This window comes from Lemur catta, chromosome 6, assembly GCF_020740605.2.
Source record: "Lemur catta isolate mLemCat1 chromosome 6, mLemCat1.pri, whole genome shotgun sequence".
In the NCBI taxonomy this organism is placed as follows: domain Eukaryota; kingdom Metazoa; phylum Chordata; class Mammalia; order Primates; family Lemuridae; genus Lemur; species Lemur catta.
Genome location: NC_059133.1, coordinates 7,504,734 through 7,755,392, shown reverse-complemented (window position 1 = coordinate 7,755,392; position 250,659 = coordinate 7,504,734). Strand labels below are relative to the sequence as shown.

Genomic DNA, 250,659 nt, shown 5'->3' with positions numbered 1-250,659 from the left:
CTCTAATGGCCTTGAAATGTATTATTATGCAAATGTGAATTTTGATACTGAATTTAAGAAGAGGTTGTTGGATTTTTCTTTTTTCGGGGAAAAAAAAAAGTCCCATATGTGGTCATCATTGCTTCTTTATTTTGTAACGTGAATTGTAACTATGCATTCTGCAAAAGGGGGGGAGGAGAGGGCAGAAAGGGGAAGGGAGTAGCTTTGCATCCTTGTTCTCCAGTTTCTGTGTCCATGGTGTCCCCATGTCCTGGAAGGGAGGGGGAGCGAGAGAAGATGCGGTAATGTCAGCACAGTGAAGTGGAAAGAGACCTCCAAGTCCTCTTGCCGCCTTTGATGGCAGGTCTGATGGCCAGGCAAATTCCAGGGGGCCTGCAGTTCCTGTCACCCGGTGTGGTGCTGGATTCTCAACCCTCAACCCTCGCCGTGCAGTGTTACTCCAGTGCAACAGTGGGACTCCAAAGGCTCCCATGTTCTCTGGAAAAAAGTACTCGTCCTTTCCTGAATTAGAACACTTTCAAGCTCAGGAAACCATGCCTCACTCGTGCTGACCTTAAAGTTAATCTTTAGGTCAATTTCAAGAATTCTTCCTCTCTCTCCTTTTTAATTTTTCTTTCTTCCTTTTTAATAATTTTTAAGTGAACTTACTCTTAATTATAAGGAAACTCTACTGCTCTGTGGGGAAGAGGGCTGTTGCTTGGCAGGCAAAAAAGGATTCTCTTCCCCATGCGCCGTCCCTCCCTCTGCTGTGTAAAGCCAGTGAGCTGGGAGGTGTGTGACGGGGAGGCCTTGCATGCAGCCTGTTCTTTGTCCTGACAGAATTCCTTTGTTGATCTCGCCTGTGATATATCATGGCACCTGCATTGCTCTGGTCCAGGCATTATTTACAGCATACAGTATCGTAAGCAAGAGATTGTTCTGCCTGTATTCAGTGTTTTCCATGCAGCAGTTCTTGTTGTTGACGTTCACAGTACTGTAACAAGTAACAGACTTGATCACAGTCTCCTTGTGCCGGTGCGCGGCTGCACGGGCATGATCTTATCAGGGTTCCAATCTGTTAGATTGCCTTTAAACAAAAAACAAAACAAAAAAAAATAAATAAAATCCTGACGTTTCAGCTGTCTCTCACAAAACGATACCTCGAGGTACATTCCCCCTGCGGTGTAAACCCTTCACTCCTTTCTGACATCGGTGGATTATCCTTTTTCAAATATGAATGTGTAAATAGCAAGATAACTTTAAAAACATTTTCTTTGCTGTGAAAGTAACCTTAAACTGATATTTTCCATTTTTTTAAGCCATCAGAGGTTTCAGATCTTATTCTTTGATGTTTATGAATAAAAAAGCAGAGCAGGTCAGGGGAGCAGGTTTGCATGGGTGGTGGGGGGGTGTTCTCTCCCTTGCCTCCCATGCCGTGACACCCTGTCTTAAACAGACACCACCTATTCCAGTATTCTACTTCCAGGGTAGGGAGTGTCTGGATTTCTCTCTTCCAGAAGATCCATCCATTCCAGGGACTCCAGAATGGTTTCCACAAAAGACCTTGAGCTCTCAACCTTTCTTGGTTCAAATACACACACACCCCTTGAGTAACTGAGTGTCATTCTGTAGTTCACAAAGAGATTTAGTCCCTGGCATTTCAATTCGTGCTATAAAATTCATAGCCTTGTCATTTTGTGATGCTCTGGAAATGGACTGATTTCTTACTTGGAAAGATACTTGTCAAAGGACATGTGCAAACCACCCTGAGAGCCGCGTGCATCCTCACATCCTCCTGCCTCCATGAGGCTTAAAGCTGACATTACTTTAAGTAGAGTGAAATACGTTTAACCAATGCTGCTTGTTTGGCTCTGTCAGCTACTGCTCGCCTAGATCTGGGCACCCATGAGGCAGGGTTGGAATGGATCATTTCAAATAGTTTCTTCACAAACACCCCTTTTCTCCCATCTTTAAGATAAACTGTCTATCCATCAAGAAGCCCTTTTCAGTTAGATCTCACTGATCTTGTATAGTGACGACTTCCTTTGAGGGAAGAAGCTTGATAATAAGTGCATGCATGTTATCCACCCACCTTCTGATTTGGGCACTGTCGACCCTGGAATATTATTTCTCTTATTTATCTGGAGGCCCTTTTTCTATCAGCCTCCTTCCTTTGATCCCTTGTGGGTTTGGCCTGCCCTTACATCCTTTATATGATGCTCCCAAAGGGCTTTGCTGATCTCTGCACTTCTTTCCTGGGACACCCCCCCACCACCACCCTTTGCACACGGTGACCAAAGTGTATGCAGTGATCTCACAGAAGACATCAAAAATGGTGCATGCACCGAGAATGTGCTCACAGAGACACGTGCACAAGATTCTGCACCCTTGGCCTTAATCTCAGTGTGACTTAAGGTGCAGGAACATTTTTAACAGGTTTTAAAAAAACAACCCTTCTGGGAGGAAATTAAAAAGCAGATGCAACAGCTCAACTGTGCCCACTCCTAACTCTCCACTATTTTGCTTATAACTTCGCATTCTGTGCCGACCCCACCCCATCCCTGTTTTGCGTAACCAAAAACAGAAAACAAAAGCAACCTGAGGAGAGGTTTCTGGACTATTTTACCTTTCTCCATTTAGATGGAGATACAAATGCTGCTTTGGGTTCCATAATCCTAGGGGGCTATGTTTACATAGTAAAATACAACCTACCAAATCAGGAAACAAGAATGGGAGTCACTTCATAGAGACCCAAGAGGACCTGGGCGTGTGGCAGAGGAGGAGAGGTAGAGAAGTACCATTTTAATTATTTGTGACACGTGGCTCCCTTCCTCCTTTTCTCCTCCCTTCACGTCTCTCCTTGCCCCCTATAAACAGAAGGTGCAGAAAAGGGCATCAAAAAGAGGCTGGATTTTTAAAGGCAGCTTTCCAGCTTTGCACACAAACAGGTAACAGGAAGGTACAGCAAAGATCCTCTCATCTGAAACACTGTTAGCAGAAACAAAACCTGTAAAAATGATTGATTAGCTGCACAGATTGATGCTCTCTGCAAGTTACCTATAAGTGTTTTGTTTTTCTTATACTTGAAATAGCTTTTACAATATTATTTTGGTGGCTTTCTTTTCTCTCTTCTGATGGGCAATAGAGAAAGTGGATGATGGGATTTGAGGACGCTTGCGGGGAGAAAAGAGAGGATATGGCATTGTCTTTTTTTTTTTTTTAACATAGAGGTTTAATCAAACTCCCGTACGTTGAAATTGCTCCTCATATTACTGGTTTTACATGGACACAGAAACTAGGCACTTTAGAGGTGCACTTGCATGGCAGGCTGGGCCCCCCTTTTCTATATTTTATTTTACTTTTTTAGTATAGTGGTACTTAAAAATCACTGGTTCACTTAAAAAAACAAACAATAAAATGTTAAACTCTACTAATGTACAAATAAGCTGAAAAATTGCATTTTATGTGTATTTTTTGCCATAGCAGGTACTGTATTTCTCATGCTGGATTTCAAAAAAAAAAAAATTATCAAAAACAAAAAAAAACTAAAGGGTGGTGTTTTATTGGATTGTGACAGGTTGAGTAATAAGAAATTAAGTCGTCGTCATTTCATTAAAACTGAGAGATGATGTAATGCATATATAAGTTTTCTGAAGGTTTTTTTGGGCTTTTAAACAGCTTATTTTTGTTTTTGTTTAGTTTTTTATTTTATTTTATTTTGGAAAGATATGATTGTATTATGTGCAACTCAGTTGCTTACATTATAACTACAAAATATTTTTGGGTTCCTGGAAAAAAAAAGAAAAAAGACTAATAAATGTGTTTGGCTGCTAAGCATTTACTATTGTGGTTTCCTGTTTTATTCTGCCAATTTAATATGCTTGTTGATTGTTTATATTTTTTCCCCTATTCTCTCTTCCTGCTCCACACCAAAAAGCTGTCAGAAATTCAGCATTTGAATTTGGGCCTCAATTTTGTCTATCTTGTCTTGTTACATTTTTGTTGTAGGGCTGTCAGGTTGGTCAGTTGGTTTTGCTGCCTGCTGAACATGGCCCGCCACAGTGCAAGGTTCAGATTCTCTAAAAGAAATTGTTGTTCTCCTTCTACCTTTGGTTGTTGTCTTGTTTAATCCTAACTTGCACTTGGAGGGAGAACACAAGAGGAGAGAGAAGATGGGCACCTAGAGTTCTGCCGCACCGCACTGCTGCTGTTCCCAGGGTCAGTCACCAGCCAGCTGGCTTTGTCTGGATTGTGCCGTGCTGAGGGCTCCTCCACCCGGCTTGGGTGCTGCAACACTGCTCAGGGGCATGGTAACCTTAACCTTTAGGCTAGGTTGTCCTCATCTCCAGTTTCTTATTCATCATTAGCTGCTAAAATAGAGACTTGTTAGATATGTGATCATCAAACACCTCTAGAATGGCAAGGGGAGGAATGGACAGGAACTAATATTTTCTGATTTCTAGGTACTTTCATATCTGATTTTATTCCCAGAGTGCTGTGTGAGGCAGAAATCAGGAAGCTGAGGCCCAAAATTATTTAATTAGCCAACAATAGGTAACATTGGGTGCTTACCATAAGCTGGGCACTGTTCTAAGCATGCCATGTGTATGCACTCACTTAACTGAAATTTATCTCCATCACTGATGAAACCGTAATAGGAAATAGGAAACCAGGTTGGATTCAAAAGTTAGGCTACAGTGCGTCTGCTGAAAAATACCTGTATTTCTGTCTTAGAAAAGGTCTTAAAGAAGTTTTTCATACAAAGTGATAGGCCACATACCATCCAATTCTTTCATCATAAAAAAAGTAAACACTGGAAAATGTGGGGTAAGAAGAGATGAACCAGATGTTTAAAAAAAAACACCGTGAGGGCCTGCCTGTCACAGGCAGGTGCTCCTTTTAAGGAATAGAGATCAGTGCAACAACCAGGAAGACCTTCATTACCAAAGCCTTTATTTTAAATTTTGGATATTTAAAATGCATTAATGGCTAAGGGGTAATATGTTGTAGAATTAAAGGTGGTGGTTAAGACTTTAGCATCTGATTCAGTCTTCCTCACCACCGCGTGTGCTGCCATCATCTTGGGTGACTTTAGTGTTCACATAGAAAATCCATCCTATAACCCAGGCTCTCAACCACTCCAGCCCACCCCAGGCACACATGAAATTGCTCCCCTCCGGAATCACTAATTTCAGTATCCTGGATCGTGACCTCTTGCCCTCCTAACTGGCTCCCATTTCTCCTAGTCTTTTTCCCCGCCTTATTTGAACCCTCTTTCAAAAAAAGTACTATATTTTTTGTTAGAGACAGGGTCTTGCTCTGTCACCCAGGCTGGAATGCAGTCACATCATCATAGCTCACTGCAACCTTGAACTCCTGAGCTCAAGCAATCCTCTTGCTTCAGCCTCCTGAGTAGCTGGGACTACAGGCATTCACTACACCTGGCTAATATATGTATATATACACACACACACACACACATATATATGCATATATATACACATTTTTTTTTAATTGAGACAAGGTCTTGCTATGTTGCTCAGGCTAGTCTTGAACTGGCCTCAAGGAATCCTCCCACTTTGGGCTCCCAAAGTGCTAGGATTACAGGTGTGAGCCACCACACCTGGCCTCTGGCTTCTCTTTGGTTGTGTTTTGACTTCAACAATTCCACCCAATTCAGTTTAGATTTTGTAGCCCACAATTTCAAAAACATGCTTGCTAATACCTATACATTCCCTTGCCCCTCTGTTTTCTTGACACCCACATAACAAAATTCCCACTTTAGAAAAACCCTGTTTTCTACTCCGCTCCACCCAGCACCCAAAAGCAGCCCAGCATTGCTGGGGGGAAAAAAAAGTCACTGCACAGCAAATAAGGACTCCCTTAAATCTGCTATAACCAACTACCAGTGAGGCCTTGACACTGCCCAGCAAGCTTCCTGTGTTCCTCTGATCAACTCACTCTACCACTCCTTAAGACTTTCTCTGATTTCAAATCTTAGCCCCACCTCAAGCAACTGAGGACTTTGCCCATAGTACATAGAGAAAATTAGATGTATCAAAAAATTCCCTCAAATTCCTGCTTCCAAACTGAGTTGTCTTCCTCCCCTTTTTGTGCTTGCTCCTCCTCCAGTGCTTAGGATCCTTCCCTTCCTGACCCCTGAGTACTGTGACCTCCAACATCCATCCTCTCCCCACATGTTCACTAGGGCCCTCTTGCCAATCAACATACTCAAATCCATCCCATGGTAAAAACCACCCTGTGGGCTCAAGGTCCACCCTTTGCCTCACCAGCGACTGTCCCCCCAACCTCAGGCTCTTCCAGTCTGGTTTCTGCCCGTATCATTCCGGTGAAAGAGCTCTCTCCAAGGTCACTAACAGCCTCCCTGAGTCCAGTGGACATGACCGTTTGTCTGTTGAGACCTCAAATCCTGGGTTTCCTTCTGATGTGTTCCTCTGTCTCCTGCATCTCTCACACTTTGATCTGCTTTACCTGGCCACACTGGGTCACATCATTGCTTGGACCCAGGCCCTCCTTTGTGCTCTTTATGCTAGAAGCCTGGACAATGCCATCCACCTCACTGGCCTTTATTCTTACTCCCTTTTCCTGAGTAAGCTCTAAGTTTTGGAATGGAATGCCCCGTGGCTCAGTCCTAAATCTTACATTTTCTAGTCATGCTGCTCCCACTAGATGGTTTCATCCAGCTGTGTGTTTTTAACATATGTGACTGTCCTGCCCAAATTGTATCTCCAACCCTGACCTCTCTAATCTGTCCAACTACCGAATTGCCTGTTTCTAATTGACAAATCTTTCCACCCTCAGATCTACTTCTTTCTCTGCAGGAAGTCCTGCAGCTCTGAATGCACATCACGTATGGTCCATCTCTCTCCCATGTCACCACCACCAACTCTTGAGTCTAAACACCCTACGTGCTCACCTGGACCACTGCAGCAGCTTCCCAGTAGTCTTACCATCTTCTCCTTCACCCCACGACAGACTGTTCTCTGCACAGCAGCCATAATTTGTTCCTGTCACTACCTTCCAATGGTTTCTTTGTAACACTTCATATGCAAACTCCATACCAATGTTGATAATTCACACACAATGTGATGTCATTCTGAGTCCCCTGAACTCAATCTCACACTATCCCTGTTAGCTTTCCTTTTTCTTAATTACACCAAGCTTCTGCCCACCTCAAGACTGACTGTTCAACTTGTTTCCTTTGTCTGGAATGCGCTTTCCCCTAGTCTCTGACCACAGGATTATACTGTCCAAAAATAGCTGTTACTAGTCCCATCCCCACCCTAAGTTACTCTCTATGCTCCTGTCCTGCTATATTTTCTTCATGGAACTTATCACTCTTACCCGTCTCCCTCACTGGAATGTAAGCACCAAGAAAGGCAGAATTCTGTGTTGTTCACCAACTCCAGGGCCTAAAACCCTTATGGCTTTAATTAACCATCTATATGCTAATGACTCCTAAATTTATATCTCCAACCCTTGCCACTGAGCTCCAGACCTATATATACAATTGTCTGCTCAGCATTTTGAACCACTTGGATATCTTGACTCTGAAAACTCAATTAATCCAAAACAATTTGACCCTCTCCGCTTGCACCACCTCCCACCCCGTGGTACCTGGCATCACCATCCATCCAACAATAAAACCTAAAAACCAAGGAGCATCCTTGAAGGCTCCTCCTTAATCCCCTTAACAAATCCATCCCCAAACTGGATTGATCATATCTCTTTGTCTCTTTTCCTCCTTTCTTTAGCCACTTCCCTCTTCCAAGCTAGACCACCTACACCACTAGGTCTTATCTAGTTCACTGCATTAGCCATACTGATATCTCACTTGGCATTAACTCCAGTTCCCCTGTCCCCAATCCATTCTATATGTAATATCTGGGGTGATATTTTTCAAAACACAAATCTGATGAAGTCATCCTCCAGCCTAAAGCCATTTATTAGCTTTCCATTGCTTATATATGTTTCCCCCTTGGAAATATCCTTAGTTCCAACAAGGTTCTCACTGTCTGGCTTCCATCTACTTCTCCAAACTTACCTCCCTCTCCTCCCACCTTTATCTTCTCCACTCCAGTCTCACTGTATCCCAGTGTCTAGTGTAATGCCTGGCACATTGTATCCACTGTTGTGGTATGAATGATCCTAACGGATAACAGCATGTTACATCAACAATTTGTTTAAGAAACTAAGTTTTTAAAAGCCTTAAATAAAAACGAATAGAAAGAAAACAATCAGAAGACCTGTTCACTGAATTAGGGCACAAGAGAGATAAAAAAAAGAAAAATGTTTTTTTCTTTTGGCTGTTGAAGAGCCAGCCAGAAAAAGAGGCCTCTGTTGTTAAGGAGATACCAGGGCAAGTGAAGATGTTCCTGTAGTGGAAGAGATCCATACATCTAAAAAAAACAAAAACAAAAATCAGAGGCCAGGCAAAGCGGCTCACACCTATTGCTTGAGGCCAGGAGTTCAAGACCAGCCTGGGCAACATATCAAGACCCAGTCTCTACAAAAAATAAAACAACTGGGCAGGTGTGGCATGCACCTATACTCCTAGCTACTTGGGAGGCTGAGGCAGGAGGATCACTTGAGTCCAGGAGCTTGAGGTTGCTGTGAGCTATGATGACACCACTGCACCCTAGCTTGGGCAACAGAGAGACTCTGTCTCAAAAAAATAAAAAATAACAAATTTTTAAAAATCAGAAGAGAAGGGAGGCAGAACTGGAGAGATTAAAGATTCAAGACAAAATAATTGAAGTAAATTGTTTCTCGAATGAAAAGGTAAAAGACTGGAGGTAGTAATTCCTATTTTGAGGAGGAAAAGTAACTGCAAAGTGAAAGAGGCAGGAGAGAGGGCTGGAAGAATGGAGAGATAATTGTTTGCAGTGGTCACAGTGGAAAGTGAGAACAGTAAATTTATCACAGTATATGAAAGCAATGACAGGTGGGGGCTCGCTCTGTGACAAGTGGGGAGTTGCAGGAAGCAAATTCTTCATCTTTCCAGAATTGTGTCTGCCCTAACCCCCAAACTGGTCCTCTGCAGCTCAAGAGAGGAGGTGGGGGAAGACCTGGTGATGAGCCCAGGTAACTGATGGGCTTCTCTGATGGCCAAGATATTCTGGAAATAGCACTGCAGTCAATTCTGACTGCTAATTCTGGAGTCCAGATGGAGACATGAAGGAGCCAGGGAATGAGGACACTGAGGAGGTATGAGAGAGGTTGGAAAGAGGAAGTACAGTGTCAGAATCTAACTTCTGTCATGGCTATTGTGGGACTTACTTCTTTTGCTGGGCTAGGCTCCTTTGGGGCAGTATTTATTTATCCAGCAATCATTTATTGAGCACTTACATTATACAAGATTTGGTGCTAAGGACACAGATCCCTGCCCCTACCAAATTTGCCATTAATAGGAATCAATGGGAAATGCAGACAACACTGAATTCTGGTAAATGTGAGTGTGTGTGTGTCGGTGGCGGGGGGGGGGGGGGGGGGGGGTTGGTTGTTTTTTTGACACAGGGTCCCACTATATCACCCAGGCTGGTCTCCAACTCCTGGGCCCAAGCAAACCTTCCTCCTCAGCCTCCCAAGTTACAACCTCGAGCCACCACACCCAGCAAAGAAATCTTGAAGCCTTGAAATATAGTAACTTTTAATGTTCTTGATGTATTATAGTTACTGGAAAAGGGAAGTTCGCTCTCAGCAAACAAGCTGGGAATTCAAAGTGGAATTCCTCCAGGAGGTCTCATTTTATTGAGGAGCTCAGAAACAGGTAATTTCAAACCAGCATAGTACCTGCTACTGTAGCACAAAGGAAAGGGCACGTTTGGAGCTGTTAAGAATCAGGTGCCTGGATCTTCTCCCCTTCTTTGTGAGCAATCTAAACACACTCAACCCCTTTTGTTTTGTCATCTGCAAAAAGGGGACTATAATAGTGACTGCCATTTATTGAGCACTTACTCTGTGAATTGTACAAAGAACTTTACTTGTATTGTCTCATTTTATAATACCTGAACAACTCAAGATTGTTACAAGGATTAATGAGGTCACCTGTGTAAAGTACTTAGGACTGTGCCTGACACCTATTAAGACCTTCATAAACATTAATGGTTTTTGTTATTATTGGCTTAAAAGAGGAGAGAGTGGCACCATCAATCATTTTCTAGACTAGGTCTTAAGTAGGTGGCAGAAAGAAAGAGGTGTTCCAGGCCGGAGGGTGGAGGGGAATGCCTTCACCAAGTCTTGGTGTGAGCCGGGTATGGTGTGTGAGCGCAGATTCCAAAGTGGGGCAGATCTGGGTCTTAAGTCTGGCTCTGCTTCCTAGCCGGGTAGCTGGCCTTCAGCAAGTCATTCAGCCTCCATGACTCTCAGTTTCCGCCATCTGGAAGCGCTTGTCTAAATCCATTTTCACCGAAGTTTGACGCAAGGGGCTCTCTCGGTACGTAATAAATGCCGATTTCCCTTGGGCTTGGTGCGCGTCAGGCCGTCGGAGATGGGTGGGGCAGGCCACCGTAACAATAACAGCAAACACGAACAGGGCCTCCTATGTGCTCCAAACATCGCTCTAATACTGCATCCGCATTTCCTCATGGAAAAACTAAGGCGCAGAGCGGTTAAGTAACTTGGGGAGCGCTAAGGACGTGTCTGGCAGCAGACAGCTACCGCACCTCTCTGCGACCAGACGCAGTCCAGGCTCGGAGCCCCCCAGGGGCGGGACTAAGTGGAGGAAGTCCCGCCCCATTCCGGCCTCCAGGCTTCCGCTTCCGCTCTTGCTCGTCCGGTCCGCTCCGGCCGGGTCGCGGCTTCGGCATGGCTGCTGGCGGTGACCATGGCGGGCCCGATAGCTACCGCTCCCCGCTTGCCTCCCGCTACGCCAGCCCGGAGATGTGCTTCGTGTTTAGCGACAGGTACAAATTCCGAACATGGCGGCTGCTCTGGCTGTGGCTGGCGGAGGCTGAGCAGGTAACGGGCCCCGGGGCGGAGGGGCCGGGCGGGGAGAGGCGGGCTCGTCCCAGCACGTGCCGGGCTCCGAGCCGGGCTGGGCTTAGCCGGCTGTTTTCGGCCGGTGTTCACTGTTCTGAGGAGCTGCGGCCCCAGGAAGGCAAGGGTAGGAGGCCCGGGAGCCGACACCTGTTGCCTCACGTGTTTTTAGTTCTGGAGGGTTCGAGACACGCCGGAGGCTGAGACAAATGCAGTCTGTCGTTTCAGGGAATTAATTCATCTTGGCCATTCTGCACGAGTATACTGCTAACCACAGATACCGAGGGCTTGTTAACGTGACATTGTGCTGATTTCACACATCTTTTCTCGTTTAATCCATAAAGACCTTGCAAGCTTGGTGGGGTTTTCCCACATGGCAGGGAAGAACACCAATCCTGCAGAGTGCCTTAGGCCACCCAGATATTAAGAGCTGAACTGGGATTTGAACCTGCATTCAGTCCAGATTCTGGGCTGAGTGCTTAGCCGCTTTGTCTTTTGCAGCGCTGTGAGTTACAGATAGGGCTGGAATGGGTGTTTTCAAGGCCACTGTTTTTGCCTCATTCGGCTACACTTTGCTTCTGAGGAGGGAGAATCTGGACAGGGGTTTATGGTTTCTCTCATGAGGGCTGCACATAGAGCTACTTGGGCGAACGGTTTCAGAAATTAACGTCAGAGGGGCCTTCCCAGAGGAGTGGAAGGAAACTGAAGATGATCTAAAGAGCTATGTTTCTTCTCAAGTTTCAGAGGAAAGTGCCACAACAAGCAATTTGGCAGTGTCCTCTCAAATGGCATAGTAAAAATGGAAACAATCTGAGTGGTGCCTGGGACCATGGTACAATGAAACTCCCCAAACGGGAAACTTTCATCCTAGATTCCCTGCCCAGCCCCCATCACTGTGCTCCAAAAACGTCAGCGGTACGGTATAATAACAGCAGACAATTATGTAGTTATATGCAGTGGTGAACTTGAAACTCGCAAGGCCTGACTCTGGAGGATCTTATATCTTAGACCTAGTGTTATCTAAGACTTGAACAGTCCCAAGCCCCAGCACTGTTTTAAGACTTAACATATAATTGCTCATTAATCCTCAAAACAACCCTGTAGGGTAAGAGCTATTATTGTACCTATTTTATAGATGAGAGACTGGAGGCATAGAGAAATTTACTATGAACTGTTGGCTCAGATAACGATAGTAGTAGATAGACCTTAATCATGTGTTGTGGTTTGTGATGTCCTAGTATATACTGTATTCCATTTCATTTGATACTCCATGCTATAGATTAGGGGAAATCAGAAAGATTTTGCTAGAGTCACCATAGGTAGTAAATGGCTGCAAGCTGGAATTGGAATGTAGAGTCTGAGTATGTGTTCTTTCCTCTGTTTGGTCTGCACATTGTCTGAAATGCATACAATTTTGGGTTTGGGTTATCGGGGTGTCAAAATTAGCATAAATTATGTAACTTAGTAGTTAAAAAAAATTGGAGAATGAGAGATTAGGAGGAATGCAGAAAATCAGCTATAAGGAAAGTATGAATTTTGAGAAGATAAATTGCTTGGGGGAAGGAAGTAATATGGCCACGTTGCCCCCTGCTGCTTTGCTTTGGGAGGAGCCCTGATATATCATTTCTGCTGTAAAGGTTCCAGGCAGTTCTGCCACAGGTGGCTTCTGAAATGTGACTAGTGCAACTGAGAAACTGAATGTTGGACAATAACAGGTCTAAGATACAAGATCCTCCCGAGTCAGGCCTTGTGAGTTTCAAGTGCACCACTGCATGTATTCATTCCTTGGATCCAGGATTCTGAGCTACGTATTTTTTGCCAGCCTAATTTTTCCAGTGATAGATGAATTTAAGATGTTGATGTGTTTCTTTTCTTATCAGTATTACCTGGAATTGCTTTCAGTTGCACTGAATTTGCTGACAAAACTACTTAACAGAACTTTTTAAATTTTGGTTTCTCTGAGTAAATCCATCTGAGTAAAATGTAAAGCTGCCACACTATGGTTACCTGCGTGGCAAGCACTAAGGATTAAGCAGTAAATATAACAAGGCTCTCCCTTTATGTATACATTCTAGAGGGAAAGGCTAGGCTAATAAATATGTAAAAATGTCAGGTAGTGTGAAGTAGTTTAATTTAACCAGGCTAAAGAGATAGATCAGATCAGTGACATAGAAAGCTATTTTACATTGAAGTCAGGGAAGACCTCTCTGAGAAGATGACGTTTGAGCCCAAAACGAGTGAAGGAGGAGTGAGCTAAGCAGAGATATGGGGCAGAGGGAGCGGTCAAGAGCAGGATTGTATTGTTGTTTTATGTATTGGTGTTTACTTAGGATGTAATTTATCATGATTCATTGAAAAGGCCACCCCACCAACCCCCTGCCCCCACTTTTAGCTTGGTTGCCCTTGGGAGGTGGGGGGGGGGGGCTTTTCTCCTGAGACAGGATCTCACTCTGTCCTAGGCTGGAGCCCAGTGGTGCTGTCATAGCTCACTGCAGCCTTGAATTCCTGGGCTCAAGTGATCCTCCCACCTCAGCGTCTTGGGACTACAGGCTGTGCCACCTAAATTTTAATTTAAGAATTGGGAGGTAGGGCATAAATGCTAACATGAACCAGGTTTTTCTTGGTGTCACTTCAGTTCAAACAATAGTGATATTGAGGGTATTTAATCTTATTTTGCCTATTCTGCAGACTTTGGGTTTGCCTATCACAGATGAACAAATCCAAGAGATGGAATCAAACCTGGACAACATCGACTTCAAGATGGCAGCTGAAGAAGAGAAACAATTACGACACGATGTGATGGCTCATGTGCACACATTTGGCCACTGCTGTCCAAAAGCTGCAGGCATTATTCATCTTGGTGCCACCTCCTGCTATGTTGGAGATAATACAGTAGGAACCCATATTGTTTATACTTAGGACTCAATCTTTATAATGTGCTTATAAATTTCATATGATATCCCGTTTAGGAAGTGACTTCGTAGATCTTTATTTTTAGGGGTATCCTGGCTGAAAACACTCAGGAATTTTCTGCTTTTAGTATCCTTCCAGTCTAAACTATAAAGACCTAGTGACCTCTGTAAAATAAGATCTACAGATATTGCTTATGCATTGGTATGCTGGACATAAGCTGAGGTCTTAAGCGTTTTAGGGGCTGAGGTATTAATAATTTTCCAAAGGGCTTTTCTTTCCAACATCCTTTATAACTCTTCATCGTGGCTTCTAAAAAGAAAAGAGGATTGCATTATGATTGGTCTTTTGTTTTGTTTTAACAGGGTCTTGCTCTGTTGCTTGGGCTAGAGTATGTATCATAGCTCACAGGTTGCATTGTAATTGTTAAATGAAACTTTTAATTAACAAAAGTGTTTTATAGTCAAACATGGAAAAGTAACAGCAAACATTTTCCTGAAAGTTTACTAGGTGCCAGGTACTATTGTGAGCACTTTGTATGTATTACTTCATTTATTCTGCAGTAAAACCATAAGAGATAGATGCTATTATCTCTGTTTTTAAATAGTCTTATTAAGTTTTGTAACTCAGTGAAATGTATCCATTTTAAATGTACAGTTCGGTGAGTTTTAGTAAATGTATGGAATTGTTCAACCTTCACCATACTCCAGTTTTAGAGTATACCCCTCACCCTAGGAAGTTCTCCCATGCTTGTTTGCAGTCTGCCCCCACTCCTGCCTCCAGGCTCAGACAACCACTAACCTGCTTTCTGTCTCTGTAGTTTTGCCTTTTCTAGAGATTTCTTTTTTTGGAGACAGAGTCTTACTCTGTTGCCCAGGCTAGAGTGCCGTGGCATCAGCCTAGCTCACAGCAACCTCAAACTCCTGGGCTCAAGCAATCCTTATGCCTCAGCCTCCTGAATAGCTGGGACTACAGGCTTGCGCCACCATGCCCGGCTAATTTTTTTCTATATATTTTTTGTTGTCCAGCTAATTTCTTTCTATTTTTAGTAGAGACGGGGGTCTTGCTCTTGCTCAGGCTGGTATCGAACTCCTGAGCTCAAAACGATCCGCCCACCTCAGCCTCCCAGAGTGCTAAGATTATAGGCGTGAGCCACTACGCCCGGCCGAGATGTCTTATAAATGGAGTCATAGAATATATGGTCTTTGGGGTCTGGCTTTATTATCTTCATTTTTGCAGATGAGGAAATGTAAAGAGAGGTTAAAGAAATGGCCCAAGATCACACAGCTGGAAAGGATACAACATCGGGAAGGATGACTCCAAAATTTGTGCCCTTAATTACAGTGTACTCATGGGGCCAGAAGTTAAGTTGTCCCAAATACTTTTTAGTCTTAAGTGGTACGTAATTAAAGGCATCGTTGTATAATTGGTAAGATAATTGGAAGAGAACAACAATCTTATTTGGAAAATCCTTTTAAAAAGTACTCAGTGTATCAGTGTAGGCCGGGCGTGGTGGGTCACGCCTGTAATCCTAGCACTCTGGGAGGCCGAGGCGGGCGGATCGTTTGAGCTCAGGAGTTCGAGACCAGCCTGAGCAAGAGCGAGACCCCGTCTCTACTAAAAATAGAAAGAAGTTAGCCAAACAACTAAAATATATACAAAAAAAAAAAAAAAATTAGCCGGGCATGGTGGCGCATGCATGTAGTCCCAGCTACTCGGGAGGCTGAGGCAGAAGGATCACCTGAGCCCAGGAGTTTGAGGTTGCTGTGAGCTAGGCTGACGCCATGGCACTCACTCTAGCCCGGGCAACAGAGTGACACTCTGTCTCAAAAAAAAAAAAAAAAAATACTCAGTGTATAGTTGAGCTCAGCAATTACTGTTTTCTACAAGCACATGTTGGAGTTGCCTGAAATACATACATCTCTTCTCTTCCTCAGTAGCAGCTTTAAGTTTCCTAAACCTTGATGTTCTGGGTTATGCCTTGCCTTATTAGCAACTATAGGTAAGAAAAAGGGGGAGGAACCAATGGAATGTGCTCAGAGACTTAACCACTTCTCTCTGGGAAAGTATAAACCTTGTTGACTTGCACATTTACTGGTTGTTTTAGATACCAGATACGTTGGGCTTTACGAGTATAAAGGTTTTGTTTCTTATAGATCCCAGTAGTACTGCTTTCTAAGTTGGTGTGCTTTTGAAACAGTAATCAGAAAAGAACAACTTAACGTTAGCATCTTCAGGTGTGCATAGTGGGTTGCTAATGATAAGATAGGTTGCTAGCTCAGACACCCAGCCATGATATGGCCAAAAAGTGTTACACAATATTGTGTGACCAAAGCTCTTTAATATGACACCATTGCATTTTACTTTGTAGGACCTGATTATTCTTAGAAATGCACTTGACCTGCTTTTGCCAAAGGTAAGGAGTGGGCAGACATTTCTGACCAACCTTAGATTCCCTGTGATAGCAGATGCATACCAATTATGACTAAATCAACTAGTATAAATCTACATAGATTATCATTTTCTCAGGTGAATGACCCTGTTGCTAATCTGTAGAACTAATTGCCTCTTTAAAACACTGTAAGTGAAGGCTTTTTAAAGCATAGCCTTTTGAATGAAGGAAGCAAAAGCATGTTGCTGTAACATGTCGGTCAGGATTATGATTTTGTCCTGGTTTTCTGCAGTGGTCTTAAAATAACTTTTTAGGTAGTCAACTCAGTTTTCAGATGTTGGTTGCTATGAACTCTACAGGGCACTTCAGGATACAAAGATGAAAAGAAATGACTGCTGCCTTTCATGAGCTAGAGGTCTAATTTTATATAAAATTATTTAAAAGTTTAGTTCCTATTATGTAATGAACTCAACCTGAATTCACCCTCTTTCTACCACATGATCTTTCTTACAGCTTGCCAGAGTGATCTCTCGGCTTGCCAACTTTGCTAAGGAACGAGCTGATCTACCCACGTTAGGTTTCACACATTTCCAGTAAGTGATAAGATTACTTCTTGGGAGTTGGGCTTGTTTATATGCATATGGCTTCCAGTTACTTCTTCAGTTCTCCCTTTTCCATGGTAACCTTGAGGTGGAGGATATTAAAATATAACTTATAACTTGGGGTGCTTATAAGGAACGAGTCTGATATCCACCTTAAAAGCCTTACTGGTGAGAGAGTAAATCTAACAGTTCATCTGGGAAACATTTGGAAATATGTATAAAGAGCCTTAAAAATAATTTCTTATGATAATAAGCATTGGAAACAATCTAAATGTCCAAAAATAAGAGAATAATTAAATCAGGTATAGCATATCCATAAGTTGCAATAATATGCAACCATTAGAATGATGCTCATGAGACAATAGCGTGGAAATGTGCTTAAGTTAATGTTACAGGGGAAAAGAGCTTATAAATTGCACAAAGATTGGATAAAAGTATATTACAATGTAAATATTGATAACTCTCGGTTTATGAGATAATAGAGTAATTTTTTTCTAGTTTTTGTATTTTTGACTTTTAAAATATGCAAGTATTTTTTATAATTACTGAGTAAAGCCCTTTTAAAAAGCCAGTGATGGCTGGGCACAGTGGCTCACGCTTGTTATCTTAGCACTCTGGGAGGCTGAAGCGGGAGGATTCTTTGAAGTCAGGAGTTCAAGACCAGCCTGAGCAAGAGTGAGACCCTGTCTCTACTAAAAATAGAAAAACTAGCCAAATGTTGTTCCTCGTGCCTGTAGTCCCAGGCACTCAGGAGGCTTATGTTTATTGGTAGCAGAAACCTGAAGAACTTGTTCATGTGAAGGAGTTAATGCTCAGCATCTCTGGCTTGACTATGAAAAGTGTTGCCTTCTGCTGGCTCCCTACACATCTAGCATCATCTGTATTGCAGCTCCTCTGTCTCTCCTGCCTCTGGGAGAGTGCCCAGGGAAAGCAGGAGCATTCTGATATTCCTCTGGGGTTAGCATAAGGAAAGGTATTGGCCGCCACAGTCAGCAGATGTTAGGAACTCTGAAAATGGTCAGTCCATGCAATTAAAAAAATGCTTTGCTGAGATACAATTCACATAACATAAAATTGACCATTTTAAAGTGTACATTTTGGTGATTTTTAGTATATTTACAGAGTTATGCTATCATTACCACTATTATATAATTTCAGAATATTTCTGTCATCCTAAAAAGAAACCCCATACCCATTAGCAGTCACTCGTATTAGCAGTCACTCCTATTCCCCCTTTCCCCAGCCCTTGGCAACCACTAATCTATTTTTTGTCCCATGGAGTTGCCTATTCTATACATTTCATATAAATAGAATCTTGTACAATGTGTGACCTTTTGTGTCTGGCTTCTTTCACTTAGCATGATGTTTTCAATATTTATCCATGTTGTAGTATGTGTCAGAACTTCACTTCTTTTTATGGTTGAATGACATTCCCATTGTACCGCTGTGCCACATTTTTGTCTACCCATTCATTCACTGGTTGATGGACAGACAGTTGGGTTATTTCCACCCTGTGGCTATTATGAATAATGCTGCTGTGAACAAGCCCATGCAAATCTATTAGCAGGAGTTAACAAGGAAAACAATGAGATGAATCTGAGGATATACTATAGCTTGTGATGTGTCTACTGTAGACATTCCTATTGGTGTGCATCGATGTTGCTGTCAGTATCATTAGCCTAAAAGGAAAGAAATTCCATTTGGAGTGGGCTAGTTAAAACTTGGACATTATTGTAGTTTATTCATAATTATGTTTTATGTTCAGAAACAGACCTTCAGTGGATTAAGACATCACACTAGAAACAAAGCCATTAGCTGTAATGTTAGAGTCCTTTGGTTATGTGTGTTTTGGGCTTCTCCATAGCATGACTGGCTGCTCACTGGATCTTGGCTCCTCACAGAGGCCTTCCTCTGCCACCAATCTAGAGTAGCCTTCTCCATTGTGATCCTTATTTTCTTCTTTTAGCATTTAAAATATCAACAATTATCTTGTTTTTTTCTTTACTTGTTTACACTACAATGTAAGCTCCATTGGATAGGAACTTCATCTGTTTTGTTCACTGTTGTGTTTCCAACAGCAAGAACGTATTAAGTACTTGGCAAATGTTACATGAATATCCAATATATTTCCTACCATTGTCTGGGGATATAGCTATGAACAAAATGGACATTGTCTCTGCCCTTATTTTACATTGCCTCTTGATAAAGAACTATGCTAATAGCCCTTTAGATTTACAGTCTTTGAATGTTTATAAATGACATTGAATCTCCTTAACTATTATTTGCTCAAACTTTTTAGCTCTTGTTTTGTCTTTACTAGTTTCTCCCACTTTTATTCTCTTTTTTTTGTTTGAGACAGAGTCTCACTCTGTCACCCTGGGCTGGAGTGCAGTGGCATTATCGTAGCTCACTGCAGCCTCATACTGCTGGGCTCAAGTGATCCTCCTGCCTCAGTCTCCTGAGTAGCTGGGACTACAGGCATGTACCACCATGCCCAGCTAATTTTTCAAAATTTTTTTGTAGAGACAAGGTTTTGCTGTGTTGCCCAGACTGGTCTCCAACTCTTGAGCTCAGGCAATCCTCCCGCCTCAGCCTTCTATAGTGCTGGGATTATAGGCACGAACCACAATCCTCCCACCTCAGCCTTCTATAGTGCTGGGATTATAGGCATGAACCACCACACCTGGCCCTCCAACTTTTACTTTAATTGTTCCCCCTACAGTGAGTAATAGTGGTTATTAAAAGAAGCAATGAAGCTTTGATGAAGTAAGGCCTTGGTCTCAGACGACTTTGTGTTATCATTGGGTTATTTTCAGGCCTGCTCAGCTGACCACAGTTGGGAAACGTTGCTGTCTTTGGATTCAAGATCTTTGCATTGATCTCGAGAACTTGAAGCGTGTCCGAGATGACCTGCGCTTCCGCGGTGTGAAGGGTACCACTGGCACTCAGGCCAGCTTCTTGCAGCTCTTTGAGGGAGATGACCAAAAGGTATTCCGAAAGTGACCTGAGGGATACTGAAATTCAGCAATGGGGAGCCCAAGAGAAAAAGCTGACCTCCAGTATGATAATAGAGACTGATCCAGAATGGGGTGTCGTGGTGGGCTTTGGATTAGAAGGAGGTTGGAGGGCTGAGACCTTGGCAGGATGGCAGGTTGAGATAATCTCATCCTGGATACGTGGATTTCTGTACGGATGTGTCTTTTTTCTTGAAAGGTAGAACAGCTTGACAAGATGGTGACAGAAAAGGCAGGATTTAAGAGGTAGGTAAATGGGACAAGTGTTGGGCTCCCTGTTAAGCTGATGAAGGGCTCTAGATTGTACCTTAACTTTTTTGACTTTTTCTTCCTCTGTTTTTCTACCCATTTCCTTCTCTCTCTGGCTTGAGTTTTATTTTCTCATAGTCTGGATTCTATTTTCTTATAATCTATAAGAAAAAAATTATTTAATTCTGATTTCTTTAGAGTACCTTTACCCATGTTGTAGCTGTTTTTGTTTTTATTTCTTTACTGAGGCCTCCAATGGATTAGACTAAATCTGACCCATTTCCGTGGGGGGCCCCATGCTCCACAATGGTTCCTTCTCCCAGGCATTTCTATCAAGCTCTGGCGGGACATGGGCATACCTGACCATGTTTCTTCCTCAAGTCAGGACAGCTTCCTGAGTATTGGTAAAAAAGGTTGGAAGACTAGTTTGTTCCAGGAGCAAATTACCTACCAGTCAGGTCCTCTGGGTTCAATGTGATATAGTGTGCCAATAAGACCAGGGCTTTGCTTAGGACCTGCTTTTGCTTGTTTGACAGAGCCACATTTTGTGTACAGTTTTTGAATTTAATTTTATTTTTTTCGAGACAAAATCTCACTCTGTTGCCCAGGCTAGAGTGCATTCGCCTAATCATAGCTCATTGTAACCTCAAACTCCTGGGCTTAAGGGGTCCTCCCACCTCAGCCTACCAAATAGGGGTGTGTATTACCATGCCTAACTAATTTTTTTTTTTTCTTGTGAGACAGAGTCTCACTCTTGCCCAGGCTAGAGTGCCGTGGCGTCAGCCTAGCTCACAGCAACCTCAAACTCCTGGGCTTAAGTGATCCTCCTGCCTCAGCCTCCCGAGTAGCTGGGACTACAGGCAGGGGCCAACATGCCCAGCTAATTTTTCTATGTATATTTTTAGTTGTTCAGCTAATTTTTTTTTTTTTAAACATAGTCTCTCTATGTTGTCCAGTAGGGATTTGAACACCTCAGCCTCCCAAGTAGGTGAGACTACAGGCATGTGCCACCATGCCCAGCTTTGATCTATTTTCTGTTTATTTCCAGGCGTTTCATCATCACGGGGCAGACCTATACTCGAAAAGTGGATATTGAGGTTCTGTCTGTGCTGGCTAGTTTGGGGGCATCAGTGCACAAGGTGAGTGGTGGTAGCTTGTCGGGTGGGGAATGGGAGTTTTGGGCACCACAGAAAGACTGAATCAGTGTCAGAATTTTACTTGTCTTTCTCGAGGTATCATAATTCAGTTTTACAATTTGGGGCCCTGTAAATGGAGCCCTTAAATTAAGGTATGTTTAAGGGAAGACTAGTTTTGGCATTCTCTTTAAAGTTTCTCCAAGGACTGTAAAATGTCCATCTTGTTCAATGACATATTAAAGTTAATCTTGCCATTATCTTTCCATGATGTCATAAGGAGCGTTTCACAAAAGTGTTTCTGTGCTCCTTGAATTTGTCATCCTAGCTCTTTGGGAGTGGAGAGCAGTCAGAGTAAGATACTCTGCAGGAGCTCTTGGGGAGGTCGTGCTGGTCATTAGCTCAGTGACAGAACACCTGAAGAGCTCATCTTCATCGCCCTAGTTGCTGCTCCCAGACTCCCGTGCACACTGACAGGGTGGGATGACGCTTGTTCCCTGCTTCCCACAGATTTGCACTGACATACGCCTCCTGGCAAACCTCAAGGAGATGGAGGAACCCTTTGAAAAACAGCAGATTGGTGAGTGTTATATAGAGATCTTGAGCACCGCAGAGCTGTTGGAGAGCCTTGTGGACATGTGCTGACAGCTCACCCAGCGGTATGTTGCACACTTGCTCTCCTCTGAAGTCTTTCTGCCTTTGCATCTTGTCCTTTTACGTGGCAGGTTCGAGTGCGATGCCGTACAAGCGGAACCCCATGCGCTCAGAACGGTGCTGCAGCCTTGCCCGTCACCTGATGACCCTTGTCATGAACCCACTGCAGACAGCATCTGTGCAGTGGTTTGAACGCACGCTGGATGATAGTGCCAACCGGTTAGTGGCACAGGGATGTCACATAAAGCAAGTTGGGAAGAGAACTAAAGGAAGAGCCCAGAAGCAAAAGGACGTTTTTGAACATCTCTACATTCCCTCCTTGTCCTCAAGGAGCCTAGAGTCCAGCAGGGAGGCAAAAACATAAAAGAACAATGTGATACGTGTTACGATTGAAGTATGTAAAGGGTACTGTGGGAACAAAGTGGGAGTAGTGTTTGAGGAATCAGAAAGTGTCACAGTAGGGGTGATGCCTTAAATACAGGCCTTAAGGCCGGGTACGGTGGCTCACGCCTGTAATCCTAGCACTCTGGGAGTCCAAGGCAGGAAGACTGCTTGAGCTCAGGAGTTGGAGACCAGCCTGAGCAAGAGGGAGACCCCGTCTCTACTAAAAATAGGGGGAAAAAAATTAGCTGGGCAACTAAAAATAGAAAAAATTAGCCTGGCGTGATGGTATGCCCCTGTAGTCCCAGCAACTCAAGAGGCTGAAGCAGGAGGATTGCTCGAGCCCAGGAGTTTCAGGTTGCTGTGAGCTATGATGAAGCCACTGCAGTCCAGCCTGGGCAACAGAGACTCTGTCTCAAAACAGAAAACAAACAAAAAAGAAATACAGGCCTCTTTTAAAGACAAAATTGGGAGCATGTATAAAGGCACACAGGTAGGGAAAAAAACACTTGAGGGAGTTACTAATTATTGTGTAGTGCTGGGGAAGGAAGTCAGTATGGGACAGATCATGATCACAGGTGGTAGCCCATCTATAAAGGGTCTTACAGGCCCTGGAGAGGAAAGTTTAACTATTATCCTGAAGGCAAATAGATGTCACATGTGATATATGGCACAGTGACATCTTGATAATTGTGAGGTGAGTCAGAAGTCATGTGTAACTATAAATAAGGTATCAGCTTGCACATGGTTTTCTGCTTTATGTATATAATCATTTAAAGCAGATTCACATTACTCTCACATTGTACTGAGATTTCTTGAGTGGGTAAGTTTGTGTAGTTAAAACCAGCTCTCTAGGATCTATGCATAATCCTGGGTTTATCTATGGAAACAAGTCATGTGAACTCATTCAGAATAAGTCAGGCATTGAGAACCTTTTAGCAAGGGGTGACCAATGAGAGATAGCCTGCTAAAACACCCTGGCAACACTTTCTAGAAATCAGCTGTAAGGGGACATGGATCAGGTCAGAACAAGTTAGGAGGCTACTTTAAGAGTCCTAAGTCCCACTGGTATAGTGCCCATGTAAATGGAGAGGAAGGACATAGATACAGAGTCAAATGCAGATTGGCCAGCCTCGGTGGTTGACTGGAGTGAGTATAAAGAACCCAGTGACTGGGGTGCTAGTGCCATTTACTGAGGCAGGAGCTACAAGGGAGAGAAAGAGCAGGTTTGCCATGGTAAGTGGGAGGCAATGAGAAAGTGGCTAAATTCATTTTGGGGTTTGAGGTGCCTATGGGTCAACCAGTTGGAGCTCTCAGCTATAAGGTATGGTGCCTGGGCAAGTGGTCTGGACTGGAGGTGATAGATTTGAGGGTCATGAGGACATGGGGGTATTTGGAGTCATGAGATTGAAGGAAATTGTCTCGAGCACATATGGTATGAGAGATCAATAGGGCGGCCTCTTGGGACACACCCTGCTTTTCACTGAAATTATGTGTTTAAAGAGATAACTGAATGGCTGTTTGTTTTCTAGACGTATCTGTTTGGCTGAGGCATTTCTTACTGCAGATACTATATTGAATACGCTGCAGAACATTTCTGAAGGATTGGTGGTGTACCCCAAAGTAAGAGGCCTCAAAAAAGTAAATTATTAGGGAAGGGTTGGAATGTGGGAAGAGGAGTGCTCTGGAGTGTGTTGTGGGAGCTGTATTCTGGTCTAATAGTTCATCCCAACTTAGCATATCGTCGAGTTCATGACATAAGCTCTAGGGAACGAGCTCCATGGAATTCATAGACACATTTATAGAAGAAGGAAAAAGTAGTACTTTGAATTGCCTTGAACTATCTACCAGCACGAATCATCTACTCTGGTGTGACTAGGCACAGTAATGGCTCCATTTGCCTGTTTTTAAGTCCTTAGCAGATTTGTTCATTCCATAATATACTCAGCTCTTAAGACTGGTCACTGAAATGTAACACATTTTGGTTTTAGGAATCATTCCTCTGAAACAACTTTTTTACTTAAATCAATACTTTTTTTTTTAAAATAAATCTCCAAATTAATAAGAAAACTGAGAAGTACCATATAGAATAAAAACAACCCATTACTCTCTCCATAAATATTGTAGTTTGTATCCCTGCATTTTGCTTGAGATAGTTGGTGTCCTGCTGTATGTATGCCTTTGTAACCCTGAGGCATCTTGATTGGCCATTCATTTCATCTTTTCTTCTAGGTAATTGAACGGCGTATTCGGCAAGAGCTGCCTTTCATGGCCACAGAGAATATCATCATGGCCATGGTCAAAGCTGGGGGTAGCCGCCAGGTTTGTAACCCCTCATGCTCCTGGATAAATTGAGAGTGCACCTTCGGTCCTGCTCTCACCTCTCTGAAGAAGAAAGGATGAAGGAAGGTGTTACCTTCAGTCACAGTGTTGGTACAGAGCAGTGACCATGCTCTGCTATCTCTGGAAGGTGATTGTGGTGAACTCAGTTTATTAAAAGTCAATCACTTAATCTCTTGTAGAAAAAGTCCACTCTTAGTGAAGGAATGAGGTCTGAAATTCCATAGGAAGTGATGGGAAGAGAGCAGGAAGCAAGAGCAAAAGGTTCATAAGGCTTTAAAGAAGAGCCCAGGGCAAGGTGGGCACTCACTTCTGGTTCATCCGAAGATGTGGTCAGAGAGTTGAGATCTTAGTGGACTCAGACTAAAGGGAGCCACTTTAGCCTAGAGGAGTGTTGTGTACCAGCATGGATGTGAAGTATCTGATGACTTTTTAAGCATGTTCATATGCCTTGTTAGGAGTGAACTGACCCCGCTTCACTGTCTTCCCAGGATTGCCATGAGAGAATCAGAGTGCTCTCCCAGCAGGCAGCTGCTGTGGTTAAGCAGGAAGGGGGTGACAATGACCTCATAGAGCGGATCAAGGCTGATGCCTATTTTAGTCCCATTCATTCCCACTTGGACCATTTACTGGATCCTTCTTCTTTCACTGGTCGTGCATCCCAGCAGGTAAGCATCCATCAGAACTTTTCTGGGGGTTCTTCCCTAGATGCCCTGTTTTCACACTGCTGGGCTGCGGAGCTTGGCATACTGTCTTTGATGTTTCTATTTTATGATGGGAACAGGGCTAGTTAGAAGGAAATCAGATTGCCTTAGATGTCCTGAAAAATAAAAAGAATGAATGGAAATCAGAGAAGCTTGCTGGCTAAAATGTGAAGATTTGACTGTTTTGAGCTGCCTTAAGTATTTCCCCATGTGGATTTCTTGGGCTTCTCTTTTGGTCTCGAGAATATGTTGTAATGGACAAAGACGTAGGTTTGTCGGGTAGATCTGGGTTCAATCCTGGCTTCTGGCATTTACTGTCTGACAGCATAGAAATAATACATCTCATAGGGTTCTTGTGAGGGTTAAAACGCCTAGCATCGTGCTTGCTGCATAGTAGATGCTCAGTAAGTGTTTTGTCATTTTTCCTGCTGACCTTTTGGAAAAGACTAGAAACGTTAATTCAAAAACATTTTCTCAGTACGTACTAGGTGCTCTGTGTGTTCAAGTATTGTGTTTAATTCTGGGGATTTAAAGATGAATAGATAATTTTTGTCTTCATGGAACTCAAAACTTAATGGTAAAGGTTTGTAAATATGTCATTATTACACCAAGCAGTACATGCAGGGATTGAGGGAAGTACATCTTTTGGGGGTTGGGGGTCCCAAAGAAGGAGATATCCCTTTTAAGGCAGAATGTAGTAGAAGTTGGGAAAGACTTCCTGGAAGACACCATGTCTGGAGCTGACAAGTAGGAGTTAGCCTGGGAAGGCCAGCTGGAAGGAGATAGCAGACTACATAAACCTCTAACATGTGAAGCGACTACAATCAGTTAAGTGTTGCTAGAGTAGCAAGTGCCCCAGATGTAGTAACTGGATTTGAAGCCGAGGGCAGGAGTTTGTCCTTTATGTTCAAATCACTCAGGTGTTATATAAAAGTTGGACTTTAAAGACTTAAAACTTGGAGGTAGAGAGACCAATGAAGGGGCTACTGTAATGACCCAAGCAATAGATTATGAGGGCTTTGAGCAAAGGCAGTGGTGGTGGATAGAAGGGGAAGAGACGAGGGTAATCTCTTGGTGGCTGGTTGAATAGGGCTGGAAAGGAGAGAGGGGAGAAGCTATGGTGATTTTATTAATAGCTTGGGTGGAAATGGTGGGACCAACTGAGAGAAGACAGGCGGGGGTGGTTTGTGGGGAAGGATGGCGGGCATGTGGGTTGAATCGCCTGTGTCTAGGGAGAGATTTCTAGCAGGCAATTGAGGAAAACACACGCTCAATGATGGAGTAAAACCTTTATCAAATTAGGTCTCAGTGATATCAGTTGACATTGAAAAAGCTATTCTCCACTCACATCTTAACATTTTCTTTTGTCTTATGTTTGCTTTCCTCTTTGGAACAGGTACAGAGATTCTTAGAAGAGGAAGTGTTTCCCCTGTTAAAACCATATGAAAAAGTGATGAAGGTGAAAGCAGAATTATGTCTGTAGAGTCGGAAAAGAATTAAACAAAAAATCATTGTTGGTTTTGTCACCTTGGTTGCTGAGGTGTGAAAAAGTGTTACTCTGGTGTCTCATTTTTACTTTAAGAATTGTTGCCTTACATTAATACAGCATTTTCTTCTTCCTGTGGTGGTTTTCACATTTCTCAAGGTTAACAATGCAGAAACGGAATGCACTGTAGTTGACTCTGTTGTTTACAGCAGCACAGACTTGCACAATAAATGTAGCTCATACCTGCTCTCTGTTCTTTCAAGGCACGTTTTCCAGCTGTCTCAATCTAGTCCCTTTCACATGTTCACTTGATTGTGCAGTGCAAATTCTTGGTCCTCTCCCAAAGGTGAATTTGATCTAGGTCTAGAAAAACAACTCGGATTCAGCAAAGTTGGATACCTTTATTTCAGTTATAGTTGGCTAGAATAAGTAATGAAATTTGGAGCTACAATACTAAAATACAAAAAAAGAAAACCCTGATGTGATCATCGGGTTTCCTCAGTTCAAGTTGTGCCCGACCTCATTTTATCTTTTGTTAAGACATGTGTGTTGGGGAAATGGTAGTTGGATATATTGATTGCATCAAGGCATCTGACAGTCTACTCCTTGTTATGTGGGTTTTTTTTAATGATAAAGAATAATTGTATATATTCATGGGGTACAGAGCGATGCTTTGATACATGTATAGTGATTAGATCAGGGTAATTAGCATATCCATCACCTCAAACATTATTTGTTTGTGTTGGGAATATTCAATATCTTCCTTCTAACTATTTGACCCATGATTCATTAAATAGCTAAGGTACTCTTTTTCGTTTCCAAGACAAAAAAAGTGTAAAATAATGTATTTATACTTTGCATTTCCTTTGTGATAGCCTGGAGGAAACAAGTATTTACAAAATACTTTATTTCTGATCCAGGTTTTATACCTGAACAGATATTTTTGTACTGGGAATACAGTGGTGAGCAAGATGCCCTCCTAGAGCTTATGGCTCCAGTGGGGGAAGCAGAATGTACTACAAAGTGGTGAGAGTGGCTCCTCAGTAAGTAGGACATAATTCAGCCTTTGAACACATGCAGAGTTCTGCAAGTTACAGGGAGAAAAGGTCCTCTTGAGATGATACAACTTTTCAATTACAAGAAACACACTACTTCTCTTTTTAGTTAGTGAAGCATTTCATATTCACTCCATCATGATGCAGATGCTGCTTTTCCTACCTACATGGTGCTTGGCTGAATTACTTCAGTCCACCTGGCTCCATATGCACCCATTTGGCATTGCCAGAATTGAGAATGACCTTGCCTTGGGTGCTATCTATACTAGGAAACTTTTAACAATTTGACCTTTTTCTTTCTCTCTTCTGTTGTCTAATGGAGGCTTAAACTGTACATAGAGTTCTTACACAGCATTTATAAAAAAGAAAGTTTCATATAATTGTTAGCAAGTCTACCATTCCTCAAAAGGGAAGTATTTGCTGTGGCCTTTAGATCTACCTGGTATTGATCTCTGCCAAATGTCCGACTGGAGTGCCAGGGAAGGGCTGGAAGCTTTATTTGGCAACAGCATTGACAACTCTGTCAGTCCCTATTGTCTGTTGGAAAAGTAGGCAAAAATGAAATAGTAATTATTTATTGCAAAAACCTAAAGGGTCTGTGCTGAAATTAGCACTAATCAGCCATCAAATTTTTACACCTCAGCTTATCTTACTATTCTCAAGGAATCGTATTTTCCCATAGAGATAGATTCAAAAACTATAGTCCTTGCAAATTGTGAGATGAGAAAAAAGGAATGTCACCACATTAAAAGGCAGAAATTTATTGCCTTATGGCAATATTTCATTTTTTAAAAGAATTAGAGGCAGTGCTGTGATTGGGAAGAAAAATGAACTTGACCTCAGAAAGTGGGTTCAAATCTCTACTCTGCCACTTAATAGCTCTCACTATTTTGGCCAGGTCCTCTTCTGTAAAATAAATGCAAATAATAAAATTCACCCTGCTTTCAGCACATAAGTGTTGTGGAAAACATGCCAAAGTGCTTTGTAAACTGTACAGCAAGGACATCATTGAGGAATCACCTTTTGTTGTATCTTGTAGGCTAGATACCGCTAGGCTAAAAACGGGTTTCGCAGGTCACCTGTGCCCGCGCCCGCGCCCCCTGGCGGTGGGACCGGGGCTCGGAAAGCCGGCTCGTGGGGTGGTGCCACGCAGCGCGGAGGACTACAGCCCCCAGAATGCGCCGCGGCCGCCCCGCTCAGCCCGGCTGCGCGTGCGCAGAGGCACCGCCGAGGGCTGACGGGTGAGAGCTGAGGTGCCGCTAGCACGACCTGGGATTGGCGCTGAGGTGGCACGCGGGGCAGGTGAGTGCGCGTCGCGTCGCGGAGACTCGCTGGGGCCTGCGGGCCTTGTGCCTATACGTTCCTCTCGGGCCGGTGGGGGCCGCGGGCGGCCGTGGTCGGACTGATAGACGCGCCTCAGGCCGGGCTGACCTGGCTCGCGCCGCGGCTGGGGCGGGGGCCCGGGTGCGCGGGGCGCTGGGCCTGCGGGGCTGGGGCGGTCGCTCGGCCCTGCGCGCCCCGCCGCGGCCGGGCTCGGGCGGGGGCTGCTCGAGGTCGCACGGCGTCGCGGAGGCAGCGCTTCGGTGCCAGGGGCGCGAGCCAGAATCCACCCCTCTGGCAGCTGGGAGCGATTTTACGGGAATTGCGCTTAATGCCGGGGACATTTCCCCCCCTTTACGGGTGGGTACTTCAGGCGCATTTACAGCTGCAAACGCTTCCTCAGATTTAGCTCGTGGCGTACACTGAGGATTCAGATCCGGGTTCAGAACACGGGCTCAGATTCAGGCTGAGACTCGGGACACTGGGAAAGGTGTTTGTATTTTAGCATTGGGGAAATTGAGGCATACTCTACCCAGAATCACCCAGTGTGGTTTAGGATTAGAGTTTTGAAAATTATACTTAATTGGCTGGTTCAGGTTACTTTTTATTTGCGGAAAAAATGAGGATTTTTTTTTCAGTGCCTGGATGATTATGGTATCTTCCAGTCTCCTGAGGCACATTTGTGGTGGGTTGCTGGTTCTTTTTTGTATTCTTTTTGGTGGGATGTTTAGCGATGTCCTGGAATATTCTTTGCCCTATCTTATTCTTTCTTGGTAAATTCAAGTTCCTAATCAGATTCTGATTTACAAAAACTGAGTTTTCAACTTTGACTTGTTTACTTGTAGCTGTTATGATGTTTGTGACTAAGTTTGTAGGTACGTGTATTTTCCACTTTTCTCGTTCACCTCTTTTACTTCCAATTCCATCTGCATGCTAAAGGACAGAGTTATGTCTTTGTTTTATATAGTCATTTCTGTTCTCTGATTAATTTGTAATTGATTCTAAATAAAGGGAGATAACTTTCCTGTCTTTTGATAATCCTAAGTAAATATAGCTTTTTCATTACTAAATATCCCTTTAGTCCTCTTCCCTATCCCTTTTTTTTAAAGACAGGGTCTCACTCTGTCCCCTGGGCTAGAGCGAGTGGCGTCATCATAGCTCTCTGCAACCTCAAACTCCTGGGCTCAAGTGATCCTCCTGCCTCAGCCTCCCAGTAGCTGGAACTTCAGCTAATTATTTTTAGTAGTGTGGCTGGGGGATCTCATTCTTGCTGAGGCTGGTCTCAAACTCCTGGCCTCAAGTAATCCTCCAGCCTCGTCCTCCCAGAGTGCTAGGATTACAGGCATGAACCACCTCGCACAACACCCTATCCCTTTTTAAGCATGGTCTGAGGAAGAGGAAAGAGAGGGTGAGGTATTTCTGTTGGTCAGATATGGCTAATATATGAACATGGCCCATGACCAGAACATCAAGAGGCTGTAGACAAAAAAATTGCTTCAATATAAAAATATATATTTAACATTCCTTAAGTGAATTGGGGAACTCGTCAGGATGACAGAAAAGTGAACTGGGGTAGGACCTCACAGAAATGAACCTGACATTATGGTGAAATATTGAGAAAAGAACTTGGGAGATAATCGTCACTTTTATTACACAGCCATCTTTCTGTGCCTAGAGTGGATGTAAGAACACCTTGCTGGCTCAGAAGCTTAAAAAATGTATGTTTTCGGTTTTTCTTTTCTTAGTTCTAAATGAAGGTTTTGGCAGGAGCCAAAAATCTTGTACATTTGGTAATTTAACATCAGTTTCATTTGCTCATTCTCCATATTGTCTCTGTTACTCATTTGGTGACATCAGTAATTTTCCATAGCAGCCATTCACAAGCCCATGCACACTGTCATAAGGAAATGGGAATAGCACAAAGGATGGTGAACACAGAAGAAATAACAATCCTGCTTCTTTTCCATCGCATGTTACACATAGATTTAGGAATTCTGGAATGGAGCACGAGATATTCGAGAGGGGTTAGAACACCAGAGTCAAGGCTTCTACCTGCAGTAATAATCATTGACATGATTTATTGAATGCCTTCTGTTTACTAAGCATTGTAACTGTCATAGTGAACTGTAGGTAAAATCATTTTACAAATGTATACATTGTAGCGTATAGGTTAAGTTATTTGCCTACAGATACAGTAAGTTACAGGGCAAGAATTCAAATTTAAGTCTGCCTGACTCTAAAACTGTTCTTTTGACTGTGCTATACTATACCTCATCAACACATATGTTCAAGTCTTTCTCATTCTTAAAAAAATATATACAACTTTCCTATATTGATATTTCCCCTTCAAATTACTACCATTCCTCCTACTTTTCCTTTCTAGACTTGTTCTTAAAAAGCAGATTCTATGTACTTCTCTTTCATTTACTCCTTAGTTCATTGCAGTCACTTCCATCCTCAACTCTTTTGAAACTACTTTCATGAACTCCACTCAACTATTTACCTAATATCTACTGTATGTCCCATCTTCTAGTCTTACAAAGATGGCTAAGACATGATTGTTGCCCCGAGGGAGTTTAGGGATTGATGAGGGAGAGAAGGTATTACAGCTCATACGTGTCAATGCGGTATGTTAACTGCCAACAGGGCAGTCTTTATTTTGTAAGTTGGGGGAGAAATACTTCATTGAGATGTTGCTGACTGCCAACAGAGAGAAACCTTAAATTGTTCTAGACTGTAGTGTGTAGTGTCAAGACTGCATGCTTAGATGTACAGTTTTGGGGAGATGCTGTATCTCTCCAGGGAGAAATGACCTTGGTTGAAAGATACAGCATAGTTTTGGAGTCTGATGGACGTGGTAACTGGGCCACAATTTCTTTGTAATACCTGCCTGCAGTGTAAGCTGTATGAAGGTAGGACCTCAGTCTTGTTTACCATATCACCCCTCTTCTAGAACAGTGGTAGGTGGTCAATAAATATTTTTTGAACAAATGCCTCGGGGTTACTATATTCAATGGTAGGTACTGGCACTATCAATAGCAGCATATGACTGAGATAACGAGGATAAATTTTCAGTGTGGCTTATGAACTGATTTTGAGAACAGCATCATTTGAATATTACATGTAGAATCACCTCCCTTTCGTTTTGAAAATTTAGGTTCATTACTTTATGGTCATCATTTATAAATAAGGAGACATATATTCACTTCTTTTCAGTAGGCACAGTTAACTCTTCTAATATTATACCTGTCTTCCAGTTATATACACATTCCTGCTTTTCCTAAGTGTTTGTGATGTTTGTTTTGTATTTGTGTTTTTCTCTCTGCTAATGATGTGAATTGTTTTGGGAGGTTAACTTCTTTGGAATTATTAAATAGCTTTATCAATAAGAGTAACATCAAGAATGAGATTGAAAGCACCAATTCAGTTATCAAAAGTCTTATTCTTGGAAAGGGCTTGATTTCCAATTAGGGCTAAGAGAAGATTCCCCTCTCCACCAATAAAATGATATCACTGTTCCCAGCCTTCTCTAGATATCTACTTAGGCTTATAGCTAACATTCTAAAGACATGAAACAACAGGTCATTCCCCTCTTTTGTTTGTGTTTCATTTGCATATATCCTTAATTTGTGTGAATTGAGGATAGGGTTAAAGTCCAAATACTATCTTTTTTTTTTTTTTTTTTTTGAGACAGAGTCTTACTCTGTTGCCTGGGCTAGAGTGCCGTGGCATCAGCCTAGCTCACAGCAACCTCAAACTCCTGGGCTTAAGCAATCCTACTGCCTCAGCCTCCCAAGTAGCTGGGACTACAGGCATGTGCCACCATGCCCGGCTAATTTTTTCTATATATATTTTTAGCTGGCCAGATAATTTCTTTCTATTTTTAGTAGAGACAGGGTCTTGCTCTTGCTCAGGCTGGTCTCAAACTTCTGACCTCGAGCGATCCACCCGCCTCGGCCTCCCAGAGTGCTAGGATTATAGGCGTGAGCCACCACGCCCGGTCCTAATTTTTTCTATATATATTTTTAGATGTCAACATAATTTCTTTCTATTTTTAGTAGAGACGGGGTCTGGCTCTTGCTCAGGCTGGTCTCGAACTCCTGAGCTCAAACAAACAATCCGCCCGCCTCGGCCTCCCAGAGTGCTAGGATTACAGACAGGCGTGAGCCACTGCCCAGCCTGATTTTTTGTTTGATATGGGCAAGGTGCTTAATCTCTATGAGCCCTGGTTTTCTCAGCTGTGAAATGGGAATAATATGTGCAAGAGTGCAAGCAGTATGATAAATGCTTAATACATGTTATTTTTCCTTCTTTCATATGTACCTCCCTTCTAATACTTTCATCTACTCACTGGCGCAAAGTAAAATAGGATTGGATTCTTTAGGATTATCATGTAGGTATTTTCATATCTGCAAATGAAAAATTCCCTTTAATTATATAGATGGTAAAGCCAGATAAATGATTTAAAGATGAGATAGTTTATTGATCTCTGTGGTTTAATTATATGAGAAGTAGGAGCTTTGTTAATTATATTTATGATCTGTTCCTTTTAAGTGCCCTAAACTCCTATGTTAATATAAAACTTTAAATATAAATTTCTCAGTGGCCTTTTTTGCCAGTTAGCCCTTAAGAAGCTTTATTTTCCTTAAAAACTCTTGTCTGCTATTTTTCAGAGCTACCTGAATGTTGAGTAGCAGTTAGCTAACTAGTATTTGTTTCACTTTTACGACCCAAGGGGTTGTTGCCCTCATTCCTGGTGGTGGGAATGACAGAAAGTCCTTGCAGTTACCTTGCTTTTGTTTTCCTTATCATTATCCAGAGACTGCTAGGCTATAACATTAGAGGAATGATCCTGGGAGGGACCCAGGTAAGTAACCAGATGACCGTGGATGATTAATTATTTTCCAGGAAGACCTAGAGGGGATGGCGTGGTTATGAGCATGAGCAAGTCCGCAAAGGACAGCTGCACTTAAGTGCTGCTGCTTTACAGGAAGGGGAGCCCTGTACCTTGGCTTGTGGAATTCTAGGGTGAGGTTCCTGTTTCCCTGGTCTGTGTTTCAACAGTGTGTATTCTACCTCACACGGTCACACCTAAATCTTGTCTAAAGGAACACTCTCTATCTATCTCTGGACACAAGGGAAATATTGACTCGGGGAAGGGAATGCAGCCTGAGCTGCAAGCTTTATGGGAGCAGGAGTGGAGCTTGGTGTAGAGAGTAATTATTTTGCTTTTCAGCTGATGCCAGTTTAGGGGGAGACAGTTGAGAAATTTGTGTGATGCAGTGGGTGTTTGCCTCTGATGTCCTTGACATTAAGGGAAATAAAAGGTGATATGAATAATCTACAAAAATGACTGAGGTGACGGGAGGGGGAGCCAATTCTGCAAGTTCAGTGCCACCGGCTGCCTTATCAGGGAGTTTGGTGGGGTCCAAGTTTCAAGGCTGTCTTTACATACTGCTGCGTAACTGCTTCATTTTGCAGCTCACTGTGAGAGAATGCAGGTGGGTTCCAAGATCTGAAAGAAGTATACTATGGCTGGAGCATAAAGTGTGGGTTGAGGGCAAGAGAGAGATGAGGCTGCAAAGGTTAGCAGAGGCTTCTAGGTCATGCAGGGTCTTACAGACCAGGTTAATAAATTGGGACTTTTTCCTAAAGACAAAGGGAAGGTTTTAAAGAGAAGGAGGAAATGATTGGTTGCATTTTTAAAAGGATTTCTGTGGCTGCAGGGTAGACAGTGGATGGGGGAAGACTGGAGGCAGAGGTCCCAGTTAAGAGACTTGTAATAGGCTGGTCCGAGTGCAGTGCTGTTTACAACTAATTGATCACAACCAGTTACAGATTCTTTTGTCCATTCTCCAATCCCACTGCTTCTCTTGACTAGCCTGGAGAAAAAAAAAAAAGAGAGAGAGAGACTTGTAATAATCACAATGGTGAGAAATGATGACATCCCTGGCTGGAAAATAGCAACAGATTGTAAGAGAAAAAGGAGCTTTCAAAAACATTAGCAAAGGCCTAATAGTGGAGGGGTGCAGATGGAAAGATGGAGAATCCATTAAACCTGATGCCCAAGTCCTGGCTGGAGAAGGTGGGTGGGTAGGTTGTGATGGCAATTTCCTGAGATACGGACCACTGGAAGAGAACCAGGTTCTTGAGGGAAGATGATGTGTTAACTTGGGGCATGGTAAATGTGAAGCATGCAGAGGAGCTGCCCAATGGGCAGCTGGATGTGCTGGTCTGAGGTCAGAGAGAAATGTGTCTGGGAGATTAGAGATTGAAGTCATCTACCTGTGTGTGTTCATTGAAGCCATGAGAGTAAATTGAAGCTCCAGGAGAGTGCAGAGAACTAGAGGAGAGTCAAAGATGGAACGTTAAGGCATTTTAAGAACAGGCATAGGAGGAGGAACTGGGAAAGGAGACTAAGAAGGAGCAGCTGGAAAGGCAGGAGGAAAACCAGATGATCATGACACTTAGACACCCAGAGAATGTTTCAAAGAGGAGAAAGAGGTTATAGAGCTAAATGCTTTGAGGGGTCAGGTGTGGGAAGAACGCCAATGTAGTCATTAGATCCAATGAACTTTAGCTGTGCTGGTTGACACTTTAGACCAAGAATGTGCTGAGGGCACTAATAAACAGAGACATGAAATAAAGAGAGAAACAGAACTTGATATTGGCCATTTTATAGAAACACAGCAAGTCATCTGGGAATAAAACCTAAACTTTGTTGAACTTCCTTATACTCATTTCATTTTTATGTTGAATTAACTGGGGACACCTATTTAATTTGTTCTATGATTCTCCAAAATCTTTAAAATTGTTTTCATGTTTATTTGTTTGAATAGGTAATACATTAACATGGTTCAATATTCAATACAAAAGAGTATTAAAGTAAAAATTCTCCCTGCCACCCAGATCCCCTCGCATATAACCTATATTTTTTGTGAAAATTTCCCCCTTTTTTTGCACAAATGTTTTCACATTCTCTTCACTGTTTTGCTCCTTGCTTTTTTCACTTAGCTATATGTCTTGGAGATCATTCCCTATCACTGCATAAAGAGCTGACTCATTCTTTTTTGACAGCAGCACACTATTACATAGATGCACTGTAATTAAAGAGTTCTCTATTAATGAATATTTAGGTTTTCAAACACTGTGCTGTTAGGTACTTCATGAATAGATTATTAAATTATAGAGTATATGGTTATAAAGAATACATAATTATATATGGTTATAAAGAATGCATAGTTACTGGGGAAAATGCTGATAATTTAATGTTCAGTAGAGAAAACATTTAAAACTTTTATAATATGAAAACTATATATCTATTTAGAGGAAAACCAAACAAGCATACAAGAGGAAAATGGGATTTGTTGGGGTGGCAAGCTTGTGGCAGAATTTTTAAATTTTGGTTTCCATTAATGTTGTGTTTGTATAATTACAAAACTCAAAGAAGAATCCAGAACTTTCTTTCCCACAAGTAGTCCAGTGACTGTGTTTATAATCCAGAGATTTCCTTTGCCCTGTAGCTTAAATTTATCCTGCTATGACTTAAGTTCATCATTTGTGTTTGCATCTTGCTGTATTTTCAGTGGAAAAGAACAGTCCTGTGAGCATTTGTGCAAAGTACCCAGAAGTGCTGGGAAGAAGCACTTCTGAGCCTTGGGCTCTGATAGACTGGTCCGACCCAAATCCAGCTCAGGCTGGTCTGGGCACCAAATGCTTGGACTGTGGAGAACACTAGGAAACATGGAGGCATTTCTATAGATGTTGATTCAGAAATAGCAATCTTTTTCCCTTAGAGCCTATGTTGCAAATTGCTGTACTTTTCTGGTCCCCTTGTTTGTAAGTTTCCCTTTGCCTTTAAACTGCCTTTAGTAGCTTTTGCTTTTGGAAAAGTAATTCACTTTATTTAATAGAAAGCAACTGCAACCCCGTGTGAAGTGAGACACCTGGGGGTTTTGTTTAGCCTGAAAAAACAAAAAACCCAGTTGCTTGGAAAACTGAGTTTCAAAAGTGTTGTCATTTCTTTTTCCAGTACTTATTCCAGTTATTACTTAAACTATGGGAGACTTGTTACAGTAACTTGAAAAATGACACAGACTTTACCTTTTAGCAGCTTAGGAAGTTCCTGACTTCTTTGGTTGTCAGGATGTCAAATTCATGCTGAGCTGTGTTAGTAAAGTTAGTTACAAATGAGAGAGAAAGGAATCCTTTTCACAGTTATAGATAAGCTACTTCTAATAGTTAGCACTCTTTTTTTCATTTTTGCTTTTCTTGGAGTTGTATAAACATTAAATCCCCGAAGAGATAACTATTTGAGGTAATTGAGTAGTAGCTCTGTCAGAGGAAAAGAAAGGCAAGATTTAGAGAAGCTAGATCACTGCTGTCAGTCATCAGGGCTTCATTTGTGAACCTCAGAAAAAACTCGAGGTACATTCTTACTCTAGTGTTCTATACTTAAATTATTTTTTAATTGAGATATAATTTACATACTATAAAAGTCACCCTTTAAAAGTGTACAGTGCAGTGGTTTTTATTATATTCACTCTGTTGTGCAGCCATCACCACTGTCTGGGGGTGCAGATATCTCTTTGAGATACTGATTTCATTTCTTTAGGATATACAACATGAATTCTGCTAAAATTGAAGCAAGAACAAACATCAAGTTTATAGGAAGCTTGGGTGGAAGAATGGTGAAATCATAGATGTTTTATGAAAAGTTTATGAGGGGCTGGGCACGGTGGCTCACGCCTGTAATCCTAGCACTCTGGGAGGCCAAGGCGGGTGGATCGTTTGAGCTTAGGAGTTCGAGACCAGGCTGAGCAAGAGCGAGACCCTGTCTCTACCAAAAAAATAGAAAGAAATTATCTGGACAACTAAAAATATATAGAAAAAAAAATTAGCTGGGCGTGGTGGCACATGCCTGTAATCCCAGCTACTCGGGAGGCTGAGGCAGAAGGATTGCTTGAGCCCAGGAGTTTGAGGTTGCTGTGAGCTAGGCTGACGCCATGGCACTCTAGCCTGGGCAACAGAGTGAGACTCTGTCTCAAAAAAAAAAAAAAAAAGTTTATGAGGACAATGTCCCAAAGAAATCAACAATTTACAAATGGATAACTCATTTTAGGAAGGGATGAGACAATGTTGAAGATGAAGCCCACCGCAGCAGACTGTCCACATCAATTTGCAAGGAAAAAATTGATCTTGTTTGTGTCCTATTTGAAGAGGACTGACAATTAACAGCACAAACAATAGGCACCACCATAGACATCTCAGTTGGTTCAGCTTACACAATTCTGACTAAAAAATTAAAGTTGAGCAAACTTTTCACTCAATGGATGCCAAAACTGTTGCACTCAGATCAGCTGCAAACAAGAGCAGAGCTCTCAATAGAAATTTTAAACAAGTGGGATCAAGATCCTGAAGCATGTCTTTGTAACAGAAGGTGAAACATGGCTTTGCCAGTATGATTCTGAAGACAAAGCACAGTCAAACCAATGGCTACCAAGAGGTGGAAGTGGTCCAGTCAAAGCAGAGGTAGACTGGCTAAGAGCAAAGGTCATGGCAACAGTTTTTTGGGATGTTCAAGGCATTTTCCTTGTTGACTTTCTGGAGGGCCAAAGAATAACATCTGCTTATTATAAGAGTGTTTTGAAAGATTACCAAATCTTTAGCAGAAAAATGTCCAGGAAAGCTTCACTAGAGAGTCTTGTACCACAATAATGGTCCTGCTCATTCCTCTCATCAAACAAGGGCAATTTTGTAGACTTTCTGTGGGAATTAATTAGGCATCCTGATTTGGCTCCTTCCAACTTGTTTTTGTTTCCTAATCCTAAAAAAATCTTTCAAGAGCACCCATTTTTCTTCACTTAATAGTGTGAAAAAGACCACATTGACATGGTTAAATTCCCAGGACCCTCAGTTCTTTAGGGATGGGACTAAATGGCTGGTATCATCACTTAGGAAAGTGGCTTTACCTTGATGGAGCTTAGTTGAGAAATAAAGTTTATGGTTTTTATCTTTTAATTCTATTTTTCCATGAACTTTTTGAAGTCCCCCCATATAAACACATATGGATGTATGTATGTTCATATACATATATATGTGTATATATATTTTATACATATACATATGTGTATATATTTATATATAAATATACACATATATTTTATACATATATGTGAACATATATGTGTGTGTGTATATATATATTTTAAAATAAAATGGTCAATGCTGGTAAAAAATTTTTGTGGTAAAAACTAATTTACTTGTAAACTATATCCCCTTGGGAATGGAATATTTATAAATATCTTGATACCCTTTGATCCAGTAACTATTCTCCTGGAAACCTAGGGAAATAATTCAATAGAAGCAAAAAGGTATGTGCATGAAAAGGTTTACTTCAGCATTATCTATATCACAAAAATTTAAAAATAATTTAAATGTCAAACATTAGAGGAGTTAATCCAATTTTGTATATTGACACCATAGGATGTGATTCAGTCATTTCATATTCCAACTCTGGGCTTCTGTGTCTGGCTAAGATGGAGTTATAGGGACTGGATTTACCTTCCCAACTTAAACAACTAAAAAACTGGAAAAATACATAAAACAATGGTTGTCCAGACATTGGGCAACAGGCAGCACAGTACAGTGAACCCTGAGAGAAGGCAAATCAGGTGAGTTCTGTGAGTACCCTGGTCACTGACTGCCTGGGAGTCTCCAGGCTGCAGCACCGGGCTGAGGAAAGGGAGTTGAGATCTGCAGAGGTACCCCGACACTGGCATCTGAAAACCGATGAGTGTGTGTATGTGAAGAAACTACACGAGGCTGGGAAAAAAACCACCTTAGTGAAACATAAGAAATAATACTTGAAGCTCACCCCACTGATGGGGTGATTGTGGTGATATATTATCCTTTTTATATATTGTGGAATTCAATTTGCTATAATAGAATTTTGTTAAGATTTTTTGCATCTATGTTCATGAAAGACATTTGTAGTTTTCTAGTAATGCCATTTTCTGGTTTGGGTATCAGGATAATGCTTGTTTCATAGAATGAGTCAGGAAGTGTTCCCTCCTCTTCAATTTTTTGCAAGAATTTTTGTACAATTGGTAGTATGTCTTCCTTAAATATAGGGTAGAAGTTACTAATGAAGCCTTCTGTGCCTGGAGTTTTCTTTGTGGAAAGGCTTTTAACTACAAAACTAATTCGATTTCTTTAATAGAGATGGAGCTATTCATTTCAGATAATCTGTTTCTTCTTGAATGAGCTTTAGTAGTTTGTATCTTTTTAAGAAATTTGTCTATTATTTAAGTTACTGAATTTATTAGGTTATTATTTGGTTAGAATTTAACCCAAAGTATACAGAAGAAAGAAAACAAAAAATAATAAAGATAACATCAGAAATTGAGTAGAGAACAAAAAAGTGATCCATTTATATGACATTCTGGAAAAGCCAAAACTATAGGTACAGAAAACAGACCAGTGGTTTCTATAGCCTGGGCACGGCAGGGGGAGTTGACTATACAGGGACTAGTCTTTTGGAGTGATAGAACCGTTCTACATCTTGATTATGTTGGCAATTACATGACTATATTTGTTAGAACTTGCAGAACTGTACATGAAAAGGGGTGAATTTTATAGTAAGTTATACCTTAACATAAGAGAAAAAAAGAAACAGCAAAAGAAGCCAAAGAGTGTAAAAAGAATTCCAGTATGGGAACTGAAGAAACACGGATACTATTTGTGATCTAACGTTTGTGAAAACATCATAATATAGTATGTAGACCCAGAAATGTGTATATCATTCAGTCATTCACTTCATAGATATTTCTTAAACACATATACACTGGGGCAACAATGAGTTACAATCTAGAGGGGTAAAACAAATAAATGAATAAATAAATGAGAATTCCAGAGTATGGTAAGTGCTCTGAATAAAACAAAAAGGCTGTGTGCTCTAGAATCTAGGCAAGGACTCTCTGAGGTGCCATTTGAGTTGAAACCCAGCAAAAAATGAAGGGTAGAGAGCCGAGGGAGGAGGGGATGACAAGTCCGAAAGCTCTGAGGTCCATACATCCAATAAGGGGTTAATGTGTAAAATATATAAGGAAATCATACAACTCAATAGCAAAAAACAACCCAATTTAAAAATGAAGTCCAGGCGCAGTGGTTCATGCCTGTAATCCTAGCACTTTGAGAGGCTGCGGTGGGAGGATTGCTCAAGCCCAGGAGTTTGAGACCAGCCTGAGCAAGAGTGAGACCCCATCTCTACAAAAAATAGAAAAATGAGCTGAGCATGGTGGTGTGGGCCTGTAGTCCCAGCTGTTCAGGAGGCTGAGGCAGAAGGATCACTTGAGCCCAGGAGTTTGAAGTTGCAAAGAGCTATGATGATGCCACTGTACTCTAGCCTGGGTGACAGAGCGAGACCCTGTCTCAAATAAAATAAAATAATAAAAACAATAAAGATGAGCAAAGGACCTGAATAGACATTTTTTCAAAGAAGACATACAAATGATCAACAGGTATATGAAAAGGTACTCAAAATCGCTAATCATCAGAGAGATGCAAATCAAAACTTCACACATTTTAGGATGGCTATTGTCAAAAAGACAAGAGATAACATGAATTGGCAGGAGTGTGGAGAAAAGGGAACTCTTGTACCCTGGTGGTGGGAATATAAATTAGAATAGCCATTATGGAAATTCCTCAAAAATTTAAAAATAGAACTACCCAGCAGTCCCACTTCTGGGTATACATATGCTTCTATCACCAATGGGAAATGACTTCCCTGGCTGTCTGGGTCTCAAATTCAAAGCCTCCAATTAGGCACTCCATTTGGGCCAGGGGTTCACCCTGGTCTGATCACCGTGGCAGTGGCTCTTGACTGTTAATGATTGGCCCAGCTTAGGTCTGGGGTCACTTGAAACCAATCCATTAGGCTCAGGGAGCTGAAGTCATATAAACAGCTTCCCCAGAACTGTGCAGTTGGAAATGATAGGTGAAAGAAGAAGTTTTTTATAAGTTTGTGGTCATTATGGCAGGGAGGTTATTGTTTTCCAGAATCCAGGAAGGGAGACTATGGGGTAAATAAAATAGTATTATTATGGTATGAAATGTGACTTTTATTTACTTGTTTCTCAATTATTCATTTGTCTAATTTATCTAACAAATGTTGGTTGAGAGATTTCTGAGTGCCAGGTATTGTGCCAGGGATGCAGAGATGAAGATGCAGTCTAGTGGAATCAACTGGCAAAAAAAAAGACAGAAGTGCTGAGTTAATTGCTGTGGTGGAATTATTCACAGGGTTCTGTAGGAGCATAGATACTTAACTAAAGGCAGAGAAGCATCATGAAAGTTATCTATTGGTGTGTAACAGATCACCCCTAAACTTAGTGGCTTAAAACAACAGTAATCGTTTATCATTGTTCGTGGTTTCTATGGGTGAACAATTCGGGAACATTTCAGAGAATCAATATTCTACTTTGTGAGAGAGAAGGGCCTCTGTCATCACATTGCAATCAGATATTGGCCAGGGCTGAGGTCATCTGAGGATTTGAGGCTACAGGATCTTCCAAGGTGGCTTACACGTGTGGCAGGCAAGTTGGTGCCTCTCCGGGGGTCTTCTTGGGTGTCCTCATGACTTGGTGGCTGACTTTCCCCAGAGCAAGTGATATAAAAGAACAAGGTGGAAGCTATAATACCATTTATGGCCTACTGATGGAAGTTGTATACAGTCACTGTATTCTTTTGGTTGCTGAGGTTTGCTGTGATTTGGTGTGGAGCAGGCCAGTACAAGGGTGGACTACCGGGAAGTAGAATCATCTGGAGCCATCCTGGAGGTTGGCTACCACAGGAGGCTTCAGAGATGTTGTTTGAGTTGAGTCTTAAAGTATGAATAGGAGTCTGTCTGGCAGATAAGGAGAAGACCATCAGAGACAAAAGCATAGAGAAAGAGTACAGTGCACTTGGGCAGCAGAGAGAGAGAGTGGGCCAGCATGACTGGAGTGTGGGGTGGTGAGAGGATCCAGGGAGGTAGGCAGGGCCAGATCATGCAGAACCTCATGTTCTTATGGATGTGGCTCCTCTTCTCGGGATGGTGGCAAACTGTTGAAAGAGTTAAGCAGGAGATGGCTGGGATATGATTTGCACTTAAGAAAGATAACTTTGGTAGTAGGAAGCAGCTGGAAATAAGAGTGGAACTGGCAGAACAGTGTCACTAGACTAAGGAGTCAGCAGGTGGTCTCAGAAGCTGGTGGGGGCAGGATGAGAGTACCTGGGAAGAGCTCAGAGTGAGGAGAACAAGGGGCAGGGGGTGTGGCCCACACAGTGAGAGGTGTTTTGAATAGAAGCCAAGGAGAAAAACCAGGAAGAAAGCAAGTATTTTTGTACTCTCACCTTGAAAAAAGTATTCATGAATTTTTTCCTTCATTTTCCAAAAAGCGTTCATATTCGAATCCAGCCTTTCTTGACCTTTCCTGGCTTTGGACTTCTCTATCCAGGTTAGTTGTTCCCAGCAGCTTTCAGTGTCCTCTTATCACCTCACAGAGAAAAAGCAGTCTTCAGGATCTCAGAGTCCTCTTAAAATAGAAGTATTTTTGCTTATGCTGCTTACATCTTTCGTGTGCCCTGGCAAATGTCTGCAGAAAACCACCCATGTAGTAGTAGTGATGCTGGGCTTTATTGTCAAGAAAAATAGGAGACAGGATAGGAGAGTAGGTCAGGAGGGAATGAGGGGCTGTATCCCTTTGATCTGTATCAAGAGGCCACGGGAAACGGAGAGAACCTTTTCTGTACCCCTCATCCCCGCCACATACATGTGGGAACACACAGGGATTTATAGTGATGGTCTGACGGTCTGACCTTTGCATCGTGAACAAAATTCATTTTATAGGAAATTGTAGGATTGGCAAACTAGGGAGTATGTACAATTTTTAAAAATTCCTCCTCGAAACCTCAGAGGTGCTTGACTCTCCTGGTTTTCAAAAGTTTATGCCTCTCAATAATCCTGTGACAACAGAGGGCAGCCAGGGTGACACGGCTAACTCCCTGGGCTGCTCCTGCCAACTCCCAGGTGGCTGCTTTCAGGAAGGTTTCCATAGCGACCAGAGGCAGGAAAAACCTGTCCACCCAGCTTAGCAATATCACATCCGGCTCAGCTCCTTAGCCCGCGGAGAAGTGGCACATATATATGTGTACATTCACGCAGACACACAGATAACATTGCATTGCAGAGCTGACCCTTACAGACTCCTCAAAATATATCCAGAATCTAACCATTTCTCAGTGTTGCCACGGCAGCAAAGCCAACATTATCTTTCACCTTGACTAGTACAAGAACCTCCTCTGTGTCCACTGCCTCCTTGTTTTCAGGGTGGCCAGAGGGAGCTCAGAACCCTCCTCTAATTTCCCAGCCCACTAAGAATGAAGCCCAGAGTCCATACTGCACTGTGAAGTGCCCATGGCCCCCTGCTGCGTCTCCTCCCACTCTTCTCCCCTCACCCCCCAGCCCCTCTAGCCTGTTGGCTGCCTTGTCTGCAGGCTTCAGCCTGCCAAGGCTGCTCCTGACTTGCTGCCCCTTCTCCCTGGGTCCCCTTTCCCTCAGATAGCCACAGGACTTGAGCCCTCATGTCCTTTTGGTCTTTGCTCAGATATCACCTTATTTTCAAAGAGCTTTTCCTGACCACTTGACATAAATAGCCCCTCTCTTCTGATACTGTCCATACCTTCGCCTTGCTTTATTTTTCTTGTAACATTGTAGGTATCACAACACATTTTTATGTTACTGTCAGATCCTCCACTTTAATGTAAGGGCCAGGGCGTTGTCTCCTACTTTGCATCCCAGCCCATAGGAGCATGCTGGCTCCCAGTGGTGCTTGGTCCCTGTTTGCCACTGAATGAATGAGTGGGATGGGAGCCAGGAAAGGGAGCTGCTCAGGAGAGTTGCCTTCCCAGCCCCTCAGTCCTCCACGGCCAAGGTAGCTCATTCCCTCCACTACAAGCAACTGCTTTCCTTCAGCTTTTACTCTGCTCTTCCAGAAGAAACAACCAGACCACTACCTGTGGGGTCACTGGTGATGAGGAGTCTTTCCCATGATCTCAATTGGGATGTTATGTTGAACCATATAAAATTGTCATTTTTGTAGGTTGTAATGGATAAATATTAGCAATTTCATGTGGTTCAACATAATAGCTTTGAGTAGATCTCAACGTAGAGGGCCCAGATATTAACAGTAACTTCTGGGAATCATTAGGACTACTAATTGCCCGATGCTCAGTGAGTACTTGCTGTGTGTCAGACAGTGTGCCTAAGGGCCTCAGGTGTATTATCTCAATCCTAATAACCACAGTGAGGCATAGGTATTGTTATGCCATTTTATGGATGAGAAAACCAATATTCAAGTGAAGTAAACTTGCCCAAGGTCATAACAAGTGGGTAGTAGCAGAGCTAGGATTTGAGTGCAGATCTGACTGGAGATGTCTGCACTTTAATCACAGAGGGCAGGTGCGGAAGCTACTCCCCCCACAGCCGACTCATGATCATTCTGCCACAGCCGAACACTGTCCTGGCTACTTTCCTGTTGACACTCCAGTGGGTAATAGTAGGTTCTTTCTAGTTTTAATAGGAGCAGGAGCTTAGAAATAGAAAGTTAGAGGAAGCTCCTACTACTGATTCCCCACTTGATGGCTTTTTCTTTTTTAAATTGAGATACAGAGATACAATTCACATAACATAAAATTTACTGTTTTTAAAGTGTACAATTCAGTGGTTTTAGTATATTCACCATGTTGTGAAACCCCAAATAGAAACCCTGTTAGCAGTCCCTCCCCATGCCCCCTTCCCTTCAGCCCCTGGCAACCAAAATCTACTTTCTGTCTGTATGGATTTGCCTTTTCTGGACACTTTATTTAAATAGACTCATACTATATTCATCCTTTTGTGTCTGGCTTTTTTCAGTGAGCATGTTTTCTGGGTTCATCCATGTTGTAGCAGGTATCAGTACTTCATTGCTTTTTTATGGCTGAAAATATTTCATTGTATGGATATTTCATATGGTTTTTTTTTTAATTTCAGCATATTATGGGGGTACAAAAGTTTAGATTACGTGTATTGCCCTTGCCCCCCCACCCCTTCGTATGCTTTATATGCATCCATTCATCAGTTGATGGACATTTGAGTTTTTACTTCTTGGCTGTAGTGAACATTCATTCCTGTACTTGGCTGCCGTGAACATTGATGTACAAGTGTTTGTGTGGACACAGGGTTGTTATTTCCTTGGGACGCACATGTAGGAGTGGAATTGCTGGGTCGCGTGGTAACTGTTCATTGAGGAACTGCCAGACTGTCTCCCACAGCAGCTGCACCATTTTCTCATTCCCTCCAGCAGTGACATGAGGACTCCAGTTTCTCTCCACGTCCTCACCAACGCGTATCATTGTCCGTCTTTTTGGTTATTGCCATCCTAGTGGGTATGAGGTGGGGGTCTCATTTGTGGATTTGATGTGCATCTTCCTGATGGCTAATGACATCGAGCGTCTTTTTACCTGCTTTTTGGCCATTTACATCTCTCCTTTAGAGAAATGTATACTCAAATCTTTTGCCCATTTTTAAATTGGGCTGTTTGTCTTTTTATTGTTGAATGTTTTTTAAGAGGACAAAAACGGGAGGAGGAGGCAGAGGTTTAAACAGTGACAGGAGAGATTTAACTTAGGTTGTACTTGCTGACTTAGTTGCCCAGCTGCGATGCCAGTGGGAGATGTGGCAGAGCAGACTGCTGGCGTGGGTGGAGCAGCAGAGGGGAGTGGAGGTGTCTACTCAAGCAAAGTCGTGTGCTAGCGGAGTGATGCCTCAATGGCTCTGGCTCAGGGAAACTCATTAACAGAGGTTTTGTTTTTCTTTTTCTTTTTTAAGAAATGTTACCTGAGCACAGGGCACTGGGGAGTCTGTATGTGATTCTTCTTCTATAATAAAAGGGGAACTGAGTGGACAGTCCCCTTGGGTTCACAAAGGAGTTGAAAACATCAGTTATGTAGCTTCTTCAAAGTGTATCCTCTCTTAGACAAAATGTTCAGATAGGAGGCTTTGTCTTTCAAAAAAGAAACAGGATTTCTTTCAAATCCTGTGCCCCGCTCCATTGTTTGTTCTTAAAAAATAGGGACTTAACAGTAAAAAGGCAATTAAAAAATGGGCAAAGTGTGACTTTTCCCTTCCCTTTTCCACAGTGGCCAGGACTCTGGGCTTGCAAAATCAGAGGGTGGGTGGAAAGGACTCACCTTTGCAGGAGAGTGGGTGCTTTAGAATGACTTCCCCTTTGCTCTCCTAACAGGGCAGATGTTTCTGAACCAGATGAAGCCTGAGGAGCCTTCCAGCTCTAAGATAGCAGGATAGCAAATTTCTAAGTCTGGAGCTGCAGAAGGCTTGCCCTGCCTCCCAGCACGATGTCAGGTAGACGCAGGGACTGGACTTGGAAATGGGATGGGGTATGAGGCTCTCACAGAGGAGGCTCTCACAGAGGAGCCTAAAGGAGTGGGAGCTGGCTTGTTTGTTTTCCACAAAATACCATCCAGATCAGAGAGGTGGAGGATGGGGAGGGCTGGCTCTGGCTGTCTGAGCAAGTTACTAAAACTCTTCTCAGCTTGGCTCTCCAGTTTTCTTCTTGCCTCCCTCCAGCCTGCAAATCCTCCTTAGAGGAAGAGGCAAGGGGGTGATTTGATTATGTTTTATGTAATAACATATTGCTTCTTTTTTTCCCCCTTTCTGTAGTAATGTGCTCATTTCTAGTTTCTTCCATTCTGACCCTTCCCCACCTGTCCCACTTGAGATGGCCCAGTCTCTTTAAGGCTGGTGGGTGCTCTGGGAGGGAAAGGGAATATCCTGACTTGAGTTTTGCCTTTGCATTTTTCTTGATTGTTCTCCTATTACTGGTCCTCTTTGGTTTTAGGAAGCCACACACCTGCCAATGGCCCCTTCTCGGCCCTGACTGCAAGCATATGGCCCCAGGAGATCCTGGTCAAGCACACGCAGGTACAGCAGTTAGTCCAGGCAGGCACCAACCTGCTGTGCTCCCATGCTGTGGTGTGCAAGCCACCTCTGCAGGCTGCGCAAGAGTGGGTGGCCGACTCACACAGGATCATGGGGTCACCACCAGAGATGGATCCTAATTTCACATGCCTGTGTGAATCAGTCACTATGCTGGAGGACAAGTATCATGGCACTATTCTCTCAGTATTACGGGGACACAGAAATACATAAAACATGTTTCTTGCCTTGATCTTATTATCTTTGATCTCTGAGAAGAACAAGGAGAATACTAGGAGAATTTAGGGAAGGTAGTCACCCCCTGTAGCTGAGTGATGACCAGAGAAGGCTTTGTCGAATGGTGGCCTATAAGCTGAGTCTTGAAGGCTGGGTGGAATTTTAGCAGGCAGCCATGTGGGTGGCATCTTCCAGAACCTATGGTTCCAGCGAGGGGATAGACAACTGATGTTCTTCCTAATCCTGGTTCTAGAAGGAAGAGTCAGCAGAGCAACCAGAGTTCTACTACGACGAGTTCGGTTTCCGTGTGGACAAGGAAGGTAAAATGAAGCCCGTCCTGTGAGTTATTGCTGACGTCCTTGGAGAGGACTCCAGCTCCCATAACTCGAATTATGTAGCACATGACCTGTGAGTGCTGGATGTTTCAGCTGTTCTAGATTTAAGGACAGAGTCGCATCCGAGGGTGATGCTGTTATAAGTATATGGAGACCTCTGATTTTTTTTTGAGATAAATTTTAGTGTTCTTCACTTGATAATAAAAGAAATAGAGAAGTTGAAAAATTCAGAAAAGCATAAAGATTAAAACAGAATTAACCCATAATCCTATAAACCTGAAGATAACTGCTGATATTTTAGTGTATTCCTTTCCTGGTTTTGCATGTATCTATAGATACTTTCCATAACTAACATATATACATTCTGTCTTAAACATTATACTCAGCATTTTGCCATGTCAGTTAAGACCTCTTTAAAGTCATATATTTCAATGGCTGCATAATATCCTATTATAATGGATTTATTTATAATATTTTTATAACTATTTTTCTATAAAGGAGCCTCTAGGCCATTTCCCTTTGTTTTATTTTTATTTTTTCAACTATAGATGATAAATGGCCAGGTGCGGTGGCTCACACCTAGCACTCTGGGAGGCTAAGGCAGGAGGATCGCTTGAGCTCAGGAGTTCAAGACCAGTCTGAGCAAGAGTGAGGTCCCATCTCTACTGAAAAAACAGAAATAAGCCAGGCAACCAAAAAAAAAAAAAATTAGAAAAAATTAGCCGGGCATGGTGGTGCGTGCCTGTAGTCCCAGCTACTCGGGAGGCTGAGGCAGGAGGATCGCTTGAGCCGAGGAGTTTGAGGTTGCTGTGAGCTAGGCTGACACCACAGCACTCTAGCCCAGGCAACAGAGCAAGACTCTGTTTTAGTCAACCAATTAATTAAATGGACCTACTGATGCCCAAGTAGGCTGTTGGGAAGGCCTTCTACCAGGACTCAGGATGGCCTGTCACCAGGCCAGAACTGTGGCCAAAACATTTTAATTGGCTGAAACTAATGTTCGGGTCACTCATGTTTCCAATTCTGACATCAGTTTTCTTTGTTCTTCTAATTTGCAGGCAGCTATTTGGAGGTTAAAAATTGGCATTGAGAGGAACACAGGGAACTTTCTAGTATGTTGGAAATGTTCTGTGTCTTGATGGGTCTCTGGATTCAGAGTCCAGAGTGCTCACCATTACACCATGGAACCACTGTATCTTGACAGGGACAACGTTTAGACATTTGTTTATTGATACTCACCAACATGTACACTTAAAATTTGTGCATTTTGCCGTATATAAAGTCATTAAAGTTGGTATTTTTAAAAGCTGGGCTGAGGGCTTGGCTTTAGGATGATACGGATGAGGCTTTCTGTGCAGTTTGCCCACACAGAGATTGCAGGGTTGCCACAAGAGAGCCTCATCCTGGTTCATTCAACAAAGATTTCATGAAGCCGACTGTGGGTCATGCACTCTTCTTAGCTGTATCCCCAATGCCTTGAAGAAAAGTGAAGGTGGTCTTGACTGCATGGAGTTTTTACTCTCGTGGGGGAGCCAGGGAGTACACAAACATAATATGTTCGGGGCAAAAAGAGCTATGAAAAACGTTCTGAGACTAGAGAAGAGAGGATGTGAATTGTATGTAAGTTGGTCAGGGAAGGCTTCTCAGAGGAGGAGACGGTTGAATGGAGACTGAAGAAAGTGGCGGAGTGTCACTGGGGAGGGGAATTGAGATGCTGAGGCCCTGAGGTGGGGGTGGAACTTGGTGGGAAGAGCAAGAGGGATGTTTCAGTGGAGTGCCGGGAGCGGGAGGAAGGCAGCAAGAGGTGAGGACGGAGGGGCAGGGCTGGGAGGAGGCAGCTCACGGTCCCTGGCAGGCCTTGGGCTTTGAGTGTGAGTGAGCCAGGCACCACTAGCAGGTTCTGAGCAGTGACATGATCTGACTTGTGCTTTAGAAGGGTCACTGTGACTGCTGTGGAGAACAGCCTTGGGGAGGTGAGGTGGCAGCAGGGAGGCCAGGAGGAAGGCTACTGCGGCGACCCAAAGGATGGTGGCTCAGACAAGGGCAGTGGTCAGGGCAGTGAGAAGTGTTCAATCCTGCACACTTGCTGCTGGACTGAACGTGGGGTCTAGGCGAGGAGTCGTCAGAGGGGACTGACTCCAAGGTACAGGCCTGAGCGTCTGGAGAATGGCAGTGTCACTTCTGGATCTGGGGAAGACAGTGCTAGGGGCGGCTTTGCAGGAGAAAGTGAAGAACTCAGGTTTGTTCGTCACAGGGAGGCCTGTCTGATGCACACCTGGAGCTGTCAGGAAGCCATTGGCAATGCGAGTCTAGATCTCAGGGAAGAGGTCTGGTTTGGAATCATAAAGCTCATGTTTTCCTCCCTCCACCACTCACTGCTGTTCTCTCCCTGGCTCTCCCCTGGCAGAAGGTGCTGAGCCTGGTTCCTGTCTGCCGGCAAGCACTGCCTTGACAGAGGACCCTGCGCAGAGGCTGCGGTGGCAGGCCCACCTGGAGTTCACCCATAACCACGATGTGGGGGATCTCACCTGGGACAAGATCGCAGTCTCCCTGCCCCGCTCTGAGAAGCTCCGCTCCCTGGTGCTGGCCGGCATCCCACATAGCATGAGGCCACAGGTGAGATGGCCACAGGGACCCAGAGGGGGTCGAGGGAGTTGTAGCCCCTGTGATGAGGTATCACAAGAAAGACTGAGGCTCATGTGGCTCCTTCCCTTAGCTGTGGATGCGTCTCTCTGGGGCCCTGCAGAAGAAGAGGAACTCGGAGCTGTCCTACCGTGAGATTGTGAAGAACAGCTCCAACGATGAGACCATTGCTGCCAAACAGGTGAGGCGGGTGGCCAGGGGCCCTGCAGGAAGAGCTGCCTGTCCAGAGGCTATATGTGCACCCCAGGAGGGAGGCGGTCTGCCTGGGGTTCTGGGAGCACACCCTTGGCAGGGGTGGCAGCCCTGACACCCACAAACATGTTCCTGGAGGAAACTTGCTCCTTTCTGGGTCCTCCGTAAGCCATGGGGGAATTGTCTAAAAGGCCACCAGTGCTGTGGAAAGACATGGAGGAGGTGGGGTTCACAGCTGGGGATTCTAAATGCAGACTCCAGGCTCACGCCAGACGTTCTCATTCAGAGGTCTGTGTGAAGTTCCCCAGGTGAATTTGATGTGCTCGGCTGCACACTAGCTGGGATCTAATCCTGGAGGGAGGGAGGATAGCTTTGACGTGGAGCATGAGGAATCCCCATTCCTGGGAGAGAAGCCCGCCTGGGCTTTGCCTCTCCCACAGGGTGTCACAGGGTCTCGTTGGTGCGGCTGCGTGACAGATTGAGAAGGACCTGCTCCGCACCATGCCCAGCAACGCCTGCTTCGCCAATGTGAACAGCATCGGGGTGCCGCGCCTGCGCAGGGTCCTCCGAGCACTGGCCTGGCTCTACCCAGAGATCGGCTACTGCCAGGGCACGGGCATGGTGAGCACGGCCCCAGGGAGGGCGGCGGGTATCCCAAAGGTCTTCTCCAGGCTCCTCGGGGGAGCGATGTTGCATTCCAGGGGGGTGGACGTGGGAGTCCCCAAGGAGGGCAGGAAACTGAGGCCCGCCGAGGAAGGTGTGCTTTCTACAGCGTATCCCCACAGAGGCTTTTCTGGTTGGCATGGAGACCTGGGTAGAGACCCTTTGTTCCCCTGCCCTGGCCAGGTGGCCGCCTGCCTTCTGCTGTTCCTGGAGGAGGAGGACGCCTTCTGGATGATGTGCGCCATCACTGAGGACCTGCTCCCGGCCTCCTACTTCAGCACCACCCTGCTGGGCGTCCAGACTGACCAGCGGGTCCTGCGCCACCTCATCGTCCAGTACCTGCCTCGCTTGGACAAGCTGCTCCAGGAGCACGACATCGGTAAGGCCTGGCAGCCACCCAGGGGACCGGAGACGCTGGCTGATTCTGCAGCCCTGAGGCCTTGTGACACACCTGGCAGAGGCTGATGGCCGGGCTGTGGACACAGGCACATGCAGTCTTCGTTGCTCTCTTTCTCTCTCTCCGCTTCGAGCAGGCAAGGCCTCTTGCCACTCTTCGGGAGGTATCCTCCACCTCCTCCCCAGGCTGCCGGGTGGCCAGGGCTGTCCCTGGTCCCAGCCACAGTGGCCGGTGTCTGTTCACAGAGCTGTCCCTGATCACACTGCATTGGTTCCTCACGGCCTTCGCCAGCGTGGTACACATCAAGCTGCTGCTGCGCATCTGGGACTTGTTCTTCTACGAGGGCTCCCTGGTGCTGTTCCGGATCACTCTGGGCATGCTGTGCCTCAAGGTGCTTGCTGAGCCCCCACCGTCCCCACTGCCGCCGCCACCCAGCTTTCAGGCTGAGGAACAGGAGCCCATGTGGGGTTGGGGGGGAGCTCACTGGACCGGGCGGGAGCAGCCCAATGGACACGCCAAGGGGTCACAGGTCTCTGAGGATGGGGGATGCCCGACAGTGACAACCTCCTCCCCTGTCCTGCCCTGGCATGGCCCAGGAGGAGGAGCTGATCCTGTCAGAGAACTCGGCCTCCATCTTCAACACGCTGTCAGACATCCCATCGCAGATTGAGGACGCGGAGCTGCTGCTGGGGGCGGCCATGCGGCTGGCTGGCTCCCTCACTGACGTCGCTGTGGAGACCCAGCGTCGCAAGCACCTGGCCTACCTCATTGCAGACCAGGGCCAGCTCCTGGGGGCCAGCACTGCCACCAACCTCTCTCAGGTGGAGCAGGAGGGGGAGACCCCACCTCAGCCCACAGTTGCAGGGGGTGTGCTCTGAGGAAGCCCAAAGAGAGAGGGCCATGGGGAATAGACTGGCCCTTCCTGCCCTGCTGTTCTCCCCCGAGCCCAGCCCCTGAGGCCCGGCACGGCCATCAGACCACAGTGCTGGGGCCACCCAGCCCTCCTCGGGCATCTAGGGGCTTTGCCCCTGGCACAGCTGATTATACTTTCCTGATGCCCAGAGCCGGCCTCAGCAGCTGTTTCAGATGAGACCACGTGAGAGGAAGGCTGGTGGGTTTTCTCCCTCCTGGGCGGGTGCCGGGGGCCACTGCCGACCTGCCCTCCCGCCCCGTAGGTTGTTCGCCGCAGGACCCAGCGGAGGAAATCCGCCATCACCGCCCTGCTCTTCGGTGAGAACTCTGCTATGGGCACCGAGCAGGCAGGCAGTGCAGACGGGGCCCTGTGTCCTCACACCTAGTGTGGACTTGGGGGCTTCCTCTCCTCGGGGGGCCTGGGGAGGGCTGTGGTCACTATCGCTCTCTGGGCCTCCTAGGGGAAGACGACCTGGAGGCACTTAAGGCCAAAAACATCAAGCAGACAGAACTGGTGGCCGACCTCCGGGAAGCTATCCTCCGCGTGGCACGCCACTTCCAGTGCACAGACCCCAAAAACTGCAGCGTGGTGAGTCGCCGCCCCCGAGCTCTCCTGAGAAATGGACCGGCCCTCCCTGCCCAGCCCCACTCATGGTGCTGAGGCTTCTCCCCTCGCTGGCCTTTCTGTCCACGCCACTTCTGTCCACTCTGGCAGGAGCTGACCCCGGACTACAGCATGGAGAGCCACCAGCGGGACCACGAGAACTACGTGGCGTGTTCACGCAGCCACCGGCGTCGGGCCAAGGCCCTGCTGGACTTCGAGCGGCATGACGATGACGAGCTGGGCTTCCGCAAGAACGACATCATCACGGTGCGTGGGAGGCTCAGCCACCTGCCCCTGAGGCTGGGGCGGTTTCCTTTCCTTGCTTCGGAAGACAGGGTTTTTGGCAGGGCCGAGTTACTGAGCACAGAATCAGACCAGGTGTGTGTGAGGCACTGGCCCCGGGCACCCAGCTCTGGTTCCTGCGTCTTCCCTCCTGTGCAGATAATTTCTCAGAAGGACGAGCACTGCTGGGTGGGGGAGCTGAACGGCCTGCGAGGTGAGGGCCTTGGGCTGCTGTGGAGTGCGGGAGGGAGGGGGGCTGGGCAGTGACGACTCGGGCACCCTCGGCACCTCCCTGCCGTCCCCTCCACGCCCCTGCCTGTGTGTGGGCTGTGCCTGCTCTGTCCTCAGTTCCTTGAGAGCAAGGGTGGGATCGCACTGGGCTGCTGCTCACAGGGCCTGCTTCTCCCGCAGGCTGGTTTCCAGCCAAGTTCGTGGAGGTCCTGGACGAACGGAGCAAAGAGGTGAGGGGCAGGACAGGGCCTGTGCCCGAGTGAGTCCGGGCTGGTGGCAGGGGTGGTGGGTGGCTGGCTGGCTACCTGCAGCGTTGGGCAGGGCTCCTCAGACCCATTCTCCCCATCAGTACTCCATCGCGGGGGACGACTCGGTGACGGAGGGGGTCACGGACCTCGTGCGAGGGACTCTTTGCCCGGCCCTCAAGGCCCTATTTGAACATGGATTGAAGAAGCCGTCCCTGCTCGGGGGTGCCTGCCATCCATGGCTGTTTATCGAGGAGGTAGGTTGGGCTGGACTCCTGTCCCCTGCACCAGCTCTGCCGTCCCCACAGTGCCCATCTTAGGCCCTTCCTGCCTTGGGCCCCGTGGAGGTGCAGAACGAGCGCAGGGTAGTGACGTGTGCTCTGTTGCCCCTTCGTGTCCTACACCTGCACCGTGTGCCACCCCTCACAGGCGGCCGGCCGGGAGGTCGAGAGAGACTTCGACTCCGTGTATTCCCGCCTGGTGCTCTGTAAGACGTACAGGTAACTGGGCCCTGCCCCAAATTGTCCTGGCAGGGTCACCTGCCACGGGGAGTGAAGGAAGGGCCAGACCCTGTGTCCACCTGGTGTCCTGGCAGGGTCACCTGCCACGGGGAGTGAAGAAGGGCCAGACCCTGTGTCCACCTGGCACACCAGGGAGCTGTGGTCCTTTGTCAGGTTGGATGAAGACGGCAAAGTCCTGACCCCGGAGGAGCTGCTGTACCGGGTAAGCAGGGCCTGCTCTGCCAGACCCCAGACACCTCTCCCAGGTTGGCCAGTGGGGGTGTCTGAGTGACAGCTGTGCCCCCCAGGCTGTGCAGTCTGTGAATGTGACCCATGACGCAGCACACGCACAAATGGACGTCAAGCTCCGCTCACTGATCTGCGTGGGGCTCAAGTAAGTGTAGAAAAGAGGGCGGCAAAGGGACAGGAGGAGCCACAGAGTAGGGGTGGCTGAGCCCAGCATGGGAGGGGTCCTCTAATGGGAGTGAGTCTCAAGGACAGAGAAGGAATCTCAGGGACTTGGGTCCTGCTCAAGGCCTTGCGCCCTCCCCATGGAGGGTGGTCTGGGAGCTGCTGAGAAGGGCAGGTCGGAGCACCCACTGTGGGCCACAGCCAGAAGGGCCGAGAGCAGCCCCTGCTCCTCCTGGCCTTGTCCCCAGTGAGCAGGTGCTGCACCTGTGGCTGGAGGTGCTCTGCTCCAGCCTGCCGACCGTGGAGAAGTGGTACCAGCCCTGGTCCTTCCTGCGCAGCCCTGGCTGGGTCCAGATCAAGTGTGAACTCCGGTGAGGACCATGCCTGGCTTCTGGGTTGGGTGCGCGGCCAGCTCTGTAGGGCCCAGGGGTTGGGGGATGGAGGCAGGGGTGGGTGGCAGGGCCCAAAGGTGAGGAGAACCTCACCCCACCCCCACCTCCTCACCTCCAGCGTCCTCTGCTGCTTTGCCTTCAGCCTCTCCCAGGACTGGGAGCTCCCTGCGAAGAGAGAGGTGGGTGCTACGGGGCTGCTCCGAGGCCCCGAGTCTGCCTTCCCAAGGGCTGCGCTGGCGGAGCTCCCCTGTGGTTTCTCGGGTGGCTGAGGTGGGGCCAGGGTGAGGACCCAGAGTGCTGGCACCAGCTGTAAGAACTGCTCTGGCCCCAGGCACCTTGGGCTCCTTTGGGCATCCCCAGCCCGAGGCCTGTGAGGTGAGGGGCTGTCCCTGTGTGCAGGAGGAGAAGCAGCCTCTGAAGGAGGGTGTCCAGGACATGCTGGTGAAGCACCACCTTTTCAGCTGGGACATAGACGGGTGATGCTCTTCCTCCAGCTGCCCTGTCACACCCAGGCCTCCCCAACCCACCGCCTACCAAAGAGGCCCCTCCGGCCAGCCTCAGGCCTGCTCCGGGGCCACCCCAAGCTGTGGGGTCTGGGGAAGATGCTCTCTAGAGCCCTGTGATTGGGAGATCAGGGTCTCCCCAGAGCATTGCTGGTGGCAGGAACGGAAGGTGGGTGCCCAGCTCAGCCTCTTCCTCCTGAGCACGTGGGAGGTAGGGCCTCTGCCTCCCCAGGGTCCTTAGTGAAGCCCCAGGCCCCAACTACCGTTTGTACTGACCAAAAACCTTGTGAGGAGGTGGAGAGCTGCACCCGCGTTGTCAGTCTTTGCTCAGGAAGGCAGGTGTGGGGTGGCTAATGGCAGATAAAGGCTCCTTGGCCTCTTCGGTTTGTAAATAAACTGTCTTTGAGAAAGTGCCTCCTGTCTTCTGTCCAGCCACAGAAGTGTCCAAGGTTCTGCCCTTCCTGGAGTGGTCTGGAAGGCACAGCCTGGCTACTTTGTCCTGTACAGGTAGGAAGCCTGTGCTGACCACTCCCCAAGTCAGCCTGATGGGGAGGGGGACTAGGCTCACTGCCCACCCTCTCCCCAGGCCCCAGCCGTACTGCCCACCCCTTCCGTGGAGTGAATGAGATGGACTAACAAGCTGGTGTTTTTGTTTTTATTTTTAAAAAAGTTCACACAGCTCCCCCACCTTCGTCCCAGCACTGGTTTTGGTGACTCCATCCCTACTCCCCTATGAATCAGGGAAAATGAGAGGCCACAGCTTCATGGCCACCTCTGGCCTGAAGCCCCTCCTGTCCCAGGGCCGCGTTGGCTGCAGTGAGGCGAGGGGGATGGAATGTGGGTGGAACGCTCCTGGCAGGATGGGCAGGAAGCACCTCTGCCCTAGTGGCACTGACAGGGAGCCAGGAAGCAGGGGAGGTGGGGCATAGGCTGTGGCAGGGTATCTGCATGTCACACACGTGATGGGTGGGCCTGGACAGCTGCATACCAGGTAGGGCACCAAACCATGTGGCACATAGCTCAAGGGTGTGACCCTACATCTAGTACCCAGGAGCTGTGGCCCTGTGGGCCCGTCTGTATGTGAGTAGGATGGGAGGGAGCTGCACCCACCTCCTGTCCCCCCAAAATATATGTATATAATGTATATCAATATATAATATAGAGGTATATACACCTGTACAGAAAACTTTTGCCGCCAACCACTGAAGGGTTACACTACACCAAGACACTAAAACGGCAGGGAGCCCCCTCCCAGGAAGCCTTGGGAGCCTGCGGTTGGCAGACACGGGGAAGGGGGAGGTAGAGGCCCAGGCCAGTTTATTCCCTTACAGCGAAGGGGAGCAGACAGGAAGGAGAGTCCTCCCTCAACTCACCTCAGAGCCCGAAGAGCAGCCTGCTGGCTGGGTCTCGCCTACCTTAGCCAAACTGCAGCCAGACGGTGCACCTCTGACCTCAAAAAAGGAGGTCAAATAGAATTGGCCCGACCCTGTCCAGGCCTCCAAAACCCCAGATGGGACCCAGGATTGCTGCTTGACAGCTGTTCTCTTCTGCCCTGGGTGAGCCTGAACCAGGAAGAGGCGCCCCTCTGCTCCAGCCTCCCAGGGAAGGGAAAAAGCAGGGACTGTGATTGTCAAGACACAACCACGTGGAGAGGCCGAATCAGGCAAGAGCCACGCTGGCCACCGTCCATCCCCTCCCCCAGCCCCAGTCTCTGGAGCCGAGAGCTACAAGCAGGAATCCCAGTGTAGCTGCAAATCATGGCCATCGAGGAAGTCTGTGGAGAAGAGGCTGGGGGCGGTGGTACTGAGGGGGGCCAGGCTCAGCACAGGGCCGCCTGACGACAGCTCCAGCCAGTCCATGTTGTCCAGGTGGCCGTCAGCCAGGTCCAGGCCCATGCTGCTGCTAGGCTCAGGGACAAAGTGCAATTCCGAGGTGTCCATGGGTGATGGGGGGTGGTCCAGGATGGCAGAGCTGCTCAGCATCTGGCTGTGGAGGTCGTCAATGAGAGAAAGGGGCTCTGGCCCTTCGTGCCCACTGGTCAGCAGGGGCAGCCCCGTGCTGCTCTCCAGGAAGTCCTCCAGGCGCCCAGGGATGGAGGGTGAGCCTGGTGGAGGCGGGGCAGCCTGGGGGAGCTCAGCTGAGGGCGAGGGTTGTGTGGCCAATGGGGACCCACAAGCTGTTGTCAAGGGTGGCTTCTCCTTCCCTGGCAGGGATGGTGGCTCCTTGAAATCCGCTGAAATTTCTGCCAATCAAGACAGTAAATGGATGTTAGAAACTGGGCCTGAATATCTACATACAAAAGAGTGAAGGTGGACCCTAACCTCATACCACATACAAAATAAAATGGATCAAAGACTTAAATGTAAGAGCTAAAACTATTAAAACTTTTAGAAGAAAACATAAGGCAAAATCTTTATGACATTGGATTTGGCAATGATTTCCTGGTTATGACACCAGAAGTACAGGAGGACAAACTGGGCTACCTCAAAATTTAGAACTTCTGTGCATCAAAGGGCACTATCAAGAGGATGAAAAACCCATAGAATGGGAGAAAATATTTGCAAATCATATTTGATAAAGGATTAAGATCCAGAATACATAGAGAATTCCTAATATACAATAAAACCACCCAACTAAAAAATGGTCAAAGGACTTGAATACACATTTTCCCCAAAGAAGATATACAAATGGCCAATAGCACATGAAAAGATGCTCAACATTACTGATCGTGGGGAAAATGCAAATCAAACAACAAAATACCTCCTCAAACCCTCTAGAGTAGCTACTATTAAAAAAGTAGAAAACTAAATAAGAGGATATGGAGAAATCGGAAGCCCTGTGCCCTATGGTTGGTGGAAATGTAAAATGGTCCAGCTGCTGTGGAAAACAGTACCGAGGTTCCTCAAAAAATTGAAAACAGAACTACCTTCTGATCCAGCAATCCCACTTCTGGATATGTGTCCAGAAGGAGTGAAGGCAGCATCTCAGAGCTACGTGCACACCCAGTTCACAGCAGCATCATTCACAACAGTGGGCCATGGAAGCAGCCTAAGTGTCCACTGATGGATACATGGATGAACCTTGAGGATATTATGCAAAGTACAATAAGCCAGTCACAAAAAGCCAAATACTTTATGGCTGCGCTTGTATGAGACGCTGAGAGTAGTTGAAGTCATACAGGCAGAAAGCAAAATGGTGATTACCAGGGGCTGGGGGAGGGAGAATGGCTGCTACTGTTTCATGGGTATGGAGTTTCAGTTTACAAGAAGAAAAGAATTAGAGCTAGGTGTGGTGATGGCTGCACAACATTATGAATGCATTTAATATCACTAGACTGCACACTTAAAAATGGTTAAGATGCTAAATTTTATGTGTATTTTACAATTAAAAGATTGGAAAAAAAATGAGCGAAGAACTCAAACACATTTCTCCAACAGAGGACACACAAATGGCCAACGAGCACAGGAAAAGATGCTCAATATGGCTGGTCATTACAGAAATGCAAACCACAAGGTATCACTTCACACCCATCAGAATGGCTATTATCATAAAATTGAAGCAAGAAGTGTCTGCGAGGATGTGGAGAAATTGGAACCCTGCACCACTGCAATGTGAAATGCTATAGCTGAAGTGGAAACAGTTTGGTGATTTCTTTAAAAAGTTAAACATAGAATTACCATATGATCATGCAATTCCAGCCCTAGGTATATGCCCAAAAGAACTGAAAGCAGGGACTCAAGACACTTGCACACCAATGTTCACAGCATTGTTCTCAATAGCTAAAAAGTAGAAAACCCAGGTATCCATCAACAGGTGAATGTACAAGCAAAATGTGGTACATCTGTACAGTGGAACATTATTCAGCCGTAAAAAAGAATGAAATTCTGACACATGCTACATTGTGGATGAATTCTGAAGACATTATGCTAAGTGAAAAAGCCAGTCCCCAAAAGACCAATATTGTATACATAATTCCTCTTATATGAGGTCCCCAGAGTAGTCAAATTCACTGACGGTATAATGGGGGTTGCCAGGGGCTGAGGGGAGGCAGAATGAGAGTTACTAAGGGGTACAGAGTTGCAGTTTCGAACCGGACAGTGGTGCTGGTGAATGTACTTAACAACACTGAACTGTACATTTAAAATGGTTAGAATGGCAGATTTCGTTACGTATATTCTACCACGCACACACACACACACACACAGAATTATACATAAATCAGGTTTGCTCCCTGACCCCCGTGTCCTGCCCGCTCCAGTCCCAGCGGAACACACACATTCCTTCCCTGTGACTGCTCTCAGCAGGGGAGGAGCAGTGCCTGCCTGTCCAGCCGCCACCACCTACCCCATTCAAACCTGCTTCTCTTCAAACTGAAGGGACGTGAGAGCTAAAAACAAAACAAAAAACCCACCCGCTTCTCTGGGCATCCCTGCCACCTCTCTAGCCACTTCTCAGCATCCCTTTGGGGGCAGGCCGCACCCCCATCTCCCTTTCTCTGCCATCCCATAAATGCTAGAGTTCAAGGCCTGCTCCCTTTCCCTTCTCAAACAATCTCTCTTCTCTAGGGTGGCCGCATCCTTCCCACAGTCTGTTTGGACCCTGGAACCTCCCAAAGCTCATTCCCAGGCTCGTCCTGAGCTCCAGTCCAGCGGTCCTCAGAGTGGGTCCCACACTTGCAGCCTCAGTGTCACCTGCACCAGTTAGAGACGCATCTCAGGCCCCTCTCCTCCCTAAAGCTTGAGAATCCCTGATCTCAGGGATTGACTTCAGCTATTGAACCTTTATTTTCTTTTACGGCCCAGCAAGCTAAGAATGAGCTCTTATTTTAAATTGAAATAAAATTCATATAACATAAAATGCACCATTTTAAAGTGGCAGCTCCATGGCTGAGCTCCTGCCTTGCCCACGCCATCTCATTACTCCTCTTTGTGCTCAAGCAGTTAAAGCACTCGGAAGGGCACGCCCAGCACCTGCACCACACGCTCCTGCTGCCACCAGTGAAGCCTCCGTGCTGCCCTGGGAAGCCAACACCACCTCCCCCGCTGAGGAGTGTCGCTCCCAGCCAGCACCCGCCTGCCTCCTTGCTCCCCTGTGCAGGGAAACCTTCCTCAGAGCTCCCCACAGGCAGCCTTTCGCAGCGACTGCCACACGCCCACTCCCCTGACGGCTTGTCCTTCACTGCTGCGACTGTCCTTGGCTTCCAGGACATCATGCTCTGTCCACTACTCAGCTGCACCTGCATGTCCCATGTCCCCCTCCTCTGTCCTCTGCTCCTCCACCCCATGCCCTGGATGACCTCACAGCTCCAACTGGCAACCTAGACGCGACAACTCCCCAGCCCAGATCTCTCTCCCAAACGTCCCTGTCCACATGAATCCTTCACTCCCGTGACTCCTGATGACATGAACACATCTGAGGCTGTGCCACCGTGTCTCCACACAAGCCCCCCAGCTTGTTCTGGGACCTCAGGCTGTGGCCCTTGGAGTCATCCCTGGTTGCTCTCCCTCTCCCTCCCACCTACTCCATCAGGCCACCAAGCTGGCTCTCCTGGCACACCTGACTCCAGCCCCTCCTCCCACCTCGCCGCTGCCCCCCAGGCTCCCGGCTTCTGCCCTTGAGCAGACCAGGCCACTCTGCTCAAAACTATGGGATGGCTTCCTATCCACTGAGCCAAAGTCCCCTGTCCTGCTGCCCAGGAGGTCCCACGTGATCCACTCTTGACCTCTGCCTTGTTCCCCTCCTCATTCTCCCCTCACTCTCTCTGCTCCTAGAACACTTACTTGCCTGAGGCCTGCACTGGTGGCCTTCCCCAGGGACACCGCGCATGGCTACCCACTTCGCCTCCTTCTCAGCAAGGCCTCCCCCCCTTGCACTCCCCCAAGACCTTTCTCCCTCCCCCACAATTTTTTCCTAATGCTTCTGCCTTCTGACACGCCATACAATTCACTCGTTTTTTTGTTGTCTACCTCCCCAGCTAGCGGGGAGCTCTGTGACGGAGACTTCTCCGAGGGTAAGTGGCCCAGAGCAGTGGAGGCCTCACAGCTGTCCTCCCTCTCCCCAGGCCCTGGAGACAGGGGCTGCCCTGTCACTGCTGTATGCACAGTGGCTGACAAGGCCTCTCACTCACTGAAGTGTTCAAGAAATAAACAAAAACAAATTAACCAACCTAGGGCTCAAGAGACCTATGAACAGAGAAGGTGGTTAGGGAGGCAGCGGGGCTCGGGGTTACCTCCACTCTGAATAAGAATGTCAAACAGGTCGTCCATCTGCTGGCTTGAAGAGCCATTTTCCTGTGGAACAGAAACAGAAACAAGATGAAAATCTTGACCAGGAGGCCCCTAGCCTGGCCCAGGACCAAGCCCTCTCCCTCCCCTGCAGAGTGGGCAGCTGGACCCGCAGTGCCCGCGGGCTGTGCTCAGACTCCCAGAGCCCAGACTCGCCCATCAGGCCACGCTCTCGTGCCCTGGCCCCCAGGGCCTGCTCCCCAAGGCTTCTTTGACCCCAAAGAGGTGGGACCGAGGGAGCCACAGCCTGACAGCCTAGGGCAGCCACGCACCCTGGCCATACCCAGGCCACCTTCCTCACCTGCTGTTTGGGCTGCTGGTTCACAGCTTCCTCATAGCCAGGTGGCTCCTTCTTCAGCAGAGAAGTGGGGGTCCCAAAGAGGGGCTGCAATGGGTGCTCCAGGTCCATCTGGGTGGGTGGGCCAGAGGCTGGAGAGCCAGGCTGGGACAAGGGCTGGACAGAACAGGCAGAGGACCGGTGGTCACACACCTGCCTTGTCAGGGGCGGGGGACACAGGGCCCCGGCACCCGTGCACCCCAGGAGGGCAAGGCAGGAAGCACCTGCCTTCTTGGCCAGGCCAGCTTTGCTAGCTGCACCAGCTTTTGGGAAGCTTTTATGGAAGCCACTGGGAAAGAAAGGATACAGGATGGGGGGCCCTGACCCCTAATCCTTAAGGGGGTGATTAAATGCCTGGGGTGCAAGGAGGGAGGAGGGGCTCTGTGCTGATCACTCCCTGAGATTTCTGCCTCCCATCCTGAGGTGCCTGGTTCTTGTCACTGTCCCCATCCCCTCCAGCCCCACACTCTGCAGGACTGAGGCTATACACAGCCTAAGAGCGGCCTCACCTCTGGTCTAGGCTGTGAGGGAGCCAGCTGCTGCGTGGCATACAGCTGCCCTCTGAGGGAAGGACCCTAAGCTGGATCCTGGGCCAGACGGCCAATCCCAGAGCCTCTCCCCAGGGCAGGGCACCTCTCTGGCTGTCACCTGTGCCCTCCCCACCCCATGGAGCAGTGCTATGGGAGGCTCTCAGCCTGGCTGGGGGCTGCTCAGGGGCCCTGCTGCCAGGGTACAGGAATGTTCTGGTATCAATGGCCAGCTCCCTGATGGCTCCACCCTCCTGGCCAGAGGGGTCTTAGGCAGGTCCTTTAACTTTCTTAAGTCTCAGTAGCCTTCTTGGTGAGATGGGGTGGTGATCCCTCATTTTGGAGGGTTGAAGGGAAGATTAAATAAAGCAAACATAAAATACTCAGCACCGAGGATGCCTGAGAAGGATCTTCCCACCCTCTAGAAGGTCCCCCGACCCCCCGCAGCCCAAGTACCTGCCGGGGGCTCCCACTGGACAGGCCAGGGCTGTCTGCATTCTTATTGGTCACGGCGAGGACAAGGTGGGTCCCTGTGGAGTCAGTGATGAGGGTGGGCGGCGTGACCCTCTTGATGAGGCTGGGGCCCTGGGAGCCCAGCAGCAGCTGAGGGGCAGGGGCCGGCTCAGGCTCGGGCAGCACAGCTTCCTGTTTCACCACCACAGCCGGGGGCCCGGGGACCGGGGCACAAGTGTCTATGCAGTTGGTGGTGGAGGCCGCCAGGCTGGAGCTGAAGGGGTGAGCTGGGCCCACGGGTTGTCGGCTCAGCTGGCAGCTGGAGAAGCCGTTCTCCTGCTTCACTGGGGCGCAAAGAGGGGCCGGGGTGGGGGCGGGGGCGGGGGCGGGCTGCTGGGCCCGCTTCTCCTGCTCTAGCTGCAGCCTGAGCCGCTCCACCAGCTGCTGCTTCTGCCGGAGCATGCGGGTCAGCTCCTCGATCTGCTTGTCCTTCTCCTGCAGCATCTGGTCCTTGTCCCGACCCTCCAGTTCCGCCCGCCCCCCAGGGCTCAGGCAGCAGGACCCAGCCCGGGGGCCCTCCTCCTTCACGAGGATCTGCAGTGGAGAGGCCTGCAGGGTGAGCTGTGTCAGGGGTGATGTCACCATCTCACCAAAGGTGTCCCCAGGGGTGGAGTTCTCGTCACCCGTGCTAAGCAGTGAGCGCTCTGAAGGGGTGGGAGACACGGGAGGTGTGGAGCCTGTGCTGCCAAATTTCACCACTCCATTGCTGGTCACTGTGGCCACCACCACCTCGGTTGGGGCCAGGCCTGCTGCCACCAGGGCTGGCCCCGTACTCAGCCGGGCCGCCGGGAAGGCTACCACCACCTCGCCAGCCTTGGGCAGGATAGAGGTGGTGGCAGGGGCTTTGGGGCCTCCTGGGGCAGGGCTGATTTGGTCTTGGTAGGTACGCAGGCGCTCAATCAGCTCTGTCTTGGTGCCTGACACGGGCAGTGACCGCAACTTCAGCTCCTGCTTCAGTTCTGCCACCTGCAAGGGGTCAAGAGTCAGAGCAGCAGGGAGACCGGGGGCAGTTGGACAAAAGGAATTGGGTCCAGGCAGGAGGACAGTCTGGGGAGGCTGGGAGGGATGAGCATTTTCTAAGTTGGCCCTCGTCTGTCTAGGCCCCACTGGCCACTTTATGTTTTATTAGAGACGGAGTCTCACTATGTTGCTCAGGCTGGTCTCAAACTCCTGGCCTCAAGCAATCCTCCTGCCTCAGCCTCCCAAAGTGCTGGGATTTATTGGTGCAATCAACTGCACCCAGCTCCTCTGGCCACTATAGACGCAACAACTCCCCTATTCCTTCAACAGCCCTGGAGGGCGAGAGCCACCCAGCATCCTCCCTTTCACTGCCCTCACTCCAACACGGGCCTGGTCAAAATGCTCCCCTACCTCTGCAGGCAACAGGGTCTGGGCACATCATGCTCACAGCTGTCCCCAGCCCCCAGCATGATGGCTGGTGCTCACTAAACATTTAATTGAATGGACCGAATGTTACAGATGCGAAAACAGCTCACAAAAGTAAAATAATTTTTTCAAGATCACAGAGCTAGTGAGTGGCCAGGCTAGGATTTAAACCCGGGCCGGATGGACTCTGAAGCCTGTGCCCAGCAGCCTCCATGAATGCTGTGTCTTGCTGGGACCTGGATCCCCATGTCAGCCTGGTTCAGAAGACAAGTTCTCGGGGGAGAATTTGGTCCATTCCATCTTCTGACTGAGGCAGAGAAAACAGGTGAGACACTGGGCATGGCCCACTCTCTAAGGCCTGAGGACACGAGCCAAGCCCGCACCCCTGTGCCTGGGCCACTCTCTCCTTGGCAGACAAGGCATCTGACCAGCAGGTTCAGCTGGCGTTACCTGGCCAAGTGGAAAGGGGGCCCTGTCTACCACTGGCCAGGTCTGTGGCCTTGGGCAAGCTCCTCTTTCTCTCAGCCTCAGCTTGTTCGTTCTCAAGGAGAGGAGACCAATCCCCGTTCCTCACACTGTAGCACAGGAGTCAGGGAAGGTAAGAGAGATATCACTGCTTGGTCCATCCCAAGGCCCTGGACAGACACTGGCTGTGTCACCAATGAGAGCAACTTCCATTAGACCAATGTTGCTATGACTACAGCCAAGCAGTCCTTGGAGCAGGTTCTAAGGTGTCCCTGTCTGGTGGAGTCAGAGCCCTGTGCTGCCTTCCATACTGGTGGGCCCTGGGCCGGCTGACTTCCCCGCTTAAAAACCAGCACCCAGACAGCCCCTGTGGGAGAGGCCAGACTGGCAGTGGCTCAAGTCTTTCTGTGGGAAGGGGCAGCCACCTACCTTCATGTCATCCAGGTTGGCTGGCAGGGCTCCTGGCTTGCCAGTCACCGAGGTGCTGTTCTGACGTGCCAGCGCACTGGGCCCAGGGGCGCCTGAGCCGGAGCTGCTATTGGTAGTGGAGAGGCTACGCACTGTGGGGGCCCCGCTGCTTCCCAGAGCCTCACCTGCCGACCTGAGAAGCAGAAAAGGCAGAAATGGGCGGCTGTCAAGCATCGGCCTTGGCTGCCGCCTGGGCTGCAGGTTTGGGTACAGATGGACGTGGGGCGAGTGCCCTGCATGCAGGCCAGAGAAGTCCTGCCTGGAGACCACTCTGTAGGAGCCAGACCAAAGAGTCCTTTAAGACCTGGGGTTCTGAAGACTGGCATGTGCCTGTCTTGGGGCAGCTACGGCGGGCAGGGGACAAACAGTGCGCGGGGTTGCGGGGGCTCCTACTTTGGCGGGGCAGGCAGGATGGTCTGGTAGTTGTAGTGCTGCTGCTGCTGCTGGTTGAGGATCTGCAGCTGGAGGAAGAGCTGCTGCTGCTGCAGGATCTTGGCGTAGGAGGAGTCCATGGGCGGGGCCCCCTTGTCCTGCTTTTGGTCCGGGGGGATGTACTGGTGATACTTGAGCTTCTTCACCTTTGGCTTCAGCTCCTTGGCCTTCTTGCTGCGCTGCGACTTCTCACTGGCAGACTTGGGTTGGCTTTGCTGAGGGCACAGGAGACGGTGCCATCAGAGGGCAGCGTCAGGCTTCCCGGGGTGGGGCTGGCAGCCCCCACCCCACACCTGCGTGGCCTCTAAGAAGGCACCATCATCAACTTCACCACTTCCACTCTTCCCCTGCTGGACTGTGCTCTCCACCAAAAGCAGAGGCCCCTCTGGTGCCTGGAAGTCTGCCAGGGAGGGGGCTGGGATACAGAGAGGGGCTTTGCCCGGCCTCTGTCTTAAACGAGCTTCCAGCCTGGAGAATATATCAACTGAATGTACAGGCAGACACCACCATGACCCTGAGCAGAGTGTGAACACTACGAGGAGGTAAAACACAACTGGCTGACGGAGTATGGGCCAGGCCAGGCCTGATCAGGCACTTTACAGACCGCGCCACGCAAGCCTCTCACCAATCCTGCCTAGGCAGGAACTGCCATGTCCACTTAAAAATGCGGAAACAGATTCAGAGAAGTTACTTGTCCAAGGCTACCTGGTGATTTTGATCTTGATGCAACCCAGGTCTCCAAAAGCTCCCGCTTGTGCCCCAAAGACTCCCGGCTGGCACAACCGCTGGACATGGAGAGTCAGAAGACCCAGACCAACCAAGAAGGGCCTGTAGGCCATGCTTTGGGGCTGCTGTCCATGGGGCAGGGAAGGATGAGTTGGATGAGGGGCAAGAATTAGCAGGGGAGTGCAAGAGAGGGACAGTGGAGAGCCTGGAAGTTTCTGAGTACAGAATGGCAGGCAAAGGAGAGACTTGATGCAGGGGTCAGAAGAGGTCTCAACCAGATAGCAATGGGCTCCAAAAGGAAGGTCTGGCAGGGGTGACCCACTGGAAGAACAGGCAGTGTGAATGTGTGGCAGGTGAGGAATTAAGGATCGTGAAGTCAGGAAGAGGTTCTGGTTTTGCCAGGGAGTGTGGAGAAAGGACAGGTCTGTTGAGCTGCAGGGAGGACCCCCTGAGCACAGGCTGAGGAATGGAGGAACTGCAAGGAGGAATGAAAGAGGAGGGCAGACCCCAGGGCACATCCCCTTCCCAGGAAGAGGAAAGGGAGAAGGGGAAGTGCAGCGGCCAGAGAGAGGGAAGCCCTGGGAGCTGGGTGGGGAGCACGCCAGGGTGCAGGGTAGGGAGGCAGACGCTGCCAGGAGGGGAAGGCAGGGAAGGCGGGTCTGGATTAGGGACCCTTGAGGAACATGTTTCAGTACCCTGGTGGGGCTGGAGCCAACCCACAAGAGGCTGAGGCAGAAACCAGAAACCACAAGTGTAGACAGAAGACATGCAGGTGATTCTTTCAAACATGTGGTGGTCAAAGGGAAGCAGCAGGAGTGTGACAAGCAGCGCATTGGAGGGGGGAATTCTGGGGGAACCTGTGACATCTGAGGACATGAGGAAGAGGTTGCACATGCAAGAGGTGCCAACCAATGAGGCAACATCCTGGTGCACAGATGACATTGAGGGCACAGGTGGTCTAAGAGGGGCTACTCCCTGCTTCCCCGGGCCCAGGGGAGGAGACAGTGACGGAGAAGCCACAGTGACTTTCTGACACAAGCAGAGCACAGATGGCCTCCACAGAGATGACACGCAGTCACATGCAGACAGAGGTGGGACTGGGGATGTTGTCACCATAGGACAGTGCCAAGGAGCTACAGAAGACAGACAGGCAAGGGCTGTGACCAGAGTCACAGCAAGGGCTCAGCTAAGGCCAGAGCATGAGAATCACACTGCCCCCAGGCTGTAAGCTGTCCGTCTCTCCTGAGGCTCATGGTGAGAGGACAGGAGCTGCGGATGGTCCTGGATGGCCGGGGGTTGCCAAGCCAGGCAGGGGATCCGTGGGGAGGGAGCCTAGAGGAGAATACAGGACAGAGCGGAGAGGACAGGACGAAGCATGCTGTGGAGGTGCGGGCCAGGTGGAAGTGCAGGACTTGGGTCCCGGAGATCCCGGAGGCCAGGCGGTTCTGCAGGGCGGGGAGGGCCTGGCATTAGCTTTTGGTGCTGCAAAATGTAGTATCGGACACCTTTGTGCACATGAGGCCAGCAGTGCACAGCACAGTGTCCCCCACACCAGTGACAGCAACCCCTGCCACCTTCAGGTATTTCAGGCCAGGCCTTTGAGGAAGACTTGGAAGAAGAAAATAAAAACAAACACCCAAATGGTGCCAGCTGTCTGACTTTGGGCATGTCACTTTACTTCTCAGTTTCCTCATTTGTAGCACAAGGCCGCCTTAGGCGGTTGTCCAGGGTAATGTGTGGGAGTATCTTCGTGGATGAGGGCAGGAATGAGCACCTAGAAAGCGCTAGGCTAGGGCCTGGCACACTGTGCTCAATAAACGGCGGCTATGAGCATGATAGCCAGTGTCTCCACGGCCGGTAGGAGAAGACATGCACCCCACCCCTGCAGCTGTCCTCACAGCTGGGATGAAGTCACAGCCGGACTCTGAGGGGCACAGGGGAGGAGGAGACATGATCACTGGCAGGACTGTACCTTAATGAGCGTCGGGGTGGGCTTGGCAGTGGGGACCGTGGTTCCGTTGGTGAGGCTGGGAGGCAGCAGAGGTGGGGGAGGCAGAGGAGGCTGCTCTGCTAGGAAGAGCATTTCTCCGGAATCCTGCCCCATCGGGAGTTGAGACACAACCTGCGAGGGGAGGGGGTGAGGAGAAGTGAGGACACTGACGACAACCTCCAGATGGAGTGCGCCCAGCTGCCCCTGCTGGGAGCCAGGGGCCCTGCATGGAAGAGGTGGTGGCAGTCCCTCCTCAGAAGGCAGAGATCAAGAGATGAGAGGAGCAACCCCAAGGAGGCTGGTCTGAATGAATGAAAACAGGGCTGGGTCAGGGAGGTTTGTGAATCTAACTGCAGGGCGGCCTTGGCCAGCACCCTCTGCCCAGGACCCCAGGCTGCTGCAGAGAGGGCCCACTGCCCACATCGCCTGCCTCACCACTGGGAACCACGGGAGCTTGGGCAGACAGAACCTGCACTACTAAGGCAACGTGCCCCTGGCTTCCCTGTGTCACAGGAGGAGTCACCACGTGGCTGGGGAGACAGATCTTATTCTGGGCAGCCCCAGCGACCTTGGGGAGGCATCTGGAAGTGGGCAAGCTCACCTGAGTCGGGGATACAGAGGTGGCACTGGGCAGTGGTTCGCTGACTCGGGCCTCCAGGGGTGACGGCACTGAACCCTGGGACTCGTGGCTGGCAGGCTGCTCAGGGGATAAGGCATCGCTGCTGTCCTCATCGAAGGAAGAGTTGTCCGCTACTTTCGGATAATTCACCTGGCCCACTGAAACCCAAAGCCAGCATGAGACTCCACCTCCAGCCCAGTGCACAGGTAGCAGGAAGAAAGAGGGGCCTTGCTCACTGGCCAGAGGCTGTCTCAGCAAAGCGCCTGGCCCTCAGCCCCCATGCCCCAAGAGGCAGACAGGCCGAGGGAGACGAGCAGCCAGCCTGCTTTCTTGCTTCGAAAGAGCTCTAGGAAAGGTCATCATCATGACCCTGCACCAGAGGCCAGAAAGGCCCCCATGGCCAGAGTGCTTCCTTAGGCTGAGGAAAGGCCTCATTTTTAACCACTTGCGTTTAACTCTATACTGAGTTTAGCCTTCAAAGTCAAGTTCCTCCCTCTCTTCCTCCAGCCTGCTCCTCCCTGGGAACCCAGGCTGCCATTCCACTTCATCTGTTTCCCTGGTGTTAGAGATATTTATCTCCATCCTGTGGCTACACACAACTCTCTTCTTTCTCCTGATGCTTACAGACTGTGCAACGAGGGCTCTGAACCTGCTGGTGAGGGACCAAGGGAGCTTGGGTGACAGCCACGTGAGAACAGCTGACTTCTCCAGAGGCCAGGAACAGGCCAAGCAGCCTGGCTGTAAGGCTGTGGGAAGAGGGCATCCTGAAAGGGACGCAGGACCCCACAGGTGGAAGAGGAGCAGCAGAACTGCGGTGACCTATTTTAGGGGCCAGCGACTCCCAGAGACCCAGTACCTGGGCAGCAGAGGCACCAGAAGCAAACATCGGGCTGTCCATGGCTGCCCTGGCCTGACCCACAGCCAAGCCCCGGGAGGGCTGTGCGAGCGTGTCCTCCCAGGGCTGGCTGGGTGCAGAGGCACGGGAGGAAGGCGCAGCCCAGGGCTTCTGCTCCACGGGGTCCCCGCATGGGACTCCCAGGCTGCAGAGAGAAGGAAAGACCGAACAAAGGCAACAAAGGCATTTCAAGAGTCAAGTCACGACCACCACCTCAGCCATGTCACAGGAAGAGGCAGGTGTGGCAGGCTCTGAGCAGGCCCGCTCCACACAGGAGGAACTGGGGCAGTGGCGAAGGCAGAGGCGAGCCTGGGGAGGTGTGCCGTGTGGGAGGTCCCCAGATAAGCAAGAGGAACAAAGGTCGGCTGCTCCTGCTGGGTTTGTCCAGGTGTTCCTCTTCAGGGCCAGGACCTGAGGCTCTCTCCTCTCTTAGGACCTGGGAAGGACACACCTGAGCTCCTCCCTTACTGCACAATTGTGGCAACAGAGCCAGGAATGAGTGTCCACGGCTGGGCTCACTCCTCTGTCCCCTCATCTGTCCCCACAGGGGCAAGCATGCAATGTGCAGAAGGCACGGCCTTTGCTGGCCACGTATCCTTCATACCAAACTCTAACTGCCAGCAAGGGCGCTGGCGTGGGACAGCAGCCACATAGTGGCCGGCACTGATCATGGTGATCCAAGATGGAGAGCTGCAGTTCCCACCCTGACCAGTCCAACCCAAGGAAGCTGCTGGCCGTACTGGGGAAGATGCAGGGTTGGTGCAGGCCAGGGTCCCTACAGAGTCTATTTCTCTCTCCACTGTGGTCAGCGCTCCACTGATACCAGTGCTGCTGAGTAGGAAGGCCATGGCCCTGTGACGCTGCAGCTGAGTCACCTCCTTGTGGGACTGTGTGCAGGATCACACACAGTGACGGATATAAAGAGCCCAGCATGGTCCTTGACGGGGTCCCTGCCCTCTAGGAGTTTATCGTCCAATCCCCTTGGAGCAGAGAAAAACACTCTGCTGGAGGGAAACACAGCAGCTAAGGGCATGTGGAGGAGAGACTCAGGGAAGACTTCCTGGAGGAGAGGGCTTGACACGGATCTTGAAGATAATTATGAGTGTCCTGGAGGAAAGGGGTGTGTGCGTCAGCACGTGTAAATGGGCTCAAGTGTATGGAGAAGACTCCAAGCCCCCTGCCAGCCCCATCCTCAGCAGGCCTCAGGATGGTCCCCTCCCGCTGCCCCCTGCCTTCCCTCCATCTCTTGCTCCTCCTATCTGGGCCAAACCTCCAACTCGCTGTCAGCGCCAGACTCCTCAAATGAGCCGTGTGCCACCAAGCCACTGGCCATGCTGCTCCCTCTGCCTGGAATGTCTCTCTGTACTTCTCCACTGGGCAAACACTGATCCAACCTCCAGGTTGGCCCCAGATATGCTATATCATGTGTGGGTACCTCCCTGGCCACTGCCACTTATCCTCATCCCAGAGAGAAGTCCCTCTGCTGAGCTCCCCTGCACTGACACACACCACCAGTTATACTCTGTCCATATAGCAGTTGTCACTTGGTCTGGGAAGAGCGTTACTGCTGATGCCGGCAGCAACAATTACATGAGCCTCTAGGCACCGAGGGCTGTGCTGGGCCCTTAATATCCATCTCTGCGTGTGATCCTACAACAATCCCACAAGGAGGTGACTCAGCTGCAATGTCACAGAGCCATGGCCTTCCTACTCAGCACTGCCATCGACCCAGAACCAGACTCAGAAATCACTTATTTATACAGCAGTCTTCTCACATCAGACTGAGGTGAATTCTTTGAGGGCATGAGTCATATTTTATTCATCTTTGTGATTTTAGGACTGCACACAGGGCCTGGCACGTTGCCGACTCTCAGCAAATGTTTACCAGGCTGTAGCTGGCTGCAGAGTCCAGAAATGCCTTGGCCTGTACACTGGCCTATAGCTAGGGGCTGCTGAGGAATATGGGGAGAAAAACACCGAGATGAGGCAGGATGAATGTCACTGAAACTGTAAGGGCTACACACCAAAATGGGAAAAGGGCTATTCGGGGTCCAGGGTGTGCCGGCTCCCAGCAGGGTGGCTGCAACGCAGACGAGGCCCTAGAAACCACCAGTCTCTTTTGATCAAGGCCTTGGGGTCTGCCCCAGTGGTTCCACTCTCATGCCCTCCCCAAAGCTATTATAAAATGTGTTACTGTGGGAACCCTGAGCCTTTTTCTCTGAAGGCATAGCTACCTTGGGAGAGGCAGGCATGTGCAGTCTTGTCAGGGATCAGGTTTTGGGCCCACTGCAGTGAAGAAAATATATCTGTACCAACTGTCACTAAAATCTAAGTGTGGTATAATAAGAAATATATTTGTTTTTTTCTCCCAGTTCCTATCACAGAGCAACTAAAACCCATGGAATTTCCTTAAGGACAGGAGAATGTTTTGTTATTCATAATAAGCACCTGTCCATAATATCTGAGCTTGTGCTAATGAGGTGACCTGGGTGGGAGGGAAGCCTAGGTAGTCCAGGGATTGAGCCAGGCACCAGAAAGACCAAGTGATCAGAGGATTAGAGGACTAGATCTTTCAGCGCCCCGCCCCACCTCACCCCCCTATCAACCTGCAGGAAAGACGGGGCAGGGGACATGGGGTCCTGGAGATCAAGCTCTATAAAAACCCTTAGACAACCCTGCACATTCTGGACTGCTCACCTCTCCCCATCTGTCTAAGATTTAATAAGCTTTGGGGTTGCTGTACTCACAGAGGCACCAGAAGGGTGGTACACACCCCACCCATCGATCGCTCCATCTGACTGTATCCTTTGTAATATCCTTTACGAAAACCCAGTAAATGTAAGTAAAGTGTTTCCCTGAGATCTGTGAGCCATCCTAGCAAATTATTGAACCCAAGGAGGGGTTGTGGGAACCTTGATTTATAGCTGATGGGTAAGAAGTACAGGTCACAGCCTGAGACTTGCAACTGGCATCTCAAGTAGGGGCAGTCTTGTGGGACTGAGCCTTTAGGCTGTGGGATCTGACACTACCTCCAGGTAGACAGTGTCGGAACAGAAGTGAATTAGAGGATGCTCAGTAGGTGTCCACTGGAGAATTCACTGGTGTGCAGGAAAACACCAAGCCAGAACACCAATACCAGACATGCTGGAGCATCGTGCTGAGTGTGAGAGTGGAGAGAAAAACCCTGTTTTTTTAGGGTTTTTAGTCCCTCACACTGAGGGAATCAAGTTGGAACTCCTGAGCATGGCACCAGAGGCCCTGCACATTCTGGACTACTCACCTCTCCCCATCTGTCTTGACACTATTCCTTCCAGTGCCTTCTCTCCCTGCCTGGAGCACTGTCCTCTCCTCTCACCCCCTACCCACTCACATACTTTGGCTAATTCCTAACCATCCTTCAGCCCCAGGCCTGGCCGTCACCTCTTCTGAAAGCTGCACTCCCCACTGCTAAAGCTGGACTGGGGGACCCTCCTCTGCGTGCCCGGACCATCCTGTGCTCCCTCCAGCAGAGCCGCTGCCTATTCACCTGCCTGGATCTGCTCCTAGGCATGAGCTCCATGAGGATGGAGGAACATGGTCTGCTCTGTGGGGCTGTGATCCTAGCACCTAGCATACCACCTTGGGTCCATCAATGTTTGTTGAGTACAATATTAATATCTGTGGAACAGGCCGGGCTCTAAGAGGAGACTTCACCAACAAAAATAAACAGTAAGAGTGGCCGGGCGCAGTGGCTCACGCTTGTAATCCTAGCACTCTGGGAGGCCAAGGCAGGAGGATCGCTGGAGGTCAGGAGTTCGAGACCAGCCTGAATAAGAGCGAGACCCCGTCTCTACTGAAAATAAAAAGAAATGATCTGGACAGCTAAAAATATATATAGAAAAAAATTAGCCAGGCATGGTGGCGCATGCCTGTAGTCCCAGCTACTCAGGATGCTGAGGCAGGAGGATCGCTTGAACCCAGGAGTTTAAGGTTGCTGTGAGCTATGCTGATGCCACAGTACTCTAGCCTGGACAACAGAGTGAGACTCCGTCTCAAAATAAATAAATAAATAAATTAAAAAGAAATAAGTAAGTAAATAAATAAATAAATAATGAACAGTAAGGTATAGATTTCTAATTCCTGGCATCTCTGCGTGTTCATACATGTTGATCATGACATCCACCTACCCTGTGAAAGAGGGATAAGTCCCTGAATTTATAGAGATGGAAAGTGAACAGAGACCTTTCTGTTACTTATTCAGTTATTTATTATTGTATGTCCCTGATCCCTGAGGCAGCTGGCACTGTCCCAAACTAACACAACCTGCTTATCAGGCCCTCAAACTTGGTTCTCCCACGGCTAAGCAGGAAGTCTAAGAGCAAGCAGCCAAGAGCCCCAGCCCAATCCTGCTGTAGTCACGGCATTCCCTCCCCTCCTGCATCCTGGCTGCAGCCCACACAGGGTGGCTGGGCCCCTCACCAATGATGGCTTCCTTCAGGCTGGACTCCACGGGCAGGATGTTCTTCTCCACTAGCTCCATGGGGCCAGGCCTCTGTGCAATCTTCTCATTGAGGTCGTCGGCTAGCCTGGCTCTCTTCAGCTTCAGCTGCTTGGCCTGGAGCGAAGGCTCGGCTGAGGTTTCTGTCCATGGGAAAGAATGGGGTGCAAGACGACGTATCAGTGGACTTGGTTCTGTCCTGGGAACCCCAGAGCAGCTCTCCTTCCTCCTGGACAGGGCCAGAGACTGTCAGAATGGAAAGCACACCCCGGGCAGAGAAGGGGCCTGGCCTGAAGTCTCATAAGAACAAAAGAAGGGCCCCTGCTGTGGGCAGCACATGGTCACACACAATTGTGCCCAGGCACGAGTTGGCTGAGAGGACTTCTGAGGTGCAGCTGCAAAGCTGAAGGAGCACCAGCTGATGCAATGGTCTCCACTATCCTTCAGACTTGCTGGGTTACTGGGTAATTCACCTCTCTGTTCTGGCTTTCAGTGTCTTTATCTGCAAAATGTGGGGTTCAGAATAGAAAAATTCCCTTCTAGTCCTAAAGACAGCTCAAAACTAAACAAACCAAAAGTAGATATATTTATGCTGCTTCCAGGAACCAAAACCATTCCTTCACTAAAAATGTGGAAATGTGTGTGGCTGGGGGCAGGTAGGGTACATCTAGGATGCTCTTAGACGAAGAGGGCATTGTTTGTCACAGGTGCTCAAGTAAATGCCAAGTGAATGAATGAATGAACATAAAAAAGAAAATGAATGCATTTTAAAAGCAGATTTTGGAGGAGAGCAGGGATATGCCGTGGCAGAGAGAAGCGATTTCACACCAAAGGATGGTGAGACCCAGGAGAACAAGTCAAGCCAACCCAAGAGAATGTGACTGTACTTCTTGGGAATTGCCCTAAACCAATGTGCAGGTCACAACCTGAGACTTACAACTGGCATCTGAAGTAGGGGCAGTGTTGTGGGACTGAGCCTGTGGGATCTGACACTATCTCCAGGCAGACAGTGTCGGAATTGAACTGAATATAGAGGATGCTCAGTAGGTGGCCACCACAGCACAGCTGTCTTATTGTGCTAGGACTCTGGCTCACCCGCTACCGACAGAAGTGGGAGTGAGAAGCAAGAAGGAGACAGGAAGGAAGTGGGTGGTACAGCAGTGAGCACATGGTGAGAACAGGGTTTACATGAGAAGCATTTCCAATCTCACACACCTTCCAAAATGTGCATCCTGACCAGCTCCGATCTCTCAGGCCTGGAACGAATCTTCCGTTTCAAATAGTCCTCTGTCTATAGAAAAAACACAACAAGAAATTCTCAAATCCAGGGCACAAGCTTATGGCATGAACAGTCCCACAAAGCAGCCTTGGCCATAGTGGCTGCTGCTGATTATCTCTGCAGCCCCTGTGACCTCAATTTGGTGACTACAGGGTTCTGAGGCCAGCGGAGGCCACATCAACTTCCAACTGCACCTGCCAAGCACTCCATCCTTCAAGACCATGTGTCTCTCTGAGGCTGGACTACTACTATATCTATTTAAAAAACTATTACTTTTACTATCATAAAATCAATATATGGGCTGGGTGCAGTGACTTACATCTATAATCCCAGAACTTTGGGAGGCCAAGATGGGGGGATTACTTGAGGCCAGGAGTTCAAGACCAGCCTGGGCAACACAGTGAAACCCCATATCTACAAAAAAATGAAAAAATTAGCAGGGCATGGTGGTGCAAGCCTGTAGTCTCAGCTACTCAGGAGGCTGAGGCAGGAGGATAAATATCACCTGAGCCCAGGAGTTTGAAGTTACAGTGAGCTGTGATCATACCACTGCACTCCAGCCTGGGCAACACAGTGAGACCGCATCTCTTAAAAAAAAAAAAAAAAAAAAAAGTAATATATGTTTACTGAAAAAAATTTAGAAAATTAGAAAATAAAACAATAAAAAATTCTAATAATCCACTGTAATTTGGGATACTTGTCTCTAGTCATTCTTCCATGCAGAGGATAAGTTTAACTTTGCAGAGCTGTAATCATACTGAATATAATTTTATATCCTGTTTCAAAAAATTCAGCACTGTGTGATCTCATGAACATTTTTCATTCATTTTGAGAGTGGCTGCCGACTGGAATACTAATTTTGATACATGGGGTCATAGCTCTAGTTCCTCAAAGTCCGATGTCCTCATTTCTGCATTTATTAGACTCTGGGCAAACTAAACCATCCCCTCAACAGTCACAGAGTCACCCCACTGCCTGGGGCTAATTATAATGTATATGTGACCCCAGATCTGACTGCAGAACCTGTGCTCTTAACCTTTGCCTCAGCAGTTTTCAAACCATAGAACATCAGTGAGTCAAGATCAGCACAGAGCAGGACAGTACAGGGTAAGATAAAGCACAGTAGAAAATGAAGTATCAGAGCATATTATTAATATATCTAGCAAAGGTCAATGGTGGTTTTTGCCCTGGCCAACTGCTGCCTCGGTGCTCTGACTCTGTGCCAGCCCAGGGGTGGGAAGGGGAGTGCACTGAGCTCTCCAAGAGATGGTTTAAAGCGCCTTTGGGCTCTGGGTTTATCACCCCATCTGCAGTAGGCAGAGGTTCTGCCTCAGGTGCTGCAGAGAATGGTAGAGCAGGTGACTGGTACTGCAGGTCTTCACAGACATCAAAGGGAGGCATATTTTCTAAACCATCTGAAGCTCTGAACAATGGCCAAGGCTGAGGCAGAATACAGTAATGATTAAGAAAATATCCGGAGCACCTTCTGCACTGGCGAATACATGGAGGTGCTAGGAGGGTGGCACACCACTCAGAGAGGACAGAGAAGCCCTTCTCCCCTTCCCACATACCTATGAATCTCTTCTACCTGGCTGTTCCTGAGTTGTATCCTTTACAACAAATAGTAAACATGGTAAAGATGCCAAATGGCTGAAACCTGGCTACCTAGAAGCTACTCTGGGCTGGTTTAGAAGGTACAAAGTTCCTGACAGAAAACCAGAGAACCAGTTTGCTTTCGGTGCAGAATTTAAAGATAAGGACTTTGCAACTGGCATCATTAAAAGCATTCATGACCATGGGAGGGCATTAGTGTCCAAGAAAATTGATGGAAAAGGAATCAGGGGTGGGAATACAAGAGTGTCTGAGAGCCCTTCTAAGTTGACCCTGACCCTGCCAAAGCCACCGTGGCTGCTCTTCTACAACCATGTGAAGCTGCCTACATAGTGCCAGCAGATGTAAATGACTGGTTCCATCACTGGGAGGACAAATGAGATATCTCAGCAATATAAGCTGATATTACTGTATCTTATTCATCTGGAAGTATGAGATGCAAATGTAGCAGTTTTTCAAAGCTTTAAATTTTCAGAATTAACTAATGCAAATTCTGCTATAACCAATCCAATATGTTCATTTTTCACATATCAACTAAGATAATTCTTAGTACATGCTTAAATAGGAAAGCAGTTATTGGGATTTGGAAGTCATTTGTGAACAGATGTGCAAGATAAGTACATATTGGATGTATATGGTTACCATGTGTTAGGAAATAAAATTATTTTTCTTTAAAAAAAGTATAGAATCCACAGACCAGGGTGTGAATCCCAGCTTTGCCACTTTGCTGGACAAGTTAGTTAACCTCTCAACTGCATCTACAAAATGAGGATGATAACACCTAATTCATAAGAGTTAATGTGAGGATAAATAAAAAACAGACATAATCTCACATACAAAAGTGCTCAATAAAACAGTAACTGTTCTAAATTAGTTCTCATTTGCTCCTTTACTATGTGAGAAGCAGTCAAGGAAATGGTGCAGAGTCTGCCGACCGGGTGGGGGCACAGGCAATGCCACTCCTCTCCCCCTGCTGCTACTCCTTACTGCTTTGGTTCCCAGTGCCCATGACCTCATTCTTCCCACTCACTCTAAGAAGTAATCATGATTTTCTGGGGGAAAAAAATAGAAGAAAGTAAGAAAAGTCTTGGAGGTAAATATTTCCAAGTCTCTAAAAGAACTGTGGGTCTTCCAGAAGCCATGGCCCATGGTCCTCTCTTTGTAGGGGTTCTCTTTCCTTGACTTAATGTAAAGGTAAAAAGTAAAGGGGGTGGGAGAGGGAAGCAACTTTTGGCAACTTCCTCATCTCTGCCCACAATAAGCAGCAGAATATTCCCCAGGGGCCCTTGGGGAACTGAAACTGAGAGTGGGACGGGGACACAAGTAAGGTGCTGCAGCAGGAAACCTGGGCCTGGAGTGCAGGCCAGCTTCTGCTTTCCACAAGTGCCAAGTGGACACTGGCTGCTCTGGACAGACAGAGACCAGGGAGGTTTCCCGGTCTTGCAGAGGTGTGGGCAGTGCAGCCCTGGACTCAGGAAGCTTTCCTAAGGCTGATGTTCATGTCCTAATATCTACAAGAGGTGACGTGGAATTGAAGATGTAGAAATACCTGGGGTCTCCAAAGCAAGGGTCAGGGAAGGAGGATCGGATAATCATTCCATATCCTTAAATGTACTAAAAGAGCAACTTTATTCCAATCATGTTCCATATAATCACCATGGGAGATGGCTGAGGTTAGGTAGTTAGGTATGAAGTTTCTATTTAGAACTGTGAGGCCAGGGCTGACCCTAGAGTTCTGCTAGACTGAAAGGAAATGTAACCAGCAATTCAGTGAGCTCTGAAAATGCTCTTTGGGAGTCCTTGGGGGAAGAAAGGTGTCTTACCCTGGCCCGCTCCAAGCTCCTTCTCTGCTCATGAAATGCAGCTGGACTTTTCAAAGCTGTTGAGAGAAGAACCATAAAAGAATTATCTTATAGTAAAGCATCATGTCTAGTGCTACAATTTTCAGTGGAGAAGGCATCTTAAATTCAAGTTAATTTTAGCAGTACTATTAATATCAGCTGAAGTGAAGAAGGCAACGACATCTGAGTAAGCATATATCTTTATAGTTCAGCTATCCCATCAAAACAGTTTTGGTTACTTTATGATTCCCAATGGGAAGAGTCACTGCCTAAGCTTGAGCTCTATAAAGTGTGCCCATGGGATATAACTTTAAAAAAAATATCCTGGACCATTACTGGACTGTCCCTGACAAATGGCCTCTTATCAGCCAAGCCTCCAAGAATGCCTGCTAGGCCTCATGTTACTCTCAGGAGACCTGGACACAGAGAGGGGCAGGGCTGCATGCCGGGTCGGCCTTACTTCTTCAACTTCATTAGGAATCATAAAGTGGCTAAACTGTTCCTGTGGGACAGTTAAACCAGAAAGATATATGTCCATTCAGGTGCCATTTCCTTCTTCAATTTTAATAAGTGCTGCTAAAGTTAACTTGAATTTCATCTCTAAGGACTAAAAGAACTTCACAGCAATCATATGGCTGACCCTGGTAAAGGAACACACACCACTGACAGCTGACGAGAAAAGCTCAGCTCTATTCTGGGGATACCACCACACAGACCACAGGTCTCAACTCCTGAAAGCAATGTTCAGGTGGCAAGCCCAAACCAAGACCCTCCAGAAACAATGCACCATGAATGGAAGGTCTGTCTCCTTTTGTCAAAAACTTGGCTGTCAGGACAAATTACAATTTAAGACATTCTGAGGATGAGAGTTTGGAAAGGTCTGACTCACTTCAAGTAAGGAACAATGGCAATAAAAAGAGAAATTTACAAGACTGTGGTCAGTTTCACTTCTGCCGCCCTAGAATTTCAGAACAGCTGTGAAACTGTGCAGGGAGATAACTTTTGCTAGGCTGCTGGCTGTGGTGGGAGTGAGGGGTAAGGAGCTGCTAAAAGTAGCAAGAGCACAGATATGACCCTATCCTGCCTGGGCCTTTGTGCTTCCTGCCCCGTCCCCTCAGTGGGGGCTGGGCCTCAGCAACAGCAGTCCCAGAAGAAAGCTTCAAATGTCCCAGCAGTATTTATTTTTTTGATTAATTTTTTAAATCTTAGGATTAAAAAAATTGTCTTAAAAGCACCACTGAGTGCCAATCCCATCTGTTAACAGCAGGGGGAGCTCTAGATTTAACAAATAATGTCTAAGAAAAACCAGTACAGGTTCCCTCCCCAATCCACCAGAACATTCCCGGGCACTTTCCAGGCTGCCCAAGTTCTCATACAGGAAAGGAAGGTCTTGGGCATTTTGGTGGGTAAACAGATGCCTCCTGCACCTGATTCTACTGCGTAAAGCTGGTTCAACTCCAAAATTGGTCTTCAAAAGCCCTGCTTTACAGGAACCTGTCGGTACTGGGTGTGATAAACCACAGGGAATAAACAACCTAAATGAGACAATAAGCGCAAAGAACTAGGAGAAAACTTACAGTGTCCAGCCCACCCCACTCCAGCTTCTTTTTCTGCCTTACTTTTCTCCACAGCACTTTCCACCATCTTGACATTCTTTACAGGAATACAACATATTTTTCTTATTTGTTTACTGTCAGTCTCCTACCTTTACAATATGTCCCATCAGAGCACGGGGTGGGGGGTGTCTTTTTCTTTGTTTCTCACAGTATCCCCAGTGCCTGGAGTACCAGGCACACAGTATACCCTCAATAATTATTCATGCAATGAAGTAATGAATATTCTGTAAGAAACATACAAAGTGACTAGGGACAGGAGAGCTAGAGGATTCTGTGGCAGAGTTCTAAACTTTCATCTGAACAGCCATAATTCTGGCTCTCATCACAAAAGTCCCAGATACAGAGTCAAGGCATTTGTGTTCTAATACTGGTGGCACAGATGTGACTGCTTTCTCGGTCTTATTTTCTTTGGTAGAGTGAGAGAATCTGTGCACCTTCCAGAACTCTTGTAAGAATCAAACGGGAGCGCCAAACCAAGTGGTACATGTATCACTGATATACTTAAGGTGCTGTTGTCACCAAATGCTGTATCACTGGTTCAACAGGCCAGCTAGTTTCTGTACCACAGCCACAGATTATCTGTCTAAAACTCTGGCTGGCTTGCTGCCTAAACAACCTACAATGGCTATCCCAAGGGGTAAGGCACAAATCCAACTTCTAGAAAAACTCACATGCACAGAACTTCTTGAGGGATAGAAAGTATATCATCTTCATGTACAAGGATGGTGTACAACTAATGAGGGATGAGGGACAGGTGAAATGGCTGTAGTATACAGTAGTCCCCCTTATCCGTGGTTTCCACACTTTCAGTTACCCAAGGTCAACATTGGTCCAAAAATGGTAGAGTATTGAGAGAGAGAGAGAGAGAGAGAGAGAGAACTTGCGCACAAGGCACATTCACATACTTTTATTACAGCATATTGTTATAATTGTTCTATTTTAATCTCTCACTGTGACTAATTTATAAATTAAACTTTAACATATCATAGCTATATATGTATAAGAAAAAACAGAGTATATATAAGGTTTGGTACTATCCACAGTTTCAAGCATCCACTGGGGGTCTTGGAACACATCCCCCACAGATGGGGGGACTACTGTATATGAATTTCTATTTGGTCCCATCGAGTTAAGGAAATTTTCATATAATAAGGGGATTAATATTTATTCAATGCTTACTTATGTGGCAGGCACTGTTGTAGATATTTTAAACATGTTTTCTAATTTAATATTCCTAATGATTCTATGTGGTAGGTAATATTCCATTTTATAGATAAGAACAGGCCCAGAAAGGTTAGGAAAGGCTAGCAAATGGCAGAGTTAGTTAGGATTACAACCCAATTCTGTATCACCCTCAAATCAGAGTTCTTTCCACTCCTCTGAGTTGGTTTCTTAACTTCAAAAAACAGAGAAGAACAGAACCTGTTGGATGGGGTGGAGCAAGGTGGCCTCAATGACACATACTGCTAACTGCAAATGTGGGTCCAGGCAACATGGAAAAGTTAGCTTGACCACAGCACCAGGCGAAGGAAGACTAAGAAGAGGGGTTCAGGGACTCTTCTAAGGAACCCAGGGCCCTCAGGCATTAAAAATCATAGTTCAAAAGCTGGGGCTCACCATGAAGCAGCTTCTGGCACTGATACTAGAAGGCAAGCTGGGAGGGGTGAGAAGGCCAGAGGAATTCACTAGCTGCTCAGGGCCTGGACAGGAGAACCAGAAACGAAGACCAAGAAAAGAATTCAAGACAATACTGACCAATCCCAAAAGACTTTCTCATATATACATATATATACATACATACATATATATATATATATATTTTTTTTTAGAGATGGGGTCTTGCTACATTGCCCAGGCCGTTCTCAAACTCCTGGCTTCAAGTGATCCTCCTGCCTTGGCCTCCCAAAATGCTGGAATTACAGGTATGACCCACTGCATCTGGCCAAAACTTTCATTTTATAACAACAACATTACAATCTCACTGAATCCTCTTCACATTCCATGAGGTAAGGGACTGTTATTCCAATTTTATGTGTGATGAAACTGACACTTGCTGAGATGCAGTAACCTGTCAGCTCATTCACTGAGTGGTGGACCCCAACCCAGGTCTAGTTCTGTCTCCCTTTTCTTCCCTTGTGTAAACCTCCTGACAAGTGTGTTGGTTACTCAGACCCTGAGTAGCCCAGCCAAGTTTGTGCTTCTCTTTCCCCATTTTAAATTCTGCCCTCTGACAGCAGGCTCAGCAATTTCAATAGCCACTTCTGCCAGGTGAGAGGAGGGAGCAATGGCCCCTCTTCCTTCAGGTTTCTCTCAGGACTTCCCATTAGGCACTTCTTAGGTTAATCTGGGGAGAGGCTGGAGGGGGGACAGCAAGTGATCTTGGTGCACTGGGCTTTGAGGTCAGGAGGGCAATCCCTGTGTGTCCAGCCAGCATTGTTAAAAGCCACACTGTGGAGGGGAGCCTAGTGAAGGAGATGTAAGAATGATGCATGTAAGCCCTGGGCCCCCCCCCTTTTTTTTTAATTCTTATTTCAGCATACTGTGGGGGTACAAAAGTTAAGGTTACGTATACTGCCCTTGCCCCTCCCCCACCCCCGAGTCAGAGCTTCAAACGTGTCCATCCCCTAGACAGTGCACATCGCCCTCATTATGTATATATACACCCATCCCCTCCCCCACCCACATCTGCCCAACACCCGATCAATGTTATTCCTAAATGTGCTCTTAGCCTTCTTAATGTAGGAGCAAATGACAATGGGGAGTCAAAATCACCTCAAGCTTCCATGAGACACAAGGGAGCAGAGCAAAGCAGAAAACAGGCTTCAAAGCTTAGGCCTCTGCTAGTTGTGGAAAACACCAAAAGACTCAAAGTTAACCCATAAAATATGTGTCCAACTAGAAGTGCTGCATTCATCTTGCACTCTATCTCCCCCTTCCCTGCTGCCTTGACAGCTTTGCCAGGAGGAACCAGGATATTACTGACTCAAAATCAAATTTGCAGCCAGGCACAGTGGTCTCACCTATAATCCTAGCACTCTGGGAGGCCAAGGCAGGGGGAGGATCGCTTGAGGCGGGTTCAAGACCACCCTGAGCAACATGGTGAGACCTCGTCTCTACCAAAAATGGGAAAATTAGCTGGGTATGGTGGCGTGTTCCTGTAGTCCCAGATACTGAGAAGGCTCAGGCAGGAGGACTGCTTGACCCCAGAAGTTTCAGGTTGCAGTGAACTATGATGATGCCACTGAACTCTACCCTGGGCAACAGAGCAAGAACCTATCTCAAAACAAACAAACACCACATTTTTCTAGAAACTCCTAGAAGGCAGTCTCTGGAAAGAGAAACTCCCGAAGACCAATGCAAACACAACAGTTGTGTGTGTTGTTTATAAGAATATACAGTTTTAGTGTCAGAGGTCAGTTCTTGATCCTTTTCTGCCACCCTGGTAGCTGGTTCCATTACAGCTCTTATATTGCTTTGTGTGAACAAAGGGAAGTTTCTAGCACGTACTGAAAGGAAAAATAACCAAGGCCCCCACAGAAATCAAATGAACAGAAGTGGCCAAGAGGTGTGGCATTCTTAATCACAGTTTCAGTTCTAGATGTGGGTCCTGCCCCTGGCTGGTTATAACTACCAATTAATATTCTGTTCCTACTCTCCAGCACCCATTTCCTTTCTCCCCTGGCCCATTTGCTGTCTTAATTGAGGTCACTTATGAAAAAAACAGAAAAACTATTTCCATTTTCTTTTTAAAAATATATTGGCATCCATTTAAAACGGAGAACTCAATGCTATGCTTAGTGTGTGTATGCATGGATTTGTGCTGACAGTGCAGGGGCCAGCCTGGTCTTGATTTAATCTGGCACTAAAGAGTAAGCATGAGGACCCTTAAAAACGAATCTGTCTCAGTAATTTAGGACATCAAACTAGCACTTTCCCCTCACCAGCTCCAGATTTACTTAAACATGCAGGCAAGTGAGTTGTCTAGGATCCACAAAGCAATTCTGGAAATGCCTCTCAGCAGGGAATGACAGCAATTCACCATCAAGCCTCATTTCTTTATCGTTATCATTAAGGAATATATATTAGGTACCTGGGTCTAGATGTCACTTTATTAGATGCTGTCATTAAAAAAAAAAAGAAAGATGGCTCCCATCCTTGATAATATGCCAGAAGCTCACCAACAATTCTGTATTCAGAGGAACTCAAAGGCTATGAACATAATACAGTTAACAGACGTCACTGGAGTGGTGCAGTCCAAGCAGCCCTTCTTTCAGGCAAGCCTGTTGGGTTTCTTTTTCCACCGTAGAAGCAGTAGGTATATACACAGTGCATCAGTGGGGGGCTGTGTGTATGGGAAGAAACACATACAACAAACCAGGTAGGAAACCAGAAATATTATGTAGCCGTCCATCTATGTATCCGATAAACAATTCTCAAGTACGTACTATGCCAGTTATTGAGGACAAGGATAGAAAGATGGGGTCCCAGCCCTCCATGACAGCTCACGGTCTGAAGGGCAAAGAGACAAACAGTTATGATCCAAGACGGAAGTACAATAGTGGAGGTAATTTAAGGTGCAACAAAGGACAGAAGAGGCAAAACGAGCCCCCAGGAAAAGAGTGTGTGAACTGTCCAGGAAGATTTTACAGAGAAAAAGTCAAATGAAGTGAATAGGAGCACCACAGGTAGACAGGGAAGAGTGGGGAGATCATCACAGGCCAAGGAAGAGCAAGAGCACAAATACGAAGATATAAAAGAACAAGGCAATTTTAAGAAACTCCAAGAACTCTGATACGGCTGGACCAAAGAGTTCACGTGGGGATGATGTGGCTGGAAGGGCTGGCAGGGCCCAGTCCATGAAGAACTTTTCTGTGCTACTGTAGGGACTTCTGCTTCAGTGAAGATGGGGTAGACATATTTTTCTGTGTCTTCCTACTAAGTACAAGTTAAAACTCTGGACATTCTATATAAAACAAACAAAAGTAGATTCTGAAAGGTAGAGAGAAGGAGGCAGACTGGCTAGAGATCTTGGCACCCAAGGAATGACATAGTGGCAAGTTCCCTGGAGTTTTTTTTTTTTTTTTAATTTGTCTTCATATATTCCCAACTTTGAGGTTAAGAAGCTGGCAACCTGGAAATGCCAATGGGTGTACACAAAAGAAGGCCCAATAAAATGTGCTCTCTCTAGCCAAAGGACCAGGAAAGGGCAGCCTAGCGAGACAAAAGACTTTCAGACAGTAATTGCTCTACTCTAAACACCACAGAAAAAAATGGTGGCCTCACACCCCCCGACTCCTCGTAAAGGCCAAGTTGGGAGTCTAGACTTCCACCCTCACAAAGTTGTAATGAGGTGCCCCAATACCCCTGCTGGTGTGGTGTCAGAGAGGGTCAAGCAGGAAGCGGGGGCTTTCATGCTCATCAGCCAGTAACAAACACACTCCCAACCATAAGTGGAGACCAAATGGGGTGTCTGGACTTACATCCCTACTTAACATTAACGAGGAACTCCTCCCTCTCCTCGCTGGGTGATGCCAGAGGAGGGCTGGTGGAGAGCCAGGACTTTCACCATTGTCCAGTGGTAACAAGGTCACCCCCATGCAGTGTTAGCACAGACCACATGGGGAGGTGGAACTCTCGTCCTCAATGGAAAGTCCTTCTCCCACCACCAACTTAGATATCAATGACTGCCAAATGGGGAACTTCTACCTCCATCTCCATCTGGTCATAACGAGATAGCACTATCCCCACCTTTCCCTAGGAGCAGTGTCAAGAGAAAGTCAGCTAAAACAGAAGAAATAAAATGCAGAGGCTTAAAATATATTATATAAATGTCCAGGTTTCAATAAAAAAACAACACACCAAGAACCAGGAAGATCTCACGCTGAAAAAGAGAAAATCAAAAATCTAACACCAAGACCACAGATGCAACAATTATCTGATAAAGATTTTGAAGCAACCATGATAAAAAGTGCTTCAATGGGCTGGGTGTGGTGCCTGTAATCCCAGCACTTTTGGAGGCTGAGGTGGGAGGATCACTTGAGGCCAGGACCTCGAGACCAGCCTGGGCAACACAGCAAGACCCTGTCTCTACAAAAAAAATTTAATAATTAGCTGGGTGTGGTGGTGCATGCCTATAGTCGTAGCTACTCAGGAGGCTGGGGCAGGAGGATCGCCTGAGCCCAGGAGTTCAAGGTTATGGTGAGCTATGATTTGCCACTACATTCCAAACTGGGTGACCCTGTCTTAGGAGGTCTCAGCAAAGAAACTGAAGATATAAAGAAGAACACATGAAAATTTTATAAACGAGAAACATAATAATTGAAATAAAAAGCTCAGTGGGTGGGCTCAACAGCAGAAATGGAGGGGACAAAGAAATGAACCAGGGAACTGGAAGACAGAATAATTTGAACAACAGAAAGAAAACAGACTAAAAAAAAAATGAACAGAGCCCCAGGAACCTGTGGGACTTTAACACAAAATCTAACATCATGTCACCAAAGTCCTGAAAGAGAAGAAAAAGAGAGTGGGATTGAAAAGAGAGTGGGATTGAAAAAGTACTTAAATGGCTGAAAACTTTCCAAATTTGGAAAGAGACATAAGTCTACAGATTCAACAGGCTGAGTAAACCCCAAATAAAGACCAACTTAAGAACTAATTTGAATGACAGTGTATTTTTCATCAGAATCCACAGACAACAGAAAGAAGTGGCACAATATTTTCCAAGTGCTATTAAGGATTGTATCCTGAGAACAATGTGTAGCCACCACACTAACTAGGGGGAGTGAGGACATCAGAGCTGCACGGAGGAGGAGGGGCAGTTGTTTCTAACTTGACGTTTTACATTTAAAATATAAAATGAGTAGAAACACATCTGGTAATTGCCATGTATTCATTTCATCCCCTACCCCCATCTGCAGTCACATGGACCCTTTCCCTTGCTCTTCCCCCTTTTAATTTTGAATTTTTCAAACCTATAAAAACAACAAAAGAAAAAATAATGAACAGCCTTATAACTTTGACCTAGATTCACCAGTTATCTTTTAGCCAAATTTCTCTCTCTCTCATACACACACACTTATCAATTTTTTTGGTTTATGGAATCACCTCAAAGTAAGTTGCAGGTAACATCATGACATTTTACCCAAAATTCTTCAGTGTGCATAAATGTCCTCAGAATGAGGACATTCTCTTATATAACTAAGATACTTTATTCACACCTGTGAAAATTAACATTAATGCAATAATCTAATCTACAGTCCATATTTGAATTTCTTCAATTACCCCCCAAAATGTCTTTTATAACTATTTGGATTTTCCCCCTAATCCAAGACTGAATCAAGAATCATGCACTGGCCAGGCGCAGTGGCTCACGCCTGTAATCCCAGCACTCTGGGAGGCTGAGGCAGGAGGATCGCTTGAACTCAGGACTTTGAGACCAGCCTGAGCAAGAGTGAGACCCTGTCTCTCCTAAAAAATAGAAAGAACTTTGGCCAGGCAACTAAAAATATAAAAAATTAGCTGGGCGTAGTAGCATACGCCTGTAATCCCAACTATTCGGGAGGCTGAGGCAGGAGGATCACTTGAGCCCAGGAGTTTGGGGTTGCTGTGAGCCAGGCTGATGCCACGGCACTCTAGCCAGGGCAACAGAGTAAGACTCTGTCTCAAAAAAAAAAAAAAAAAAAAAAAAAAAAATCACGCACTGCATTCCGTTATTGTTTCCTTAGTCACAATCTAGAACAGAACTGCCTTTTTTGTTTTCATGACACTTACTTGTTTTAAGTATCTAAGCCAGTTGTCTTGCACAATGTTCTACATTCTGAATTTGTTTCCTCACAATTACATTTATGCTAAATATTTTTGGCAAGAAGACTACATAGGTAATATGTATTTATTAATATCAAGAGGCATATGATATCAGGCTGTATAACCACTGATTGTGCTAAAAGTTTAAAAGGTGGCACCAAATCTCTCCATCTTAAAGGTAGCATTTCCCTGTTTGTAATTTATATGTAATCTGTGGGGTAACATTTTAAGGCCGTGTGAAAACCCTGTTCCCCCAAAACCAACTACCTAATGGTTCTAGCACCTATTGATGATCCTTGTCTGAACCGATTTTTGTAAGCTGAATTGCAAAATAGTGAGAATTGCATTTTTACACAATCACTCTAGTAATGATCAGGAGGCCATTTAGAAGAACAAAATGGAGTGACTGCGTGAATGAATGGTTGTGAGGACATGCTGAATATGAGGTGATAGTGAGATACTCTATTAAGAAATATCCAAGTGGGGTGTATGTGTGAAATATCCAAGTGGGGTGTATGTGTCTGTGTATCAAAACTTCCTAATACTGTGTGTGTGTGTGTGTGTGTGTGGTGTGTGTAGAGATGTTAACTAACAGTGAGGAAGTCAGGTAAAATAACGGTTGCAAAGTTTCCAGAGGATTACTATACTTACAACACGGCCAGTGGTCTCAGAGCTATGCCAGTGGGCTGGTGGAGGCAGAAACTTACTGCAACAGATTGAGGAGTGAATAGAAGGGAGAAAGTCGAGTCAGAGGTATGTGTCCCTAAGAGGTTAGAGAAGTGCTAAGAGTTTATTACTCACTCAGTCTTTTAACAAATACTTGAGAGCTCATGTGCCAAACCCCATTTTGGTGCTGGAATTTCCATGCCTTTGAGGAGCTTACACTCGAGTGAAGAAAGACACACATAAAACAAATAAGCACGTAACCCAGTAGGAGGTAGTATATACTACGAAGAAATGTAAAGCAGGGTATGGGTGATAGAGTGACAGGTGAAGCCATTTTATATGGAGTGGTCAGGGAAAGACTTTCTGACAAGGTAACATTTGAGTAGAGACCTAAAGGAAGGGAGAAAGCCCAATAGCCATCTGGGGAAGAGCCTTCCAGGCAAGGAGAACAGCAAGTGCGAAGGCTTTGTGTGACAGAGGGACATGAAGGAGGTCAGGGTAGCAGTGCAGAGTGAAGAAAAGACAAGACTGGTGGTGATGCAGTAAGAGACAAAGCCATAAAAGGTGCTGTAAGATTCTGGATTTTGCTCTGTTCTCAAGGGGCACTAGAGGAAATAAAATGAGGAGAAGAAATAAAGTAGGATGGTGCCTGTGAACCTGGACATTGACAAAGAGGATTCCAAGAGTAACATAAATAAAAAGATTTGCTGCAAAGGGTCTCCTTGTTTTCCCTCTGATATTTGCACAATGTGTTAGAAATTACCATATTTGGGCTTCTTGGTACCTACTACTTTCCATATTTTACAGTTGAGAACTGACTTGCCTGAGATCACTTTCTAATCAACTGCAGAATGAAGACTAGACTCTGGATTCTTCTGATTCTAAAATTCAGATCAAGTAGGAGAGGGAGGGGGGAAGAGATGAGGGGAGAGGAATAGAATAGACGCTTCCCTGAACAACCATCTTCCCTGCCCCCCCCCCCCCCGCCAAATCCCGTGATAGTTACAAAAAAAAAAAGTGATTTTAATCAGATTTTTTACATTTTGCCTTCTTTTCCTGGCTATTCCTTTGGAAATAAAGCTGCCTTGTCATTTTCTCTAACATTAGCAGCTGGACAGAAGGGAGGGCTTCAGATCCAACCTTAGAAAATGTTGAGGGGGCACACATTCTCCTATTCCTTTTCCCTCCTGCTCTCTCTTGAAGGGGCCAACATAGCAGAAAAGGGAGTCACTGTACAATCAAACTCCATCCAAAGTTGTTTTGTTTGTTTGTTTGTTTGTTTTGAGACAGAGTCTTACTCTGTTGCCCAGGCTAGAGTGTCGTGGCCTCAGCCTAGCTCACAGCAACCTCAAACTCCTGGGCTCAAGCGATCCTTCTGCCTCAGCCTCCAGAGTAGTTGGGACCACAGGCATGTGCCACCATGCCCGGCTAATTTTTTTCTATATATATTTTTAGCTGTCCAGATCATTTCTTTATATTTTTTTAGTAGAGATGGGGTCTCGCTCTTGCTCAGGCTGGTCTCGAACTCCTGACCTTGAGCAATCCTCCCGCCTCAGCCTCCCAAAGTGCTAGGATTACAGGCGTGAGCCACCACGCCCGGCCACCACACCCGGCCTCCATCCAAAGTTAACTGAGCCTTTTGCCACATTACCTGGTCCTAGCATAAGAGTTTGTCACACAGCTCTAGGCAGTTTATTGACTTGCCAAAACTGACCACTGACATGGTGCAAGGCCACAAGAGAGGCAAGTGAGTCAGGCTTTTCCCAGCACTGGAGACGGGTTCATAAGTTGTCTGTACCCAGTTATCTTACATGCAGCACACTCATCTATCTTTGAAATCTGCCATTGCTCTTCAATCACGTGGACAAAGCAATTCTCTACTTGAGAACTCCTGGGAGAAGACAATAACAATATTCTACCCCATACTAAAAATGAAAAGGGGGACAATGCCAACAACCCGTGGCCCAGTGTTTCTTCAAGTGTGGCTCAAGAACCATTTGCATCAGGCCGGGCGTGGTGGCTCACGCCTGTAATCCTAGCACTCTGGAGACCGAGGCAGGCGGATCATTTGAGCTCAGGAGTTCGAGACCAGCCTGAGCAAGAGAAAGACTCCGTCTCTACTGAAAATAGAAAGAAATTATATAGACAACTAAAAATATACATACAAAAAATTAGCTGGTCATGATGGTGCATGCCTGTAGTCCCAGCTACTCGAGAGACTAAGGCAGAAGGATTGCTTGAGCCCAGGAGTTTGAGGTTGCTGTGAGCTAGCCTGACGCCATGGCACTCTAGCCCGGACAACAGAATGAGACTCTGTCTCAAAAAAAAAAGAGCCAATTGCATGAAGAATGTCTCTGAAGTACAAGACTCTCTCTGGAATGCAGATTCCTAGGCCTCAAGTATTTTAATCCTTAGTAAGCTCTTTGAGTGATGCTGGTGCCACTAAATTTGAAAAACATTGCTTCCCTAGTCCATAAGACAAAGAAGAGGTGAGAAAGTAAGAATTTTATTTGCTCACTCTCCACCACAGGTGCTGATTAAAAAGTACATTTAGTAAACAAGGACTTAATAAATTTTCTCAACAGAGCAGAGGCCGGCTATGTCACCGCTGTGTAAGGGTTGTCTCTAACATTAGGTGGATGGATTTTTCTTAGGGTTTGCCATCCAGGCAGAGTGGAGGCTCTTAACCTGGGACATGCTGTACCAGCTTTAGAGTAACTATAAATCCCTGGAAATTCTGCGCTGAATTTTGGGTGATTGCTGGGGCAACTGGTTAGCAAGAAGATGTGCAAGATTCTCCAAGGAGAATTTATGGCACAAAAGAAATCAAGAACCTCTGATTTAACCAAGGGCTATTATGACAGAAGTGGAAAGATGCCCACTGCCTTCCCATCTCACAAGTAGTAGACATGAGCAGCAACCTGGAAGCAATTTTACTGGAGGGCTTAAAAGTGATACATTACTCCCAACTCCACCATCTTTTACCTAACCTCACCAACTATAGGTCCTGATCTGATGCTATTTCAATTTTCAAAGCTGAAATTTTGGTGAAAGCATAGTAGGGTATCATCACAAAATACCCATGTGGACATGAACCACTATAATCTGTGACCTTCAGGAATTAGCACAGGATTTGAAGCCAGAAATCCTAGACTTGATCTACCTGTCTTTCAGTGGCAGTGTGACCTAGGACAGTGTGAACCCCTCTAAGGTTCAGTATCCTCATCTGCAAAATGCTAACTACAGTACTGGGTGATTATTAGCACTGAAGTGAAAGTGCTTTGCCCATCTGCTAGAAGCTATGTTAAGCTTAAGGCAATGTTACTGCTCTAACTTCTTTTCTGTATCATCTTCCTTCTAAAATAAACAGCATGTGTGTAGAGTCAAATGCTGAGAGCCAATTGGGCTTCACTTTCATTTTTTGTCTTTCTGTTTTTAGCTGACACTCTAAAATGCCTACAAAAATATCCTGTAACAAAGAGTTGTGTCAACAGTTCCAGGGACTGACCGTGACAGTGAGAACCAAAACTAAGTTCATATGAACCAAAGAAAGAACTTCAGTGGCAGTGTTGTGGAGAAGGGACCACACATTCTGGGGCAAGCAAGGATCCAAACCAACAGTCATAAAACGCTCTTCATACACATCCTGTTTTGGTATGCAGGCTTGCCATATCAGCACCTGGGCTGTCACCCCCACCCAAACCAGCAGGAAGGCCAACTAACAAGAATGAATGTAAGAAGTGGAGACTCAACGATGCTAAATGCAAACTGCTCCAGAGTCTCCCACGTTTGACTCACTGATGGTAAAAGACGCTCAAGACTGGTTGAGGTGAGCAAACAATCTCGTACAGCTTAAGTGTCAACAGATACAGTGAACTCTAAAAGGTTAAAATATTAGGAGACAGATATTTTGAACTTGACCTTCCAAGCTTCTCTTTTTGAAGGCCCCATAATCAATATGCCTAAGTGATCTATTTACACACAAGCTCCAAATCACCTTTGCCCTTCTTCAAATAACATCCCACTATGCTGAAGAACTGTAAATCTTCACCACTATCAGGGGGCCCTTTGGGCATGTGATTCTTTAGGACTTGTATTGTTTGGATAAAATAAGTGAGTAGCACCAACAAGTGACTTTATAACCTTATCTACTTCATTTATTACCTTGAAAAGAAGTTGGCCTTGAATATCTCAGATTCTTCAAGAAGCAATTATTAAATGAAATGTAACACCTACTGTACTTTTTAGATATTAAATTGTATCAAGAATTGTATCAATATCAGGAGGGCCTGGCCTCACTGCCTGCAATCTCAGAGCGCTTTGGGAGGCCGAGGCGGGAGGATTGTGTTAGGTGAGGAGTTCAAGACCAAATGCAGTGACAGCAAGACCCTGTCTCTACAAAAAATAAAAAAGAATTACCCAGTTGTGGTGGTACACACCTGTAGTCATAGCTAACTCAGGAGGCTACGGCAGGAAGATCACTTGAGCCCAAGCTGCAGTGATCCAGCCTAGGCAACAGAGTAAGGCCCTATCTCTTAAACCAACCAACAAACAAAAAACAACTCATATCAAGGAGACTACTTTCAGTGGTGGATGATGAGAAATTTCTTAAATGGGTACAATGTACCTTATTTAGGTGATTGGTTCATTAAAACCCCAGACAGACCTCACCACTATAGCAATATATCCATGTAACAAAATTGCACTTGTATCCCTTAAATTTATAAAAACAAAAAAAGATGACTACTTTCCATGGCCTGTTCAAACAGCTCACTGATGGATTCTTTGGATTCAACAATGAATACACTCAGAACATGAACACACAACTGACTCCGCAATATTAATTTAGTATTTGTTAACAACTCAAGGAGGTTCTATGCTAGTCACTGATCATTGAGATAGAAATACACCCTACAACAACACGAAGAGAGATGAGGATGCTGACATCTATCACAAATGCAATATAAAACACCTGGGAGTGATATGCCCAGTTGGTTTTCTCCTGGGATAAATGAGAAGATTACTGAGGCCGCATGCCTAACACAATTTTTTCTCAGCTTCAAATCTAGGAATCAGGTTAGCCTCACTCCTGGAGCACGTTTCCCTATGGTGTTTATCAAATGCCATTTAAACCAGGGATTCAACTACAGTTAAATGGTCACATTCCTGTGGTGAAGATAAACCATCTCATGAAGGAGGTGGCAGGGGGAGGGGGGGAAAGGCAGGGGAAACTATCTCTTTCATCCAAAGATATCTCTATATCTGAAAGAGCCAAATGAGTCAGACCAACATGCCCTGCAACTGAGCTGAGGGATACCTAGGGTGGGGACCAGACTGGGGTAGTAGGCCAACTGTGGGGCTTGGGGGAAGCTTTTTCGAGCTCTTACTGGTTGGATCTTGCCCAAACTTCTTTGGCTCACAGGCAGCAATTCAGAGACTACCACGCAGAGCTTCTAGCAATTTCCAAATGGACTGGAACAAACAGGAGATGATCAACCCCAGAGAGACCAAGATCTACCCTCACCCGAGTCCCCATCCCAAACTCACTCATCTATGAAGTATCCTTTGGGACATAATGTCCCTGACAGTGTAACACTTCACTTAAAAGCAAAGAAATGACATTTCCTTAAAACCTACTATTTTATAAGGAAAAAAGGGAGGGGGCAGATCACTCTCAAACCAGACCCTCATCTGGCCTGGAATCAATGCTGTGTCCTCACTGGTAAACATTTCTGTCTCTTGGCAAGTTGCCTAGGAATTAAAAAACATTATTTCCAACATAACAATGTGGTGTTTTTTGTTTTGTTTTGTTTTGTTTTTAAGAGAAAGAGGTTAAAAAGAAATATCCACTACCAGAGAGCAGGCAAGCTAATAAAATGATAGTCCTACTAATATATGACCAAATGGTGAATGATTTTAACAGAGTAGCAAGTTGGGCTAGTGGTTCTTTAACTTTTAACAATTTATAGCAAATACTTTTTAATCCACTGGTAGGAAGGAAAGTAAAATTAAGGATTTTATTTATTGAAAATAGTTCTTCTTCCTAAACCCTAGTTTTGACAGATCTTAATTAGATAGATATATATTAAAAATCACTATCAGATTCACAAGATGGTAGGCCCAAGCTAATGTTCTTCTCATTCTTAAATGAGAACAATAATGCCTACATCTGTTCTTCAAACCAACTGTGTGGTAAGTTACCACTCTGTGGGTAATCTGAGAGATGGGCTGTTACCCCAGTTTTATAACAATGGAAGTTGAGTTCAGCAAAGTTATTGAGTTGCCTAAAGTTATCTAATTCCTAAGTAGCAGAGTAAGGTGTAAAACTCCACTAATACAATAGCCACTAACCACATGGGACTATTTAAATTTAAATTAATTTTAAATTAAAAATTTAGTTCAACTCAAACGTGCCACATTTTAAGTGCCCCACAGCACATGTAGCTAGTGGCTAGTGTTATAGAATATTTCTATCATTGCATAAAGTGCTATTGGACAGGGCTGGTCTAGAAGGTAGTTCTTTTGAATTCATAGTAATTTGGCAAAAAGATCTCACAGTATCCCAGTATTTAATAAAGACGGCCTAATAGTGACAATATTAAATCATACCCCCTTTCTTATTACAAGAAACTCTGAAACTTCAGGAGGTTGGTTTATCTTCCCAAGGCTTATAAAAACTAAAAACCTAAAAATTATACATAATTTTTAGCAGGGGGGTATATGGAAAATTTCTGTATCTTCTGCTCAATTTTGCTGTGAACCTAGAAGTTCTCTAAAAAATAAAGCCTATTTTTTAAAGATTTAGGGGGTTTTGCTCATTTTATATCTTTATTACATTATCATTGCTGTTAATGTATCTGCTCAGTCTATCATAAAAGAAATTGTAGTCTCTCTATTCTCTGATTTCTATTATCATCTCTGCACAAACTGCGATAGCCTAGGGTATTAGATTCTCTGTATTGGTTAATCTCATTTGTGATTGATGACCTATCCTTTTTTTTTTATTTAGTTTTAAGAGAGCTTTACCAAAATGGATTTGATTCACATGTACTCAGGAAAAAGAATTTTGAAACTTAGGTTATACCTTTCGGTGAAGAATAATGTAAGTAATGATTTTCAAGTTATGAATAACAAAACCATTATTAAGAAGAATTTTAGATTCAGAGGAAAAGGGATGGATCACAGTGATCAATCCTGACACTTCCAAGCATTAAAAATCTTTTGTCAGAGGTAAGAAGAAATTTCTTACCTCTGTTCTGGATGCACAGAAATGCCATTTAAAATGAAAAAAACCCAAGCTCACTGAAGAAGGCAGAGCATAATTATTTCTTCATGTGCCTGCCAAGATATCAAAGTTTTTCTACTACTTGCACATGGGAAAATGAATGATTTGAGGTTAACTGTAGCACTAGAAACATGTTATTGCATGCTTTTTTTCAAGGATTCTCAATGAAATAACAAAAAGCTGAGAAGGAAGAGACATGATTCTCTCACATCCAGAAAGATTACAGGAGACTTATTCCTCATTTGTCTGGGTCAGGAGAACCTCCATGTTTTCCTTTAAAAGGTTATTTCTCTGTAACAGCTCTCACTGCCAGAACATTTTTTCTTAATTTTCACCTTAACCTTATGACCTTGTACACCTTTAAATGTCAAAGAGAAAGGCTGCGGGGGAAGCTTTGTTTGAGAACAGAGTGTACCACATGTGATCCTTCTCCGTGATCTTTCTCCTCTGCGAGTCATCATCCTGGATACAGCAGCATTCCTGGTCTTAACCCTTGGACTTGAAGACTAGCTCCCTATCCGTGCCATCCTCCCTCTCACTCAAGACATGCAGAAGCTTCAGACATCATTAGTGAAAGTTTAGGGCCCACACTATGTGAGCCTCTGTATGTGGTTGAGTTTAAGTGGAGTTGAATTCAAAACATATGTTTACACAGTGAGAATAATAAAGGATATTGGGAAATGACTCTGTTCAACTGCTATCCCCTACAGTTAAGATGCCATGAACAGAGCATATCAAGCAAGCAGGAAAGAAACAGCTATGTGAGAAATGGGGAACTCTTTAATCCTCTAAACCTGTGGTCCCCAACCCCTGGGCCGCAGACCAGTACTGGTCCGTGGCCTGTTAGAGACTGGGCTGCAGAGCTCTGCTTCCCCCCTCCTCTGCCCCTGGAAAAATTGTCTTCCATGAAACTTAGGAACCAGGGGGCCACACAGCAACAGGTGAGTGGCGATTGAGGAAGCCTATTTACAGCCACTCCTCATCGCTCGACTCACCACCTGAGCTCCGCCTCCCCTGCCCACTGGAAAAACCATCTTCCATTAAACTGGTCCCTAGTGCCAAAAAGGTTGGGGACTGCTGCTCTAAACTTCATGGAAAGTCCACAACCCTGAATAATATACAGATTTTGAATAATATACAGAAACGTGAACAACCCTTAAGGGAAGGGAGCCACTGATGCACACTGAGTCCTACAGATATGATGTCAGTACTGACAGCCAGTCCTACATGGCAACTGTGTGCGAGTGTTCTGGGAAATGAGGTGGATGGGTTTTTCCCTTCCCAGAGCTAGAAAAGACTGGAATGAGAAGAATTTGATAAGAGGTACAAACCAGAAATGATGAGACAAAATACAGCCATGTCTATGTTGTTTTTTTTTTTTTTTTGAGACAGAGTCTCGCTCTATTGTCCGGGCTGGAGTGCCATGGCATTGGCCTAGCTCACAGCAAACTCAAACTCCTGGGCTTAAGCAATCCTCCTGCCTCAGTCTCCCGAGTAGCTGGGACTACAGGCATGCACCACCATGCCTGGCTAATTTTTTCTATATATATATTTTTAGCTGTCCAGATCATTTCTTTCTATTTTTAGTAGAGATGGGGTCTCGCTCTTGCTCAGGCTGGTCTCAAACTCCTGACCTGGAGCGATCCTCCCGTCTCAGCCTCCCAGAGTGCTAGGATTACAGGCATGAGCCACCACACCCAGCCCGACTATATTGTTTTTTTCCCTAGCTTGAAGGCCCTGCCTACCTCCTAAGTTGTACAACAAACTTAAATATTAATATAAGGGCTCTTTTCAGAAACTCCTCAGGCCCACAGAATGGGAATGGAAGAAAGCACTTCAAATAAGATGTGACTTTTTCAGGTCTCCAAACCTTCAAATATGCTATTTATGATTTTTCCCCAGCACTCCTCACATTTTCTTTAAGACATGGAGTTGAGGCTAGTGGAAGACAGCAGGGTGAAGGGGTGTCAGGGAGTGCTGACAATTACAACAGGAGTGATGCGACACAGGGTGGTGATGAGACAGGGTCACTCACCTATAGTGGGGCTGGCAAAAAAAATGAGCCTCATCTATCCATGTATCAACAGGTACATGGATGAGCAAGGAACTCACACTTGAAACTACTCCTAGGCTTCAACATTCTCTTTCAGAATCTGAGAGTTTACAACCTACTGCTTTCACTAGAAAAGGAGAAAAATAAGATTGTGTCCATAGCTGAAGGCAGTGGCCCTTGGTAGATGGGACAATGCAATATTCTCATAGAAGCAGGTCATTTCTTTCCTACAGGAAAGGCAATTATTCTCACTTCACAAATACAGAGAACAGCCCAAAGTATACAATTAGATATTCAGAACAATTTTAGAATCTGGGCTTCTGACAGAATGGAAGCATTTCAAATTCTGTGCTCAGAATTTGAAACAGACTGCTCTCAGTTCTGTCTGTCTGTCTTTCTCTCTCATACACACAAGCATGCATGGCACTTTACAACTGTCTTCATTCATTCAGCGCCAGGCACTGAGGACAGAAATATAATTAAGATATTTTCTCAAGGAGTTCGTGGTCTAGTTAGAAGTACAGGCATATAAGCAGATAACTACAATAAAGTGAAGCATCATTTGTCTTAACAACATGGAATACTACAAAAAATGCTAAGCAAGGAGACTGTAATTGATAAATCCTATTAAATGACAATCTCCACTAGTCTCTGTTATTAAATGAAAGACAAGAACAAGAATGAAAGACACTCACCCTGTGCATAGCTTTTAGATCCTGAACATACTACAAATCCTGAGAAGTAGCATTATGCTCTCAGAACTAGTACTGTAATCACAGTCAGCATTCAACTGCTTTTTATTTTGTGTATGGGTAAATTTTGGCTACCCAAATTGTGGCTGTTCAATGTCTTGAAGGTAGGTACCCTGCCTCTTATTTCTTTAATCTTTATAGCATCCAGGACTCCCCTGGGCACAAAGTAGACACTAAATACATAATGTCTTTGGTGAAAGGACATCTTGACCATCTTCACTTACCCCACACTCCCCCTCCACCATGCTCCAGCCACGTTGGCTTCCTTGGTGCTCTTTAAACACGTCAAACTCTCACCTGCACTGGGCCCTTAGGCTTTTTTTCCTCCCTTGAGCCCTCTCCCTGCTTTCTGAATGGCTGCCTCCATCTCATCCTTTGGATCTCAGCTCAAATATTTCCTCTTCAGGGAGGTCTTCCTTAACCATCTTATCCCTATTACTTGTTAACACACCAACCACTTCATTTACTTGATAGCACTTACCATGCTCTGAAATTATCTTATTTATTTGCCTCCTTGTTTATTACCAGTCCTGCCCTTCTAAATATAAATCTGACAGCAGGAACCAGATTTATCTTGCTATATCAACTGGCACATACTAGGTACTCAAATATTCTGAATGAGTGAGTGAATGAAAGGAAAATATGGTGGCAATAGGTCAGCAGGTATTGAGTTAAGGTGAAAAGACATCAGTTCTCCCATTACAGAGCCACAAGTAGTTGTAAGACTTTTTGTTTAACTTCATTAGAGCATATTCAACTGGTGATAACATACAAACAGAAAAGAGGGAGAGCCTATGTTCTCTGATAATGACTTAAAAAAGAAATGTCAGAAAGAGCAGTATCTTGTTGGCTCTAGCTTCTACTCCCTTTATAACGCTGTTAGTATTAAAAGCACATTTTCTTACTTCTAACAGATTCCAAGGTTTGGTTTCATTTCTCCCCTAAGGGATGCAGTTCTGCACCTACTGAGCCTAGCACTGTGAACTACTCCACTCAGCCATGCTCACACCCGTGCCAGCCTTAGGGTATTTGAGGACCTCACTCTAAAGAAAACTGTGGTTGATTCAAAATACCAGATGGTAAAGAGGTTTCTCTTCCTAAGAATCTGAACACAAAGGCAAAGCATATACAACAAGTGGGTTCTTCCTCACAATACCACACCCTTCAGCTCAAGATCTGCCCCTCCTATAGATGGAAGTGTACAGGGTTTGGCAACCCTTTTAAAGGTGCAGTTCCGAAGCTAAGTATGATTCAATGGCAAGCGTTAAACCTAATGATTGTTTCACTGAACTTGATCAATTAGTTATCTTAACTATTTAGCAACTGAGAGTCCCTGAAGTTGGAAAAGCACAAGACAGAAAAGAATGGAAAACAAAACCTGTAGCCCTTGTTTTACATTAGGTATTTCCCACGGCATACTGGGTACATACAACCATGTCCTAAAAGCAACTCTATCAAGTGCTGAGAGAGAGAGAGAGAGAGAGAGAGAGAGAGAGAGAGAGAGAGAGAGAGAGGGAGGCACTTACGCGGCATGATCCCTTGGCTCACCAGTTCTTCCCGGGTCCGGCGCTGCTGGAGCTTCAACTGCAGCACTGCAGGGCAGCAAAGAGAAAGGACAGATGAAGGGTCAGTAGAGTATTCCACCTCAAAAGACACATTTTCAAATGTGTCTTAAAAACAGAAAAATGTAGTGTTAAAAAGAAGGATCCCCTTGAATTGCAACTGTCTGTAATTGCAGAAGTGGCCTGATACAGCAGGGTTTCCGTATTCTGCTGTGGGCGGCAAGAGGAAGTTGCGAAGGGTCTTGCAGGGCGATAACAATCCACAAAGTACCAGAGTCTTGTCTCTTGCTCAAAACCTCCTACAACACTGGGTCCTCCTCCTAAGACTGAAAAACACCAATTCGAAACTCAGAGAAAATATCATAATGAGGACCACCATCCAGCAGAAAAAGCTTTCCAGACGCTCTACACTTTGTTAGAAAATGTTTACCACCATAAGCATAATGAATGAAACAGCTACTCACAGAGATCAGGAAGTATTGGTTGTTTGTATACTCTTTTGTATCTAAAAATTATAGCTATTTCACCAAGCAATGCAGTTTTCTAGACTAGAAAATATTTTACCATTAATATACCTCTTTTCTTCTTCTTCCTCTTCACTTAGAGCCTTCTTCTGTTGAGGTAAAACAACCAAGCAAGATGACTCAAAGCACATCCGGACCAGCAAGAGAATGACGGGTATTTCTCCTGTTTCTACTCTGGCAACACTGCTTAATCAAACAACTTAATAAGGATTTTTTTTTAAGTTAAAAATAAATCATCTCTATTTCAAAAGCCAATGAAACCAAATGGGTGTTACAACCATACACTATGCAGAATGACAATGGCACAGCTGTCATTCAGAGACTAAGTGAGAAAATGTTCAGAGAAGGAGGGTTAGGAGGGTCCCATGCACAAAGGAAAGTCTCCTTACATAGTAAGTCTTCTATTGTAGGGGCCCTGCAAGTCACATCTGAGGGAAACCTGCATCTATTGGGAATCATACTGTCTTAATATCTGACTTTTCCATCCACAGAGCAGATTTTAAGGAGGCCTCCAAGAATGGCAAAACCATAACTAGGGCTCCTGCTTACATCTCAGGTTCAAGAGATCCAAAGTAGAATTTGTCTTTCTCCTAAAAACCTAATCACTTCCCATATCCTTTTTAATGGTATCACTATCCTCTCTAGAACTAATATCAAAATGTTGGCCGGGCATGGTGGCTCACGCCTGTAATCCTAGCACTCTGGGAGGCCGAGGGGGGTGGATCACTCGAGGTCAGGAGTTCGAAACCAGCCTGAGCGAGACCCCGTCTCTACTAAAAATAGAAATAAATTATCTGGACAACTAAAAATATATATAGAAAAAATTAGCCGGGCATGGTGGCACATGCCTGTAGTCCCAGCTACTCGGGAGGCTGAGGCAGTAGGATCGCTTAAGCCCAGGAGTTTGAGGTTGCTGTGAGCTAGGCTGACGCCACGGCACTCACTCTAGCCCGGGCAACAAAGTGAGACTCTGTCTCAAAAAAAAAAAAATGTTTGAGCCAACTTTGACTCCACCTCCTCAGTCCTCTCTTACCAGTTTTACCTCATCCCACTTTCCCCTGCTACAGTGGAAGCTCCCTGGTGTGTCCTTACCTGTGCTATGTCTCTCTCATTCTAAGTCATCTCAAAGTTGTCTAGTTACTCTTCTTCAAGTACCATGAACTTTCTGCCCTTTTTATCTGAACTCCCAACTCACCCCCCAGCATTCAGAATTACTCTAGACCTCCTGTAAGCTACCTTTTACGTGTTATAAAAAGGATAGTAATATTCTGCCCTGCATAATAGTTACCCCCTGAACATATCTTATCTCTCCTACCAGTTTATAAACTTCTAGAAAGCAGGGAATATATCTTTTTGATAAATGCCCCCCCACGGCACTTAATATATGTAGGCTTTTTTTTTTTTTTTTGGAGTCAGAGTCTCACTCTATTGCCCAGGCTAGAGTGCCGTGGCACAGCCTAGCTCACAGCAACCTCAAACTCCCGGGCTCAAACGATCCTCCTGCCTCGGCCTCCCAAGTAGCTGGGACTACAGGCATGCACCACCATGCCCGGCTAATTTTTTCTATATATATTTTTAGTTGTCCATATAATTTCTTTTTTTTTTTTTTAGTGGAGACAGGGTCTGGCTCTTGCTCAGGCTGGTCTCGAACTCCTGAGCTCAAATGATCCACCCACCTAGGCCTCCCAGAGTGGTAGGATTACAAGCGTGAGCCACTGCACCCAGCCATATGTAGGCATTTAATAATTGTTTCTTGAATTGGATCTCAACTCCATTGACTGGGTGATATATGTAGTCTGAGAAATCTAACCAAGAGGTTATTATTTTACAAATTAACATCGTTAAAAACAAAGCCTTGGAGAATTAAATGATAAAAACTGCAACAGCTACACTAGTAGCTGACGTTTATTGAGCAGGTACTCTGTGCCAGACACTGTTCTACATACTTTTAACTCATTTAATCTTCATAACATCTATATGAAGACAGATATTATTAATCCCATTTTACAGATAAGGGGAGTGAGGCCCAGGGGGATTAAGTAATTTACCTAAGGTAATCTCACTAACAAGAGGTAGAACAGGATTTGGACCCAAGCGTTCTGATTCTAGAACCTGGGCTCCTTACTTTACTTCTTCAGGATCTTCTGGAAGCCTGCTCTGCTGAGGTGATAGGCATGGAGTGTGATCACCTGGGCTCATTCTCTGGTGAGACAGAAAAAAGGGCTAAGGAAAATGGATGGTTCAGACCAGGGTCAAAGGAGTTGAGATGACCAACTTCAGTAAACCAAATTTAATCTAGGAACTTGATCTCAAAATAAATCATAACCACAGATCAGCAACAATAATAATTACATTGATAAAATACAAATAATAATAGTTAAGAGCACTGAGTGTATTACTATGTGTCAGGCCCTGTGTTAAATTATTGACATGCTTTTAACTAATTTAATCCTTTAAAAAAAAAGCCCTGTGAGGATGGTGCAACTATTATCTCCATTTTGCCGATGAGAAAACTAAGCATTAGACCTTTAAAATTTGTCTTCTGTCATACAGCTCAAAAGTGGTGGAACTAGAATTTATACCCAGGTCTCTGTTACTCTAAAGTGGGGGCACTTCACAGTATGCGTGCAATACGTCTCTCTACAGGGAAAAAAAGGGAGGGCCAAGGCCCACTGTAAGATAAACTATGAGAAAACGATTAAATATAACAAATTAATTTTATTTCAGAGAAGAGGGAAATTGTAATTCAATAAATCTGAACACTTCAAAGAAATAATAATTAATGAAAGCATTTGCTATTATCCAAAAATAATTTTGAAATATAAATCAATAGCCCTCTTAAGTCAACTATATACAGATAACTATATACATTATATCCCATAAGGGATATAATGCAAACTTTTTCATTAAAAAACTTCTTCCTTCATGAAAACAAAAATGTAAGTCTATGAAAGCTAACACATTTGTTCTTTAATAAATTTCTGATTCAAGTTTCCTATGGAGAGCACAGTAAAAGGCCTATGTATTCAGTTTTTATATATACATATACATACAAACACATGCACACACATATATGTATACAGTAAATATGTATATTGTGTATATATACATCTATTTATACACAGATCTATATATACACATATGCACAGTTCTAGTTCAAAGAAGGCTTATCTAATTAAACTTTTTTCATCTCTAAAACTAAAGTTCAGTTATCTGAAAAATCTGTCTCATCTCTCCCAGAAGTTAAAACTCTGAACTCTGTTTATCTAAAACCTGACCAAGTTCCCTACTCAAATAATGGAATTTACCCTGTATCACTATTATCTTGGTTATTGTAACCACCTGATTGTAGGTATGTATTGTTTTATACACTGCATAACCCTCTCCTGCTAACTCTGACAATGTTTACAAGAAGGGGAAAAAAGACCAAAGGAGTAAACTCTGAATTATGGCACCCAACATATACTTCATTTTATTTTGTAATTTATCTGGTTAGCTGTGTAGATTTACAGTGATCCTTCTCAGAATTTCAACTACAAAGAAAAGGCTGTTTATATGAAGTTTCCATTTCCTTAGTCTATCTTAATTCCTCTTAATTCTAAGCACTCTAAATAGAATGCCTTTACATTTCCAGACTTTAGGATTATTCATTTTAGAAGAAATCATTTCAAACTCACTTCCAGTAAATACCATAGAGCCATATGTTCTGTGTTCACTGCAGAAGTTACCCAAATCAGGAGAATATTTCAGAGGCTATATAAATTTAATGCACAACCACACTCCCTAAAAAATATCTAAAATAAATGATTATTTTCACAGATAGTACTAGTCTAGGAAGATTCAAGAGAATAGGAATTTGACATAATCTCTGTCACTGTACATCCCTATTTATGTTTCCTTCCACTTCCCAAGTCAATAAAAACTAAACAAAAATACCTATTTGCACACAAGCTTAAGTCTTTATACCTTTACAGTTATTAAATTCCACAAATTTAATATGTCATGTTTCTAATTGGGTCTATGTGAACAACCTATATATACATGAACAGATGTCTTTAAAGCTGATGGATGGTGAATCAACTGAGTTGCCTGCCAGGAAAGAATTAGAATAGAAAGAAAAGAAACCAAATCATAAAGTAAAAAATCCTAGGTTTTTCCACTCTCCATGAAAATAATCAGGTTTTTTTATCTGCCTCAAACAAAAGCCTCAATTGCTATTTGAATAACTGGCTACTTGGGAAATCAAAGCCAAGGAGTGACCTTAATAATATTTCTGCCCTGCAAGACCATGGAAGCATCTTGATGGCATTAAAAGGGTAATGCTCAAGAACTGGACACATCAAACAGCAGGGTCAATCAGGACTGGAAAGAAAAAGGAATAAGAAGTGAAGTTTTCTCAAGCCCAGCTATGTGGCTTCCACTGGGCATTAGTCCTGGATTTCATGGGAAAGGGAAATGTGCAGTTTGGTATGCTGCTCCTACCTATCCATTTATTGATTACCCCAAGGCTTCTAAAATCAGGAGGTAAAGTTAAAAAGAAGCAAGAAAAAATATGGAGGGGATTAGTACGGGAATGACAGGATAGCAAAAATAACCAAAACTCCTCCTCCTCCACAGCATCCTTTGCTCAGTAAATCCTCTCACAGAAGTTTCTCAGACTGTAGCAACATTCCATTAACTTGGTCCTAACTGAAGAACACTGACAAGTATTTTTTCTCATGAAACTTTTAATCAAATGACAACTGAATCTGGCCACAGCTTTTCAGAACATTTATTAGAAAAGGCTCCTAAACAAACTTGTTGGCAAATAAGGGAAATGCTCTTTGACTAGGAATTATAAGCTATTCAAAAAACTGCTGTGTTAGAAAATTAATGATGTTTATATGCTTGAGGAGACCTAAAGGCAAACAAAAATACTCCTCAAAAATCTTTTCTCTTTCCCTACTCAGATATTTGGCTCTAACCTATGGAGGCTCTCACACTTCAGAGGAGGAAACTGTTACCCAAAAACAATCAACTGAAAGACTGGTCTGGCTGGAACCAAGTTTGAAAGCATCAGTTTTCAGGACAATTAAAAGTATCCTTCACACTAAAATAAAACATTAAAATATTTTATTTCCAATATACTAGAAAGTAAATTACTAGATGCCATTTCTAGCATTCCTAAAATAAAACTAATACTAGAGGATTTCTACATTTTAATTAGATTGCATGATGCTTATTTAGATGATTTAGAATAAGGAGTATTTGAGTTTATCTCCTCAAGAATCACAACTTACCTCATTCTCAATAACAGGCAGAACAACTAGGCAGAATCAACAAGGATATATAAGACTTGAACAACACTATCAACCAAATAGAACAAACACATATAGAACACTCCACCCAGCAACAGCAGAATACAAATTCTTCCCAAGCACACATGTAGCATTCCCAAGGACGGATCATTTACTAGATGTACAAGTTTCAGTACATCTAAAAGGATTAAAATCATTCTCTGATCCCAATGGAATTATTAACAAATTACAAATGAACAACAGAAGGAAATCTGGGAAATTTCTAAATATGTAGAAATTAAACAACATTTTTTCTTTCTTTTCTTTCTTTCTCTTTTTTTTTTGTGGAGACAGGGGTCTCACTCTGTTGCCTGGGCTACACAGTGCAGTGGCGTCACCATAGCTCACTGCAACCTCAAACTCCTGGGCTCAAACAATCCTCCTACCTTAGCCCCCCGCCCCCCCAGTAGGAGTAGCTGGGACTACAGGCGTGTGCCACCACACCCGACTGATTTTTCTATTTTGTAGAGACGGGGTCTCGCTCTTGCTCATGCTGGTTTCAACTCCCGGCCACAAGCAATCCTCCTGCCTCGGCCTCCCAAAATGCTAGGACACAGCTGGTCCAACACATTCTTAGTCATAGGGTCAAAAGAGAAATAATGAAGGAAATTAGAAAGTATTTTAAACTAACAATTCACCAAAATTTATGGGATATAGTTAAAACAGTGCTTAAAGGGAAATTCATAGATTTGAATGCCAATATTAGAAAAGAAGAAAGATCTCAAGTACATCCTGTAAGCTTTCACTTTTAGAAGCTAGAAAAAGAGCAAATTAAACCCAAGGCGAGTAGAAGAAAGGAAATTAAAGTGATAAACAATGATACAGAAAACAGAAAAACAACAGAGAAAAATCAGCGGAATCAAAAGTTTGTTGTTTGAACAGAACAAAAACTGACAAGCTTTACTTACACTGACCAAGAAAAGAGAGAAAACAGATGTCAAACCCAGAAATGCAAAAGGAGACATTACCACAAACTCTACAGAAATTAAAGGATTGTGAGGAATACTAGAAACAAGTTTATGTCAACAAATTAGATAACTTAGATGAAATGAGCAAACTCCTAGAAAGGCATAAATTATTGAAATTGACTCAAGAAAAAACAGAAAATCCCAACAGAACTATAACAAGTAAAGAGATTGAAATAGTAATCAACAATTTTCCCACAAAGAAAAGTCCAGGTCCAGAGGCTTCACTTACAAATTTCTCCAAATACTTAAGAAAAGAATTAACACCAATCTTTCACAAACTCTTCTAGAAAACAGAGTAGGGAACACTTCCCAACTCATTTTATGAAGCTAGTATTATAGTCTGATAATAAACCCAGACAAAGACATCCCAACAAAACTACACACCAGTATCTCTTATGAATATAGATGCAAGAATCCTTGACAAAATACTAGTAAATAGAAGCCAGGACTGGACCCAAATCTTCTTTATCCAGATCCTTGTATTCTCTGACTCCAGTGATTCTTAACCCTTGCTTCACAATAAAACCACCTGGGAAGGTTGTTTTTTTTATTTACTGGGAAGGCTGGGGGTTTTTTTGTTTTTGTTTTTAAACAGGGTCTTACTCTGTTGCAAGTATTGTGGTGTGCTCATAGCTCAATGCAACCTCAGCCTCCTGGGCTCAAGAGATCCTCTTGTCTCAGCCCCTTGAGTGGCTGGGACTGTAAGTGAGAGCCATCACACCCAGCTCATTTTTCTATTTTTTGTAGAGATGGAGTCTTACTCTTGTTCAGACTGTTCTTAAACTCCTGACCTCACTTGATCCTCCCACCTTGGCCTCCCAAAGTTCTAGGATTACAGGCATGAGCCACTGTGCCTAACCTGGGAAGGTTTTTAATTGGTCTGGAATAGGGCCTGGACATTGATGTTTTTTAAAAGCTTAGCAGATGATTCTAATGGCTACCCTATTCTAATTCTAACGGCTACCCTATTTAATGCCACTTTGGCCTAACTTAAACTCACTTATATTAGGAAATTAAACATGCTCCATTCATGTTCATGATGTCCAATTATAGATCATGTCAAGTAAATAGTGCAAAGCAGGTTTAATTTACCCAGTAAACAATAAGTAGACTTTCTTCTGATGCTCCCAATGAACTGTTTTAAAGCACATCAACTTTTAAGGGACATTGAACAATGGTTCATGGGAGAAACAAACATCAAATAAGTACTAATAATGTGAAGAGTACTTTCAAAGAAAATATTAATAGACACTACTTTCCAACTAAGGGGTTTGATTATTTCCATGATCCTATTCATGCATTCAAACATCTTTTTTACTTTCAAAGGCAGGGCTAGGTATTAAACATACAATCTAAAAAAGACATGGTTCTCATTCTTAGGAGCTCTTAAGTCTGATGGAAAAAAAGGATTCAAAATAAATAATTACAATGCTATAAAAAAGATATTAATGTCTGTAATACAGACTTTTACTTAAAAAGACATAGGAAGTAGAACTTTCCTAGCACACATGCCAAAAGTGGGCCTGACCTACTACTAAGAGTTCTTGACAAATTCAAGTCTTATCTGGCCTTATGTGTGACATGTATGTATGTATAAATACTAAAAAAGAGATGTTGCTTTCTTAAAAAGAAAAATATTAAAATAGTTATGTATTTTTAGGTGTTATGAGAGCACAAAGGTGGTACTGCCCAACACTGGAAGTCAGAGAGAAAGAGAAACAAGATCCTTTCTATGCAGGGTACAACTAGTGAACATAAAAACTGGGCCTTAAAGAAATTTTATCTTCATGATCAGTTTCTACTAAAGTTTCAAGCAATTTCCTGATATCATTCCCCCAAAGTAATACTTCTCGGGGCCCCTACTTATTGTACGCTCTCATAAGTCTTTCCTGATATAGCCTAGAAAGACATAAAAGAAAGACGTCTCTTGTGTTCCTTAATTTGGTTCCACTGCCTCTGTTGCTTTCTGGTTCTTGATCCCTACCTTGTCTTACAGCATCTCATGAAATTTCCTCTACTGCTTCTTATATATAATTTTCTTAAACTTTCTAAACACTAAGTTTCTCTAGTCCTTTTCACAATTAATTTTCTTCCCTCAACTTGGGAAACCAGCCTAAATGGGTTAGCACAGTGTACACTGCACCAAAAACATATCCCTGGCTTGTTTTTAATATAAACAACAGCATTTTAAAGATCCAATATATTCTACAATTAGCCCTACCCTTAACCAGAAAGGGTTTACTGTCAACTGATTATGATTTCTGGGGAAGGAGGTGACCGCTGCATTTGGGGTTGGTTATATAAATATTTTATAAGTTTCAAGTGAATGCAATACACCTATAGAATTGGTGTATTCTATAGGTGTATTCCCCCTTTAAGGGGAGACCAAAGGATATCAGAGAAAGAATCAAAAGACACAGATTCCTAGTTTGCTTGCTACCTAATCAAGCCACTTCTTTTAGCCTCAATTTTCTCACTATAAAACAATTTGGAAAACTAATCCCTGCCCTTTGAAGCTCAGAAAAACAAAAAACAACACAATGTACATGAAAAGTGCTTTGTAAAACTATACTACAGATTATAAATGTTTCACCAGAGGCGTTTACATTAGACAGATTTTCTCTAAGGCAAAAGTAAGAACAGCTTATAATCTGATACTATACCTCCAATAAAATATTTTATTCTGCATAGTATTATAAAAAATCTTATATCAAAACATCCTTATTTAAAATCACATCTGAAGTTGTTCTTGGTAGGGTAGGTAGACGAGATGAAAGGAGGGGAAAGAAAAGGGGAAGGGGAAGGGGAAAGGAAACTACTGTCTTTTTTTTTTCTTTCTTTTTGAGACAGAGTCTCACTCTGTTGCCCAGGCTAGAGTGCTGTGGCATCAGCCTAGCTCACAGCAACCTCAAACTCCTGGGCTCAAGTGATCTCCTGCCTCAGCTTCCCAAGTAGCTGGGGGTACAGGCATGCACCACCATGCCCGGGTAATTTTTTTTTTTCTTTTTCTATTTTTAGTAGAGAGGTCTTACTCTTGCTCAGACTGGTCTCAAACTCCTGAGCTCAAGTGATCCACCCCCCTCGGCTTCCCAAAGTGCTAGGATTATAGGCATGAGCCACTGTGCCTGGCCACTATTGTCCTTTAGAAGGCAGTTCAGGAACATGTAGTCAGTGAAGCATGCTCTGGTAATTATAAAGAGCAAGACTCAGAGAAAGGCAGAAGAATAAGCACCCATTTATTATTAAAATTAAATATGCAGTGAGTGTTCAAAGCAAGCTCCCAAAATTCTATGCTGTCAAATACAGAAGCAGTGGTTGAAGGACCCAAAAAGGTCCATTTATTTTTATTTATTTTTTTTTTTTTGAGACAGGGTCTCACTCTGTTGCCTGGGGTAGAGTGCCGTGGCGTCAGCCTCACTCACAGCAAACTCCTGGGCTCAAGCAATCTTCCTGCCTCAGCCTCCCAAGTAGCTGGGACTACAGGCACGCGCCACCATGACCGGCTAATTTTTTGTATATGTATTTTTAGTTGTCCATATAATTTCTTTCTATTTTTAGTAGAGATGGGGTCTCGCCCTTGCTCAGGCTGGTCTCGAACTCCTGAGCTCAAATGATCCACCTGCCTCGGCCTCCCAGAGTGCTAGGATTATAGGCATGAGCCACTGCACCTGGCCCCCCATTTATCTTTTAACAGAGAAAGAAATTCAAATTCAAAATTAAGACAAAAAGGGAGAAGTGGAAGTGAGAAAAGAAAAGTAAATTCTCACTGGGATCCTACTGATCCACCATCTAAAAATCATATGACTAAATGCAATATGGTATCCTAGATGGGATGCTGGAATAGAAAAAGAACATTAGTGGGAAAACAGATGAAATCCAAATAAAGTTGGGATAAGGGATATTCAACCTGTAATAGCAAAAAATGATAAGTATTTTCCATTTAATCTGAATACTGTCAAGGATAAAGGTGTAACTTTAGATGAAGTACCCTTCTGGGTTAGTAAATCTGGGCTACTTATATATCTAACCTAGTAACTTACAAAGGATAAGCTTATGAAAATCTAACTTAAGCTATTAAAATATGCAAAGTTAAAGGTCTCTGTATTGTGTAATAATACTTATAAAGTGCATGCATCATCTTATTTAATTCTCACAACAAAACTATGTGAAAGATACTTTTTTTTTTTTGAGACAAGGTCTTGCTTTGTCACCCAGGCTGGAGTGCAGTGGTGTCATCATGGGTCACTGCAACCTCAAACTCATGGGCTTAAGCAATCCTCCTGCCTCAACCTCCTAAGTAGCTGGGACTATAGGCATGCACCACCACACCTGGCTAACTTTTAAATTTTTTTGTAAAGACAGGGGTCTCATTATGTTGCCCAGGCTGATCTCAAACTCCCGGCTTCAAGCGATCTTCCTGCCTCAGCCTTCCAAAGTACTGGGATTACAGGTGTGAGCGATTTTCCCCGGCCTGGAAGATACTATTATAATATCATTTTGTAGATGAGGAAATTGAGTTTTAGGGAGATTAAGCAACTTGCCCAAGCTGATAGAGTAAGTAAAAGGTAGAGCAGAAACTGGAACTTAGCTCTGCCTGAATGTAGAGCCCAACCCCTTAACCACTACAATATGCTGCACCTCTCTTCTTTTGTAAAACATACCAGTCCTCTATGCATTGTTTTAAAATGAAACTGTATTAATAGCGCTATTAGCATGATGTCACTGAGAAAAAAATAACTATATACTTACCAACTAGGAGAAAGTCCAGGTGATTTCAGTGAATAGTATGTGACATGTACAGTACATGATATATTAGAACTCTACAATCTAAAAAGCCTGCTTATATAAGAAACAATGGTGATATAGCACCTCTTGTATTTTCCTGAATAGAGCTGGAACCCATTCTACTAAGTCAAGTATCCCAAGAATGGAAAAATAAGTACTACATGTACTCACCATCAAATTGGTTTCACTGATCATCACCTAAGAGCACATTTAGGAATAACATTAATCGGGTGTATGCATATACAACAAGTGCGATGTGCACTGTCTAGGGGATGGACACACTTGAAGCTCTGACGGGGGGCGGGGGGGGGCAAGGGCAATATACATAACCTAAACTTTTGTACCCCCATAATATGCTGAAATAAAAAAAATAAATAATAAAAAATAAAAAGCCTGCTTATAGTCAAATTCCAAAAGGTATAGAGATTCTAACAGGATAAAGGTAGTTACATCTAAAGTTCAATCAAAGGAGCTCCTCTAAGAGACAGAAAGATGCAAGGGTAATTCACAGGCCTACTTCTCATCTGGCTCTCAACGTGGGAACATCCACTCCACAAAGGCAGAATGCTACTACTTCCTGATACAACTTCCTTTCTGCATTCTGCCAGTTCTCTGGTACTAGGAAGAGTCTCAGTTGGTTCAATAATTCATTTTATTGAATTAATATTTACCATGCACCTATTGTATATGCTAGGTGATAAAACAATAACATGGATTGATGAGGTCTCTGACCTCACAGAGCATATGTTCTAGTGGAGGAAACACAATAAATAAATTGTATATATTATAATTTCAGGTGGTACATTATGTGAAGAAAAATACAGTAGAATAAGAAAACAGAGTGACTAGGGAGTGGGGTGGTAATTTTAGATAGAGTCCATAGAGAATGCCTTTTCAGGAGATACATGACTCTTATATAGAAACCTAAATAACATGATAAGCCATGGAAATGATCTGGACAAAGAGTGTTCCAGATGTCAGAAATAGTAAGTGCAAAGGCACTGAGAAAAGGCTTGTCTTGAGAAGAAAACTAAATATAAGAAGTGAGAAATCTAATATTTTAATATGTTGAATTTCTACCTTATGCACTCACTGAGTTAGATGTACTACTACAGTGGCTCTCTTTATCTCAATAGCTATTTGAGGTAGGTACTACCTGTCTTATAGATGAAGAAACTGAGGTTCAAAAAGGTTAACTGACTGCACAGCTAGTTAAGACGTAGAGCCGAACATAGGTTACCTTAATACCAAAGTCTATGCTTTTTCTACTGCATCACATTTAATGCCAAAGTCATATCAAAAATATTAATAACTATATATAAGTATATAAGTAAGTAAACCAAACTCTTTCCCACATCCTCAAAAATCTGGGGCTCACCATTTCATTTTGGGCAGGTGCCTCTCCTCCTTGATGTGATCTCCTTCTATAATTGCAACAGACAGATCTCAAACTGCCAACTACTTCTACATCATTACAGTCTCTTTCCTGAGGATCTATAAGGCAATGCTCAAATAACTCCATCACATAAGATCTGGGCATAGCATGTACTTGCCTGAGATGCCTGAATGGGGTGGGGATAAATTGGGAACAATCCCTTCCAAAATTAAAGGCACCAGGAACAGCACTTTCCCTGTCACATTAGTTCTGCACGTTCACTTAGAAAATGTGGGCAGCCTTGAATCTCATTTGCTAATCCCTGCTGGTATCACTGGTGCTGACATTCTGCACCCAACTTTGTTGAAGGCAGGTGACAGGTGAGCAGATTCAAAACTTGGAGTAGGGTAGTCATTCCACAGCAAGCCATAAAAGACAAAAAAAAAATTTTCTGAAAACTAGATTAGCATACTTAAGCTTTCCATATCTTTATAATATGGACTTGAAAAATACATAGCATGGTAGAATAATCATGACAAAGCATGAGGGAGGCCTATATCCTGATATAAATTCTGTAAACATTAATACTTGGAATGTTAGTTTTTTTCTAGTAAGGTATTTAAAGCTGTCATGATATGCTTTTCCTACTCAGCTTCTCGATATTTTTTAAATTGTCAGTGTTTGTACTAATTAATGACATTTCATTTAACTGACATTTTGGGGAAAAAATAATAAAGTAAATTTCGATTAAAATAATTTTTTTACCTTAGAAAAATATTTTCTAGGGGATGGATTAGGGAGCATAGAGGTGATTAGAAATTTAGCCACTGTGGTGGCACACACCTGTAGTCCCAGCTTCTTGGGAGGCTAAGGTGGGAGGATCGCTTGAGCTCAGGAGTTCAAGACCAGCCTGGGCAATATAGTAAGATGCCATCTCCAAAAATAAATAAACATATAATAGATAAAAAAATCAGAAAGTTGACCATATGGGACACACACACAGAGAGAGAGAGAGAGAGAGAGAGAGAGAGAGAGAGAGAGAGAGAGAGAGAGAGAGAAACAATCTGAAAGTTCTTCAAATGTTAATGTATAAAGTTCTCGGGGGGGGGGGGGGGGGGGGGGGGGGCTGGGTGCAGTGGCTCACGCCTATAATCCTAGAACTCTGGGAGGCCAAGGCGGGTGGATCGTTTGAGATCAGGAGTTCGAGACCAGCCTGAGCAAGAGCGAGACTCCCATCTCTACTAAAAATAGAAAGAAATTATATGAACAACTAAAAAATATATATACAGAAAAAATTAGCTAGGCATGATGGTGCATGCCTGTAGTCCCAGCTACTCGGGAGGCTGAGGCAGAAGGATCGCTTGAGCCCAGGAGTTTGAGGTTGCTGTGAGCTAGGCTGACGCCACAGCACTCACTCTAGCCGGGCAACAGAGTGAGACTCTGTCTCAATTAAAAAAAAGAAAGTTTGGCCGGGCACGGTGGCTCATGCCTGTAATCCTAGCACTCTGGGAGGCCGAGGTGGGTGGATTGCTTGAGCTCAGGAGTTCAAGACCAGCCTGAGCAAGAGCGAGACTCCGTCTCTACTAAAAAAAATAGAAAGAAATTAACTGGCCAACTAAAAATATATATAGAAAAAGTTAGCTGGGCATGGTGGTGCATGTCTGTAGTCCCAGCTACTCGGGAGGCTGAGGCAGGAGGATCGTTTAAGCCCAGGAGTTTGAGGTTGCTGTGACCTAGGCTGATGCCAAGGCACTCACTCTAGCCCAGGCAACAAAGCGAGACTCTGTCTCAAAAAAAAAAAAAAAAAGTTCTCTATGGGTATTTAAAGAAAAAATACAATAATTTCTCACCCTTAAGTCCTAGGTGATATAAAATTTTAGCTATTTGACTCAAAAAAATTAAAGGAAGATTTAAAAATAAATTTTGACAAAGGTTGCAGAAAAATTTGTCTTCTCCGTGGAAGAATGAAATCTGCAAAATTAAACTCTATGCAGTAAGGGTAAAAGCTACAAGTCTATCAGCTGAAACTGTTGGAAAAGGTTAAAATTCCAAGATCAAATACATAAAGGAGAGGCCAGTCTATTATAATAGAGGAGCTCATTTACCTACTATGGGATTTTCCCACTCCTCATCCGCCAGGTTTAATAAAGACATCTCAAAAGCAAAGGTATGTGTAACCATAGGGGAGTTCATGTTGTTATAAGAACTACAACTTTGTATTTCCTGAAGTTTGTGTGGTCAGATTTGCAAGTGGAACATTTCATTACTACAGGTTTTGCACAAATTTTACGAAACAAGTCTGCATTAAGTTAAAGCAGAACTGAAATTAATGCCTTTTCTGGTCATTTCAGAAATGACTTCCTATCACAAAATCCTTCTTTTTATTTGGATATTTGGTTCCTTCAACACATATGGGTTGACGGGACATTCTAGCTCAAAAGCTGAAAGTATTACTAGAATGCAAAGTGATCAAAGAATTACCCTGTTACTACATACCACAGTTTTCTAGAATAATTTTGAGTGACGCAGAGTATACCACATCTATCAGCAGAATGCTTATTTTTAAAATGTCCCTAATACTAGCTTGTCCCTCCCACATTTTCAAATTATCCCAGTATTAATATCCCTCCCTAAGACATCTCATTCCAGTAGTTTTTAAAAAATGAATTAGACTTGTTTGACACACTGTATGACACACAACAATCAAGACCCCTTTTCCTCTGACTCTTCTGCTTCTCCTGGGCATGAAAACAGCCAGAACTACAGCAACAGCTGGGGATCATTAAACTGACAGAAATAGCTTAGGAGACTCCAACGGTGTGTGAGTGGGGGAAGGAGAGGCTAAGTATCAGATTAAAAAAATTGAAAGAGCAACAGGCAAGTGGGGGTGGGGGTAGGTGAAGCCTAAGGTGTGCATCGCACCTAAATTTCCTTTACACAGCTAAGGATATGCACTGAAGCAAATAAAGGAAGAGGTGACTGCGGCCTAATTTGCCTAGCCCCCCATCTATTCTTGGATGGAAGGTTTAGTCAAGCCTAAAAATATGGGTCTGAATGAAGGCAGGCTGGGGGTGAGAAGGCAGAGGAGTTGTGGAATCTCAAAGGCTAGCCCTGGGGCATCTCCAGCCTGAAGGAATCACTTAGAGGAGGTGAGTCAGTTTGGGGGCTATATTGACAGTAAACATTAACTCCAAGATGAGGTATGAGTAAGGGCTGTGAGAATATATGCCGACCCCTAAGTGGACTTAGAGACTAACCCAGTCCCAAGGCATCCCCTCAACTGGGGAGGACCAAATGCTACATGTAAAGCAGGCTCTTGGGGCTGTTGTTATTAAAGCACAGCCACGCCTCCCCATGGTAGCTTTTGAACCTGGCAGGCCTCCAAAAGTCTGTGCAGGAATGTGCCATTTCCCTGGCCCACTGCCCAAGTGTGTTCAGCACATACCTGAATGCCCTAGAGGAGCTTTATTCAGATCACCCCAAGCGAGTGAACTTGCAGATCCTGATCTATGCCTTTAAGTTTGGTTAGTCCCAGGATCCTGGGGTACCTTCTTCATCCCCACACTTGCTAGGTTGTCTATTCAGTATCATCAAGGCCTCTCCCACCAAGGCATTTTCTTTATAACTAATCTTACAGGACTGCAGTTTCAGAGGGTTCCCCACCTGCAAGCCTGAACAGGAAATGATTCGATTGCAGATATTAAGAATGCAACTTTCTTTGGCAAGAGTGTTTTGTAACTGTGAGATTGCATGAACTTCAGCTAAACATTTTATTTGATGAATCTAATGATTTACTAGATCTTAGATTTACTAGAAAAAGTTCCAGGCTGATGCCTGGTCTCAACAAAAAGCAACCCCATACTACCCTCTTCTTGAATAGCTTGCTTCTTTTCTAACCACAAATGTGGCAGGAAAATATGTTCATGCATATTTCCAAACTATGCCACTTTTATCTAAATAACTTGGTTTTCTATAATGAGTCCAAAAACCCCACAATAACTGGCTCATTCTGAATACTTTAAGTTAGTATTAAGACGGGTAGAGAGTATACAAAAATAAATCCACCAGAGAGGAGACTAACAAATGAGGGTAAACTTTTTAAAAAACATATATCACACACAGTTCATTTTGAGGCTAAATATCTAAGGTCAGGGTATACACTAAACAAACTATTTGACTATAATCACCTCTCAGTGTGTGCAGCCTAGGTGAGTGCAATTGTATCAATGCATCTCTCATCACCCTTTAACAGAGTACATACTTTACCTAAAATTTAAACATTAATGTCATAAATATTTATAATTAATCACTTACTAAGTGCATGCCTTGGTACCAGGTACAAGATAGGAAATGAGAAAGAAAATAACACTATACATTTACTTTACAAAGCTACATTCACACATATGATCTCTTTTCACCCTATGAGTTGGGACTACAGACATTATACCCACTATGCAATGAGAGGAACTGGTTTGCCAAGCTTAGAGCAACTTAGCCAAGTTCACCATTGGCAAGATCAAACCAAGAACTTCAGGTTCTTGACTACCAGCTCAATTCTGGGACACTAGCTGTCTACCACAAAAAGGCTTCTGCCCTCAAGGAATTAATCTCTGATACCTAATGCCTTGGCCAGTGTTTCTCAGATATACCAAGTTTCTTCCCAGTGTATCTCACCAACTCCTGGTCCAACATTATATTCTGAATATAATTCAGGATAATTACAGAAAAAGGTTATTTATTAATATTACTAATGATTAACAGAGGTGAGTTCCTTCTGAAGGCTAGAATTATTGAGACTGAATAAAACTGATTTAGGACAGCACTAAAAATATAATCTATCACTGGGATAAACACCTCATTTTGCTTATGGGCCTGACACTGCCCTCTAGTGCCAGGAAGCACAGAAGCACAGTGATCATCAGCAAACTAATGCATATGAAATATTTACTACATATAAAAAGACTTTGCTAGACACTTTGGACAAAAAAGAGAGAAAAGGTAAAATCTGTCACACATACGCAAGTATAAAAATTACAGAAACCCCTCAAAGGAATCTATCTGTAATCAGTGGCAGTGTTAAAACTGCTTTAAGAGTTTGCAGATAATAAATTACTAGAGTTCAAAAAGGATCAGGTAAGTTTCATAGGGGCAGGAGCACATAAGCAATCTGAAGGACTTAATAACTCAAGATGAACAACATGAGCCAAGGGGTGGAGGTAGGAAATATTATGAGAGGTAGGAAATATTATTAAGAACACAACCAACACTCTCCAATTTAGCTGGAGCATTAAGTTTGTGAAAGAGAGTAACAGAAGGAAAGCTGGCTAAGGTCAGACTGTGAAGAGTCTAGAACTGTGCTATCAGACATGGCAGCCACTAGTCACATATGCTATTTAAATTTAGTTAAAATCAAATAAAATTAGTGGTACGTATCTGTAGTTCCAGCTACAGGCAGAAGGATCAGTTGAGCCCAGGAATTTGAATCCAGCCTAAGCAACATAGTGAGACTCTGTCTCTTAAATAAATTAAATTAAAAACTCAGTTTCTTAATCACTTCAGCCACATTTCAAGTCTCAAAATCTGCATTTGGCTGGTGGCTACCATATTGGACAGTATAGATCTAATACTGGTCAGTGCTGTATCTGAAGGTTGTACAAAACCATGAACACCAATCTTTCAAGATGGCTCACTTCTCCCAAAAAAACAATCAAGCAGATTTGATCCTTGCCAAAGTCTACTAGTAAAGAAAATAAAACTACAAAAAAAGACAAGATAGATTATTAGGAATTTATCTATAATAATAAAACACAAGACTAAGAAGAATCATTTTCACTGCTATCTTTTGGTATGTCAAGGAAGAACTATCTTTGTCCCTCAAACACCTGCTTTGCCCCAAAAGGAGTAACATCAGATATCCTTTATATTCTTACCATATAATGCACAATCTATTTCTCTTGTGCAGTTTACAAAATGACAGCAAGTTTTTAAAAATATGTGTATTTATTTATTGAAGACATAATTTAAATCCTCTCAAGATACAGAAGACAATACCAAATTCTAAATATAAGGTTCTACGCACACTCTAAAACCATAAACGTATACAGTCAATTGCTCGGGGTAGTTATCTAAAATTACCACACTGATCCTAATGACAAGTCTGCATTTCTATTTCCTGTAGGTTTTTGCACTGAATGCAAAGATATTCTTAATGATCAGACTGGGAATCTGGAACATTACAATCCTCTGGATACAAAAAGTCAAAGGTAGCAGCCCAAAGACTGAAGGTCGTGAGCCATACTATCTCTCTGCCTTTCAAATAATCTTCCCTCTATATTGGCACAGTGTTTCTTTGACATTAGTCCAGAACACTTCTAGATATTCAAAGAAAATCAACTGCCTCTCGACCAGTTCTTAAAACTGTTCTCTTTGCAAACTGGACACAGATTCGATTTCCTCTTTGGCGTGTCCATTCATTGCCGACTCCACATGCTCAAATCATCCTGCCAAATGTTAGTAAAGTGCCAAAGAGATCTTGAAAACTCAAAGCAAATGTCCGTTTGTTAAAAAGTAGCATTTATGTAATAAACATTATAGACTGTATATAAATTCTGATAGTAGATAATTAAGGTTTCCAAGCTAAGAGAAGAAAATATTGATAATTCTTTTCTGTTCACATTTTAGAGAATTTAGATAAAGTCCCTACCCTCTTTTTTTTCATAACCCAGAACTCTTCTGAAAGAATTTTCCTGCAGAACTCAAATGTGTCCATTCTACTCCCAAAGGATATTTTTTTCAGCAGTTTAAGACTATGAAAGAAGACTGTTGACAAATGAAAACTCCTTTAAGATTGATAAGTCCAGTCCAAATTGTTCACCATAACAAAAACTAAGATGCAATACTAGTACAAAGCCTTCCAAGTATTATTTTACTTTAAATTATGATGTCTTAGTATTATGAAACTTTAGAGGTTATCTACCCACTTTCAGTATTTGACAGACAAAAGAAACTGAGGTCATCAAGAGCTATTTATTTGTATAGTATGTATGGCTGGAGTATATTTTACTGATAAACATTGAATTTGAGCCACATAAAGAGGTAGAAACCCATCTTATTAAAGTTTTTTCTTCCTTTATTCCACAATCTAGGCTTGGGTATATGAACTGCGCATGAGGGAAGGAAAGGAATAAGAAAGTCAAACACTATCACTATCAGGTCATGAAATGTACCCTTACAGTACTATGCCCAGTTATCTATCTGTTGGGTGCTCAAGAAACTTTAAAATAAATCCTGGGAGAATAAACTATCCAAAGTCAAAGCCTGGATGGCTACAGAGAAATAGGAAGGCGATAAAAGACAGTAGTTAAGTTCAGGAGGAAACAAAAACATGCAAATACCAAAGGGATAAATACTCTAACCTTCCCGCAAACTGTGATAAGGGGTCAGGCACACTGCTGAGTAGCTGTCCTTTCCCGGCTTCAGGACAATCCACGAGAGTGGCAGAATCCTGCAGGTGGGCTGATGAATCTTGGTCTTCTCCTCTAGCATGCTAGAGGAGATGTGAGATTCCAAAGGCCAATGTTGCAATAAACCAGTCTTCCTTCCCTCACTCCTTAAAGATGCCATTTATTATTTGCTCAAGATCTCATTAGCATTGCTCTTTAGGTTAAAGTGGCCACTTTATTTCTGCAGTGCAAAGGGTTGCAAGAACAGCTAGATCCCAAGTTTACTTAGGGAGTGGGGCATTAAAAGCAGTGACAGCAGAAGGTCAGAATCAGTAAGTCTCCTGGCAAAACATTTCTTCCTGTCAGCACTGGGCCTCAACACAGACACCTCCTTCCTCTACCCAAATGCCAAAAAGCAGGACTGGGACAGTTTCAATGTGTAGAGCTGGAAATGAAGAGGGTTCCCTTGGAGAAAATGCTCGTAGCAACCAATCAACCTCATTCACCCAAAATAGTAAACAGTTGGTTTCTCTGCTCAGAACCAAAAGGCTGCTGCCAGACAAGTAGTATCACATGACCAAGTTCCCTCTTCTCTACCCTGCCTTCCCTCCCTTCTTGTGCAAAACCTGCACCAAAATGGAACAAGGAGCTATAACACAGCACTATTTTATTTTCCTTGACATTTGTTTTTAAAATGTTTATAGATGAACGATACCAAATTGGGGGGTGAGGGAAGGTACCAAAGGAAAAACTCAGGAAGAATTTACTTTGAAAAAAGCTGTATCACATCAATGAGATGGGAACCATAAACATAATGGTTAATTGGCAAATGTGCTCAATGAATGAACAAACAAATGGATAGATACTTCTTAGCAATTTGCAAACACTTTGCTGATAAAAATCCCTAAAAGAAGATACAGCTCAGTACATATTTAATCTTTTCATTTAGAAAGAAAACAAAGGCGCTTAAGATGCTAGCTAGTGTCACAGATAACATATTGGGACAATAGTGGTAGTTCACCAAAAATTTGGGATTCATACCCTTATCTTACCTCACTCTTTGATTATACTCCTTAGATGTCATTAGTCTCATCATTCAAATCACTGGGTAGGCAATCAGGACAGCTATACCCACAGACTGAACTGAAAAATCTACCCAGCTGATTATAGAAACTGCCACCATGACACTCAGTGGGCATTTCCACGCAAGGGGAAGGGGAAACACGGTAAGTCTGGCAGCACAGCTGGAGCCAGATGTGCCACCATATTCTTCTCCCTACAAGTTTCCTCAGCATTTGAAAGCTGAGCAAGGAATGCAGTGCAGAGAAATGGAAGTAGAAACTTCTACGATCAATTTGTTCCTAGGAAACTAGGTGGAGTATTAGAATCAAATGTGTCACCATCATCTGCCATGACCCCTGCTCAAAGGGCCAACTAGGGGCTTTGAGAGTAGAGTCCCTCATTCTCATCCACCCCACACATTGTAAATTGCTCAATAAATATTTGTAACAAGGAAAGGAAAGAAAAAGAAAAAACTTACATCAGAAACTCTTAATTTCAGCAACACCTTTTTCCAACAAGAACATGTGGAGATGACTAGTTGGCTAGTGTCAGAATACAAATACTATTATAGTACTAATAAATAATTTGCTATTGAAGATGAGGAGCAATTTGAACTCTCAGACATTATGGGGGGATACAAAATGATAATGTTACTTTGAAAAACCATTTGGAAGTTAAACTTACACTTACCATACAACCCAGTAATCCTATTCCTATTTACCCAAGGGAAGTGAAAACGTGTCCACATAAAAAGCTCTATGTGAGTGTTCACAGCAGCTTTATTTGTAATTGCCAAAAACTAGAAACAACCCAAATGTCCTTCAACTTGTGAATGGAATAAAAATTATGGTACATCCATACAGTGGAATACTTTAGCAACTAAAAATCCCCTACAAACTATTGCTACAGGCAACACCACTGGTGAACCTCAAAGGCATTATGCTAAGTGAAAGAAGCCAGACACAAAAGGCCACATACTCTATGACTGCAGTTATAGGAAATTCAGGAAAAGGCAAAACTATACAGACATAAACCAGATCAGTGGTTTCCAGAAGTTGGGAACGGGAAAGGAGACTGTCTACAAATATTCTATAGATCTCGACTGTGGTGGTGGTTTACCTTTTACCAAAGGTCACTGAACTGTACCCCTAAGAAGGGTGACTGTTACTGCATATAAACGACCTTAATTTTTTAAAAAAGCAGATTACAAAATAGTACACAACAGAATGGAATTGTAGTTAAGAATAAAGGCTCTCGAACTGATTGCCTGGGTTCAAATCTTTGCTCTACCAGGTACTAGCTATGTAACTTTGAGATATTTAGCATCTCGATGCCTCCATTTCCTCATCTGTCAAGTGCGAATAACAGTATTCATCTCAGAAATGCTGTAATAAATGAGTTAATATATGTAAAGCATTTAGAATAGTACCCATTCTATAAGCATTCAGTAAATTCAAGCTGTTGTCATCACACCATTATGTAACACATACATATACAATCTCTATATATGCACTGAAAAGAATAGATGGATGGTCATCACCTGGGTGGTGGGAATAGAATGATTTTATTTTCTCTTTCTCCCTTTTGTTTATCTATTATCTTCTAAATTTTCTTTCTTTCTTTCTTCCTTTCTTTTATTTGTTTATTTTTTGAGACAGAGTCTCGCTCTGTTGCCCAGGCTGGAGTGCAGTGGCATCATCATAATTCACCGCAACCTCAAACTCCTGAGCTCAAGCAATCCTCCTGCCTCAGCCTCTTGAGCAGCTGGGACTACAGGCATGCACCACACCCAGCTAATTTTTCTATTTTTTGTAAAGATGGGGTCTTGCTGTTCCTCAGGCTGGTCTCGAACTCCTGACCTCAAGTGATTCTCTGGCCTCAATCTCCCACAGTGCTAGGATTACAGGTGTGAGCCACTGTGCCCAGCCTAAATTTTCTAAACTGTCTATATTAAAGAACTATTGCCTTTATAGTAAGTAAAAAAAAAAAAAAAAATTTTTTTTTTCTCAAAAAACAATGAAGGAAAGGACACTAGGCTAGGAATCAGAAGTCCTGGTTTTCAGCTATGTTGCTAATCTCTACAAAGGAGTGGCTAGAGCAGATAGGGTGTCCTTTATCTACTCTAAAATGCCTCTCTAAGATTAATGGTGGGATTAGGCAAGCTATATTCTTTATTTTGTTTCATTTTTCTGTGGATATTTAGCATCTACCTAGCAAGCACCAGGCATTTTAGACACAGAGAGATGAAACACCTAAGTCCCCGTCTTCATGGAGTTGATAACACAGGCTGTTCAAAGAAACAGAGACAGACTTGTACCCACTTACACAATGCATCAGCATAAGTGCTCTGATGGGAACACAGAAGAGGAGACCTGGCTGGGTTCGAAGGAGTCAGAGAAGGCCTTCAGGAGAAGACACCTGAGCCAAGTCCAGAAACAGTTTTTTGTCTTTTTTTAAAGCCAAACCAAAAAGATGGGAAGGCATTCTAACCAAAGGGAGGGGAATGTACAAAGGCAAAAGTTGTGAAAATAATAATTACTTGGGGAATGGAGGACAGAGAGAAGGAGAAATCAAGAAAGGTCATTTTGACAACAGTCTGGAGAGGAAGAGGAACAAGACTAGCAGCAGGGAGGCTGAATAGGAAGAGAGAAGCAAGAATTCAGAATACTGATAATCTCCAGAAATCACACGGGACAATAAATGTTTTATCTATTATAAAAGGCTACATATGTCACAAATAAACCTGATAAATATTAAAGATGTACTTTACTATATTTAGAAATATAGCATATACTTACAAAATATTACAAACAATGTCAGTATACTTCTATTTTCCATGGTTAATTGTACATACCTGTTCATTTAATAAATATTTATTGAGTGTGTGTTATGCATATGGTAGGTGCTAGGAGAGACGGGAAACACAGGCAGTAGGCAGATGAACCACCAAAGCCACTGAGAGAACCAGATCGCTTTTTGTCTGTCCAAGACCTATCTAGATCTTCTTCCCCTCAAAAGTAGGATAGAGGCAGTGTGATAGAGTGGCTGAGAATCTGTACTTGGAATCAGACAGACTTTGTTGAAATTTTGGCTCTTATCACCTACCACCAGTCTGGCTTCTGGTAAGGTACTTAACCTTTCTGAGCTTTCATTTCCTTACCTGAAAATGGGGATGATACCATCAAATTCATATGGTGTTAGGATGAATTTAATGAGACGATCAATCAATAGTCAGTGTGTCAGATATATAGAAAATGTTCAATCATCCCTTTTATTATTGTTTAATTTTGATTTTTCACTTTTAAGACAGCCTATGATCTCTCACAACACAGACAAAAATACACGCAGGGTAGAGAAAAGGGGGAGCAAGGTACAAAAAAGATCTGCTTAACATTACTAAATTCACATTTTAGGGAATTCACAATCATTTTCTTGTAAAGATGTCATGCTTGGAACTTACATTCCTTTAGGATTTCTCAAACTGTTAATATCTGCCTACATTACATGACCTAGTATATTAAATAAAAACCATCACCCAAAATAGGGAGCCAGTCACAATCTCTCCCAGCATTCCTTGTTCTGATTCTCTAATACTGAGTCATTAAAAGAGCAGAGACAACGCAGAGTACTGATAAGTAGTCTGAACACAAAACTGTGGCATGGAGTTGCCAGAGCACACTGTGGACTGACCATTTACTGCAAGCAGAACTTTCTAAAACAGAAACACCATGATGAAAGGAGAGTTTCACTGGCTGTGCCTTTGAAGTAATCATGTCTTCCAAGAGAAAAGAGGCACAGCAATTAATACCTTTCTCTAGCCAAAAAACATTATTGAATAAATTTTTTAAAATGCTGCCTCCCTATAATTATTAATATACACTAAAAATGTTTTAACTGTCTTTTTAAAAATTTCTTACAAATGACTTTGAAAGCTTTTGAAGGCAGATGTAAAATGCAAATAGAAAATGTCTTCTCTGTGACTCCAAGCCTTAAAGGCCAAATTAACTTTACTCAAACTTTCCCCATAAATTTCCCTTTGCACTGAAACCATGTGTGTGTGACACTTCAACTCAAAAACCAGAACTTAAGAACCAGAGGAAACTTGGATAGGATTTTCGAGTACAATTTTTTATACTTAGTAAAGTAGAAGTCTATGCCTACAAACAGAAAGAATACCATACTTCACACATCACTTTCTTTTATTGGTAGTTTACAATCTCCTTTAATTTACAGTCTTCTGTAGATTAATTACCATGCTTCCAGGGAACCCTAAGATCTTTTTCCCTACCTAGTGCCACAGAGGACACCTATTTGCTACCCTTGTCCACTCTGCCCTGCTGGCTCACACATCCTGCATCAATGCACAAAGAAGCCAGCAGCTAGTGAAGCTTCTGAACAACCTGTGCATCCCAGCTCTGCTCCATTCTGCTTTACTGGCCTCCAGGCTGTCCTGTGTGTTAGCAAGAAGAGCCTAAAAGAACTACAAAGGCAGGTTGTAGGCACCTCCTTTCGGTTCAGGAGCACTAAGATAACATTGCTAGAAATTCTGTTCATTTGTGCATCACCATAACTGCTTGTGATAGCCCCACAACACTGTGCCACCATTTACTCTTTTTTAAGTGGTTCAGACATCACCAGCCAATCAATTTCTCCACATTACAAACTGTCAACAAAATTAGAAATACACAGTCTGAGAAAAAACTATCAGATGATGTCAAACTATGTTTCTGCTGGCTCCTTCTCACTACCTGCTTGTCTTTGATTCTTCATGTCTTTCAAAGCGGAAGGCTACCAGAGCTTCTCCATCACAAGGCCGTCTCTCTTCAGTTACCTCCTCTGCAGCAAGCAAAGGCACTGCATATTCATTCTTCTACAAATCCACCAGGGCTATGTGTTTTGCTTCATAGGCATCAATCCTCTAGCATCCTCTAGCTCCCGTGATACACACAAGGACAGGACAAACAGGAGAGCCAATTATCTACTGAAAATCTGAAGGAAGTTTTAGCCTATTAAGATAATGAGTTGATTGAGCTCAAAAGGTATACCATACTTAGAGTCAATTCCAATTTGGTATGCTTCATAATGTTTTTTAAAAAGAGTGGAGGCCAGGCAAGGTGGCTCACACCTAGCACTCTGGAAGGCTGAGGTAGGAGGATCACTTCAGCTCAGGAGTTTGAGACCAGCCTGAACAACAGCAAGACCCAATCTTTACAAAAAATAGAAAAATTAGCCAGGCTTAGTGGCATGCACCTGTAGTTCCAGCTATTCAGGAGGCTGAGGCTGGAGAATGGCTTGGGCCCAGGGGTTCCAGGCTGCAGTGAGCTATGATGACACCACTGCACTCCAGCCCAGCAACAGAGCAAAACTCTGTCTCAAAACAAACAAAAAAACAAATGTGTGGGGTGTCCTTCATCACATATACTAACTTGAGATTCTGATAAAATTCAACAAATAATCTTTATCAAGACTGCCCTGTGCGGTGGTTCACGTCTATAATCCTAGCACTCTGGGAGGCCAAGGTGGGCGGATCGTTTGAGCTCAGGAGTTCGAAACCAGCCCGAGCAAGAGTGAAACACTGTCTCTACTAAAAAATAGAAAGAAATTAGTTGGACAACTAAAAATATATAGAAAAAATTAGCTGGGCATGGTGGCGTATGCCTGTAGTCCCAGCTACTTGGGAGGCTGAGGCAGAAGGATCGCTTGAGCCTAGGAGTTTGAGGTTGCTGTGAGCTAGGCTGCACCACGGCACTCTAGCCCAGGCAACAGAGTGAGACTCTGTCTTTAAAAAAAAAAAAAAAAAGGACTGAAATTCCCTAGGCTATGGCTGGTTCTAGACATGTCAATATATCAGCCTTTTTGTTAAGAAACAGTAACTTTTCTGATTAATAAAGCTACATAAATGGTGAGGAACAATTTAAAATTACCTCTCTCATATTTTTATGAAAATAAGAAAGAACTGAAAATTATTTTCTGAATCCAGATCTTATAAACTTCACCCCCATACATTCAAGCAATCAAAATGACAACAGGCAAAGTAGTCAAATATATAAGTGAGAGCCTAGAAAAGAGTTTGACCAAACAATCCTCAACTTAGAATCACAAGTTAAAATGTGTGACAAAGGACATGCCACTCTTTTTTAAATTATGAAACATTCCAAATAGGAATGGACTCTCTGAGCATAGTATCTTTTAGGAAACTCAGTCCTGCCACCTGTTTATGTCCATCATCTTACAAACCTGGCTGAAAGCTTCCTATTCCAAGAAATCTCCCCTCATTAACCTCAAAACACTGTTCACACCACTTGTTGTACCTTCAGTATAAAATTTTCTCTTATTTTATAGCATAATGACCATATCTATCTCCAACTGAATGCTAAACTCTTTGAAGAAAAGGATTAGCATCATGTTTCTTACCTTTTTTGCCACAAAATAAAAAGGGCTCTATCCAATGGATATTCAATAAACATTATCAGACACTCACAGCATCTAGTCCACTGTCTTTCAACTAGCAGATTCTCAGTGATTATTGAATTCCTAGTAATTTTATTTATCATCATTGCCAGATCCCAGACAAAGGAAGTAGAGAGATCAAATGCAAATTAGTCCCTGGTACTGATAAGGTCTACACTGCAATTACCTATATTTATGTCAAAATAAAGTTTAAAAATTGTCAATGAGTCTTAGTCATCCTCTTTGATACTGTATCTAATCAACAGACTATACAGTTTAATAGTCAGGTGCTTTGAAGTCAAAGGTTTGAACCCTAACTTTGGCATTTATCAGCCAGCTTCCAGTTTCTCTCAAAGTAAAGCCTTACTTAATTTGAAGGATTGTGTTGGAGTTATTAATAAATGAGGTAACTATTTAAAGTACCTAATATAAGAAAGGCAGTATATATGGTAGCTATTCTGTCAAACTATGTTAAACTATGATTAATGCTATGATTTGAATGTGTCCCCTCCAAAATTCAGGTGTTATTAATGTGACAGAATTAAGAGGTGGGGCCTTTAAAAGGTGATTGGGCCATGAGGGCTCCTCCCTCATGAATGAGATTAAAGCCCTTATAAAAGAGGTTTCACACAGCTTTTGGATGGCTTGCCCTTCTTCTGCCATGTGAGGACAAAGTGTTCCTCCTCTCAGAGGATGCAGCCCGCGCAAGACAACCAAACTTGCCAGTGCCTTGATTGTAGCCTATAGAACTATGAGAAATAAATTTCTGTTCTTTATAAATTACCCAATCTCAAATATTTTGTAGTAGCAGCACAGACTAAAATGTTTATAAAGAAAAATTACTCATAATATAGATTATGTTATTACATTAAATTGCATAAGGCATCAATTCTCTAGTAAAATGTGGTATACAAAATATAATCTCTTCTGGGATGTGATCTCCTTCCTACTGTGGTAAAGTTCCCCAGAAAAATTATCTATGCAGCAAGGTAATTTACCAAGGATTCTAGGGAAGAAGGTTTTACACAGATATATTTCCCACTATAACTCAGTTTTATGCAAATTTACACATTAATAGACTCCAAATGCCCAGTGTTTCACTATTAAGGAACTGCTGTATTTGTCCCCAGATATCTAACAATCTTTGTCTCATTGGCATTTCAAGGAGATGTGGCTTCTTCAGTGCCCAAAGAGGTTGAGTTTTCATGCAGCTTATTTCCACCAACCTGTTAAGCATCCTAATGAAGGTCCTGATTGGAAAGATATTAGAATAACCATGAGCTATCAATTCATACCCATTATACCAGCAGAAAATTTAAAATAGCTTATAACACCTATATCTGGTAGAGAGGTGGGGAAAAGGTATTCTCCTTCATGGCTGGTAGAAATGTGAAGTGTTAGTCTTTTAAAAAGCAATTTGGAGGCAAGGTGGCACATGCCTATAGTCAGTCCCAGCTACCAGGGAGGCTGAGGTGGGTGAATCACTTGAGCCCAGGAGTTGGGGGCCAGCTTGGGCAATATAGGGACAGACCCCTGTAAAAAAAAAAAGGGGGGGGGGAGGGGGCAACTAGGCAGCAGCATCTATTGGATTGAAACGTACATATTTCCCAAACTCATCAGTTCCATTCCTAGGAATATATCCACAGAATATACACATCAATAGATAAAACATATATAAAAAGGATGTTTACTGAAGCATTTTTTATATAGGGGGGAAAAAAAGAAAAAAGGAAAAGAAAAGAATACCCAGCAACAGGGGAATGTCTGAATACATTATAGTACATACAAGCCATAAAGTAGTATGCAGCCATTAAAAAAAGAATTAATTTGAGCTACATCAGATGATATGCAGGGATTCCATTAAGTAACATTGAGGGAGAAAAGCAAAAGGTAAAAAGTGCATATAATATGATCTCATTTAAAAACAATTCAATGGCAAAAAAAAAAAAGCACTGTGTTGGTGTATACATATCTATCTGTATGGGATTATGTTGAGTACAGAGAAAAATATAGAAGAATATTCCCTGGACTTGGTTTGGGGGTACAGACATACCAATGTGAGGGGAATGAGGGAAAAGAAGGGGAGGGACTGCTAAGTGAAAAAGGATAAAAAAGGACTACATTAAAAAATAAGGATGCAAATTTTCAGATTTATGCATCTATGTAGAATTCTGCATATAATAGACAGATTTATGTATAAAGGTTTCTTAAGCAAAATTTTAAAATAACAATCCCCCAAATGGGGAGTGATGAATCATAACATTAAATCATTTAATTATCTCATTCTGATTGCATTTATCCACTGCTACCTTTTTTTTTTTTTTTTTTTTTTTTTTGAGACTCGCTCTGTTGCCCAGGCTACAGTGCAGTGGTGTCATCATAGCTCACTGCAACCTCAAACTCCTGGGCTCAAGCAAGCCTCCTGCCTCAGCCTTCCAGGTAGCTGGGACTACAGGCATGTAACTACCATGCAGCTAAGTTTTCTAGAGACAGGGATCTCACTCTTGCTGAGGCTGGTCTTGAACTGAGCTCCAGTGATCCACCTGCCTTAGCCTCCCAGAGCACTAGGATTACAAGCGTGAGCCACCACACCCAGCCAACTGCTGTCTTTCTACATACCATGTCTCTAAAACTAATGACTCCTCATTTATCACCACCTTCACAGCTTAAACAGAATTAAGACCCACAGCAGCATAAATACTATTAGAAAACAGCTAACCAGATGTGCTAACTACTAGGCAAGCACAAGTGATAAAAAAAAATTTTCTCTACAAAATATATCCATGAAATATTATTGAATACACTATTATTTTAATTCTTCAATGACCACATGTAATTAATACTGATTGTGTTTATTATGGTTGATGAGTTCTGATGAGGATACATTATGGTCTCCATTAGCACCATGTTAAAAAGGCTACTGTGCCCTCAAAGAGAAGTGTACCGTAATCTTAGAAACTTCTCTTTTAGTTGGCAAGTATTTGTTAATTGTTGATTATATACTCAACACTATGGAAATTACTTTGGGAGATTCCTGAGAAGTAGAAGGAATGATTCTGAGACTCAAAAAATTTGCATTCTTGTTGGAGATATAGGGGTTACAAAGCATTATAAGAGCCTAAGAAAGAGAAAACAAATCAGGTGTTCTTAGAGGTTAGTGAAATTTGGATAGGCATGAGGAGTCAAAGGAGGGAAGTCAGATAGTATTCAGGTAGGACAAGTATACTAAGGAAAGATCTGGAAATTAGATTAGGAATGGTATGTGAGGAAGAATAAGGTTTTCACCTTAATTAGAACAGAAAGTATGGGATAAGTAGAAGATTGGGTTGAATAGGTAATAAGGAGCCAGATTACTCGAGGAGCCTGAACGTTAGAGTTTGGCTTCACCTGATAATTGTCATTTTATGCTCTTGAGTAATTAATTATATAATTTATCAATTTCTTTCAATAAGCACTTTTTAACTGAAATTTTTATTGAGATGATTATAGATTTACATAAAGTTGTTGAGAAATAATACAGAGGGGCCGGGCGCGGTGGCTCACGCCTGTAATCCTAACACTCTGGGAGGCTAAGGTGGGTGGATCGCTCAAGGTCAGGAGTTTGAGACTAGCAAGAGCGAGACCCCGTCTCTACTAAAAAAAATAGAAAGAAATTATCTGGCCAACTAAAATATATATAGAAAAAAAATTAGCCGGCCATGGTGGCACATGCCTGTAGTCCCAGCTACTAGGGAGGCTGAGGCAGAAGGATCGCTTGAGCCCAGGAGTTTGAGGTTGCTGTGAGCTAGGCTGACGCCACGGCACTCACTCTAGCCAGGCAACAGAGCGAGACTCTGTCTAAAAAAAAAAAAAAGAAAGAAAAGAAATAATATAGAGGGATCCCTAATACACAATTATTACTTTTTAAGTGCTAAGTTTGTGAAAGTCATTTCAAAGGTAACATAGATGCATAAAACATTGTACCTCCTTTTTGCAAGCATATAGGAAAAAACATTCTTTTAAATAGATTATATATAACAAGATGTGAAGCATACAGTATGTGGCATACAAGTCAGGCTTTTAGAGTTAGAGAAATAGTAAATTACTTTTGGAAGGAGGTTAGGAAAGGCTTCATGGTGCTGGAGCCATGTGAAATTATTCACTCAGTACCTAATATTTAACATATGCCAGGGCCTGTGCCAGGTGCTAGGGGTAGAGTGGTGAACGAGACAGATACAGTCTCTGTCTTCAGGCAGCTTGAAATTTATGGGTGAAGGTGGACAAGTAATTACAATACAGTGGGGGTCACAACAGGATATTCAGAATGCCATGGGAGAACAGAGCAGAGGGATCTAAGCAGTTCTGGGAAACAGAGCAGGAAAGTCTTGCAGAAGACTTGTTTAAGCTATGACCTGAAGGATGTCCCAGCAGAGAGAACAATGTGAAGACCTGGAGGGGAGAAGCAAAACAGCACATTAGGGGAAATGATGGACTTTTGTTACACTTGGTAACAGAAAGACAACTTAGCATAATGGATATAAGTGAGGGCACCAGAGCCTGACTGCCTGGGTTTATTATTCGCCTTATCACTTACTAGCTGCCCTTGGACATTTCTTTGTGCCTGTTTCCCCATATAAAAAGAGGCTTAACGATAATTAGTACCTCATAGATTAGGGCAAAATGATTTAATGCCCTTAGACTAGTAACTGCCACACAGCCAAGTGCTTAATACATGTTAGCTATTACTGTTAATGCTATGACTACGACTATTAAATGTGAGAAGATGAGTGGAAAGAAAATAGCTTAGAGATACAGGAGGGTCTTAAAAGCCACGTTAGGAGTTTAGGCTTTGGCCTAAGAGCAATGGGAAGTCATTGAAAGATTTTAAGTAAAGGCATGGCATTAGATTTGCATTTGACAAAGACAGGACCTACCTCATAGGGTCATGCAGGGTTTTTCGACCTGTGCATTATTGATGTTTTGGATCAGATAATTTTTTCCTGTGGGGGTTGTTCTGTGGATTACTGGGTGTTCATCTGTATCCCTGGCTTCTACCTACTAGATACCAGTTGCAACTCTGCAGTTGCAACAAGCAAAAATGTCTCCAGATACTGTTGTGTGTCCCCTCGGGGTTAAAATTGCCCTGGATTAAGAACCACTGTGTTATTGTGAGGATTAAAGGAGTTGATACATGTAAAACACATAGATCAGTACCTTGTAAAAGTGCTGTTATTAAAATCAGCATAGTGGCTTTTAGGGAAAAATTAAGTGTTTCTCCTAACAGCAACTGAGAACAATTTAGTCTCCTATTTGATTAACCAAAAATTTAAAATGAATCACAGATGCTGATAAGTGTGAAAAATGGGTTTGTCTATTTCCAATAAGATTTATTTATACTCACTGCCACTTTCTATGGATATAACGCACTCTGTTCATCCAGAACCTCTGGCCCTGCCTTTAGATATAAAGCTGTCTCTCAGCTGGAAGTTTCTTTAAGGTGGAAGAACATAGTGATAGGTTCTTTCCACAGTAACTGGGGATTAGGAGCACTTTTTGTACGGTAAAAAATCTGTTTTCTAAAATTATAGGATGCTTCTCTTTGCTTGTATAGTAGCTTTTAACAAGGTGCTAGTATCAACAGCTGAACCCTCAAACATCCATGCTAACAGTAGAAAACACATTGCACAGAAGAAAACATGGTAGATGAGTCCAACCATCTTTCAGAGTGGGCAGGAATGCTTGTGTTTGTATTAAGTGCTATGTAGATGTTTCCAATTTTCTAAGAGGTCACAAAGGTGCCACAAATGGTTTAACTACACAATTCTTCCCTTGTCAGGGTCCAGTGCCCACTCAGCTTATCATTTCATACTGGCAAACAACTGTACTACTTTTCCTCATCTGTGATACAAGGATAAAAATAAACAGAGGTAGTCATATTCTAAACATTTGCTGGTTCACACCTTCCCCTATTAGGGACATCATTGTTTGGGGAGAGAAAAGATCATTCTAGCTCTTCCTGGGCAAGTATCTTGTGTCAACAAAGTGCTTTTGTGAACAGAATATAATGACAATATCATTAAAAATTTGAAAGAAAGATTTGCTCCCCCCATAAAAAATCCCTGTTATGATCTACTCTTAGAATAATCCAGGGTTGATAAAAAGCCAAATTCTTCCCATAGCCCATAGAGATTTGCCTCGGCTTAGGGCTATTTTCCCTAAGTGAGAGTTTATAAACTCCTTAAACTCTCTCGTTAGCTTCTTTCTCACCCAGTTGGTCAAAGTTTTCTCATAACAACATACTACATAACTGAAAAGCTAAATTTCTTGGCCTGAATTTTTGTTTACACCTGGTAGAAGCTACAGCTTCCACCCAGAGAAAATTCTAAATGCCTAAGCTAATCTTCAGAAAACTCTTCAAATACTTTCAGTAATCTAATGGCAACAGTTTTGCTACTAAAAAGTCCCCAACATCTTCCTGTTTTGGCAGATCCTGCTGAAATCCCCCTCCCCATAAGGGAGAATTTGAGTAAAAACACTGCCAACTTCAAGTTCCCTCAGGCAAATTTCCAGCCCCAGTGCAAGGCCATGAGGTTAAACATTTCTCAATGACGCAGGCTCCCTCAGAGGGAAGAACAAGAAAAAAAAAATCGAAACTTATTCTTCCCAGTGCAGTAAATCAAGAGGCAGTGGCCATGTCCTTAAAAAAAATGAGTGCAGTTAAACTATACACTGCTTGCTCTGCCAAGGCCTCCAGTGGGAGTATAGAACCAGATTGAGAGCTGTGGGATGGGACAAAAGGAACTGCAGAACCAGCAATGCAGTCAAATCAACAGACACATCTCTAGGGCCTCTACTCTAGATAATCTCTAGAATATTAATACAGTGTATGTTTCTAGCCACTGTAAATTTATGATAACTAGAGTAACTAAAGCAAAGTGACTGAATTAGTGGCTGTGGAGTGAGGAATGGAGTCACACATGAAGCAGAACATTATTTAGGATTAAAATGTGTATTAGGTGGAAGGTTGGGAAAACTAAAGAAAAGTATTTAATCAACTTCTTGAGGAAAGAAAATAAGTCTGATCATAAAGAAGGCAAACTCATCTGAGTCACTGGGTAGGGTTCTTGAACCTCTGTCCACTTACAGATAGATAATGAAATGAAATAAAATCAGAATTGTTCCCTAGGAACTGATTCATACATAACAGAACTTTAGAGTTTTTAAAAAGGGACTAATGCTTACAAGAAAATGCCAATGATGAAAATAGCATTACATATATACAGTGCTTTACTTCCCAAGATGCTTTAATTTATTGAGTCATTAAATAAAAATTATTATGTACCTGCTATGTGTCAGGAAACTGGGGATATAGAAATTAGATATCATCCCAGCTTTCAAGGAGCTTACTTCTAACAATGAGACCTGCTAGGAATGATAATACAATAAAATAATAACTCTGTGGTATGTACCAAATATAAGGAGAGCACAGGAGAAAGAACGCGTAAGTTTCCAGGGGGAATCAACGACAGCATGCATCTCAGAAGAGCTGGCTTTTGAGCTGGGACTTGAAGGATAAGTAAAAGTTAGAGGGAGGGCAAGCAGAGAGAGGAATGATCAAGGCAGAGGAAAGATTATTTGCAAAGCAATAGAAATACAAAAGAGCACAAAGTATTCTGGAAACCAAAAGCTGGTCAGTACTGCTGGAGATTGTGAGGTTGGAAGTGACAGGAAACAACCAAATCATTAGTCAGAGACCAAAAAGACAATATAGTTTAAATTTTACCCCACAAAAAACTGAAGAATTCTGAGCAGGAGAATAAAGTGATTAGAACTGATAGTTCGCAAAAGTGTCTCGGCAGCTGTATGAACAGATTAGAGGACAGTCAGGCTACAGGCTGGGGGAGGGTGCAATAAGAAGGCCACTGAAACCAGAGAGAAATGCTGAGAATATGATTTAGGGCAGTGAAATAAAATATGAGAGTTCAAAGTACAGCTAGAATCTATAGAACTCAGAAGTCAATTAATGTGAGGAGTACAGGAAAGAAAGAACCGAGAATGACTCCTAAGTTTCTGGTTAGAACAACTGGTACCGAGTTAGGGAACAAAGCCTGGGGTGCAGTAGGGGGTGGGAGTAGTCACCGGGAATGGCAACATCAGTCTTAAATGCACGTAAGTCATCTAGATGTCCAGGTGGGAAGAATTAGTGGATTAACTAAATTTAGAACTAAGGAAACAAGTCAGGGCTACACTCAGTAAGTAGTAGCTGAAGCACCAAGTTGGGATGAGATTGTTAGGGAGAATGTGTAGAAAGGGAAAAAAGTCAAGGGACTAAGACTGGGAAATACTGCAGAAGAGACTGAACAGTGGCCAGAAGAGTTAGGAAGCAAGCTGTCAAGAGAATGGTGTCTATAGTTTAGTTGTCCAGCATCTGAATACCTTTCCTATTTGGGGGAAATTCCAAGATAGGGAGAAGGCAGTCCCCTCTTCCTACTACAGAAACTGAAGAGTAACAGATATTCCCTCTTAGCTCCTGGCATTTAGCTCACAAATATATAGCCCAAGTCCAGCCAATCAGATCCTCTCATCTAGATCTTTCAATATTGAAGGAATGACTCAAAGGAGGAAAATATAATCAGAAATCATTCATGGCACTGTGGCAAGTGACTACTGGTGGCAGTGCCAACAGCAGCAGGTATTCACTGGAGACCAGGCCAGCAGCACTGGCAGAGACGGTCCAGAGAGCAATACTAGTGACAAAGTCCTCAGCAGACTGGCTCCATGACATGGCCTTCATTATGTTTTGCCTCACTTAGTTTCTGCTCATTTTCTGAACTTTGTTATTCAGCCTTCCTATTAAGGTTGTGCACTATCCAATACTCTTCCAATAAATTTATTTTATGCTTAGGTTAACCAAGATTACGCAAAGAATCCTCAGTAGCGTAGAATGAGGAAAGAACACTGAATAGGGTCAAATGATAAAGAAAGATCAAGTAAGATGAAGCCTAGAGTGGATCTACTAGGTAAGACAACTAATAGGTCGTTGGTGATCTTGGTGAAGCAGTTCACCTGTGTTATTGCATTCCATTCTTACACCACCTTGTGAGGAAGATAAGGCAGGTACTATGTCTTTATTTTAAACATGAAAAAACTGAGGCTAAAAGAGATTAAGGACATAGAATTCTTGGGTTGCCTTCAAAGTTGTTTTATAGATGCTCCTTAAAGGAGATGTTAAATGACTATTACTAATTCTTACACCAAACGTCAACTGACACAGATGATAACTACATATGGTTCCCAATTCTGGTCTCCCAGCTTCTTAAATTTTGGCAATACAGAGAGGATCCTAATATAAGCACTAGATTTCTTGTAGATAATCATCCAGAAACATACATAATGGGGTTCCCTGCCATCACCCTTCCATGGCTCATTCAGGGTACTTTGGCCACTACCTAAAGACTACATCATCAGCTAAACAGGACTCCTCAAGTGTAAGAAGAGATCTTCTATCCCTGACCATGAGAACCACTGTGGGAATGAGAGGGTGGGAGCTTTCAAAAGATGATGATTATTTCTCAACTTCATTCCTTTGGGATATGTCACAGCCAGGAAGGGAGAAACTGGAAAAAGCAGCTTTCACAAGCTGCCAAATCCATGTCCTAGTCCCAGAGGATAATTAGCCAGTGAGGTTTTGTGGAGCTGATGTAATGTTGGCAGAGGCTAATGTTTTATGGCTGAACATGTAGCCTCTTGATATTTAGCTACGGGGCTAAAAAGGATGACATCCTGAAAAGCTAAGAAACTCATACTCGTAACACCACCACTTAGCAATTTGCATCTTAAAAGTAATTTGTAAACTTTAACTGATCCATTTTTATCATGAATAGTTTACAAGAGCATTTGTTAAACTATAAATTTTCTAAATCTTATAAGATTTTGCTGTGAAAGGAAATTTCTAGGCATATCCAAGAACAAAGTCAATTCAGAAAGCTTAAAGTAACAAAAGAAAGAATTAGAAGAAAGGGAAGTTTTCCAAGGAGTAAAGTCTGTTTGTGGCACTTTAATCCCACTACCAGCACACCAAGTTTAAAGCCATCTGATGAGCTTATGAAAACAATTTTTGAAACCACACTGCGCCAAAAGCTTTCAGGAGCACAACATATCTCACAGAATTGTCAATCTTAACCTTACAAGTACTCCAAGGTGCAGGAAGTAAGAAACAGTGGACAAGACGCAGAAGTAGGCCAGGCACGGTGGCTCATGCCTATAATCCTAGCACTCTGGGAAGATGAGGCAGGAGGATCCCTTGAGCTCAGGAGTTTGAGCCCAGCTGATCAAGAGCGAGACCCCATCTCTCCTATTAATAAAAATAGAAAAAATCAGCCAGGCGTGCTAGTGCATGCCCATAGTCCCAGCTACTCAGGAGGCTGAGGCAGGAGGATGACTAGAGCCCAGGAGTTTGAGGTTGCAGTGAACTATGATGACACTACTGAACTAGCTGGGGTGACATAGTGAGACTCTGTGTCAAAAAAAAAAAAAAAAGGAGAAGTATTAAGGTATGAAGATACTAACAATCTCAGTTTGAGCTTGGGCTATGAAACTTTACAAAGAACGCTTGCCATTTTAATAAACACTGGTAAATTCTTTGACTTAAATATGCCACAATGATCTCCCCAAACATGGACAAAACTAAGTACATCAAAAAGAAAAAAAATTAAATCCTTAATCAAAAAGCTGAAATATATAGTTCTTCCTCCAAATATGTGCTAGCTCCTTACTTAACAGACAACTTTTTGTTCAACCTTGGGGAGAGGTATATCTAGAGATATAGGTATGAACACATTATAGTTCATATATCTTTATAATTTCACAAAAACTGAGAATCACCTTTCTCAAAATGAATTGGGGGGGGGGAGTTAGAGATGACAAAAAAACATGATCCTCTACATCTTATAAAGGAACTAAAGAGTCATCCTTAGCAAGATGGTTTGTACTTGCTCTTCAGAAAAATATTTCTTGGGAGAAATTATTGGGTTGGGAGACGGATACAGAATGGAATGGCTTTCTTCTTCCCAATTTCCCCAGTATTTCATGTTCACTTCATTCATCCATTAACATACATTTACGCAGCACGTATTATGTATTATATCAAGCACCCTGACAGATGCTGGATATAAAATGATAAAACGGTAACAGATAAAAAACCTGTCTTCATAGCATTTACAATCTAGTGAGGGAAATACATATTAAACAAGTCCCCAAAAATCCCATAAACAAACATACACAGTAATCTCAAAGCCTAAGTGCAGTGAAGAAAGAGAGAATGAGAAAGTATGAAAACTGGAGTGGGCAGGCATTCTCTGAGACCCAAAGGATGAGTGGGAATAAAGCATGTAGGAAGTTAGGAGGGAAGGAAGGAGAAGAGAATGGAACCTAGAAAGCAAAGGAAAAGAACAGCAAGTGAAGTTGAAGAGGTGGGTGAGAACAGAGAAAACAGAGCCATGCACACCAGGAAACTAGCCTACCAGTCTATGAGGACAAGGACAACTTCAGGATTAGGTACCATTTAAGCTCTATTTCTAAACTACCCAAACCAGAATATGATCCCTATGCAGGTGGAGATCACATTTTTTCTCTACATTCTCAAATACCTTTCGTGTGACATATAGCATGTGACAAATTCTAAAAGTATATACAAATATTTTTTTCTTCAAACTTATAAAGACTTTTCTAAAAAACATTCATACTAACTACCTTAGTTGGGATTACACATAAATTTAGTAACACTAAGTCAGTTGACCAAAAGCCTAAATGCAAGAGGATCTTCAGGATAAAGCTAATGGAAGATTATTTGCAAACATCTCATGGACTGACTTAGCAGATACAAAGCTCAGCTGTTAAAAGAAGTTTCTCAAAGCCTTCTCAGAAGAGAAGGGTAAGGAAGCAAGGGACTTTTTTTCTTACCAAAGCCAACACGGACCTCCACACAGCAAATGTTCCTACTCTAAAGATATACAGGTTTAAATTTAATTCCAACCCACAGAAACTATGTGCTACATCGGAAAAAATTTCTAATGCACGTTTATGGCAAGACACTCAAGAAGTTTTGCTTAGTTTCAAACATACAACGCTGGTTTTGGCCATGGCTGTAGAGTAAGAAATCTTACTACACTATAATTCAAAATAGTATCCCTTCTAATCATTGTAAAGGTCAAATGTACAAAAAAAGCCATCCTTATGCAGGAAGGAGGTCCTGGACAATAGAATGTAATATATGTATTCATTCTAAAAGAAGAAAAGGTTAGAGGCGTTTGTTTGTTTGTAACAGTTATGCTGTAGTGTTCTGGAAGGAGAGATAAGACAGGGAGGGAAGAGGACCAAAAAAGTCAGGTAGGCTAGGCACCAGGAAAATGGAATAAAGGAATCTAGACAAGTTAGAATAGCCTATCAAGAGCTAACAGACAGCGTCTGATAAAGGGGCTGAAGTTCACATGAACGGCAATATAGTGTAGTGGTAAAAGGTATGAATTCTGAAGCCAAACTACGTTGGTGCAATCTTAGCTCTACCATTTACCAAGTATGTGGCACTGGACAAGTTTCATATTCACTTTTCCCTCAATTTCCTAATCTGTAAGACGGGATAAGAACATACATCTTACATAGTTGTTGTGAAGATTAAGAAAGTCAATACACGTAAGGAGTTTGGAACACTGTCTGGCACATTGTAATATTGTGATTTATAATATGAAATATATATTTGGTCTTTATTGTCATTCCTGACATTGACCTCCTAAAATTGGAGCTTGGAATTTCATAAATGATATGAGCAATAAAGGTCAGAGAAGAGTCTTTTGTTATTCATAACAAGCCCCTTTCACCCACACCTGAGTTTATGTTCATGAGGTGAATTTGGAAAGCCCCTTAAGATGAGAAGGCTGGTTACCAGGGGAACCAACCATGTGATTAGAGGGTTGGAACTTTCAGCCCTACTCTCTGACTTCCAGGGAGGAAAGAGGAGCTGGAAATTGACTTAGTCATCAATGGCCAATGATTTAATCAATTATGCCCATATAATAAAGCCTTCATAAAAATCCAAAAGGATGAGGTCTAGAGAGCTTCCAGGCTGGTAAACACATGGAGGTGCTGGGAGGGTGGCACACCCAGAGAAGGAATGGAAGCTCCACACAACCTCCCTTATACCTTGCCCTATGCTTCTCTTCCATGTGGCTGTTCCTGAGTTGTATCTTTTATAACAAACTGGTGAATGTAAGTAGAGTGCCTTCCTAACTTCAGTGAGCCCTTCTGGCAGATGATCCAACCTTAGAAGGGGGTTGTGGGAACTTGAGATTGGTAGCAAAGCTGGACAGAGGTTGTGGGAAATCTGGGGACTCACCACTGTGGATTGGCATCTGAGGCTGGGGGCAATCTTGTGGGGCTGAATCCTTAACTTGTGGGGTCTGCACTAACTCCAGGCAGTTAATGTCAAAACTGAGTTAAATTGCTGCACATGCAACTGGTGTCCAGCGAGTTTGAGAATTGGTTGTCGGTGGAGGAAAAAACCCACACATTTGATGTCAACAGAAATGAAGTGCTGAGTAGTAAGTAGTATAGGAAAAAAAAAAAAAAAAAACCCAAAGTGAGTTTTTCCTCCTCACACGTGGTAAACTCTGTTTAATTGTTAGCTACTATTATTTATTTTAAAATATTTTTATATTTTTGCTGGAATTCTTATAAAATCCATTTATAATTCCATATTCTGGAAATGTGTCTCTTTTTTATGTTTTAGATGTTTTTGTTTGGGGGGGGTTGGTTTTGTTTTGTTTTGTTCTTTTGGTGGGGTTTTCTACATTTTCCTATTTGGTCTCTATAAGTTAGCTTTTAAAATATAAGGCTGTCACTGGCTGGGCGTGGTGGCTCACGCCTGTAATCCTAGCACTCTGGGAGGCCGAGGCAGGTGGATCATTTGAGCTCAGGAGTTCGAGACTAGCCTGAGCAAGAGTGAGACCCCGTCTCTACTAAAAATAGAAGGAAATTATATGGACAACTAAAAATATATATAGAAAAAATTAGCCGGGCATGGTGGCGCATGCCTGTAGTCCCAGCTACTCGGGAGGCTGAGGCAGGAGGATTGCTTGAGCCCAGGAGTCTGAGGTTGCTGTGAGCTAGGCCGACACCATGGCACTCACTCTAGCCCGGGCAACAGAGCGAGACTCTGTCTCAAAAAAAAAAAAAAAAACTGTCACACTTATGCTTAAAGGAAACAATAAAAAAGAGATTGGTCCACCTGTGGGGCAGAATTTTAAATGGAAACACTCTATCCCTGGGTTTAGGTATGGTGGGATCCCAGAAATGAGAAAGGGTAGGTACATGGGGGGAGAAGGAAATCTTGACAAGAAAACTCACAGAGGCCACCTACAGAGCTGGTCCTTCTCACTGAGAGATTACCCTCTAGAACTCTTCTCAAACCTTGGAAGGTTTTCTGTAATATTTTAGTTAGACAGCCCACTTCTTGGCAAGAGATCAAGGCTGGGAGACAGAGGTGATGTAGGTGGGGAACAAGTTCACACACTTGGTTTTGGTTTTTTTTTTTTTTTTTTTTTAGTATTACCTTAGCAGCACTACTTCCTCTTCTGCTTACTTTCTTCAGGAGTCATTTTAATTCCAACCTCTTATCCTGGTGCCCAAATTAGCTCAGAGCACTCCAAAGTGGTGGTAAAAGGCAATCACCCTGATTTGTTATACCCAATAGGGCATTTTTCTGTTGTGCATAAAAGGAAAAAAGCAATAAAAGCAAGAGAATGTTCTATACATTTTTAAAATTTTGGAACAATCACACCCACTCATGGGCTTTGAAAAGCACAGCAACAGAATCATGCTAGTTCAAAGGCACAAGAGCATAGTCTGAAATGATGAGTTTCACTCTGGAAACCAACTGGACAGGAAAAGGTGGGGGAGATAGAAATTAGCAATAGAAGCCAGAGTCTCTAAACTAATTTTTGTTATAGTTGCTGTATATTAATAAGAGATAAGAGAATTTTAAGCTAAAGGTCATTTTAAGCCTATAACAATTTGAGATAACTTTATAAGTTTTTTAAATCAACTTTATTAAACTTTAATTTAGATATAACAAATTTGACCAGTATACAATTCAATGCGTTTTAACAGTTGCATATACCTGTATAACCACCAGGACAATCAAGAGATACAACATTTTCATCCCCTGAAGTTCCCTTATGCCCTTTTGTAGTCAATTTCTCCTTCCACTTCTGGATAATTTTAAAAATTGGGATAGTATTTCACATACCATACAATTTACCCATTCAAAGTGCATATGCCAGTATTTTTTTAGTATGTTCACAAAGTTATACAACCATCGCCACCATATAATTCCAGAACATTTTCATTACCCCAGAAAGAAACACTGTATCCATCAGCACTCGCTCCCCATCTCTGCCACCCCCACCCCACCACACACATACCTACCAGGCACTGGCAACCACTAATCTACATTGTCTGGAGGGATTTGCCTATTCTGGACATTTCATATGAATGGAATCATGCTATGTGTGGCCTTTTATATCTATCTTCTTTCACTTGGCACAGTATTTTTAAGGTTCATTCATTTTATATCATGTATCACTATTTCATTCCTTTTTATGGCTGAGTATTATTCCATTGTAGGGATATACCACATTTTGTTTATCTATTCATCAATTGATGAACATCTGGGTTGTTTCCACTTTTTAGCTATTTGAATAATGCAGCTATAAACATTTATGTACAAGTTTTTGCACAGACAGATGTTTTGAATTTTCTTGGGTATATATATAGGAGTGGAACTGCTAAGCCATATGGTCTATGTTTAACTCCCTCAACTTAATTTTTTTATTTCAATAGACTTAGAGGAAACAAGTGGTTTTTTGGTTACATGGATAAATTGTATAGTGGTGAAGTCAGGGCTTTTAGTGTACCTGTCACCTGAATAGTGTACTTTGTACCTGATAGGTAATTTTTTTTTTTTTTTTTTTTTTGAGACAGAGTCTCGCTTTGTTGCCCAGGCTAGAGTAAGTGCCGTGGCATCAGCCTAGCTCACAGCAACCTCAAACTCCTGGGCTTAAGCGATCCTACTGCCTCAGCCTCCCGAGTAGCTGGGACTACAGGCATGTGCCACCATGCCCAGCTGATTTTTTCTATATAGATTTTTAGTTGTCCAAATCATTTCTTTCTATTTTTGGTAGAGACGGGGTCTCACTCTTGCTCAGGCTGGTCTCCAACTCATGATCTTGAGCGATCCACCCACCTCGGCCTCCCAGAGTGCTAGGATTACAGGCGTGAGCCACCGAGCCCGGCCCCTGATAAGTAATTTTTAATCCTTCACTCCCCTCCCACCCTTGCCCCTGCGTTTAACATTTTGTAAAGCTGTCAAACTGTCAGCATTTTTTAAATTAAACTTTTCATTGAGATAATTATAGATTCACACAAAGCTGTAAGAAATAATACAGAGAGATCCCATGTATCCTTTACCCAGCTTCCCACAGTGATACATCTTGCAAAAGTACAGTACAATATTACAACCAGGATACTGACACTGATGTAGTCAAGATACAGACCATTTCCATCATCCCAGGGATTCCTCATGCTGACCTTTTATAGCCACATCTACTTTGTTACCAGCCCCACACCATCCTTAGCCCCTGACAACCACCAATCTGTTCTTCATAGCTATAATTTTGTCATTTCAAGAATGTTATACAAATGGAATCATACATTATGTAACCTTTTAGGATTGTCTTTTTTCACTCAGCATAATTCTTTTTTTTTTTTTTTTTGAGACAGAGTCTCACTACGTTGCCCGAGCTAGAGTGAGTGCCATGGCGTCAGCCCAGCTCACAGCAACCTCAAACTCCTGGGCTTAAGCGATCCTACTGCCTCAGCCTCCCAAGTAGCTGGGACTACAGGCATGCGCCACCATGCCCGGCTAATTTTTTCTATATATATTTTAGTTGGCCAGATAATTTCTTTCTATTTTTAGTAGAGACGGGGTCTCGCTCTTGCTCAGGCTGGTCTTGAACTCCTGACCTCGAGAAATCCACCCGCCTCGGCCTCCCAGAGTGCTAGGATTACAGGCGTGAGCCACCGCGCCAGGCCAACTCAGCATAATTCTTGAGAGTTAACTAGGGTGTTTTATTTATCAAAAGGTTTGCCCCTCCCCTCTTTTTAAGTTACTAAGTAGTATTCCACAGCTTGCATTTTTAACAATGTCACTTAAATGGTATCATTCAGTATGCATTCGAGTCTTGCTTCTTGCATTCAGCATAATGTTTTTTTTAAATTCATCAAAACAGTGCTTCAGTAGTCTGTTCACTTTTACTGCTAGTAGTATTCTACTTTATGGATATACCACAATTTATCCTTTCACCTGTAAACGGACATCTGGGTTGTTTCCAGTTCTGGGTCACTAAGAATAAAGTTCTATGAACCCTCAATACAAATGTGAATATATGCTTCTATTTCTCTTGCGTAAAACCCTAGTAATAGGATGCTGGGTTACGTGTTAAATATGTTCAACTTTACAAGAAATTGTCAATTGTTTTCCCACAGTAGTTATACACCACTTTACATTCCACTAGCTGTTTCCGTTGCTCCATATCCTTGCCAACATTTGGTATTGTCAGTCTTTTTAGTTTTAGCTATTCTAGTGAGTATGCAGTGGTATCTCATTGTGGTTTCAATTTGCATTTTATTGATGACCAATGATGTTAAGCAACTTGTCATGTGCTTATTGGCCATTTGTATATTTTTTTAAGTGTCTGGTCAAGTCTTTTATCCATTTTTTATTGGCTTGTTTTATCAAGTTTTAAGAGTTCTTTATGGCCAGGCACGGTGGCTCATGCCTGTAATCCTAGCACTCTGGGAGGCTGAGGCAGGTGGATCATTTGAGCTCAGGAGTTCGAGACCAGCCTGACCAAGAGCGAGACCCCGTCTCTACTAAAAAATAAAAAGAAAGTATATGGACAGCTAAAAATATATAAAGAAAAAATTAGCTGGGCATGGTGGCACATGCCTGTAGTCCCAGCTACTCGGGAGGCTGGGGCACGAGGATTGCTTGAGCCCGGGAGTTTGAGGTTGCTGTGAGCTAGGCTAACACCATGGCACTCTAGCCCGGGCAACAGAGACTCTGTTTCAAAAATAAAATAAATAAAATAAAATAAAATTAAAAAAAATATATATATATATATAAAAGAGTTCTTTATAAATTCTAGATATATGTGTTGTAAATATTTTCTACCGTTATATGGTTTGCCTTTTTATTTTCTCAACAGCGTACGAAGAGGGAAAAAAGTGTTTAAACTTGATAAAGTCCAGTTTAAGAACTTTTTCTTTATAGTTCATACTTTTCATGACCTTTAGCTTTTAAACTTAAGTCTAAGACCCACTCCAAATGAATTTTTGTGTATGTTCAGTATGGTTTCAACCAACATCAACAGAAACAACTAACCATAGGTGACAATACAACGGGTAGCAAAGGAGGTACAAAGATCAGTAATTTGAAAATCAGGTCATGAAGAGTTCATGCTATATGAACTTGGATAAGTCACTTAACATTCTTAGTCTCCAGTCTGTTCACCTGTAAAACCATGGTTTTGTATCAGGGCATCTGTAAATTCCCTTCCCAGTTAAACATCCTAGAATGCCAATAATAAGGCCATTTGTTCTTTCTTTGGAAAGTCAAGAAAAAATGGCAAAAAAAAAAAAAAGTGGTCAAATTTTGAACATTTGTCTAAAGCAGAGCACTATACTAAGAGTAGGTTTGCTTTGTTGTTGCCTGTTTTATCCTATGTTCCACACTAATTAGACATAATATAATCTTTCCAATCAATGTATTTGTATCTCCTGATTTTTATCATTTTAAGCAGCACTTACTACCCAGAAAATACACCAAAAAATCATCTTCATTTTACCTGTTCACCTCAAAAACAAAGTCAATAAAAATAAAATATGCGTTGGAACAGAACTTCTCAACTTTAATATGCACATGAGAATCTTGTTAAAATGCAGATTCTGATTCTGTATGTAGGTCTGGGCTGAGTCTGAGATTCTGCATTCCTAACAGGCTTCCAGGTAATACAAAAGCTGCTAGCCTTAGAACATATTAATACTTTGAGTGACAAGGTGTTAGAAAACTGAGGACATGGCATCTGTTTGGGTAGCCTAATTAATGTTTTTTTGTTTGTTTGTTTTATGTTTTTTAAAGAGACACGGTCTTGCTTGGTCACCCAGGCTGGAGTGCAGTGATGTGATCATAGCTCACCATAACCTTGAATTCCTGGGCTTAAGTAATCCTCCTGCCTCAGCCTCTCGAATAGCTAGGTCTATAGGCACAAGCCATCATGCCCAGCTAATTTTTAAATTCTTTCATAGAGATGGGGGTCTTGTTCCCCAGGCTGTTCTTAAACTCCTGACCTTAAGTCATATTCTTGCTGAGGCCTCCCAAAGTGCTGGGATTTCAGGCCTGAGCCACCTTACCTGGCCCCTAATCAATGTTAATACCTAAGTTTCAAATACCTTACACAACCAAATAAATGAGTCTCATAGCACTGTTCTGAGGAATATAATCTAATTGATTCTCAAGAGAATATACTAAGATAACAGCTTAGAAAATCAAGGTTAATTTAATTAATATTTTTACTCTTCAACCTAAGTGCTCAAGATGCTATTTGCCAGGCAAAAATGGGCAACAGGAGTCTTGGCTTTCTGATAAACAGTACATGGATTGTTAAGAGGATTTTCACATCCTGGGGTCAACAAATTCTATTATAGAAACACATTTTCCAATAATTAAAACATTTTATACTAACACTACCATTTTATCCCTAACAGTCATCAGATTGTTCTTACCCATCAAAAACAAACAAAAAAACTAATGTGTTTTTAGTTTATAAAAACTTCTGAAAGGGTCAGCAAATTGAGAGTAAATTAGTGTACACAGGAAGGATCTACTGCTTTGGCAAGAACATGTCCTAACACTAACGCTGCAAAGATAAATTTCAATAAATTTTACAAAATAGAAACAAAGGCAAAAACGTAAAAGAGATTTATACAAACTAGACTAATCAAAGGCAACAGCTTAATCATGCGTTGTTTGGTCAGTAGAGTGCTTTGACTGTTTAGGTCCCAAATGAACAGTTCTCGCTCTTAATCCAAGACACTGTATTTCCAGCTACTCTTACTGGAAAACCCAAAGGATTGAAAAATAAAAAAGCCCCTATGAAATCCCATTACGCAGTGACAGTTATTAATATTCTGGTACATAGCCTTACAGCCACTTTTCTAGAATTATATAAACAGTAAACATTATTCCACATTTTTAAATAATCTCATGACCACATTAGCATCCAATCATACGAAGGTACCATAAGATACTTAACCAATCTCCTATGGTTAAAATTTAGGTTGTTTCCAGTTGTTTCTGTTTTTTCACTATTATAAAAAATGTTGCTTTAAACAACCTTATATATAAATCTTACATATGTTTTGTAGTTTCCTCAGAACAAATTCCCAGAAGTACTTCAAAGTTAACAAAGAAATATTTTTTTAAAACTACCTTTATCTTATAGTATTCAAAATCTCAAAAACAATAAACAACTACAAAAACATCAAAAAACATAAAGAACTTACTATGTGCTGGGAACTGTTATAAGCATTTTACATATATTAACTTATTTAATACTTACAATAAGTTCCTGAGGTAGGTTTATAATTTTATGATGAAGCAACAGGCACAGGGAGGTTAAGTAATTTAACCAAGGTCACACAGCTAATAGGTGGCAGAACCAGAAAACCTGGGTTCCAAAGTCCATTCTCTTAAACACTATACCTGTACTTTTCAAACTTCTGGTGTCAAGACTCTTTTATCCTCTTATAGTTACTAAAGACTTCAAAGAGTTTTTGTTTATGTGGGTTATCTCTAACAGTATTTATCATATTAGAATTTAAAACTGAAAACATTTTAAACAAACCCATTATAATTACAACCAATAATAAACTCCATTATATGTTAACATAAGTCATGTATTTTTATGAAAACTCTTATAATTTTCCGAAACAAAAAAACAGTAAAAAGAGTGGAATTATTTTATCATTTTATAAATCTCTAATGTAATATTTACTAAAAAGTAAATTTTCATATCTGATTTTGCATTCATCTGTTGAGATATATTATGTAGCTCTAGAAAACTACACTCATTAGAGGACAACAGTAAAAAAGGTAAATTACATTTTAGCATAAATATAACAAGTTTTGATACCACATCCATTGAAAATGTCTCAGGGACATCAAGGGGTCCTCAGACCACCCTCCAGAACCAATGTACTATACTACAGTGCCTCTTCAGTTTGGACATGCTACACAAATAGTTAAAAGGCATAGTCTCAGGAACATAAGTACCTAAAACATATTCTAAATTCTAAATATTTATTCAAGAATTGAGTGCTTACTATGTGCCAGGTACTCTTCTACACACAGAAGAAAACAAAAGAGAAAAATCCCACACTTTGTAGCACTTATATTCTAGTAGGGAGAGATAGCAGTAATCAAAAAACAAATGAATCATGTATTCTGTTAAATAAGCAGTATGAACAAAAATAAAAGCAGGATTTTGGTCAGGGAAGGCCTAACTGAAAAGTAACATTTGAACAAAGATCTGAAGGGAGTGAAAGAGCAAGCCATAAGGCTACTCAGGGAAGAGTGCTCTAAGTAGAAGGAATAGCAAGTACAAAAGGGCTGAAATGGCAGCTGATGTGCTCAGGGACAACAAAGAAGCCAATATGGTTGGGGTAAAATATGCAAGGGAGAGAAGAGAAGATGAAATCAGAGAGTTGCAGGGCTGGGAGCACATCATGTAGGACCTTGTAGAGCACTATAAGGAACGGGAACCACTGGTAGGTTCTGAGTGAGGAAGAATAGGACCTGACCTTATTTTTAAATGGTCACTTGAGGCCAGGAATTCAAGACCAGCCTGAGCAACAGAGCAAGACCCCACCTCTTAAAAAAAAAAAAAAGCCAGCTGTGGTGGCATGTGCCTATAGTTCTAGCTACTTGGGAGGCTGAGGCAGAGGATTGCTTTAGTCCAGGATTTCAAGGCTGCAGTGAGCTATGATGGCACCACTGCACTTCAGCCTGAGTGAAAGAGTGAGGCCCCCATCTCTCTCTCTTTTTTTTTTTAGAGACAAAGTCTCACTGTGTTGCCCAGGCTAGAGTGCTGTGGCATCAGCCTAGCTCACAGTAACCTCAAACTCCTGGGCTCAAGTGATCCTCCTGCCTCAGCCTCCCCAGTAGCTGGGACAACAGGCATATGCCACCATGCCCAGCTAATTTTTTCTATTTTTAATAGAGACAGGGTCTCACTCTTGCTCAGGCTGGTCTCAAACTCCTAAGCTCCAGCCCTCCTGATCCTTCTGCCTTGGCCTCCCAGAGTGCTAGGATTACAGGCCCGAGTGGCCTGAGGCCCCATTTCTTAAAAAAAAAAAAAAGAAACTTAAATGGATCATGTACTATGAGTCCTTAAGCTTTTGAGCCTGTTTCCTCTGTAAATTGTAAAGATACACATACCACAAAGAGTTGTCATGAAGATCAAATAATATACACAAAAATACTTTAAAATTATGACTATAAAAATTTCACTACTGAATTTATTTGCACTTTGTAATTGCCATGTATGCCTCTTTTCTAGGCCCTCTGTACTTACCCTGCTGCTACCACTATCCATTTATGTGACTGTGCCATGAGATTAAGAATGGCCCAGACCACTGACATCAAGAGCTCAGCCTGATACTACTGCTTTAGCTTGAAGAGTACATAGCAAAGAAAGTTGTTTTGTTGTTGTTGATGGCAGAGTGGGGTTTCTTAGTATTATTTTCCTTGTTATCATAAAGAAAATCCTGTCAAAAATAATGCCTGTGGTAATCATAAAAATGAAGTTCCAAAAAAAAAAAAACAAGACTGTATGAGTCTCACCTTTATTTATTTTGGCACTATTTTAATAAAGCTAAAACTGTGGTTCATGGTCTTGACAGCTTACCTCATCCAAAAAGAAACAAAAAGGAGGTGAGAAAAAGATGTAGACAGATGAATTCAAATTCCTTTGATCTGGGTCCTAACTCTAAGAGGACCCCAGATAAATCAATGAGTCAGAGAAAGCGCAGTAAGATGGAAGCCAGAATACTGATGACAACAGCTTTCTGTCTGCCTACCTGTCTTCTGAGATCATCATCAAGATATGAGATCATTATCCAGGCCAGAGAGGACTCAGCAAGACACAGGTCCACCAGAGAATTACAGAGTCTGCAGTATTCTGACTACACTCCCCAGGGGGCAGGAGGTAGACACCCAGGCATTGGTTTTTTACCTCCGCCTCTTAAGATGTGAGTCAATCTGAGTAGTGGGAGAAACCTACAATGGAAAAACCTGAGGAAAACCAAGATCTCTGGGAAAAATTGTAAACAATCTCATACATTAGAGGTCTCTGATGGTTTCTTTTAAAGTATGTTATAGCAGAAAGAACACTGGCCCGGGAGTAAGGAAATGAATTCTCCTTCCATCTCTGACACTAATTATTTATGTAACTTCAGGAAATAAATTAACCTCAACAGGCCAATTTCCTCATCTTAAATAAAGGGAAGAACAAGAAAATACCTAAGGTTTCCTTCAAGCTCTCAAATCCCTTAAATATAAACAAAAGTATGTTTTTTAAAAGCCTACATTAATATTTAGAGTATTAAGAGATTTAAAAAGCAGGTATTGCTGAAGGGTCCGGAGTTTTTCAGCAACTCTGTAGATCTTTGAGTGATGTGAACCCAAATGGGGAGTGTCCCTTAAACAGTTAACAAGTCACCAAAAAAGGGCAAAATTTATCTGCTCACAATCTGCCCTTTTTGCCCCACCATCCTTCCTTCAATCCTAAATTTTTATTAATTACTGCTCCCCTCTCTCCACCCCACACTATTCTAAAATATACAGTTCAGAGGCAAATTATAATGACTAGTGAACCATAAGTTAAAGAAATATGCAGGAATTAAGTATACAGACATCAACGGATGAGAGAATAAACTGACTGAGGAGATAATTTTTAAAATAATTAACTAACGAATATTTTTGAATAGATAACATGCATATGATATAAAACATAAAAGACTTAAAAGGTATACAGTTAAAAACAAGCAAAACCATTTTCTGAGGGACAAATCAGAGGACACTTAGAGGACTTCAGTGTATAAGCTGTGCTCTATTTCTCAGGCTGTGCTCTATTTCTTAGGTCGCATAGTGGGTATGAGTTTGTGTCAAATTTCATATATATAATACTCTATATATTCCTTTGCATTTATGGAGTAGTCCCATAGTAAACTTAAAAGAGAATTCAGTTTTTTGTCAAACAAAAATTCTCTTCCAATCTATTCTTCCAGATCCCCATCCCCCTTCCCTGAGGCAGCTACTGTTACCAGTTTCTTGTGGTCCTTTCAGAGACATCTTATGCATGGACAAATGTGTGGGTGTTGGTATGCGCACATATACGCACAAGAGAGACATAGAAAAAAACAAACTGACTCCTTAACTGTGCCTTATCAAGATCAGATGTACGTCATGGGACCAAAGCATACCTAGGGAATTGTCTCAATACTTCACTCTCTACAAGTGAACTGCTATAGAGTTATACACTAAGCACTGGCTGGATATTGGCACAGGGCCTGCCTTATATATTAGCTGTCAAGAGCTGAGCCCTAGCATTCCTCCATTCTAAAATATACCAGAGTCAATGCTATGCCCCAACATTCCCTTAGCCTTAGCTTCAGAAATTCCATAATGCCCACCTCAGATTATTCATTTTCTAATGATGATGATCCAGATAGGTTTCCACAGTAGTGATACGGGCTCTGATTGTGGCTTGATCGGAACGCTTAAGATTCAGCAATACACACCATAGACAGACAGGGCACACTGCGCATTCTGAGATGCAAAAGAATTTTAACTTTGAAAGTCATGCTTTCAATAGCACTTACTTTGGGCAAGGACTGCCTAAAATACAGGATAGCAGTTATAGGATTCATGTTTTAGTGTGAAAACAGATCTCAAAATACTTTGATAAAATCTTGATCTAAAGGTGTATGCCTATGTATCAGGGGAAATATGTCAAACCAAATTTTATCATTCTTATTCATTCAAAAATACTTACTCAGTGTCCGCCATGTGCCAACATCAGGAGCCAATATATAGATGAATGTATTGCTCTTAAGAAACTAATAATCTAAATAGGAAGACATGTAAAAATGACAATTCGAGTACATTATAAAGGTAGTAGTACAGGAACAGAGAGGAGGAAGGGCTGACTCTACTGAGGTAGGTTACACAGAAAGGCAGCATCTGACTGGCTCCAAAGGATCAGTAAGAGACCACCATCAGTAGGGAGGATGAAAGTCTTTATATATACACAAGCATGCCTCACCAACATCTCCAAGCTCCAAATACTGAATGAAAACTGTTAATAAATATACAAATGTACCCTGGAATTTGCTATCGTATTCAATATCCTAAAATTTGACTTCAGGTAAAAACTTCACACCTTGAATTCTGTCTAAAGAGGTTTAGACTTTAAAAATCTCATTAAACAGTAGTCTCACTTATAAAGCATATATTCATGGAAGTGAAAATATTCTACTGCTAGAAAATCTATGGCACACATACAGTCTAACTGTCTTGAATATCCAGAAGAATGGTTGGCTTTTGGTTCACTGAGATCTCATAACAGACGCTTTTTCATTTCCTATCATAAATGACTGCAACATGTTACTATATAACTGTCCTATTACAGTTACAATCCAGCCAATAGCTATAACACTGCTGAAGAAGGTAACAATTTTACAAAACCAACACATTATTAAAGCTTTTGAACATTCAGGAACAACAGGTACTGGAGAAATCAGTTTGCAATTACTCCTTCCTATACACAGTTTCTCTCCTTTTACAGACAATAAGCAAAAGAAAGAAAGAAGTTCACATTCATGCTATTCTTGGCAGACTTTTCCTTCTACCTGTATCCAACACCTTTGTCAATTTCATCCATACTTGTCTTACATAGTATTATCCTTTGAAAGTTTTATGAAGTAGCTGGTTCAACAGATGGGTTGTTAGTTCTGCCCAACATATGTTGTGGGAAAAACAGCTCTTAGGCAAGACAAGAAAATACCAAGTACATCCCTTTCCCTTTCAGGGCTGGGAACACTGAGATCACCTTAGAGGAAAGCAAACAAACTTTTAACCTTTATAAAGAAAAGTTAGTTACTGGACTGAAATGATCTGTAAGTAACAAGGTGATCAAAGAAGGTAGAGACAGTTCAAATGCTAAAATCTGCCACTCAAAATAAAACATGCACTTGCCCCCCACACAGCATAGAACTGGAATACAGAAAAATAAAAAAAAAAAATTCAAAAAAACAAAACTAAACAAAACCCAAGTCAGTTTAATTGGGAATTTTTTCATCAAAGACAGAGGGGAAACATTCAGATAAGCATACTATCTTGTTTAGAACACAAAGCCCAACAGATCTGTGGGAGGGAAAGACAACCTGAAACACACAGCCTTTATGAACAGAAAAATTCAACTAATAAATGACTCTTTATGGTCATATTAGTAAAACCAGAAAGAACAAAATGGTAGTGGTATCTTTCCTCTTTGCCCCTTTCCTGTCCATAAAGCTTATTAACCTGATAGCATCTGATCCTATTTTCAACTGATGTATATCTGTGTTTTTCAACATACTACCTAAGCACTCCCCAAGGAGAACAGTGAAACCAATTCTTCCCTAGACAGTATCTGCCAGAACCAAGGAGTCTTATTCTACTTTGAGTGAAGGCCAGTGGATGGGGAAGAGGTTCCCAAAAGCCAGTTGTATGAATCTTTTAAGATATGCACTGAAACAAGAAAACACTACAGATTACATTTTAGTAGAAGTCTAAAAATAACAAAAGAACATTCCCTATTTTTAGATATCTGACTTACAAGTTTAAAAACACTAAAAGAAACCATTTAAAACTAACTGGAATTTTAAAATGTTTTAAAAGACACTTCTGAGTTGAAAAACTGTTTTTAGCGATAGAATTTTTTAAATTCTGCATTCTTTCTGTTGACTGCCTTCTTGCTCAAACTTCCTCACTTCCAAAACTTAGTCCCAATCCTATGTGTTATCAAGAGCATTTTCACAGAACCAAAAGATGATATATAAAGGTTATACCACAAAAGAAAAAGAACACCTAAGAAAAAAATGTAAAATATACTTCATAAAGACACAAAAATAGAGTGCAGATTGGTGATTAGAGACAGTAATATATAAAACTGCAAAAACAATTTAACTGTTCTTTATTAAAAGTAGTGCCACAGATAATAAAATAATTGATTAAAGACAAATAGTTTTTTCTTCTTAAATAGGTCTCCTCACTGAACAGTCTTAAGATCAGTGCACATCTAATTCAAAGCTATGTCTGAATAACTAAAATTTGCAATTAGAGAAAAATTATTAATTTTTTTACAATAAAAACCTGAAGATGCAGCACATTTACTGGACAATTTATGTTTTTTCTTCCTCTCCATCTCTGTCAATAGTACAAATATGCCCAACCTTTTTTTAAGAAGTCTATGGCTGAAATCCAGATTCAAACTGAGAAAAGAAAAGAAAAAATGAAGTCATCTATGGCAAATATGATCTGTAGGAAATACTGGAATTACCTGACTGTACGGCCATCATTAACATCTCAGGTTCCAGCAGAGTCATGATGGATTCTTCTTAGAAACAACAGCCCACAAATATAATGAAGAAAGTTAATGTCACAGAAAAAGATGTCTTCAGAGGCTACGGAAAGCTTTCACAAATTCAATCTCATGCCTTATGCTCAAATCAGACTGTGAGAACTCACTCCCCTTCTCAGTGCAGTTACCAATTTATCCACCCTTCAGACAAGTCAAGATGGCACAGAGTTGAATTACTGCCGACAGGAAACCAAAAAGCACTCAAGTTAAGACATACGAAGTGTGGTTAGAACAGTGAGTAAGCTCCTCCCCTTGCTATTCCTCTCTGGGGGAGGGGAGAGACATACATAAAGAGACTTTCAGAAAACAGATCAACTGTTTTTTTTTGTCTCTTTTTAAGAACAGAAGATGAGGTTTTGTTCAAAACCCTACTATAATAGACTGCTGCTAATGCAGTTTAGAGCAACAGATTAAACACAATCCAAACAATTCAATCTTGTGAAAGATGCAGTCCAATTTCCCACTAATGAGAAATGGGGATGGGGATTAAACACATATAGACATATACACACAAATAAATATGTAAACTAAGTAAATTTTCTGGAGAAGAATTCCAATGGCTTTTTCATCTGTGATATTTATAGATAACAGGCTAAGGAAGTTGAACATTTAACTACAGAAACTCAACTATTTCTCCACCCCCACTTCAATTAAAATATCTGTTTCAAAAAGTCAACTGAATACATTCCCGAGTTATAATCTGTCTTTCAGATCTGTCAATCCCTTAAAAGAGCCCTTTACTTATGCCTATGTGACACATGTGATCTGTGAATAGACAGCATACTGATGCTATTTGACTTTTCTAAAATACTTTTTCATCATGCTGGATATACGAAACACAAAGGAAGATAGTTCTAATATTTTAGAATTTCTCTTTTCTAATAAAGAAACTTCAATCCTTTTTCCACCAGCACAGAGCAAATCTTCTGAATAAGAACAAACATAGGAATTTTACCTTCCATTGTAAAAACAAAAACTAAAATCCTTTTAAATTATAGCAAGTTTTTATTTACCCAAAATTAAAAGCTTATTATTCATTCCCTTCACAGTACTTACTACGAACTGATATTTATAATGATGATATTAAGATGCATTTTTAGTATATTTGATTGATTTTTAAAGAGTTGAAATTAGAAATTCATGTTTGGTATGTTTATCTAGAATTCCTCAATCTTTTTGGTTAAGTATTAGCCTGTATCTTGAAAGTCCGCTGTTGCAGACTCAGCCTAGAGGATACCTTAACACTTACATAGTGAAACAAATCATAAAAGAAAGCACTAGGAGACCTTAAGAGAAAACAGTCTCAGAATGATTGAGGGCAATATTCTGTTATTAGAAAAGAGAAAGCAATGCAGATTTGAGGTGGGAGATTCTGTGGAAGAAAGAAAAACTTCCTTTCTTTCTCACTCCAAGAACATCATGTTTAAAAGAAAAGCCAGAAAAGCTCTATATAGAACTGTGGGAATGACTCAACAGGCAACGGAGTAGCAGCCAGTGTGGGCTACATGCTGCTCTGGGAAGGCAGAAGTGTTCTCACTGGCCCCTTCTGGCAACCAAACTCTCAAACTGTCTTATGAAAAATGGGTAAATTTCAACTCTCAGACCACATGGTAGTCTGGTCAGAGGTTAGCAACTAAGGGAAAACCATCCCTTAAAAGGTTGAGTCATTCCTTTGTCCCTATGTGGGCTGCACAATTTGCTGTGTGAGGCTTTTTCAAAGGAAACAAGTTCTCACAGTTCTGTACTTACAGGAAAATAAATACAAAATTGTAAGATTCCTCCATAGAAGATGATAGGAAGGGCAGAGGACTGTTTCCCTCCTGCCAAAACTCCTCTCTTTGTTATAGAAGACTGTTTGTGATGCCACAAGTGTCACTGTTCTGGCCCCACAGGAGATACTGACAGTCAGGTGGTGGTAGTAACAATAAAACAGCACATTTCAGTTAATTTCACTTTTTCATAGGAATTCCACATCCATTATCTCATCTGCATTCTGGAATAAAAGGAGCCAAGTAAAAACAATTTTTTAGAAGGAAATCTTAAAAAGTAATGTTGAAAAATGAAGAAAACAAGAAGCCAGGTAATCTTTGCCTATTGTTCAGATTTTGCATTTACCCTCAAGAGCTGTAGTTCTCAACCCTGAGGCCATGGCCAAGTAGGAGGCCACTCATCACTGCCTGAGCTCCCGCACCTCTGTCCTGTGGAAAAACTGTCTTCCATGAAACCAGTCCCTGGTGCCAAAAAGGCTGGGGACTGCTGCTCAAGAACATCAGCACAACAACAGAATCATTATGAAAACAAACTTTAAAACAGATTTCACAATTCTAAAACTTTGAAGCCCTATAACAGCTTCAGTTCCACTGTTTTTTGTGCAAATGAGCAACACTTCATGGAAAAAGAACTAAACTAAACTTTAACAAGGCCTCTGCACAAATGAAGATGACTTTCAAGTTAATAGCACTAAGGGAATGAAGGATAACAATCTTAATTTCCAATAAAATAAAAGCTTTGCTTCTAATGGTAACTCTAGCTAATCAACACAAATTTAATGTGGTCTGCAGTCTCTACTAATTCACTCTAAAGGGACATGATACTGCAGGATATCAATATAGTTTTTAAGTGCTTAACAGTTTTTCATAGTTACTAACAAATGTTTAACAATTAACAATAATATAACAGTATATAGGTTTCCTATCCCAACCTGACACAGACTCCTCAAAGGCCTTCGATGTTCATAATCAAAAGGAACCAGATAGGTTTTTATCCCAGTTGACCCTTCCTACTGGATGTCAGAGTTTCCACATTCTACTTAAAACTTCCTATTTCCTAGATTTTCTTAAAATCCTACTTTCCTGCCTCCCTACTTTCCTCTCAAAATCTTAAGTAACTCTTTCTCTGCCACCTCAGGGGCATCCCTTTCCTCTTTTACATACTCTTCCTAGGCAATCTCACCCTTTCTCAAGGTTTTTACCACCTAAATACTGATCCATTATCTAGCTCTGACTTCACCTGTAAGCTTCCAACTATGCACCTCTACCTGGCTATCCTAAACTCAGTGTGTCCAAAAGCAAACTGCCAGTATTGTAACCCTGCACCAACCCCTCAAGGTATACCACTTCCATTTTCCCTATCTTAGGTAACAATATTCAGATCCCAAACCATAAACTTAGACTGCTTTCCCTCTACCGCTAAACATCTAATTCACTACCAAATGTAACTAATTATCTCACAACATATTCCTCAAATTCATTTTTTGTTCTCTCCCTACAACCATTGTTCTATTGTAGGTCCTTAATATTAATATTTCTTGCCTGGAGTATAGGAAAAGCTTTTTAAAAACTTATTGTAGAGAATTTCAAACTTACACAAAGGTAAAAAACAACAGCATAATAAATTGCTTATGTACCCATCACTTAGCTTCAAAATTAATCAACACATGGCCAAACCTGTTTCATTTGTCCTACCATGCTTTCCCCACCCCCTACAACACACACACAGAGCACCTAGCCAGCACTGGATCACTCTGAAGCAAATTCCAGGCATCACCTAACTTCCTCTGTATTCTGTATAAGACAAGAAAAAATTTTTAACATATGACCGCACCTAAATTTTTAAAATCCCTTAGTATTATCAACTATCCAATGAGTGTTCAAATTTTTCCAGCTCTCTCAAATTTTTAGAGTTGATTTATTCATATCAGAGTCCAACAGGGACAACACACTACATTTCATTGATGTGTCCCTTAAGTGTCTTTCAATTCACAGATTTCCCCTCCCTCTTTTCTTGTAGTTTATTGTTTGAAGAAATCAGGCTGTTTCCTCCATTTTGGATTTTGCTGTGTCTGCATGATGTCATTTAATATGCTGCTCAATCTCCCCATATTTCCAGTAAATTAGGAGTTAGATATATAATCTGATCCAATTCAGGTTAAAGTTTTTGACAAGAATACCCCACAGGTGGTAGTGTGTACTTCAGCAACAGCTTCTGAACTGTGCTCCTTCTTTCTGGTATTGCCTCTATTAAAAACTATCCTTGGGGCCGGGCACGGTGGCTCACGCCTGTAATCCTAGCACTCCAGGAGGCCGAGGCGGGAGGATCGCTCGAGGTCAGGAGTTCGAGACCAGCCTGAGCAAGAGCAAGACCCTCGTCTCTACTAAAAATAGTAAGAAATGATTTGGACAGCTAAAAATATATATAGAAAAAAATTAGCCAGGCATGGTGGCGCATGCCTGTAGTCCCAGCTACTTGGGAGGCTGAGGCAGGAGGATCGCTTGAGCCCAGGAGTTTGAGGTTGCTGTGAGCTAGGCTGACGCCACGGCACTCTAGCCTGGGCAACAGAGCGAGACTCTGTCTAAAAAAAAAAAAACAAAAAACAACAACAACAACAAACAACCAAAAAAAAAAAAAAACTATCCTTGCTACCAACTCGTTCTTAGTCATCCTTCACAATTCAGTTCAGGTGCTGCCTTCTTCAGAAAGCCTTCTCCAATCCTGGCACTCTCCCCACCCTTCTCGCAGCCTACATGCATATGCCAACTACCCCGCCTTTAGGCTCCCCCAGCACCTGTGCCTACCTCCTTTCACTGCTCTTTACCACATGGCTTAGTTCCTCACATTCCCAGATCTAGCTCAGTGGCTGACATATAACAGCATTCATAAGTGTGTCTGGAACAAAAAGCTCTATTTATCACAGAAAATTCAAACAGTATGAGGAAAGTTCATAACAAAAGAATCACTACCTATCCAAAAAGGGCAGGTACTCTGCTAAAATTTTGATTAGAACACATGCTGAAGGTGCTATTACTTAGAAAACTACATGAGGTATTGAAGTATAGGGTTGACATAAATAAGGACATCCACAATAATACCCTCAGGAAGTCCTAATGACAACAAAAATGCCAAAATTATAAGGAATAAATAGGAAAAATCAGAAAAACAGAGAACATAGCTTACCTACAAAATAACCTGTGACCATAGAAAGCTGTCAACCTCACCAAGAACTGATATCAATTTCTATGATGAAATGTAATATAGACATGTACACACAGAAATAACAAATGCCTTTTTATAATCTCTGTGGGATTTCTGAGCACTGAAATGTAATTCTGTTGCTGTGTCCATTTCTGATTTGGGTTCTCACAAGTGTATGCATGAGTTTATCAAGGTTCAACTCTATAAAAAATGTAATCATCATATCAAAATTTCATAGGCTCCAACCAATTGACTTTTCCCCAGACACCTGGTGTTGGGCAAAGTGAAAACACCTAAAGGATAACATAACCCAGCACCAAGGCAAGTTGCTGCAGGTCCTTGGGCAGCTCCCCCTTCCTATGACCACAACCTACTGCTGCTAAAGAACCCAGGGACGATCACACATCACCATGGATATGTTATTCCTTGCCTTGGACTCAGGACAGATGGAGGCTATATTTTTAGCTTAGTTTTTGAGATATAGTAAAGCTACATTAGCCATAAATATTAATGTGAACAGCCAACTCATTCACACTGTATGTATGAAATACTGTCCTTACAAACAATGTCAACACCGGTGGGGGTACAAAGACAAGGATGAATCAGACTTACACTGTCTCTGGCCTCAAGACCCTTTTTACAGTGAAGTAGGGTAGAAAATCTCTAACCAACAATAAAAAGAAGAAAAAAATGAAGTGCTAAATAATACAAACCACGAGCTAAACAAGTATTTAAAAAGCAGCAAATAATTCTAGTTACAAGAGTCAAATTGTTTCTTACAGGAAGGATAACGTGAGGTGGCTCTAAAAACATAACGGCACCTGAGTTTATCGAGTCTTTTTAAATTTCCAACTCCATAGATGTATATACCCACGAATCATAAAATGACAACACCAAAAGAAACCTGGTCTTGACATCTTATCGAGAGTACTGAGAGTAAGGAACGAATATGAAACTCTTCTACATGTTCCTGGCAATTGGTTCCCAATCTGTTACCTGAGTACCTGTGAAAAAACCTTAAAAATAATGTTTTAGTGAGTAAAAAATATGAATTGAATGATCACGAATAATAAAATATCCACTGGCTACAAATAACTGGGGAAAGGTTCTTCCTCACTAGTAACCAGCGAAACACAAACTGAAATGAAAATATTTCACCGAACAAATTAGCAAAGTTTGTTTTGTTTTTTTTTAACAAGTGAGACTATCAATGTTAATAAGCAAACCAGGCACTCATACAGGGTAGACAGAAGTAAAACTTGATAGGCCACTGTGACAGTGTATTTCTCAAGTACCTCAATTCTTTTTTTTTTTTTTTTTTTGAGACAGTCTGGCTTTGTTGCCCGGGCTAGAGTGCCGTGGCGTCAGCCTAGCTCACAGCAACCTCAAACTCCTGGGCTCAAGCGATCTTCCTGCCTCAGCCTCCCAAGTAGCTGGGACTACAGGCATGTGCCACCATGTCCAGCTAATTCTTTCTATATATATTTTTAGTTGTCCATATAATTTCTTTTTATTTTTTAGTAGAGACGGGGTCTCGCTCTTGCTCAGGCTGGTCTCGAACTCCTGAGGTCAAACAATCCTCCCGCCTCGGCCTCCCAGAGTGCTAGGATTATAGGCATGAGCCACAGCGCCCAGCCTCAAGTATCTCGATTCTTAACAAGGCCTACAAAGACCTGTGTGATTTGGCCCCTAACTATTAAGACTCATTTCACATCACTTTCTTCCTCACTCCTTCCTACTGGTATACATGCTGGTTCTTTTTCTGCCAATTTTCCCCAATATCCTTTGCCTGTCTCTGCTCCCCATTTCTCCTTCTCTTCCAGCCTTCACACATGCTACTCCTTTTGTTTAGCAAACCACTAGCTTAAATGTCTTTTCATCAAAGAAGCCTTTCCTGACCAACCCCCTCACCTACATTACAACCATCACTATTAGATCTGTCATTCTGTTATAACATCTGTGCTTTTTTTTAAGCAATTACCAAAGTTTGTAACTACATATTAGTTTGTATAACTCTTTGTTTCATCCTTTTCTCTTTCATGGACCTGTAACTTCCATGACAATGAGAACTTCATCTGTCTTGTTCATTACTGTCTCTCCAATACTTAGCACAGAGTTGGCACTTAATAGTCACTGAATACCTTTTTCAATATTAAAATGGTCAAATTCTTTATGTCAATATCTCTACTTTTGGAAATAATCCGAAATGCAAAAAAAAGCTGTAGAAGATGTTCATCTAAATATTAGTGTATAGGTGTGAAAAACAGAAAATGATTCTATTGTCAAGGGAGAAATTAAAGAAATGATGGCACAGAATAGAATGTTATGCACCCCACTAAAAAGGCTACTTGTAAAAATATTTCGGTAACATAAAAAATCTTAAGCTACAATGCTAAATGCAAAAAGCAGAACACAGAATTGGGTGTATAGTATTAGCTCAGTTATTTTAAAAACATACATTTGGAAAAACACTGGAGGGAAATGAATCTATGCTAACAACAATTTTCTCTGGGAGATAGGATCCATTGGGAGTTGTTTTTTTGTTTTTGTTTTGTTTTTTTGGAGCAGGAATTCTACCTGGTATTTGTTCTCCAGAAGTCTAGCATAATATGTGATAAATAAGTGAGAATGGGAAATTGATTGTCTCTAAGTACTGGGATTAAACAGGTTATGAAATTCTCTAAATCACATTGTAAACAGAATCATTTATCGAACTGACATGCTTAAGATTTGGGCATTTTCACTTGGAAGACCTAATCTAGAAAATCCCTGAAAACCAGGCTTTCTGAGAAACATAGTTAACAAATCTCTTTCCTTTCCTCAAGAAAATACTGTAATTCAGGCCGGGCGTGGTGGCTCACGCCTGTAATCCTAGCCCTCTGGGAGGCCGAGGCGGGTGGATTGCTCGAGGTCAGGAGTTCCAGACCAGCCTGAGCGAGACCCCATCTCTATTAAGAATGGAAATAAATTATCTGGACAACTGAAAGTATATATAGAAAAAATTAGCTGGGCATGGTGGCGCATGCCTGTAGTCCCAGCTACTCGGGAGGCTGAGGCAGTAGGATCGCTTAAGCCCAGGAGTTTGAGGTTGCTGTGAGCTAGGCTGACGCCACGGCACTCACTCTAGCCCGGGCAACAAAGTGAGACTCTGTCTCAAAAAAAAAAAAAAAAAAAAGAAAATACTGTAATTCAGATCAGAAACTGCCCACTCAAAATTTTTACTTCTCCCAGCAATTAATTAGTACCTCCTGTGCAACACTACAGCATGAAAGGATACAGTTCGTATACTTACAGAAAAAAAAAAAAAAAACATCTGCCCTTTCTTCCACAGGCTGCACATGTGAAAAACAAATGAATACTTCCTAAATCTTACACAAAGGAGAAGACCACTGTGAAAGGGGAGTAAATATGTCCGTTTTCACTCCAGTTCTCTCCTGCTTACCTCTCTTTACACAACCTGATGTACAAAAACTCTGTTACATCTCTCAGAACAATATTTGGGGTTAGCAACAACAGTTAGAAAATAAAAATTTTTCAAAAGTAATATTTACAACAGTATTAAACTATAAAAACTCACTGGGAGACGTTAGAGAAGATCTGAATAAATGTGAAAAATATACCACATTTGCAGTACAATATTCCAAAAATATCAATTCTCCCCAAATTGGTTTATAATGCAATTCAATCAAAATCCCATGGTGATTTTAAAATTCATATGGAAACACAAAAGACCAAGAACAACCAAGAACTACACTCTTAAAAAAGAACACGGTGGAGGTCTGCCTGTAATCCTAGCACTTTGGGAGGCCAAGGCGGGATGACCGCTTGAGGCCAGGAGTTCCAGACCAGTGTGAGGAACATAGTGAGACCCTGTCTCTACAAAAAATAGAAAAATTAGCCGAGTACACCTCAAGTTCCAGCTACTTGGGAGGCTGGGGTGGGAGGATCACTTGAGCCCAAGAGTTTCAGGATACAGTGAGCTATGATGACACTACTGCACTCTAGCCTAGGTGACAGAGTGAGATTATGTCTCAAAAAAAAAAAGCGGAAAACAAAAAAAAGAAAGAGAAAAAGCAAGGTGGGAGGACTTACTTCTCTCATATAACAGGGCTTATTACAGTTATCATAATTAAAACTGTGAGATACTGGTGTAGGCATACACAAATAGACCAACAGAACCAAATATGGAGCTCAGAAACACCCCCACACAAAGGTTAAGTCCTTGCTATACAAAAAAAGGTTAGCTCTGCTGATCAGTAAGGCAAGAAGAGTGTTTTCAATAAACAGGAATCCATTTGGAAAAAAAATTAAATTGTGCCTTACCTTATCCCCATACAAAAAAATTGTTTCCAGAAACACAAGACATAAAACTCACTAACTATAAAATACTCATATATCTATCACATTAAATTTAGAAATTTTTAATCAAAAGACACCATAAAAAGAAAAAGACAAACCACAGAGTGGGATGAGATACCTGCAACACATTTATTTTATTTTATTTTTTTTTTGAGACAGAGTCTTGCTCTGTTGCCCAGGCTAAAGTGAGTGCCGTGGCGTCAGCCTAGCTCAGAGCAACCTCAAACTCCTGGGCTTAAGCAATCCTCCTGCCTCAGCCTCCCGAGTAGCTGGGACTACAGGCATGCGCCACCATGATCGGCTAATTTTTTATATATTTTTTTTAGTTGTCCAGATAATTTCTTTCTATTTTTAGTAGAGACGAGGTCTCGCTCTTGCTCAGGCTGGTCTCAAACTCCTGACCTTGAGCGATCCACCAGCCTCAGCCTCCCAGAGTGCTAGGATTACAGGTGTGAGCCACCGCGCCTGGCCTGCAACAAATTTAAAGCAACAACAAACTAGTATTCAGAATATTTAAAGAACTCCTTTTATTCAACAAGAAAAAATTCAATAATACAATAGAATAGGCAAAAGATTTAACTTGCCACTTCACAAAAGAAAAAATAGGCAAAAGATTTAACTTGCCACTTCACAAAATCTAAATGGTCGACAAATATAAGAAGAGATATTCAACCTTATTAGAAAACAGTAAAGTAAAAATAAGATATCTTCATATGCCCAGCAAAGTGGTAAACATTAAAAAGTCTAGCAATTCCAAATACTGGCAAGGATACAGAACAGTGGGAGCTTTCATAAACTGCTGGATGGTGTAGAAACAAATGCAATCACTATGAGAAATAGTTTAGCATTACCTAGTAATTTTATATTACTATATATATTGTAGTAATTTTCATTCTTATGTATATATGCATGTACTCGTGCACCAGAACACATGAAGAACATTCACAGCAACATTGTAATAGCCAAAAACTGGAACCAACTCAAATGTCCACCGGCAGAATGGATTTTTTTTTTAATTTTGGAATAATTGTCCATGGGAGCATTCACAGCAATGAAAAATTGATGAACTACAGTTATTTACAACACGGATGAATTCTATATTCGCTGAGCAAAAGAAGAATACAGAATAGTTTCATTCATATAAACTTCAACTGCTCACACCTGTAATCCCAGTACTTTGGAAGGCTGAGGTGGGAGGACCACTTAAGGCTTGGAGTTCAAGAGCCTCATGGGCAACATAGCAAGTGCCCCATCTTTACAAAAAGTAAAAAAATTAACCAGGTGTGGTGGCACATGCCTGTAATCCCAGTTACTTGGGAGGTTGCAGTGAGCTATGACTGCACCACTGCACTCCAGCCTGGGTGACAAAGAAAGACCCTGTCTCTAGAAAACCAAAAACAACACACAAACTTCAACTAATCTATATTGTTTAGGAATGAATATATAGTTGGTAAAAGAAATGATTTTCCATTGTGATACATTCATTCAATGGGTGCCACAACTCTTTGAGATGAAGCCAAAAGGGATGGGATTAGATATTTGGGAAAAGATTTTTCCAGGCTTCTCCAAGCCCAGGCTGGACATGATCCACAAGCAGATCAGTTTTACCTTTTAGACCTAAGTGCTCAGCCTAGAAGAAGACAGAAGAGTAATATTTTAAAAATATCCCTTGAGCTGGGTATGATGGCTCACGCCTATAATCCTAGCACTTTGGAGGCTGAGGTAGGAGGATCACTTAAGGCCAGGAATTTGAGGCTAATCTGAGCAACACAGCAAGACCCGATCTCTACAAAAAATAGAAAAATCAGCCAGGTGTGGTGGCGTGTGCCTGTAATCCCAACTTCTTGGGAGGCTTGGACAGGCAGATAGCTTGAGCCCAGGAGTGTGAGGTTGCAGCAAGCTGTGATAATGACTCTATGCTCTAGCCCTGGCACCACAGTAGGATTTTGTCTCTCTCTCTCTCTCTCTCTTTCTGTGTGTGTGTGTGTGTGTGTGTGTGTGTGTGTGTGTGTGTGTGTGTGTGTATACACACACACACCCCTTGGAACTTATCAACTTTTTCCAATTAGGTCAGTAGGGTTGGGTTAACCAAGGGCATCTCCTGTCTTTAATGCCCTTTCTCTGTTCTAGAAATAGAGGTATCAGGACCTTTACTGCCCACTGCCCCGTAAGGACCTTTGCTATCCCACTGAATTTCTATATAAAATACGCTTCTAAGTGAAACAGATCTAAGAAGTAAATTTCTCACTCCACTCTCTCAACACACAGTACACCCATTCATGAAAAAGCATCTCCTTTAACTCCAGAATTTATTCTGTTCTAGAACTCTACACTTTATAATTTCACAATCTCTTCAGGGATTTTCCATTTCTGCTCCTACCATCACCTCCCTACAAATGACCACGCAAAGACCTACTATAAAATATAATAATGACTTTCTTACTAGTACATCTAGCCTCTCTCCTCCAGGGCTGAATGCTGGGGAGGAACAAAATTTAAGAGGTGGGTGGAGAAAAGATAGCAAAGGGTTTGAGCAAAAAAGGGAGTGGCTGGAAAAGCAGAGTTTAAAAAGCCAGAAAAGGGTAATGTCACAGATGTCAGTGGAGGAGAAGTTTCAGGTCTGAGGTTGTGGCCAACCATGTCATGCAAATGTCGCAGAGGTCAAGCAGGATAAAGACTAAAGAGTGCTCATTTGAGCTACAACAAAAAGCAAACAAATCACTTTAGCAATGGCATTTTCTGAAGAGAGCTAGTGATAAGAGTCAGAAAGCTGTGAAGTCTCTGGAATATGAGAGAGTGGAGACAACGGCTATAAACTACTCTTTCAGGTGCCTGTATACAAAGGGAAGGTCAGAGTTGTTGGGAAAGATTTCAGTTAATTTATGTGCTAATAGTTAAGACTTCAGAGAAAAAGGCTGGTGACAGACCAATACCTTGGCCCCAACAGCAAAAGCCACCTTCTACTCCACTGTCAGCACCAATTTTCTCTACTTACTGCCCAGATAGTGGAGGTTTGTTGTTTGCTGTCTGTCATTACCTTCACTGCCATTGCTCCTACCCCAGAGGAAAGCTGGTCCTTACTCCTGCCCAAGGCAGAGCCATTACCCTGGATCCCACCCTCTTGCACCTCCCACAGGAACCTTCTCCATCAATTATCCTTTCTGTTTCTGTTTCTTCTACCTTTCCCTCTGGATTAACTCTTTCCCTTTAGCATATAAGCTGAAGTCTCTGCCATCTTGGGCAGGGGAGGGAAAGAGTGGAAATTAAAAATAAGAAAAGGACACAAATAACTGCTTGAGACCTACCTACTATCTGGATGTAAAAACACAGTTCTTATATCTACTGTAGCAAACAAGTAAACCATTTATCTATTCATTCAATAAATATTTATTGAGTGCCTACTACGAGCCAGGAGTCAGGTATATACCGCTGAACAAAATAAAGTTTCTGCCCTCAGGAAATGTATTAAACATACACACACACACACACTATAAAATGACAGACAATAATAAGTGCTTTGAAAAAAAAACAAAGCAGTATAGAGAGTACCAGGAGGTGCTATTTTAAAGAAGACAGGCAGGGAAGGCCTCCCTAAGGAAATGACGTTTATACAAGAACTTCAATGAAGGCACAGCAAGTACAACGCCCTGGGACAAGACCATGTTTGATGTGTTCAGGAAATAGCAAGAAAGTCAATGGGGCTAGAACAGAGTACAGTGAGGTAGGGTATAGCAGTAAGAAATGAAGTCAGAGAGGATACCAGGGCCACATCGTGAGAACCATCATTAGCCTCACAGGACGGCAATGAAGGGTATTGGGAGGAGTGTAGAAATGTCTGATTTCAGTTTCAAAGTCTCACTCATTGATGAGTGGAGAATTCCAATCACAATATAGAGTGATAAAGTATAATGATAAAGGCTTGACATTTCTACCCCAGCGTCAAACTGAAAATATTTATAAAAATATACCATTTATAATGTTACAATGTGCACCCCAAAAAGGTACCCAGGAATAAACTTTAACAAGTATTTGTATGACTTTTATGGAGAAAGTCATAAAACTCTGTGTAAGACATTAAATAAAACCTATTTAACTGGATATATAAAAATAATTAATGGACAGGAAGACCCAATATTTTAAAGTGTGCATTCTCTCCATTTGCCTATAAATGATATATTTCAAATCAAAATCCCAACAATTGCATCAAAAAACATATACAAGAATTCCATAGCAACATGGTTCATAATAGTGGCCAAATAAAATAACCTAAATATCCACCAATAGTAAAATGGACAAATAAATTTCAGTACATTCATAAAATGGATTGGTTACATAGCAATGGAAATAAACTACAACCACACACAATTCAATGCAGACGAATTTCAAAAACATAAAAGAGGCCATCAATAGAAGACACGCAGTATGACTCCATTTATACAAAGCTTAAAAATAAGCAAAACTAAACTATGGTGTTAGAAATCAGGATGGTAGTTTCTCTTTGGACAGGAAAGAGCATTGACTGGGAAGAAGCTCATGGGGGGAGGGTTCCGGGTGCTGATAATGTTTTATTTCTTCGCTAAGCAATAGTTACACACAGGTGTATTCACTTTGTAATAACTCAACAAGAACACAAGTTGTATGTGATTCTATATTTATATTATGCTTCAATAATAGGAAGTCTGTGATTTACTTTGAAATGCATCAAAAAATAAGATGGATCAATGGACAGATGAAAATATGTCATAAAGCAATTATAAAATGTTAATGATAGGATCTAAAAGATGGACACATACATTCGTTATAAAACTCTTTCTACTTTATTATATGTTTAAAATTTTTCATGATAAAATGTTAGAAAAAAAATCCCAATGGGTATTTTTTTGCAGAAATATCATGGAAAATTACAAGCGTAAGAATAGCCAGGACAACTTTGAAAAAGAAAAAGGCAAGAAAGACCTGTCCTAACAGATAGCAAGACTAATTATTAAGCAATAGTTACTAAAATGAGGTAGTACTGACACAGAGTGAGAGAGACAGAATAATGAAACAGAGGAGAGCCTAAAAACTAACTCATGCACACACAGAAACAGAATATGGCTGGCATGAAAGATCAGTAGGAAAAAGTAGAACTATTCAATACATGATAATAGGTTCAATTAGAATAAAATATTGAATATCTTTAATAACTCACAGGGAAAATAAATACTGAACAATAAACACAAGTTGCAGAAGAATACATATAATATAGTTTTCTCTTATATATATATTTGGGTTTAAACAATGAGAAACAATATTATATGAGTCAGGTGGTACTTGAACACATATTTGCTATATTCTTTATACCGTTTTTTCAAATCTTAAGTATTTCATAACAAATTATAATTTTTTTTAACTAAAAAAAGTTTGAGGTATGAGTACATGGTTTGTAAATGGTACTAAATGTAGTTTAATAGGCTGGAGCAAATAAATACTAGGAGTGGGGAAATGATAACAGAAGAACCTAAAGAAAGATCAGATCCTACAAAGCCCTGTAAACCATGCAAAGAAATTTATTTCGCTTTTGTTTTATCCCATAGCACAATCTCTGAAAAGTATTAAGCTACAAAGTTCTAAAAGATTACTCTGACAAGGTATACAGGATAGGGTAAAGCTTCCTAATGTTAGGGGCTTGTTTACCATTTAATCCGTAATCTTAGTACAGTTTATAATACATTAATATTTAATAAACATATACAATGAATTAATGAATTTGTGGAAGGAATGGGGTGGGGGAAGCAGAGAAGTAGGAAGACAAATTAGAAAGAAATTATAATAATCCAGGCAGGAAATGCTGGGCTTACAGTGAGCACCTAAACTTAACTGCTATTTCTCTATTTTATAAGAAACAGTAAGATAATAAGAAACTTTCAAAAGACATGAAATAAAGGACCTATAATATTATAAACATGAAGATCCTGGTTCAAATTAGGCAATGCAATAATTTCATATCTACTCACCATTCTTCCGCTCACTAAGTGGAGGCAAATTGGGATTCCTGCCAGGGTGGAGGCCTAGGGTCAGCTCGGGCTGCAGGGAGAGCTCCTGCAGTTCATTGGCAACAGCTTCGCTCTGGGGACTGGGTGCTGCAGATAGGGACACGAGCACTGGTTCATCATCATTTTCGCCAGCCCCTCCTCCGTCCAGCCCATTCACAGCAATGACGGAAGGGGGCAGGCACACCACACTGGAGAAATCCACTTTGGCTTTCGTGATGGCAACCTGAAAATGGAAGAAGAGACAAAAAGTTTAGATGATACCATGAAGAAACTATTCCATTTAGTACATGCTGAATACTAATATGTAAATTACATTACGGCCAAACTACTATTATACTTAAAAGCTTTTTATAAAGTAAGCTAACATCATTATTAAATATGCTCACAGAATGCACAAGATTTCAAGTGTGATACTGTCCCGCCCCCGCAACAAGGTCATTCAAGAGGACAAGAAATGAAATAAAATCAGCACACACACATAAAATGGGACAAAAGGCAATGGCAGTCAAGGAGAAATAGCTATGAGATAAAGATGACCTTCCAACTACCAAGGGAAAAATATCTGGAGAAATAGCAGCTAATGAGTGTCTACAACATACTCAAGTATCGTATTGTACCAATATAATCTGAGGGAGAAAATTCCTTTAGAAAAACAATTCCCAAGTCATTAGATTCCACAAAGAAATGTCAAAATAGAGATGTCTGTGTGGTGACAGGTATTAGCCCAAATATTTTAACCTACATGAATATTTAATCATAGTATGCAAGACTGACATATTAAAAACAAAACACCTATATACAGCTGTTACATACCCATAATAATTAAAAAATAAAAAAGAATACCTGGCAACATAAGAAGAATAAGTCTTTAAACATGACAAAGAATACATACAACAGGAAAATTTTTCAACGTGAGAATTAGTACTTAAGTGAATTAGGAATGTGTTCATTCACTGAATCCCATGCAGTTATTAAGAATAATTTTTATAAGGCATTTCTAATGTGGGAAATGTTTATTGTAAAGTCATGTTTAAGAAAAAATATAAAAATGCATATTCATATACAAAAATGTTACACTGAGAAAAAAAGACTTTAAGAAGTATACCAAAACACAAAACAGGGATTTTGTTTGACTGGACAATAAAAAATTTTTCTTTCTTTTTACTTTCTTATAGTTTCCAAATTTTCTCTAAAATATATCTATTGCTTTTATAATGAAAAGGCTATAGTTTCTATAGTTTTTGATCTATAAAGGGAGATTCCCTGGGAGTTCCCTGCAGACTTTGGTGAGGACTTTAGTCTAATTTGCTTCAGATGAAGAAACTAACAAAATATTGAACAGCCACAAAATGAAGAAAGGCTTTGAAAACTAAAAAGACCATTCCACTCTACCTTCATGTAAGGCAATATAGTGTGCCCAAACCTGACTGCAGTTCCGGTTGATGTACCTCATAAAATATAAACTAGCTTGGAAAATGTCCAGATGAGAGCAATTAAGATGGGGGATGACGTTATTAAGAATAAAGATAGTAAGACAGACTCTCTACTCCAAAAAAAAAAAAAAAAAAAAAAAAAAGCTGGACGAAGACTTGAGTAAAACAAAGGAAAAAAATATTTGGAACTCAGTAAAGGGAACTCAATATTCTCAGCGGTAGTATGGACAAACTTAGGAAAAGGGATTTTTAAGGGTCTGAACTACTTTAGGAAGTAAAAACAACAAATATCTACTAAGAAAATTCAGAATCTAACCTTCAAAGAATTTTTTTTTCCCTCTTGCCTATGATTTATCATAGTTTAAACCATGTCTCTGTATTGGAAAAAAACTATTATATAGAATTAATCCATTTGGCTCAGTACTCTTTTCCACTGAATCTGAAAGAGAATGTTTGTTTCCTTTAACAGGAGCCTTTTCAGACTAAAAACACTTCAATTTTGTGACACTTAAGGACCCCCTTGATGCCTAACCTTAGGGCAGCAGTCCTCAATACCTTTCTCTACCCTGATAAACATAAACACATACACACACATGCATGCATGCATATGGATGATGGCTTGGAACGTGTGTTTTTTAAAAAAAAACAAAATCTTAGTGAGTCCAAAAGGAAAAGAGAAAGAAGATGGTATCAAAACTTCAGCCCTAGGACCTAGGAAAAGTGGTTTCACACAGAGTAACAGGCTTTTAACAAACAGTTGTTAAATCATTAGGGATTATGAGAGTTCATATTTCTCATTAGAAAACTGAGAAATTTGGGCACAGTGGTTCACACCTGTAATCCTAGCACTCTGGGAGACTGAGACAGGAAAGAATGCTTGAGCTCAGGAGTTCGAGACCAGCCTGAGCAAGACCCCGTCTCCACTAAAAATAGAAAAATGAGTTGTGCGTCATGGTGCATGCCTGTAGTCCCAGCTACTCAGGAGAACTGAGGCAGGAGGATCACCTGAGTCCAGGAGTTCGAGGTTGTAGTGAGCTATGATGATGCCAGTGCACTCTATTGGGGGTGGGAGGAGAACAGAGAAATTTAACTGTGACAACTATGTATACAGTAGATAGGCCTTGCAAACAGTATTTACACATAACAGGCACTCAATAAATAGTTGGTGACTAAATGACTACACAAAGAGAGAAGCATATGAAAGATGCATAAAGAAAATCTGAGGACCAAGACAGGCAGGTCTTGGAGAAAATCTGGATGACACAAGGAAGACTGCATGAAACATACAGAAACAATAAGAATAATAAGGCCAAGGACAGGAACCAGCAAACCTCATACCACTGAAGTTCCAGAGCTAAACTGGTGGGCTAGAATCATAGTTTCATATAAAAGGTCCTTAACCAAACAGCAAATCCCCATTATTTGAGATTTAACTGATATCTGTGATACCAGAGCTTGGTGTGAGATTAAGTAAAATTTTATGATACTTGGCAGGGGGTGGGGGTGGGGTGGATAGAATAAACGAGTGGCAGCAATTTAACAGTATTTACCACATTAGGAGAAAAACTAATATACTATCTCATAATGTATAATGCTTTACACGATTACAAAAGAGACTAACGTCAAATTTTATTAAGTTAATAAATTATTTCTCACTTCAAATGAGTTATTTTTTTCATTAAAAATGTCCTGAAAACAGTGATTAACGGGTATAGAGTTTCAGACGAAAAAGTTCTAGAGTTCTGATGTACAATGTGAATGAATATACTTAACACCATGGAAATGTATACTTAAAAGTGGTTAAGAGATGAATTTAATGTTATATTTTTTAAACACAATAATTAAAATAGAGCCTGGCAAAAAATAATTTACTAAGTTAACTCATTATTCATTGAGCTTGAAAGAATAAAACCATACATTCCTTTTTTTTTTTTTTTTTTGAGACACAGTCTCACTCTGTTGCCTGGGTTAGAGTGCCCTGGCATCAGCTTAGCTCAAAGTAACCTCAAACTCCTGGGCTCAAGCAATCCTCCTGCCTCAGCCTCCTGAGTAGCTGGGACTACAAGCATGCGCCACCATGCCCGGCTAATTTTTTCTATATATTTTCAGTTTTTTCTATTTTTTTTAGTAGAGACGGGGGTCTCACTCTTGCTCAGGCTGGTCTCGAACTGCTGACCTCAAACGATCCACCCGCCTTGGCCTCCCAGAGTGCTAGGATTACAGGCGTGAGCCACCGTGCCTGGCCTCTTTTTTTTTTTTTTTAAATAGATGGGGTCTCACTATGTTGCCAAGGCTGGTCTCAGGTGATCATCCCATTTTAAGCCTCCCAAGTAGGTGGGAGCTAGGACTGTAGATGTGGGGTACTACACTCAGCTATATTCTTTAAAATGTTCTTAAATTTACTTTTCACTAATTCAGAATAACCTTCCTCCTATTACTTTGAATAATATATATCTTTATTGCTGGAATTCAGATATTTGACATTTACATGTGTTACTATTCTCAAGATATGTGTCACATGATATCATGATTTTTCTAATGAAGCATGAAGTTTAACTGCATGAGTCTGTGATTCTGGTATGCACTTAGTGCATATAACCAGTATTTCTAGAAATGTAAAGGTTAAAAAGTGATGTTTCTTAGAACACATACATTTTTTATAGATGACAGAAAGAAATATCAAATTCTGTAGACCTGAACCATGATTGTGCCCAACACTGCCCAGAATAAAAGAAAAAGCAATCTGAAAAACTGTTTTAGCAAGTGTTTCATTCAGAATTCATTTTAACAGCTTAGTAATTAAGTTCCATATTTACAGAATCATTATTTAAGGGCTTAAAGAGGTCACTTACAATTTATATATACATTACATATATAGACACACACACTTACTTTACCACATATTTTTATTGGGTAAATTATATGCTATGGTGGTATTTGTTAATTTAGGAACTTCAAAAGTTTCAGGATATATCCATTAAAACACTAATATTAAATTGTATTACAATAAAATGCTTCCATAAAGACCATGGGGCATGGAGTGGGGAGTAGCAATGGATGAAACAAGTGGCAGAATGTTGATAACTGCAGAAACTGGGTATTAGGTATATGGAAATTCATCATACTCATTCTCTCTATATTTGTGTATATCTGATAACATTCTTATAATGTTTTTAAAAAATAAGACTCTTCCTTAGAACAAACGGAAGATTTGGTGAGACATAAAGCAAGGTTTCCTTAACCTTGACCTTAGGAAATAGACCAGAAGTTAAATATAAGCCTGACAAAAGAAAATAATTTAGCATAAAATATATACATTGGAAAGATTTATTTCTTTAGCAAACACTCTACTCTCTACTCATTTTGAAACAGCCCACAAGAGAAAATCCCATTAAACTATGACAATGTAGAGACAAGATCCAAAATGTTGAGGTATGGCCACTGTGGGTTAAATCCCTTGCACCAATTCCTGAATACTCCTAAAATATTATTTACTGTAAAATTTGCATATTTTAGTGTTATAAATTTATAATTCTACTAAGTGCAAGATCAAACATTCTTTTTCATCAAAGGATCACTAACTCTAATTTCTGTGCTGCTGATTCACATCAATCTTTAGCAGCCAGAAGAAAAACAACATGGGGGCAGGGTCATCTCCCACAACCCATCTGTTTCCCTCCCTTGCTGGCCTGATTCTGCCTCATCTTTTCTCCACCCCACCCCCTTTTGGGCTGCATGCCTTCTGCCAGTACAGAGCAACATATGTAACTGGAAGCAACAGCACAAAATGTGTTAGAGAAATGGAAGCACTCACACAATTACTGATAACTCTAAAAAGTTAAGTACCAGCAGGATTCTTTATTATGACCAAAGACAAAGAGGTGGTTTCATGCAACCAAATGGTATGGTTCTTCTGAAAAAAACTTTTTCTGTATAAAAATTATTTTTAATCAATTAATGAACCTCCTTTTAGCTGGACAGATTTTTAACTGCCTTGATTTATTTTCAATGTAGCAGATAAACCAAACCTTGAAAATTCTTACTGTCTTAAGCAGATCTGTGTGTGTGTGTGTGTGTGTGTGTGTATGTGTGTGTGTGTAAAATCTGACATGAAGGAATTCAAATCAACTGAACAACTACTTCTGAGAGCTTACTATATATATTCTAGGTACTGCCCTAGGGCTTGCAGAAGATGAGGAAAACATCAAGTCTTGGCTAACTAACTGCCCTTATCTCTGTCACTACCAGCGCCATCATCTTCAGCTGTCTTAAAAACTACAAGACTTCTAAAGATGGCAAAGAAAAGGCCTTTCTGTTCCCTCTTCATCTTGGAAATCATCTGAAAACAAGGAGTACAAGACACAGAAAAATATAACAAAACAATGGAAAGCACATGGAAGACTGGTGAGACAGATTAAAGATGGCTGCAAATTCCCTCTTCTCCCTCTCACTGATGGGTGGGTGGGGTCTATTTCCCCTTCCCTTAAATCTAAGCTGGCCTCTGCCTTGACCAATGGAGTACAGTGAAACTGATGATATGCCAGTTCCAGGGCTAGACTTTAAGATAACTGGCAGCTTCTACCTTAGTCTCCTGGAGCCCTGTCCCTCCCTTGTAAGAAGTCCACCTACCCTGCTGTATATGTCACAGGAGAATGTCTCAAGACTACACAGGAAGGCAGAGGGGTCCAGCTGAGCCTAGCCTTCCAGACATCACCACCTAGGTGTCAGGCATGTGAGCAAAGCCATCCTAAACATTCCAGACAAGCCTAGTCACCTGCTGAATGCCACTAAGTGATCCCAATTAATACTACATGTACCCAGGTTAACAACATATGGAGCAGAAGAATCTCCAAGCTAAGCCCTGTCCTAATTCCTCACTCACAAAATGGTGATAAATAATAAAAGACATCAAACTTCTCAAAAACAACATTGGAAACTAAATGATAGTGGAGTAATGCCTTCAAATTCTGAGAAAAAAATATTTTCAAACTAGAATTGCTTACACAACCTAACAACTACCAATAAAGTGTGAGGGCGTTCCAAGTGATAAAAAAAATTTGCCTCCCAAGTAAACTTTTCAGGAAGCTATTCCATGATATATTCCACCAAAACTAGAGACTAAACAAAAAAAAAGAAAAAGACATGGGATCCAATTAACAGGAGCTCCAACACAGGACAGAAAGAAACACAATTCCTAGAATGAAGGTGAAGATAAATACTAGGGCAACTACTCAACAGCAGGCTAAAAAAGCCATGAGTCCAGATTAGAGCAGGGGGATAAGAAGCACCAGTAGGAAATCTCCAGGGGGAAAAAATCAGATAAATTATCTAACAGGTTTAACCACGTAGAAAATTGTACTTGAGAACCTCAAAGGGTATGGGAAGAATCAGGATACTGATAAATAAAATTAAGCAAAAATTTCAATACAGGTAATTATCCCATCCAAGCACTAACCGGGCCCGACCCTGCTTAGCTTCTGAGATCAGAGGAGATCGGGCATCTTCAGGGTGGTATGGCCGTAGACAATACAGGTAATTACCAGTTCCAGAAAAACAAAAAAATTATCTAAGAAAAGGTAAATAAGGTAAATAAAATCATAATATAATATTTGACTAAGCATTAATATTTATACATTTATACAATAATAATGTTAACACTAAACTAGATTTAAACAAAAATTATAATATAACCTCATTGGGAAGATGGCAGAAAGGAAGGGAGCTATGAGACAACTAAATTTTCTTCTACTATAATAGGTAGTCAATAGATAAGGCCTAAAACTGCTGAATCAAGAAACCAAAGTATACACATATTTAGAAATATGGAGGTGAATAACAGAAGAAACTTGAGTTTTAAGTGGTTGCCTCAAAGTATTATAGTAAAATTGCAGGGTAGGTAGACTTATAGATATCAATATAATTCTCAATTAATTGGGGAACCAATGGTGACAAACACCCTGATGGTCCATAAATTATCTGCCCTTTGCTCACTTAAGCTCGTCCTGATCATTATACAGGGAGTCATTCATCCAAGTTTCTCCTCTTCCTCCAACAAAATGGGTAACAGTAACAATGTAACACTGCCTCTTTAGGAGGTGAATAGTATTTGTTAATTTACTATGTATATTAACCTCACAACCACATCATATATATAAAACCAACACAGATACAGGGAAAAAAAAGAAGAAAGAGAGTTCTGTCACACGTAGGTATCTATGTTTAAATAGAAATACAGAGAAGATCAGAAAAAGCTTTCTGAGAGGCAATAGTATTTGACAATAGTCTTCTAAAAAATGGATAAGATTGACAGGATTCGTGTATTTTTCACTCAGTCTTTCAGTAAGTATTTACTGAGTACCTACTACATGCCAGGTACTGTCCTAGGTGCTGGGGGTTACAGTGACTAAAACAAAGTTCCTGCCCTCAAGGACCTTATATTCTACCAGAAGACATAACTATATGAACAAAAACAGCTGTGAGAAAATGTGGAGTATGGTTCGAAAGGCCAATCCAGTTTGGCAGATCATATGGTTGAAGTACGAAAAAATTAATATGACAGTGAAGAATATACTCAATTGGAAAAGAGAAATATGACGTGGGGGAGGGCGAGGGTACAAAGCTACTTCATTAGGGAAAGTATAACGTGTTGAGACCATGAATTTGGTTAGTTAATGTAGAAGGAACTGCCACACAACATAACGTGGCAAAGAATAGGAACTCAAATCTTTGTTGAATTAATGCTGAATGAATGCAGACTGGATTTATACGAGATAGGATGTGTTTGTATTTGGTTGTGGAGGATGGAGGAGAGAGAGGTATCAAGATGACTCCAAAGTTCTAAGCCAGAGTGACCACTAGAATAGTATTTTGCTAACAAAAACATGCAAAAGAAGAAGAATTTTATTTGAGGGGATAAATTTGACTTTGTATGTTGGGTCCAGGGGCCAAAGCCAAAAACGAAAATGTCATTTGGGTTTTCATAAGGTACATGAGAAAGAAAACAGGGAAATGAAGACAGAATGAAATAGACAATAAAGATTGTAAGAATAGGAAGAGAATGACAGAAAAAAGCAGGGAGAGTATGAGAAAGAAGTTGAGTTAAAAATGTAAGGGAATGGGCTGGGCACGGTGGCTCACGCCTGTAATCCTAGCACTCCGGGAGGCCGAGGCAGGTGGATCGCTCGAGGTTAGGAGTTCAAGACCAGCCTCAGCAAGAGCAAGACCCCGTCTCTACTAAAAAAAAAAAAAAAAAATAGAAAGAAATTATCTGGCCAACTAAAATATATATATAGAAAAAATTAGCCGGGCATGGTGGCGCATGCCTGTAGTCCCAGCTACTGGGGAGGCTGAGGCAGCAGAATCGCTTAAGCCCAGGAGTTTGAGGTTGCTGTGAGCTAGGCTGACGCCACAGCACTCACTCTAGCCTGGGCAAGAGAGCTAGACTCTGTCTCAAAAAAAAAAAAGTAAGGGAATGATAAATTGCTATCAAACCTAACTCAGTTGATAACTCAAGAATTCCTAGTCTCAGGTGGCCTACTTTGGATCCTGGACCATCCCTCTGGCTCCTAAAATTATCATATACAGCTGAGTATCTAATTACATATCAGCACTTTCTACTCACCCTATTTTAGAAGAAGCTCAATAAAGCTGTAACTTTATAATGCTGAGGGGCAACCAGCTGTCACCAAACTTAAAGACACAAGTAATCTCAAGGGCTTATGTAAAGGGACATGAACTCACCAGCTGGAAGTAGAAATAAATAAAAACAGAAGTAAAATATGTATTTTATCCCCAAGCTCAACCCTTTTATTGACTACTTCTCTACACTTTTCCCAACTAGCCCCTGCCAGATATCCATAACTTTGCGCATAATCTAATGGTGTTAGGTATACAAGGGAACATGTTCCCTTCACTAAGCAACACAAAAAAAACTTTTCAGTTTTATGGTACCCGAGACAACCTTCTAGGGTAGACATGACTTTCATTAATTCACTCAACAAATATTTACTGATCAGGCACTGTTCTAGGCACTGGGAGTACAAAAGATAGAAAATACCCCAGCTTTCACGGGGTTTACATTATAGTGGGAGAAACATATAAATGAAAGTAAATAAATATATAATAAAATAATTTCAGATAACGGTAAGTGTTATATGCCTGGGGACCAGGTGGCTAATTTAGATTAAGTGGTCAAGAAAGGTCTCATTGAGGAGATCAATATCAGAGTAAGACTTGAATAACCACCAACACTTAATGAATGTTTATTATATATGAGGTACTTTATGTGTAGGTACTCAATCTTCACAACACTAAGAGGTGTATTTACTTATATTATCCAATTTTTTATAGCTAAAGAAACTGAAAAATTAAATAACTTGATCCCAGCCAGTCAGGCTTCAGAATCCATACCTCTAATAACCACGCAATCAGACTATGCCTGAATTTGACAAGAAATAGTCAGCCATGCAGAAGAAACAGCACTCTCTACTCAAACTATTTTTAAAAAGCTCTATAAAGGTGTAACTTTACGCAAGTTCAAAGGCCATGAGGTGGGAATAAGCTTGGCATCTTGAAGGAACTGAAAGACCAGCATGGGCAGAGAAGAGAGAGAATGGGGAGAAGTATATTCTAAGAACAACTGGATGCCACTGGGAGGTTTTAAGCAATGGAGTGATACGATCTGATTTACCTTTTGAAAAGGTCACATTGGCAGATGTGTAGAGAAAAGATTGTAGGGGAGCTGTTCACTTTAGCCTGTCACCTGACTTTGAGTTTGGTATAATTTACTATTCCGCCTGGCCCCCTAATAGCAATGTAATAGTGTTGTCTTTTTTAAAAATTATGGTATGTGACCTGTCTCTTAATATATCATATCACTGAGTGTGGCAATGTGACCTCGAGCAAGTCAAAGAAACATTATGGTAGCTGTCCTGCTATCATGAAAGATCTTCTAAGAAAGTATTCTGAAAAGTACAGAGAGATTAACTACAAAGTAGTATTTTGTTGCAAACATTTAAAAGAAAACTGACAATCTGCCTTAAATTGCCCCTCACCTCCAAAAAGGCTGCTTGAAATTTAAAGCACTATTTTGACAAGATGACTTCATTACATTCCTTGAACTTTATTCATGCCCACAAACACTACAGGTATGCTTTCCTTATGATTCTGAATCCCTCTTCTATGGTGTTCAAATGTGTTCCAATTTCTATTAATAAATGTGGAATTCTATTTGGTTTTTAGAGATTTCTTATCTAAGAGATAGAGTAATGCATATTTAGAAGTCCATATGCTAAGTATAAAAGACCCAAATAAATTTAAATATGATCTGAACATATTTTGTGTGTTGACCTACAAAGTTATGTAATCTGTTATGAGACAATTTTGAGGTTAGGAACTCTTCAGTCAATTTTACTCTTATACCAAAACCTTATACACCAATAAGCCAGGACAAACCTGAAATGTTGCCAGGCCACAGAAAACCTGCCATACAGAAAATCTACCATAATAATCCTGGCTCAGGTATGAATAATATAAAAAAGACCAGTTATTTTTGAAAGTATTAACTTTGGAATGAAAAACTTGTTGAGACAAACCGCACTTAGGATGAAGGCAGGGAACAGATGGGGAAAAAGGAAGGCATTTACAGTATTGTGCTTTGTTTCCACACTACAATGGAGCATTTAAAGAGAAGCCTTATTTTCCAGCGCCAGAACCCTCATATCCTTAGGTTTATGGATGAGCTTCTCTCTCACTATGTCAATAATATGCTCCTACTTTACAAAAGGAACCATGAATATTTTCTAAATTCTTAAGCAAATGTTTTTAAACCACTGGGAATAAAATATCTTGCCATTAAAAAAGAAAGAAACTGTCATACTTTTTAAGGAATATCCAAATACAGGAACATATACTCAGAGAAAAGTATATATTTGAAGTTGTAGTGTGTCTATGGGTCAACCAAAAGAGGTCAAGCCTATATAGCTCTTTAGCATCTACTGGTGCCACAATGAGGGACTCTCAGGACAACGCACCCACTGATGACAGTAGTGCTGCATCAGAGCCAAAACACTAAGGCAACAGCCAGCATGTTCATGAATTATTCTTCCAATTACACTTTAATTGTAAAAACTAGTTTATTAATTAAATTAATCTACCCTGGTAAGATCAGTTACCACATAGAAAACAATGGCTTTTCACAATACCTTCATGGAATACAGTACAAAATTCATGTTTAAAAATGCATTTTCACTTTCTCATGGTTATTAAATGCTTCAGTCAAGACAGAACCTCTGAAACTATAATGAACATTGAAAATTTAAATAAAAACAGCTCCTTAGTCATGGCTCATTATTATTCCCTCCTGACATTCTCTTGCTTCAAATAGTATTACTCTTAGCCTATTAATATTCTGAAAAAGGTGCTGAGAATTTCTAATGGAGTGAAATGTACCAGATATTTTCATACCATTTAAAACTCAGCACAATTATATTTAAAGCTTTAAAACAAAGAAGGGCTGGGCTCGGTGGCTCATGCCTGTAATCCCAGCACTTTGGGAGGCCAAGGCAGGAGGATTGCTTGAGGGTAGGAGTTCAAGACCACCCTGGGCAACATAGTGAGACCCCTGCCTCTACAAAAAATTTTTTAAAAAATTAGCCAGGCATAGTGGTGCACACCTGTAGTCCTAGCTATCGGGAGGCTGAGGCAGAAGGCTTGTGTCCAGGAGCTTCAGGCTGCAGTGAGGTATAATCGAGCCACTGCACTCCAACCTGGATGACAAAGTGAGACCCTGTCTCTAAAAAAATAAAAATAAATTAAAAAAAGAGGGAAGATAGGAAAAATAGATGTCTTTGCCTTTACTCTCTAACAAAGCAAATAATACAGCAAAAGCATTCACATCACTGCAGGAGTTTCCACATTACAACTACATCTAAGAGCAATTATTATAGAATTTATAAAATGCAAAGAAACACAGCTGCACCAGTCAGCAGTCGGTGCTGTGCACCTTGAAGGCATTTGTGTAGGCAACAAGCATGGTGTAGATAACAAAAAAAGAAAAGGTAAACACACACCAGCATACAAATCTCCAAATATCTCACTGTCCTATCTTAAAACAGAAAGGTTCTAAATCAACCAAGGAGAAAGCACACTGGTGATCCATAAAAGAGAAAAACCATCTGAATGAAGTAACTCAGATGCCTTAGATGGCATGAAGATAAGAACATAATAGGAAGAGAATTATAAGCCTTTTTAAATATTAGAGACTACCAATAAGAAACAGAGAGTGAACACTCAACTGAGAGCTGCTTTAGGGGCACCTTCAGGAGTAAGCACTATGGTAGAAGACATCGAGACCAAAATCAAGAACTACAGGACTGCCCCTTTAGCCACTTCCCTAACCAGACCCGGACCGGGAACTGCTGGCAAAACTACCTGGACTTCCACCACTGCAAGAAGGCAATGACTGCTAAAAGGGTGGTATCTTTGTGTGCGAATGCTACCAGTATATGTTGAAGTCCCTCTGCCCCATATCCTGGGTCTTATCTTGGGATGATGACCAGGAAGATGGCACAGTCCCTGGAAAGTTCTAAACTGACTCTACCCATCCCTCCTCTGTCCTCAGTTCTTCTTCAAGGGTGGTAAAGGAGGACCTAGGTACGTGGTGATCCCTGCCCTGGGACCCTGAATCATTACTTAACTGAAAATAAAAACTCACTGGAAAGAAAAGAAGAAAGAAAAGAAAGAAACAAGGAATAAAATAACCTCACCTAGGGCCAGGCATGGTGGCTCATGCCTATAATCCTATTAATAGCACTTTGGGAGGCTGAGGTGGAAGGATCTCTTGAAGCCAGGAATTCAAGACCAGCCTGAGCAAGGGCAAGACCCCATCTCTACAAAAAATAGAAACATTAGCCAGGCATGGTGGCACGTGCCTGTAGTCCCAGCTACTTGGGAGGCTGAGGCAGGAGGATTGCTCGAGCCCAAGAGTTTGAGGTTACAGTGAGCTATGATGATGACACCACTGCACTGCAGCACTCCAGCCTGGGGGTGGGGGGGGACACCTCACCTAGATCATTTTGGCAGGAACTGGAGGTTGTTGCTCAATATTCATTCTCCCCTCTTCCTAGTAAAAGAAAACCTGAGTTTTAGCTAATGCGTGCCAGAATGAAGACTATATTTCCCAGTCTCCCTTACAGCTAGCTGTGACCATGTGACTGAGTTCAAGCCAATGGGTACAAATAAAAGTATTTTGTGAGGAGCCATTTATTACAAGCAAGGGATAGTTACAGATTCAGGAACAAGTTTGTACTGAAAAATATAAAAATTATTGGACAGGCTGCATCTGCTGATTAAACTTTATCATAGGTATGTATGTATAGGAAAAAACATTGTATATATGAGGTTCAGTACTATCCATGGTTTCAGGCATCCACTGGGTGGGTGTCTTGGAATATATCACCCACAGATAAGGAGGGACTACTGTATATTTGTTTTGTTTTGGGTTTGTTTTTTTTGTTTGTTTGTTTTTTTTTTTTGAGACAGTGTCTCACTCTGTCACCCAGGCTGGAATGCAGTGGTATAATCACAGGTCACAGCAACCTCAAACTCCTAGCATCCAGTGATCCTCCCACCTCAGCCTCCCACAATGCTGGGGTTACAGGCGTGAGCAACTGCGCCCAGCTAAGATGAAATTTAAATGCTAGATTTAGATACACAATATTGAGATATGTCCAGGTATTTTTTCAGAAAAATAATTATACTCACCTCAGAGTAAATTTTAAACTGAAAAAACAGTCTTTGTCAAAATTAGTCCAATTTTTAAAAACTTATTTTCTTTCCAGATGAATAGCAATAAAAAATTAAATGGTACATTAAATGCTAAACAATGTCCCATACCTCTGATTCAAAAAGCTTTTACAGACTACATTATCTCCATAGCTCAACTATCACAAAGTCAGGTGATATAAACAATCTATGGTGACTTTTTTTCAGCCAATATGGTGATGAACAGCATGAGTATTTTAGTAAAGAGTGTCTGATTTTAAAGGCCAACACTACCACTTACTAGGTCAAACAACCTTAGACTAATTACTTATTCTCATGGGTATAAAGTAACTCTCACAGAGTTAACTGTGAGGATTGAATGACATAATATGAGAATGTTATAATACACTTATGACAATGTTAACAAAGAACTTGACAAATATCTTCAAGTAATTTTTTCTAATTGAAATGTATTATAGTCAAATGATAGTCTTTTGTAGGATTCTTACAAATGCATAGATTTAATTTTTTAAAAAACAAAAAATAACAGGTGCTCTTTGATAAATTACTAATCTCAGTAACTTTTGGGTGAATGCTGATAATCCTAGCATCTCTCAAAATTTTCCCATATGTATACCATAAATTTATTTTCCCCACCTTTTAAAGGGACAATACAGGGGATTCTAAACATGGTATAAATCTGGTATCCCTTAGATTACCCTGTTAAGAAGAGACACTATGTTTTCAAGCTCAGACTTTGGCTTAAATTTCAAATTATTCCAAAAATGGAGTTTGGAGAAATTACACTAATATTCTTTGCATACCACCAGATTACCACCTTCAATATATCAAGTAAACCTTCTGGCCGGGTGCGGTGGCTCATGCCTGTAATCCTAGCACGCTGGGAGGCCGAGGTGGGAGGATTGCTTGAGCTCAGGAGTTCGAGACCAGCCTGAGCGAAAGAGAGACCCCATCTCTACTAAAAATACAAAAAAATTAGCCAGGTGTGGTGGTGCATGCCTGTAGTCCCAGCTACTCAGAAGGCTAAGGCAGGAGAATCACTTGAGCCCAGGAGTTTGAGGTTGCAGTGAGCTACAACGACGCTACTGCACTCTACTCAGGGTGACAGAGTGAGACTCTGTCTCAATAATAACATAAATAAATAAAATTAAAAATATAAAAATATCTACTAGGAAAAACCTCCAATATAATGAATAACTAGTTTGTTTTCTGTCACATTAAGATCATTAATAAGACTGAACAGAAGACTATAGCTAAGCCCAAACATTCCTGACATGAATATGTTTCCAACCTGAAGGACTTTATTTTGGAATGGGATGAGAGAACACCTTTTAAAGAATGCTATGTACTTAGCAGACATTAACCATTTTAGCTGACAATGACCAAATGCAGCAAAATAAATACATAAAATAAACCACCACCTTGGCCCCAAACATGACATGTTTATGTAAACACTTCTAAACATCTCTGGGGTACTACCCATCTCTGACATGCCTTCAATAGCCAGGTGGAAAAGGAGAGGGCAGAGATAAAGAAAACCATCCCTGTTCAATCTAAATGTGATCTTTTTAAACCATTGCCTGGTAAAACTCCTTAGAATTCCTGATCTTTTCAATAGAACTATTCACCCCCACCCGCATACCCCAGCTCAAAAAACACTGCTCTGGGGAAAAGTCTAATTTGGAAACTCAATCTAAAATATAAAAACACAATAATTTCTTGGGGAAAAAAGAAAATGAATGCAGGAGAGGAATAGTCTCTGTACTAAACAGAAGAGCTCATAGTAACATCCTTTCCTCTAAGAAAGACAAAAAAGAGCTGGGCACCATGGCTCATCCCTATAATCTGAGCACTCTGGGAAGTCAACACAGCAGGATTACTTGAGACCAGCCTGAGCAACACAGAGAGATCCAGTCTCTACAAAAAATTTTTTTTAAAAATTAGCCAGGCATGGTAGAACACACCTACCTGTAGCCCCAGCTACTTAGGAGGCTAAAGTAGGAGGACTTTTTTTGAGGCTGCAGTGAACTATGATTGTGCCACTGCACTCCAGCCTGGACTACACAGCAAGACTTTGTTTATTTAAAAAAAAAAAAAAAGAATAACAGGAAACTGGTCTAATTAAGAAGAATATCCAGAGCCAAGTCTACTATTTAAGATGAATATTAAGGAATTTCCAAGTCTTGTGAAGGCATGTGTTATCTGGTGCTATTTCTCTTAAGATTTAAGACAAACAGCTAAAATAATTCTCATAATCTACCCCTCACTCCATTCTTCAGTTTCTTTAGTTTTAAAATCCTCATCCCCAGAAGCTCTCCAAAAGCATACTTCCATCTAGTAATTTACACTTTGCTATTATAAACAGTAAATATTTTAAATAATAACATTCATAACAATAAATTTTTAAGTCATCAAACAATGTGGTAAGTACTTGCCAGTACCATTCTGGTTTACAGCCTTCCTTAGAATCAAAGTGTGTGTAAAGAACATTTTAAAGAGAGCACTATGACCCTTGTTGGGCAATATTCTCACACCACCACCAAAGACACAGATGCTCTCACAAAGGAAAACCAAAGTCCTAACTATAAAATATAAAAACCCATGCACTTTAAGAATTCAGTCATGCCAATCACTAATGTGTTATTGCATAACACTACTGTGTTGGTCAAACATTTTACAATCAAGGAAAAAATAATCAAAATATGGATAAGTGAGGATATTAAAATAAAAACATAAGATAGGAACCACATACATTGCACTTTTTCAAAAATTAATTTAATGACCATTAGGATTAATCATTTCTATGACAGTAAGTACAAAAACATGTAAAAAAAAATGTGTAAGTCGCCTGATTTTTTTAAACTTACATCATCTGATTTTTTCACTTTTTAAAAATTTTTGGTTGAGTTTATTTAAAATACAGAAAAGTGAAATTATAATACTATAACAAACCCAAATATAACAATTATAACATACTGCCATATTTGCTTCTGATTTTAAGAAAGAGAATATTGCAGATAAGTTGAAGTTTCTGTGTTCATTCCACTGTCCTCTCTCCTTCAGAAGTCAACATCCTGCTGAAGTTAATATATCTTCTTCTAATCCAAGTTTTTAAAATAATTTTGCAGCATTTATGTTTTCCACATATAACACAGTATTATTTTATTTTGTTTTAAATGATCATTAAGTGGTATCAAATTTAACTTTCTGTAACTTGCTTTATTTTTTCTCAACACAATGCTTCCAGGAGTTATCACTGTCGACACATGTAGACCTGATTTGTCCATTCTGACTCTATTAGAGTAATAAAATGCCATTGCTTGCTTATCCTCTATAGTTAGTTTCCAAACTCTTCTTATTACAAATATAACTGAAATAAAAATGCTTGTAGTGTGTTTACTGTGGCATAAATGCAAGGTTCACCCTATAAGGTATATACCTTGAACTGCTGGCTCATAAGATATATTCATCTTCACCTTCACAAATCTTGCTAAAAACTTTCCATAGAGCTCTAATTTACTCACTCATCAGCAGTGTATTAGGGTTTCTCTGTCCCTACAACCTTGTTAACAATGGGTAGTATTAGATTTTATAATACTTGCAAAATTTAAGTGTGTAAAATAGTATTCCACTATTTGAGAATGAGCCAACTTCATACTTTAATATTATTAGACATATGGGCTTTCCCTTCTATGATACTTCTAATTCTAGATCATTATACGTATGAAATATGCAACTTATTCCTTTCTTATGTTCATCCATAGCATCAGACTCTACAGAATTTTACATCTGATTCAAGCTTTCAATAGAACAAAAAGTTTTTCTTTATTTATGATTTTCAAGTTGGCATAAGCCTTTAGGAAAATGATGATATAGGGTATCTTTAATCAAGACATTCCAATGTGTCAGAATGTCATACAGCTCTACTCAACAAAAAATGGTAGATATCTTCCCAGACAGACAATTTGGTCCTACTTGTCAAATGACAGCTTTATTGGGATATAATTCACATATCATAAAATCCATCCTTTTAAAGCATACAAAATTTAGAGGCTAGGCGGAGTAGCTCACGCCTATAATCCTAGCAACTTTGGGATGCTGAGGCAGGAGGACTACTTGAGGCCAAGAGTTTGAAACCAGCCTGGGAAACACAGCAAGATCCTCTCTCTAGACAAAAAAAAATTTTTTTAATTAGCAAGGCACGGTGGCGCATGCCTATAGTCCCAGCTAATTGGGAGGCTGAGGTGAGAGGATAATTTGAGCCCAGGAGTTCAAGGCTGCAGTGAGCTATGATCATGTCACTGCACTCTAGCATTTGCAGCCAAGACTCCATTTCTAAAATAATAATAAAAAAAAATAAAGTATACAAATCGGTGGTTTTTAGTAGTTTCACAAAGTTGTGCAACCATCACCACTATCTAATGCCAGAACATATTCTTTACCCTAAAAAGAAATCCTGTACCTGTTAATAGTTAGCTCTCCATTCCCCTCTCTTCTAGCCCCCAGCACTCACTAAATCTATTTTCTGTCTGTATGGATTTTCCTATTCTGGACATTTCATATAAATGGGATCATACAATATATAGCCTCTTATGATGGGCTTCTTTCCCTTAGTATGTTTTCAAGGTTCATCCATGTTGAAGCTTGTATCAGTACATCATTCATTTTCATTGCCAAATAATATTCAACTGTATAGCTATACCATTTATTTTATTTTATTTTTTTTTTTAGACAGAGTCTCACTCTGTTGCCTGGGTTAGAGTGCCATGGCATCAGCCTAGCTCACAGCAACCTCAAACTCCTGGGTTCAAGCAATCCTCCTGCCTCAGCTTCCCAAGTAGTTGGGACTACAGGCATGCGCCACCATGCCCAGCTAATTTTTCTATATATATATTTTAGCTGTCCATATAATTTCCTTCTATTTTTAGCAGAGACAGGGTCTTGCTCTTGCTCAGGCTGGTCTCGAACTCCTGAGCTCAAACAATCGCCCGCCTCAGCCTCCCGGAGTGCTAGGATTACAGGTGTGAGCCACATTTTATCAGTTGATATATCACATTTTATCAGTTGATAAACATGTAGGTTGTTTCTATTTTTTGCCTATTATGAAGAATGCTATTACAAATATTAGTGTATAACTTTTTGTGTTGACATATGTTTTCAATTCTCTTGGGTATATATCAGTAAACTGGGACTGGAATTGCTGAGTCACATGGTATCTGTTACACCATCCAACTTTACTTAATTAATTTTGAGACACGGTCTCACTCTGTCATACAGGCTGCAGTACAGTGGCTCCATCATACCTCACTGCAGCCTTGAACTTGTGGGCTCATGGGATCCTCTTGCCTCAGCCTCCCAGGTAGCTAGGACTATAGGCTCATGGCACCAGGACCAGATAATTTTTTTATTTTTTGTAGAGACAGGGGTCTCATTATGTTGCCCAGGCTAGTCTTGAACTCCTGGCCTCAAGCAATTCTCCTGCCTCAACCTCCCAGAGTACTGGGATTACAGGCATGAGCAACCACACCCAGCCTACTATACAACTTTAACACTAAGCAAATTTTAGCATAATGACATGTATCAAAGATTGCTGAATTTCTATGAGTTGCTTTAATGTTCTTCCTAGAAGAAATTTATAAATTTATTTATAGTCTAAAAAAACTTCTCTAGGTCACTTCCTTCAATTCAGCCACAGAATAACACTTTTAATTCTCACATATACATACACACACCCTTCTCTACTATGGAAAGTAGTCTAACTTTGACTCCCTAGGAAAAGGTACTATGTAGTATTTGTTCACAAACCAGAGCAAACCTATCTAACAACATATGAAAACCATTAGCTCTGTTGAGATTACAATTATATTTGCCCAAAACTCAGTTCATTATATTACACAGACATAGAGTATACATACTACTGGTCTTTCTTTTTTTAATTTCCAAAAAGAATCACTTATTATTGTTTTTTCTGTATGGCCGTGAGTGTACAAGGGTGACCCAAGCACAGTGTCCTTAGGCACTACAATGGTAAGAGTCTCATTGGACTGAAACAGCTAATAAATTTTAGGGCACATGTTCTATTTCTTTTGACAAAGGAGGTAAAAAATAAACTTGTAGTCCCAGATACTCGGGAGGATCGTTTGAGCCCAGGAGTTTAAGACCAGCCTGCGCAACACAGCAAGACCCTGTCTCAAAACAAAACATAAAAAAGCCTTTAACAAATAGGGCAATGAAAGAACCTGAAAAGCCTGAGTGCTCTATTACTTATACTCTTTCCTGATTAAAAAACAAAAGCCAGCCTGGTGCAGTGGTTCACGCCTGTAATCCTAGCACTTTGGGCCGAGGCAGGAGGATCACTTGAGGCCAGGAGTTTGAGCCCAGCTTCTGAGCAACACACTGCTCAGAAGAAAAAGAAAAATTACCCAGGTGAAATGGTGAGGTGGCACAGGCCTATAGTCCCAGCTACTCAGGAGGCTGAGGCAGGGGAATTGCTTGAGTCCAGGAGTTTAAGGTTGCAGTGAGCTATAATGATGCCACTGCACTCTAGCCTGGGCCAAGAGAGCAAGACTCTTTCTCAAAAAACAAACAAACAAACAAACAAAAAAACACAGCCTTATCTTGCTTATTTTCATAGGACTTTAACAGATGTCTACCAATGCTCCCGATAACTTGAAGGCAAATATCATCACAGGGCAGCTCACTAGCATCTCAGAGAAAAAGCTGTAATGTTCAGTGAAAAACAAAGTGTAATAATGAAACCATAGCTCCCTATGTGACACTAGGGGCCCAGCTCACAAACCACACAGTCATAATTTTGGCAATCTTAACCTCATATTTTCCTACAAAACTGCCTCAAGATGAAAGAGGAGAGTTTATAACCCTCAAAGCAACAAACTACCTAGCTTTACCTCTGGCTAAATTAAGCACACTTAAGGCACAAAACATAATAAATAAAAGAGAATACTGCAAGGAATCCAACTTGCAACTCAATAAAAGCCATAGTAAAACAGAGCCCAGAAGACTCTAGGTGGACCATATCATCATGACCACAGAGCAGTTCAAAGAAAGTACACAGGAAGAAGCATCTTATCTCCATTTTTCACCCCATAGTGGTCTACATAGTATTTGTCATCTGCATAGTACTTTATATTAAGTATGAAATGTCTGATTTCCTTAAGTGCTAAGTTTGACAGTTGACTTATCTGACATTTCACTTTGACACTTCTTGTTTTATGTTTATTGTGAAGGGTCATCCTCAGTCTTTCAAACACAGGGTTTGGCCTATGATTATCTTTCAAATTTTTTTTGGAGCAATTTTTGTGAAACCACGGATAAGTCAACAATTTGTGTTATTTTCAAATATGAGTTCCATCGTGGAACCAATGCAGCACAGACAGCTCCAAATATCAACGAAGTGTTTGGGAAGAATGTGGCTGATGAATGTACAATATGCCGATGGTTTGAGAAGTTCCATTGTAGTGATTTTAATCTTGAAAATAAGCCACGTGGGTGACCTAAGACCAAGGTGGATAATGAGGAGCTGAAAGCTGTAGTGGAAGTGAATCCATCTCAACCTACCTATGCGTGAATTAGCAGCAAGGTTTGACTTTACTATTCCCACAATATTGGACCATTTGAAAGAAATCAGCAAGGTAAAGAAGCTGGATAGATGGGTACCACATGAATTAAACGAACATCAGAAGAGAAATCATCTCAAAGCTTGCCTTTCTTTGCTGTCACAACATAAAGGCGACTATACTGTTATACAATGAAAAATGGATTCTTTGTGACAATCACAAGCATTCGGTAAGATGGTTGGATAAAAATGAAGTGCTAAAATACTGTCCAAAACCAAATATTCATCAAAAAAACCTAGTGGTATCTGGTGATCTAGTGCTGGTATTATCCACCACAGCTTCATGAAATGTGGTCAAATGATTACAGCAAGTGTCTCCTACAACCAATTGGATGAAATGACAAAAATGCTTGCAATTAAGCAGTGAGACCGATCAATAGAGACTGGCCGATCCTCTTGCAAGACAACGTTCGACCACATATCACACAAACAATGCCACTCAAACTACCAAGGCGGGACTTGGAAACTCTCTGTCATCCACCATATTCACCAAACCTTGCATCAACTGACTACAACTTCTTCTGGGCTTTGGACCACTTTTTGCAAGGAAAAATATTCAATTCTCAACAAGCTGTGGAAAATGCCTTTTACGATTTCATCACCACTCACTCTCCAGGCTTCTTTGCTGCTGGCATAAACAAGCTACCATTAAGATGGCAAAACTGTGTCAATAGTTTAGACACATACTTTGATTAATTGTACTGCTTCTAGTTTGAGATACAATAAACTAAACTTCTGACTTGAAATCAGACATTTCATATTTAAAGACTTAAATATGTCCACACTATTTTATAGTCACAATTCTGGAATTATTCCATCACAATAATCAAGTGTGACAGATTAAAATTTGTTTTCCTGCTTCTAAGCATTCAGATTACACTAGATGGGAGGAAATCAGAATGGCAGAGTAGAGAAACACTCTTCCACTGCCTTAAAATTTTGTCAAAAAGATAGCAAAATTTCTGAACTTTAGGGTTTGAAGAAACAATAGCCAATGATTTCAGATGATGATGAAACTAAAGTTCACTATAAGCAATTTGCCCAAGGTCAAATTAGTGGCAAAGCCTGGGGGAGAACCCAGACCTCCTGACTTCCAACTCAGCCTTTCCATACTACCATATTGCCTTTTCTATAAATAATGAAATAGGTATGGAGGATCCTGGGCTGTTTGGTTTAGCACATTATATTGTCTTTTAAAATACCAAGTCTCTCCTCATATCCATTTACCAAAAAACAAAAATATTACAACAGCAAAATCCAGAGCAACTATCACTTCTGCCAGTCTGAAGGGAAGCGTGGATCAATAAAATTGGCCAGGAAACACACTAGAATGAAAGGCGAATATAGCAGGATTGTGAGGACAGCAAAAGAGAAAACAATACTATTTAGGCCTCAAGATTGCTGAGCAAGAGGGTTCCATGTTGTATACCTGTTCCAGATACCTGAGGTTAATGATTACTACCTTTGATTTTTTTTTAATTTTTATTAAAATATTATATAACTGTTTTCCGACTACGTGCCAGAAAGGGGGACAATGCCAACAACGCTTGGCCCAGTGTTTCTTCAAGTGTGGCTCAAGAACCATTTGCATCAGGCCGGGCGTGGTGGCTCACGCCTGTAATCCTAGCACTCTGGGAGGCTAAGGCGGGAGGATCACTCAAGGTCAGGAGTTCAAGACCAGCCTGAGCAAGAGCGAGACCTCGTCTTTACTAAAAATAGAAAGAAATTATATGGACAGCTAAAAATATATATAGAAAAATTAGCTGGGTATGGTGGCGCATGTTTGTAGTCCCAGCTACTTGGGAGGCTGAGGCAGGAGAATTGCTTGAGCCCAGGAGTTTGAGATTGCAGTGAGCTAGGCTGACGCCACGGCACTCTAGCCCTGGCAACAGAGTCAGACTCTGTCTCAAAACAAAACAAAACCAAAAAACATTATGTAACTGTTTTTAATCGCATAGACTAGATTTATAACAAAAAGGAAAAAATATTAGATGATTCCACTTATATGAGGCACCTAGAGTAGTCAAAATCATAGAGACAAAGTAGAATGATAGTTTCCAGGAGGTGGTGGGGTAGAAGGGAATGGGGAGTTACTGTTTAATGGGTAAAGAGTTTTAGTTTTATGAGTTATGGAAATAAATGGTGGTGCAAATAGTTGCAAAACATTATGAATGTACTTAATACCACTGAAGTACCCACCTAAAAACGATTAAGAAGATAAATTTTATGTGTACCACAATTTTTAAAAACTGGGGGAAAAAAGTAATAGTCAGTGGGGATGATATGACCAGAGTAACATTTTAAAAGCATCAATTAGACAGCTGGGTGAAAGGACAACAGAACTAGGTAGTGTGACAAGGCATGAAATGAAGCAGAGAGTGCAATTAATAGGTTACTGGAGAAATCTGAGAGAAGATACAGGTGGCTTGGCCAAGGGCAGCAGGTGGGCAGATAGTAAGAAATGAGCAGACGTGGGATATGTTTTAAAGCTTGACTTAGAATCTCCTTAACATATATCTTAAAGTGGTATTTTTAAAATTACAATTCAGAATACGCTAGTCACTTAATCAAGTAGGCCAAGGTCAACATTTGGCAATTAAATAAAATGGAATAAGATAGAAACTATCAGATTGTACCACACGTAATAGAGCTAAGTTATAGCATGAAACTTCTACTTTAGATATATAAACATACTTAGGTGTGTACCGGATCCTGATGTAAAATATATCTTAAACTATGAGTCACAGCCAAAAATGTTTGCGAAACACTGCTCTAGAGATTGAGAAAATGGTACGTGGAAGTTGGGAATACCTATCTCCCCAAAAATCTTTGTCAAAGTCTTACATTAGGACTTTGTTATCTTTCAAGTGAAAGAAGCTACAAGTTTAATTACATACCTACTAAAATCTTATTGATCTCCCAAATAAACACACCATTCACTTTCTAAAAAAGAGAAAGAAAGAACAGTACAAGCAATATTCAGGAATCGCTGGAATGCCAGGCACAAATTATGTTACTATCATCAACCATGAAGATACACAGATTATGAAAGGAATATAATGCCAATTTTCTTTAACCATTAAACCATCCTAGCCATTCAACTACCCCTAATTTTAGGAATTGAACATCACCAAAACACATTCATAATGGCAAATGCCGTCAGAATATTCAGAAAATTACTTACTGTCCCAAATAAGAAAATGTGGCCTAATACCCCTTGAAGAATTCAGAGATTACATACTACAGTTCTGAAAGATTCTCACAAAAAAACTTTCCGCGTTAAGCAATAACATTTTTATAGCTAAGATAATAAAACATTACTACCAATTTATCAAATCTTCAGCTCCATTTCTCAATAGCAATGCTACTGGCATTTTAGGTGAACAATTCTATGTTTTGGACTACTATCCCTGGTCCTTGCCACCAAATGCCAGTGGTGCACCTCCTATGCACAAACAACCAAAAATGCCCCCATACTTTTTCAAATACCCTCTGGAGGTACCATTCCCAGTTAACCATTGAAAAGTTTAGCTGATAATGGTCAGTTTAGATCAACTGATCGCCACTTAATGAACTGTGGCCTCCAATTCAGGTCAGAGATGTAAGGCAGCTAACAATGCCTTGAATTTAACCATTTCCAAGGTACACATTAAGATCATATAGTCTGAAGTAGAAAGAATATTTACCATTTTTTCATAGCATTAGGAAGCCCCTAGGTGTTATTTTCAAAGTAGTATGCAGCAAATACAGACATTTCAGGGCAAAAAAAAGGTTAACAAATGGACTCTACAAGTATCCTAAGTTAAAAGTGAATCTACACCACTCTCCCAAGTTTCACAAAGAAAGGATGGAACAGAGATAATTACAGAAGAAATGTCTAAAATTATTTCCTTGAGCAAAGTCTACAGTTACATTTATATGTTTATGTATACATGTATAGTACACAATTGTAGAAAAAGTCACTGAATATTATGAAACAAGTTTTAGCAGATTGAGAAGAATATATAACACTTAATGAATACTTGTGACCAGAAACAGTGGTAAATGACTATTTAATCTTTACAGCAAAGTTTTAAGGTATTAATATTTCTATTTTACAAAGGAGAATACTGAGGTATAAAGAGGTTAAATAACTGCTAAGCCAGTGTTTAAACCCAAATAACTTCAGACCCCTCACCAAGAGCTGTATTGTTCCAAGGCACACATGAAAAGACTGGAGGAATGAATTTTAAAAGCAGGAAGGAACTTGTCTGAAAGCTATGAAAAATGTTAACACTCTACTTAAGTGCAACTATGAAAAGGTTATCAGCAGAAATTCCTTATGACCCAAGAAAAACTAGATTTGCATCCCAAGGCTCTTAAGCAACTGTATTTAAACTCTGCACTTAAAGTTCACATTATAAAGAACTCAAATGAACTCTGAACCGCATTTTTTACGTATTGCCTTCCAAATACTACCCACTGTTAGCCAGTTTACAGTTCGTTCCACTAAGAGGAGGTATTTCCATTGTAATGGAAAGTACCAGTTCATGGTACTTCTGTACAAGTGGTATCAAAAAGGAAATAATTTGTATGACCCTATGGATTATGAATTACAAAGGGAAAAAGCTTATAATGGATAAATCTGGCAGATAGGAACTTAAATGATGAGATTTAATATCATCGTTAATAGAACAAACTAATAACATGGGCCTCTAAAAAGCTCAGGTGTACTATAATATTCATTTACCTTACACTGAGCATCTGAATACTTAGCACAGAGCAGAATTCTCCAATTAGCAAACACAAAAAACCTAGATAAATTATTTCCTTTAAAAATAAATAACAAATGAGTATGGAAAAAAACAGGAATAACAAGAACTCTATTGAGAGGCCTGAGGCATTACAGAACAACATCTTTCAAAAAAAAAAAAATCACTTTGAATAAAGGCTAAATCTCTTCTTTTCAAGAAAGGTTATACCTTTTAGAAAGTGGTCAGAGAATGGAATAAAAATGACAAGAGTGATATGTCTGACCAGCAATAAGAAACAAATATATAAATAAGAGGGGGAAAGAAGACATGCAATAAGTAGAGTGGTGGAAAACTTTGTAGGGGGAAGATGATTAAATTTGATGCAGAACTTAATAAAATTTGTGGATGACTTTAAAGGAAGTTAAAAAGCGGTGTTTACAAGAGCTCTATTTGGGGTGTTGGAAATGTAACACTGGAGTGGGGTAATGGTTGCTCAAATCCATAAATTTACAAAAAATCATCGAACTGTATACTTCAAACAGGTTAATTTTGTAGTATGTAAATTATACCTCAATAAAGCTTTTTTTAATACTTTGATTTTTCTTCAGATCATATAAATCTTTCACTTTTTAAAAAGTGGTCTTTGTTCACCAAAGCAAGAAGGAAAAATTATATTAAGGTCTCTCTGACTAAACTATAAAAGGGAAGTAGTCAAGAGGAAAGGTACAGTAATTCGTTTAATAGACAGGAAAATCACAATGAAAATTTTCATAGATTAAGAAATGTCAATGTGTCCATTGCAGCCCTTGAAAGGACAGTATAGTAACTCTGGGTAACTCTCTATAGACCTTTCTCAGACCACAATGAAAGCTCACTATTTTAAGAGCAGAAAAATAATGGATTCGGAAACCTTAAATGAATGAGAAGGAACACTTCAGTTTAATTTCACATCACCTAGGAGAGAGTTGAACAATTTATTCTGATTATTGCATATGACTGAGAGAAGCAGACATGGTAGCTCCAATGAGAGCAAGAATTTCAAGAGAAAATAAAAACAATATTTATAATTGTTTTAAAAGAATGTGTGGTAACTTCTTTACAAGCACAATGACAACGGTCAATTCCCTTAGCCAGCTGAAACACCCAAATGGGGAATTTTTTGGTAATTTTAGAGAAGATTAATTTGCATTGGTTCAGGGACTTTTGCAGAAGTTTCCCAAATCATCAGTACTGTATTTTATTTACTCCATGTGTAGATGCAAGCAGAGATCAAGCAAAACTGCACCTACAAACAACCCCAATTCACATCTGCTTTTAGCTCTGAAAGTATTAACCTACTCTACCTCCCCTGTGCCAACTTCAGTAAACCCTGGGTCTCAACTTCCCAAAACAGCATAGGTGTCCCTAATCTCAGACCTGCTAGTCTCCTCTAGGCCTTTGGCTAAATCAGTAGTGAACCCAGACAATAAAAACAAAAAGCTTTACTAACTCATGTAGGTATTTTCTCTCCTTCTCCATAAAACGATGTTCTAGCAGACATAAATGAAATAACATAAATCAATAAATAATTCTATTTCCTCTAAATGGCTATACTAAAGGTCAAAACAGTTCAAGATACTGACAGTCATAATATCCACCTAGACTTGAAAAACTGTAATATCAATGAATTTGATAGATTTCAATAAAAGAACATATGTGAAGTTTACAGTACCATGCCTAACCCCCAGTAGGCATCTAATGTTAGTTCCTTTCTTTCCTTTCCATTAACTCTTATAGTACAGTATTTCCATGAAGTAGTTCCTGTTTATTATTATCGCAATACATTAATAAAAGTAGAACAACAGAAAGAAGGTAATTTCCTGATTGACCACCCAGATCAGACCCAGAAAATTCAAGCCACCAGGTAATGATGAAGGGATTCATTTGCAGAAGCTAAACTTTCAATCTACCCTCTCCTACTCCTTTCTTCAGCAGTGTCAATTACAAGGCTATGTCCCTTCTGCTGTAGGAAGTAGCTCAACTGTTTTTCCTTGAAGCTGTGCATTAAAGCTTCCTCTTTGTGACTGAGACAAAGCAAGTCTCAAGAACCTATGCTGTTCTAAGCATAAGTGCAGCAAGAGTCTAAAGATTGACATCAATCCATAAAATCCCATGGATAAGTTCACAGGATTCCTGGCTGGGAGACTGTGAGGAGTACTGCAGTTCTGGCTACCAAATTTACTCTCCAAGTGATCCAAGTCTGCTGCACCAATGAGCATTGGGATCTCAACGTACTTCAGATGATAGAAAACTAGAACTACATGAACTAGCACTAGCCCTTACTTTGGCAGGAAATGTTCTAACAAAAATAGGTTTGCAGAGCTGTGTGAAGTGCCATCTATAGCTCTTTTTGCGGGCATCTGACATAAGACAGATATATAAGCCAAGCCATATCTGGTGCACTTTTGTTTAGGCCCTGGAGTTTAAGAAAGGAACACAAGCATGCTGTGTCAAATCAAACTCTAGTGGTTACAGATGGACAGATACTGTTATCAGTACCAAAATTTATAGTTGCCCGTGATGGCCTGGCTACTGTCAAGACAGGCCCTTTGTTGTATTTAGTCTACCATTCACATAAGCTATTGAATTTTAGAGTGACTAGAATTAGCTAGCCTGTCACTACCCGCTACCCTAAACTGGATTACATAATGACTCCAATACAACAACTTTTGCCTTGTTCAAGGAATGGATCAGAGAGGTAGGGGTGAGGGAGGGTGTGTATGTGTGTAAATTCATGGTTCTGTTCTATGATCACCAAAATTTTAAATTGGTTATGCTATTTCTTAGCATTCTCTACATTCTAACAAGATAATAAGATGTAGTCCACAACATTAGATAAACCATGGTGACAAACTATCATGGGGCTATGATGAGTGAGACTGCAAAAGATAATGTTTCCCTAAACAATAATCAAATCTGATCTATTCTAGGTCAGTATAACAGAAAATACTAACTATACCACATTAGGAAAGGAGGCAGGGAAGAGCAAATAAACCTGGGACCTACCTTGCTTACAATTCCCACAGACAGATGAAATTCAATTCCATGCCAACCATACCCTTCGATCACTAAAACACAAAGAGAAAAATAAAAGTTCATGCAAAATATAAGCAGTTCTTCCAATTGCTAAAGGGCATTTGGTTTCAAAGATGAGAGGCTGTTTCTTATCTCCATTCTATTCTCTCCATGCCTACAAAAGTGGTTGAGCTCTATCACCGGCAAAAAGGCCCACACAGGTGGAGCTAAATAACAGATAACACTAATTGACCACTTCCCTATATGCACTAGGCACTGTTTTTAGTGCTTAAATGTACTAATTAAGTCTTACAACAACCCTTTGAGATAGGTACTCTTATTAACTCACTTTACATCCAAGTAACAAGTGACCTGTACCTCTAAAAACTGTTCTTATTGGTATTAAGAAATGCCTTTTAAGTAAACACAGGCAATCTCAACCACTGTAGCTGGGTTATCGCAATAGTTTGTATCTATAAACGTTCCATATTTATCATGTATATGAGTCCCCACAATGGGATGAGCACTATACCAGTTGCTGAAGAAGATCCATTCTCTGACTTTTAGGGGTTGAGACACTAGCTGGGCAGATCAGACTGAACTACAAAAAATGGTTCAAAAAATGGAAGTCCCTATTATAAGTAATAATATGAGCTTTTTGTGCAATCATTCAGTAAAAAAATCAGTAAGCTGTAGGAGAAAGGGAGGAAAGCTTCACATAAAAGATGCCCTAAAGCTGAACCTTTAAAAATAGGTTAGACTGGGGCTGGACGTGGTAGCTCACACTTGTATCTCAGCAATTTGGGAGGCTGAGGCAGGAGGATCGCTTGAGCCCAGGAGTTCAAGACCAGCCTGGGCAACATAGTGAGACCCCTTCTCTATAAAAACTAAAAAATTATCTGGGCATGGTGGCACCTGTCTGTAATCCCAGCTACCTAGTTACTTGGAAGGCTGAGGCAGGAGGATCACTTGAGCTTGAGGTTACAGTGAGCTATGATCAGGCCACTGTATTCCAGCCTAGGTAACAGAGTGAGAGCCTGTCTGTATTAAAAAAAAAAAAAAATCTGAAACATTTTTCTAAAGCCTTTCCCAATTACCCCGAGTATTAATCTACTTGCCTGTCCTCCATGCTCTCATAGCATTTGTCCATTTCTCTATTGGTGCAGTTAAAACATTTCGCTGTTCCTAGATCTTTTTATCTCTCTCTTACTTAACCAAACAGGAATCATCTTTCATACAACTTTGTATCCCCCAAGACTTCGCAGTGTCTGTGGCACATAATATATTGGTGTTCATCATGTATTTGTTGATTAAAGGCACAACTGACACAAATTTACAAAATGAATAACTAATGACAGAACTCTTTCTCACTTATTTATAGAGACAGGGTCTTGATGTCACCCAGGCTGGAGTGCAGTGGCACAATCATAGCTCACTAAAACAAACTCCAAAGGTTAAGCGTTCCTCCCAACTTTTAGCCTGCCCAGTAGCTGGGGCTACAGGCACATACCACCACCCCAGCTAATTTTTTTTTCTTTTTTTTAGAGAAAGGGTCTCACTATGTTGCCCAGGCTGTTCTTCAACTCCTGGCCTCAACCAATCCAATCATCTCGGCCTCCCAAAACACTGGAATTAGAAGCATGAACCACTGCACCCAGCCAGAATTCTTTTTAAAAGTCAGATCTTTAGTACATTTAAATAATTCAGTTAGTCAAAATCTAATGCACTTCTACATTTTCATGAATATGTCTACTACATTATACCAAAAATTCATGTGCAAAAATTACTAAATAAAGTGGATTTACTAAAAACTACCAACTGGCTAGTTTTAGCTTGACAACAAAACCGAGCCATCATCCGTGCCAACTGAGACATAAACTGAAAATAATGTAATCAACAATTTAGATATTGTGGTTGGTGATCTTTTTCACTGAAATGATGCCACAGCTTTGTATGTAGAGTACTATAGGTATAATATTTATATTGGCTTTATTCATGGATGGTAGAAGTTACAAATTGAGAAGTCCAGTAACAAATCCAAAGTTTATTTTTAGAAATTTTCCATATGGTAGGAGTTTGAGAAGTAAAACAGCAGCCTTCTTCCCTGCCGAAAGCAGAGGGTAGCAGAGCGCCAAAGGAGCAAACCCTCTCCCGACTCTGCTCCTGGCACTGATTGCTTAAAGTGAAAAGAGAAATGTGCAGGGCAAGCAACAGCCTCACTGAAAATCAGTCACCCAGGGCAACAGGCATTTTGAATGTCTGTGCTATTCAAGGCTTAAGTATTAATTTTATACCAGCCCATATGTACTTAAAACACATTTACGGCTTGGAACTTAAAAAATGTTCTAATGTGCTAGTTTGTTCACATATTAATCAAGTCTGCCAGGTTCGAACATGCCAAGCTTAAAATACTTTCCAGATCATTATGCAAAGGTATGAGCTCAATCTTTTATTCTCAGGAAAAGGAAGTTAGGCGAGAATGACTAAAGCAATAGTATTTCAATGAAAGCTATTACGGAAAAAGTCAACTCCTAAATAGTGATGAGTTACTTTTTAAAAATATCTGAACAGAAGATACAAGCTAATGACAGATTTCTTAAATTAATCTCAGGATGAGATCCTGGATTTTAGTTCATAGTTGTCAGGGAATATATTTTGAAACTGATTTCTATTAATATAATACATGAGACCATCTTATATAAAGATTGAGTCAACCACTGAGTAAGCCCCTTCAGAATCCAAGTCTAACTCACTTTATATTGAAATGAATTCTATTTTTATATAAACAGTATAATAAGCAAAATTCTTTTAATGTTTTATTTTATCAGCTGTAGAGAAATGCCTATAAAACCTAGAATGATTAAACTTTTAGAACTAGAACTTCAGAAGCTAACACATCCAATCCTATTTTCAGCTGGGAAACCAGAGCACAATATTTCAGGGACTTGGTAACAGAAAAACTGGGACCATAATCTAATTACTAGGCCAATGCATTTATTCCACTATATACTACTAAACATACCACTTTACTAAGTAAATGTTTTAGAAATTACAACAGAAAATCTTAGATATTCATTTCCTAAATCAGAAGATTGTAAAAATTAGATATATGTGCCCTGAAGATTTGGAAATATTGTCCCTTAAAAACTTGGGCAAGCCAGGCAAGGTGGTTCAGTCTTCTAATGCCAGCACTGTGGGAGGCCAAGGTGGGAGTATCACTTGAGGTACTCATCTCTACCAAAAATAAGAAAAATTAGCCAAGCATAGTGGCACCCACCTACAGTCCTAGCTACATAGGGGCTGAGGCAGGAGGATCATTCAGGCCACTACACTCTAGTCTGGGCAACAAAGCATGACCCTATCTTTTAAAAAAACAAACAAAAAAACGTGGGCAGTAGAAAATTAAAGCAATTATTTCCAATGCTTTTGGCTTAATACATGCTCACACAGAATCTCTGCTGGAAGTTTAGTTTTAAAAAGCTTTCCTTACATACATTCCAAAGGGGAGGAGAATAATTTTTATAATCTAAGATGACATTATCCTTATCTTCTAAAAAATAAACTTCCCACAAAAAAATAAGCAATGTCATAGAATCCAGGGTCTTCTCTCAAGAAAGCATTTCTTCTGAAAGAATGCTTTTTTTTTTTCTTTTTTGAGACAGAGTCTCACTCTCTTGCCTAGGCTAGAATGCCGTGGCATCAGCCTAGCTCACAGCAACCTCAAACTCCTGGGCTCAAGGGATCCTCCTGCCTCAGCCTCCCGGGTAGCTGGGACTATAGGCACGCGCCACCATGCCCAGCTAATTTTTTCTATTTTTAATGGTTTGGCTAATTACTTTTTATTTTTAGTAGAGATGGGGTCTTGCGCTTGCTCAGGCTGGTCTCGAACTCCTGAGCTCAAGCAATCCTCCTGCCTCGGCCTCCCAGAGTGCTAGGATTACAGGCATGAGCCACCGCACCCAGCCTGAAAGAATGCTATTCACAACATTTGTATTTGGGGGAAGAGCACAAAAAGAATAAAAGTAACAAAAAAGGAATGGAAAGGGGGAAAAGGGACAAAGAAAAAAGAAAATCAATTTAGAGTTTTGACTGTCATCAAAAAGGAAGGGAAAAAACAATTCTCAATTAAATAAATGAACTGTGGTTTTTAAGCAGTCGGCCTCAACAGATACAACTGTGTGTCTCCTCAAACTGAACACCTATGAAAAAAGTCTCATTCTGCCTTATTCCTCTGTTTGCTCTTTCTTCTGCAACCAAAGAGAACATTAAACTGGGCCCCCTGGATCAAGTAAGAAAGTAAGAAATGCCAGTCCATATAGTCCCTTTAAAGTGTTCCTACATACTGGAGCTATCAGAGAGTCTTAAAGAAACGTCAAGAGAGACCACTGTGTTCCTAGACATGTCCATAACCTCCTCTAGAAGAGATCAGAAATCTCTGCTGCCTTTCATAGCCACCAAAAATCTTTCCTTTCTGATTATCAGTTTGACATGTACAGAGATTTTAAAGACTGGTTAATATAACATTTGATTAAAGTGACAAGGGGAAAATGGAAGCAATATCACATACACTATGAAAGAAGGAAAAGAAGGGGAGTAAAGAAAGAACTATGTAGCCCTGCTGGTCAATCCATCAGCAGCATTCGCTCAGTAAGACACTAAAAACATAGACAATATTGTATAAAGTAAAAAACTAAAATCTGCAACCTTCTATTTATAAAACTTTCAAACTCTATAAAAGCTCCCAATTTTACTTTCATCTGCCAGTATCCCATAACAAGCCATGGAAGCATCTCCTGTTTGGCTGTGTAGTAAGGTACAGACATGGTAGTTCTAGAGATAAAGGTATAGCTATTGCTTTTCAAAACTGCAAAGCAAAACCCACTTTGCAATTTTAAAGTATTTGAACATGTATTCTTATGTGATTCTCCTAACCTGTAACGTGGTTATTTACAGAAATGGAAAGGAAACTGCAGCAAAGCCTCTATTATAACTGGAATCATAGGGGAAGGAGCCATTTGCCTATCAGTGTTCTAAATAAGAGAAGAGAAGAGAACTGTAAACCTCAAACCTGATTTCAAAACTTCTGCAGCTAGTCTTTTTTTTTTTTGAGACAGTCGCGTTCTTTTTTTTTTTTTTTTTTGAGACACAGTCTCGTGCAGCTAGTCTTAAATAAACATACATTCCTGTTTTTTAAAAACAGAATAAAATGAACATTTTTATTTTTCTTTGTTTTTCCCCCCATAATAAATTATTTTAATTTTTCAAAATAAGTAATACATAACTATGATTTTTAAAAAAAAACCAGTACGGTAAGGTATATGGTGAAAAGTAGGCCTCTCTCCCACCCCGTTCACCCAGTACTCCTTTCCCAGAAACAATTTCAGGTTTCTTATAATCTAACATTTCTTGATGAGTAAAATCACTCTCCTCTGCTTACAAGAGTGGTTGCAGGAGAAGCAGAATAACCTAGTGGGTTATTGCACTAACACATCATCACCACTGAAGTCTGAGAATCTACACAGCAGGCCTACCTTCAGTCTACATTCAGGCCCTCTCTATACATATTGCTGCTCACCTGCATACACATCCATATCCAAAGGAGAGAGTCCTTTTGTGAGTGTATGGTAAAATACACATAACATACAATTTATCACTTTAATCTTTTTTTTTAAGCACACATTACCGCACACCATTAATTCTTTTTTTTTAAGAGATTGGGTCTCACTATGCTGCCCAGGCTGGAGTGCAGTGGCTGCTTACAGGCACAATCCCACTACTAATCAACATGGGAGTTTTGACTAGCTCTGTTTCCAACGTGGGCCAGTTCGCCTCTCAGGCAAATTAGTGGTCCCCCACTCCAAGAAGGTCACCATACTGAAGGCAAACTTAGTGCAGACACCCAAATGGCATAGCACACTACAGCCCAGAACTCCTGGGCTCAAGCAATCTTTCCACCTCAGCCTCCGGAGTAGCTGGGACTATAGGTGTGCACCAGCGTGCCCTATTTTAATAATTAAGTGTACAATTCAGTGGCATTAAATACATTCAAAATCTTGTGTATCCATCACCACCATCCATTTCCAAAACCATCTCATCATCCCAAACACAAACTCTGTACCTATTACACAATAATTCCCCATTCCCCTAGCCCCTGGTAACATCCATTCTCCTTTGTCCCTCTGAATTTGCCTCTTCTAGGTACCTCATATAAGTGAAATATAAGTCCTTTTGTGTGTGGCTTCTTTCAGTTAGCATAAATATTTTCAAGGTTAATTCACATTGTAGCATGTATCAGAATTTCATTATTTTTAAGGCTGAGTAATATTCCACTGTATGTATATACCCCATTTTGTTTATCCATTAATCAGTCCCACGGACATCTAGGTAACATCTACCTTTTGGCTGTTGTGAATAATGCTGCTGTAAGCACTGATGGAAAAGCAGCTTTTTAAGTCTCAGCTTTTAATTCTTTTAGGTTTATATCTAGCAGTGGAATTGCTAGATAATATGGTAATCCTTTAACTTTTTGAAGAACTACTAAACTGTTTTCCCACAGCGGCTACGTTTTCCACAGCAGCTACACCATTTTACATTCCCATCAGCAATGGACAATTTCTCCTTCTCACCAACACTTTATTTTCCACTTCATTTTTTAAATAATAGCCATCTTAATGGATGTTAAGTGGTATCTCACTGTGGTTTTGATTTGCATTCGAAGCAAAGGGTTCTTACGTCCATGGCTTCAAGTCTTTTGTATTTGAAGGTGTTCCTGTGGCACTGGTCCATCTCCACCTCACAAAGCAGTCTTATCTTCTGAGTATCCATCTCTTCTCACTGTTAAAGAATCTACCACTCATTCAGGGCACTACTGTCATTTCAAATCTTGTCTGCTATAGTGACTACTGTACTCCACTCTTCCTTCTCTGCTTTTCTTACATATCCTTTCACCTATGGTTTTTGGATTTCTTTTCACAAAAGAAAAGACAGTTTAATCAACACACTCCAACTTCTCACAGTACTTTTGGCAATTTAAGTATTCTCAGGAATTGTAAATAATGCTCAAAAGTTCTTTCTTGACTATCTAAGGCACTTTCTTTCCTTTTTCTTGGTTTTGGGTTCAATGCTCTTTGGGATACTTGAAGACATAAGAAAGCTAGTCTCAGGATAACCAAATTTTAACCATAATGATTTTCATGACTAAATCTACCTGAATTTAAGCAGAGTGTGCAGATAAATAAACTTCTCACTTCCCAAGAATACAACAAAGATGATAAAATTAGAAATACTTTAATAGCCCACAATAAATTATTTTTCAACTGTCAATAGTGCCTGCAACATAGTAAGTGTTCACTAAATATTTGTTGAATATGCCACAGAGGCTCACGCTTGTAATCCTAGCACTTTGGGAGACTGAAGTAGAAGGACACCGTGAAGCCAGGAGTTTGAGACCAGCCTGGGCAACACAGTAACCCTCATCTCTACAAAATATAAAAAAATTAGCTGCACATGGTGGCATGTGCCTATAGTCCCACCTACTTGGGAGGCTTGAGGCAGAAGGATTGTTTGAGCCCAAGAGTTCAAAGCTGCAGTGAGCTATAATCGGGCCACTGCACTCCAGTCTCAGCAACAGAGTGAGAACATATCTCTTTTTTTTTTTTTTTTTTGAGACAGAGTCTCGCTTTGTTGCCCAGGCTAGAGTAAGTGCCGTGGTGTCAGCCTAGCTCACAGCAACCTCAAACTCTTGGGTTCAAGTGATTCTCCTGCCTCAGCCTCCCGAGTAGCTGGGACTACAGGCACGTGCCACCATGCCCGGCTAATTTTTTCTACATATTTTTTAGTTGGCCAGATAATTTCTTTCTATTTTTTTAGTAGAGACGGGGTCTCGCTCTTGCTGAGGCTGGTCTCGAACTCCTGAGCTCAAACGATCTGCCCGCCTTGGCCTCCCAAGTGCTAGGATTACAGGCGTGAGCCACTGCACCTGGCCGAGAACATCTCTCTTTAAAAAAAGAAAAAAAGAAAGAAAAAGAATGATTTAGGCTGCAGTGTTGAGAATAAAAGAAAGGGCAGAAGCTGAGACATCAGTTAGGAGGTACTACAATAATCCAGGCAAGACAGGATGGTGCCTTGGACACCATTGCACAGATGTTGAGCAGTGGATAATTTTGGATATATTAAGTCATTAAGTATGTAATGTTCCTTAAGTATTAATACTAAATTTGACAGTTGATATCTCTTGACATTTCACTTTGTCACTTCTTGTTTTCTTTTTCTTTTCCTATTGTGAAGGTACATCCTTAGTCTTTCGTATGCATGTTTGGCTTGTGATTACCTTTGAAATTTTTTTTTAGAGCAATTTTTGTGAAACCACAGATAAGTCAAAAATTCGTGTTATTTCTGAGTATGAGTTCTATCATGGAACTAATGCAGTGCAGACAGCCTGAAATATCATCAAAGTGTTTCAGAAGAATGTGGCTAATAAACGCACAGTACGTTGAAGTTCCATTCTGGTGATTTTGATTTTGAAAGTGAGCCATGTAGGTGACCAGAGATCAAAGTGGATAACGATGAGCTAAAAGCTGTAGTGGAAGCAAACCCATCTGAACCTATGTGCGAATTAGCAGCAAGGTTTGACGTTACTATTCCAACAATATTAGACCATTTGAAAGAAACTGGCAAGGTAAAGAAGCTGGATAGATAGGTACCACATGAATTAAATGAGCATCAGAAGAGAAATCATCTCAAAGCTTGCCTTTCTTTGCCATCACAACATAAAGGCAAACCATTTCTGCACCTTATTGTTACATGTGATGAAAAATAGATTCCTTTTGTCAATTACAAACATTCAGCACAATGGCTGGATAAAGATGTAGTGCCAAAACACAGTCCAAAACCAAATATTCACCAAAAAAGCTAATGGTGTCTGTTTCGTGGTCCAGAGCTGGTCTTATCCACTACAGCTTCATGAAACCTGGTCAACTGATTACAATGGATGTCTATTGCAACCAACTGGACCAAATGATGAGGATGCTTGCAATTAAGCAGCTGAGATCAGTCAATAGAGACAGGCTAATCCTCCTGCAAGACCATACGTCGGAAAAAACAATGCTGCTCAAACTACAGAAGTTGTACTTGGAAACTCTGTCGTCACCTGTATTCACCAGATCTTGCACCAACTACCACTTCTTCCAGACTTTGGACCACTCCTTTTTTTATTTTTTATTTTTTTGAGACACAGTCTCACTCTGTTGCCTGGGCTAGAGTGCCATGGCGTCAGCTAGCTCACAGCAACCTCACGCTCCTGGGCTCAAGCAATCCTACTGCCTCAGCCTCCTGAGTAGCTGGGGCTACAGGCATGCGCCACCATGCCCGGCTAATTTTTTTTTCCTATGTATTTTTAGTTGTCCAGCTAATTTCTTTCTGTTTTTAGTAGAGAGGGGGTCTCACTCTTGCTCAGGCTGGTCTCGAACTCCTGAGCTCAAACGATCCTCCTGCCTTGGCCTCTCAGAGTGCTAGGATTACAGGCGTGAGCCACCGCGCCCAGCCTGGACCACTTCTTGCAAGGAAAAATATTCAGTTCTTAACAAGCTGTGGAAAATGCCTTTTGTGATTTCATTGCCACTTGCTCTCCAGGCTTCTTTGCTGCTGGCACAAACAAGCTGCCCTTAAGATGGCAAAACTGTGTCGACAGTTTAGGCACATACTTTGATTAATTGCACTGCTTCTTGTTTGAGATATAACAAACTAAACTTTTGATTCGAAATCGGACATTTCATATTTAATGACCTAATTTTTGGAAGGAAGGTCCAATAAATTTCCTTGGCAGACTGGACATGGGGTATGAGAGAAAGATAAAAGTTCAAAGTTTTGACCAGAGCAACTTAAAGAGTAGAACTGCCATCAATAAAACAGGAAAAGCTGCTGGTTTACAGGAGGAAAATGAAATGAATTTTAGAAAAAGTTTATAGGAGCTTCATTTCTTCCTCACAAAAAAAAAAAACTGGGATCACAAGAAAGTACGGTTCCGGGCCAACCATTCACTCAGTGCCAATCTCTAAATTTTACAAGATAATACTTAATGGTTTACTTTTGGTTTTATATGTGTTGAGTTTGAGATAGTAGGCTTTCCCACCTTTCCAACTGGTAAATAGCATTGGGTTGATGAAATAATATTTTTTAACACTCCCATTTTACCGTCCTATAATAGATGATAAAGCATAGATTTGGCCTAAACTGTACATTTTATATAAATTAATTTCAGCAGTTATCATACAGATGACAAAAGATATAGTCTGATTCTAATTCCACACGGCCATATCCTTTAAAGCTTGACGATCAAGACTGAAATCCATGCCCCCTCGCAGTCGGACGTAGGGGACCGAAGTTCAGTAAATGAAAATGAATAATAAAACAGAATGAACTTCTGGCATCTATTACCAACACTGAATTCATCCTGATAGCAATTGGAGGATTCCAGCGATCACAGCAATGATCAACTTCAGTGAGACATTCCTCTTGTTTTAAACGCAAGTTTTTCCTTCCTTCTGTTCCCTGGAAGGTCCCAAAAGCAGAGAATGGTTCAGAGCCTGAGAACAAAGCATCTAGGAAGAGGAATAATACTTAGAGGAACTCACACAGGACTACCACTATTACCACATTCTGAGTCAACACCATCAGAGAAATCACAAAATCACACCATCTCAGCATTGGAAAAGGATCATTGTATGTCGAGAAATATTTTCCAAGTGACCATGTGCTAGATGCTAAGGATACACAGATAATAATGACAAAATCGCTATTCAAGGCATTGTGTGCTAAGTATATTAATAGAGGAATTAACTAAGTAAGGGTTATGGGAATATAAATGAGGGATTAAAAGAGCAGATTTTCAAAATAAATTGCCAGGAACGAACTTGGGATCACCACATCCACCATCTCCTCCCAATCTTACATGCAGAAGTCTCAGGACGTGGAGAAAGCAAGGCCGTAGTCCTAGCAGGACTGGAACTTACAGCCTCTTAGAATTAGGGTCTTGTTCTCCTACATGGTTGGTTTAAAAAAAAACTAAAATAAAGGTGGTTGTGATCATTTCCATCCCGCTTCATTTCTTCCTCACACACAAAAAAACTGGGATCACAAGAAAGTACGGTTCTGGTCCAACCATTCACTCAGTGCCAATCTCTAAATTTTACAAGATAATAATACTTAATCCCTTAAAATATTTGCTTGAAAGAACACAGCGCCTTCTCTTCCCTTCCTAAAGGAAATTTTATGTACAGGCTAGGCTATTTAGAGGTCCAGGTTACAACTTTAATTTTCAGAATAAAACTAACCATAACTGCTACTAATGCCATGTGACTTTTCCTCTGGTCCAAGTTCTAAATGGTCTACCTCCCCAAAGATGAGGAGTCTTTCTAGCTCAGAGTCTTCTGGCACTCTTGCTCTTCATTTTACTAATTGTGACTCTCAGGAATTCATCCAAAAAAACTACAGTAATTTATTAATCCACAAACCATGTTTCATTTTCATTTTCCAGACAAATCTTAAAGGCCGGTAATGTACAAAATCAGAAAGTATTATTTGTCTTTACAAATCTCCAAAGGGAAAATTTATCTCTGACATATGAGTTTTTACTTATTGGTAAGCTCTATCCAATAGAAATATATTTAACTACCACAACATATTCCAGCAAACTGCAGCTATTTCAGCAATTATAATGGAGTATACGCTTTCAGCAGTGAGTCAGTCAGACCCTGGGAGTGGCTTAGCACATGGAAATTCACCAGCTGGCATCTACACTTAGATTCAAGGAGACAAATGGAATTTTTGTATCAGGTTTTTCCAAGAGTTAACTAGTTTTTAAACTGATTATATCTTTCTGAAGTATTTACAGATGAAATGGTATAATGTCTGAAATTTGTTATAAAATATTGGGGAGGAAGAGGAGCAATGTTAAACAAGACTAGTCACACGTAGGTAATTGTTGAAGCTGAGTGATAGGTCCATGGTTGTAGTTCATTACATTATTCTATTTTTATGTGTTTGAAATTTTCCATAATAAAGATTAAAAATTAATTTTTACTAATGTCATGATCTGGTGAACTTGAAAAACATTTAAAGAACAAGGTGTTTCTTGGGACCAATGAGCCTCATAATCTATCAGAGTAAAAGCTGTTAGTTTTTTAAGATATATCTCAATTCTAACACTTATTCCTCACTGGACAATCATTATTGAACAAAACCACCATGTGCCAGGCATCAACCTGAGTGCTAAGGATACAATGATAAACTAAACTTTCTCTCCCTCAAGGAATCCAATAGGCAATCTGTTGATGTGAAAGAAGCAAGCACATGGTGTCACAGCCCAAAAAAGGGAGATCTTTTTTATGACCACTCAGGAAAAGCTTCCCAGAGGAGCTACCATATAAGTTAAATTCTGAAAAATTCAACCCCCTAAAATGAATAATCATTGACCCACGTTCACCTTTATCATCTTACAGACTGTCAGATCAGCAAATAAATGCCTGTTTCTTTATGAACTAAAGTATCCATTTTTCTATAAAGCAGAAATTAGCAAAGTGTTATTCACTGAACAAATATTTATTAAATACTTACTATGTGCTTGCAGGTGCTAGACAAAAAGGATAAAACATGGTCTCTGCCCTCATGTATTATAATCTAACAGCACAGGGAAACAAAAATAAGCAAGCAAGCCATCAAGCAGAAAACTAATTAAAAATGTCTCCAAGTTATAAAGGAAACAAAGAAGGGACTTTTGCAGGTAGAAAGTGTCTACTTTTTAGACATGGTGATAAAGAAAGTTGAAAGAAAAAAAAAAAAAGAAAGTTGAAAGAACTGAAATAAGACTAATGGATGATAGTGGTGTCCACTGAAGGGGAAAAGGATGCCAGATGAGGTGGAGAGATCAGCAAAGATACAGTATGCATGTACCTTGTAGGTCATGGAAGAAATCTGGATGTTACTGTAAGTACAATGGAAAAATAATTGGAGGTAAGGGCTTTAAGCAGAAAAGTGATGTGACTACATTTATGTTTCCAGGATCATTCTTGCTACTCTGGAGAGAATGGATTGATAGAGAATAATGTTTTATCAAGAAGAATATTAGATGAGTAAAACCCAAACATCAATTCATTTTAGCCAGTAAAAATCATCTCTGTACTCCATTATCAACATGAAATTTTTTTCTTTTCCTTTTTTTTTTTGAGACAGAGTCTTGCTCTGTTGCCCGGTAGAGTGCCATGGCATCAGTTTAGCTCACAGCAACCTCAAACCCCTGGGCTCAAGCAATCCTCCTGTCTCAGCCTCCCAAGTAGCTGAGACTACAAGTGTGTGCCACTACACCCAGCTAACTTTATATATATATATATATATATATATATATATATATATATACATATATATATATATATTTTTTTTTTAGTTGCCCGGCCAAATTTCTTTCTATTTTTTAGTAGAGACGAGGTCTCACTCTTGTTCAGGCTGGTCTCCAACTCCTGAGCTCAAGCAATCCCCCTGCCTCGGCCTCCCAGAATGCTAGGATTATAGGCATGAGCCACCATGCCCGGCCCAAAGACAAGATCTTGCCCTGTCAGTCAGGCTGGAATACAGCGGCATGATCACAGCTCACTGCAGCCTTGAACTCCTGGGCTGAAATGACACTCCTGCCTCAGCCTCCCAAGTAGCTGGGAATACGGGCACATGCCACCACACCCAGCTAATTTTTTTTTTATTTTTTGTAAAGACAAGGTGTCACTATGTTGCCCAGGCTGGTCTCGAACTCCTGGCCTCAAGCCATCCTCCCACTTTGGCCTCCCGAAGTACTAGGATTACAGGCATGAGCTACTGTGCCTGGCCACAACCTAAAATCTTCAAAATTGCCCTACTTATTAATTCAGGCTTCATCTACAGTTTTTGAGTTTTTTAAAAAATGTTTACAACCAATGGGTCATGACTTCTGAGGGATGAGGAGATCCCTGGGAATCTAAAACAAGCCTACATGCCTGAGGTTAGCATTCTTCTCATTCTCCAAAGTCAGATTAATTTTCATTTACTCATCTCCTATTCCATAATCAGCTTCTTGACTAAAAGGAAAGGTGCAGAAGACTTCTTTGAGTGATTCAGGAGACAATAAACTCTACTCAACATCTGATAAAGAATGTGATTACACAACCTTTCTTCCTAATGCCAACTATGTTCCTGGTGGAGACTCCACTATGAAAGCAATATTAATTTTCCTGCCCAAATTTGCCAAATCTCAGAAAGCTGCCTAAAGCCAATTCATTTAACTCTTCCTTAAAAAAATTTTCTCATTCCAAAGTCTGAACAAATTTCTAATAACATTTGCAACTGATAAGGAAAGGAAGTTCCATTACCAATCCTTGGGACATGAGACTAAATAATCTTAAAACAGAGACTAATAAAATTAGTTATGCTCAAAGAGATTTGTGAAAAACAGAATGGAAGAAGAAATGGGAAACAGAATGAACATCTGCTGAATACTCATGAGCTTTACATATATTATGTTTCACTAAATCTTGGCAGTATCCCTATAAGTATATCCCCATTTTATTAATGAGGACACTAAAGCCAGAGGAGTTCACACTGCGTACAATGTGTCTCACTGCCACATAGTTATTAAGTAGCTTCCATGGCCCATATTCTTTCCATTAAACAAATGTTTAAACAAAGATCTAGGCTGGGCGTGGTGGCTCACGCCTGGTAATCCTAGCACTCTGGGAGGCCAAGGCGGATGGATCGTTTGAGCTCAGGAGTTCGAGACCAGCCTGAGCAAGAGCGAGACCCTGTCTCTACTAAAAATAGAAAGAAATTAGCTGAACAACTAAAAATATATAGAAAAAATTAGCCAGGTATGGTGGCACATGCCTGTAATCCCAGCTACTCGGGAGGCTGAGGCAGGAGGATTGCTTGAGCCCAGTAGTTTGAGGTTGCTGTGAGGTAGGCTGACGCCACGGCACTCTAGCCTGGACAACAGAGTGAGACTCTGTCTTAGAAAAAAAACAAACAAAAAAAACCCACAAAGATCTAAATTATAGACATTCTCTTGTCCATCATGAAACTGGAAAATAAATAAATAAATAAATAAATAAATAATAGAAATTCTTCCAACATGACCAACGTACTAATAGATAAGTTTGGTGTGTGCATGCACGTGCATGTTATATACATACTGTCTATGGATTTCATCTAGAGGCCTAATCACCAATTGCAGTATCTTTCAGTGGGAAAAAATGTTCAGGACTCCTCTTTGGAGACATTGGGACCACCAGAAAGAAGCTCTGAAGAGATAAGGGAGTTTGGTGGCAAAAGCTGAAGGCTTAAATTATTACTAATGATGCCAAAGGAGCTCCAACTTGCAGGCAGCATACAACTCCTGGGGCTAGCAGGAATTGTACACTTCCTAACAAAAGTAAAAAGCTGTAGGGACTCACATACAAAGACCATTCTCAAGTCCAGGAGTGTCCTCCTGTAAGTGATTTACGGTGGAGACACTGAGCAACATACAACATGCAAAACAGCTATTCTGCCAACAAGTAAAATCAAGTAAGATAGTATACATGAAAGCACCTAACATAAAGCAGATACTCAATAAAAATTAGTTTCTTCCACTTTCTGCTCTGAGTTATTTATATGAGAAACAAGTAACTGTGCTGCGTGGAGCCATAACCTCCTACTTAGTTGGGCGAACTGGTGAAATACTCTTTCTCTCAAGCCCAACCAGACTGAGTTTGCATACCTGGACCCATACATGCTAAGAACTACAGGGACACAACCAGTCACATCTCAGAAGTCAGAAATATTCTCTTAAGGATTATTTTATTTCCTCCATCAATCAGCAGCATATCAAATGGACAGAAAGATATCTTTAAAGCAAGTCTCCTCAACCACTGAGAACAATGCAACTCAGCAAAACCACCTAGCTATCATTGCAATCCGCATTCCAATCTGCATTCCTCTATTTCTACAATCACTAAGTAAATTATATACAACCTGGCATATTAAATCATTACCAAACATTCCAAACTAGGGCAAATTATTCTTCAACTATTTCAATGGCTTATCTTTTCTTGGGGAGATGGATGAAAAAGGGGGGGAAAAGAAATTTTCTTTAAAAAAATGCTTTTAGGCTGATCTGAAGGCAGTGAGTTATCTCAATTGTTCACAATCAGTTACAGATCAAACTCCTTGTTCTACTCTTTTCCCCCTTCTCACTACTGCATTTGACTCATCCTTAAAAAATTCTTTTAAATTAATTCTATCATTTAGATGCTTCCGAGATTTAAACTCTGCAATTAACAATCTCCTATATGATTAAAGTTGAAGAAGTGTGACGTGGTAATGATTACTGCCGTGAATATAAAGACAACTGTAAAGATCAAATGAAAATCACAGAAGAGCCATTAGAGGTCATCTAACTTAATGCTCTAATTTTACAGAGGAAACAACTCAGACCCTGAGAGGTTAGACAACTTGTTCAATATTACATAGCTTATTAGTGACAGAACGAGGATGTTTAAACTCCAAGTCTACTCATGTCCTATTGGCCAGGTGACCTTTCTTTAATAATAGCTGCCACTTACCGGATAATTACAATGTGCCAGGTGCTATACTAAGGGTTTTATATATGTAACCTCGTTTAATCCCACCATTATCCTACAGGGGAGGCATTATCAAATCCATTTTACAAAAATGAAACCAGGATTCAAACACAGGACTGTCTGATGCCAAAGTTTTTGCTCTAACCACTACACCGTGACTCTTTACTTCCCATTCACTCATTTATTCATTCAATACTTGCTAAACAAGTATAATTTGTCAGGTACTATCTCAGCCCTAGAGATACTAGTGATGAAAGTCCCTGCCCTTACTGAGTTTGTGGTAATAAAACATAAGCACTTCAGACATGACTGGTAAGTGTTGTGGGGGGAAAAAAAAACACAGTAATGTGAAAATAATTAAGGAGGCAACATTATGTTACCAGTCATATATGAAAACACCAAAACTGTAAATACCACCTCACATCCACTAGAACAGACATTAACCAAAGGAAAAAAACTTATCAAAATAAGTTTTGGTAAAGATGTGGAAAAACTAGAACTCTTATGCCTCATTGGTGGAATATATTAATAAAATGAAAGTACATTTAATCTTTATAGTGAAAAATGACTAAACAAGATTTTGAACTCATGAAAGATAAAAGGTATTTGAAATAGTATTAATATATTCTGACCAAACACAGTGGCTCACACCTGTTATCCTAGCACTTTGGGACGCTGAGGCAGGAGGATCACCTGAGGCCAGGAGTTCAAGAGCACCCTGGGCAACACAGTGAAACCTCATCTTTACAAAAAATTTTTAAAAAATTAGCCAGGCATGGTGGCGCATGCCTGCAGTCCTAGCTGCTCAGAAGGCTGAGGCAGGAGGCACACTGGAGCCCAGGAGTTGGAGGTTGCACTGAGCTATGATGACGCCAATGTACTCTAGCTAAGGCAACAGAGCAAGACACTATCTCAAAAAAAAAAAAAAAAAAAGTATATTCTGAAAGGCAGATAAATTTGTATTCTTTATTATGATATTAATTCTACCTTGGGCATAGGTAGAAACAGTTCTAATCAGAGAAATAAAGATAGATCTTTCCACATTAAAATAAACTATGAAGATTATACACATATGCAATTCCTGTGCCCATTTGTTTTTCCTTGTTCCCATATTCCCGTTAAATTTCTCTCAGTCAGTTCCTCTGATGTGTCAGCAGAAAACAACTGACTGCTGTACAGGTAAAGGCAGCTCATTAAGCTCTCTTATTGGACTCACACTGCTACCATGGGAACTGCTTCCTCTTAAATTTCTGGGCGATTATTAGATAGAAGCAGCTCTTAATCTCCCTGGCTTCCTTTTCAGGAGAATGTGCCAAGAAAAGGTGGGGGACAAAAGACTTAGGTCCACAGTTACCTGAACGACAGTACTTTTTATCCATATGGACCATGAACACGTTTCACACTAAGAATGTACCATCAGTCTTCTTGGTTTTATTTACCAAACCTGCTTGGCATAGATATTGTATTAGGTACCTGGGATAGAAGAGGAGAGAAAATAATACTAATCAGGTGCAGCTACTAGCCCAATCCTGACACTATGAAGTTAACAGAGGAAAAAAAAAAGTCTTGGGGGGGGTGGAATAAGTGAAGTAAAAAAAGCAAAATCACATGAGAGCACTAAAGAAAGGTGAATCTGAAAACAAGTTTGAGACTGGATGATTAATTTGTATTAACCAAGAAAAGTTGTTTTGTAAAAGAATTTAGCATCACACTAACTTTTAAAATGGGCAAGGACAGTTTGGGGAATGGGAGGAAGAAAGCTGTTCCATGAATTCAGGGCAGCTTGACCAAAGTCAGGAAAGTAACAATTATCAATACAGAATGATAACCAGTGCTTTTTAAAGTTCTAGTTGAAAAAAAATGTAATAATTCTGTTTGGTGACCTATAAAAGTCTATGTTAGCCATAATCAAATCTGATATACACAGCATACAGTTATTGACTACCTGTAAGATCAAGAAGCAATTTAGTTCTAGCACCCAAAGTCAGTCAGTCCACTTATCCTCAAAGACTCTAACTGGAAAGGAAGAAATGAAATCTGCCATTTCTATAGCTATATCAGAATGATATTCTGAAATGTCTTTGCCACCTCCCATTTGAGAAGTCATATGCAGAGTCTATTATTAAGCGTATGTTATTTTTCCACAGATAACAGAATATAAATGCATAAGACAAAGAAACAGTAGCTGATACAGATTCTAAGCAAGAACAGCTTATCCTGCATTTGCTTTTATAAGTCAAATGTAAATTTCATATATATAAGCAACTGACATTTGTGTAATTCCTCCCAATTAGCAAGTACTTTATTTAGGCACGGTAAATACACATGGTAGATGTTCAGTAACTATTTGAATGAATGAATGAATGAATGAATGATCTTATGTGTACTCAAAGGACTACTGCCAGAAGAAGACAAATTAACTCCATAAAATGACTGCAGCTAGAAAACTACAAGAGGATGAAGGATGGGCCATATTCTTGCAATGGGGCTGTACAAAGACTCATTATTCATCCATTCATTCGTTCAACAGAAATTTTAGAATCTATCATGGGCCAGATACTCTTGTAGTGTGCACATGTGTATGGGGGCAGATCAGCTGTTAAATACTGGCTGACCTCAACCAAATTTGGCACACAAATATCTTTTGTTTAGTCCACAGAGTGTTGACCCCCACACTATCTTTTAATCAACTTTGAAGTACTAATTTACATGCAGTAAAATGCACACATTTTAAGTGTACAGTTTCGATGAGTTCAGGTAAGTGTATACTCTCATGAACCATCATTCTCAATCAAGAAAAAAACATCCCAAACCAGGTGCAGCGACACTCGCCTGTACTCCCAGCTACTTGGAAGACTAAGGCAGGAGGAAGATCACTTGTGTCCAGGAGTTCAAGGCTGTAGTACACTGTGATTGCGCCTGTGAATAGCCACTGCACGCCAACCTGGACAACACAGTGAGACCCCACCTCAAAAAAAAAAGAAAGAAAGAAAGAAAAACATCCTATCACCTCTCATGTCCTTCTGCAGTCAACCTAGCCATAGGCAACCACTGATTGAATTTCTATCACTATGATTGGTTTTGTCTATCCTAGAATTTCATATAAATGAAATCACAGACTTTCTCTTTTTGTCGTCTTCCACTCAACATGTTTTTGAGATTCATTCACATTGTTGCATGTATCAATGACTCATTCTTTTTTCTAAGTAGTAATCCATTGTTTATTTATCCAGTTTGTTTATCCATTCACCTGTTGATGATGTGTGGGTTATTTCCAATTTTTTTGGTTATTATGAATAAAGCTGGTATGAACATTCACATGGTCTTTTTGTGAATATATATTTTCATTTCTCTTGAGTAATAAACACCTGGAAACAAGATTGCTGGGTTGTATGATAAGTATGTACTTCACTTTGTAAGAAACTAACAAACCATTTCCAAAGTGGTTGTAGTATTTCACACACCCATCAGCAACATACATGAACTCCACTTGCTCTACATCTTCACCAATACTTGGAATTGTCCATCTTTTTAAATTTTAGCCATTCTGGCAGGTATAAAATGGTATCTCACTGTGGTTTTAACTTGCAATTCCCTAGTGACTAATGATGTTGAGCATCTTTTTATATGCTTTTAGACATTCATTTGTATTTTCTTCTGTGTAGTGTCTACTGAAGTCTTTTACTTATTTTTTAATTGAACCATTTGGCATATTATTGAGTTTTTGAAGTTTTTTATTACATATTCTAGATATATGTAGTATGTAAATATTTCCTTCTAAGTCTGTAGGTTACCTTTTCAGTTTCTCACAGTATCTTTTAAAGAAAAGAAAGTTTTAATAAGGTCCAATTTATCAATTTTTACTTTTATGCTAAAAAAAAATCTTTCCCTATCCCAAGATTGCAAAGATTTTTTCTTACAATTTCTTCTCAAAGTTTTACGGTTTTAGCGTGTATGGTTAGGTCCATGAGCCAGTTCAAATAAATTTTTGCGTATGGTGTGAGATAAGGATTGAGACTCATTACTTTACATACAAATATCCAGTTGTTCAAGCAACACATGTTAAAAAGACTATGCTTTACCCCTACTGAATTATGTTTGCACTGTCACTGAAAATCAAATGACCATCTATATATGTATCTATTTCTGGGCTCTCTATTGTGTCTCAATGATCCATATAACTATTTTTACACTAATAGTAACACCACACTGTCTTTGTTTACTCCAGCTTTATAGTAAGTTTTGAAATCAATTGATTTAATTCCCTCACATTTGTTCGTTCTGTTCTAAATTGTCTTGGCTATTCTAGGTTCTTTGCATTTCCATGTAAAATTTTAGATTCAGAAAGTCAATTTCTACCCAAAAAAAGCCTGCTGAGATTTTGACTGAGAACACACTGAATCTTTAGATTATTTGGGGGAGATTGGACAGCTTAACAATATGGAGTCTTTCAAATCATGAACATGGTATATCTCTACATATTAATATATTTAGGTCTTCTTTCACTTCTCTTGGCAATGTTTTGTGATTTTTAGTGTAAAAGTTCCTACATTTTCATTATCTAATTATTTCATTAAGTTCATTATTTCATCATTATTAAATTTATTCCTAAGTATATAAATTATTAAATTTTAAACTAGTCATCATTATTATAAAATAAATTCACAATTTAAAAATTCCAGACTTCTGGCTTCTCTTAGAAAAAAAATCAGATCAGCAATTCTAGACCTATACTCCCACATGCCAACCAATAAACTAGAACTAAAAAGTGGACACCCTCTTTTGACAGGGCATGTACTCTCCAATTTGCCACAGTTCCTGCCACTCTTTATTAAAATCCCTCATCTACCCAATTCCATTCATTTAAAGTACCTGCTTGGAGCCTATGAACAGTGAAAGGCTTGGGGGAAGAGCAAGGAGCAAGACATGTTCGATTTGCAGTTTTTAAACTCTGGCTTCAGTGTGGAGAATTGACTGAAGTCTGAGGAAAGAAAGAAGAAAACCGATTAAGAATTATTTAACTGGTCCTAGATAGAGCATAGCTTGGACTAGTTAGAGTAGTTTTAGTGGAAGAGAAGAGAAGTTGACAAATGAGGTAATATTTATAAATAATTATCAAGAGAAACTAATGATGGAATGGATGTGAGGAGGGAGAGGGAATGTCAAAGATGATCCTTCAAATTTCTGACTTATATAACTAGGTAGACAAAAGCACAATTCACAGAAATGGGGAGAATTGGAGCCAGAGCAACTTTGGTACTAGGAAATTAAAAGTTCAGTTTGGAATGTAAATTTGAGATGCCTGTGAGACATCCAAGTGGAGATGGCAAAGTGACTAGCATTCAAAAAAGATGGAGAAGGCCAGGCGTGGTGGCTCATGCCTATAATCCTAGCACTCTGGGGGGCCGAGGCAGGAGGATCGCTCGAGGTCAGGAGTTCAAGACCAGCCTGAGCAAGAGTGAGACCCCGTCTCTACTAAAAATAGAAAGAAATTAGCTGGACAACTAAAAATATACAGAAAAAATTAGCCAGGCATGGGGGTGCATGCCTATAGATGATCCTTGTTAAACAGCAGCAGAAAGGTTAGCTAAATTGTGTCCTACAGTTGTATGGAAAGCAGAACTTTTAACTGGTGAATCTGGATATTTAGATGAGATTTCCAAACAACATCCTGAAGGTGCAGCTTGGTTTCTTCTTGCTACTTAGAGTAAAATGCAAAAGGAAAAATAAGTTAATGGGAGAAATGTTAAAGAAAACAGTACTTGATGATTTGGGGAATTCTCAGCTCATTTAGATCACAAAAAATGCTAAAATTAGGAGATTCACTGTTAAGAAGGCACACTGTGGAGAGAAAGCCAAGGGTGTGGCTGGACAATTTACTAATGCTGAAAACATCAGGCATGTGACTCATGGATCCCCTCAACCAACCACAAGCAGAAGTAGGAATACAGATGGGATCACCCAGCAAAGGTCTACACAGAACCCTCTTGTCTAATCACAGGGATCCCGAAGATATACACAGGAGACCCACAGGTTTCTGATAATGTTATATCAGCAGAAACACTGCCAGCCTGGACTGAAAGGACAGAGAGAGAATGAAATAAAGGAAGGCTGTTGGACTACCAAAATTCTACATGCAAGAAACAAGTTAGGAAAACTACCTTTCCAGCCATAAAAAGGAAGAAAATTCTGATATATGCTATAACATGGATAAATCTTGAGGACATTATGCTAAGTGAAATAAGCCAGGCACAAAAGACAAATACTGTATGGTTCCACTTGTTTAGGTAGATAGTTAGGTTTGAGCAAGGAAGGAGGGAACAAAATAGTTAGCAGGCTTGAACAAACAGCCCTTGAACAGACCTGAGAAGAAAGAAGCCATTAATTTCCCACATTGCACAGGTACAAAGTGACCTTTCCCTCATTATATCACAATTATAATAAACTAACATTTTGGTTTTCACCCTCCTTGTGGGAAAACGGGAACTACCAGTAAGAACTGAGGTTGAGGCTGGGTGTGGTGGCTCACGCCTGTAATCCCAGCACTCTGGGAGGCTGAGGCAGGAGGACTGCTTGAGCTCAGGAGTTTGAGACCAGCCTGAGCAAGAGCGAGACCCCGTCTCTGCTAAAAATAGAAAAAAATTAGCCAGGCATGGTGGCATATGCCTGTTGTCCCAGCTACTCGGGAGCCTCAGGCAGGAAGATCACTTGAGCCCAGGAGTTTGAGTTGCTGTGAACTAGGCTGACAGCACAGCACTCTATCCCAGGAGAAAGAGCGAGACTCTGTCTCAAAAAAAAAAAACAAAAAAAAAAAACCAAGAACTGAGGTTGAACAGCATGAAGACTGACCACCCGGCCTTCTTTGACTTCAAGAAATAAAAACAACAACCACTTGGGATTCAGTGCAATTGCTCTTTTTGAGCCTACCTCCCTCCTTTCTTGGGAGCGTACTTTCACTTTTGCACAAGACTTTCCTAAGAATAAACTTACCATTATCATTTCGTTGTGTGTGTGTCTTGAAATGCCCTTCTGCGACGTTAGCCAGTGTGTGTTACGCCGGTCACGCACTTACATGAGATACTTAAGAGTACTCAAAATCATGGAGACAGAAAGTAGAATGGTGGTTAACAGGGACTGTGGGAGGGGGACAATGGGGAGTGATTGTTTAATTGGTATATATTTTCAGTTTTGCAAGATAAAAAGAGTTCTGGAGATGGATGGTAGTGAAGGTTGCACAACGATATGAATGTACTTAATACCACTGAACAGTACACTTAAAAATGGTTACAATGGTGAATTTTGTTATGTGTATTTTACCACAATTTTTTAAAATCAGGGGGAAAGAAACCTACTCAGGTGCAAATATATGCTACCCTTGAAGAAAAAGGAAGGATAAATATGAAAGTAGAGGCTAGAGCAACAGACCCAGAGGGCAGAGTCTCAAGCCAAAGAAAATTACTCCCAGGCTTTGAAATCTAATAAAACTTTTCCCTGCTGGATTTTGAAATTACTTAGGACCAGTGATCCACTTATTCCTTGCATTTTCTATCTTTGGTAACAGGAGTACCTATAACTGTTATACTATGCATACCCAACCACTATGGTTTGGAAACAGATTACAGATGATTTAGATGATGAGATTTTATAGACTCTTGAGCTGATGATATTTAGATAAGACCTTGGACTTGAATTGATGCTGCAATGGGTTGAGACTTTTGGGGATGCTGGAATGGGATGAATGTATTTTGCATGTGGGACAGATATAAATTTGGGGGGCAGAGAACTGACAATGGTATGCTGAAAAATGGCCCCCCAAAAGATAACTATGTCCTAATCCCTGGAGCCTGTGAATACTACTTTATATGGCAAAAAGAGCGGAGGCATCTTTGCAGATGTGATTAAATTAAGGATTCTAGGATGAGGAGATTATCCTGGATTATCTAGGTGGGCCCTAAATGCAATCATATGTCCTTATAAGAGGGAGGTAGAGAGAGATTTGACAAGAACAGAAGAGAAAGAGGTGTGCAGAGAGAGATGTGAAGATTGAAGTGATGCTGCCACAAGCCAAGGAATGCCAGCAGTCACTAGAAGCTGGAAGAGGTATGAAACAGCCTCTCCCCTAAAGCCTCTGGAAGGAATACAGATCTGCTGACACCTTCATTTTGGCTCAATAAAACATATTTTCAAGGTCTGACCTCCAGTACTGTAAGAGAATAAATCTGTTGTTTTAAAGCCACCAAGTTTGAAGTGATTTGTTATAGTAGGCACAGGAAACTAAACTAATACAGATGGCTTGCACAAGGGTGATTGTGGTGGAGTTGGTGAGAAATGATCAGATTATGAGTATATCTTGAAGACAGAGCTAACAGGATTTGCTGATCGACTGGATTCTATGAACAAAGAGAAAATGACTCCAGTTCTTGCCTGAGTAACTAGAAAGCGTTGTCATTTTAATTAGAAAGGGAAAACTCACTGGCTCAACAACATGCAAGTCAGTAGTAACCACAATGAAAACTGTTTTGGTAGAACTGGCGGCTGGATACCAGATTAGAAAGTCCAGGGTACTATGTTCTTATAATTTACTTTGAATACTGTTCTGTTCTCTTTCTGGTTATATTATTCATCTATTCATTGTCTTCCCCTTTACCTACCTCCAATCTTCAACAGATCAAAGTTCAAGTATTAAATTGATTAATTCTCAAGGAGGCTAAAGGAAATATGTTCAGGATACTGCCCTTTAAGCAAAAGGAGGACAGGATCAGAAAAGGGGGTTTCATTCATTCAACAAGTATTTATTGAGCATCTACTATATGCCATGCCAAATACTATGCTGGATGCTGGGAATATGGCAGTGAAAAGACAGACACGGTCCCTGGCTTCGTGAAGCTCATGAGAAAAACATAAAATAGCCAGACACAGTGGCTCGCACCTGTGATCCCAGCTACTCTTTGAGCCCAGGAGTTTAAGGCTGCAGCAAGCTATGACTGCATGATCATGCCACTGCACTCCAGTTTGGGCAACAGAGTGAGACCCTGTCTTGAAAGACAGAAAGAAAGAATTATACAATTATTTAATTGTAATAGTAGCTAGTGCTACAAAAGAAAATTTTAGGATGCCATAAAAATTTACATGCATTGAACGCCTATTATGTTCTAAATGCTTTACATGTAACTTTATTAATATCTCGCACAACTATCCTATGAGGAAATGGAGATTCAAAAGATTAATTCCCTTGCCCAAGATCACCAAACCAGTGAGTGGTAGAGCCAGACTTAAGAACAGGTACATTCAACTCCAAAACCCATCACTACTATCTCTCAACAGTGGGGAAACCTACTATGCTTTTTTTAAAAACAAAATAAAGACATGCCCAGAAAAGACAGAGAGGGTTATGCAGGTAAAGTTTTAAGAATCCCTGCTCTAGAAAGAGCTTTCTAAGCTTTCTAAGCTCACTTGATGAAGGTGAATTTTGGAAGGTATTCAAAAATCCCTTAACACTCTCCAAATAGAACAAAAGGTTACACTATAATTAACTCAGTTTTATTTAGGCACCCAACAGGTTATTAGACATGTTGAAAATAAAATGTCATGAGTACCTTGTCCAAATTGTACAAGTCATGCCCAGTTTTCATATATACTGATTCTGCCAGATTCACTTTCACAATCAGCTTTCAGATAAAGGTCAAAAGGGGGGAAAGAAAGGTCAATCATGCTACAGAGTGTCATAGGAAAATGATTAAATAAATAAACATCTGACTCATGGTATACAAAGTCTCATGACAGATATCATACAAATGAACCATACTATCTTACAAATTTCTAATGGATAAAGGAAATCTTTCCATTTATTTCATTTCAAATCATTAATATATGATTTCATTATGTTCTTCATTCCTTGTTACCATTCCAGGACCTCCACCTCCTCCAAAAAAATCTGAACAGAAAGGAAATATCAACAAGATAATGTGAAATGGTTCACTGAATTTTTTTTTTTGAGACAGAGTCTCACTTTGTTGCCCGGGCTAGAGTGCCATGGCATCAACCTAGCTCACAGCAACCTCAAATTCCTGGGCTCAAGCAATCCTCCTGCCTCAACCTCCCAAGTAGCTGGGACTACAGGTATGCACCACCATGTCCGGCTAACTTTTTCTATATATTTTTAGTTGTCTGGTTAATTTCTTTCTATTTTTTAGTAGAGACAGGGTCTCGCTCTTGCTCAGGCTGGTCTCGAACCCCTGACCTCGAGCAATCCTCCCACCTTGGCCTCCCAGAGTGCTAGGATTACAGGCGTGAGCCACCACTCACGGCCAGTTCACTGAATTTATAAAATGGAATAAAATGCCACATCTTTGCCTTCAATGCCATGACCTTAAGGCATGAACCTGAAGTGTTAGATTTAAAGAGTGAAAGGCTCCTGAATAGAAGCTTTAGTTTAAGTGATTTCTTTTCATAAAACATGATTATCACACGTGTAAAGAACAAGAAAGAAAACAGCCCTTACTTTTTTGTTTGTTTGGGTTTTTTATTTTTTATTTTTTTTAGCGATTTTTTTCTATTTTTAGTAGAGAGCAGTCTTGCACTTGCTCAGGCTGGTCTCCGAACTCCTGTCGTCGAGCGATCCTCCCGCCTCAGGCTCCCAGAGTGCTAAGATTAAGGCATGAGCCACGGGGCCCGACTACTTACTTTTAATTTCTAAATTCTGTTTCCCCATCTCTTCCTCTTAATGGAAAGACAGTTGTGTGTGTGTGTATCTCAAGACTAATTTTTGGTTTGGGGTTGTTGGTTTTTTTTTTGTTGTTGTTTTTTGAGACAGAGTCTCGTTCTATCATCTATCACCTGGGCTAGAGTACAATGGCATCATCATAGCTCACTACAACCTGGAACCCCTGGGCTCAAGCGATCCTCCTGCCTCAGCCTCCTGAGCAGCTAGGACTACAGGTGTGTGCTACCACACCTGACTAATTTTTCTATTTTTTTTGTAGAGACAGGGTCTTGCTTGTGCTCAGGCTGGTCTCAAACTCCTGGCCTCAATTGATCCTCGCCTCAGCCTCCCGAGTGCTAGGATTAAGGTGAAAGCCACCATGCCCAGCCAGAAAAAAAAAAAAAAAGACTAATTTAAATATATCTATCATGTAACTATTATAAATATAAAATCAACAATAAAACCAAAGTTTCAACCACAACACCACCACTCTAAAACCAAAATGCAACACAGTGTATCCTAAAGTATGAGGAAAGAACAACTTTCCAAGTTCCTATAAATTTTGTGGTAGTGAAAATATGTACAAATTAACCACAATTAAGAGACCTTGGAATCACTTATATCACTTACAATTTAAAAGATATGAAACACTCACAAAATATTCTAAAAATTTGGACATTACAGTATGCCCTTACTTGGTAAGTATTTATTGAGCAATTTTTAAGTCACCATTTATTAGAGTTTTCCATTTCAGGAATGGGAAGAAGACACATATAACGAATATTACAAAGAATATTTTGAGAGGTATAACACCTTCATAACTACCACAAAGAATTCTTAACATTTTTCACTAACTATGGAAAATACATTGAAAAGTAACAGACATTTCCTAGAGGTAAAGTTAGGTACTTCATACATGCCATCGTAGGTAGCCAGAATAATTTAATTCAAAGACAGATCTGGGTTCAAATCCTGACTGTGATCTTTCTAAATTCCTCTCTCCAAGCTTCTTTCCTCATCTACAAAATGTTACTACTACTGCTTATTTCACAGAGTTGGTATGAGGATTAATGAGGTAGCACAATGACCATCATACGATAAGATGCCTCTCTTACTTCCTTTTACATTTCTCCACCATCCTTACAACAAACTCATGTTGTAAGAATTATTAACTCCGTTTTACAGATGAAGAAACTGAATTACAAGAAGGTTAAGTAGTAAGCCTATCTATGGTTACACAGCTGGTAATTGTCAAAACCCAGATCTGCTCATGTCCTTTAACTTGACACGTTACCTCATTGGTTATTTTATTCTTTCATATTAGAGAGTTTAGAATTATTTTCAAATTATACCCAATATACTTGAAATTTTAATATAAGAACAAAGATTTTTCGGAAAACCAAAATCACTCATAATTTCCACTCATAATTTCATAGGACAAGGACCTGTAAGTTGTCCACCTATCTTCAAATTCAGTAATGAATAGAGGATACCCTTCAGATCTCAAAATGAACTACCAATTACTCAAAGAGACAAGAGGGCAAGAGAAACCCTTAACCACAACTGTGTACCTCCTTGGGTCTTGTTTTAACCATGGAGTTCAGCTAAATAAAGCCACTGTTGAAATAAAAATTATACAGATACAGGTACTTGAACTGGAAAAACTGATACTGAAGCAGCAATGGTTGACATTAAATGCCTCTTTTTGAATACTCATATCATTCTATATTCATTCATCTCTCTAACTTCAACCTCAGTCTCCCATGGTCAGTTCTATGCTACTGCCAAAAACCAATAATGACAATCATGATAATTATGTGCACCTAAAGCTGTTCCAAGGACTTTATATATTTTTAATTTATTTAATCCTCACAGCAGCAATATAAAGCAAGCATCACTATTATTCCCACTCTATAGCTGGTGAGTCACGTGAGCCACAGAGAAGACAAAATAGCAAGAGTATCAGTGTTACACGGCAGCACAAGGTCACATACACAGCTAGCAAGTGGAACCAGGATTCCAACCTAGGCAGTCTGACTCTAGTATCTATGCTCTTAACTACTTACACTCTGTAACTGCTTGTCTATTACTCTGATAAGTTACTGCTTTCTTCAATATCAAAAAAATGACTCCAGCCTCACCTTACACATAGATATCAGATATTTGTCCTTATGTCAATAGTGGCCTAGATTACTTAAAAGCAAAGCTTCATCTGCATTTACAGCCACTCCCTATCACTCGCATACTGCCTGAGCTGCGCCTTCCCCCGGCCCCACCATGGGAAAAATTGTCTTAGATGAAACCAGCCCCTGATGCCAAAAAGGCTGGGGACCAATGACTTAAAAACATTTCATGTGGCCCTAATTCAGTGTCTACCTCCACATGTTAGCCTACTATAGGGAAGGCACACAGTAAGCACACAATAAATATTTATAAATATCTGTGGAAAGAATTACATTTTGGTCAGGTGTGGTGCCTCAGGCCTGTAATCCCAGCACTTTGGGAGGCCTCACCAGAAAGATCCCTTGAGGCCAGGAGTTCAAGGTCAGCCTAAGCAACAACAAAGTGAGACCCTCTCTCTACAAAAAAAATTTAAAAATCAGCCAGACATGGTGACATGTGCCTGTAGTCCCAGCTACTTGGGAGGCTGAGGCAGGAGGATCACTTGGGCCCAGGGGTTCCATGTTACAGTGAGCTATGATCATGCCACACACTCTAGCCTGGGCAACAGAACAAGAACCTGTCTCAAAAAAAAAAAAAAACTAAATCTTTCCCAATTCCCTCATTTTCCTGAAAGTAATCCTTCTCTACTCTGAACCCCTCCCTCCCTCCCTCAATTTCAGCACTTTGTACCTTCTTCCAACATTTATTTTCTACTTTACCACTGTGGTAGCCAGTGTCCAAGTTGGCCCCCAATGATCCTCACCTCCTGCCATTCACATCCTTGTGTAGTCCCTTCCCACAATGTGTGCCTAATAGAATACTATAGAAATGACAGTATGTGACTTCTGAAGCTAGGTCATAAAAGGCAATGCAGCTTGGTCACTTGGATTACTTGCTCTGGGGGAAGCCAGCTGCCATGCCATGAGGGCATTCATGTAGCTCTGTGAAGAGGCCCACGTGGAGAGGAACTGAGACCTCCCACCAACAGCCCACACACACTTGCCAGCCACATGAGTAGCCACCTTGGAAGAGGATCCAACAGCCTCAGTAAAGCCCGTCGGATGACTGCCACCTCAGCTGCCATATTCCTGCAGTCCTGTGAGAGACCTGAGCCTCAGCCACTCCAAGTTGCTCCCAAATTCCTCATTCCCAGAAACTGTGAGAGATAATAAATGCTTATTATTGTCTTAAACACCAACTTCTGAGGTAATCTGTTACATGGCAAGAGAGAGCTAACACACCCACTCTCCAAAGCTCTAAGTTCCTTGACAGTAGACTATTACCTTGATTCTCAAAACTCTATGAAGGCCTTAGACACAAACAGTGTCCATATTTGTTGAATTGTGTTAATGGGCCATTCTCCTTGTTCAATGTTCCTTTTCTTCCAAAATGTACCCATTTATAAACTACTCCCTATGCCTATACTACTTCATCTACAACCCAATGTCTTCCCTTTTTGCTGTCAAAGACCTTCTGATATATAACCCCCTGACCAACGTTTTTCCTCAGAAGATGAAAAACAGTTATGTCATGTCAATCAATTCCAACTATCAATTCTAGCATTTATATACACACACAAAAAGTAAATATATACTTGTTCATATTCATCCTATATTCAAGAAATATTTACTGAGCACCTACTATGTCCCAAGAACTGCTCTTGAAGCTGAGAACAAAAGGAACAAATATCCTTGCTCTTAGGGAGCTTACCATCTAATATATACTCCTGCCATAGTATTCTCTCTAAATTAATACAACATTCTTTGCTAATATGACTTCAAAATTCTTTGTAAATTAATTGGCCACATATTTACAAATCCTTTTTTAGCCCATACACCTAAATATTTAAGCTGCAATCTCAAAAAAAGTCTACATTTGTGTAACAAACTTTGTAAAGTACCCCATATAGAATCCATATGTATCAATGTCCTCCACTTTTACTGAATGCTCCCTCAGGCCACACTTTTTAGGAAATACCACCACATTTACAAGTATAAAATAAATCAAATTTCATAGAAATAACCTTTATTTATTATATAGCCTTAGTGACTCTAAATCAAATATGAAACATTTAATTTTACAGAAAGTAATTTGTAATAGATGTAGTAAAATGATATTACAACATGGGTAGAACTTTCTAACATCCTTTATATTTACTTCTACAAAGCAGAGTTAAAAGGAAAATAGCATACTACATTTTTAAGCCAGAGATTCAAGTCCTGGCTCTATCACTAACAATGTATCCCTAGATGAGTTATTTATAATAACTACTCTGAGCCTCAGTTTCCCTATTCTAAAGTTTGGCACAGTGGTACACAGCTGTAATCCCAGTTACTTGGGAGGCTGAGGCAGAGGATCACTTGAGCCTAGGAGTTCAAGACCAGCCTTGGGCAACATAGTGAGACCGGGTCTTAAAAATAAATAAATAAAGGTAAAATCGACCTAATATGGTTTGTGTGAGGATTAAGTAATACATTAAAAGCCTAGCTTAATGCTTGTTACATAGGGAGCATCAAGGAATGTTTCCTTCCCCTTTCCTGGGGCATATAACTGCTATGTTAGATTTGTCAGGAAACCTTTCTAAACTCAGTTACTTCTGTCTGGAATGGTCTTCCTCTTCTTCATCTAAGATTCAGCTCAAATGCCATATTCTCTTTGAAACTTTCCCACACATTCAAAGGAAAAGCCCCCTTCACCTTCCCATACAATTCTGGGTTTGTACTTCAGAGTTTTTTTCAGTGTATTACAATCATCTATCACTTTCTGCCACTAGACTGTGAGCACCTCAACGGTAGGGACCTTATCTCACTTATCTTGATAACGCCAGCTCTTTAGAAAAACACTTGGCACATTAAAGGCATGGAACAAAAGTTTGCTGAATGAATAAATGAAGTTATTCCTTAAATAGTATCTGTAATTACTACTGGGTGACCCAAACTTTATAGTTTTGCCCTTTATGGGCTGAGTTCCTGTTTCATATTTTTTGAATCCCTCCCCAATAGTACTTGGCAGAGTACTAAGGACATGGAAAGTCCACAATAAATACTTTTGGATGATGGGATACTTATTACTCTGCCATCTCTCATGATTTGACTCTAAATAAAAAACTTATCATAGTGGATGTGACTTTTGGAAGCCTTTTTAAAAAGGAGCTGTTAACAGTTATTGGCAAAGAACTGAAGCAAGTGCCAGAGCTAGATTATAGACACCTTTTCTTTTCATGTGTTTCTGAAGAAAGTAGTAATGGCCTCCTTCTTTCTAAATCATTTCATTAAGAAACTGAATGACGGCCAGGCGCGGTGGCTCACGCCTGTAATCCTAGCACTCTGGGAGGCCGAGGCGGGTGGATCATTTGAGCTCAGGAGTTCGAGACCAGCCTGAGCAAGAGCGAGACCCCGTCTCTACTAAAAATAGAAACAAATTATATGGACAACTAAAAATACATATACAAAAAATTAGCCAGGCATGGTGGTGCACGCCTGTAGTCCCAGCTACTCGGGAGGCTGAGGCAGGAGGACTCCTTGAGCCCAGGAGTTTGAGGTTTCTGTGAGCTAGGCTGACACCACGGCACTCTAGTATGGGCAACAGAGTGAGGTTCTGTCTCAAAAAAAAAAAAAAAAAAAGAAAGAAAGAAAGAAACTGAATAACGTAACTTTCAGCCAAAGGTTCCCCACCCTGCAGTCATGGGGCTATGGGCCAGCTGGCTGTACCACCTCACTCCTGGGAGGTGGCTGCTTTTCAACAATAAAACTGCTTAAGAAAAATTTGGAATTTTGGGGGGGGGTCTTCTAAAGTAAAACACGTAAGTTTAACTTCTTACTGAAAATAAAGCTTATGTTACAGGCTTTAGCTTCATGTAGAAAAGATGCTGAAAAGATCTCAAAAACTTGCAACTTGGGGACATTCCAGACATCTTATGAGTTTAAAACTATGTAAAAACACATGAAGCGTAGGTGTAATTTCATTACTACATTTAAGTGATGTCTTTCACATTCTGGTATACACTCAATTCATGCCAAGTATAGGCTGGGCCTGGCAGTGGCTCACGTCTGTAATCCTAGCACTTTGGAAGGCCGAGGCAAGAGGATCATTTGAGGCCAAGAGTTCAACTCCAGCCCGGGCAACAGAGAGACCCCCTCTCTACAAAAAAATTTTTAAAAAATTATCTGGGCATGGTGGCCCATGCCTATAGTCCCAGCTACTTTGGAGGCTGAGGCAGGAGGATCGCTTGAGCCCAGGAGTTGGAGGCTCCAGTGTGCTGTGATGATGCCACTGCACTCTAGCCCTAGCAACAGAGCAAGACCTTGTATCAGGGAGAAAAAAAGAAAAACAGTATAGGCCGACAAGCAGTTAACTGTCCACCAAACTGTCCTTTAGTTACACTACAGAACAGGGAAAAAACAAAGAGAAATCCTGACAAAGCTAAGATATGCTGGTGATTAAATACACGCTGGTCTCCCAGTGGTTCTCAATATCACAAGAGCAAGCATCTCTTGGACCCTTACTATGTGCCAAGCACTGAGTCAAACGTTTTGTGTGAATTATTTAATACTTACAACAACCTTATGTCGTTGATACTATTATTATCCCCATTTTTCAGGTGAGGAAACTAAGGCCCAAGATTACACAGCTAGCAAGTGGCAGGTTTGGGAATCTGACCCGAAAGCTCCGGCCACCATGAAGTATCAATGCTTTCTAATGGTACCCGCGATGGGGGTTGGGGGATGGTAATCAAAGTGTCCAGGCAAACACTTTAACGGATAAAGTTCTTAGCCATCAAGTTTCAAGTCCACACAGAGCCCTACACACCTGGAAGCATTCAGGTTACTACATAGGCAAGTCCAGGTGAGCCCCACTGCCCGGGAATCCTAAGGACTGCACTCGGATCCTGAAGGGTTTGCACGAGATCCCCGAGAAAGCGGCCGACACCCCGTCTCTGCAGTCAAAAACACACCCAGAGCGCGGCGAGGGCGGGGTCCTCCGTGTCTCCCCACCCAGCAAGGCCCGGCCGGCCCGGCCAGGCGGTGCACAGGTGCACTGCCGCGCCCGAGTGCCCCGGCCCTGGCTCAGTGACCGCGGCTCTGCCGCTCCGGCCCCGAGAAGAGGGGCGGGGCGGGAGGACAGCGGGGAGGGGGCCGGGGGCGGGAGGCCTGGCCCGCCAGATCCCCCGAGGGCGCGCGCGGCGGGGTCGCGAGGAGAAAGGATGCTCCGGGCGAGGCGGGGCCGCGGTGGGGGAGGGGTCTCCTGCCCGGACTCTCACTCACCGCCTCGCTCTCCTGCCGGCCCCGGCTCCGCGGCTTGCCCGGCTCCGGCTCTAGCCGCTCGCGTCTCCTCCCGAGGCTCAATGTCCAGTCACAGCGCGCGGAGCTGAGAAAAAGTCGGCACGACCGGACGGCGCGTGGTGAGCTGAGCCCAGGGGCTGGGGAGAATGTGACGGTCGCTCTCGCCGCCGCGGCCACCACAGACACTGCCGCCGCCGGCTCCTCTCAGCCGCGGAAGCTGCGGGCCCGCCCACCACGCCTGCCTCCCGCCCTCTACATTGCTCGCTAAATGAGTGACAGCGGCGCTGGCCAGTCAGAAGCCTTGTTGAGGCCGGGCTCGGCGGACTAGGGTGGACAGAGAAGGAAGGGGAATGCAGGAGACTAGGACGGCGGCGCGACTTCCTGTGACTGACGGCACGGCGCAGCCAATGGGCAGCGGGGAGATGACCTCATCGCCGAGGGAAGTCTGGAACTGGCGGAGAAGCGGCTAGGAGGTGGGAGGAGGTAGGCGACGAGCCGAGGGCGGGGCGTTGGGCCCTTAAAGAGGCCGCAGCCCATTGGTCACCCTGTGAAGGGAAGGGCGGTGGACCCGGCTGGACCTTGCCAAGTTGCCGAGGGGGTCAGTGCCCAGTCGCGAGCAGTGACTGCGTTAATCCTCCAGACCCCATCCTGATTCTTCTCGGGGGCTGAAGGGTCTCTGCCTGGGGCGCCCAAGTCGATTATTTCACATTCACGCTTCCCAAAAGGAGACATAAATTCCGCTCTGGCTTGGAGCCCTGAATTCCCGTTACAGTCCCCGCCCCACCGAGGCCCGTCGCCTTGTTTCTCTGAGTCAGTTTCCCCAGTGGTAAAAGGGAGGGTACTGACACCTACCTACCCCTCCCTACCTGCCGAGGATGTTGAGATCAGCCGCAGCGAAAGTGCTTTGGGCTTGGAGAAGGAAAAGGGCTGGAGGAACCAAAGCGCTTGTATCAGGAGACTCCAGGAAGAGCATCTGTAAAAGGGAGGACTCTCCTAAATGACTCCCGACGACTCTTGCAGTTCTAAAATTTTAAATGCTGATGTCCTACTCTTAGCGCCTCTCCCCCACAACAATGGGAGGGAGGCCAGAAAAGGAGAAATAACTCCAACCTGGTGGGGTGGAAAAAAAGGGGAAGCGCTTTCCCGAAGGCTTCCTGGGGCTGGGTCAGCAGGCAGAGTTAGAGGAAGGAGTAATAGCAGCTAGAGGGAGGAGAGAACTGGGTATCCTTCTAGGTTTGGGGAGGATCAGGACCGTGTGAATGCGCCAAGACTGAAAAGTGTCGCATTCACACGGTCTCACTTCACATTCCAGAGTAAATTCTTCTCAAAGGCCTCCAGGACTACCCATTGCTGTGAGGCTCAGAGGGAGCGCGGGAGAGGGTGCTGCTTTATCCAACAGCTGCAAAAGCCATCGTGGCCCTGGAAATTCCCAATTATTCATCTGTAAATCAGCTTCCAGTTCAATACCGCGTGCTGATCACAGAATCTTGAAGTTAGGTGGGATCCTCGTGGTCCCTTAGTCACACACTTTCCCTCAAGGCAAAAATCCTTCAACAAAAGCCTTGATAAAATTATTTATTCAATAAATATTTCTTGTTTAAGGTCGGGCGCGGCGACTCACGCCTGTATTCCTAGCACTCTGGGAGGCCAAGGCAGGTGGATCCTTTGAGCTCAGGAGTTCAAAACCAGCCTGACCAAGAGCGAGACCCCGTCTCTGCTAAAGAAATAGAAAGAAATTAGCTGGACAACTAAAAATATATAGAAAAAATTAGCCGGGCATTGTGGCGCATGCCTGTAGTCCCAACTACTCGGGAGGCTGAGGCAGCAGGATTGCTTGAGCCCAGGAGTTTGAGGTTGCTGTGAGCTAGGCTGATGCCACGGCACTCTAGCCCGGGCAACAGAGTGAGACTCTGTCTCAAAAATAAATAAATAAATATTTCTTGTTTAAGACACTGAAGGGATAAGCCAGATGAGATACAGTCACTGCCCTGGGGATGCTTACCAAACTGGGAAAGCAAAGGCACATCCTACAGAGACTTCAGTGCTAGGCTGTGTGTCTGTCCCAGGTGTCGCCTCAGAGGAGACAGTACTGCCCCTTGGAATTATTGGGGTGTGGCAGATTTCCCCAAGACGAGGGTGGGGCATTCCAGATAGCGTCCACCCTGACACAGCCCTCCAGAAAAAGCCAAGGTAAGGAGGCAGCGCAAACGTTTTATTAATCCTGGGAAGAGAGAGGCACCCATTCGCAATAGAGATTACAGGTAAGCTCGCCCCCTAACAAATAGGCCTATTCTTTTTGGGGACAACTTTAATTGTATATATTCTATGTACTGTATGTATATACGTATATATTGTATATAAAGTGTTTACATATATATTTTTATGGAGGATCTGCCTCCTTCTAATCTCTGATCCTAGATGCTAATGTTACCCTCTAAAGCTTCACAGAACATGTGTAATTCCATTCACCCCGCTTTCCCATACCCACTATCCATCCCCCCAAAACAAGGATAAAGTCCTTTTTTCTTGCCATCATTCTTCAGATGAAGGTTTCCATACTCCTCATTATCCTAATGACTTCATGTGGACATCTGTCAGTTTGGGGGGTGTCTAACGTGTTATTTTTGTCCTTCCAGCATACATTTTCTTCTGGTAAGGGAACCCCAGCTTCCTGTGGGGAACCACTCCTCTCCACTCTCTGTCCACATGGCAGCCATGGGAATGACTTCACTTTCCAGGGGTAAACAGATGGCCCAGTCCTGACCAATGAAAGCACTCCCCCACCCTCACCATTTGTAGTGATTGATTTAGGATAAGTCATGTGACCCAAGACAGTCCTATCAGAACGAATCCTGGGTCCTTGTTAGAGCTACTGGGATGGAGAAGTTCTGTTTGCACCAGAGCTGCTGAATTGTCTAGCTACACACCTGGAGTTAACAAGGAGGACTGCAGGAGAATTAAGCCACCACAAAAACAATCAGAGCTGAGATACAGATAAATATCACAATGGGTGATGACTTCGTTTGAGAATCTGGATCCAGTTGTTTTCTGGTGATTCAATTTCATAGGTGTCCTGGGTCAGAGTCCTTAGAAACAGTCTTTAAGAGAGAGCCCATGAACAGGATTTATTGAGGGAAGAAAAACCTGTAAGGGAGGAAGATGAGCAAGACAGACAAAGGGAAAGAACTGAGCAAGGCTCAGCCTGATCTTGCCTTGGCTTGATGCACAGTAGGAGAGCTCTGGAGCATAAAGCACACCAGAGTCGTGCCCCCTTGAGGCATGGGCAGCCTTTTGCACTCTAGTAAATGTCAATCATTGGCTGTGGGCTCTAAGGAAGTTAGGGTTGCTGAGGCCACTCCCTACAAACGAGGGCAATTCTCTGAAATTTTGGGCAGCTGGGAACCCTTTGCAGCGAACATGCACAGCAGCTGGGGGATGAGTGCATTGGCCTGGTAAGGAGACACCATTTGAATCTACCCCTGTAGGCCAAGACATTCCTGTTATTGCAACCAGAATGTAACTACACAAAATACTCAGGTGTGACCTGACCACGGCAGAGTACAGTGAGACCATGGCCTTCCTTGATCTGCCTACGTCTGTTATTCTGCTACACATTTTATATCTGCATTAGCAAATTTAGCGGCTGCACTGACACTCTGTCTCAAACCGACTTTATAACCAATCCTTTCCACTCCCTTCCTGCTAGAGCTTTTCCCCAAAAGCTGATATTAAGCCAAATTCACTCTTGTATTTCTAGAATTAATTATTTAACACAAATGTAGGACTTTAAGCCTAACTCTGCTAATAATTAGCAGCCAGTTATCATTTAGTCCATTTCTATCCTTTGCTGCAACTTGCTGAAAATGTGTGCTGATTCCATTCTGTTGCCTGTCCAACTGACCACCACTTCTAATTTTGTTGCAAATGCTGAAAGGGGCAAACCCAGTGACCTTCAGCAAAACTTTAGCAAACCACTAGAGACTGGTTTCCCCTCCTTCCAACCTGCTAATCCATACTCTGGGAAAACTTACTCCCCCTGTCCTTTATCTCTGTCTCCCCTCCTGGGGAATCTCTGCAAATGTGTTTCCAAGGAGGACTTGACCAGCCCCAGCCTGAGCGCATCCTGCTCTTTCCTGTTTCTTCTTAAGTCTTTGTTCAGGTTAGTCCTTTTGCCTGGAATATCCTCTCTTCTATCTTTAGCTATGCAAATACCAGCTCACATGCCACCTCCTCCAGGAAGCCCTCCATGATTTCCTCCAACCTATGTGGATCTTTTTTTTTTTTTTGGCAATTTGTAGCTCCTACTGTGCCAAGCACAATGCTAAGTACTCTAAGCATTGATTGTAAGGACACTGAAATGGGGCTGGGAAGAGAAGTTAGACCACTACTGTTATCCCACCGGGAGGAAATAAGGACCCAGAAGGGTAGGGACAGTGGGCATGGATTTTTTTCCCCCTATACTCTATACCTCCTTTCTGTCTCTCTGTCCCCCTAGACATCTTAGCATCCTTGAGAAGCAGCAATTATTTTTCAAAATATACCCATACTCTCTAAACTGGTAACTTCTTGATATGTAGTAATCACTTAGCAGATAATTTTGGAGTGAATTGAATGCATGAGCAGAGTGTTAAAAATGCTAGGGCTCCATTTAAATGGTTTTATAGGAACTCAGACCATGCCTGGAACTGCAACCACCTATGGCATTAATAACAAAACTAAGCTAGTTTTTATTCAGCATCTACTGTGCACGTCATCATCTTATTCAATTCTCCCATCAACACTTCATGGTAGGTACTAGCATTATGTCCATTTTGCAGAAGAGAAAAACTGAGGGTCAAGTGAGTAAGGTGACCAACTGTCCCAGTTTGTAGGAACTGAGGGCTTACGATGCAGGACTTCCCCCTCCCAAATCCCCGCCGGGGGAAATGGAGAAGATTGGTCACCATACCAAGATACCTTGCCCCCACATCACACAAGACATGGTTTAAACACAAGTCTGACCAACTCAAACACCCATGGGATTTTACTTTGGTTTTCTGATCGTCACAGGCAATATAAATGTCTTCTTTGGGTACTTTTGGGATAGAATCCAAACATAATCTTATGTTAAATTTGGCTCATATATTTGGGGCCTGCTTGAGACTGGAGCAACTGGAGAGGCAGACAATCACAAAACGATTTTTTTTCCCCCCAAAGAGAAAAGGAATCCAGGCTGGGGAATGTCATTCCTGGAGGACAACCTTACTGAACCATTCTGCTTTATAAGCTGTTCTTTGGCGCCCTCTAGTGGTCGAAAGCTGCAACGCCTTCACCACCTCGGCTAGAGAAGAGGCAATGGTATTTGAACAGCGAGAGAAGGAACTGAACTGAAAGTTCTTATTGCTTGTGAAACAAAAAGATTTTGTTTTAAAAATAAAAACTAGCAGAGATTTTTCTCTTAAATGAAAGTTTGCCATGATGTTATAGCCTAGAGTAAGGAGAATCAGACACAAAATGTAAGTGGGCACCAAAAAAACTCAGTAATTAAGATAAATAATACAGTATTTCAATGAACTATTTCAAAAAGTAAAAATTAATGCTTAAAAAAAACATAATGAACTAAATATCAAAAATTTAAATACAGAACAGGCAGGATGTGATCCTGTACTCCCTGCCTTACTCGCCTCACCCTAAATCCAGGGAGCCAGGAAAGCTGACCTATTAACTCTGGCTGAGAACTATTGGAGGTGCCGGCTCAAAACCTCACTATAGGAATAGAAGTGATCCTTTTCATACTTTCCCCCCAGAGAACCTTCATAGAAGAAAGCAGCTCATCTTTGTGCCCTGAGTAGCCAGAAGGCCTGCAGCAAGTGAGAAATTTCTTTAAGGCTCTTGTTCAGGCACATTTTGAATTTGAGATATCGTAATATAACCATTTTTGGTTTTGTTTTGTTACCTTTCATTAAAACATATATGCTACTTCAGAAGTGTTTAGAAAAGTGCATATATCCTAACTGTCTCACTCAAAGAATTTTCATAAATGGAGCACACGTGTTTAACCAACAACAGGATCAACAGCAAGAAATCAGCAGGACCCCAGAAGTCCCTCTCATGCCCCTTCCAGTCGCTGCCACCTTCAGGGACCTCCATCTTGATGTCTGACAGCACAAATTAGTTTTGCCTACTTTTATCCCTTATATAAACGGGATGATATATGTAGTCTAAAGGATGTTGTGTTTGGCCAAGTTTGAACAAACTTATGTGTGTGAGATTCAGCCATATTGTTGTATGTGATTGTACTTGGTTCATTCTCAGTGCACTGTGTGTATATGTTACAGTAAATTTATCCATTTTACTGTGTATTTGTGTTGTCTTCAGTGTGGGGCTGTTACAAATAGTGCTGGTATGAATGTTCTTATGCATGTCTTTGGTTACCATATATGCATTCATTTCTGTTGAGAGTAGAATTACTGGGTCATAGGGAAGGTGTATTTTCAGCTTTAGCATCTAAAGCAATTGTACCAATTTACAACTCTAGTGTGAGTCCCTGTGGCTTCACGTCCTTATCTGGACCTGATATTTTCAGGCCTTTTTCTTTTATCCAATAAAGTGGTAAGTGGAGCCATATCATATTGTAGTTTGATTTGCATTTCCCTGGTGAGTAATGAAGTTAAGAACTTTTTCATATGTTTATTTGGCATCTGAAGAGCTTCTTTAGGGAAGTGTCTGTTCAAGTCTTCTGCCCATTTTCCTGTAAGGTTGTCTGTTTTTTCCTTATTGATTTGTAGGAGTTCTTTTTAAATTCTGGATTTGAGACCTTTGTCAGATACACGCATTGAGAATATCTTATCCTATTCCGAGGGTTGTCTTTTTACTCCCTTAATAGGATCTTTTGATGAAGAGGGATGCTTAGTTTTAACGTAGTTCATCTAAAAATTTTTTCCATTTATGATTAGCACTTTTTGTTTCCTGTTTGTAAAAGTTTGCCTATCCCAAGGTCATAAAGATGTTTTGCTGTGTTTTGTTCTTAAAGCTTTGTTTATTCATTTATTTAAGCTCCAAATCTACAATCTTCTGAAAACAGTTTTTGATATGGTGTAAGAATCAAAATACATTTTTTCCATATGTCAGGTGACTCATATATGTGTGGTATCTGTTATTGTTTTCTTATAAAAGTAATAATTAAATTAATTTCCTGTTTAATTATATGACTTTCCCCTAATTCTTCAAATGGAATTGATACTTCAGAAGTGGCTGTGCCCTGGCAGGGCTGCCCCTATTCCTCTTCCTGACACTACTGCACTGGGAAGCAGAGACGACCCCTTCCCTGTTGCTGACCCTCAGAGCCCAGGTTCCTTGGGCTCTGCAAGCTCAGTCTTGGCTCTCTGCGTTGAGGCCTCCTCCTTTGGCTTCTTCAGGCCCCATCCCTCTACCTGAGGCCCCTGCCCTTGTTTTCTACATTCTCTTCCCTCCTCATACAGGGGCCCAAAGTAACAGCAAGCTGGATCAGGCAGAGCCTTAATGAGCCTTGATTAAGAACTTGGATAGCTTGAGTGACATAGTGAGACCCTGTCTCTAAAAAAATTTAAAAATTAGCCAGGTGTGGCAGTGCACACCTGTAGTCCCAGCTACTCGGTAGGCTGACGCAGGAGGATCACTTGAGCCCAGGAGTTTGAGGCTGCTGTGAGCTATGATGATATTACTGCACCCTAGCTGGGGTGACAGAGTGAGACTCTGTCTCAAAAAAAGAAGAACGTGGACTTTATCTCCTGGGCAATGGGGAGCCACTTAAGGGTTTTAAATAAACTGGATAACCTGAGTAGATGTGCAGTTTTTACTTTTTTTTAACCTTTTTTAAATTATAAAATAAAACACAGATGCAGAAAACCACATAAAACAAATGTTAAGCCATAATAATTTTTTTTTAAGTTGCATTCCCAGGTACTCAGGAGGATATTGGAACCAATTTAGGCAAGAAAAAAAATAGAAGAAAAAAAAAGTAAAAAAATAAATTAATAAAAATTTTTAAAAAATACTCAGGAGGCTAAGGTGGGAGGATTGCTTGAGGCCAAGTGTTCAAGACCAGCCTGGGCAACATAGTGAGACTCCATCTCTAAAAAGAATGAAGAAAAAGAAATGGTGCTTTGCCACCCTCCCGGCAGCCCTTCCATGTGCCCCAATTCTGGTGACAGTTTCCTTCCTCCCCGCAAAAGGAACCCCTAACCTCACTTTTATCAAAATCACTCCCATGTTCCCCAGCACTAAAGATGTTGGGAAAAAAATCACTCCCATGTGTTTCTTTATAGTTTTATCACTCAAATGTGTATATCTAGACACTATAGTTTTGTTCATTTTTTAAAGTGTGTCTGTTAAATCCCTTAATCTACAGGTTCTCCCTTTATGGAGCAGGATGAGATGGACTTCATGGTTGATTCCAGCCTTCCATTTTCCCTTGAAAGGTTGTTCTAAGCCAATCACCATAATATCCCAGGCACTCCTGGCAGTTAACTGGCTTAGGAATGGGGAAGTTACCCAATCCTGGTCAATGGGACACAACAGATCTCTGTTGGGTGGCTTATGGGAAAGGTTTTCTTGCTCCTAAGAAAAGGACAAAGGAGGTTATTTGGATGTGATATCCAGAACTGCTGCAGTCATTTTGTGAGCATGAGGAAAACTAAACTTAAAATGAAGCTCACAGTGATAAAGGCAGAGGGGAGAGATGGAAAAAAACCTGGCACTTCTATGGCATTATTGAGCAGCTGATTGTACCACCCCTGGGGGGCACTGGGGCACTGGGTTTTCACTTGTGTGGTATAATACATTTTCTCATTGTTTAGGCTCATTCGAACTTGTTACTTGCAGCTAGAAGTAGCCTAACTAAAACGGAACAATTGGTCAAAAGTGTTCATGTTGCCAGGAGGTGACACACATAAGAGGTGAATGTACTTTGTCAGCCCATTAAGCCTTCTAGGGAATAACCGGCTCTTATTCCCCTGAAATCCTTCTCAGTGCATGTGATCTGAGTGGGTTTGAGCCCTCTTCCACACCCCAAGGAGGCCACACAATCAAATTCTGACCAAGTACCCCATCTCCCTATCATGGGGATGTAACCTAACCAGGCCAGTCAGAGTGCTCCCTGAGACTCTGGCCAGTCATTCAGAAAAGATGCTCTCTTTTCTCCTCCAACCGCATAAGCTATAAAGATAAACGTAGGCTTGAAGCTGCCAGCAGCCATATTGCTGTCAGGTGGCAAGATTTGAGAATTGCCCAATAATGACAAACACCACCACAAGATAGAGAAGAGAGAGCAGCAGGGTCTTCATGACATGATTCAAAGCCCTGAATAGACCCATGGCCGAAGTCCTCAGCATTTGGGGGCAAATCACAAATGAGGGAGATAAGGCCATCAGAAATCAGGTGAACTCTGTACTGGGAGCTGAGGGAGCAGGTTCGGCTGGTTTCTCTCCCTGCCAAAGTTCCACCTGATTAGAACAGCGTTCTGGAGTACTTTTTTCCCTGCCTGCTTGTGCTGTCTTCCTATGGACTCATTCTGAAGTGATTATTTTTTCTTGCCTGAGTGGACAGAGATACTCAACGCCCCACTGCACCGAGCCTTAGAAAACCAGAGTGTGAAAACGCGGCAGCAGCAAGAACGCTGTGAGAGTCAAGCTAAACAATTATACTACACTAATGGGCACAGCTCCCCACAGGTGAGCAAAATGTGCCCCGTGATAGCAGTAATAAAACAAGCACTTTACAGAAACAGTGAGGAGGGCCGGGCCTACTTGGTGGAAAGATGGGTGTGGTTTCAAAGCCTGGCTCTGCCCTGTGCAGGTGACCTTAGGCAATGGACCAAGAGTCCCTGACCTTCCATCTTGTCATCTGTAAATTAGGACTAACCATACCTGCTGCAAGTGAGGGATGGCCCGTGGGGCTCAGGTTGCTCTGACACACAGTGAGGAAGGGGACGTTGTCTCTCAGGCCTCTCCTGGCTCTTCACTCACTCCCGGCTGAGTTGGGTGCCACCCTGCACTTTGGTGTGGGTCAGAACCCCATGGTGTGGTCCACACTTTATGGAAGGGTTAGGTGATTACAGAGAATTTCAACAGAGAACTTAAAGCCATGGCATAAACCCTATGATAATGAGATGGCGAAAATCATATTCACTGGAATTCTTTTCAGAGGAAGCGCTGTTTATTCAGAAAAAAAGTTCCAGAGTTTTCATTCTGTAGGCTCCCGTTTATGCACATCAAATAAATTAGGATGTCTTTTTCTCCTCCCCCTGAGATATTTCCTTGATACACCCAAGTTGGGGAGAAGTTCAGCCACCCCCTCCCCTCAAGGCGTGAGATGGCTGGAATTCTCCTAAGTGATTGGGGGAAAGAATTTTCTGGTTACTCCAGAAAACAGAGGGGAATAGGAAGAGGGAAGGTTCTAGGATGTGACCCCTTGAACTGCCAGCAATATGACCATGTTTGTGGGAAGCTGGGGTGAGTGGTTGCTTTGTAGAGCCAAGGCAAGGAGCTGGCCTTGTCTCCTGAATGTTACTTCAACCCCTCAGGCACAGAGAGACCCCAGCTGACCCCTGGGTTAGCTGGCTTTGTTACAGAGTCCCAGGGGAAAGCACCTAAGCTTTGGAATCTTCCCACGAGGGCTCCCAGTGCACCTCCAGCTCCTAATCTGACTCCCTGGCCTCCAGGTCTGGTCTCCCCTCAAAAAGCCTGCTTTTCCCAGCTGCCTGAAGCAAATCTCCACCCACCTTTCAGGAAGCCCTTCTATCAGGGGATCCATATCCCTCCCTCCAGAAACACACTTCTCAACTCTGTGTTGGTACATAGTAGGTGCTCAATAAATATTTGTTACTGACTGTCCGAGTCAATAATAATGAGCATTTGTAGTTGGTACCCTGCAGAATAGTCTGGGGATAAAATGGGGTAGGGGCTCTAAGTATGGCCCAGAGCAGGCAGAGACCTTCAGGTCAGCTCTCCTGACCCACCTGTGTGAGTTTCAGGTACACTTGGTCTAGGCAACTTCTGGAGCAAACACACACACACACACACACACACTCCTCCCAAGATTAAACCTTAATTCTTCAAGAGAATTTGGTCTAAACCCATAAGAAGGAAGAAAAATACTCTCTTACAATCCTCAAATTTTGCAAAGTGTCTCTCTCTCCCCCAAAGTGTTAGTATAAGTTCCCTTGCTCTTCCTCTCCTGACCCCAAACAGAGCCATTCAGACTTAAAAAAGAGAGAGAGAGAGAGAGAGAAACCCAAAGCTGAGCCCCATACTCATAAAAGCTTTGAGATTAGCTCCTATAAGAAAGATGGGAAGGAAGCAGTTCCAGAATCTTCTAAGTATACTGCTTTACAGGGAATTAACTGGGTAAGATAAAGTACAGGGCAGAGTTCCCAGCCCCATAGCAAGAGCCCAGCTATTGTCAGTTCTTTGCTTATGTCTCCCAGTGCCTAACACCGAACAGTGTCTCACACATAATCAACACTTACTAGATGAGTGAGTGAAGTATTACGTTTACCCCTTCCTGTAACAGAGAACATGTTTTCTGACCAAGTATTCATTAGGAAGGGAAATAAGAATTTCACGGGGGCCAATGTTTCTGTGACATCTGCTATTCCTCAACCTCATAATGGCAAGTGCTTGCTTATCACATGCCACATGCTGGCCGCTGTTCTAACCCTTTACATGTTAACTCATTAGTCCCCACATGAGCTGATGGAAACTGAGGCACAGTAGGGTTGAGTAATTTAGCCAAGATCACCCAGGCAGTCACAGTAGATCTGTGATTGGAACTCAGACCTTCTAGTGCCATGGTCCAGCTTCCTACCTATAATGGGCTGCTTAGCTGTGGTTGGTTAGCTTTCTGTGGGTAGAGCAAGGGCTAACCTCTACCAGTCACGGGCCCCACACCCCTCCATGGGCCAATCAGTTTTGTTCTGTTCCTTTCTTTGCTCATTCGACAAGTATTTATTTATTTATTTTTAACCTGTTTAATTTTTCATACTTTATTCCTTGTATTAATAGGTTAAGAAAGTAAAATTTTCCCAACTACTGATGTATAGGTAATGTTTATAAGTGGCACACAAAAAGTTCAGTTTCACAAAGAGTAACATTCAGTGATCTATTTAAATGCAATTTTAATCCTTATTTTAAGCTAAGTGCAATAATAATTTAATAGAATATGCTACATACACACAAAATCTATACATCCTGAACTACAGGAGTGGTTTTCATAGACACATATGGTTTTCACCAAGTACACACTTCCACAATGAACAAGTACGTACAAATATGTTAATAAAACACTACCCTAAACGTTTATCTTGCCATCAATGCCATTCAATTTTTAAGCAATGCCATTCTTGCTACTGAAAGCATTTATTTCTAGAAGCTTTAATCTGATCTGGGAAAATGAGTTCTCCCAAAACTTAACAAATAGTGTGTTATGAGCCCCAAAAGGCTTTAAATCAAAAAAGCCTTCCAGCATGGAAGCATTTACATGAAACATTTAGTTTCTCCAAAAAAATAAAATCATTCTTGTTATCTGAAGAAAATAATATTAAAACAAATTATCTTTTAAAACAGATAAACATTTTTACAAAAAAAAACCTGGAAAACTAAAATATATAAAAAAAATTAGCTGGGCATGGTGGCGCATGCCTGTAGTCCCAGCTACTTGGGAGGCTGAGGCAGGAGGATCACTTGAGCCCAGGAGTTTGAGGTTGCTGTGAGCTAGG

At 41.8% G+C, this 250,659-nt stretch overlaps 3 protein-coding genes across 13 annotated transcripts; 2 read left to right on the top strand and 1 right to left on the bottom strand.

Annotated features, from left to right (window-relative positions):
- Positions 1–10,748: 10,748 nt before the first annotated feature.
- On the top strand, positions 10,749–26,976 carry ADSL (adenylosuccinate lyase). 2 transcript variants are annotated; one of them, XM_045554851.1, is made up of 13 exons: positions 10,749–10,959; positions 13,666–13,869; positions 16,259–16,303; positions 16,793–16,872; positions 19,698–19,869; positions 20,095–20,141; positions 21,193–21,283; positions 21,788–21,857; positions 22,003–22,150; positions 23,845–23,935; positions 24,545–24,634; positions 25,144–25,320; positions 26,753–26,976. In XM_045554851.1, exons 1-13 carry the CDS (start codon positions 10,807–10,809, stop codon positions 26,837–26,839), a joined length of 1,455 nt encoding a protein of 484 aa, XP_045410807.1. In that variant the 5' UTR covers positions 10,749–10,806; the 3' UTR covers positions 26,840–26,976. The 2 variants fall into 2 exon arrangements, 1 of the variants encoding a protein (XP_045410807.1); XR_006735947.1 differs by lacking the exon at positions 26,753–26,976 and having other exon boundaries at positions 10,778–10,959; positions 24,545–24,782; positions 25,144–25,232.
- A 2,102-nt stretch (positions 26,977–29,078) lies between these two features.
- SGSM3 (small G protein signaling modulator 3) lies at positions 29,079–57,189 on the top strand. 5 transcript variants are annotated; one of them, XM_045554847.1, is made up of 22 exons: positions 29,079–29,199; positions 47,541–47,659; positions 48,156–48,238; positions 48,723–48,789; positions 51,212–51,420; positions 51,521–51,628; positions 52,117–52,260; positions 52,486–52,681; positions 52,945–53,090; positions 53,296–53,520; positions 53,875–53,929; positions 54,073–54,200; positions 54,327–54,482; positions 54,657–54,711; positions 54,909–54,958; positions 55,078–55,230; positions 55,403–55,473; positions 55,648–55,696; positions 55,782–55,867; positions 56,133–56,255; positions 56,395–56,455; positions 56,676–57,189. In XM_045554847.1, exons 2-22 carry the CDS (start codon positions 47,653–47,655, stop codon positions 56,754–56,756), a joined length of 2,253 nt encoding a protein of 750 aa, XP_045410803.1. In that variant the 5' UTR covers positions 29,079–29,199; positions 47,541–47,652; the 3' UTR covers positions 56,757–57,189. The 5 variants fall into 5 exon arrangements, 4 of the variants coding, with proteins under 4 accessions (XP_045410803.1, XP_045410805.1, XP_045410804.1 ...); XM_045554849.1 differs by having other exon boundaries at positions 56,608–56,769; XM_045554848.1 differs by lacking the exon at positions 29,079–29,199 and adding an exon at positions 29,557–29,577.
- Positions 57,190–57,420: 231 nt separating this feature from the next.
- MRTFA (myocardin related transcription factor A) lies at positions 57,421–238,869 on the bottom strand. 6 transcript variants are annotated; one of them, XM_045554845.1, is made up of 15 exons: positions 238,793–238,869; positions 203,137–203,198; positions 173,468–173,729; positions 102,331–102,396; positions 80,612–80,667; positions 77,114–77,189; positions 75,880–76,041; positions 70,509–70,684; positions 69,890–70,039; positions 67,153–67,406; positions 66,721–66,892; positions 64,384–65,406; positions 63,365–63,517; positions 63,009–63,069; positions 57,421–59,021 (listed from the first exon to the last, which is right to left on the bottom strand). In XM_045554845.1, the coding sequence occupies exons 4-15, from the start codon at positions 102,335–102,337 to the stop codon at positions 58,504–58,506; spliced, it is 2,808 nt and encodes a 935-aa protein (XP_045410801.1). In that variant the 5' UTR covers positions 102,338–102,396; positions 173,468–173,729; positions 203,137–203,198; positions 238,793–238,869; the 3' UTR covers positions 57,421–58,503. The 6 variants fall into 6 exon arrangements, with proteins under 6 accessions (XP_045410801.1, XP_045410802.1, XP_045410796.1 ...); XM_045554846.1 differs by lacking the exon at positions 238,793–238,869 and adding an exon at positions 237,909–237,996; XM_045554840.1 differs by lacking the exon at positions 238,793–238,869 and adding an exon at positions 237,454–237,470.
- Positions 238,870–250,659: the final 11,790 nt, after the last annotated feature.

Excerpts from the sequence above, each read along its gene's own strand:
- MRTFA (XM_045554840.1), bottom strand. Across the intron at positions 67,407-69,889 it reads CCACCCCGACGCTCATTAAG|CAAAGCCAACCCAAGTCTGC; the intron begins GTACAGTCCTGC and ends CTGTGCCCTCAG. Across the intron at positions 65,407-66,720 it reads CCAACCTGGATGACATGAAG|GTGGCAGAACTGAAGCAGGA; the intron begins GTAGGTGGCTGC and ends GACCCCTTGCAG.
- ADSL (XM_045554851.1), top strand. The coding sequence starts at position 10,807 with ATGGCTGCTGGCGGTGACCATGGCGGGCCCGATAGCTACCGCTCCCCG. Across the intron at positions 16,304-16,792 it reads TTGACCTGCTTTTGCCAAAG|CTTGCCAGAGTGATCTCTCG; the intron begins GTAAGGAGTGGG and ends TCTTTCTTACAG. Across the intron at positions 20,142-21,192 it reads GAAAAGGCAGGATTTAAGAG|GCGTTTCATCATCACGGGGC; the intron begins GTAGGTAAATGG and ends GTTTATTTCCAG.
- SGSM3 (XM_045554847.1), top strand. Across the intron at positions 51,421-51,520 it reads CACATAGCATGAGGCCACAG|CTGTGGATGCGTCTCTCTGG; the intron begins GTGAGATGGCCA and ends TCCTTCCCTTAG. Across the intron at positions 55,697-55,781 it reads CGGAGGAGCTGCTGTACCGG|GCTGTGCAGTCTGTGAATGT; the intron begins GTAAGCAGGGCC and ends TGTGCCCCCCAG.